Raw genomic sequence first — 288,358 nt, 5'->3', positions numbered from 1 at the left:
TTTACACTCATTGCTCCCCTTAAAGCTATATCACTGAGACAGGTCTGTCATCTCTCCAGCAAAAAAGCCCAAACTTACAACAACAAGAAGATGCACAGCACTATTGTCCTTAATATTGCTAAGTCTGGTATCCTGGGAGTGCCAAAAGCACTTGTCTCTGGGCATAGGGGTACAGTGCACTGCTACTCTGCAGTGCCAGATGGGGGGGTGGAGAGAGGAACCAGATAAAGCTCTGTGCAGAAAAAATTAAGTCAAAATTAAGGGGAGGGGTGGGGGGGAACTAAAGTGAAATGAAATGAAATAAAATAAAATAAAATAAAATAAAATAAAATAAAATAAAATAAAATAAAATAAAATAAAATAAAATAAAATAAAATAAAATAAAATATTTAAAACTAAATATTGTTCTGATAAGCTTCATAGTTCAATTTCAGAAAAAAAAAACCAAAACTCCAGGGGGGTTCTTTTACTATGCTCATCTTGTGAAGTCATTACCCAAATAACTACTTCCTTTGGAGTCTTCTTTGCTCAAAATGAGGAAAGTATTTTAGGTAAGCTATAGTGCTAGCACTAAAAAAAGAAAAAAATAATTATTCAGAAACATAAAATGCCTGAAAATCTTTGCTGCTATATTATTAATTCCCATGACAAAACATTTTAGCATAGATTTATTTTTTTATTATTTTATATCACAAAAAGGAACCCATATTTTCACTTTGCTGTGCAAACGTTATTTATTTAATTTCTTACTTTGTTTATATTTTGGCAAGTTCTTAACGTGTTTTCACCATTTCCCTGAAGTCCACTGTACTGTTAACAAAAATGCCATACATTTTTGAACTGTTTATATTTGTGTTCAGCAGCAAGTTCAGTAAAATCAAATTTATTTGTTTTTAATAAAAGGATCATCTGCTTTATGAACAAGAATAGAAAACTTTAATGATGTGAACCAATTGTCATGACAGAAGAGATATAGACTATTACTCTGCTATGTAATTCTGAGGTTGGATTTTGCTACTAAAACAAAGTGTTGGCATTTTCATTTGTAAAAGTACTTTTTCTCAAAAAATCACACTTGTTTTATTCTTAGCCATGATAGGATCACATAGAGTGAGTGTATAGTTGTTAGAATGCATCCCCTAGAGTTCAAAAAGGCTTTTCAACCACTGTATAAGTTCACTTGACTGAGCTTTTTATTCTTGCATGGCCATAGCAAGAACCATTATACTTCATGTACACTGCCCTCTTCTCAGAAATAAAATATTTTTCTACAAAAAGAGTGGAGAGACTTCTCCTCCTGCCTTTATAGGACAATCTATCAGGTCATCTTCAGAGCATTTCTCTCTTTTAAAAACTTGTGGTTAACATTACTCTTTACTTTCACTGAATAAGACATATTCTTAAGTATCTTCATAACAAAATACTATAGTTTTTAAACTTACTGAACAAATTTAGTACAAACTGTGTGAATTCACATCTATGAGGGATTATTCATTTATTGCAGAATCATCTGAGAATCATTGAGGGGTTGGGATTGAAGGGTCATCTGGTCCAACCCCCCTGCAATAAGCAGGGACACTGCCAGCTAAATTAGGTTGCTCAGAGCCCCATTCACCCATACTTCAAAAGTTTCCCAGGGAAAACTACAGGTTCTCTGATCAGGTATGAGCACCATGAAGTTGATAGAAACAATGTAAAATATGGTATAATAAAAGAGTGAACTTCAGTCTCTCAAAAATCAAAATTCAATCTGCAAATTCTATCTTCTAATCACTGAATTTGGTAGCAAAATTGATTATTCTTATAAAATAGAGGAAATAAGTAACTCTTTTTTTTAATACTTTCAATGCAGTTAGAATAATTCATCATATCTGTAAAATGATCTTAAAAGATGCATATTCAAGAAAATAAATCACACAGGTACACCTTTGCAACAATATCAGATAAAGAATACCTTAAAAAGACAATGACAGTTTATTTCTTATGCCAAATTTTGCATGGGCCTTCAGTCTACATAAAACTGTCTTCCATATAATTAATAATTTCCATGGGATCTTAGGACAGAAAGTTAATTTCTGAATTGTACATTCACAAATCCCTTATCAACAAATTTTTGTATTCAGGACTTTTCCATGGAAATAGGTTCATCTGAATTGAAAACTATATATAGTTCTTTGAAAACACTTTGGGAAAGAAAAAGAATGTGGAAATTATTATAGAATTGCAATTTTTAATGTTGCAACTGACACAAATACTCTACTTCCTCATGTTTTAAAGAAATAAGTTTGACAACATTTATTACAGAAACTAAAGCATCTGATGCTCCAAAGAGACATTTCTAGTCCAATCACATGTCTAGTTTAAAGAAAAGTCATCTCCATTCTCTGATTCAAGAGAAACATATTAATAATTTCATAGAGTAGCCATTTATTAACATGATATTAAATATGTATTTGAGCTCAATGCATCATGTCCATCAAAAATTATGCTAGATCTATCAGAAAACTGGAAGCAGTGTACTGAATATACAATTCAAAATGTTATTTTTGTAGAGCTCATCAGGGACTTGTTATCATAACAGACAATTACAGCAGAAAAAAATTTCAGTAGTTTTTTTCAAACAATCACTGAATATAATAATCTGTCCTTGCAACAGAGGTGATAAATATAAACACAATATAGCTCTATGACCCTTCTTTTACTGTTTCTATAAAACATGATTAAAAGCTCCATGACATATTAGAAATACAGTCTCTCTTCAGTGTTTGAACAAAAAGTGGAATAATCCTACACTATTACAAGTAAAATCATCCAGACTAGATTATATAAAATAAATCTCTTAAAGGAACTACTATTTCAGACAAGATGGAGCTGTTCCAATGTTTTATTGTGAAGATTAGATATGGGTTTCTTAAGTGACATTTATAGATAAGAGTAAAGGAAAATATATATTTAATTTCCATTACTATAGAGAAGATGCAGATAAATATTCTCTACAATGTTCCATAAATAACTTTTATTAAAATTTGCTTAACAAAGAATTAAAAATCTACTACTGCTACAAATACCAGTAAGAATTTACAGTAGGAAGAAAAAAAACTGAGTTTATGACTGCAGGCAAAATTGCCAGACAATTTAAGTACAATATAATTAACCAAACTCTAAGAAACCACAATGACATTAAAATTTATAAAAAATAATAAAATTGGAAGATTTATGCAAGAACAGTTAGGAGGAGTCAAGAGAATGAAAGGCAAGGCATGAAATACTCAAGGCTCAAGCTGAATTTCAGTAATACAGAAAAAGATCCCATTCCAGTGGCTGAGCACATAAATTAGACACACCCTGGATGACTAACTAAAGGAGGTGGATGAATACAAACTCAGTATAAGAATTTTAATTTAAGCTTTCACTAGTATTTCATTCGAATAGTAGATATAAAAGATTTTGAGGGAAAGAACTAGAACTGAGAAATAGGCAGGGTGACTTTTACCATGGAATTCATTAGTTTAAGCAAAAATCATTTGATTAAGCAAAATTATGCCCAGATTAGAATAAATTTCCTTTTTTTATACATTGTTATACATTGTTGTTTTAATTTTTCACTATTATTTCCCGTTAGCTTTCCTGCTAATCATTTGGTTTGATCATGTTTAGTTCTGTGGGGACTTATTAAATATGAGTAGTCTTCCACATTATATGCAATATCTTTTTACTATAATTAAGTCCTATTTTGAAATAATTATATCCTAAATTCCACATGTGCAAAATGCAGTGGACAATTATAATGTAAATTTTAAATATAAAAATGACTTAACTATGGAAAGATTTTGAATATTTCCTAGTGCATTTTCTGAAGGCCCATTTCATTCACCTGAATATCAATACTTGTACAGCCCACAGAGATGCTCTAAATTTTCAACTGTTACTTTAAAACCTATTTGTCTTCACTTAATTTAGATCTTTTATCACACAGAAGTCTAGATTTCTCAGATTTATTTTAAATGCTACTTAAGCTTAAAATTAAACTATGTTTTGATTTAGAAGGAAAATGGGTATGTTTCTGAACATTCTGAAAGATAATAAACTTTGGAAATCTAGAAAAATGAAAAATAGACCAGGGAATTTGATTTTTGTTTGCTGGTTTGTTGTGGTTTTTTGGGGTTTTTTTGTTATTCTTTGCCATTGGATTTCCCTCTAGCTGTTCAGATTTCCCCAAGACTAAATCAACATGGAGTTCTGTCTGTTCAATATGACTCCAGTCCCACTTCAACCTCCTTGTCTCTAGGGCAGCTAAAACTTTCACATTCTCCCCAGTTTCCAAATACAGAATTCCTGCTGTCTCCAATATGATCTTCCAGATCCTTTTCCCATGCACTTATGCAGCTTCAGTAACAGAGACAACTATTGACATCCTCATTCTTCATTCTTTGTTTGATGCAAACTGTTGATTTAACAAGCAGAACTTTTGTCCTTCCTCTGGGTTTCTCAAGATGAACCCTTCCAGTGTGTCCAGCAATTACTGCTTTGATTTCAGCTTTAATGAGCATAAGATTTGATGTCTGTGTGTAGCTCCTTCCAAAATCACAGCTTCTGGTTTACTTTGATAGTTTTACAAAGACTATAAATGATACCGTATAGAGAAACTTCTGTATTGAGAGCAATTTTTCCTATTCTCCTTTGCACTGTCTGATAATTCTAGAAATTCATGCCACCAGGATTGTGCACTTAAAATGTATCAATAGCTTAATCCTACCTTTATCAGTCTTTGGTGGTTAAGTGATATGTCTTGAATAGAAATGAAAAAGTGAAAGCTCTTATTAAAAAAAAAAACAAAAAACAAAAAACCAACAAGTTTTTTGGTACACTGCAAACTATTTAAGATCTCCTGAATGAAAAATAATACATTCTAAAAGTGACTAAATGTGTTTATCATTTTTTTTACTCCAATATTTGACCTGAAAATGAGCCCTGACTTTCAAATTAGAACCTTATGAATCTCAGAAAGCTGAGACAAGAACCAGAATAAGTAGGGGAAAGAGCTAAAACGTGGCTGAGCATGGAAATTTCTGCATTTTCTGTTGCCCTTTTTTTCAGCTTACAGTAGAAAATCAGATACTAGTACCAGAATACATTAAGTTACCTTAAAGGAGGCATTAGATCTCTTTTCTAATGAAGAACTCATTAAAATTAAAAGGACAGAGGGAGGCCAGGCTATCACATCTGTCCAAGAAGGTGCAGGACAAATGGCTCACCTTGTTACAGAAGCAACAGCAAATAACATGCATTCTGCTAAACATCTCAGGTTGGGAAGCTCTAAAATCAGGCTTCTTTCCAGAGGGCATAGCATCACTAGTTTTAAAAATTTCCTTGAATGAAAAATTTATCCTTTACATGCTAATTGATTCAGTAAAAAGATCAACTCAGTTATTAAAAGTAAGAATAAAAAAGGAAAACCAGAGGGTGGGGGTATCATAAGTTGCTTTATAAAAAGAAAGAGTAAAAATAACTGGCAAGGAAAATGCTACCCATTTTCATTATAAAACATGTTTCTCAGCTGCTCTGGCTTGAGGAGAGGTACGTAGTGGAAGAAAAGATTAGTTTTTGTCACCTGATTGATCATGTCTGACAGACTAGCTTGTCAACACAATAAGTGAAATAGTAAACATTTTAAGGCTCATAAACAACATATAAATGACTACTACAATCTTTCACTCTGAGGGAGTGGAGTTTAATTTCTTTGTGTGCCCATGTTTCTATTTGCATTCAGTTTCTGCATCTAAGTTTACTTACACAATACCTGCTGTTATGACAAATAAATCAGTCCAGTTAGCCCTGGGCAGCCTTTCAAGTGTTAGTAGTAAATTGAAGTACACTTTAATGGGGCTCATAACCTAAAATATCCCACAGATCTCAGCAGTTGTCCTATCCCAGGGGCTGTTGAAAGAATTCATCCCATGGTAGTGATGCTTTCATTATTTCTCTGGGATGTGGAATGTTAAAGCTTCCAAGCATTCTCCAGTGTCATGATGGAATGCACTTACCTTCAGGTACTGGCTGGCATCACCAGCAGCCTCTCACACTGCAGTTTCTTAGTTCTTCATTAAAAATTAAGAAAGGAAGCAGGGTTGTAGTGTGAGATATCACCATTTGTATCAGTGGCAGACTGAGCTTCTCTGAGCAACTAAATAGCTAACTTTTATATTTATACAGTAGAATATTTCCCAAACAAGAGAGTGCTTCTTGTACAAATAATATGCTGCTTACATATAACTGACTTGATGCTGCTTGCATCCTGAACATGCCTCTCCCATATACTGGATGGAGAGCTAAAGGTTATGCACTCCAAATTATTGGAGTGTTATCCTTTGTCATTCAGACCATAAAAATCTAAGCTGAACTTCAGAAATCTTTCTTTACTTGATTACTGTGGAACTGTCCCTTTTGGAAGAAAAAAAGTTTTCATTTATCATTCTGGAATTTTATCACAGAAACTGGATACTCAAAACAAAACAAAACAAAACAAAAATACTTGACAAGCCTTAAATGGAACATGATGCAAAAGTTGTATTTTTTATTTAAGTTGCTGTGAGAATAAATGTTTAAAGGTTTCCTAAAATGTTTTAGCACTTCATTTTTGCAGATGACAAGAGAATAATTCTATGAGAGGTAATGTAGAAGAAAACTATTTAATAATGTGTTTATTCCATGTACCCATCTTGCTCCCTATCCTTTGACTGCCCTTATATGAGATGATGGAGATGGAAAAGTAACATGGGGCAGACTTATGGCTGAATCTTCTAAGCATGATCACTAATGTGATCAGGTGCTAGGGAAGGTACTCAGCAATGCAGGATAAAGGGTTTTGAAACATGAGATATTTGAAAGGAAGGTAGGACACAGGTTATCTGGCATCATTCCACTGTCATCAGCAGAGCTGTGATGACAGACTGAAAAAAAATTTGACCCAGGCATCAAGCACTAACTTTCCATTTCATGAACTGAAAACCAAATCTGTGCATGACCCCATGCTGTGGGTAGGCTGGAGAGAGCATTCCAGAGATCTCACTGAATATGTACCCTCCTTTCCTCTAAAAGTGTAGAGGACCCTGCCTCTACACTCCCACCCTTATCTCCCCTTTCCCCACGTTCCCCTTCCCCATGGCTGCTTTTGCTCCCAGGAATGTGGTGTCCTCACTTGTCACTGACTTCCCCTGCTTATCTCCTTCACCAGGTTCATCACTGGTGGGTGATGCTGACCACACAAGAGGATGAGGGTCATTCCTTTCATTACCACCAACATGCATGAGGAAACTGAAATCCAAACAGTGTTTATAATCTCAGACCCTTGGAACCAGAAATCAGATGGAAAATGCAATGTGAGAAAAGTTAATTGTTATCTGATTCCAGAAAAATGACTAAAATTCTGTTTTCCTTCTGTCTTTAACAGAGGTTACAGAAAAGGCTTTGAAAGAGAGTTATATACTAAAATCTCCATAAGCAAGTCTTGTATATTACAAGCTGTAATTCTTGTTTCTGTGTAAAGCCAGTATTTCTGATTTCGTACCTCAAAGATTCTCAAAATAATACCCCTCTCATAGTAAAGTATAATTTGCTTTTGACAAAAAGATTTTGTTTATTATAAAGACATTTCCTACAAGGGAAGAGCTGTAGAAATCTCTTGGTCCATTAACTCCTGCCTAATTATGATTAATTATTGTATTACAATAGAATAGATATGTGAAAGGACTTCAATGCTCCATTGTATTGGGCAGAAAATTCACACCTACACAGAGCAAGAAACAGCGCTTGTCAGGCAGAGATTCTGATCTGAACACAGAGGAACAGAGATGAGAAACATGTACAAAGTCCCAAAGCAGATAGGCACTGGACCAGCAACCTGAATCCCTAACAGAATTCCTCTTCCATACTGCTTGATCATATGTGAGAGAAAATTTTTAAGGACCCTTTTCTAGGCATAAAGTATTTTCATTACAAGAGATCACCAAATGTTGGTCCAATAGTGGATCTGTACAAAAATATAAAACTTTATTTTTAACCTACATCTTTTGAAGCATACAATTTACCAATTTGGAGGACACTAAATGAGGCTGTAATGAGGCTGAGCAAAACTAGTCATTGCACTTTTATATAGTGTCTTGTTAAAAAGATGTATTATACCAATGACTTTCTATGAGAGTTATACAGGAAACTGAACCACTGTATTGTAAAATCAGACCCATCACAGGAGGGTAAGATAAAAAGGGATGTTCTGTTAAGAGAAACCAAAATGCTGAGTGGGTGTAATTTTCAAGGAAAAAATCATATATACCAAGTTCAAAGTTCTTGGATGAAAGATTTTTTCCAAGAAAATGAACTAATCCTGCTATCAAAAACATAACGCACTTCTTATTCAGAAAACCAGAAACATTTATAATTTTCTTTAACATTACATCAATGTAAACTCCATCAATCTCTAGAGTTTGTTTTATCAAGTGGCAAATAATGAATATCATCACAAAAAACAACAAGAAAATTATATTTAACAGTCTGCTGACACTCACTGACAGAAATAGTGACAGAGGGTTTTATTTTGGAATGACCTACGGGTTCATTTTAGAAAGCATCTTTTCAGAAACCCAGTGTTTTATCTCATCAATTTGTAGTAGTGGTAGTAGGAATAATGAAGTTCTTGTTCCTTGTAATAGAAATACATTGAATCCATGCTCAATGAGGCATGGACACTCTATGTTTCCCCTTGGAGAATGGCAATTGAAGTAGTGAAGTGAAAATTTCTATTCATTACTTTCTCACCACAAAGAGCAGTTTCTGTGTGTATTTACAGCAGAGCTTGTGGGTCCAAGATAATCCAAGATGATTGTTAATATTGCCCCCTTCTGCTTGGAGATTCTTAACTGTCAATGGCAGAAATAAATTATCTGCTCTGGTAAGAGGGACAAAATACCATAACAAATAATATTTATTGTGGAAACAGAGCTCTGTTTCCAGATTATTCATAAAAAAGTGAAAAACTATAGTAAAAACTAGCATTATTTTATATTTTTCTTCTTTTTTGGTCTCATTGGTTGGTTGCTTGCTTTTTTTTTTTTTTTTTTTTTTGGAGGGGGGGTTTATTGCTGTTTTGTTGAGGGTTTTGTTGTTTGGGTTTTTTTTGTTGTTTTTCTGGGGTTTTTTTTTGTTTTGTTTTTTGTTTTGTTTTGTTTTCTTTTCTTTTGTTTTTTGTTTGTTTTGTTTAAGGATTCTATTCTATGTGTCGTGGTTTTGTGGGAAAACAGAGCACTGAAGATCATTTACTACCTTTCAAGAAGATGCATTTTCAATTCCTTTATAAATATCTAGATGTCTCAGAGCAGGGCCAGCTAGAGGAAGGACAACAAGAACCCACATGTCCCATCCCTGGCAGTGTTCAGGACCAGGCTGGATGGAGCTCTGAGCAACCTGGTCTAGTGGAAAGTGTCCCTGTCCACAGCAGAGGGGTTGGAAATAGGTTTTATTTAAGGTCCTTTATAACCCAAGCCATTCTATGATTCTGTCTTCATGTTCCAGACCTTAATGTTTGTGTGTTCAGACTACAAGTTTTGTCAGTAGCTTAATAATTAATTATTAATTAATAGCTTGTTAATTAATTATTCATAATCCACTTTACATTCATATTATAGTTCCTATTAAATGCAAAACATTTTGTCTCTTCTTCCTTCCTTCTGCACCATTTTGAGAATTTTTTCTTTTTTTAAAAAAAAAAGTTGAAGATATAGAAATCTACATAATAATTTCATTAATTATATGTGTGCCTTGTTAGATTTCTAATGGTATTTTTCCTTTAAAGGCATTATATAATTTTCTCAGTAAGCATAAAAATGAAATAATATTGAAATAATGAAAATTATTTCTGGAACAAGTTTTAGTTAAACTGTTCAAGGTTCCTAATTTGAACATGCTATTTTTAAAATTGCAAAGTCTAAATACATGTTTTTTGGGGGTTTTTTTATGAGGCATGAGACAACTATTAGACTGGGAATAGTTTATGAACAAAGCAGGAGAATGGCAAAAGATGAGAATTCTTCTCCTCTCTGTTTTTCTTTAAGAAGAAAGGTAAGCAAGCAAATGATGCAGCATCTCTCAGCTGAGACCCTAAAACTGATGGGTTTGAAAGCCCCTGTGAACCATTTATCTGTCTGCAAAAAGAATATCAAAATACCAGCCTCAGAGCTGTTGTGAAGTTCAAAGTCTTTTAAAGCCTTTTATTGAGAGATATAAAGTATTACTATTCACTGACCAATTTGCAAACATATGCTGTTGCTTTAAACTATTTTTATTTTAAGTGACTGGAGCAGGTAAGCATATGTCTGCTAAAATTGATGTTTCTCATATGACCCTCTTTTTTCTTTTCAGACAGCTCTGCACCCTATCATGAAGCAAAGCCTATTAAGATACAAGGCCACTATATCTGACAAATGGAAACAACATGTTTTCCAAAGTTCACTGTTCTTCTACATTCTAAAAATGAACCAAAAATTACTTATCTTACTTAAACTCTGAAAGAAGACATTACAAGATACTCTTTAAAAAGCCAGATTCACTGATATTTTTATTACTCTAGAGTTGGGGCATGTTGATATGTATTGATTAAATTCTATCTATTGATACATTCTATCTACACATCTACGTGTACAAACATATTTTCTCATTGTGTTGGATTATTTTATTCCTTTACCCTTCTATTACCTGAAGTATAAGAAAATATTTCTGTTTTGCTTACATGGTACAGAGATGCTGAGAAAACCGGGTCATTTTCCATAAACCACTGAAAAACACTAAAATCAAAATTGGTTCTGTGATCAGGGAGCCATTGTGCTCAGAGCACAAAACAAGCTACAGAACCTGCCTTGGGGAATTTTCAGAATTTATCCTTGAGGTAGTGTTTGACAGAGATGAGTCTCCAGAGACTCATCTTCTAGCTGCAGGCTAATGTCAGACAGACATTTCTGGTATTACTGCTCCATTTCAATAGAAAACTTGTTTTCCTTCTGGGTTTCATTGCACTGGCACCCTGTAGACCTGCACTGTTCTTCTCCTGGACCACAACTGCAGCTGTTGCCATCTCCTCCTCACCTTCCATCACCCACCCAACACCACCAATCCATCACCCAGAGGAGTCTGCTTGGCTCCCCTCAAGGGTATGGCTCACTGGGCAAGTTTATTTTCTTCATCAAAAGAGATTTACTGAAGTGGCTTTTGTTTTCTGTCTTACTTACTTCTATACGTGCTATTTGAAAGAAGAGAAAATTTTTTTTTAAAAGATCAAAAGCCATGTCAATCTACAAATGTTTTACACTATTCATTTCCAATATTGTGTACATGTTTTCCCAGACCTCAGGCTACTAGATATTATAAGTAAACCAGGATTTAAAAAAAACCAAAACATATTTCTTTTGATATTCCATGCTATAATTTCAGAAATTAACTGTATAGTAGTGGAAAATGCTTCACATTTCTTCCTGTGTATCTCCTTTAACTTCTCTATTTTTTTGTTTATAATACCTGTTTTGTTTTGGTTTTTTTTTCTGAAAGCCCTTGATGTTAGAGAATGTAAAACTAGATGATGCTTTCTGGATACCAGTTTTATCTTCTTACCTCATCTTTCTGAATAGATTCTTTTCTTTGCAATATTTTTGTACTCAGGAGAAATATAAAAAATGTGTAATTCAATATTTTTAGCCTTTTTTGAATAATATTGATTTTGCTATTTAGTTGGTTGAAGAAGAAAAACATCCTTGCTACATTTCCCTGCAGATACTTCAGCTTCTGGAATCACAAAATGTTATGTGAAAATTTTTTAACTTATGATGGCTTTGAGTTTCCTTCAATGTTGTATGAAATTACTGTTTTAAAAATTATTGTAGACATTCCTTAAATCCAACTAAGATCTTTCTGGAGAAAGTTTCCTACACCTAAGTAAGTCACCAGGTGATTCCCTTGTGACATGAATTGAGTGACTCTGGCCATACATGTCTTTGCTACTGATCAGTGTAAGATCTTCTCACTTTGCTCTTAAAGATACAGTCAAAAAGAATTTTGAGCACATGCCCAGTGAAGGGTTGTTGTACCATGGAGATGAGTAAGTTTGGGATGGAGGTGTGTGTTGATATTCCAATTAGGGTACAGGGAACCAAGTTCATGTGAGGAGAGAGATTTCACCACAGCTATTGGCTCAGCAGCAGGACATCTCCCCTATCTGCCCTGGCTGACAGGTGTTATGTGGATTATCAGCTGCAAAGTACCATCAGGTTCCTCTCCCTTCAAGGATTTCAACAGAGCCTGGCCACAGTGTCTCCACTCTGCTCCACCCTCTGTTCCATCCCCTTAGCAGGTGTGTGTGCACGGGGAATCATTGTGGAATAGGTTTAGAGCATGCCAGCTGCATTCCAGACAGGGAGCAGCAACTGGATTTTACTCTAAAATTCCTGTACAATTACAAATTCTTAGGATGTGAATATAACTCCTTGGTTACCTCAGATTTTTTTTTTCCGAGTCATCTTTCCACAACAACATTAATAAAAAATAAAATCTTTTATCTTTTGCTTTCTGTGGGAAGCAACACAGATTCCCACTGACAGGTCTTGCAGGTCAAAGTTTATATGGCAGGAACAGATATGCCTAGATTTCCTAAGCTCTGTCTTTCTTCTGATTTTAAAATAAAAGGATTCACATCTTCATGGCCAGATCACTATTGGAAGACTAAAGACTCTCCAGATAACTGAAGTTTTCTATCTCTCACCTTGGAGCCAGAGTTACAGAGCCCTCTAAGATTCACATTACTTCAGAACACTCTCACACGAAACAAATTTGAAACAGAAACTTTTTTGCACACAGCAAATATTTTCAAAATCCTTTCTTTTAAAAGTGTTTATGACTTAAGATTCTTTATTATAGAGGTATTCAAGAGGCATAAAACTTACTCAGGTATGGTATTTTAACTTTGCCTTTAATAACAGTTGACTCTTCAATTTGCTCTGCTATAGTTTAAGGGTCATTAACATTTCTATTATAAACCTTGATTACTCTTGCTAAGGATATCAGCTGTTACCAGCCACACATTTGAAAACAAAGCAAGTTTTCAGCCTCAAATATATTTTAATTCACTATTAGAAAAATTTTAATGGTTGACTGATTGAAAAAGTACATTATTCAAGAATAAGATGCAGGGGGTCATATTCAGAGAAATATATAAAGATTTTTCCTAACATAAATGCATTTTTTTCACAATTTCTAACTAAACAAAACTGGATTAAAGAATAGTCCAAGGAAAACACTCAGGGTTTGGTTGTTTTGGTTTTTTTTAATTTAAAAGAACACAAAAAAGGTCAGACTAAAGTTTTATATGCTGCAGGGTCCTGCCTCTGACAAGGGACAAGAAAAGATGTTATTATGGAACTCTATAGTCTCCACCCCTGATGGAAACCATTGCAAACATTCAGATTCAAAGATATGTAAGTAACTTCCTGGTGAAAAGGCATACTTTAAAAATCATCATAAATCTACATAATTGATTTGGCAAAAGGATGAATTTATGAAGGCAAAATCATGCCTGACCAAGATGAAAGCCTTTTATTATGAGGTGAATAGATTGGTAGATGAGGGGAGAGCAGTGGTTGTTGCTTACCTTGAGTTTGGGGAAGACTTTGGCACTGACTCCAGTCATTTGCCACTGTCTCCCTTAACATCACCATAAATAAAGTGTGGATTATATAAGGGAACAGTGAAGCACATTGAAAACTTGCTGAAAAATAGGTCCAGAAGGTTGTGATCACTGGTGTGAAGAGTGGCTGAGGGCAAGCCACAAAGAGTGTACCAAATGGTGAGTACTGGATCCAGAACAGTTCAGTATCTTCATTGATGACCTGTGCCAGGGAACACAATAATACACCCTCAGCAAGTTTGCAGATGACTCAAAAGTAGGAGAAGTGGCAGATGGTTGTGCTGCTTTCCAAAGTGACATGGATAGTCTGGAGAACTGGGAAGAGACAGCTCTCATGACTTTCAACAAGGGTAAATGAGCAGTCCTGCACCTGGGAGAGAGAAGCCTGTGTGTCTGTGCATGCTGGGACCACCAGGAAAGCAGATGGATGGGAGACCTTGGGGTCCTGGTGGACAACTGGCCATGAGTGGGAACAAGGGCCAGCAGCTTCCTGGGCTGCAGTAGGCAGTGCTGCCAGCAGGGATCAGTCCTCAGCCCTGCTGTGGCTGTATCTGGGGTGTCCCCAGCACAGTAGGAATGTGCACATACTAGGGCAAGCCCAGCACAAGATAATGAAGGGACTGGAGCATCTGTCACATGAGCAAAGGCTGAGGGAGCTGGGAATGTCCAGCTTCATGACAAAAAGGGTCAGGGAGATCTTACCAATTTTTATAACTACCTGATGGGAGGGAAGGAAATCAGAAAAGAAAAGGAAATTACTCTTTTCATTGATACCTACTGGCAGGACAAGAAGTAACAGGAACAAATGAAAATGAAAATACATGTTCTCTCTGAGCAGAAGAAAAGGATTTTTTACTTTGAGGATGGTCAAACACTGAAAAAAGTGCAAACAGTCTTGGGCTCTCTGTTTGGTTCAATAGATCTGTAGCTGCTGATATGTTTGAAGATGACTGAAAGGGAACTGCTTAAGATGCACCAATAGCCAATATCCTCAAGACCAGGAGACAAGTTTGTCAGACTATGAGAGCCCTAGGTCAGGTTTATACAGCAAAGATTTGACTATCAGCATCTCAAATATTACATGAAAGATCCCGTCATCAAGTGTATTTCTTATGTGTGTGTGTGGTAAGCTTGCCTACAGGGTCTGTTCAGATGGAGTAGAAACCCCAATTTTGAGTCCTCTCTTCATGGTCTTAAAGATAGTTCTTCAAGGTTTCATTTATGCCCCACAGAAATTTTGTGTAGCTTGTGGGACTGGACAGGGAAAAGCAGCTGCCTAGAGAAGTTAGCTTCACAGTCTTTAAAAACAGAACAATTTCATAGAGGTTGTATTATGGATGATATGTAAGCACCTAGGTATCTAACAAGGCAGACACAGACTAAGAATCTGGGTCTAAATTCAATGTCAGATTATGACCTGCAAAGATTTAGAGGTCATAATTTTTGGAAGTGTCAGAATTTGCAAAAATTTACTATATTATTATCTTTAATATAAAGCAATTTCAGCTATTTAGGAAGGCAACTGGCCTTTGGAAGGATTTTGGGTATTAGCCCTTAGAGTGCATTAAAGCTACATTTTAGATTGAGGTTTTCTACTTTTCCTTAAAAAAAAAAAGTATTGTGTCTCATCATGCCACCTCTTTAATATTGCAGTGCTTAAAATTTAAAACTCCAAATATAATTCCTTGCTTGTGTTTCCAAGTCAGCAAATTAGCAACACAACACATGTTATATGGGGAATAGCTCAGCAACAGCATCAAAGCCCCTCAACATTCTCCTTTTTTAGATTTATTTTGGCTTACTCTTCCGGATGTGAACCAAATGACACATCAGAAACCTCAGAGACTCTTTTGTAGCTTCTGCTCAGACTGGAGAATTCCATCTGCTCTATTAAGGATCATTAACAAACAGGAAAGCATTCCAGACAGTTTCTGTAAAACCTAAAAGACAAAATTATTATATTATTGTAATTAGTTGGGGTTTTTTTTCTCATTCAGCCAGAATAGCTTTAATCAGCAGCTGGCAGAGGAAAACTCCATGGGACCCAAAGGCACAGGGGCTCATTAAATTACACTGGGAGGATTCTGCACATTCAACTCATGGTGGAAGGTATATGCTGCTATAACAGTGAATTGTCTTTGGGACTAGAGTATAAATTGTTTCACACTGCATTTTAAAGACAAAAGCTTATCTTATGAGGGGAAAAGCAAAAAGGAGAGTGTGCAAATTATATCTGGAAAACAAGTAAACATACCCACAGAGAATTCAGAATCACATTGCAATACATTGCAATAAACATTTACATCACTGAATATAGGAAGATTGTATTTACCTGTTCTGAATAATGTCTCCACTTCCTCTCAAATGAGATTCTCAAATGATCTCCAATCCCCTTCAAATTGCACACTCTTAGCTCTTCAGGTAGAAGTTGCATACAGTTTTTCAAACTTAATATATGTCAGATATTACATGTGTAATATTATTACCTGAATACAGTGCTTTCAACACGTTATCATCACAAAGCTGGAGAGTTAATCTTTCAAAATCTAACCCGGTTTTTGTGCTTTCTTCTATCATAAAGGACTTCAGCATACAGGAGCCACTCCTGTAGAATGTATTCTGAGAAGAAACTCAGTCTCAATAAAAATGAGCTGCATGGGCAGGACCCTCCTTTATAACACCAGTAGGCAATTAAGTCTCTGAATATGGAAGATGATTCAGGAGGAAGCAAGAGTACAGGGTATCATATTGTTTATGCATACCAAATAGTTTATGTTAGACAAATTATTAATTTATAATTTTATTTTTTTATCAAGCAAGCGTGCAATTTTCTCCATGCTATATTGTGAATAGTAGTATCTCAATATTTTTAAAAATTTGAATCAATAGTATTTCAAACTAAAAGGGGCAGATTAATTAGTGTGATCAGTTCAATTACAGTCAACTGGTGAAACATATGATTTCAGTATGAATTTCTTATTAATTATTAACTTTAAACAGGTTGCAATTTTGTAAATCTCAGGTTTTTTATCACCCAAGTGATTATATCCAAATCTGTGCAATAATACATCTGATAAAAGTTTAAAAATTTACCTATCTCATCTGCAAGGACTGCCAAGAACAGATTAGTAAGACTGATTTTGTGAAGGGATCATAAACATATGACAATGCTTACATTTCTCTTTTGGTTGTGTTGAGAGATGTTGATTTCTTTTTCAATCATAATAAGTTCATAAGAAAGATTTTCAGAGATAAAACCTTCAGGTTTCTAGGAAGAGTGTAATAACAAACACTGGTGAATGCATTTTTGTTTTAGTTAACATGAATAGTGAATAATCCATAAAAGTTCTGGAGTTTTCTTGCTATTTATAGTTACCTAAGCATCTTTATCTGAACAAAAACCCAAACACAAAACAATCCACCAGCTTATAATGCTATTAGATTGTCCTGGTGTTCTCTAATAGGAACACATGCAATCACTTGTTTACATCTCTGTGTCTGAAGAGTAGGCTGGTTTTCCACATATTTTCTCTGTTGTTATGAAATATAAACAATGAATTATAACTGACTTATAGGAGAGCTAAAACTTCTTGAAAGTTTTACTATAGGAATTTCAGAATTCTAAATTTCAAAATTCACATGCTTCAGAAGAATACAATAAATAAAACTGCCAGATAATTAATTTAGTTTTAGATTTCCTATTTTCCTATGCAAATTTCACAGAAATTTAGAAAATGCTCTAATGGAGACTACTTTTAAATTTAGTCATGTTTATAATGAAATTAATGACTGGTTTACATGGTAAGCTATGACTATAAATAGTGAGAAGCTAGTAAGAGTCTAAAATACAAAGTATTGAAACCCTTAGGGCAGACAGCTAAAAATTAAGTAGGAACATGGAAATTCTTCATATGAGGTTTATAATCAAGGTATTCAAGGAGAGCTGCAGAAATAAAATTACTGAACTTCACATAATTAACTATATTTTTAGCATTTTCTCTACTCAGTGGATTGATTCTATTCCCTCAAAGAAACTCACTTTGCTTAAGCAGACAAGGGGTTCTTATAAATAAGCAATCAAGAGAGCCAAGAGACTAGAAGACATGTTTGACAGTTTTCCATCTCTAGTTCCTGAGAGAAGGTATAACAAATAGTTGAGTTCTTCAAAGGTGATTATTTTTTATCAACTTACTTTCTTTCCTTTGGCTAGAAAATCATATGCAGTCCATTTAAACCAGGCTTGATTGACTTTGATTGTATCCATAATTCATGGGCAAAACATTAGGTGAGTGTTTTTCAGAGATGGCTCGTGGGCTTTGGGCATTTGCTGTATGCATTCAGTCACTTGTGATGGTTTCTGCTCTACAAATGGACAATTATTCTGTTATGAAAATCACACAATGTCACATTCCCAGAGTGTCATGTTCATGACAATTATTTGTACTAAAACGTGTTTGAATTTCAGATGCACTATCCTTTCTAGCCCAGAGAATTCATCAAAGATAAAGGAAAAATGAGTATTGATGATCTTAGAAAGTAAAAAAGTGCAATTTCTGAAGAAGTGTTTGAAAACAATTTTGTTTTTAAAAAATCCATACAGAATTTAAAATCTCTCATTTGCCATTTTCCAGGTTTGTGACTGATGTCAGCTTTAACTTTGCATTATCTTCCTATTTAAACCATTAGACATGTCCTAATAAGGACTTGTGCTTGTCTCTTCTCATACATTTATTGAACTAAAATGAGAGCAAGTATCAAAGTCAATTAAATTATTGTTGCATGTTGCTGCCTGGTGTTCGTTCTTAGCCAAATTCATAAATTTTTTTCAAAGATCAAGAAATAATCTATCTAGCCACAAAATTTCCAAACTGGAATTAGGATTGGTCAAAAAATGCTAATAATTATCTAAGAATGAAAAATCTGATCTATTTCCAAAATAGTATATAACAGGTGACCAGAACACTGGCACAACCCTAGGAATAAATTAAGGTAAAAGTTAAGTCTTATTTAAGTTCAAAAGAAATAATTTATCATGGTTTTATCAAACAGATTTTTCTTTGTTTTTCTTTTCTTCTTTTAACAAAAGAAAATTTTACTAAGATCCAGAACATATCCAGTGCATTAAAAAAAAATATTACTAAGAATAAGCAGTAAATTATCAAAAGAAGGGCAGATAAAATTAAAATTACCTACTTTCTTCTTTGTTCAACAAACCAAATACATGTTCAACAAAACATATTGATAAAGAGCAATTTTTATTCCCTAACAATCCATGAAAAAAGTCTAATTTTGTTCAATCGTTTAGTCTGAATTAGTTCTACTACTGTTGAAAGAAGACTGACAATCACAGCTGCTTTTGACAGAATTTTGTGAAAGGTAGTGGCTTCATTTCACAAGAGCACCTAATAATCAGGAAAAAAATAAAAGCCCAAACAAATATTCTTAAAAACCAGTGCATTCCTGTAAACTTTAGAGTTGAAAGCATTTGAAAAGCCTTTTCTTAGCTTCAGCTGTATAGATATATTTAAGAAAATCATTAGAGTAAGGTTGTCCCTTGAAGGACCACAATGATTTGTTCATAAGGCAGCTCTAAATGCACATTTTAGTGCAGCACTTTATTTTTATTATAAATGAATATTATTTGTAATCTACATTCATTTCATACACACAAAGACACATACATGCATTATTTTTATAAATATTCATGCTCCTTAGAGACAATTCAAGAGACAGTTGAATCAAATTTCTATGTAAAATATGGCAAACCTATCCTGGAGCCATAAATCCTGGTTTGCCAGGACCAGATGCTGTTTCCATGGCAGGGTCAAGGTGGGTTTGGGGTGTCCTGTCTTCAGGCACTTGCTTCTATCAGAAGCTGAAGCATGTTAGACCCCTGAGGTACAAAGTCATCTGATATTTCTATTACAAAACTTCCAGAAAATTTTTGGTTAGCTTTGCTCAGGACAATCCTTCTGCAGGGACACCTTTCTAACTCTCTAGTACACTACTGGTCCCTGCAGCCCCCCAGCTCCTTACAGGGTAGCCAGAATGCCTGAGGGTATCACTGGTGTGGGTGGGATGCCTTCTGCTGCCCCAGCCCCATTTTTAGACCTTCAACACTCAGTGTGCTCCTGCTCTCTCAGGGCAATGGCCCTGTCCCTCCGTGCAGGACAGCGAGTCACAAACAAGTAAAACCAGAGCAAGACCAGGTAACTCACAGCTGATTTCTTTCTTCAGTCTCCATTACAAATAGAGTCTCTTCAACAGGGGTTCCAAAACTAGTTTGGGGTATAATGGATTAAAAATAAAGTGGGTTTTCTTCGATTTTCAATTAAAAAAAAATTCAAAGATCCAGAATCCCGTCTAATTGACTCTATGGTCTTTGTTTAATGATATAGAGAACAGTGTAGTATAATACAGAGGTTGATAATATTGAGGCTGATTTTTTATGGTGGTGGACAGTCACAGTCTACATTCATTTGATACCTAATTGATAATGCTTACTCATTTACTAAGTCAAATATAAATGAATAAGCCTGTTGGGCAATGCCAGCTTTTGGTTTTCAGTCATGTTAAGGAGTGTATGGAGATCAGCTCTTCATTAATTAACTAGACTGAAATGTTTACTGTAGAGAAACTTAATTATACTTTAAAGAAATTATTTTGTCACATTGAATTGTGGAGAAAATTAGCAACAGACACTGAATAGTATAAAGCATAAAATAATTCTAAGAAATAATATTTGACTGAAAGTATTAAAACCTCACATATTGATTCCGTTGAAAGCCACATCCACAATATTAAGGAAAGAAAAATCTGCAAGAAAGGTGTTCAGCACACATGCAAAAGTTTATGAAGTCCAGATCTAAAACTATAATTGCCATTCAAATGAGAATTCATAAACGAGCTGGTTTGAATCAAATGATGCCCATTTGACCATATCCAGTCAGGTTTTGAATATCTCCAGGGGTGTGTTTCCATTTGTGCCCATTGCCCATTGACATGAGCCAGTGGCACACTGAGAAGGGGCTGGTTTCTGCCTCATCCCCTCCTATCAGGTACTTCATTAATTCTGCATGTTCCTTGTGCCATAGAGTACAGAACTGGACACAGCACTCCAAATGTGAAGGGGAATGCTGTCTGTGCCTGTACAATTCCAGGTTTAACAGTAGGAACAGTGTCACCACTAAAGTGCCATATCAGCATGCTTTGTACATGCTGTATATGCACCAATCTGTAACATTAAAACTGACATTGCATTGACTACACTTTTTTTAGCTTTTAGAACTGACTACTTTTCGTTACATTTTTTGTCTATCTGTTAATGTCAATGTATTATAACATGGTTCATATAGAGTGAACCCTCTTAAAATAGTACAAGACACTGTTACACAATAGTGCTCTGCATCCATAATATATTACATACCCACTGATTTCAATGGCACCTTCATCAGTTCCACTAATTAACTTGTTTCTAGTATATTGATTCTTTTAATTGACTTTAGCAGAATTCTACAAACTCATTTAGTGTCTTAATATACCATATATTTAATAGCTCAGTAATTTATTCAGCCTGTTAGACATTGCTCTTTGACATTATTGGCCATTATAACAAATTCTCCTTACTTGTAACAAACACTAAACAAATGGCAAAGGCATTCTGGCAGTCTGAGTCAAATATTAAAGATTTATGTCAACAAGATTAACTTTTAAAATCCTTGCTGGCATGGTGTTTACACATTGTGTAGATTAATGGTTCTTACTTCTGCATCTGTAGATCTCTGAAGTTCCTTCACAATCAACTTTATTTCCCTCTGGCTTTACCTAATAGAAGATAATTACTCTATACAACCATTCATGGCAGCCAGCTGTGAAAAATCCCCAGTATAAAAGAGGACAGTCCTTGTTTGTCCAGGAGTGGTGTGATTTAGCTGAAGGATGTGATTGGTAGATATGAACTAAAATAACTTTATGAAAGTACACTACAATGTTGAAATGCACTGTCAAAACAAAACACAAAATGAAGCTGTACTTTCTTGAATTTACTGCAACACTTAGCTGCCAGATCATCTACCAGTGATGATATATCTTTGGTAATGATACAAGAAGACAAAAATCATCACAGAAGTGAATGAACTTTCAGTTTTCTATAAAAGACAGGTATTTCCTAGAACTGTGCCCAGTTCAAAGAATGGATCTATTACCTTATAATTCTTTTACTTAATGGTAATCAGTAGTTTTGTTAATGAAGGTAGAGGATACGTGTACTGTTTTGTAAATAAGCTGTTTTAAAAGTAGGACAGACAAAGGTGATAAGATGGATGAAGGGAATGCAGAAACTCCAGAAAAAAAAAATAGTTATGACTGGATATTTTATTATTTTCTTTCTTAGTCTATGAAGATTACTCTTGGTGGTGACCATTACTGAAATCTCTTGTAATTTCCAGCTTGTAATCTGCAAAACTCATTTGTGTTATTTAGGTGTTATCTTCTCTCTTTTCCTCTTATCTGCTGTATGTCCTATCTCCAAAACTACCTTCTGCACAATATTTCATTGCCTTCACCCTTTTCTGTCACTTCCTAACTGCTGTTTTTCACTTTGCTGAAGAATCTTTCTGCATTCCACACTTAGTGCTAGTGACTTGTATTTGTCAATTTTCTACAATTTCTTTACATTTCCTTTATCGCTGTTCCCATTACCAGGAAGGCAATAGAGCAGAATATGCTCAGAGATGTTCAAAGTTCTGAAAAAAACCAGATCCATCATATTTTGTAAGAGTTAGGATAGTAGTGCAAGAGCCTTTATTGGTATCTCCAGCTGCAGAAATTCTTCCCCCAGCACATTACCCTTGTCACCTAAATTTTTTCTGAAATAGCCTTGTTAGATGAAATTAACAGGACTGTTACTCTTCTTTCCTAATGGTTTTCGGAGGATTTTTTTGGTTGTAGGTGTGAGAAATACTGGAAAGTAAGCAGAATATGAAGAAGGGATGATCAGCCTCCAGGTGCCAAAAGGCACTGTCTCTTTTCACAGTTCTTCAATATCTCCCCCAGCTACAGAGTGGATAGAACAGAGGATGGCAGAGGCAATGGCAGGATCAACTGCACTCACTGGCTGGGTGAGACATGTCACTGCACTTTCCCTTCTGTGACCAGCTGGGCATTCTCTGCTATGGCTTGAATCTTAGCTTTGACACCAGAAATCCTTCCTTTCTGCTGTTCAAATGTGGTATCATGCACTTTACTATTGGCACTGTAAAGGTCACTGCATGCTTAATGTTCTGGTTTGTCCTAGTGGAGAAGGGGGTAGGACTGAATCACTGGAAAGATTATTCATAGTAAATTTGTTCCTAGTATCCCATAAAAGACATGAATAGCAAATACAGGCTACTTCTCTGACAGTGTGTTAATCCACCTGCCTTCATGGTTTACAAAGAAGTATGCATCCCAAACCCCTAGACTTTTTGGTTTACAAAAGCAAGGAAGTATTATCATACTTATGATATCCATCACATATTACTCACTTTCCTGAGGATAGCACCTCTACAAACAGAAGCAATATAAATCAATATTTGGTATTCTTATAGCATATTAGTGCTTTTATATACTGCTTATCCCAGGCAATACTTTTTTCATCAATCAACTGCTCTTCCTTTCTATCACTTATGTATTCTTTACAGCATGCCTGTATGATGCAATGAAGGTTTTTCCTCTCAGGTGAAAATAATTACACTGAGATATGAAACATCTAATAATGTACAGCAAGGGAAACTCAAGTATCGAGGATTTAATTTCTGCCTAAACTTATCCCTAATTCTGCTTAGATTCTACAGATGGCTGAAAAATGCTAAGTGACTTGCTGAACTTCAGCAGCATACACTTACATCTGGTTTCTTTTTGTCAACAACTTGACAGCATCATAAGCCATAACAAACTCTCCTGTCACACAGTACTAGCTGAATTGCTAATCAGGTTGCAAGAAACACTGAAAGAAAAGCAACACAATTTTAATTGCACAGCCTGCTCTGGCTGTAGCAGTGGAATGTCTGTGTTAATGCAGTGCTTATTATACCATATCACATTTTAATTTAAAAAAAACTTACTTCAGGCTGTTAAGATTTTAATAGTCTTGTCAACAAGATTTTTGGATAGAAAAACATTTAATTTCTGAACATCTCTGTTTGAAAAAGGCATAAAGTTCCAAGTGAGCAAAAACAACAGAGGCCTTACTATCTTGTGTAATATCAGTCTCTAGTATCCATATTCATGTTTGGTCTTTAAATGCAAGCTTCTCTGTGCAGTCCTTCTTGGTACATATTCACTGCCCAGTCAAGGATATAGATATAATTTATCAACATTTTGCTGAAATGTTTTTTAAAGGATCCACAGTTTCATACAGAAAGTGAATTACAATAATATATAAAAATTGTTTCCTTGGTCATTTTGCCCAAGCAAAGACAGGGACAATTCCTCTCTGAAGGATAGGTAGCAGTATGTCCTTGCTGTCTATACTCTCCAGCTCCTTTTCCATTTCTGTGCATTTCTCTTCACTTTATTTTACTTGATCTCTAATCTCACTCATTATTCAGGATTGTAGAGCACAAGAGAGCCCTTAACAGCAACATTTCACTGTAAGAGCTCAGAGGGGTTGGAAAGCAGCTGCCCAGGGACAAAGAGGTACATGTGGATCAGAAAGGGGCCAGAGGTAAGACTTCCACCACAGGCTCCAAAACTCTACCCTCACACAGAACAGGTATCTCAGATATTGAAATACTCCACAGTCTGTCTGGTAGATCCCCCATCAGTCTCAATCCTTGTGAAGGTGATCAGAAAGACTCTACAACTGTTTAGTTTGTCTTCAGTTGTTGTCTGTGCGGGGTAAGACTGAAAAAATTCTCTTCTTATTGACAGAATTCAAATTGAGGAAATTGTTCATCTTTCAATATAGCCCAAAAACCAATTAAAATAAAATAACAGCTAAGACTTGGTCATTACAGAGTGTTTTTAATCCCATCTTCAGAAAAAAAATCCTTTTAAATTCTCACAGCAACAATCAATTTAATTTTGATGTCTGCACTACCCTTTTCAATAGCAGCTGATTCTTTTTTCTTTAAAAAGTGATGAAATGTCATGGACCCTATTATAATAAGACCACAGAGATATCTTCCTGCACACACTTCTTCATTAATTTTACCTTAATTATTCTATTGAAGACATAATTCTAATGGATTTGAAATTACAGTGGACAGTGGATATTCCCAAAATTCATAGAATGAATACTACATTTGCACTGAATGGAAAAAAATTATACATTTTTATCCACTTTGCTCACATTTGCATTATTACTGCATGTGATGAGCAAGCTGGACTATATGTTAGTACGAATTATCTATTTGTTATCAAAATAGTGGAAAATTATTTCAGCAGCACTAGAAGTGTAGCATGTCCTTATTCCTGAATGATGAGAGTATATTTTTTGCAGTGTAACTCACCATTGTTTTTGAAAGTTAAAAGTAAGATTCTTGCTACCTTTCTCTGAAAATATTCATGTTGAACTGTCAGGAAAGATTACTGTCCAGAACTGAGCAGCTGTGTAATTTATTCTCTGCAGATATAGCATATTATTTGCTATTAAAATAAAGACAGATATTCTGGAGATGGAACATTAACTTTGCTTTAAATGTGTTTTGGCATTCTTTTTTCTTCCTGAAGCTTGTTTTTCCTGGGAAAAAACAGAAACAGAGCTGGACATTCTCAGAGTCTTTTTTACTCAGAATTAACATTATTATAAAAATAAAAGAATATTAGTAATTGAATCAAGGCCTGATATATAATTAATAAATTGGTTTAATTATTTTTGAAAAAAATATATTTCGTTTTATATGGTGTATCACTAAAGTTATTGTAGAATATTGTCACTCAAGAATAGTTCATCTCCTGCATCAAACAAAATTAGCACCTTTTCTGGTAATGAGAATTAAAATATTTAATCTATTCACTATATGGCTTGAAATCATTCATAGAACCTAAATTAATTTAAAAGCTCCTAAATATGAATAATCAGGCTTTTTTCCATTAGGCTTGGTTTACATTCTTCTTTAAAGACAGAAACAAAAGATGAATCATCCAGCAATGTATCACTCATGTTATATTACAGCCATATTACTGGAAAATATAATTTATAAGAAGTTGTAACATTTCCAATTAAAAAAAAATTAATTTAAATGTCACATAGCATACCTAATACCCTTTCTAAACAATCTAGACTATTTATTTAAATGGAATCCTGCTCCTGGAAAACTTTGAGAAGAGATTTGAGATTAAATTCTAGCAAATTATTTTCAGTACAATTTCTAAATTCCCACACTTGGTAAAGTGTCCTCTACACATCAATTCAGGTTTTCCCTGGCTCCTCACATGTTTTAGGAGCCAGACAAAATATGAAACACTGAACACTGAACATTGAAGAGCTGCCGAAAGATTAATGGATTTCTGGAAAAAGTGGGGTGAAAATCCTCATGATCCCAGTTAAATCTAACTCAACTGAAAAGCTGGCAGCAGAATGGAAAATGAATAAATGAGGTGTTTTCTCCAAGTCCCACAGTAAGCCAAAAGAAGAGTCACTAGAACTCCACAACCCTGCACTAAATCTAGGTGCTTAATGTACAACAAAGTTTGATCTTTATTCCTAAACATATCTTCCTCCTTTGCACTGAAACCAACTTTAATAAAACACCAGGAGATACAGGTTTAAATTACTGAGACTCTCTTTCTCAGGTAAATAAAGCATGTAATTTGGAAAGTCAATATTTACTAAAACTTTTCACCATGCAGTCACACCTAAAATGACTCAGCTCTTTGAATTTCATTTTCTACCCACAATAAAGCATAGCTGTCATCATAAAATTCAAGTAGTTTGCAGAAGAAATACCTTTACATCTTGTTCAGCCATAAACTGAATATTATAAGCTGGTGACTGCTGATGAGTTGTAATGTTATCCAGGGTACTATAAGTTCACTTTATTGCTCTGTATGTGTTAGTATTCAAGTGCAAATCTATCTACTATTTAAACCTCTGATTCATCCTTTGTATTCTACTAGTTTTCAAGAAAACAAAATAAAATAAAAGCCCCACGATTATTTCTAGTTTATTATGTTCATGCAAACATGAAACGAGAAGTCATGGATAGTTTTTTTACCATCTATTCAGCAAGGTCTTACCCTTTAAAAATTTAGATAACCTGGACAACTATCCAGAATGTGCAGTGCTCGTTATACCTGATCTTCAGGGGCCCTCATCATTATCAAAAGATTTTCTATTTTTTTTTTTCTTTGAAACTTGTATGATTACAAGTCATGTAATGTTTCATTAGTCATAGTAATGTTTCATAGTTTCATTATATACTGTATTTCCACAAATAATTCATGAAGTCTTTGAACATGAAACAAGTTATTCTTTGTCGTAAAACTTTTTAACATTTGTCTCAGCTTTTTTACAGCAACAGAACCTTATAGAAACTTCCACTGTCTGCACTCCTGTCCACACTCTAGGTTCTAATCCCAGAAAAGTGTAAGTGCATCTGTTTTACATTGTCTCTTGCCCTTCAAATTCCCGTTGCTGTCCAAAAAGCTCTACTAGCTCTCCAACTAATCTATTTGTATGTACAGATATATGCACTTACAGTGGCCCCTCACTCTGAACTGCCATGCAGTGGGACCACCCAGCATCCCCACAGATGCTGCTACTCCCACATGATAGAAAGACACAAATCCCAACACAGGGGTAGAGCCATGATTCTGAATGCTCTGCTCCTCTCAGAGTCCAGCAAGTCATGACAGAGACCACAGACTTTAGCCAGGCATCAGTATCAACAAACTTTGGCCCTGAAACATGCATATTATTGGACAAATTAGTGAAATAACCCCTGGAAACTTAGAGTTCAGTGTCCCTGTTTTAGGAATCTCTTAACTCCTATGTGAATGGATGTTACAACAATATTTTTTCTGTAGTGTTGTGTGTTAACCCCAGCTGGTAGCTCAGCCCCACATATCTGCTCTCTCCTCAGTGTAGTGAGATGGGGAGAGTGTGGGAAGATGGATTTTAAGCACAGTGCAGGAGGCAATCTTTCCCAATGAATTACAGCTGTACTGATTGCCAAGGAGTAGAAACAGCCTTGGCTGCCCAACGAGGCTGGGTGTTATAAAAGAGTGGGTTAGCTGGCCAGGAGTTGTAGTTTTTGAGTGAGGGTCTGTTGGTGGTGCTGTGAGGATGTAAGGGACTTGTGGTCCTGCAAGAGACAGGTAAGATAAGGAGATGTGTGAGGGATAGGCAGGGAAGGTGGCTGGGTAAGGGGGGAAATTGATGCCTTAAGTTTTAACTTTTTTTTTTCTGTTCTGCTTAGGTGTGCTTTTCTATTGTGCATGGGTGGTGAAGATAAAACAGTTCTATTCCAGCTGGGGACTCAAGGGCAATTTCTTCAAGCTTCAGACCCTAAGCATAAACAACATGAAAAGAGGAGGATGGGCAAGCAAGCAAGGAGGATGACACCTCATGGTTTGAAATTATTAATTGGATAGTTGACTCCTGCATGCAAATGGACTAAAACCTATAAATATATGAGATCTCATGACCAAGCCCTCTTTTTCTTTCATCTTGGAGCCATTGGAGTAGGGGCCATAGCTGTGGTCTTTGAAGGCCCCTCAATAAATATCCTTTTTATTCCTCTTAACTCTGTCTAGCCTCTGTTCTGGCTCCTCTAGGCATCAAAGGGACAGGTTAGGTCTAGCCAGTCATGCAGAAGGAAGAAGGAAGCTTGCAGAGAAGAGGAAAGGAGTGCTGTGTGGAGCTGCCTGTGAGGGAAGGAGTCAGAGTTGGCTGAGAGAAGTCCTTTGAAAGAAGGCTTGAGAAGTTTTTAACAAAAGACTGGTGTTGGTGCAAGTTGTGTCCATCTCCTCATAATTACAGAAGAGAATCAGAAAGGCAAATTTGACAAAACCCATGGGTCAAGATAAAGACAGTGCAATAAGTAAAATGGAAGTGGTCTGTGCATGCAAAGCAAAGCAAGGAATTCATGCACCACTTTCCCATGGGCAGGCAGGTGCTCTGCCAAGCCCAGGAAAGCAGGGCTCTACCACACGTAGGTGGTGACTCACAAAACAATCCCCTTGCTCTGAACATTGCCTGCCTTCCTCCCTCTTGTCTATGGGATATCCCTTTAACACTGAAACTGCTTCAACAGGTGCACTATAATGGATAATGACAGAAAAATGTGTCTTGAACCTGTTCTAGCAAAGCACTTGGATCTACACTTTACAGTAATAAAGGCATATGTAAGAAAATTTCACATAAAAAAATTATTAAGTTAAACTCTGGCAAATATTTTTTCAACCTATGTGTTTGATATTTTTCATTATACAATTCAATATCCATACAATCAGTGGTGCTATACAACAACAGAAACAAATCAAAGGTTGTTTTATCAGTAAGTGTAGCACAAGATATGTCTGATTATACTGTGCAGGATGGTCCAGTTTGGATCTAAATAACATACCTTTTCCTAAATTTTTCTCTGAGAATAATGAGGCAGTTGAAACCATCAAACCATATTTTGTTTTATACTTTTGCTCATTTTCCTGTGGCAAGCCTAAATTCAATTTCAGGACACTATTCCCCAGCCAAGAGTAAATTTTCCATGCTTCATTTTAGCAGAGAAAAAAAATTTAAAATCCCACAGCCAACTAATGAACCGGTCAACCAACTGACTAACCAACCATCCAAAAACTGAGAAAAGATACTTAAAATATTATATAGGGATTCTCTGTATCTCATGTACTTCTTTTAGGGGGACTAATCTCTGTTTTCTTAATCTATCTGTTAAGCAGGAAGATGCTGTTACCTCTTGAATTTTAAATGTTTATTCTTCATAGCAAAACCATGGGTTTGCTGTCTTTCAGAAGACTAAGAGTAGATTTACACACAAAATGAGATGCAGTTCAAATTCAATAAATCATTTGTTGAAAGGCCACAAGATTGCCTTGCATTGTTTTGAACTGTTTTTATGCATATGCATTTTAATCTGATCCTGGCAAATAAAATTTATATGTGAATGTTAACAATTAAAAAATCTGGAATTTTACTAGTCATATTTTTTTCAAAATTTAATTAGGGTCTCACCTGTATAATCCTTGCTAATTCTTTGTTTATAAAATTTTTAATTTGACATTTATTTCAGCTGTAAATAGTAATCAAATTTAAATTAGTGAAGGTTTTGAAGGACAGTAACAAGTAAAAGATGTATATATAACACGAAAATCAAAAATATGCAAATTGTAAAGTCCTGTGTCTTATATCTGACGTTATTTCTATTATTATCCTCACTGTGTCTAATACCTCTGTTCTTGGCTGTATTGAGAAATATGATTCCCATCTCTGTTTGTGCTCCATCCTCATTTTCCTCTGAAGAGACATAAATAAAGCATCAGTTCAGCAAATCTGGTGTTCTTTTATCCTTTCTATCCCTTCTCAGCTACAATTTCAGTGCAGCAATTTTCATTTTATCTTCAGTCTCCTGTAAATATATTTGCAAAACAATTTACTATTAGCTGAAAAGCACTCTGCAGTTCAATGAAAGTGCATTTTTGTGTCCCTGATTATCCTTTTAGTAGTTTTCTGATTAGTTTTATGTCAGCTTAGCAGATAGCGTGTAGCTTGAAAATCTTATATTAATATTTTATTCTGAGGTCAAAAGCTCTGCTACCCTGGATTCAGGATTTGAAATCAAATCTTTCATTCTATAATTCTCAAGGGGAAAACAGCATGTTATGGTTAAAAATAAAAAATATGTATAATTTTATTTTTTTTAAGTATCACCTATTTGTATGTGTAAGAGTTCATGTAGTCATTACCACCTCATTATCTGATTGCCAACTATTTAAGAGCAACATATCTAGCTGAATTTCTCTTCTTGTCTCTCTTCTTAAAGAGACACAGCTGGATGGACATGACAGGAATCTACAAAGGGAAAGTAAGCAGAAGAAATAAATGTTGGTTTTATTATAGTACACGTGAAAATTTGAGTGATTCTTTTCTGCCACACTGGTGGGCATCAAATCTTGTCCAAAATGAAAACTCAGTTCTCAGAAGATCATGAGCCTCCCAGGACGAGCTCACTTCTCCAGCTGGGCCAGCAAATAGAGCTGAATGGAAAGAGAAGTGATCTCTGAAGTTGTGAGGGACTGGTCCATGCAGAGCTCAATCTTTGAACTGCTTTTACAGATACACACTTTTCCTTCTTTGTTATGTTCATTCCATTTTTGGAAGTGGTGCTATTTTTTGATTCGGCACTTCAAGAATAGCTCTGAAGGATCATCCAATGTAGTCCAGGAATTCACATTTCAAGAAAAAAAAAAAAATCACTCAAACCCCTCCCAAGCCAAAACTCATACCCAACATCAAAACCTAGTTCCAAAACATAACAAACACCAAACATGCCAGAGATACTGTGGTATCAGCTTTTTAATTGATCCAATGCACAATTAAAAATATCTTAGGAAAGACTTCTTGTGCTATAAACTTTAACTGTGGAGTTTTGAGAAGTTCAAAATTACTGCACAAATACCTGCAATACAAAAATAGTCTACCATGCTAAACTTTCCTCATAGAACACACTTACAACAATTTTAACAGTTTTTGCCTAAAGACTTGGGATATTTAAGTTTCATTCTCTGTGTCTAAATTGGATTAGTTAAATGCAGAATGGACTAATTCACTAATATTAGACAAAAGAAATATCCTACTCTTACATGCTAGCTCATATTAGTTGTCATTTATGACTAGTTATTTATTCATGAAAATATTCATAAATCCTTAAAGGATTACAAAGTTAAGCATAAACAAGGGTATGTCAAAAATATGCTCTGGCTATTTTTTGTTTTCCTTCACTATTTGCCATTCATTATTCTCTATTGTTTAAAGAGTTTCAGTCATCTAACTAAAGAAACAATATATAATTTGATTTATGAGGCATATCACGCTCACTGAGCAGTCAATATAAATAGTTTGTAAAGAATACATAGCTGGAAATTTTTTGAGAAGTCATTCATTTTGCCTGTCTGAATAATGAATACATCAGCCAGAAAGAGAAGGTATTTTGCATAATCTTTATAAACAGGAACAAAAATAAGCAGACCTAAATACAGTCAAGAACTGGTTTATAATTTAACCAGGAGCACTAATGATACTTGAAGGATTGCAGTATATGGTAATTCAGTGGTGTTCCCCTCAGTATTACATTTTTCTGTTCAAACACAGTCAGAACTCTTAAGCATGTATATATGCACAAATATGTGTGGATATATAAATTCAGAATATATTCATGGAATATATATATTCCTTCAGCTTTTATTAGCTACTTTCATTTCATCTGTAATTTTTCTTTTTGCTTTTCCACATCTTCAGAGGATTTCTACCTAAGAGCCCACAAAGCTCTGGTTACAAACTGTTGTTCATGAAGAACTCCAATAATAAAGTTCTTGAATTTATGTGAGCATATTTTTACACCTATGTATGACAGAGAGTGTAAGTCAGCAGTAAGGGCAGACAGAATGCCATAAATTATTGATGATGGTGATGATGTGCAGAAGCTGAGGATCTTGTAAGCTAAGCTACCTTCAGAGTTTCTGTTTGTCTTCTGATGGGCATTAGAATGAAAAACATTAATTATCTACACACAGCAGAGCATGGCTCACATTATTTCATCCTTATGCCTCCCACACAGCCAATTTCAAGGGTTGTTGCGTACAGTAAGGTATATATTCCTTTATCTGGCCCCACCATTCATTTTTCTTCCACTATTCTTGGTTATTATTCTTTATTTCTATGAATGCTTCTAAAATACACTCTTCCTATGAAAACTGTTAAAGAAACTGCAAAAATACAAACTTCTGCAACTTATAAAAAAGCCAAACTTGTCTATTCAATGGCAATCTAAATTTCTGATTTCTTTGAAAGGTTTTCTTCAATTACTTTGAATTATTATCACTTTTCCCATTATTCTGGGAATACACATATTTCTAGAAATACAATTAAATAATATAAATTATTTTTAAACTCCATCAGGAAGCCTTTTTTTCTTCTCTTATTAATTTCTACTTAGATTTGCTTATTATTTCAACCTAAAGAGTGATATATCAGCAGCTCACCACTCTACTGCATCGAATTTGCCATTTCCTGTTTTATTTTCCTTATCCCTTCAGTAAATTCTGAAATGTGGTATTTCAAACCCCTGATGAATTTCCAACTCAGTGTCCCTGTCATTCTAATATTAATCTCATACAGTGCTTATCTTTGAAAACATGAAAAAAAGATGAAAGAGAAAAAGACATTAGAATTCTTTTTAATATATTATGCTATGCCATACCAGCACAAGGCTTACAGTTTTACTGCTGTCCTTAGTGATGAAACAGAATCATGTCTTCGACTCTCCTTGTTTCCACAGTTATCTGCCTTAGGGATTTTGTTCAATTTTATTTTTAAAGTGTTAAGCTTTCACTAATGATTTTTCAATTTCTAACCTGTTTCTGTCAGCTGCAACTGCAAATCAACTCTTAAAGGTTTCTAGTTAAGACCTGCCAAAGGTTGGGCTCTTATTGGTTTGCTGTGATGTGAGCTCAATTCAGCAAAACACTTGAAATAATTACCAACATCCTGCCTAGACACAGGCTGAGACTACATTCATGTCTGAAATCAGAGACCAACACCAATCCAGCCTAAAATTAGGTGTATTTGAAGAAATCTTCTAGGAAGAGCACTCCTTTTTCAAAGACAAATTAAAATTTCAAGAATTCCACTCTCCTTTTTACTTTCTTAGGAAAACTTTCACAGCAAAGGTACAAACTTTGCAAATTGCTGTATAAAACTTGGTGGCAGGATTAGAGTTTGCAACTTCTTATGCTTTTATAGCTATTCTGTTCTTGACATAAGCAGGGCATTTCTTTACTTGAATCATTACAGAAAATTAAACATTTGGCTTTTTCTGCATCAATGGAATGCAAACTCTTCAGAAATTCACAATGTCTTATAACTTTGGGCAATTTATGGCAAGTAAAAGTAGCTGGTATGCAGAAATTGCTTTCCACTTATCTGTTGGTGTTGTTTAAAGAATATGAGATAAGGCTTCACTGCTTGTTGTTTTTATTGTTCATGTTGTGGTGGTACTGTGTAATTCTTACCAGAAAAAAGGCCCTCCTATGCCAAGAGTATATTCTAGAGCCATGCTTCAATTATGTCCCTTAAAGAGCCAAAGCAAGAAAACACAGATATCAACATCCTTGAGTCTTTAGATTGGAAAGCACTGACCTCTGCAGGCAGTTTGCACCTCCAAAGGGGTGCCTCTGGCATTACCATTAAGTTTGCAGGTGAGAGAAGATTCCTGATGATTATGATGCTGTTTCTTCAGTCACACAGATTCTCTACTGAGCCATTTAAAACAAATGATAAATGAACAATTTAAAAAGACACTAATTTTCAGTCTGGAGTTAGAGTTGCTAACATCAATAGAATGCTCATATCACTCAACATGTGAGTTTTACCATCTCTTCCACATTTCACATACAAAATTTTGTGATTAGTTAGATTTCAATTGTTTGTGGTATTAGCATAGGATCAGAAAAGATCTTGAAGAAAAAATACACTTTGAATTTGCTCATCAAGGGAATTTGTCTCATTGTGGATACTCAATTTTACAATACAAAAATCACAGAATCATGGAATGGTTGAGATTAGAAGGGGCTTTAGAGGTCAGCTTTTCTAACCCTCCTGCTTGAGCAGGGTCAGTTCCACAGGACCATGACCAGATGGCTTTTGAACGTCTTCCATGGGGAAGACTGCAGAACCTCTCACAGTGGGTGCTAGATTGCCCTGACAGTAACAAAGTGTTGCCTGATGTTCTGATGCTGCTGGTGTTCCAACTCATGCCCATTACTGGTGCTCATGTCAGGAGACACCACTGGAAACAGGCTGGCTCCATCCCCTCAGCTATTTATAAACATTAATTAGATCCCCCTGAGCCTTCTCTTCTCCAGGCTGAACAGTCCCAGCTCTCCCACCCTTTCCTCACAGCATAGGTGCTCACATCCTGCCATCATCTTTGCAGCCCTTCAATGGACTTTCTCCAGGATGTTTCCTGATGTGCCTGTAACTGGAGACAGCACTCCAGGGCAGGCCTCACCAGTGCTGAATAAAGGACAAGGATCACTTCTTGTGATCTGGTCACAATGTGTTGTCTGAAGCAGCCCAGACTCCCTAAGCCTTCCTTGTGGAAAGAGCACACTGCCAGCTCCATCAGGACTCATGACCTTTTTTTTCTTTTTTTTTTTCCCCCTTACTGTAAAATATGTCTTTGTTTTTAAATCATTTTCAGGCTGGTGTAAAATATTTCAGTATAGCAGCTTTAAATTACACTGGACTTCTTAAGCAGTTAAAAATTATATGGTAAGACTTCTGAATAAACAAATGCTAAGGAGAGAAAGGGAGAAAGGAATTACTTTAATGAAAGCCAGAAGGACCTGTAACATCCTGTGACCTAATTTGTAACATAGTCTAATCTTATAAATTGACTGAATAAAAAGAAATTTAGCATATAGTGCTCCCATCATGTTCAGCCTTCAGGCTGCCTTTAGTATATATTTTTTCATTAGATTAGGGACTTCTACTCAGTCAGAATCAGCACTAGAGGAAATTCATTTTCATTAATAGATTTTGTGGCAAAGCTATGCAAACTTTTCTATGCCAGATTTCAATTTCTTTTCCTTTCTCACTTTCCAGGAAGTCAAAGTCCACTATTAAAATAAACAAGCACGTATTTCCTCTCAATGCCATGAATATTGACCAGTTATGTTCACAATAGCCACATATAATTCTCCTATTGGGGAAAAAAAGAGTGCTCTCCATCTGAAAACACAGTTTTGGTTTTTGACCTTCAGCATAAGATTGTCTCTTGCCAGTATATTAACCTCACTTATACAGACAAATTTTAAGAGTGTTTCTATGGGACAAGCATCAAACCAGGGCAGAATGTCAGATCAAACAAAGCAACTGAAGACTAAGCCAAACAGCACCAATAGAATATGTACTTCCCTTTGATGCTAATAATAGTACTTACATATATAGCAGCACTAGATATGAGAGTGATAAGTTTTGTATGTCAGGTTCTGAATTGAGACACATGCACGATTAATGGCTTTCTTATTTTCAAAATACAGATGGCTCCACCTCTTCTGCCAGTCATGGGCAGTAATTGGTTGTTACACAGTTCTATACATGTTGAAGTAATACCCTAAAATCAATCCTATCCAGCCCTAAAGATTTGGGTTTTTTTTAAATGATCAGTAATTGGTCAGTTACACTTACACCTTTACCTATAGGGCTTATCATGTTATCCTGCTCTTATACTTCCCTGCCCTTAGACTGTCTCTTTTGTAGTCTCTAGTTTTCCTTCCACAGCCTTGAAGAGGTGAATTGCAAGGTTTTTAGTCCCAACAAAAGGTTTACTTCCATGAGTACACTTCAGTAGCACATGATAATGTGTCAATAACACAAAATACATAAGGAGAAAAAGCACTTAACCGTATAATGGCGACAGTTCTTTAGTCTTCATCCATATGCTTTACAATCCAAAAACTCTTAAATTAGTCTTTTGGTGGTTAAGCAAGGAATAATCACTATTGTATCACAGTTGTCAGACTACAGTTCCAGGGCTGTCCTCTCGTGTTACAGTACAAAATTAAAGTCAATCAGGTGATTGCAGTGGTCCTGACCAGGAAACCATTGTATAAGCTGATTTAGTGAAACCACACAGAGTAAGTCTCTAGCATCACTACATTGTGTTCAGCTGCACAAATCCTGTGGCTGCATGAGAGCCTCAGCTGTCTGCTTATAACAGATGAACCTGGGCAGCTCCCATCTGGTACCAGCAATTATGTCACCTCCATACTCTTGCCTTTAGCTAAAAGTGCAAAAGGAAGTTCTCCTGTTCGCCTCTCTCTTTTTTTGGCTTTTTTTTTCCTCTAACAAAATTTATTTAATACCTCAAATAATCAAAAGGGAGCAACCTGCCCCCATGGACAGGGCCTGCAGTGTGACATGGAAAGTCCTCGTGGGGTCAATCTGATGCTGCACAAACACAGATGCCCAGCATCTACAGTGGCATATTATTGACTTGCTTTTTGTATTCCTCCTCTTATCCTGTCTCAGTAAAGCTATTAAATTATAAGCTTTTATTACTGAGCCTTTTTTACTGAGAATCATTAGGAACCCTGCACCAGCATGCTCTCATTCTCTCTCTCCCTCCCCCTTCCTCCCCCCTCACCTCCACCCCAGTACAGAACAGTGACATGATGTCTAATCAGTGCAAATCACACAGGCACTAAAATTAGTAGGCAACATTTGTTTGTTTCATCAAGTTCTTATATTAAGGCAGAACAAATAGTATATTGAAGTGACACAATATTTTTCAAGTACTCAGAATGAGGGAATTTTGAGTACCTTTTCCTCTTTTCTCTGCTCCTGAAAAACATTTCCAAGATGCAGATTTCTCAGCATTATGTGTAGCATCTAGGTACATTATACAACCACCTAAAGGTTAGTGGAAGAATATACTTACAACCCAGCATCCAGGCTCTGTGAAGCTCTATCTATGGTACTTCTTAGTTTAACATAGAAAGTTTATTCCATGGCATAATTAGACTACTCATGTTATTCAGTTCAAAGTAGCACTTAAATAATTGTGATGACATCTGCTAAGTGCATCTTGAGAGAGTGCTTTATAATTAATTACTCATTTTCATGAATCATGCATCCACCCAAAGTATACCTGTAACCAGCAAGACGGTGGCAGTGGAAATTTGATATAATTTTTGTAGTGCATTGCAGGGTTGAGATTTTAGTCCATCTTTGGTGGACATTATGTGTGAGTTGTTTCATTTATATACCTTGACAGCCTTGATTCCTGGGCTGCATCTATAACTGCTAAATCATTTAATGTTTAGACACTGGCAATAGGCTCAAGTTGACAGAGATGCAGAGGCTGCAAAGCTGTAGCCCTTCTTTTCTGAGCAAAGAATGACTTCTGTGTTAAATTACTGCTGAGTATATTTGACAAAGGACAAGGCTTATGGAACAGTCTGCCTGTGTGCTTCTAACATGGTTTCAAATGTCATATTATTTTCATTGTACAATGTACATATATACTTCTCCCTATTTATGTTTGGTTTCTTATTTTTAAGAAGAATTTCTGCTAATCCATGGATGTATAAAATTTGCTGAGGTGGAAATTGTTGAGTTTTAGTTTACAGCCATTGTTCCTCACCTTGTTGCTGGGAACCACTGAGAAGAGTCTTTGATATATTTACAGGCATTATTGAGATCCCCTCTCAGTCTTCTCCAGACCAAAAAGCCCCACATCTCACAGCCTCTCCTCATGAGAAACATGCTCCAGATCCTTTCAGGTGAATCAGCCATTCCCCCCAGTTTCCTACCATCAGTAGACTTGCTGAGAGTGCATTCTGTATCTTCATCCAAGTTGCTGATAAACAGGTTGAATAAGACCAGACCCCAGTACTGATCCCTGGGGAATGCCACTGACTACAGACTTCCACCTGGATTTACTCTGCTGATCATGACCTTCTGAGCTCTGCCCCTCAGCCAGTTTTTGATCCACCTCACTGTCCATTCATCCAACCCACACTTCCTGAGCTTACCTATGAAGATGTTATGGGAGACAGTCAAAGCCTTGCTGAAGGCAAGGTAGCCTACATCCACTGCTGTCCCCTTGCCAATCCATCCTGCCATGCCACCATGGAGGGCTGTCAGACTGGTCAAGCATGATTTCCCCTTGGTGGATTCATGCTGACTACTCCTCATGACATTCTGTTCTTTCCATGCTTGGTGATGCCTCCAGAAGGATCTGTTCCATCACCCTTTCCAGAGTGCAGGCTAGGCTGACTGAACTGCAGTTTCCCAGGCCCTCATCCTCGCCCTTTCTGAAGATGGGGGAACACTGGTCTTCCTCCAGTCATGGAGAACCTCCCCTGTTACACTTTTTCAAAGATGATGGAGAGTGGCTTAGCAAAAACATTTGTCTCAGCACCTGTGGGTGTATCCCATTGGGACCCATGGATTCACGGGTGTTAAATTTGTCTAACCACTCTCTAATCCATCCCTCTACAAAAAGGGAAACTTCAACAATCAACATTGCACAAAAGAAAATTCTTTAACTTCTAAAATCTGAAGCTACTTCTATGATAATGTTACCAAGAGTGGTCAGTGCTAAAGAGCAGCTTAAATAGGTGGAAAGACCATTAGTAATATGTGGAAAGACAGACCACCATTGAAACAGATTTCTGCACCCAAAAAAAAGGCCCTAAATCTGGAATACAATGAAAATATAGAAAAGGAAAAGATGGAGACAATACTTCTTCTTTTTTTTTTTTTTCTTTCAAATAGTGCATGACTAAATTGCAGAACTCTCTCACAGGATCTCACTCAAAAGTATATATGCTGTTTAAGGGTAAGGGACACTCATGGAGGATGGGATTCAATTATGTCTCTAAAGGAGAGTAGGCCAGAGAAACTTTTGGATTGCTAATTCACTAAAACACAATTTGTTCAAAGACAAGTTTTACTGAGTTCTAGATATCACATAGTTCTTATACTCTTTCCCTAAATATCTGCTTCTGACCAGATTTGAGCTAATATAAAAAGGATTTTGTGTGGGTATTTGACCTACATGTACAGATCAAAGGCTAGAGAATAAAGCTGGAGAATGTATCCAGAGAAAGCCATGGGAATTTTAGTTCAGTGCTGCAGATGCATACCTTAAATTTGTAGTCCCTGGATCCAAAAAAACCAGTTATTCCCCTCAATTTTCGCTATAATAAAAATATATATCTCCACAAACAGTGGAACTAGTGATGTTTGATTTCCTTTAGAGTTGTACCTCCTGGTCAACTTTGGACTTAGAAAAAATATTGGCCATCATTGTGGCAGTATAACACATCAGATCATTGATGTCTAATTGTTCTTCAGTTATGGTAGTAGTAGTTCTTTTCTTTATTCCATTGTTAGTTTGTTCTTCATTATTGTTATGCTGTGGCAGTCTTTTTAACATCCTCTGCCCTTCTTACTGTAATATTATGTAGCAACTGCTCAGTGACACACACCTAGCATTTTTTCTTTCCTATGACTGTTCACAACCACTACCTGGATACCTAAGAAATCTCAAACATTCTGGAACAATTCTACCCAAATAAAACAGAGATTGTGATCCCATCACACTTAAGAAAAAATAATTCAATGTTAAATTATAACCATTTAAAACAGATTTGTATGTTCAATTTCATTGACTTGAATGATGCTTTTAAATTATCCTCAACATTTAGTAATTATGCATTTTTGACTAAATCAATCTAATATACATAAGCAATAGTGGCAGTGGGTCTGTCACCATTTGATTTTAGAATTAGCACACCATTGAGACAAATATAGGAGTACCCTAAATTTCAGCTATATGTTTGCTCTCATCAAAGACTCAGAAATGTTTAATTCTATTTTATGAAAAGCTGAATAACATATGGGAAAAGGAAAGAAAAAATAATTAGTCCTGTTTTCATGTGCTCCAAGGCAGATTTGGCTCAGAGATTTTGGTTGTGCAGAGATGTGATTTCTGAAGTTATTTTTCTGCCTGAACCAAGATGATTCTATCAATTTCTGAGAATTTATGCTATATAAATGTAACTTATTTTACTCTTATGTTGAAATCCAAAGAGATAAGATTGCTAGACAGTTAAATGTCTTGCTGAAATAACTGCTTTTGGTAGAAATTCTTCTGTTTTTTTCTAGTTGTTGTATTGGTGAATAAATGTCACCTGATTTAGTACATTCTTGACATAGACATATACATTTGCATAGGTACACTAACAAAGTCAGCAGGCAGTAAATGTATAAAAGACAAGAAAATATTGTGAACAAAATCCTCTTTCAGTGATAATCTCCTTCAGTGCTAAGTACATGACCTTTAATAGCCAATTTTCCTCAGTTATATTATGTCCTTGCTTATTTTATTTGATTCTTCATGGTCTCCTGCTGGGTCAAATGAGATCTTCCCAGATATTGGAATCACTCAACACTGCTTTTAGGTACTTCCTGTAGTAAGTGCAGTCATGAAAACAGCAGTAGAAAATTATCTTATTTTAGCCTGGGTCCGTGTAGCTCTGTGTGAAGAAGAGCTTAGATCTCAAAGAACAACGATTTTGCTCAGAAGGATTATTTTAGCACCTTTTGAGAGGTTGCAGAGCAGTTGTTATACTACTAATCATTCAAGACCCAGCTAATGAATCAATTTGTGGCAGACCCAGAGTGAGGCTCAGCTGGCAGCAATGTGTCCCCTCACTTCTCAGCTGCTCTCTGCTCACTGGAGAAAACAGAGACACGACTGCATTCCTATGTGCTCTGACCAGCTGAGGTACAGCCTTGGGTGGGACTTATCCAGCACAGTCAGGGCTCATGCTCACCCCTTTCCTCTCATGCTCACCCCTTTCCTGTCATCCCTGAAGGAAGGAGATTTCAGAGGAAAAAAGCATGAGCTGCATCTACCCTTTCCCAGCCAAACTCCTTTCTCCTCCAGCTTGGCATTGATAGTGCCACCTTTATTCCCTGAATTTCCTCCTTCAACTTCAGTGCTACACAACGAAATAATCAACCTTCAGACAAAATTGTAAAAAGTTTGCATCTGAGGCTGTGAGATGAGTGATGTCAATAGGTGGTGAGGTAGACAGCAGTTTCACATAAGATTTCTTATTCAGACTTCAGTTTTGTTCATTCCTACCCCTTCACAAAACACTGATGCATCTAATTAATCCTTACTTCAACTGAGGTGTTGTAGTCATTTTGCCTATGATTCTCACCAAGATAAAAAAAGATTACTTCAATAAGTGATGAGATGCAAAGTTATCTATCTCCAGGACTGTCACCAAAATAAAGCAATATTTGGCAGGTATACAATATACATCTATACAGTTGTGTAGAAGAAAATCAGGCTTGCTTCTAAAAGGATGACCAAACCACGTAGCAAAATTTCTTTTGTGGAACATGAGAATATCAGTCTTACAGTGTGATCCAAAACTTCATGTAATCCCTTTCAGTTGCTGTATTCATCTTATTACATGGAACAATTAAGAAAAGTAAGATACATTTAAAACTTAAAAGGACCCTTATTGATAATACATAATAGCATTTAATAAAAAAAGCATACTACCAATCTGAATTTAGTGTGGCAGCTTGACATGCAACAGTGATGTGAACCAAAATGTAAGGTAGGCAGAGAGTGGGATGGCAGTGACAGTGGTCTGCAGGCAAGGAAAGCAAGGGGCAAAGCACACACAAGTGTGGGAGAAGTGAGGAGGCAGGAATAACAGAAGAAACATCTGGTCCCAGATTTAAAGGCAGAAAGATTACATCCCTCATTAGGACTTAGGCATTCTTTTCAACAAGCTTTCCTATTTCTTTCTACATATTTGCCACTTTTGTGTACTTCTGTTGCTTAAAATAAGTGCTCATAGCTATTTCTTGTGCACTTTATTTTTAGAGAACTAGTGGCAGATAGGATCCTTCTTACATCCGTATTTCTGAGTTTGCTGCTGCAGGTCTGACTGTTCAGCTGTGAATTCTATGGTTTGAAAATTTTCTGCTTTGACACTGCTCTTTTAAAGAAAATCCCATTACTGAAAACAGAGATGCTTGCAAAAATTAGCTAAGGGCATTAAATGAAAGGAGTTGCTGTTTAATATTTTTTCTATAAATAGCATAGTGTTTCTCTTCTCAGAGACCAGCTGCTGTATCTGTTTAAGAAATTCACACCTATTAGACAAAAAGCTGAATAAATAAATGTGATAAATATAAAAATGTAAATATCCAACAGTGTATATATATGTGGAATATATTCAATTTATTCACTGAATTTGGAATATATATTTCAATATTATATTTCAAATGTGGGTATGAATATATATGTGTGTATGTGTGTGTGTGTGTGTGTGTGTGTGTGTGTGTATAATATATTCAATATATATATATTTCAAATTTGGTGTTTAAAGGATCAAACTGACATTACCACAATAGAGCTTTTAGCCTGTCACAGGAATTAGACTTGTTAGAGAGAAGGTGTCCCCAGAGCACTTATTCAGAATCATTCTTCTAGGGCTACTTGGAGTTAGGGTAATTTCAGACTAGATATTTGCTCTACAGTTGTTCTTCCAGACCAGATGTCTGGAGTCAAAGTTTCAGTGATATTTACTTAAGTGTGATTAGAATTATATCAATTTTTCAATTGAAATTCCTATTTTAATGCCTGCTTCTGCCTTTCTTAGTATGACTATATGAGGTAAAACACCCAAGTTCACACTTTCTCCTGCTAAACCAGTATTTCATGTATGTACAACAGTTGCATATAGCAGAAATTTCTGAAAGTAGATTCTATCCTGCCATCTATAGCTTCTTTAGAAACCTAATGCTGTTAAAGGATGGATCAGAGTCCTGCAAAGATTTGTAAAAATCTCTGAATATACCAGATTCAGCCCCAGCAAAATCCATGCAGCACAGCCACTGGCACTCCTCCTGAGCAGAAGGTTAAATAGAAACAGACTGATGTGAACCCTTCCTCAAAGCCAGGAAAAAAATAAAGACATTTAGAGCAGAGTTATTCCCCAACTCTGACAGAGCAAGGAAAGGGCCCTACATGTTTGCAGGTGAACTTCAGAGCTGTAATCTACACCATGTCAGAAAATATTCCAGGTCTCTGTGTTTCTATATGAGAGCCATCTACCATACCTTGGCAGATTTTGGTCCCAGGTCATGTAACAGATCTCCCAGAGAATTCATGATTGTTTGAAAGAAGTGTGCCTCTGCCATCCCCCTCCAAATTTCAAGGCTAACCTTTAAATTGTTGCTTGCTAACAGCTTCAGTGGCAGAGAATGGCACTTGGCACATTTAATTTTCTAGTATTGATATAGCCAGAGGTTCTATGGAAGAGCATTGTCAGCAGCACAGCAGATTTGAGACATCATCTGAACTGCTGTGATTCTTTAGGCTCATAGGGATTGTAATACAGACTGCCAGTAATTATACATAAGAAAATGTGAAATATGGCTTGAAAGCATTCTGCTGATTTATTTCAAAATCTATACATATTGATTATAAACCACAGGAACATGACTCTAAAGTAAAACAAAGTAGAAGTCTAGTAATTCTCTGCAGACAGAGAATTCAGAGAATTTTATAGCATTGCAAGTACACATGCCATATATCATGCTCATATTTTTAAAGATAAGATTTTAATTGTACTTCAGCTAATAAATTATTCTCATACAAACATAAAGCAATAACAAAAGCAGCAATAGGCTTACTAATACTTACAGCTTTAATTTTCTACTAAATGAAAATAAGGTAATTAGTGAGCTCAGAACATTGTCCCTCTGGAGTAAAATAAACTGGCTTAATATTTTTGGAGCTGCTTAAAGCATAGAGATACTGTATTTTCCCAAAATTAAAGTATTTTCATTTCAATGTGCTGAAGAAATAATCCCTCAAGTATTTATAATGCATAGATATATAACAATTGGTAATTTTGTTTAATAGTGCATAGAAAATAAGGATAATGGATTTTTGAAAAGTAAGATTAGGCAGCTTCAGGGACCTGAGGAGGCAATTTACAGTCAAAGTATTTGAATGGCTGCTTAAAATTGGCTTCCTGGTTTACACAAGATGTATTATCCAAAGACTTGGTCCAGTGATCTTATCTCTCCATTTTAAAAGGTTGCTATCCATGTTGGTAGCTTAACTGTTTGTGCTTTCCAGACCTTTTTCATTCACAACCACCTCAAAAAAACTCGCTAACTGTGATGGTAGAGCAAAAATCACAGAATGGGCAGAACTGAAGAGAGAATCTCAAAATACTGGCATTGAAAAATAAGCAACTAAAATGTGGAAGCAATTTAGAGTTCAAATACAAGACAGGAAATGCAGGTGAAATAAGGCCTGAAAAAACCCCAACCATTTATTTCTTCATGAAGGTGAGAAGAGTCACAGAAAGCAAGTGCATAAATATATTTTCAAAACTAAATTGCTATCTTGGAGACATGTAAATACCTTCAATTAAGTCAGGAAGAACAAGTTATCAGATAATGCCACAGAAATTTGCAGATCGTCGCACTCCTAAGAAGAATAAAGCTTTTGAAAGATCCTTCTTTAATCTCATAAAGCAAGAAAAAATAAGAATATAAAATATTTCAGTCAGATTTTTGTTTTATTGAGTTAAACATTGAGCTTTGATGAATATTTAGGCTCTGCATGCAATCAGATTTTAACAGGCCTAAGTAGCCCAAGAGTGAGAGAGTGGCACTAAAGAAGTTGATGGAAGGCACTAAACCAAAGTGAATTAGAAGCCAGTGCTATTCACTCAGCCCAGATTGCATGTTCTGGCAGGGTAAAAAGGAGCACTGCACTGCAGAACAGAAAATGAGGCTCCCACACAGCTATTTACCCCATCAAGTACACAAAATACTAACATCTTAGTTTTTTGGCAAGAGACAAGTACCATGGTAGAAGTGGAATAAAACACCATTACAGTGTCCACCTTTAACTGGAACTGCTGTAAGTGTTTGAACAGGCTCTCAGTGCTGGAGCACTGAAATGCTGGAGCTGAACCTAATCCTAAAAATATCATTAATTTGACTTCTAAATGACTATTCTATGAAAATATGAACTATACCTTAGAAATCAATTTCTTCCCATCTTTGACTCAGCTGCAAAAGTCCATATGAATCACTCAGATGTAGCTTAGGTAAGTTGTACAACATTAGTTAAATGTATTCTAAGTCAGGTATCACAAGCACTTAAGAAGACAGAAACAAAACACAAAAATGCAGCTTAAGAGAACAAACAGAAAAAATAAAAATAAAAATAAAAATAAAAAAATTTAAAGCCTAAAAATATATAAAGACAATACTATAACAAAGAAGAAATCAGAATCTTAAGCTCTCTGTGAAAACGCATTGCCCAAGAGGAATTGTCCAATTTATGCTACAAGTTTTGCATAGGACTAAATGATTATACCCTGCTTCTGGATTATTATTCCGATTATTACATCCACTTGTTTCAGGAACCTCTAAAAAGAAAGTCTGCCTACACCGTTGATATCTAGACTAGACACGAATTACAACTTTGATAAGGACAGGAACAAAATCACAAGTAATTGTTAAGAACTTAAGTATTTTGCAAAAGAGGATGGATCCCTGTATCAGCAAGTGGGAATCAGATTCATAAGGAAAATCCTGATGCATAGGACCCTACACTCACACTATAATCCTCCCAAAGTACTCTTATGTGAAAGCATTGTAATTGCTGCACAGATTTTGAAGGAAAATAAAAGTTTGTGCGAGCTGCTATAGACTATATCTGCTGGATCATTAATTTTGCATGCTCTTTATATAATATTGACTGTGAAAGATACTGTCATGCACCTAGCAGTGATCAGGCATTTGTCTTGATAACACATAGATGGTGGTACACATATACTCTGCAGGTGTCAAAAGAAAAGTGTAGGTTTCCATCTTTCTTTCATGAGTGGTATCTTTATGATTGAAAGGTGATCTTGCATTACTGAGGCTATTTTCTGCTATGTGCTATGAACAACCTGAGCTTTAAGCAAACAGCTGGGGCTGTCCTCCCTGCTGGGCACCAGCACATAACCCAGTGAGTGTGCAGTGTGTGCTGCTGAAGGCTGTGAGCAAAGAAGAATGTGAGCAGCTGCTGACACTAACCAGAGCAGCTTGATTTTGTTAATAATAACTTAACGATTAAAGGAGATTCTAAAAAATTCTGGCTGTGATCTGTGTGTCCCCCTAGCTCAATCAGTTGCCAGAGAAGGAAGTTTAAAATGGTCCATCCAGCCAACCTTCAGCTATCTCAGGGCAACTCATCAGAGACTCTGCAAACACCACACTGTATCAACCAAACACCAAATGTATTAAATTATAAGGAGTTTCATACCTTTGGCACTTACATACCTTTTCTCTTTTGACTACCAAAATGGCTTGGAATAGATACCAAGCTTTCAGAAGGTTGAAGCAGGATGAAACCTTGCCACAATAATATGTTACACCAAAATAATACATAAAACACTTTCAGGGACGTTGCTTTTTCCATAGCAAAGATACGTGTATATCACACATATGAGAATTATATCCAAAAATGATTTCTTAGGGAGTTACTTATCTCCGAAGATTTGTCATTTCCCTGCACACTGATAAAGAACAAAGGAAGAGCTTTGCTAAAGGCAAATCCTATTGTGAAACAGTTAATGCTCTAAAATTAAAAATCCTGAGCACCTCGAACTTTTTAGTCGTACATAATCCTCAATGAATGAACCAATCTAGAGAATAACATTTCATTTACATTTTAAAGAAATTACTACATCCCTGGATTTTGACATTCTTTTGACTAATAAGAGATACCATACAACCATGAGCATAGCCAAAAACATCAAGTGAAACATTCACATCAGCTTATATTCACTGACCTTTGATTATTGAATATGCTTTGAATCTACCAACTTTTTACACTGATGTGAAAATTTGCATCTCTCAGTAGTTCCAGTGGAATGTAATGTTAAAAGGTGCCATGAAATTGGATAGTTTGACAGCCTGTAAATCATGAACCATAACCTTCACTCTGTGTCTTCTCTTTTTGGTCTAATAATACACTTTTGAACTAAGCAGCACTTACATTTTACTCGGTGGTTTTAATCTGATACTTTAACTTTGTGTTAATTTTTTCCAGGGTAAAAAAAAAGTAAGAGTTTAGAGCAAGCTGCTGGACAGAGAAGGGTTTTGAAATAAAAATCTTGCAGAATAAAACCATTGACAGGAAATGCTTATTAATTAAAAATTTTAATTATCACTGTAGTATGTAGGGTGTTTTCTCCCTCTGACTTTGTGTCAGATATCACTACAATGTATTTTGAATATTGTCTCAGAATCACACTTGTTATCACAGAATAGACATAGCTTTGAAGGAAGGCTATCCCTAGGCAGAGACTTCAGGTGAATTTTTTATAGTAACAGAGGAAAATCACCTGGATTCACTCTTGTCACGGTGTGACTTGGGTTTGCCAACTTTATAATATTTAATTTTTTTCTTTAGAGACAGGACCCAGGAGTAGAGACAAGGCAGGCTCGAAACTTAAAAAGGTAGATTAAGAAATTTATTAATAATACAAAAAAATAATTCAGAATAAGATCCCTAGATTGTTCCCTCCTCCCCTTCATTCCACATTTCTTACCAACAAACATACAGAGAACACTTTAGTCAGTTAATACATCCAAATAATCAGTTCAGTTTATTTAAGAGAGAAAAGTCCCTTTTTTTTTTAGTTATGGCTTAGGGGGTGTCTTCACCTTCACAATCCACATCCACCCGGGAAAATATTGCAGATTATGACTCCTCTCATTCTTTCACAGTCCTTCCAGAGCTGTGCTATGGGTTATGTTACACACTTGGAGTATTACTTTTAAAGGTAGGCTGCCGAAAAACAAAATTCTCTTCATCTCCTTCTCTATCCAATGTCTCTGTTCATATTCCAGTCCCAGAACAGAGAGAGCTCCATTTCCCCAAGGCAAAAAAAAGTCTTCTTTTTAAGCATCCAAACCTCCCCAAGGATATTTTACAGTTTAAAGGAATTTTAGTGAAGTCCCAATCCCCTTAGCCCACAAAAAAGGTTTTCAGCTACTTATCAGTTTGCATCTTTTCAATCTCTTCCCACCCAGAGCTTTATCTTCATTCAGCTGACCTCTGTAGTCTCCATGCTTTCATTTCTTCTCATTCAGGGAAGTTTGGAGATCGAGGATCTTATCCAGGCATAAAGAAGTTAAAATTGTATCCAGATCATGAAGAAACAACATGGGCAGCTGGAGGCCTCTTCTCTCAGAACAGGGAGAGGAGGGGGGAAGGGAGAGCCTTTGGTGGCTCTCTGATCCCCCCAGCCTGGCCATGCCACGTGGAGAGTCGAGCCCGGGCCACGCAGGGCCGCCCGGAGCCATGTGGTCGGGGAGGGGAGGGGGGGCCGGGACCATGCGGCGGGGCCGGGCCCCTCACCAAGCCGAGGCCAGGGTGCCGAGCCGGGCCCCCTGCAGAGCCAGGGCCAGGGTGCCGAGCCGGGCCCCAGGCCGAGCCCGGAGCCCCCAGCCGCGGAACCCCACGGCTCCGGAGGCCGGAAGCCGAAAAAGAGGGAACCAACCCGACCCACTGTGATTTGTGAAAGCGAAATAACTTTTGATTGGTTTCCCGAGCTGTCCATCACCAAATCAGCTCTCTGATTGGTGGCAGCAGCTCACAGGGGAAGCTCCCAGAGACGGGAGAGCCCCTCCCACTCCCCAGCCTCATGGAGCCTGCCCTGAGGCGAATCCACCCCTCCTCCTCAGCACGTGAAACCAACACAGCTCTCTTTATCTGAATTAGGTGCCCAGCCTTGGCTTGTGTGGGAATACTTGCAGAAGGGTGTCCCACCTGAAGGCATCTTGTGGATTCCCTATTCCTGGAAGAGTTCAAGGCCAGGTGTGAGCCTGGGAAACCTGATGTAGAAGGTGGCATCCCCCCCATGGCAGATGGGTTTGGAATGACATGATCTCTAAGAAACCCTCAAACCCAAGCCATTCATATCCAGCGAGGATCCAGACCCTCATGCCCAAAACATGGAAACTATTCCCACTGAGCAAAGGACCCCAAGACTAGTTCTTGTGCATGAGACCCCCAAATTATGTAGGAGGGGAAGGGAGCAGAATGACAGCTCTGTGAGTTTTGAGGCTTCCTGGGAAGAAAAGAAAATGGAGCTTTTGATTCTTGCAGAGAACAGGTCCTATGAGGAGCAGCTGAGGGAAACAGGGTGGTTTATCCTGCAGAAAAGGAGGCACAGAGAGTTTGCTCTCTCCAACTACCCAAAAGAAGGTTGTAGCAATGTGGGGTCAGTCTCTTTTCCCAGGTAATAAGTGATATGAAGAGAAGTCCTAGAGTTGTACCTTTCACAGAAAGGATTCTCAAGCACTGGATGCTCAGGCAAGTGGTTGAGTCTTCATCCCTGGAGGGATTTCAAAGACATGTGGATATGGCATTTAGGGAAGTGGTTTAATGGTGGACCTGAATGTGTTAGGTTTACTGTTGGATTCAATAACATGAAAGGTCTTTTCCAGTCTAAATTATTCTATGTCTCTAGTCCATGACCTCACATTCTGCATTGCAGTAATAACTTTTCTTTGATGAATGTTACCAACAGCAGGCAGGACTCCTGCTGAAGTTTTTCCTCAGATCTATGCACCTGCAGAACATATTTCATTATCCAGCATAGTGGATAACCTTACTATATTAGAAACTTAGCAAAAATGGGCAAAGTAATTCTATTATACATACCCTGTGTGTGATTTGTGAACTCACAACTTGGTCAATTACAAAAAAATGTTTACTAGAACATTTTTACTACAACAGACACACTTTTCCACAGAAAGAGGTCTTCCCATGCCAGGTTTCATGACTTGATACCAGCAGCAGTGGAAGTGGTTCTGTTAAAAAAAAAAACAAGCCAAAACACAAAAAAAAAAAAAAAAACAAAAAAAAACAAACAAACAAAAAAAAAAAAAACGAGAGAGAGAGAGGTGGTTTTCTTTTGTTTTGCTTTCTTCTTTTAGTGTGAAACATATTTCACTCTTCTTTATCACAGTGCTCTAAAAATTAGTGAATTCAGGTTTAAAGATAAACAACAAGCCTGTGGGACAAGATCAAATCTAGAAAACTGTTCCTCAAAGTTTGAAGTTCAGGAAAGTGAAGGGCAAGTGAAATATGTGCTTTGAGACTTCATTGTAGTTACTGCTTTCTGCAATGAAAAAGAGATTTTCAGGAGACCTTTCTGAAAGACATTAAAAATTTTGAAAATGTAAGGAAATCCACGGATTTCACTTCTTTTGTTTAATTTTCATATCCTCAGAATTTATTTAAATATTTTGATTCTGATTGAATTATGGCATATCCCTGCACTTTAAGGGATCAAAATACAAAGGGGTTGGATGTTTTTGTGCACACTAGGGAATGTGTGCATGGAAGGTCAGGTATTACAGGTGTTCCTTACTTGAGTCTCTGTGTACCAAAGGGGAAAAGCAAACTCCCTGAAAATCTTCTCACTCACACAAATATTTATACTGGAGAGCAGGCTGAAAGAAAAGAAAAACAGAAATTATTTTTAGCTAGGTGACCACAAGATTTTAACTATTCCAAATCCATCAAATGAGATAGATTTAAAAAGAAAGCAGTCTAAAGATATAGAGGCCCGAAATTCTTGTCACTAATGGATACTGTGTTTATCATTAAGTATCTCCACTTGTAATAACACTGAGAAAAATGCTATTATGCTGCCAAAAAGATGAAATACTATCAGCAGCAGCAGCAGAGGCAATATCCCATATAAAAAGGAAAGAAAAAAAAAAAAAAATAAAACAAACCCCTTGGTGTTTACTACTTCCTATCTCCCCTTAAAAAAATGATAGTGTTTTTTAACAAGTATTCTCCTTTTAATAGTTAATTAAATATTTAATTTTAATACATAATTTAACAAGTATTTACAGCAACAGACTGTGAGGCTTAGAGACTGCACATACATTCTCTTTTTAGTGCCTGTTTCACCTATAGATAAAATTATACTTATGATTCCACCTGCATATATCAAGATGCCATGCATTCACCAAGGATGAAGAGGACAAAGTCCTTGCAGGGGCTGCAATTCCCTTTGTCAACTATCCTGGCCAGGCAATAGGAGCTAGATGGGATAGTGTGTCCACAGAAAATACCTGCTTAAATCACAGAAGCAATCTTGCTTAGGGTGATTACCCAACTGTGCTAGCCCATATGATGACAGCTCATGGTGTTGTTTTTCATATCCAGATTGTTTTAAATCTACATAGTTTAGTGGTCTATTTTTAAATTTCTCTAAGACACATTATTTTAGTTTATTCAAATTAATACACCATGTCAGCAGCATTAGAATGTGAAAAACTGAATAATGACAACTGATCATTACATTTTAAATGTAAATTGTAACTCCAACTGAACTGTGATAATGTCAGTAAATGAACACAGAAGCCCAAAAGTATTTTGCAAAAATAACACTGGAATTTCAAGGGAGAGTCACCTGTTCATACTTTTTTAAACATGAAAGGCCTATTTCAAGATTAATAGATGAGAAATTGTAAGAAATGTTAATATTACATTAATTGCTCATAACATACCCCACCTTGTTCCCAAACACAGCTCCTGGAAGGTTTTTATTATGACCACTTTCTCAAGAGAAGAGGACCTGGGGATGCTGGGGATGACAAGCTCAGTGTGAGTGGTGCAGCTGGGGCACAGAGAGCCAGCTGGGCTGCATCAACAAGGGCATCACCACAGAGACACAGAAACCATTGTCCCATCATTGTCCCATCAGGACACACCTGGAACATGGGGCTCAGTTCAGGCTCACACTGTGCAAAAGGATGGGGACCAGTTGGAAAGGGTCCAGAGAAGGGCCAAAAAGGTGATCCAAGAACTGTAATTCTGTCAAGGAAAGTGTAAATAGATGATCCTCAAGGTCTCTTCCAACCTGAGTCTATGAAAAGAGTAACAGCACAAATTAGACACAAGCCTTCACAATTAAAAATATAATTTGCAGATTCAAACAGACATACTATCAATGGTACACACAAAACTGGGGTTTCAAAATAGAGACTTCTTTTGAAAATTTGGCCCACTCTAAAATCTATTCATAATGGTCTAGCTTGATGATTGTTAGTAGAAATACTATTGTACTATTTGTTTCTAATATTGAAATATTATTTGTTTCTAATATTGAAGGAAAATACCAGTTCCCTCCAAAACCTTTTTGATAAAAAGAGAGTAGCAGCTGATCATTTGCTTCAGATTTTAGTTTTTACTTCTTAGCAATCTCAGTGAGGTAGAAGATGGATCATTTAACAAATGAGAACAGCTTCAAATACAAAGAAGCGCGTATTTGTGTAATTCTTGACAATTTTAGTTGTAGTTTACTTTAAAGTTCTTAGATTTAAGTGACCCTGAAACACAAGTAGGGGAAAAAAATCATGAACCAGGTTACCATATGTTGGAACTATGGTTGAGCTTCTATTCCATGATCCAATGGAGAAATATGCTTGACTATGACAGATATCTTTACATTAGAGGAGGTGGGTTTTGGTTTTGTTCTGTTTTGTTTTAAAAAAAGCATCTGACCTTTCTATAAGAAGAGAGTCTTTGTGTCTTGAACTTTATGGATACACTGATGTTCCTGTTAAGCTATAAATAATATACTCTTGGGAACAAGTTTTTCTTAGTTTAAAATTTTTTTCTGAGTACATCAAAGCACTTGACATATGTTGATATCAACTCTTTCAGGAAAAATATTTACCTAAAAGATTAATTATGAAAGCACTAATTATTCCATTTTTCTGTAAGGCAAACTGTTTCTGTCTGGAAAAGCTTTATAATTCTGACCTAGTGAGGCATTTCTGTCAGGAACTAAAAATTAACATACAAATTCACTGAACCATTAGCGAACTTTGATGTTTAAATTCTTTCTGCTATGAAATGGGATGATCTTTTATTTCATGAGTAATCTTTGATGTTGGCAGTTACACAAATAAATTAGGAAAATCCCAGTGACAGGAATAGTGTTGATGAATTATAGTATTGCATTAATAGTTTCTTAAAAGTGCAGAAAAGACTGACTCACTACGAATACATTTATGGTTCATGGAAATTCTTGCTAAATTAACCTGGGCATGTAGGTTGCCTAACTCTATAGCTACTGCACAGATATATGGGGAAGTAGTTTTACATGGCTTTTTAGGAGGTGACTTGCCATTTCTTTGAAGTGATGATCTCTGCTTCATTCAGTGTGATATCGTATTTTTAAACTCAAATACAGGTTGCACACAATAGAGAGCAGAGCAGCAAGATTATTCAACATCTTTTTCTGTTGTGCAGTTAAAAGTCATAGCCCAAAACTTTGACTTTGCCTCAAGTATTTTTATTAAATTGTCTAATATTTATAAATCTTAAGTAACAGAATCAATTCATCCCATGCTTCCTGTGAAACACTGCAAAACTGGAGATGGCCTATGGTCAAATGCTTTACTGGTGAGAGGACAGAAAGCAAGCCCTCTTCTGGAATTTTCTTCCTAATCAAGGGGAGGGCACAGTTTTGGCTTTTAAGTCATCATAAATTTCAGAAAAGCTTATAGCTTTAGTAATCAAAGATCTTTGAGATGACCTTAAGCATGAGCTGTTCCCACTCGTGTTCCCCACACTGGGTTATTCTTGTGGATCTTCGTTCCTACCACAGAGGGAAGCAATAAGCAAATTTTAGATCTTTTCACTTTCTCAGGAGAGAGCTGGAAGGAAAATAATACATCAACATTAGAGTTTTAGTTTGGATTCACTTTTGAAGTGCATCTCCTGACTTACTGTGCTTGGGTTGGCACCATGGAGTGAACTCTCAGTGTTTAAACTGCCTTTGGGTATTCTTCCAGGATAATGATGATGTGTTGTCTGGAAATAAATTGAAAGTCTGGAGTATTCAGCTCAGGAGGCCAGACAAAAATTACTCTCCTTGAAACATGCATTGTGTAGGCATAAGGTCCTCACACCTGTTCTCTCTTTCTGCATCATATTTTTGAACCATACTAATTACATTATTGCTTGGGTAGTCATAGCTGATAAATTCAAGGAGTGATGGAATATTAGGGGATATATTGGATTGGTTGGTTGGTTGGTTTCTATTTTCAGCATTTCAAGTCTTTTTTTTCCTGGGACATATGCAAATAATTTGTTTCAGGTTTTGATTTATGAGGGATTTACAAGCAATATTGGCTTTGGATATTCTGTTATACCTTATTTGGTAATTTTTAACATTGATTTGTTCATGCATGTGGTCTACAGCACAAGTCAATGGGTAGCACACAGGAGGAGTGTGAAAGTTTCTTAATCAACTGCCAAAACAAATATGTTCTTCCTTTGGTTTTGAATCAATCATATGATTTTATCTGGTGATTCATCCTATTTAACATTATTTTTTTACTCCTAAATTTTAAACAGTCTAAGATATGTCTCTTCACTTTATATAATCTATTATTGATTTTTTCCCATTCTTCCCAAATGTAAAATCACAGGCACTGCCTCAGACCAGATTAATTTCAGTACTAGTAAACACAGTAAGTGTCTTGACCAAATTCTGTGGTTATGTCCTGAAGTTACTTTTATTTCTCAATATTTCTAGTTTGTTTTTCCCAAAACACTCCTCTACTAAACACTAAGCCTAATTATATCAGAGAAAATAGTGGAAATAGAGACAATAAGCTATTTGCCCACTGACACTTAAAAAGTCAATGACACTTTGCTAAGTGAGTTTCCTTTTTCTTCTTCAGCTCTCCTTGCATTGCAATGTTATTTCCTCAACCCTCCCTTACATATCAGACAAAAAATTCCAATTCAAATTTGATCCTGTTTAATTACTCTGTATTAATACCTGAACTGTAGCCTCCTTTCTTGTTCTTTGTGAGAGCCTAGATCTGAACTTCACTTTGTTTGGCACTCTGAAATATGGCTGGAGTCTCTTAAAATATTCAGTAACCTAGATTGTTTCTCCAGTTCTATACTCTATATTAAAACATAATATTAAAATACCCTGTACTGAAAATAATATTAAAATAGTTCATTTTTAAGTTCAGATTTCTTTTTCTTGATGCTGCTTTTCTCTGGTCATAATTAACAGTGGTGTCTTCAGGGCCAAAAATATATTTGAGCTTTTGAAAAACACTTTCTATTTCCACAACAAAAATAATGCAAGTACACATATCACTGCATTCTTTTAAAATATTGCAATAGAAAATTAAATCAGTTTCTTAATTTATAGAACCTAAAATAGAATAGTTCACTTTCAAAGGAGAAGAAACAAAAATAAATAGAATGAAGAATGCTAGAAGCAAGTAAACCAATAAACAAAAAAGACCTGTCAACACTTTTGCAGAAATACTTTTTCTGCTTACTATACAAATAGCAGCCCATACAATCCTCTTTCATTCAGCTGATAAATTCTAAGTAAAAAAAGAACCTTAATTATATTAATTATCTTTTGCCTAAATAATCCTATTGCATAAAAATTAAAAATGCATTTTGCAATACAACCTTGGTGAGTGGAGAACTCTTCAGCTGATTTCTCTACAGGGTATAGCCTATCCATATATATATAAAATTAAATTTAATTTCAGATCCAACTAAAACCAAAAATGTCAATTGGTATCAAAAACACAAGGAGGCTAACAATTGGTAAGAAGCCACAAAAGCTAATGATGATTAGAAGAAAAATTAGAAGAATTTAAAGTCATGATTGATCAATTAAAGTATGTATAAAGCATGACATAATAGTTATATGCAGATTATTTTAACTGATTGTCCGTGTTTAATAAAAACTAGATCTGAGCATATGGAGAAGAGGCTGTTGACCTGATCAGAATATATTTGATACAGATCAGAAAACAGCATTTTTACTCCAAGTATGACATTTACAGCTGGACCTGCATCTCAGTGAAGCTCATTGTAAACTCCTTGGGACATAGATGTAAATAAATATTTAGAGCAAACAGCTCTCATTTGAAAGAAAGAGTAGCAACTGAATTGGTGGCTAGTTTTTTGTACTTTCTTTCATACATCAAAACAAAACTGTTGAGAAAATCTGAAGGAAATGAATGGAACCAGTCTCTTATTGAATAGGCCAGCTCATAAAAGAAATCACAAAAATGTGTGTGTGGGGAAACAGGTATCAGGATTATAGACACGCTTCTATTGATTAAATTTAGAACTTCTGCTGTGATATGCACTTGAAATTGCATCTAATCCCTACCCCTACTACATAAATCCTACCTGGGATTTAGAAAACTCACATAATTTTACATTCCTCATACAGAGTATCTGTAGCATATTCGATACAGGTCTTGCACTTGAACTGGTAAAAGTCTGAGAACATAAGCTTATTTAAAATACTCTAAATTTGAGTGGGCCCTTTCTTCCTAAGAGTGCATCAAAGTTATTTATACTTTACATAGTTTTGATTGAATAACTACCTTCACTGAGGTACTAAGGTCATTTGGGACATACTGGACCTACATTATTTTTAATGCATATAAACCAAATGCATCTTGTTTGCATGCAATTTATTTTGGTAGCTCTATACATGCATCCCCAATTTCTACTAGTACAAGACACTGTAGGGTTTTATTTCCTCTTCTCTTCCCCCTTTTTATATTTTATCCCCTCTACAGAGCTATAGGGTTTCATGCCTTATCTCTTTGAGCTTTCATGTCTACCCTATAAATTCAGAACTACTCTACTCCAGGGAAGAAGCAGAAGACTGCTCCTTGGCCAAGGACATTTAGGAGTTCTTCAGATTACTCCTTCTCATGGACAGCACAAACTTCCCACAGCTCACTCTCGGTTTCCTCTCCCTCTCAGATTTTCAGCAAGTCCTCTCAGCAGCATTTGCCCACATTGTCCTCATGCACCACCACTTTGTTGCATTAACCATGAGCAATTTGTTTTGGCTTAACAGAGCACTCATCATATGCAGAGCCATGAATTTATTAGTAGTCTAATTAGTGTTTTGGCAGCATAATACAACAAAGACATGTATTAATCCAGTTACAATGATACTAACACATGTATTCCAAATTATCCAATTATTGTTAATCCCCATTAATTTGATTCTTTCAGTTGTATGATGACTTTCTGCAATCTAATCCTGTCTTCTTGTGTTATGCTTACCCTCCCCACGACCTTCAGGATACTAAAATTGCTTCTGAGAGCCTCACTCCAGAAGAGGAAGGGTTTTCACTGAGTCACCAATGACTAGACTTTGCTGGGAAGTTTGCCCTTGCTGTTCTCTCTGCTCTTGGGTCTTCTCATGGTTATTTTATACAGGTCTGTTTGACTGGCCTGCCTCTTCCTATTCCCCTCAGGTTAGTTACACAACCACCACTCTTTCATTGCTACACTTCCTGAGGCCACACACACAACTGCAGTCAGGGCGAAGCTAATGCAAAACCTATTGCAGTGGGGCAATAGCCTCCCATGGCATTTTGCTCTTACACACCCACAGTTACCCAAGACATCAGTGAAAATTCCTGAAGTCAGTTGTTAAGTTTATTAAAAAGTCCATGGTCAAGGGTGTATAAAAAACACTGGTTGCTTTTGTTTAGTTTCACTTAATACTTGCATTTAATTCCTCTGTAGCTTAATCAGCACTTTGTCCCACCTACATCTATGACTGAATACATAGAAATAAAATAAGATTAAAAATAAATTGGTAGCTAAATCTTTGTAAGCTAAGTCTTTGAAAAATTATTTTGAAGACTTGGTATATTTTTCCTATATCTTACAATACACAACTATGACTCTAAACCTTAGGCCATTAAAAGCTGGAGAAAAACCTGTTTAAAACAACTAATATTTTGTGGTGCCAATACACAGAGCAAAATTTTGTACTGACTCTTACAGAAAGATGAGAGAAAAGGGATATTAGCACTGCAGTGAATATTTGCTTGTATTTCCTGTTCTAAGGTCATTTGGGACATGTTTTGCATGGGGACTATTAAGTATAGATTCTCCTTGCATTTTCCAGGCAATAAAACCAGCAATAAAATTGTTACTTTCTTCTAATTGCCCATTTTACTTTTTTTTTTTTTTTTAACAAAGAATGTCTGTCTCAAGTGAAGCCCTTTGAAAATTAGCTATAAATTGATTCAAAATAGTATGAGGATAGGATGGGATGGGATGGGATGGGATGGGATGGGATGGGATGGGATGGGATGGGATGGGATGGGATGGGATGGGATGGGATGGGATGGGATGGGATGGGATGGGATGGGATGGGATGGGATAGAAATGAAGCAACAAATCCATAAAAATCATGTCCACCTGTAATGAAAATATTGATAGACAAGGCAATGGAGTTTTTGATAGAAGCTGGACCATGAATTATGTACTTATATGTTCCTATCTGATTTATTTATTTGTGACACAAACCACATACCATGGCCTTGGTTCACTGTTTACAGGTGCTTTGAATTACAATCAAGGTTACTTTCTTTGTGAAACACATTTTCTTTCTTAGTTAAATGGGGTCTTGGTTACTTGCATATATTTATTGCATAAGAGAGATTTTGGTCAAGTAATGTCAAAGCACAAATAAAGAATCTATGCATACAAACTATGTGATATGATAAATAGCTCACAATAAGGCTTATACATTGTGAGAAACCAGTGTGAAATAGAAAGCTGAAAAGAGCATCACATCCTATCTCAGTGAGACAGGCACTTCCCAAGAAGGAAGGATTTCTATATTTTACTGTCTCTTCCCAGAACTGGCAACTATTTTGGTGCCAAGCAATTTCTGGATAAAACTGAGTAATGACAGTAGGTTTCCAGAATTTAATTCCTCCCCCTCTCACAAGCTGAATACTTGTTTGCTTTTCCTTTGGCCACGAAATACCATATTTCCTTTTGCATATTGGCAGAGCTTCCACAGAATGTCTTGGCACACTGCTGTCAGCAAAGAACTTGTACACACAAAATGTTCAACTTTGCAGAACATCAGCTCCTCCACTTGGTAATACAAGGCAGATTTCAAGGAAAGGCAAGAATGAATATTTTATCAGCAGCTGTTTCAAAAAGCAGCACTAAATTCCTGCTTGGTTCCACAGTGCCATTTAGCCAATTGCTTGCCACTTGCTACTTGCTCCTTTTCCTCAGCTGGTGGTATGCACTGGAAAACATCGATGTTTTCAGTGTTATCAAAACTGTCTGATATTGTACAATACACACTAATCAGTTCAATAAACTCTATAAACACCCACTGGGAATACATCTTTTAGATGTCCAGTTGCTCAGTTACCCATTTTTGATCATCTTTCATAATAACTTGCCCAGGACAGCAGTGGTGAGTTGCTCCCCTGATTGATGTAGTCAACACTCACTCCTATGATAGTGACAGCCAGAATAGTACTGGCTTGCCCTAACCTACCCTTAACTTTGGCAGCATGGTGCCCTGGTAATGTGTACCTATGCCTCAATAAGGGGTGGGGAAAGACCATTCAGCAAACTTTTAGTCTCTTCCACCTGCTGCTCAAGCTGCCTGCCCCAAAGGATGAGACACTTATTGCAACCACCCTTTCTCAACGAACAGTTGTTCAAGGAAAGGTTTTGTTTGTTTTTTCTGAAATACAGCAGTCTCTTCCTTTCCTTTAATGTTACAGACAATTTTACCCTTTCAAGTTTGCTACTGCCATATGTTCCAGTTTTTTGCCCTACTCAATGAACTGAAGAAATGTCTGGGACAACGTACAGGGTATTCAATGCACATTACAGTTTTAGGAGATCAAGGGAATGTTGGTCCTTTGAAGCAAAAGGACATACCTGTGAAGTTTTAGTGACTTAGCAGTGTATATTTTAAGAAGACTTAAACATTACTGTCCTCTGATAGGCTGTTGTTATTTCCTGCAATTTTCCCCTTATTCCTGAGTTTGACACAATAAAAGTGGTGAATGGAGGACAGATTGAGATTGGGATCTAAGGCTGATTGTCAGCATACTAGTGCCTTCCCTACTCCTCCTAAATTGGAAAGTACTGGTGGCTAAATGGCAGCACCCTTATCAGGATAGGCAGCAGTTTCCTTGGGATATCTGGCATTTTTACAATGTCTTACCTATGACTACCAAGTCAAGAAACTTATTTTTGTAGTTGGTTGACTGGCTGAATCCAGGCACCCACCAAAGCTGCTCTCTCATTCCCCTTTGCAGCTGGACAGGGGAGAGATAACATAACAAATAGTTCATAGGGTGACATAAGGACTGGGAGAGATCACCAAATACTGTCACAAAGCAGATGCCAATTAGAGATATTAAATTTATTACTAAAAAAATCGGAGCAGGATAATGCAAAGTAAAATAAGACCTTAAAAATACCTTTCCCTGACCTCTCCTTTCTTTCCAGCTCTACCTCCTCCTCCCCAGCAGTGCAGGGATATGGGAATGGAGGTTATAACCTGGATAGGTTGTTTCTCCTCTCTCCACAGTCTGCAGGTCCCTGCCAGGACCCTGCTCCAGCACGGGTCTCCCATGGGTCACAGCCCCTCTCAGCCACACACTGCTCCAGCATGGCCTTCTCCAGGGGCTGTGGGTGGATCTCTGCATCCTGTGGTTCTCCATGGGCTGTGGGTGGATCTCTGCATCCCTGTGGTTCTCCATGGGCTGTGGGTGGATCTCTGCATCCCTGTGGTTCTCCAGGGGCTGCAGGGGCACAGCTGCCTCACCATGGGCTGCACCAGGGGCTGCAGGGGAATCTCAGCTCTGATACCTGGGGCACCTCCTGCCCCTCCTTCTGCACTGACCTTGGTGTCTGCAGAGATGTTCTAATGCTCTCATCCTGCTCTGCTCTGGCTGCAATTACAACTGTGCAATCAGTTTTCTTTTTCTTCTTAACTCTGCTGTCTCACAGTTGTTACCACCATTTCTGATTGGCCCAGCATGTCCATCCTGGAGCTGTCTGGCATTGACTCTGCTGGACATGGAGGAAGCTTCTGGCAGCTGCTCACAGAAGCCACCCCTGTAACCTCCCACTACTAAAGCTTGGCCATGCAAACTCAATATACTTTAAAAAGTATTATTTGCTTCCCCATGTCTTTGATCTCTTCCCAAAACACAAAATTAAATGGCAGAGCTTTTCATTATATTAGGTGTAATAAAGTTCACAAAGCAATTAAGTTTGACAAAAGGCCTCCTTCCTGATTAATACAGGAAATATTAACATCTAAAAACTAAAATGGCATCTGCAAATTTTGGAGTTTGTATTAAGAAAACAAAGTGATTTCAGTAGCTTTGTGAAAGTTTTTGTATAGACAGAGCTACGTTTTATGTCTGCATACCTACATTTCCTGGAAAACCAAATTATACTGCTTCATCCACTTCTCTGGAAGAAGTCTTTATCCTTGACACCTTAGTAAAATAAACTATTTATTTATTGTTTTAGTGCTAATAGTCTTCTGTTTCCATTCTCTAAGCCAGGTATCATCTGAGTGTGTGTGTGTTATTGTATGTACAAATGCAAAGCATGTCTTATGAAAACAGAAGGAAATAAATACAGGTCTGTAATACAATACCTTTCAGATTCAGTAGTTTGCATCTCTTTTCATGCATGCTGATTTCATTCAAATCTTTTGCACAATTTTCAATTTTCCTGTTGTGAGCCAAGTCAGATCTGAGTGAAACTTCTTGGCGGTTTACCTAATGTAATACCCCAAAATAATGAGTTTGGCTTAAAGTCATCTTATTGAAAACATTCCACATTGTTGTGAACTGCTGTCTCTTTGCATGATTACTTTCATGATATTTTGTAGATTTTTATGAAATTTTCAAATAATTGCCTTATTTCAAACTATAAGATATAATGTAATGCAGAAAAACAAAAACTGCCATCACTAAAATAGCTATGTGACAGCTAGCTTCCATTTGCTTTATTTTAGAAATGGCAAAAGCAAAAGAATTTGCAGGATCAGAGATGCAGTAAAATTGAAAAAGTACCAAAAAAAAAAAAAAAAAAGAAAGGGAAAAATGCATATATGCTTTCAGCTAGTAACAAACTGGAGAAGACATCAACTCCTAAAGAAGCTCATGGGTTTCTTAAGTTATTAAACCTGATCACCCCTTGGAATAAAGCATTAGATGAGGCTATCACAAATTGGCTTAGCTCAACTTAAGTAAAAAATATTTAATTTATTTGTCCTAATCCTTCCCCAAATTCTATGTACCCATTTATGTTCAGTACAGCAATACCACAGGAAAATATAACTCAGTGAAGGGCACTTGCTCATTCCAAAAATAAATTAATAGTTCCTTGGCTGCCTGATTCTATTCCATTTCTGACAAATTCCAGAAATCATTTATGTAATTGTCAGTGTTAAGATAAGCCACTAAGGAAGTAATATATTGTGTATAAGGTTTAATTATATCAACTGACAAAGATTTTTAAGTTTAAAAAGCGCAGCTTGAAGGTAAAGAGAAATATTATAGAAAGTAAATTATTTCTATTTTACTTATCTCTGTTAGTAATTTCTCATATATATTCTCTATACCTTATCATACAGCTATGCCATTTATTTTATATCTACACTAACATGCATCTCCACTTTTTAACCCCACTTATGTGCAATATTTATGAAGAAGAACCATGAGAAGCAATGCTGGACGAGGTAACAAGTTTGTAATCACAGGAAAACTATTATCCATACTAACAAATATCCTCCAGGACTGCTGCTGCTATTTGCTGGTTCCTGGTAATTCCCATGGAGCCAGGAGCAGTCCACCTCCACAGCCAGTGCAGCTCACCTGTGGGGCTTTGCTTTCTTTGATTGTCCTTAGCCTGGAGCAGACCCATGCCTCTCACAGTGTCTGCATGCACCTCAGTTTGGATGGTCAAGTGAGGCAGTGGCCCAGTCTCATCTCTTCCAACATTTCACACTCTGGTGTGCTGTCACACACTTTTCTACAGGCACAGAGTGAGATAAATGCCTTTTCACACGCAGAATGGGTTGGAGCAGATTGGCTTGAGTACTCCAGCTCCTTAGCAGAATGGCATTGACTCTGCTGCATGTTGAACTCCACACCTCCGTGCATGGTAAATAAAATAACCCAGGAACAGATGGAGGCCATGAGCAGCACTGGAGAACAAATGAAATCCCATAGTCCCACAGAGCAAACTGCCCTCTCGTCCACCCCTCCCCATCTTCTCTGGTACCTATGAAGATCAAAGAGCAGACTGGGATAATGTCAGGTATTTTTTGACAGGGAAACCCGGGAAAAGAGGATTTCATTCTAGGGTAAAATATAGCAGTGACAACCCATGTTTTGTATGGATTTACCTCCAAGAAAAAGATGATGTATGTTTCTTTCCTGCTTTACTCATGCATTTTAGCAGGGGGAAAAAACCCCAACTTTAAAGGAACTTTGTAAAAAGACCAGCCAAATCCAGTCATACTTTGTTATTTATTTGTGCATGACAAAGGTGGAGGTGTCAAAATGGGACCAGAGATATCTTTCTGTCTTCATACCTAAATACAATTTGAAAAGGCATGTGCATGAAGCACATATTTTTACATCAACTGATAGGAAAAATTAAAAGCATTCCCTTCTCTCACCTTGAAGTAGAAATATGTGTCTACTAATAAAGTAGTATGTTAAGGACCAGGATGAACTTCTTTGCCTTCCAGCTTCACCACTGGACTGCAAGGAGCTCCCCCAAAACTGATTGTCATGGTCAGGAATCGGATGGAAACTAAAGATGCACGGAAGAGCAAAATCTCATGACAATGTTTAGCGACTGGGGACTTTCCCTGGCCATGTGTTACACAATGCCAGAGGGTACCAAGAATACTCGAGGGATGTCAAACTACTCTCTTGGTTTTGATTCAGAGATCAGCGAGCGAGGGCCATGTGCGGCTGTCGCTTTTGACCCAACACGAGGCGCAGCTGCCCGCTACGGGCGGGGACAAGGCGAGGGGGGCTGCGCTCGGAGTGCCAGCACCCTCACCCCCAGAGCCCCGCCACGCCGGCCACCTTCCCCGGCAGCATCCCCCCGGCAGCATCCCCCCGGCAGCAGCAGCCCCCCAGCAGCAGCCCCCCAGCAGCATCCCCCCAGCAGCATCCCCCCAGCAGCAGCCCCCCGGCAGCATCCCCCCGGCAGCAGCCCCCCGGCAGCATCCCCCCGGCAGCAGCAGCCCCCGTGCCTCGCGGGGCGGCGCGGGCGGGCCGAGCGGAGCCGTGCGGTGCCGGGGAGGAGCGCGGCAGCGCTCGCAGGAGCGCCCAGAGCTCGGCTGTCGGGATGCGCCGCGGAGGGGAGGGGAGCGGGAGCGCCGGCACCTTCCCCCGGCGAAGAGCCAAGTTAAATAGCCAGCGCCACGCCGCCGCCTTCCTCTCCCCTCCCGGCTCCGAGCCCTCGGCGAACGCCCCCCGTGCCACCCCGCCCCGCCCGGGCCGCGGGCGGCGGAGGGCAGCGCCGAGCCCGCCTGCCCCGCCGAGCCCACCGAGCCCGCCGAGCCCGCCTGCCCCGCCGAGCCCGCCCGCCCCGCCGAGCCCGCCTGCCCCGCCGAGCCGGGACGCCGGCGCTGCCGGGAGGGGCAGGCGCTCGGGAGTCGGTGCCGGAGGCGCCGCGTCCCGCCGAGCAGCCCGACTGCGAGGACTACGGCAGCTGCATGGGAGGAGATGAGCGTGGCGGGGAAGCAGCCCGCTCCAGCACCGCTCGAGCGGCCCGGCAGCCTCCTCGTCCCCACCTGGGCAAGTACCCTCAGCCCGTCCCGGTGCCCGCTCCCGCGGCGGGGCGGGGGTGGGCAGGGTCCCGCCGGCGGCGCTGCCCGGAGCGCGGGAGGGAGGCGCCTGCGGGAGGGACGGCGCGGGGCGGTGCGGCTCGGTCTGTCCCCGGGGCTCTCCCGGACCCGGCAGCAGCTGCGGCTGGGGCTGCCCGCGGGGCTCTCACAGCTCGGGCTGCCCGCGGGGCTCTCCCGGACCGGGCGGAGCTGGAGCTGCCCACAGGGCTCTCGGACCGTGCAGCTGCCGCCGCTCCCCGGCCGTGTCCCGCCTCCCTCCCGCCGCTGGACAGCTCCGGGCCCGGGGCGCGGCCGGGCGGGACGGGTCCCGGCTGATCCGGGTCGCGATTCCCGACGCGCCGTGACAGCCTGCAGCGGGAGGGTCCCGGAGTTTCCCGGGGACCGCGCTGAATCACTCAGTTTGAAACCCGGCTGCAAGCCTGCGATGAGAAATTGAAACAAACAAACAAACAAAAAGTCAGCTACTTGGATGTATTTAGCACCTCATGCACTTTTAGGAGAAGCCCGTGAGGGAGTTAGAAAATAACTTGCTACTTCACGGCAGCGTATTTGGCAAATCATTCATGAATGATGCCCTCTGACGGCGGCTCTCCGCTGTCCTGGTTTATATAAAATGCAGTGGTCTGCCCTGCGGACCTTTTAAAATCATTACAGATTCCGTGGTTTAACATGCCGCTATTTTTGGCATATAAAGATATTCTGTTGAAGCGTCATCGCAATCATTTTCGATCAGCAGCTGAAACATTATTCAATGTGTTTATATAAAATATGTACCGGTGGTAATTTTTTTTTCCCTGTCCTTCTAGCTGTTTCAGTGGCCACAGCCTTGCAATTTTAAAAAGAAAAACTGTGTTTATCTGCCTGGTGTTTTACCCAGAGTGTTGTTTAGAAGGTGCCTCAGCTGCTGAAAGCTGACTTAGAGAGACATTCTCCCTCACAGTGATAGTAACTACTTCAAGCTTCTGTAATCGTAAAAATGAAAGTAATATTTGGAAATTCAAGGCTAGAAGTAAAGGGTAGAGGATACCTGACATCATAAGCTGGTATGACAGTTGCAGATAAATCTGTTCAAACAAGCTGTTGTCTTGTCTGAGAGGCTTTCACAGCCTGAATTTGCATCTATCTTTTGACTGTGTGAGGAGATGCATAAATTTAAAATAAATTTAAAAGCCTTTGTGCTTTTAGAATTTCTATAATTCCAAAAGAAATAATGGAATTAGGTCTACTGTGGAATCCTGTGTTTTAAAGTTGTTTCACAGATCTTAATTTGTAAGACCTGTTCAGGAACTGCAAAAATAACCTGTGCAGCAATTATCTGAAATGTTAACAGCTGAGTAGGTTGTATGACAGTTCAGGATATTTCAGCGTTAAAGGTGAGGGATAATCGCTATCATTAGGTGGAATTTATGACTGGTATTCTTGTAGTTGTGCCAAATGTGTATGTTTCAGACCAATAGGACATGCCATTTCTGCTGTTACTCATGGGACTTCTGCCTGGGACCAAACTAGACACTTCAAGAATGGTGAACTGGCCTTTTGGATAAGAGCAATAGGAAATAAAGGCATGTGAATATACAATATACCTTGACCCTAAATGAAAAATAGTGCTATGAATCTAAGGCTTTGGCAAACTGTCTGTTTCCAGCAAACAGACAAATTTAGCCTCACTTTCCTGGCTATTTCAAATAGAGGTATGTGACTGAAAGAAGGAATGAATATATAGTCTTAGTAACAAAGCCATTTAGACTCAAGGTCAACAGGGACATCTTATGGCAGATATTTATTTAGGTGAGTTCATAACTGTTTGGCTCCCCAGATATGCCACATATTAAACTTCTGAAGAAAATTATGCTCAAAATGTATTGAAAAGTAAGAACTTGATTTATAATTTACAGTGGGACAAGTGCTTGACTTACATCTTCTTGAGTTATTTAACATTATTGGAATCTGGATCTGTTTACCTTGTTAAAAGAGAGATGTGTGTTTTAATGCCTGTGTATTGACTGTGTGCACATTTTTCTCAGAAATAAGATAGACATAATAACAGTAGTTAGTGTTTACTAAATATTGCTTGCTGAGTTTAATTGTTTGGAATTCTAGTAGCTAGACAGTATAAATACTAAAAGATAGATGGGTTGTCTTTGTGATTTTTTTTCTCTTCAGAAGGATCACAGTTAAATCCCACTCCCTGGAAAATAACTCAGCATACTTTAATTTAAAGACAATGCTAGATTTGAAATACAATACTAATTTGTTTTGCATGCATGTATTCTCAACATTAATTCTCTTTTAAGAATGCTTCTCACAGTGAATCTGCAAACTTCTTGAAGTGCAGTTGTTTATGTTCAGTTCTATAGAACTGAAGTTTCAGTCAGACCTTGTTTCTAATGTTTTGCCAATCTCAGTGTGATTCCTGACACCTGATTCTTTCAGTATCAGACATGGATTCTTATTAATCTGATTTCAAAAATGCATATATTTCCTCTATCTGTGGTGAACTTTTTGTTCTAATCTCTCATATAATCCTTTCCCCCCTTTACCCGTGGAAATATTCAAGGGGTAATATCTCTTAGTAATTGTTACTCTGTTAGAGTGCTTATGCCATGTTCTTACATGGATTTTATGGTCTCATTAGTCTAGTATGCATTAGTTACTGTGATTTTCATTGTGCTGCTAGAAGCTTGGAAGGGAATGATAACATAACAGGCACTTGCACTGTTGATACACCACGATTTTAAATGAAGAAATAAATGTACAGTTCATTGCTATGTATAAATAAACCTTTTTTAATACAGACTCTTAAACTGGTACATATTATATGTAGTAGATCCAGTTTTCTATTAAACTCCATACACAACCTGAAAAAGAGCAGTAGGTGGATGGTTTCTTTTTGCAGCAGAAGCCCAAAGGGAGAAAACCAGCAACATGAAACTTGTTTGGATAGCACTCTTCTCTGCAGTTACCCAAATTGTGTACTCAATAGGAAGGGCAAGTGCAGCACAAGCAGATTTTCTGTTCCTTTCCTCCTCTCTTTTTTCACTGTGTCTGTGGTTTAGGCACTTGCTTAGAGATGCTAGTATAAATATCTACCTTTTTTAGTTTTTTTTTTTTTTTTTTGTAGAGAGGTCCTGGGACATTGATGTTTCTTCAGCATTTGGCACCCACCAATACTGAAGCTTCCTGGAAGTGAACACTAGGTGTCATGTTACCACAAGCATCAGTGTCTTGTCTTCTCCCTGTCTTTTCAGGGTCAGCAGTTAATCTTGATGGTTTTATAAAATAGATGACTACCATTATATTCCACACCAGTATTCTAGTAAGTTTGGAATCCATTAATTCATACTGTATGTGACTGTCAGAAGCGTCAGTTTTCCTGTGAATTTTATGAGAAGTTATCATCACTGAGGTGGCATGTATTTCAAGATTATTTCCAAGATCTGTCTATGACACAATACAAATCAATAGGGTATACTTAGTAATTGAAACTTTTTCTCCCAGATACTCAAAAATATCAAAATATCAACTCAAAATATCTCTTCCAGCTACTAATTTTTTAATTAATTCCTTGCTTGTCAGAAGCTGATTTCGGGAACTTTTGCTGTAAAATGAACAGAATTTGTCTTCTGATTTGGGGATGGGAAACACAGGAAAACAGATGGTGGAGCTCCTATGAGGGTGAAGGTGTCCATGTACTCTGTTGTGTGAAGCTTTCTAATGTAAATTTTGTTGTCTTCCCACTTATTTGGGAAGATGTTTTTTTTCCCTAAAAAATCTGTGAAATTAAAGTTTCAAGATCCTATTAAAGAACTTTTAGCAAACAGTTACTAAATATCAGAGATCAAATATTTCATTTTTCTTGAATTGGCTTCCTTGCTTTCACAAACCAAATCTGAGTATGGCTTTTACCTGTACGTATATCCATGAGAACATATATCAAAATGATAAAAAAATCCAAACTAAAAAACATGTTCAAGCTTATGGCTTTGACATCTTAATGGAAATGACATCTGTGCCCACCTGCTGCTCAGGAAAAGAAGAGCATTGGTATTCCTTTTACACCTCAGATCTGTGTTTCATATTGTAAGCGGGTGGTTTTTTTTTTTTTCTGATGTTTTAAACATTTTATGAGATGAATATAAATAGAATCACTTTCACTTGAGAGTTCAGAGACTGCTTAGAATAGAAATGGTAGTAGAGCCCAGCAGAAAGGAACAGAGCACGACCACGTTCCTACAAAACTGACACCTGATATTGCTTGTCAGTGGCATTGCAATAATGGAGACAGCAAACACAAGTCAGATTATTCAGGTTGAAAGGGACCTTGGGAGGTCCACAAGCATAATCTTCTCCTGAAAGCAGTGACTGTGTAGAATGCAGATTGAGTTGCTCAGGTCTTTTCCTAGTGTATCTTCAACACCTCCAAGGATGGAGACTGCTCAACCTCTCTGTGCAAGCTGCTCTCTGCTGGGTTGTTCTCCTGGTGAACTGGATGTGCTGTTAGCTCTTCCCTTGAAGCCCTTCCTTAGGTTCAAGCAGGCCCAGCTTACTCAGCCACTTCTCACAGGGGAAGTGCTTCAGCCCCTGGCCCATTTCAGTGGGTTTGATGGGACTTGCTCTCATTTGTCAGAGTGTTTCTTGTGTGCAGGGCCCAAACCTGGGTTCAGTATGATGTGTGCAAAGTAAAGGCAGATGATTACATGGATTGCTCTCTGTTGTGGCTAATGCTGTCAGCCTTTGTGCATTGTGCACTGGTGACTCCTGCCCATCAGGACAGAAAGACCCCTGGTTCTTTTCAGTATGTGCTCTTCCTCACACCTCACAAATACCCAGCTTTTCCCCCTCTCCCCTGCCATGTCTCAGGGGGAAATCTGAAGTTTTTAAAAAGCAAATGGCCAGTTTAAGTGCCTCTTCTTGTCCTCCTTTAGTTGAGAGTGAATGCAGCACTCCAGGAGAATTTAGCAGATTATTGCACTTGCTTTTTTGTGTGCTCCTTGACATTTTTTGGATTTTTTTCACCACCAAAAGCAAGAAAAGGCTCATGCTGACTTTCACCTGAAGTTGAGATTCATTTACTATAAAAACTGCATGTTAAAGTAGTTGGAACAATTTAGTTGACTTACTCATTCTTCACATTGCAGATGAAGCTGACAGTCAAAGCCAACTGAGGCCCACTATTGTGTTTCACTACAGACACTCTGTCAGTAATACTCTCACAGCAGATATGATCTAAATTTTATTGGTCTGTTTTCTTTGAAAAAGTGGGGCTGATTCTGCTGTTCTGAGCTCTTCTGTACCTGCTTGTCTGAACTTTCTGTCTGAAGAACAGTGTGACTCCAGTAAGAGCTGTCATGCTGGAACCCTCCTGCCACTCTTTATTTATGTATATCAACAGGCAAATTTCTGTAATGAGATTTACAAACTCTGTAAAGGATATAACTTCGAAGAGCTGGAACCCTTTAGCACAATCTAATCAATATTATCTCATTTATCATCTCCTTGTGAAGTTCAGATTGTTATAGGGTCAAAATGCATTTCTATTATTTAGAGAAGTTGTGGGCAGAAAAATCAATGCAAAATATCAGGGTTTTTGGTACTATGTTTAAAGAGGCATTGTACATGCTTGTGCCATATGATAGTCTAAAATCATTACCTTTGCAATTCTTCCCTCCACCACGCCAAACTTGTGTGACTGTTTCATGCCTGTTGTTTGTGATTTTCACCTTTGCAGAGCTTATCTGAGAATTTTATGTCGTCAGATAACTAAAAGCTGAGGAGAAACATTTTCCCTAAACAGGCAAGTTCGGTGTAACGCCATCTGCTGTGCAATGTGCATCTGGAGTAGCTTTTTTCATAGGTGCTTAGCATCCACACAGTACACACAGTGACTTCCCAGAGACTGAGTGGCTGAATTCCATGTCTCTTCCTTGATTGAAATCAGTAGTTCCAGCAAGGTGCAGCAGACAAGCTTAATTGAGTTTTTGAGGACCACAGGAACAGTCTTCCAGGGCTGGAATCAAAACTTTTTGGTGTCAGATCTGTGTCATCAGTTCTTGATGATTTTTCCCTTGCCACAAAACAATAGATTGTTGGTTTTACCTTTTGATGGGAATTCTTGTTTATGGCCAGGTTTTGCAGGACGCCTGACTACAATGGAACAAGATGAAATGGAGCTCAGAGTAGCTCAGCCTCTGTTTTGTGATGGTCTATTCTTACACAGCCAGTAAAAAAAAAACAAACCAGTGTATTGGCTGCACTGTGCATGCTGGCAGACAGTGTTTCCACAGTGGTACAACACTGATTCTTACTAACTCATGTTAATATCTATCTGCACACCAGAGAAATTGTAAATAGTAACATGGTAAGTTTCAGAGCACACTGTGAATTGGGTGAGCATTATTGTTCCTACTTTTACCAAAGGAAAAACTGAAGGAAAGGGATTTCAGTTAAGGTTTTGACTTGGTTTTGGGGTTTTCTTTGTAAATTTGGATATTGAGGAAATTGTCTTTCAGTACTTTACATTTTGTGAATATCTGATAATTCCCCATATATTATGTAGAGAATGTTTTCTTTTGTATCTCAATTAGATTTTTTCTTCCCCTCACTATATCATGTACCGTGCTGTCCCATCTAGTAATAGATGTAGAATTTGGAGAAATCTCATTAATTTAACTTACTGATTTCTCTACTTGTCTAAGGACTAGTATGTTTAGGATTACCATGCACATGGATATATTATGTAGCTTATATAATGCTAATATATAACTTGAAAAATAGAGAAGAACAAAGATACACACTCAAAACAGTGCTAAACAAAATGGGAAAGAGTAAGGAATGTTATTTTGTTTCCTTTATAGAAGCTGTGGTTTTCTACTAGGTATATGTGCAAATAGTAAGTTTATTGGGGGAAAGTGTCAAAAGAATTGATCTCGTTTGGGATAGCATGAGGACACACACATATTTGCAAGCTGTTTGTCACAAGTGTGTTGCCATCCTCCTCTCTAGCAAGCCTGTTAAATCAACAGGCAGGAGATAGGTATTTCATTTGTTTCACTGGCTGCAGCTAAGACATAGACACTGCAAAGATATTCATGGGCACATCTTTCCATACAAATCCTATCTTAACAGTATTAAGTCACATTTTTAGAAAAGCTTTAGGAATTACTCATAGATGTTGTTGTGTTAATAAAATGCTAGTGTCTTCTATACCAGTAAAATACTCACTTCAAGCAGGCATTCTAATCTTATTTTATGTCGTGTCTTTTCCTCTTTCTCAACCTATCCTGTTGTCTTAGACACTGTAAATGCAGCATTTAGACATTCTTCTGCCACCCTTCATGAGCCCTGATGGAGCAGCAGTGTAAGGATATTCAGTAGTCTGTGCTGTGTACTCATTTCCAGAATATAGTTGAAGCATAATTAAGCATATGTTGCCAGTTCAGTCTGACAGTATTGTTTTGTGATATAGCTATTGCTCTTTATAAAATCTCCTCTTTTTTCCAGTTTTGAAAGGGTAGTTATCAGTTGCATTGTCACACAGTTTTATGCAACTATTTATTGTACTTTTCATTAAGAGATGAATTATTTACTAAGGCATCTGGTGCATCATATGGTGCATATGCTGGGTGTGCTAAACAGAATATTCTTTTTTGAATAACAAGGGAAAACTATGCTACATGAAAGGATTAGACTCCTAGTGTGCTTTGAAGAGCAGCTTTACTGTTCTAAAATCTCCAAGCCTGTTTTACAGGGTTTTGTGATCATTAAAGTAATCTTTGGTTCTAGTGGAATGTGTGCATACCTATATGTGTCTGTATTCATAATATCTGAAAAGGGATCAAAAAGACATTATTCTCTGACAAAAACTATATTATACATGGGCTAGCTATATCATACTTCTTCCACTTCTGTGACTGATAATCATAGAATAAATTATGGTAGAACCATTTACAATTTGTAAGGCAAGAAATTTTAATTCTTACAGTCTATAGAAATTATATGTCCTCCAAGATTATCAAACACTAAACAGAAACTTTCTCAGTCTTTGGATAATCTGTAGGCGATAGATATAATTCAGCCCACTGTATCTAACTGCACAAACCTCCAATTTCTTTCATACATTTAAGACAAACTTCACACTCATTTTACATTAGAAAATTACTGAAATGTACTGTAGGTGAAACCATTGACTGACATTAGTTTAAGGCTGATTTACCACTTCATTCCATAGTGTCAAGAGAAGGATGGCAGAAATTTTATATGGGCTAATTTATTCACTGTTTGGAGTTACACATCTTTGCTCCCAATCAAATAAAAGTTGGTACAAAATTTCTACTTATAAAATTTCAGAAAATGAGACTTAAATCTACTCAGTGTACCTTCCATTTACTAAAAATGAGTTTGTTCATTGAAATTAGACATTCAGGAGTTTTAACAGCTGTAGGTTTCTTGTTAAATGGGATATTAACAAAAGCATGGCAGTGTCACAACTCTGTTTAAACAATAAAAGTTGGGGATGCAGGGTGGTATATTGTTCTCAAAGGACTTTAGAAATTAACATGGTCTTTTCAGAAAACATGCTTAATCCAATGAGATAGCTGTCTGCTTCAAGTGTATTTGGCTTTCAAATAGGTGGCCACTCCTAAAGGTAGATGGTTTAGGAAGCTAGCCCAGGAAGAAAGTATGACATCTGAGTTGTCAAAATCACAAAATCACAGAATTAACTAGGTTGGAAAAGACCCTTGAGGTCATGGAGGCCACCTAACACCACCTTGTCAACTAGACCATGGCTCTAAGTGCACACATCCAGTCTTCTCTTAAATACCTTCAGGAATGGTGACTCCATCCCTTCCTGGGCAGCCCATTCCAATGCTCAGTCACCCTTTCTGTGAAAAACTTCTTCCTAATCTCCAACCTAAACCTCCCCTGGTGCAGTTTAAGACTGTGTCCTCTCATCCTTAAAATGCTAGCACAACAACCTTGTGGTTCAAATTACACTGAAATAGTTTAGATCTGAGTAGCATGTATAATCCCAAGGAGCTCTCTGTTATTTATGACAGTCAGATAATATAAATTGTAGCTTGAAGGAATGCTTTGTTCTTCTTACTTTTACTATCTGTAATTGAACCTTTTGAATAAGAAAACAAAAACTAGATTTGTAATTCTTACTGAGGGCAGTTTTGTAGCTGTTGGAACCACCTGTGACTAATCCTCAAGAATATTCCTTTCAAATGTCAGGAAAGAGGAAAAAATATGTAATATTTTACCGTCAGTAAGGAAGAAAACCAACTGCAGCTGACAGGCTGATTTGATGTAGGGTTTTTTTATCATGTCTTCAATTTTTCGTTTATTGTGACTAATTGTGCTTATATGCTATTGTGCTTATTTACCCCTCTTATTCTGTACTTCACTAGTTTGTGCACTTTCTTCATAATCCTTGCTGTAGATATAATAAAAATAAATCAGAGTTTCTCATTAGCTGAACATGTATTCTTGTTCAGATCATCCATTTCAGTTAACAAAAAAATGAAGAGAGTGTTTTTTCCTACTACCAGAAATATTATAGGGTACTTACAAAAAGAGAATGGATGTGAAAGGGGTGAGTAGGCAGACACGTGTTGCCAAGACCTCAGGGAATACTGGTTGTTTCTAATGGATTTTTTGTATTTTCATGTAATAGGGAAAGTCCATACTTATGTCTCTGCTATCTCTGTTTCTTCTTTCCATCGTTTAGCAGTTTGACAGACTTTTATGAATGTTGCTGTAATTCAGGGTCAGTTGGCTGTAGTTTTGATAGCAAAAAATACCTAAATGTAGTAAACCTGCTTCAGTTGACTCTCTAATTCTCATAATACCTGTGTCACTTTAATTTGACCAGGGTCAACCTAATTCTGTTTTTATAAAAATATCTTGCATCATAAATGCATAGCATAAAATGAAGACTTCATCTTTTAAAATATATAAAATTTGCCCTCTATTTGTCCAATATGTGATTAATTGCCAAGTGCCACAAAGAAGTACAGAGAGTGCTTCATGTATAATTTTAAGCAATTAGTGTTAGGGTTGTCTGCTCTGGGAGAACTATTAAAATGATTTTTTGTAAGGCAGACTATTCTGCCTTTAAAAAATTATGGCTTAGCCCAGCATATTTAGCAGAACTGAGAAATAAAACTAAAACAAATCCACCAACCTATTACCATAGTTTATGGCACTGAAGTGTGAGATTAACATGATGACATTCTATAAATTCCTTTTGGATGGAACTTATAATTGGTAAAAAATAGATTGTTTTGCAGAGCACCATTATTTTTCAAGTATTTCTGTGAAATCTTGACAGAGGCCAGCCAAGAGAGTATTATCATTATATTTATTATCAATATAAATTGAAAAGCTCTTATCCTATGAAGAAGGGATCTTTTTCATTTAAATTAAGTAATCAAAACATTCGCCAAAATGAAAGATAAGTAAACATTATTTAGGTCTAAGAATATTATTTCTCTGTAACTGACCAGACTGACTGTAATCTTGGGGTTTATTTGTGGTATTGGTGTTTCATTAGGAGGGCTTCTGCTCACTGAGGAACTAATTCTCAATCTTACATTTAATTAGATGTGACAAAAAAACAATCAAAGCAGTATTCTATGTTCTCTGTATATAATCTGCAAGAAATACTGAAAAGTATCTTCTTGGTTAAATATAATGGAAACTTGTGATCTTGAACATTATTGCACAGAAGAAGAGATTAGATACGCTAGTTATAAATTACAGTCTAAACAGTCTTTCATCAATTTGCTTGGTATTTACAGATCAGATATCTTGTGGAACTAACTCATGTTCTTATGTGTAATTAAGGTGCTTTCACTAATGAGTTCTCCAGATACTTTTTATGACTGTTTAAGTTAATTGGAACACAACACCTTGCCTTTTTCAAGATTTGATAGTTTTTAACTTTTCCACTGGTGGTACAGGGTAACCTATGACTTAAATATACAGCCCTGCTTTTGGATCTGGGAGTTTTGTTGGATGTCAAGCAGAATAATATTCTATTGAAATGGTACCCTTCTGTGGGTGGGAATTAATACTGCATACTCTTCAGAGATGCAGTCAGTAAGAGTTCAGAAAGGTAGCCATGGCAGAGTGCCAAGCACTAAACTGCATTTGATCATAACTGTTAAAATGTTACATTTTTGCATAGTTTTGTCCTATGCTAGTTAGCAGTCTTCTAGATCATATCCAAAATGTGACTTGGTACCGACCATTCCTGTGGGAGGTGTGATTGTGGTTCATGTCTTCAGAGAGGGCAAAAGCATTTAGATTCACTCATACAGGTTTTGCCATCTGACCTTCAGGGCCTCAGCTGCTTGCTGTAGCTACTTGTTTATTCTTGCACTAACCTGATGTGCTTTGAGACTTGCTGACAGTTTTACTCAGGGAAATTTACCATCAGTGATTTGAGTAAAGGACCTTTTTTCCAAACAAGCAAGTATTTAGACCATCTGTGATTTGCAGAATGAAGCAGAAAGTGATGAAAAAGAATCCATTCCAGAAAGTCTATTTCATGCTAGGACATACGAATTAATATTTTACTTTGGATAGGGGCATGGCTTTAGTGAGCACCAAAATTATATCCTGTGTTGGCAAGTAGCACATCTGAACACAGGTAGATTTGTGGAATAAGGCAGAGGGACTGCACATTCCCAATTCAGTTTGATTTCAGATTAGCTCTAGCTTAATCCTGTGGACTGTTAGTGGTTGCTCTGTCTAGGTTTGCCTCTGAAGCAGCTCCAGCACATATGCTCTGGGACTATGCTATGATGGAGACCATGGTATGAGAAGTGGGAATGACTGGAGGAGACTTGCTTCGAAAATCTGCATCTAGTGTAAACTAAAATGCTGACAGAGAAGTATCCAGGCTTTCAGCTGGAGCTAAAATGGAAAGGTGCTTCACCTGCTTAATTGCAGACTCCAGTGAGGATCCAGTCTGTAACAAATCCAAATTAAAATCTCTCCAAAATGCCCATGATAGGAGTGTTGCATCCTTGACAAAAGCAGTTTTACTGTCTGCAGATTGACTTCTTTTGTACTGTATTACTCATCTGTGTAGATACCGACTCAGCAAATATGATTCTGGTTTTGTATTTGTAATATGATTAAAAGATGCAGTCCCTTTACTATCCACTCTCTTTCTCTTTCCCCCTCTCCTCCCCCAAGTGTACCAATGAGGAAAGTACCCGTGTCTTCCTTGCCGTGCTAAATCCCTACTTTCATTAGATATTAGTGTAAGTTTTATTCTAAATTTATTATTTATTTATGTTATTAATAAAATTTTCTTTATACCCTTTAAGTTTTAAACCTGCCTTACTTTTACTCCTAATCCTTTCTCACAGCAAAAAATAAATATATTAAAGTTAAAAAAATCTAAACCACTACAGAGGAGAACTGTCGAAGCTGCTGCTTAGGGAAGGAAATTCACTGCTTCCACTGGAGCTGAGCCCAGAGCTGCTGCTTCTGCCGTGGGGTGACCCTCTGCTTGTGAGAGCAGCCACTGAACTGGGACCTTATTATCACCTACCTCACTAGAGGGACCTGTCACCGTCTGCTGGGGAATCCTGAGGCTGCCTGTCCCCACTCTGCTGGGAGCTGGGCCGCCACTGCCCTCCCCACAGCTTCTTCAGCACTGCTCGGAGCTTTCTCTGCACTGTGGCCCCACACCCCCTGCCTGCCGAGACATCCTGCCATCCCAGCTTGCTGCTTCTGGGTCCTGCAGGGCACTGCAACAGGCTGCCCCAGGGCTTGTGAGGCAAAACCTCTCCCATCCCTTCGAGTCCGGGCACTGGGATCAGCTGCCGCAGGGTTTTAGACCCAAAGCCTCTCCCATCCCTTCCCATCTGGGCACTGGGATCAGCTGCCCCAGGGTTTTTAGGCCCAAAGCCTCTCCCATCCCTTCCCATCTGGGCACTGGGATCGGCTGCCCCAGGGTTTTTAGACCCAAAGCCTCTCCCATCCCTTCCCATCTGGGCACTGGGATCGGCTGCCCCAGGGTTTTTAGACCCAAAGCCTCTCCCATCCCTTCCCATCTGGGCACTGGGATCAGCTGCCCCAGGGTTTTTAGACCCAAAGCCTCTCCCATCCCTTCCCATCTGGGCACTGGGATCAGCTGCCCCAGGGTTTTAGACCCAAAGCCTCTCCCATCCCTTCCCATCTGGGCACTGGGATCAGCTGCCCCAGGGTTTTTAGACCCAAAGCCTCTCCCATCCCTCCCCATCTGGGCACTGGGATCAGCTGCCCCAGGGTTTTTAGGCCCAAAGCCTCTCCCATCCCTTCCCATCTGGGCACTGGGATCAGCTGCCCCAGGGTTTTTAGACCCAAAGCCTCTCCCATCCCTTCCCATCTGGGCACTGGGATCAGCTGCCCCAGGGTTTTTAGACCCAAAGCCTCTCCCATCCATCCCGGCCGGGCCCAGCCGCCGTTCCCGTTGCTCCCCGCCGCACAGCGCCCCCTGCAGGCTCGGAGGAATCCCCGCCCCCCTGCCCGCCGGGAGCCCGCAGCGCCCCTGCTGGCCGTGCCCGGAACTGCACCTGGGAATGCCCACGGCTGGGAAAGGTCCCTGGGCTCCTGCTCTGGCTGGGGTTAATGCTGCAGTGCATGTTTGCTTTTTATACACACTAAAAAAGAACTGTTATTCCTATTCTCTTATCTTTCCCTGAGAGGCCCTTAATTTCAAATTATAATGGTTCAGAGGAAAGGGGTTTACATTTTCAATTCCAAGGGAGGCTCCTCCCTTCCTTAGCAGACACCTGTCTTTCAAATCAAGACACAGTGATAGCCAGTTTAAATGTTTGACTTGGAGCTATTTGTGTGATTTCTGTGTAGCATGTTCTACAAAGGGTATTTAGAGCTATAGACAGCAATCAAGTCCACAGATCTTCTATGAGTTGTTTGCTTGGCATATGTAAGAATAGAATTATTAATTGCTATTCCATTCATTTTGCGGTTCTAAGGGAGAATTATTTTAATTAAATTGCTGCTTCATCTTTCTGCACTGAAGTAGCAATTAGTGATTCAGGAATCAGAAACCTTTCAGGATTGATATGCCATAATATTATGCTGCTTAAAACCACATGTATGTGTCTCTGTATTTGGTTTTAGGTTTTTCTGGTTTTCTAGGCTGTACCTAAAAACTTTCAGTTAGAGCTGGGAGCATCTGTGTCTTGAAGTAAGATGTCCAAAATATCTGGGTGACATGTTAGATATCACAATTCCCAGATCCAAGGTTCAAGTTTAGATTTCGTGGGATCTCCATCCCTGAAGATGAACAAAGTTATTTGAGCCTATCTCTTCCTTTGCAGTTTCATGGCAAAGGTATTCTTCCTGCACTTCAATTTTAATTCTAAAAATTGTTTCTAAAAATAAGAAAATGAAGAAGCATAAGCAGATGAAGGACATCTTTTTGAATCCTGTCTTTTACCACTTACTCACTATTCTTTTAAGGAGAAAATCAGTCGAAGACTACAGTTTTGAGGATTATTAAATGTTCTTCATTGTATCTATTCTTATCCAAAGTATTTTGATTAGCAGAGTTCTTCTATGACAGAGAATAAAAGAAGGGTCGATTAGAGACGTTGTTTTAGTGTATGTTAAGTAAAGATTTGGCCATAGCATTTATCGTCTTGATCAAGGAAACTTCTGGATCTAAGGGATATAAGATTTTAGTCTAACTCCATACTAATAAACACAGATAATTACAGTTTGTCTTGCTGTGATTTAACTTATCTGTGTGAGATTACTTTCGTCATGGTGAAATTTGTAGGTAATTAAGCTCAGCTATCTCTCCAGCCACAGTGGAGCAACAGACTAGAAACCTCATGAGACCTCCTCCATGAGGAAGAATGTCTGTCACAATAATCAAGATGTCAGATAGAATTGTCAGGATGAAACTTTGATAAACTCATGGCTATGCTTTGATGCAAAAATGAAGCAAAAATGGACTACAAAGGAAGAATTTAGAAATATTGCATGGTAATGTGGGAATTGCATCAGGTCAATCAAAGCTCAGATGGAGTTAAGACTTGCAAGGAACACTGAGGGCAACAAGAAGAGCTTCCATCACTATATTAGTATTAAAAGGCTGAACAAGGGAAATGTAGAACTGTTGCTAAATGAGACAGGTGAAAGAGGACACAAAGCTGAGATACTTTGGAATGAGAAAAATAGGGCTCAAGTTAGTACGAGAGGAAATGGCATCAAGTTCTACATGGGGAAGTTTACATTGAATATTAGGAAAATGCTCATCACTGAAAGGGTTGTCAAGCACTGGAACACACTGACCAGAGAAGTGGTTGAGTCACAACCCCTGAAGTTATTTAAAATATATGTTCACATGGCACTTACAGATATGGTTTAGTAGTGGACTTGGCAGTGTTAGGTTTACAGTTGGACTTGATCTTAAAGGCCTTTTCCAGCCTAAATGATTCAGTGGTTCTGCTTGGTGCCTTTGTTTTCTCAGTCTTCAGCTATCAGGTGTCCCAGGGCTCTGATTTTTACAGCAGTCTGAAAAGAAGAACTTCCAGCAGTGGGTGGGGATCAGAACACAGTTTCCTTGCAAGAACTCCATGGGAGCTGGTATAGCTGCATCCATGAGTGCTGAGAGCACTGGGTGATGTCCTTACAAGGCTACTTTCTATAATCTTTTAAAGATCATAGGCTTTAGGGGAGATTCTGGATAAACAGAGAAAGGCATGTCTTGCACCAATCTTAATAATAGACCTATAGTTAGATATGGGGAAATAGAGGCTGGCAGCCTCGGCTTGGGCCCTCACAGTATTGTGGAGTTGGATCCTTTTAGCATGTGACAGAGTTTTCATGAGTGCATGAAGGAGAAGGTGATTATGAACAGTCAGTGTGGACTTCAGAACAGTAGATCATTCCTGACCAACCTGATTGCCTTTTATAATAAAATGATGGGATTTGTGTACAAGGAGAGACTAGGTTTTGTTTACCTGTACTGTAGTATGGCTTTTGAAACTGTCTTCTCTAGTATTCTTATTGCAAGGTACATTATGATGTGGATAGATGAGTTAAATGTCTGGACTCTGGAGGTAGTGGTTGTGGGTCAGTTTGTCACAGCAGACCCTGCTTCAAGCAAAGGCTGCACAAGACATCTCCAGGGGTCCCTGTGGTGGATTGTGCCATTCCAGATTCTGATGCTTCTCTGTAATACTTCAAGAATTGAAATGTAAGTAAGATAACCTGTATGGAATTACAGAATCAGTATCCAGTACTTTCTTTTCAGATAATGTACTAATTAGTATAATAACATTTGAATTTTGTCAGGGGAAAAAAAAGGTTATATTAAAGCTCTTGTTCCTTTGAAGATGTTGAATATAAAATTAATTAAGGCAGAAGGAGAAATAAAAAATATAAGAAAGCCACATGAAAAAATGGCCATGGCACACTGTGTTACTGAACAACAACTAGGAATATTATATTTTCTACCAGGAAGATTTAACTTAATGGATATATAGCAGTGGGATGGAGAATGCATTTTTAGGAGACAACTGAAAGCTAATGTTATACTTTTGATTTCTTCTTTCTATAATGTGACATGTAGAATGCCTTTCTGCAACAATTGATTTATTAAAAGCTTGAAAATTCCAGCATTCAGTAACGGATTTTATTTCACATCACAGAATCATAGAATGGCTTGGAAGCCTTGCCTTGAACACTTCCAGGAACACGGCATCCACAACCTCTCTCAGCAAGCTCTCACCTCCCTCATAGTGAAGATTTTTTCCTAGTACCTAATCTAAACCTACCCTATTTCACTTGAAGTCCATTCTCCTTTGTCCTTTCATGCTGTCTTCGTTTGACAGGTATTTGCCAAGGAAGGCAGGAACCTCCCTTGGAATGGAGAATATGACTGCCTTACCTCGTAATTATTGTAATTGGAATTAAGGGGCTTTCAGGCAAAGATATGGGAAAAGAAATAAAAAATAAAAAACTAAAAACTAAAAAATAATGAATAACATATAATATATAATAATATATAATATATAATATATAATATATAATATATAATATATAATATATAATATATAATATATAATATATAATATATAATATATAATATATAATATATAATATATAATATATGATAAATAATTCTTTACTAGTGTCTATAACAAAGCAAACAAATGACGACAACAGCAGGATCAACAAGCAGAGCCACAGACCCAGGCCCAGCCTTCCCCCAGCCGCGGGCATTCCCTGGTGCAGTTCCGGGCACGGCCAGCAGGGGCGCTGCGGGCTCCGGGCGGGCAGGGCGGGGCGGGGATTCCTCCGAGCCTGCAGGGGGCGCTGTGCCGCGGCTTGTGGCCGTCTCTCCACACGGGAATGGCGGGCGCAGCCGGCAGGAAGAAGGAGAAGGGCTTTCCTTTACACACCCCCTGGGGCAGTGTCGATCCCCATGCCCTCTCGGGATAGCTGTGGCAGGAACCGGGGAAGCTGCAAGAGGCAACAGCAGGGACCAAGGCAGTAGACAAGATGTATCAGAACCTCTGCAACTATAGCAGGAGTTGGTCCCAGCAGGTAGGAGTGCAGAGCTACAGCATAGCAAAAATCCTTGGGATCAGTAACATAAACACTGAGGGGCAGGGCAGCGGCAGCATGGCTCCAAAAACAAGGCGGTAGGGAAGGGCACCTTGAAGAGGAAAGGGCTCGGGCACCCAGGGTTTCCCCAGCAGAAGGTGAAAGTCCCTTTATTAGTAGGCGTAGGGTAGAGGTAAGGTGTTAATAAAGTTCCAGTTCAGCTCTCACGAGCAAAGCACAAGTGGCTGCTCTCACCTATGGCAGAAGCAGGACAGGGCTGGATTCTGGTGCTGACAGCTAATTCTTGGCCAGTGAGCAGCAGCTCAACCATCCTCCTGCAAAGCTCACAGCGAGAGAGTGGGGTGGGAGCTGTGCCCAGCCCCTTTCCCCAGCCCAAATCCCGCAGTGTCCCTGCCCTTCCCAGCAGAATGTCCCCCAGCTAGGATGGTAAAGCCAGCTGCACTTCTCCCCCTTCTCTGTGGTTACTTCTGTTGTCTCTTTTAAGTACCAGTCCTTATTGTTTCTTAGCAACAAAAAGGGAGAAAATTCCCTAAGAGTAATAAACAAATGGAAAAATCCTAAACCCCAACTGCTAACCCTCGTCAAAAGTCTGGCTTTCCTGTAGGACCCTTTTAGGGAGTAGGTTTAAGGTAAGATGCTCGAAGTTTCCCCAGACTCTTCTATGGGGAGCCCAATGCTCACGATCATGGTTCTCCCCTGGACTCACTCCAGCAGGTCCACGTCCTTCTTTGTTGGACACCCAAGAGCTGGATGCAGGACTCCAGGTGGGGTCTCACAGCAGAACAGACGGGCAGAATCCACTCCCTTGAGCTGCTGGCCATGCTGCTTTGGATGCAGCCCAGGACTGTTTGGATTTCCGGATTTCTGGGCTGCAAGTATGCATGGATGGATCGCATTGAGCTTCTCTTCCATGAACACCCCCAAGTCTTCTCCTCAGGGCTCCTCTCAGTACATCCTTCACCCAGCCTTTATTTTTTGCTTGGGATTGCCCCAGTGTAGGTGCAGGACCTTGCACTTGGCCTTGTTGAACTTTATGAGGTTTGCATGGCCCACCCTCTCAAGTCTGTCGGGATGAGATTGCTTCTCTCCAGCTTGCTGACTGCACCACATCTTGCTGTTGTTGGCAAATGGTGGCAAATTGCCAGTTTAAAGTAGACAAAATATTAGAGCTGTATTACTGGGTCTGGCACAACTACATTTCAAATTCAAACTTAGCTTTACTGCTACAGTTTTTAATTACTTAATATCAGATCTTTTTAAAAAGTAGCTGAAACTGAATGAATAGCAGCTGATAAAAATGTGTTGTGCTGTTAAGGATTTTCATTAAAATAGAAGTGCTCAAATCATGAGCTAGCTGAAGAGAAATTGGAATCTCGACCAGGACAGAGAATCAACAAACTGGTTTGTAACCATGGAGGAAAATGACACGTATTTAAAAAGATGAAATAAAACATCTACCTAAAACATGCAGAGATATAAAAAGAAAGAAGTGTACCAAGCAAAACGTATGGGGGTATATCAGAAAAAAATGAAAAATTAAACATGCTATTTATTTTCAGTATTTTTTTTTCTTCCATGGGTGGCTGTCACCATTTTCTAGATGTAACTGAAATATTTTACTTGTCTCAAACACTAAAACATATCTCTTTTCTATATGAAATTCCATGTATAAATTCAAATAAATCACATCTGCAGTTATTTCACAACTTATATTAATGCTGTAGCTTAATTTTTTTTTAAATTTTCATTCCACATGAGTTGTTGCACTTTTATAACAGTAACTTTAGGTCCACTGGATCTCATTTGTACAAGTGCAATTCCTGTGGGATGTGTTAACTTGAGTGAGGGTGTACAATTTATAAATCAGTATGAACTTTTGTAATTAATCTGTCAGAATTAGGTTTGAGTCTTTTTTACCTTGTGCATGAGTATGTATATTCTTTTTTTTTTTTTCTTGCCTGCATTACTTCTTGGTAGTTCTGGAAATTAACAGAGTCAGAGTGTGCTTTGAACTTAGGAAGAATTTCAGAGAATATGCTTTCATATTCCATAAGACAGAAATTTCATTTGTGATATATATGAAAGCTAAATACCTTAAAGAAATATATGGGAACAGGGTTTCTTTCTGGGCTGTTTAGTCCAGAGCAACAGAAGAACACAACATCAACAATTTCTGAAAAGTTACTTTTTTGAAAAACTTCAGATTTTGGCATGATATTTTTCATAATTTCAAACAGGAAAAGAAATAATTGTTGCATGTAATGATTGTATCATCTTTTCTCCCTTGACATGTGTGGTTTTGGCTTTGATTCCTGATTTGACACTGAAATGTTAGATTTTTGTCAGACATTTTGTCAAGACTCTAGCCAAAATAAACAATTTCTTGTGTTTATAAATTTAAGATAAATATTTATTTGTGTTTAAAAGCTCTGAACTGAAAACAGATTTTTAAACCAGTGGAAATAGACTATGAATACCGGTATTTATTAAATATCCCTTCTTCTGGGAACCTTTTCCTTGCGTGCTAATCTTGAATCTCAGTGGCTCCATACTTATGAGGATTAGATGAAACCCTTTGGTATTGGGCACCAGAAAATGAAACTTCATATGGATGAGTATGTTTTTCCTGTATTTAGGATGATTGTTTGATCAGCATCCAGGAGTGCCTATTTACTGATCTCAAACAGCACCTTCCAAACTGCATTGAAAGCAAATGTTAATATTACATTCTAGATTCAATATACATTTTAACACTTGCATCTGAAAATGTAGATATATTCATTTCTGTTCTGTTCTGTTCTGTTCTGCTGGAAGACTTTCAGACATATGTATTGTGGGAAGTCAGTTTGTTTTCTTCAGTTTGTTTTACCTAATAAGTTTCTTTTGGTCAATTAATGTTGTGCAGACAATGTCACAACTCTTCTATTTTGGCTATTGCATAGACCTACTTCTGCAATGTAATTTTCAGTAATTGGATTATTGAATGACTATAATAGTTACCAAGAATTGAAGTAATAGATATAGGCAGAGCAATTTCATGCTTTTCAGATGAGATTATATTACATTTAGGATAAGCCACAAATGACTTGATGACTTCACCAATTTTAATTAACTTTGATATCTAAGAAGAAAAAAAAGAACCTTGCTAGATTGTCAATCATTTTAACTTTGGTTGCTATTTCACAGCTAGCATTTTTCTATGTTCAAGATTCTATCTTTTAATTTTTTGACGTATTTCCTTTTCACGGTCCTTACAAGATGTTATTCTGGGCTGTCCTTTAAAGTGAAGTGCATGACCTTCTTGGCCAAGATCAATTCTTTGTCAGCCTGACAGTGACTTTTTGTTTGGAAGAGGACTTGTGTTGAAGCTTTGGTGAATGTGTTTCGATGTTTTGTTTGTGAAAGCCATTTAATGTACAGCTTGAGATATCTGTAAGAAAATCTATGAGTGTTGGGGTTAAATAAAAAAAGCCCGTATTTCCTCTCCTAGTCTGTGGAAACCTGTTCAAAGACAGTGCTAGCAAATCAGGCAGTTTGGTGTTTGTCACTGCTGTAGTGCTTTTTACTGCCCTTGCTAATTTCATTCCCTCTAAGTTAATGTATGCATGAAACCAAACTTAATGTTTTCACAGTTCTCATGTTTACACTTCTGTGTCATTTACTGGTCACTAAACCTGGGAGAAAGCCTCCTCCCAGTGTGGCAGATGTCTGAGAGATGCTAATTTTAAGCATCGCCTCTCTCTGTACAGTAATAGCTGTATCATGCTAACAGAGTTACCCTACCTGGACTGAGATGGTTTAATTTTCACAATTAGCTGGCCATTGTAAATAAAACTTGCTTTAAAGGTGAGAAACAAATCAGAATGTAATAGCTAATTACAGCATTTCTCAAAGCCCTTGTGCCTTCAAAACCTGTGCTTTCAATGCATTTTGATGTCTCAACCCTGAGAGCACCTCTGGGCTGCAGCATCCCTGCTCAATGGCAGCCCCATTTCAGGCCAGCCTGACACCCTTTCCCCCCAGACTGACCCACACTGGCACCAGCTTTCCTCTCAACTTGGCTTGGCCTTGTCTGGCCCCTTTGCCTGGTGCTGAGATTCTGGTGCCCAAGCCACCTTTGCTGCTGGCTCAGTGCCCCCTCGGGAGCGCCCCTTGCTGCTGCTGCTCCTGGACACCACGTGCCCTCTGTGACAGCCTGGCCCCTGACACTGCCACAGTGGTTGCCCGAGTTTAGTTTCCTCACATAAGATACAGAGTGGGATGAATGACAAGCAGGTGGCATTGTTTTTATGGGTACAGAAAATACATGCAAACAACACAACTGAAGGGATTTTCTGCCCAAAACTGCATGATGTTATGCAAAGTTATGAATTTTGAAACAGTAAGAAAAGAAGTGAAGGTTTATAACAAAAAGCTTCATTAAATACACTGCCAGTCAAGTAATATTTCAAGAGGCTGTTTGTTGTAGCACTTCTCTCTTACTGACTAAACAAAATGATGCACACTGTAATAACAAGTAATTTTTGTAATGTAATCAAGCCATTTTAGTTTTGGAATATGTTTCATCTGGAATTTATGGACAACCCGTTACCATTTTGGCAAGGCAAATTTATTATTTCTGGCTTCTCTGATAGGTGTCATGTTTCAAGAGATAACGAGTCTGTAACTTCACTTGGCAGTTTGTTTAATGATCTAGTGAGTGTAATTTTTTCCTCTCATAGGGCAGCTAATGTACCCTACTGCAGCTTGAAGAGTTGCCTCTTGTTCTGTCATTAAGAGCAAATGAAATTAATTGATTCTGATTTTCTTTCAAATCTGTAATGGTACATTACAAAATAGTTGTCACCTCTACTACCAGAATTTTCTTTCTGATGTGTCTGTGCTGTCCAGTAAAGGGTCTAATAAATTGACAACAGTAGTTGGAGATAGAGTCAAATAAGGAGTATTTAATCTATGTGTTTCCATGAGGAAGTGATTTTTGATCGCTAATTTTCTATTCTCTGGAGGAAGCTTGACCAAAATCCAAGAGAAAGCAACACGTATGGGGGGTTTAAATAGTGGAAACTGGTATTCACTGAAATTTGAATATAATACAGCATATGTCTTTTGGTAATTTCAAATTGTTTCCATATGTAGTAACACTTTAAATTGAATAGTCACAGGTTCATCATGAAATAGGTTGTGAGGTGGAAAATGCAGATGAGAAAGGTTAGAGCAAATATAGGGAAGTATCTGGTTCTCATTGAAGCCCAAAGTTAGATGAAGATAACACTAGGATGTATAATCTCACTATTTTTAGCAGAAAATTAATTCTGAATCCTAGTAATGTCTGTGACAATATTGTCTTACCAGCTCTTCTCTGACCAAGAAAATCAGTGATTACAGTACAGGCTTCTATATTATTTTTAAACTTCTTTTTTAAGACTGTGATCCAGAGAACATCTGTATTTGCACTGGTCTGACCAATGTTCCTTCCCACTGTGGGATGTAGGATGGAAATCTTGAATCTGAGGCCACAGCTACTCCATGTGATTGCAGTACTTGACTGTCAGCTAGCAGTCCAGAGGTCCCAAATATGTCTCACAGCTTAGCTGATGAATGCTTTATTATATTCTATGTGGAGAAGCTATATTGTTCTGACTTTTAAGTTTATTAATATTTTGAAATCAGTTATGTGAAAGTATGAATAATGTTTCATATACTTGATAATACAACTTTTTTTTATGCTGTGCATGCAAGTTTTTTCATAACCTCCTGTGGTCAATGTAACTTGGTTGAATAATCAATTGGAGCATTTATTTATCAATTGGAGCATCTATCAGACTCATAAGCCTTTAATATTAAAAAAAAAAGAAGCAAAAGTAGGAAACTAGCTATAATAGAGGAAAACTTGAAGCCACTCCTTAGGGCTTTTGCAATAAATGACAAATTAAGGGATTATATCTAATTTTGAAGGCTACACTTTCAATTAGCATGGTTCTGCAGTCATGGTAAGATTAAAAGCTGAAGACTACAGCCAGTGCTGAGATGTAAGGTGTCTGTAGCACACATGAGTGTCAGCTACTGGCTCTGTGCTGACACTAAGTTGAGGATTTCAGGATTACTGTCCCATGTTGCATGTAAGAACAAGCAGCATTCTCTCACAGTGAGGAATATGATTAAGTACGTGCAGTGATATTAAATGCATCTGAGAGAAGTCCTGTGATATTTCTCCAAGTGAAGATGAAAGATTCTGAGCTGGAAGTTTTCAGAGACCCCTACTCTCCCTTCTTCCAAACTATTTACTTTTTGTTTTAGCATCACAGGATCCTAGTATAAATATTAATTAAGATGGATGTTTTTGTAATTTTCCTGTTGTTCAGTATGAGGCAATAAACATGATCTCATATGGTGGAATAGAGAGACTGCTCAAGTTCTGGGCTCTGGGAGAGAGCCAGAATTTCTGCAGTTCCAGCTGGGTGGCTGGGTGGGTGTGGGGTCTTGGTTTGCAGCTGCTTGGCAAAGTCTAACAAATTTGTCTCCTTCTTATACTAACTAGAGACTGGGGTCCCCAGCCTTCAAGAGTTGAGTCATAGCAGGACACTTTAAAGTTCCCCTTTCTTGTACTAAGTTTTTTTTTTTTTTTTTCAACTTAACCACAGTCTCTTTGTAAATTCAGGTGTCTGTGTCCTTTTTTGAGACAACCAAGCATAATTTTAACTAGGCTAAGACAACTGTGTTGTCCTTTTAAAGCAAGAGCATTATGTGACGTTACTGAAACATCAGGAATTATTGTAATAGTGTTCTTTTCTTCTTTCTTCAAAGCTAGATGTGGCTGATGTAGTAATTTTAAAAAGGTGAGTGTGTCTGTAGGTTTGTGCTGGGAGTGCAGCACATAATTATGGAAGGGGAAAGATGTGAACAAATGCCTTTCCTTTTGGAAAGAATGTGGGGAAAATCAAACCACCATTATGCAAAGAAAAAAGAGCACCTAGTATTACATTTCACTCTTCAGTTATTGTGGAATTTTCTACATTGTTGTGAAATGCAGGGATGTAATTTTGAAATACTGCCTCCTTTTAGCTGTGCTCTGAGATCAAAAATGAAATTGTTAAATCTTTCTGTCATGTGAATAGTTGAGTACAGTGTCTATTGACTCCTAGAAGAATTGAAATTGCTTCTCTATGACTGTATTACGCATTGAGTGAGGTCTTCATGTCAGAATGTTACCAATAAAAATTACAGGGTAAATGTATCTTAGGATTTATTTCTCTATGAGAATGACATATTTCGAGCACTAATCAGTTAGCTACTGTCATCTTAAGATGTCTGATTAATTTGAAATGTGAATCAGTCCCTCATTCTGAGTCTTAATTCAGATTAACTGCAAGTTTGAGGATATACACTTGAGTCTCTCACTTAAGCTTTTAAAGATCAAAGAGTTGCTGTCTAGCTTCAAAGTGTGTTACTAAAACTCTACATAAACAATTAAAGCTGACTCAGTGTCTTTGGAGAGAGGCTTCTTGACATATGTACTACATAGAAGCCAACACAAAATCAGAAGCATAAGGGATGATTGGTTGCTTATATTTTTGTAGTTATTTGGAGAATACTTGCAAGTAATACTAACACAGGTAACAGCTACATAAAGAGACAAAGGTTGATAAGTGAAAATAATTTCTTAGGGAAAAATAGTTTCTTAGGCAGCTGAAGCAAGAATGTTCCAAACTTTTTCTATTTTTTTTCTGTCCCCAGTGAGTTGCTGGGTAATTGCTGAAGGCTATTGAAAGAAGCAGGGCATGTTTTTAAGCTATGTTTCCTAGGAGCCATTTTCTTTCCATAAGACACATCTTAGCAGAATTCAACTAGTTTTAACTGAGTGAATGTATATCCATAGATTAACTTTATTATTCATGCAGTGAAATAAAAATGGTTGATATTCACATAGTCATTTAGGAAACTGTACTTTTGTGGGGCGCAATTACAAGAGAGTAATTTTGATGAAAATTATAACATCTGATAAAGTGACATTTATACAAGCCCTACATATAATTTCTGTTTAAATGTCTTGAGGCACAATTAGGACACTTCATTATTTTCTGTCCTAGTCACAGAATCCCAATTTCAATACAATTATAGCTGATTTAAGGTGATTTGCAATGAGCTTCTTCTATTTCACCATCATTTATTTCTCTTTTTACAGTGCTTGTTGCCTGGCCAGCTACATCCTCATATCATTGCAGAACTCCTCACAGGCCAAAACTTTTCTCACTAATACCTCCCACCTTGGCCATGTACAGCTGCAGATTTTTTATCTGTCATTTTCAAGAAATGACCTTTAGACTGTGGTGGCATTAAGTGTCTGAGGGTGTTTCTGTGAGATGCAAAAGTTCATTGCCACTGTCACAGGGAGGTTTTATTCATGGCTGTATGAACAGCCTGCATTCTCACTGTCTTCTATTGTGCATAGACATTCATAGGCAATTACATTCCTAAACACTGTTGGCATCCTTTAGGATTAGCCTCTCAGCGGTGCTACTAACATGAAAGACTTTGAAAAAAAATTTGTTTTGAAGAAAATGAAAGACAGAGTAAGCTTTAAATATCATATATTTTCCTTAAGAAATCCCTATTGGTAAAATTGGATTTATTGCCCTCTGGAACTTGTGATCAAAATTAATGTGGAAAATAAATTTTCAGCTGCCTTTGAAGACATCAGAAGAAATAGTATGATTTACCATTGTTGCCTTCCTCTCAAGATTTTGTATTTCTTACCAGAACATGTAACTGAGATACAGTAGCCATGAACATCTGATTAAGTGCAATTGAGTGTAATGATTTTGTGAAAGGAACATCAAAACATGCAAGTCTTTGTCTCTTGTAGAACTGAAATTTCCAGTATTCCTTGCATATAATTTCTTTCAAATCATTTAGGGTTTTTCACATTGAACAGTTACATCAGTCTTGCCAGTTCTATGTGTCTGAAAATCATTGACAAGAGCTTTAGAAATCAAATCTGGTAATAGTTGTGCAGGGTCTTGAGTGTTTCTACTTAAAAGGAAGTGAGAATGTTGCCCCCTTGGTGAAAGTATAGCCTGGGTACTTTATAGACTCCAATTTGAACCTGATATCTTTCATCTTGAAGCCATTCCCCCCGTCCTATCACTGCATACCCATGTAGAAGTCCCTCTCCAGCTTTTCCTGTAGGCTCCCTTCAGGATGTACTTAGACCTTCCTGGAGCCTTTGCTTCTAACAATCACAGCTCACTCAGTGTGTCTTCAGAGAACTCAGAGTTTACTGTTTTATTCATCACAGGGTTTTTTTCTGTAGGCACACCGACTGTGGTGATTGGGAATGGGGCTGTGGCTGAGCCTCATCCTTAATGGGCTACAGCTGTGTAGGACAGGTGACCAGTGTTGAAGGCTCTGAGACACGGAGTGCTGAGATGTACTGACCAGTCACAGAAGGGAGAGAGGGCACACAGGTGTGATGCTGTAAGATGAATGGTATAAAAGGTTGTACTGAAGAACAATAAGGTGCTTATGCTTGATGCTTTTTTTGATGTCAGTTGTACCTCTTCTGTAATTTTTTTCCCATTGCATCAATTTTTATGTGGAGCCCTGTTAGTGCTTGTATTAAAACCATGGTTATTTTGAATTTTGGCAATAGCTACAAAGTTAATCATATCTCTACCATCTTCAGCTTGGAACTTGCTTGTGGTAAGTCCTTGTGGAGCAAGGCAGAGGAAGCTCCTGTCTGACTGCTTGGCAGCCTGCAGTCATGCCCTTCCTTGTCTGGGTGTCTACAGAGCCAGCCAACAGTGCTGTGCCTCGTGAGCCTGTTGTGTGCAATGCTTTCAAGACTAAAACAGTTAGATGTTGTGTGAAAGGGGATTATAAAGGACTTTACATGAGGGATTGATGACATGTCCTGTGTTTGGACTTTTTCCACACACTTAGGAAGTATCTTTCTTACTGACTTCTCTATCTTCTTCATCCTTTTAATTAGATTTTTTTTTTTTTGAATACTGAACTGTCCTTCTGATATTGTGTAGACAGAAAAATAACTGACTGTTCCAGGTATGAGTCGTAATCAGCTTAAAATAGAATAATTTGAATTAATTTTTAATGGGTCAGTCTTACTTTTCCGAGAAGATGAAAAATATGAATGTTTCAATTTCTTTAATGCTGTACTATTGTGGCTGTCACTCAGACTTTTCCTGCAAATCCAATGAAAGACTTAATTTGTTATGATTAGGTACAATACTTCTGGAAATCCTTTTAGGCCATATTGTGACCAAAAGTAAATTAGTTATGAAAATATTCTTGTTTTGTATTAATAGAAAGGTTTCTTTTCTTTTTTTTTTTCGCTTAGAAACAAATAACAAATCTCTGTAGTGAATATTGCTTTAAAGATACTTCCTTTTATATTTAAATTACTTTTTGAAAGAGAACATCATAGTACTTTTTGGGAGAACAGAGGAATAAAGTCTTGGCAAAACTTGTTAATATGCATTTTAAGGCTTATGAGTTATATTAGATGCTTGTAATAAACAGCATTTTTATATTCAATAGTGATAAAGTAATAGAATATATATTTTCTACAAGAAAATATATATTCATGCTATTAATATTTTTGATAAAGATATACTTTGGAAAATTTTAATAACAGCTTGCTTTGCACAAAATAGTCCAAAAAAGATGCATAGCATAATTCACTTTTGTAGTCTTCCATCAACGCAGATCTTGTGGAGATGGAAGAAAGGCGCAGTGTCTGAAATAATTCTCTGTTCCTAATGGACAGAGGTCCTGGATGGGTGTTAAAGAGCACAAAGCAGAAAAGAAATATGCAGAAATTAACATATTGTAGAAAGCCAGAGGTGGCTTCTGTGAGAAGCTTCCACTGTGTCTGGCAGAGCCAGTCCCTGATGGCTCTGAAGATGGACATGCTGCTGGCCAAAACTGGGCTGATTGGAGATGGCAGAAGCCCCTCTGTTGATAACGTATTAAGGAAGACATAAAAAAAAATTGTAGAATCAGTTTTAATTCCATGGAGAGAAAAGCACAGTGAAAACGTGGGCAGAACAGCTCTGCAGACACCAAGGTCAGTGCAGAAGGAGGGGCAGGAGGTGCTCCAGGCACCAGAGCTGGAACTCCCCTGCAGCCCATGGTGAGGCAGCTGTGCCCCTGCAGCCCAGGGAGATCCACCTGCAGCCCGTGGAGGGGCCCCAGACCAGAGCAGCTGGATGGATGTCTGAGAGGAGGTTGTGACCCTGTGGGAGGCCTGTGGAGAGAGGGGCCCTGCTCCCATGCTGGAGCAGCCTGTACTTGAAGGATTGCACTCTGTGGAAGAGTGACCCATGCCCCGGTTTGAGGGGAGCTGTTCCCAAGGGATGGATTCACATTGCAGCAGCTCAGAGAGCTGTAGTTTGTGAGATGGACTCACATTGGAGAAGTTCATGAAGAGCTGGTTTTGCTCAAGGTTGGACACTATTCTTTTGGAGGTCTTTTACAACCATAGTGATTCTGTAGTTCTATAATTAATAGACACCAAATTCTGCCTTACAACATATTCTGTCAGGAATAACTTCTTTGGTATTTTTGGTGTAGAAACCAGTGCTTTTACATTTATTTCACAAATACTTTGTTTCTAAACCTACTTTAATTCATGCTAGCAAAAAGATCTTACAGCTTTTTTCAAGCTTGTAAAACCTAAGCTTTTTCTCAAAAAACACTTTTTTTGCTATTGCAGTGAATAACATGACAAACAGCTGCATTCTGTCACTTCTTGTCAGTTGTTTTTCTTTTTCTTCCTGGAAAGGAGAGCCTTTGTCAGTTTGGGAAGGGTGGTTGTCAATTTTCCTTTCTTTAATGGTGAATTAAAATAAGCCAAGATAACTCCTGTGTTATGTTGATGAAAATATTAAACTATGAGCTAAAAATCCCTCCATGCCTTCTCTTTTTGTTTGTTCTGTTCTGTATGACTAGTCTATAACTTTGACAACTCAATGTCTCTAATGAAAAGAAATTTCAGGAATATTTTTTTTTCACACAAGACAGGTTTTTAGATTGGTTTTCTTTCAGCTTGAACAACTCCAAAAGCACTCGCATTAAATAGTATCTAAAGAGTAGAGTTTAGTTTTATTTATGTGGTTTCTAAACTTTAATTTTTTTAGAAGAAAGGGGAAGCATGTTTAGCAACATTCTTCAAATTAAATACTTCCATTTTTAAAGTCTACAGCTTTATGAGAAAACCAATTTTTGTTAAGTTGCTTGCAAACACCACTGAATTTGATTTCAGAATGGAAGATTGGATGTTCTGAATTGTACTTAAAATAATGCCGAATATTGTTTGAATATGAGACAAGTATTTTATTATCCAGTCAGCTTTAAAAGAAAATGCTCATTTTAAATTAAAGTCAATTAAAACAGCATTGGTACACTTCTACTCTGGCTTTTGTATATTTTGATTAAATGTTTCAGCAATTTTATATTTCTGCCTGGCAACTTAGAAGAATGACTATTACAAAAGTATTTTTTTAAAAAATTTTCACTTGCAATATATGCCTATTATTTTGTCTGCTTCTAATGATCAACAGTTCTCTTATAAGAACATAAAGTACAAAGGCAAAAACAAGATGAAACACCAAATGTTTCAGTATTCACAACTAATTATGCTTACTGTTAAGATTAGATATCTGAAACTGCTGAGGCTTAATACACTTAACATTGCAGATTTGGTCTAAAGCCAGTTTAACATCAGTATAAGTCTTAGCGCTGACTCAACTTGATTTTCAGAAAGCAGAGGTATGTGCAGATGTTCTCAGAATGGTTTCTGGCTTTGTGAAAAGGGAGGAACATTGACCATCTTGACCATAGACAAGGAAGCTTCAGATATGAAAATTTATTATCTTGAAGTATAAAAGAGTAATATAACTGCTATTTGGTGGGATACTGCATAAATGGAAAATATAATGGAGCCATGTAGATTTTGCTCCAGTGAAATGGGAAGTTCAACATGCAGGTGCCACAAATACTGCTAATACCTGGAGATGGCAGAGACTTGGAGATTATGGAACCCTGAGAGCTGAAGGGGATTGCTGCTAACAGGGAGAGGCACAATGAGAAGCTATGGAGCATTCAACCATTCAATGTATTTTTGTGCAGTAATTGTCAGGAAGAAATAATTAATGCTTGCTGCTATGAAGTCTCCAGAGGCCTCTATAGAACCATTAATGTATCATTACATGTTATATGTAAATGTCCTTGTGACATTTTCAAAATTTCTAAATATAATTGTTTGGGATTTTTGTCAAGATTCTATGGAGCTAATATGCAATCAAACAACTGATGTGCTAAATTTTATTTGCTTTAAAATTTGCAATGCTAGTTTAGCATCTCTAAAGTTCACCAAGACATAAAATGCAACCAGAAAAACAGTCTCTCTTGAGTGTTGGGGAAAGAGCATGTGGGCTCTGTTTAGTTTGCTAAATGATAAAAATACATGTATGTGGAAGTAAGTTGCTAGTTTACATTTTTCATGTGACCACTCTATTAATAAACACAAAATTCAACATCTTCATTCTTCCTAAGAAAATATTTCACAATAGTACTTTGCTTTTAGGTCTTCTGTTATTGACTTTTAAGCATATTTAAGATAGAGCATCACCTATATGTAACTTCAGAATGTAATCATAAGTAATTAGAACTCAGAAAAACATTCTCACATTGCTCTGCAACTTTTTGCAAACTTTTAAGACAATCTGCAACTATTTTAGATTGCATTGTGAAGTTTAAATATGAGGTACTGAAATGTATGCACATTACACAAATTGTTCTAAAAATGAAAGTAGGTCAGATTTCTGGAAACTCCATGCTTGAGTGAGTGACTTCTGATTAAAAGACTTTCTGAATCCAGATACATAATGAATGTTTGTTCCTAGCTGTTTATTTGCTTGTATTACTTGAGTTATACAGCAGCATTTTCATGTTGCTTGTTCAGTACTAGTTCTGTTTAAATATTGTGTTATTACTTTTTTAAATTTTTACATGTTGTTTCTTTATGCTCAGACCCCATAAAAATCTGGTCCTCAGTACCAAGTGATACATTCACAGATGAGAATTTTAATGGTATGGAAAGAAAAATTGCTCATTATATGGTCTTGGGAGTAGTTATTTTTTTAATCTTAGTGGCCTGTAAATGAAAACTTTTAAGAAAATAAAGGACAAAAGGATGGTGTAAAGATTCAGGACATAAAGTGTTCTAGAAAGGTGTCTAAGGAGCTCATTGTAGACATTTGAAGACCATTGGATGGCATTGAAGACACATTCCAGTGAACATTTTCAGACAGCCTGTGTCAGTTCTTGGAGTCACAGAATCACTGGGCAGGAAAGGCACTTCTGGAGTTTGTCCAGTCCAACCCCTTGTTCAGAGTAGATTCACCAGGAGGAGCTTTCTCAGGGTGATGTCCAGTCATGGGCACTCCATGGCTTGTTAACTTTTTTGCAGTGCTTGACCTACCCTCACAGTAAATCTCTCAATGGTGCATCTTAGTATGACCAAGAGTAGAGCCAGAGCAATTTATGACTCTACTTTCTGCTCCCCTTGATATAGAATAAGCCTTCCTCTTCCTATATTCTGTTGAAGTTTAGGTAGGGTTTTAAGGTGTGGCTTGTCACACTGCTCCATATGTTTTGTCCTTTTCTACTAAACAAAGTAATGGCTTCTCTTCCATGTTCCACTTGGTCTGAGTGCAGTGTATTGTAAATAATCATGGGGATTACACATTGTTTTTTTAGATTACCTCAAGGTCTCATGCTTAATTTAATGTCCACAGAGTGGATTCAGTAATGTGAAACTTGTCAAATATTCTTGGTCATCGACAGCTTTGCTCAGAAAGACCTTCTTGTGAATAAGACAGGAAAATAAATGATACTACTTTGTACTCATGGGTGCAGTTGTTGCTACTGCTCTGTCAGGGCAGACCAGGGAGAGGCTGCACAGAAGTTTGAGTGTCTGAGTTACGAAGGTAAAAAGTAAGACTGTAAAGAATAAGGACAAAATGTTTATTCTTCTCCGAGTCAAAAAGAGTTTGGAAAACTTTAATGTTACTTGGAAGTCAGAATGAAAGGAAACAAAAACCTTTAAGACAATGTTTCCAACATGCTTGAGGGAAGGAATTGGGGTGCCAAAAACCTCAAAAAGAAAAAGAGCTGCAATAACCAAACTCTATAATTACAGTAGTGTATAAGGAAGAGGAAAAGATAGAAACTTGCATGCTATTGTTTTAAGTTTTCAAATCTTTATATTTGTGTGCCCTTCTATAAAACCTTTCCCTTTTCTTCAAGAGGAAGGGTAATGTGAATCTCTGACAAGATGATGTCTTTTTATATTTTTTTCTCACAACTTCCACACTCCTAGAAACCTTCCAAAAATATCAGTGTTTGAAGCTCTGTTATTTTTAAAGAGCAGCTAATCACAAAGGCAAGTTGTGTCAGACAAAGCATACCTGTTATTTACCTACAGGTAAACCTGCAGCCTCAACAATCAGGAGGCTGAGACACAGCTTAGAGTGAAGCTCAGCTAGCCTTGCTCATACAGCTCTTTTGCCTATGTTCAGAGTTTGAGGTATACAGAGATTTTTTTTTTTTTAAACCAGAATAAGCAAACTACTTTTACTTTTTTTCTCCCATTTCAGCATGGGAAAATCTTTGTGTTCAAAGGATTGCAGTGGTGTTGCTTTTTAATTGTCAATGTTGTGTGGGACAGTTGTGAGTGAATGCAGTATTGAAGAATCTGAGAGAGCAGCCTCAAAGTGACACTGAACACAAGATAAATATATTCTTGACTTGTTCTTGAGGTTTGACTAAGAATCCCCAAGTATTGTCTGTCAGTTTTAAAAATGTAATTTCAGCATGACTTTAAAAGAATGAGATCATTGAAATTTAGAAATGTTTGTGTTGGTTGTTGAATTATATTGCTGAAAATCATTACAGTGTAATGTAAAATATGTTCTTAGCAAGAAAGTCTGTTTGCTATTTTTCCCCCATGACTTTTATCCCACGTGAAAATTTCATTGTATATGCTTAAGCTCTGGGTTCTTGATTCTGTGCCCAGTCTTTTCAAGCAAGCCTAATGAAAAATGCCTTGTTCAATATATAAATTTTATTTTTATCTTCATTAGTCTATTAATCACCTAGGATTTCTAAATGTAATAATGAGGTACATCAGTGTGACATTCCTTCAGCTGTTCTAGGATGCAAAGTAAGGCTAGGAGTTGTACTTAATAGGGTATGTTTAACTCTGTATTGTATTGCCTAAAAGAAAATGAGGGCTAATAAAACAGAGTATGCAGAAAGCAATGTCATCAATTACCAAGATTAATAAATAGAATAAATAGAATGTTAAAAATTAAGCTGTTACACTGTAGTTTTCATTTCTAAACAAAGAATTGGGTTTTTTTCTTGTGTTGCACAGAACCCCTTAAAAGATTGAAGATACTTAAGAAGGGTAATACACATAAAATAAATTCTAAATGAGAACTTAAATATATGAAAGTATCAAATTACCTACTACGCTAAATCAATATACTGGTTAATACTGCTAATTTTGAGGATTCTCAAAAATTAACTTAATCATACAAATAACTGAAAACAAAGAGGTTGGTTGTGCCAGAGTAATGATTTTGTAATGAGCTGAATAAAGTCCTTATTCAGTATAGCAGTTCTAAAAAAGAAACAAATATGTATGGTTTTCCATAACATGGTTGGGAGTAGATAAAATAAAGAAATTGGTGACCTCAGGACATGTGTCTTTCCATCTAGAATATACTATGATATAGATCAGCCCTAATTAAGAATTGTATTTGGGTACACCAGATTTCAGCCAACTGTTCTAAGTGAAAAGCTTTTCTCCAGTTTGAAATGGTTTGTTTGAGCAAATGATTAAAAATCATTGTACTGCAAAGTGATTATTAACACACAACTCTACACACAGAAGGATAGGGAAACTCTTGTCAGTAAGTGAAAAGTCAGTAATTCAGTGAATAAGATTGTTATCACTGATTTTGAGAAAAGTAGTTATTTGAATTTTCATCTGGATTAGTGATAAAAATATGAAGATAAGCAGGGTAGAAAGGAAGAAAAATTACAAGGAAAAGTGATAAGTGACTGGGATGAGATAGAAGTATCAGTTGTTAAGTAAAAAAATGTACAAAAAATTGTGTAAATAATTTTTTTAGTTTGAGTCTGAGTGAGCATATTTTGCACATCCGTTAAGGTTCAGATTCTTATTTTGAGACAATTTGGAACTGTATGTTCAATGTGCTATAGACCAAAGCCTTCTGTTTCTTTGGGAACAAAATAGTGTAATTAAAGGTAGGAGAAGAAATTTTGAAGGTTAAAAATTATTAGGCTTTAGAGACAGCATTTATTTGTAAATGTTGACATGCCACCAGTCTTTAGCATCTTGGTATAGCTGAGAAAAGCTGGACTCTACTTCTGAAGAATTTTTGATGGAAGGGAAGGTAATTTGCAGAAGAGCTGCTTGGCCTAGATGAATCTGGTATTTTTATCCCCCCAAAGCTATACAGATACATTAGTGTCCTTAAACCAATTATCTACTGAGAAGTGAAGTAGGGTCCAGCCATTTTGGAGCCACTCTAATATTATGGTGCTTCTCAGAACCAACCTACCTCAAGTAGCTCTCTCCTGTTTCACTGAGAGCACAAGTATTGGCTTTTACTCATTCCAAGGCAGCATTTTTGGCTAGAATACCAAATACATGTTTTGAAGAGGCTTATATTCAAAATCATGCCTTGAGTGCTGAAAATATATATTTTGGAAATCTTTTCTCAGTTGAGCACTTACATTGCTCTCCATAATTATGAAATTAAAATGATTCCCTAGGATATATTTCAACAGAACAGTTGTTGTAATCAAACAGATCCTGCTGGACTGGCATTTACATTTTTGATGTTTTCTGATCTTTATGAAGATGCTCAGCAGCTTGCTTTTTGAGCAAGTTTGCAGTAATACCTCATCCTGCAGAGCTTTAAGTGGGTTTTGTTGTCACTGCACCTCAGTGCTTTCTATATATAGCAGGATTAGACAGAAAGTGGTTTTCTGAGTTGATTTCAAAACAAAAAAAATAAGAAATAAAAAAATGTCAAGGAAACAGATTTATTGAATTATTTAGTTTGTCACCTGCTCCTTACATTCTAATACTAGTTTGAGCTATTTTGTTGTTTTTGTGTAGACTTCCTTGTAAACTGCCTTGTCTGTGTCAGATGGACACAATTTTTGTGAGTTCAGACTTTGGTGGGATTTACTGATGGTTTTAAAAGGATGAAGAATGCATGTCTGCTTTATGAAGGTGTTTATGAAGGTATGACTATATTTGTTTTCATGGTATGTTTTTATTTGTAGAACATGTCATTATGTAAGACTGTCATGTGGTGCATATTGTATATTATCCTAGAGACTGGATTTTTTAAAATGACCAGTCATTATGATATTGGTCTAAAAAATTCTTTGTAATAATGGATACAATTTTTTTTATTTTTTCTTGCTAAAATATGAACAAATTATTCCTTATGATATTTTGGATTTTCCCCCAGTTTTTCTTATTCCAAAGCAATGGAGATAATTCAGGATCATTGCACCTTTTCTGTGTCTGCATTTGTGACAATGTCCCTGCCTGGAGTGCCCCTGGAGCCAGAGCCAGGCTGGTGAAGTCTCTTGGGAATGGTTCCATGTATATGTTCACCCATCTGCTCAGGGGCTGGCCGTTGCCAAGGCTGATTCTGTTATCTGTTAGATCTTGGTAGTAAACACCCATATCAAATTAACCTGTGCAAGTGGGGCAGCATTCACCTGAATGGCAGATGACAGTAAGCACAACTAAAACAGATCCAGATCCTTAGAAGTGCAGAGACTAAACACCAGCAGTTAGTGTAGATCCTCCCTGTGAGATTTTAAAGGAAAGGCAAAAGCCTGTTTCCTGTGCTGTCTCAGAAAACTGGAACATTTTAAAATTCTTCTAAATCCAGGAGACTGAAGGATGGTTAATTGGTCTCAGACAGTGAGTGTCTCATTTTTGCCTTTTTACAGCTCAAGAGCTCTCAGTGTAGAGGGTTTGGGCCAGAGAACAAAGTTGTTCAGCTGGTGATGCCACCATACCTGCATGCAGACTATCCTCCTTTTCAAAGCCTTGTGACTTTCAAGCCTTGTATATGGCCTTGAAAAGTGCTGCCTTTTTACATATTTACTTTTATTTTTAACACTGGATCGGTAATAAAAGTGTCATAAAAAAAGAACCAAACAGAATGGCAGTGAAGGTGAAAACTCTAAACTAGTAACATTTTCAGGCAAGGTCTATTTAGATTTTTGCTTTGTTTAGTATAATAGTGAGGGCAGAGGCAGTGTCTTGATATCTTGCCAAGTCATACATATCTTACTCCTTGTGTGGGTGCGAGGTGCAGCATCATGTTGCAGTGATAACTATTCCAGGACATTGTACCTTGGTATTCCACACTGGGATGTTGTCACCATGAAGCCTAGCATTGTTGATCCAAAAGAACTACAGCTGACTCAAAGCCTCCTCAGGCAGAATCACAGGTTAGCAGGAACCAGAGGAGTTGAGTGAGGCCTCTTTGACTGGGACGGAGAGGGAAAGGTTAACAGTCATGGACTCTCAGGAGGGCTCCAGGCCAGAAAACAGTTCTGGCACATTAAATTCGTGAGTCTAGACATAGTCTTTGGACTGAAGCCATACTAGGGGCAGCAGCCAGCAAAGTAGGTATGTTATGCACAGATTTGTGCAGTGTCACTCCAGCTTTGGCTGAGAGCTGACTGCACTCTTGACCTTGCAAAGTACTTGGCTGGGGAACTGGAGCAAGTGAGCTCCTACTTTCCAAACAGAATCTGTTCACTGGGCAGTGGTGCACTGCAGTCACAAAGCTGGGAAGCCAATCATCTCTTTTGGCAGAGCAAATTTCTCTGTAACATGTCCTGAGGGTTTACTCATCATTGATTAAACTTTCTTGCTTCCTCCCATGAGGGAGTAGAAGTGCATGGGCACCTGCCCACCTCACCTCTGATGGCATCCTTGTGAAAACGCAGGGCTGCTGAGTGTGAGCTGCTAATTTAATGTCAGCTGTTGCTTGTTCCAGCTAAAGCAGGAAAAGGGTTGTGCAAGATAAATGGATACAATCTGAATATGGAAGGGCTAAGTTTTGCATCTGTAGGTTGGAGATCACTTTTTTGCATGTTGGGGGTTCAGGCCTTACAAGAAAATAATTGTTTGTGATGTAATGGAGTGAGGAGCAATGATGGAGCAAAACTTAAGCTGGGACCAGGATGGACTGAGAGGAGAGCCTGGAAAAAATGGCTCCAAGGTGATCAGCTCTGACTGTGCTGGATCATTCTTCAGGTTGCTTGGCCCAGCCAGCCAGGACAGGTGTCATGTGCTAACAGTGAGTACTCTGCCTTGAGATACGCATGTATCTGATCAAAGGGTGGCTACAGTCCCATTGGGGTGATGGATGTGTTTTTGTTGGGTGATCCTGTAGCAAGACCTGATCATTCTCTGCAGGTCCAGTGGTAGTTACAGAGCTCTTGCCCTCTGGGAATCCAGTGGTCATGCTGCTCTGGTGTTCCAAGTCTCAGATTACATACAGGTAGGAATGTTTGTTTCCTCCCCCAAGGGCGGGGCATCTCACAGCAGGATGATGTAATTCTATGAGTCACCTTGATGGCCCATTAGCAGAGACAGCCCCCTCAGGGGAGCTGCTGCTTCCCCAGAGGGTGTTATCAGGACGGAGTGATGGAGAAGATAAAGAACATAAAGAAATAGCCCCAGCTATTTTAACAGCTTATGTACATGGCAATAGAATTTTGGTTAACTTTTGGTTATACCTTCCATTGTAACCCAAGACACTCTTGTACTTGTGTCTTTGCTCAGCCACTTTCAATAAAACTACACTGTGTCTAGCTTGTTTTTTCACTAATTCATTCTTTGGGTAACACACTTTTCTTTAAGATCACGTAGACTAAAGGTATTTATAGGATACTTTAAGCAGCCCTTATGAAAATGCTTGCAAACTATTTTGTGAGCCTTGTGCTAGCAATAAAAAGACCATGTTTCTGAGTTTCATAATCCCTGCAGCAATATGATAAGGATTTTTCTATCTTCTGGACTTACATTACAGTGTAGGTTAAAGATATTCAAAGGGCTTTTTGAAGTGCCATTCTGTTCAAAGACCTGATAATTAAAGCAGATGATAATAGGAAAGGGAGGAGTCCTATAGAATTAGATAACAGCCTAAATAGTTAGTGATGGGAGAATCATATGTTAGAATGGCAACTGTAATATATGGAAACATGTGGTGCTAATTAGGAGTGGCATTATATTAAATGTAAAAGATTTAATAGATATTGTTGTAATGGATGCTTCATTATATTTGTATTAAACTTGAAATGATAATGCTTGTGTCATATGTTGTGCTGTGTTGCTCAGCTAGTATGAAGACAAGAAAAACTTGTATATTGTGTTTCAAAATCCAAGTTCCACTATCCATTTGGGATTTTTTGTTGGTTGTGGTTTTTTTTGTTTTGTTGGGTTTTTTTTGTGTGGTTTTTATTATTATTATTTGAAGGGACAGGCTTGGAAGCATAAGACTGATAGGGGAATTTGCATAATGCTTTGTGTTCTGGGCATAGGAGTGAAATTTTTAATTTCTTTGAACTAAACTCTGAAATAAGTATTTAGCCTAATAAAGATATATTAAAAAATATTTTGTAAGGACTGCCTTAAAATGTCCACAAGCAGACTAAAGGATGAGAGGTATTTTGGCCTTAATTGGCAAAGGAACACTGTAGATGAACTTTTTCACAGTTATGTAGACTGAATTCCCTTCTTGTCAAAATATGCACATCTCGCTTTATCTGAGAACTAAAAAGGGATTCTTGCTTACAAACTCCTCTTAAAATGAAGTAGAACATAGGGGTTGGAGTTTTTCTCAATGGAACATTAATTGCAAATGAGGCCAATTCATTCTCCTAGACTGATTCTTAGTTGCAGTTTTGAGTAATGCATTTGCTAAATGACTATGTAAACTGTGTGACAGTCCAGTTCTGTAGTGATTTTGGAACAGTTGGCATACATTAATTAATAAGGACTGGGGTTTTGAAGAAAACTCTGTGAGATGTTAAAAATGCAAGTGGATTCTGTTTTGACTAGCATTCTCTGTTTGTTATCTTTAAATTGTTTTTTTTTTTTTAGCTTTGGATCCTGCTAGGTTTCTTCAGTGCGAATTGTCATGCTGATACTTGAAAATTGTTTGGTTCATTTTTATAATCTTTAAGCATGATATACATATACTTTCTTAATATGTTGCAGATAGATTTTATATTCTCTGATGTAATTGTTTTCTAACAAGGGCTTTTTATAAATAAGCAGCATAATGTTTGTTAACAGTTAATCTAAATAATAACATGCAAGCATTTATTGACCTATATACCATAGTATAGGATATAATTACCATTACTGCTTCTCAGAAGGGCAATGTAAATGTCTGAGATTCTGTGAACTCTCTCATTTTGGTAGCACAAATGCAATTCCCAAGTTTTTTGTGTCACAAATTGTTTTGACACTGAAGAAAGGAATTTATGCCTTATAGGAGAGAAGAATCTTTCCCTAGCTCTACATGCTTGTTTGTCCCTTAATAACCAGTTATTTCACTGACCACTAATGTAAGATGTATGGCAGGTTTTTTTCATTACATGACAATTACTTCTGGTTTGGGGGGAAAAGTCCTGGAGCTTTTGAATTTTGTTGGAAGTTGCGTTCTGCTGTTACTGTGACCAATTAAAATGAAAAAAAAAAAAATTGAAGATCTTTTTTTAGACTATTAATGTTCTGTGTTCCACATGGTATTTTTTAACTAATTTGAATTAAGTTTCTTTGAGTATGATTTGATTTACTCTTTGTTAAGATAATGGTATTATTCTAGCCTTTTCCTTTCTGACATTTTTGGTACCTTTTGAAGAAATGTACATTTTTGTTGGCCCCTTTTTTTGAATGGTAGAAAGAACATGTGGAAGGGTCTTTTGTGTCTATGCTTCATATGACCTGAAAAGTGAAAACTAGTCCCAATCTTTTTTTACTTTTCCTTACCGTTTTGTGTTTAAATATCAAGACTACTTACAAGCATCAGAAGCACAATTAACACAGATCATTTAGTAGGATGAAAGAGCATGTGGTAGGTGATCTGCCACACATTAGATGATATTCTGTGCCACTATGTCATGCAGTTCAATGTTGATGTGTGGTCCTTTTACCCTGTCATATCTCTTAGGTGAGCATATCGAAACAAACAAAATGTGAAAAACTAGATTTCTGTAGAAATAGTTGATAATTTTCTATTTAGTATTTCTTGAGTGAAATTATGAAGACAACTTCACTTCCCCTCTGAGATCTTATAGTCAATAGATTGAGGACCATGGATGAAAATAATGCCAAGCCATGTTTTTTTCTATCAGAGAAAGGATTCAAAAAGATTCAGTGGTGTTTTGTTTGTCATATCTCAAGTAATGAGCATGATTTAATGGGTGTTAATACATGGAACTAGTGTGAAACACTGAGAGTTGTACTTGGTAAGCTAAGAGAATTTATCTAAAATGATCCTATGATTTCTTGTGTACTGCAAGAGTAGATCGACATTAATTTTATGTTGCTAGTGGAAACATTATATTGTACTACATTCTTAGAACTCAGGATCTGCATGGCAAATTTCATTTCTTTTCAGTTAATATCATTGCTTGTAATTGTGCACAGCTAATTCTTTCCACTTTCTTGCCCCTAAGCAGACCAGTTTGTCCCTTGTTTCTTGTATTTTAAAAGATAATGGGAATACACTGACTTAGTTAATAAAAATTCTTCTAAAGGCAATGAAGATCTATCCAGTAATCTCCACTGCAGCTTTTTTAGTAGGAAGTGGTCTGTATATATTAACTAATTATAAATTTTCTTGCATCTTCTTCTAGAATATTTGGTTGAATTTCAGAGTACAGATGGTAATGTAGACTGTCTTGTAAATCATGTTCTTGCACTTAGATACACAATGTGTTAGTATTGTTTCTGACTGGTTTTGGAAATGACAAAGTTTTGTACGAACATTTAAATTTTCTGAGCTAGGTTTTTTGTGCTGCTAAAATGACTAAAAAAAAAGACAGTGACATTTCTCAAATGAAACTAGACTTTAGTTGAATTGCAACATTTTTTTTAGTCAGTTTCTCAGAGAAAGGTTGTAGTATTTTACATCAGTTAAATGCTACTTTGTTCTTACAAAGGTTTGTCTGAATTTAGCTTATACTAGTGGTGAAGCTCAGATAAAGCACCAGGAATTAAATAAGATGTTCTTACAAAATCTGAGATCAGTGAGATGTCTTATCTAGCACTGCTGATGCTACATTTTGATACTTGGTATCATCTAATTTCTGTCTTTATAACAGTGAGGAGCTTGAGGCAACCACTGAACTAATTCCAAAGTGAGTTCAGTGTCTATAAACATCTTCATAAAATCTTCTCTTGCTTCAAACATCCTTTTGAAAAATAGGCATCAATGAATTAGATGTAAGATCTGCTTTAGAAAACCCTAGATCATTTTCAAGGAGAAACAGAACTTTTTTGAAAAAGCAGATTTCAGTGTTTATCTCAAATGTTTTAGCATTCAAATTTGCTTGTGAAAGTAAGAAAACAATTTGAAGCATCCTGGAAGTACAGATGAAGTTCTTGTACCACCTGGCATATTTTCTAAACATCTTTCCTCTAAACAGATTAAAACATTGGACAATTTCCACCTGAAATGTAATAGATGAGATTCATCCAAGAATACTCAAAGATCTGTCTGATGTCCTTGTGAGGCCTCTCTTAATAATTTTTGAATGATCTTGGGAATCTGGAGAGGCTCCAGCTGGAAGCTGGCCAGCCTTGTCCCAGTTTTTAAGAAAGGCAAGAGATATGACCCTGGAAACTACAGGCCTATCAGTCTCGCTTCAGTGGTTGATAAAATTATGAAGAGATTATTCTGGGAGATACTGAAACAGGTTTACAGGCAATGTAGCCAGTGGTCCCAGCTAGCACAACTTCATGAGTGAAAGTGTTACTGGTCAAACCTATTGTCCTTATATAAAAGGTAACCCATGTGGTAGTTCAAGGGGGGCCATTGATGGAATCATATGGATTTAAAATTCCCTTCCTTGTTGTGTGGGTTATATAACATGGCAGAGAAGAAATGGATTGACAAATACAAAGAAGCTATTACTGTGGTAAAAGAAAAAATGTATCGATTATGGATGCTGTTTGTAACAGCTGCCAAACAAAATGCTTGACTGTAATGTGACTTCTGCCAGCGTGTCACCTCTCTACACTGTTGTCAACATCTGCTGCAGGAAGCTGAGATGGCCCAGGAGATACCTCTGGTCAGATGGATCAACTCTCTCCTCTCAAGAGTTTCTTGGGCTTGGTTTGGTGTGGACTACACAGCATTATCCATCTGTCATCCTGAGAATTTCACTGGGACAGAGGCCATTTCCAGTACACAGCAGGTGTGTTTGACTCCTCTTCTGAGGACTAAAATAGATCATCAGGCTGGACCTGAGCTGTTCCTGCCACTGGCCACAGTGATGGAGGATGATCATGGCTCCATTGAATTCTTTTGAGTTTTATCCCATTGTGCCTGTTAGCTTGTTGTGAGAATAGTGGAAAGGTCCCTGAGAGCTTTTGCTGTGTATGCTCTCATGAAATGTCAGTACTGTAGTATTTATATTTAACCTGATATAGAGTTTGTATGATGCCACTAATGAGAATAATAAATCGTATTAGTATGGCAGAAATAGAATTTTCCCATCGTTACATTGTTTGTGTTCCTGAACAGAAGAGATGTGTGATATTGAAGGGTGTGTGAGAGTAATACAAATGCACATTAGTGGCTTCTGACAGCCTTTGTATTCAAGTAAAAAATTTCATTACACAGTTAAAATAATATTTATTTTCACATTAGGTTCTGAATTGATCTTTAGTAATATTGTTTATTGAAAATATTTGCAGAATGTTAAAGGCCTGTTTCTGTGCTAAGCAGATTTTGTTGATACACAAGGGTGATGTTTTTCTGATCATACTAAAATTTTCAATTTAATAGCCAGAAGCCTAGGAAGTGAATTTGAAGTGCTGGTGCATATGTTTTCTGAAGAAAACAATTAGGGAAAATACTTTATCTCACCCTGAGAGGGCTATTAGCTATTTGACACTAGCCTTTCTCTCTGGGGTAGTTTAGTTTTCCAAAATGTTTAGATGATTTTATTGACTGGTAGAGGACTGTTGGCTTCAAACAGAAAATACCTGAATACTTGAATTTGCTCCAATCTTAATCTTTACCATGACATCCCATAGCCCAGCAGCATGGGAAAAACAAGCAGGGGATTCTGCATTCATGCTGGAATGCCTGGTCCTGGGACTGCCTCATATTTCTGGAGAAGCAGTAACATCTCTTGGGTTTGAGTTATTTCTCTTTTTCCACAAAACATACAGTGAAATAGAAACCACAGGAGAATTACACTATTCAGGAAATAATAGTATTGGAATCTCATATATCCTTAACTCAATATAAACAACTCATATTCTGAGTTCCATAAGTGACTGAATGAATGCATTTAAGAGTCTAAAGAAGCCAAATTTAACTATCTAGAACATGTTCTTTTGTGTTTTTTTGCAATTTTGAAGAAAAGTGATGTTCAAGAGGTTTTGATTGAATAACTGCATCAGCTAATTACTAAGATAAATGCAGTAATTGGTGTTGCTGATATTTGCAAGCTTTATGTAAAACTTTGTAGTAAACTAGACAAGGGGCTAAAAAGCCCCTTGAAATAATTCTTTTAGAAGGGAAGGGTAGCACCTCCTGTCTACAACAATTGTTTTGCCTATGATGCTCTAAAAATCTCATTGCATGAATATTGTTCTTTTTTGGCAACAAGAGTCAGGCAGTGAATTAAAATGAGTAATGTGTTTGAGGGTTTATCCAATTTACGTTTTCCAATAAATGTAAGTTCATATCTCTCTACTTTTTCTCAGAGATATCATGTTTTACGATGTTAGTGACCCAAAATTTTATTTCTGCATTCCATTGAAGTCAGTAAAAAATACAATAATACAAAATAATAAAAATTATCTTTACTATATTTCTAATTGTATACTAAAACCAATGAATTGTGATTATGTAAGATCTTAATCTATTTTGTTCTTTACAGGTGAATTGGGATTAGTTGCAGAAGAATATCTGAATCTTCTTATGAATTTCAGCTAAATTGCTATAATTTAAAAATGTCTGGTCAGCAAGAAGGATGTGAAAGAATTTAATAAATCTGTTCTAATTCTGTGTAGGGAAATTAACTGGTGGGGATGCAAAAGATAAGAACAAGTAGAGATAATTGCCAACCAACCTTTATTCCCTACTCCTTCAGAAAGTTTCTTTACATAAAAAAGATGACTGAGGGATCACCTCCCTCTTACTAGGAGTGGCAAAATGTCCTAAAATCACAAGTATCAGAATCTGTGCTGTAAAGATTCCACTTTCATCTGGTGTTTCTAGATTTAGCTACAAACCATTTTTGTCATGTAAACAGCCTTCACAGGAAAAAGAGAACATCAAATAACACTTAAGGAAAATACTTAAACTTGTTAGTACATGCTACATAGTTAATCCTATATTAATTTGAATTATATAAATTCAGCTCAGATATAGAATGCTTAATCTTTCATTAAATAGTATTTTCAACAGAAATTATAATTTGGTCCTGAGTTTATAGGGTGTTAATTATGTTACAGTAATAAATTTTACCTCACTTTGTGACGAAGACCCTGAATTATGTGCCAGCATAGCAACACATGTGCTGAGCCTTTTGTTTATGCCTTGGCAGAGGTGTCCTCTCCCTCCCAAAGAGATAAATTAGATTTGTGCTTTAAATACATCTGCTACAGCTGCCAGTTAAACTGTGCTTTTCTACCCTTTGGTAAACTTTACTGCAAAGTTTATAGTTAGTTTTGTTTTTATTTTTTTAATATTAAGTATGTTTATTTCAAACCATTTTTAATGTGTTTATATACTCCTTTTTACTTCAGAAACTCTTCCAGTGACTCTAGAGGTAAAGATTGTCTGAAGGCTTTGCAGTTTTTCAGGTACAACCTTACTCTATCTGCAGTGCGGAGCTGCATCCCTGCAGGGGATCTCAGCAGGGGACTTCAGAGGTATCAGGAATCAGCAAACGCTTCTGCAGTGCGGAGCAGGGTGATCAGCACGGCGACACAGCCTGTGTGGCTGGAGAAAATTGTTGTGGTAATTCGTTCAACTGTCCGGGAATTAAAACCGTCTGCTGCCAGTTACTCTGCTGTTTGTCCTGATGCTTTCCCACCGCTCTGGTGTGAATCTCTTCCAAGACTGAGCAGCCTTTACTCTGAGATACATACCTTACTGCTTTTGGTAACTTTGGATACCAGACTTGGTGTAGACATTTCCAAACCTTTTAAAAAAACTTACAATTTCCTAAGTTCTGTGGCAGGCCAGTTCTGAAGGGTGTAAATTCAGGCTCCTGAAAAACATCAGTTGTGTTGCTGTTGTACTTCTAAACATTGATAAAGATGAAGCTAAAGGGTGATCTAGTAGCCTCCAGGTATTTGAGGGGCAATTGCAAAGTTGATTGAGACAAAAAAAATCACCTTAATACCAGGTATTATAACAAAGATGCAAAATGCAGCTTTGGTTGTTTGGCTTAGGAGTAGGGAAGAAAATTCGCTTTGGAGGATGGGGTACTGCACATAAGAGCAGGTTGTTTAAAGGCTCTAAAACCCCTTTCCTGGAATGATTTTGAAGACTTAACAAGCCAGAGCAACACTTGAATTGGTGACTGGATGCTGGATACTCTCCCACTTAAAGTTCAACAACACACAGGGCACCTCCAGAGGTTTTTATTGGCACAGTCCTGTGTCTGAAGTCTGGAGTGGGTCATGCAGGCTCCAGCTGTGGTCACTCCCATGGGCAGGGTGAGCCCAGCACGGCCATTCTTCTTCCAAGCCATGTAATCCCTGATGCTCATTTATCAGACCTGACTCATAGAGACTTACAATGCTTCCAGCAGAAAATAAGTTCATTTCACTAGTTTTTTCAATTTGCTAGTGGCCTGGTCTGACTTTCCCTTGGTTGCAACTGCCTAAGCAGTAACAGGAATTTATTGATAAGGCACTACTAGATTTATAGTTTCAGAAAGGTCACCTGTGGAAATGTGATGCAATTACATGTGGGGAGGGGTGAATAAATATAATTCTTACATATAATTTGCTTTGTCTCTTGGTCACTGGCAACTCATATTTTGAGCAAAATATTCTTTACTTGCTTAGCAAACCGCAAATACTGAAGAATCTTTTTATCAACCAGTAGCATATAGACATAAGGGGCAGACAGGTAAAGAGAAGGTATCAGGAAGAGACTTATGTTTATTTTATGGTTGAGTGTATATGGGCAGGGCAGTCAAGTTATGGCTTGTGTTTACATCAGCAAAATCCCTGAACTAGAAGAGAAAATGATGACAAAGTAAAACTCATTGGGTGAAAAAATTCTTGTAATAGGAAATTGGATTTTCAGTTCTAAATGTTAGATTAAAGCTCTGAATAATCTTGAAATCTCAAGGAACTATCTGTTTGTGCTTTTATATACTGGTGTTGCAGTATTTTATTTTAATGTTGGGAATGGGAACTGAGAGCAGGAAGGTCTCCTGTGCAGAGGGTTATGACATCATATTTGATCATATGGAGGAATACACTTCCAATAGTGAAAACTTTTGCTTCTCAAAAGAATGGAGCTTTTTTCATCCATTCTGCCATTTCTTAACCAAATTCATGGACTGTGCACCCTCTTAGAGCCCACGTTTTGACTTACATATATAATTGTGTATACCACTGACTACTGAGAAATAACTCCTTTGAATAACAGATAAATATAGAAAGGCTTCAGGCATTCAGGAAAATACATTTCATTTTATGCTGGAGGAGAAAACTTAATCCTTGGCAACTTGCATGGTTCTAACAGATAAAATTAAATTATTGAAACATGAAAACCTGCTGTATTAAAAGCAGCTTTTAAAAAATTTCTTGAATGCTATTTTCATGTGGAAAATGATTCATTTAGCACCTGCTTATGTGTGTGATTGCTGATCTAGTAATTCATTGCTTGAACTATAGGTTTATAAACAGATGCCTGTTTTAGTTTCACAAATATATTAGCTGGTTCTCTTAAATATTAAAAAATTATTCAGGTATATGGAACTAGATATTTTTGTTTCTTTGCCTTTCTTAGAAGACAAAACATATCTGCTTTAAAAGTGAAATTTATGTATTTAAATGATTGGATGTATTTAAATGCATGTATTTAAATAATCTCTTTAGAAGATATTTTTCTTTCACTGCAGACATACCTCTCAGTGAATTAATGAGATTTTGTCAGATTTTGTCTGTGTGGAACTAGATTTCTGATGGATCCCTGCTTCCTAGTTCAAAGGAGTACTTTTTTTTTTTTTTTAAATAAAGGGTTTCATTGCTCCTTTAATCAAATGGTTAAAAAAATTAAGAGGGCCGAAATCCATGCAGAAAACACTACATATATTCAGCAGAAACAGTGCAGAGAAATTAAGTTCTGTATAATTCTGGATTTAGAGGAATATGTAGGTGTCCATCTTCACTTGAAATTTGCCATTTTACTTGTCAACTTCTGGTTACAAAATCTGTATTTTATAATTTTTCCCATATAAGTGGTTGAAAGAAAAAAAATATTCTTGTATTACTTTATTTCAAAGAAATAGTAGAGATGTTCATCTCCCATTACTGATTTTGTTATTCCAGGAGCCTTGACTGTTGTTGTACCTTTCCAATAGGATTTTGAAATGAATTAGTGTTATTAGTGAGAAACTGTGTGTCTCTTTGTCAAGAAGCATTTTTTCATATTTTATGTGGCTGATTCACTCAGAAATAGATACCTGGCTAAAAGGTGAATTAGTTAAGAAGACACAGGTGGTAAAGAGGATGTAGGAAGAGAACCTTGATTATGGAAGTTTTCCCACTTTCAGAAATAAAATCAAAAAGTGAACCTGATGTGTAAATCTGGTTGTCACTGGAGATTCAAGTTGGAAGTAGTTGCTGGAAGTGCTCTGGTGTTTGTGTTGCAGGCAGAATAGCTGCTGAGCTTTGAACATTGGCTGAAAAAAATGGATCAGATCTGCACCCAGTGGCCAGGGGTTGATGTGCATCCAGCTAAGCACAGCTATGGGACATCTAACAGAACTGCAGTGCTCGAAGTGAATGGGACTGAATTTGGCCCAGCAGGATTGTTAAAAGTCTCTGGTGTCATTTTCTGTGTTTGCTTTCCCTGCAGACCAGCTATTTGCAGTCCCACAGCTGCTGGTTCCAAACCTGGAGCCCTATTCAGATGGCAGACTCATCCCTATACCACAAGAAATATTTTCATTGCCTGTCACTGACTACAGAGTTGTTTTACCTTGGCTTCCTGACAAGGCTTTTGAGGCATACTTCACACTTAGGCTTATCTGTGACTGTTACAGCTTCTTCAACTCTAATAGCAACTGCAGTGACCAAGAAATTGTACCCTGAAAAGCCCTTTTTTTTTTTCCCCACCGACTCTCATACATTTCTGTGACTAATAGTGTAATAAGTTTCAAACTCCATGTAAGATGAGCTATGACCATAGGAGAAAGGTATAGCTCAGAGAACCAGGGGCATAGAGTGACAGCAGAGCAATTAAGTTGCAAGCACAGAAGATGACACATACATATCCCAGAGCTGTATACTGCTCAGAAATGTTCAGTTACTGATCACAGAGGGATTAAATTCTTTTGAATGAAGTAAAATTTGCTTTAGGAATTCAAAATAGAAATATGTCTAAGATATAAAATATAATGAAGCATACCATTATAATAAAGTTAAATGGTATATGGAATTGCAGAACAAGGAAGTAAAAAGGATTTTTTTTTCCCTCATACCTAAGTGCTTCACTATCTCAGTTTTCTTCTGTTTGGGTTGGTTGTAGTTAATTTCTTGCTCTATGGTCAAAGGCAGCACGAAAATTGGCTGTGCAATGAGGTGCTTGAAAAAATTCCAAGGCAGCAGCTCAGACTTTGGCTTAACTTCAGCACTGCTATGGAGGAGTGTGCCTAGGTATAAAAATTAAGGATAATCTGAGCATGACAGTGTCATTGTTTTATTTGGGAAAAAAAAAGATGAAATTAAGTTTGGCTGACTACTTCCTTTAATTTACAGCCCGGCCCCATAGTTTAATTGAAAAAACTGAAGAGGTGGTAAATTGGGGGATCAGAGAGCTGGTTTTGATTTTTACATTGCCTTTGCCACCAAACAAGGTTTAATTAAATCCTGAAGTCTTTTTTACCCAAGTGTCTCATTGCAGTGCTTGGAAAGAGTGCTTTTGAAATGCAGATGCATTCATGTTACTTTTTCACCATCCTGCATTTGTATAGGGCACAACACTATCATGCTCTTTCCAACTGTTTTTTGTTAATAATCTGTCAGTTTTGATTTTTTCTGCCTTGTGTGCTAACATTAAAATACTTAATTGGTTTATGAATGATAGGCTCATAATTTCAGGATACTTTCATAAATTGTAACATCTATTAATAAAACCTTATGGAAAGACTTGTTATAAAAAAGTTCTCACAATATTCCACCAGTCTCTTTTCTTCTTCATATTCCTTTAGGCACTTTATCAACGATTGAGAAACAAAATATTCTTAGCAAATGTGTATTTATGATTCAAGAAACCTGATGGGAAAATTTTTCAGCTTTTCTTAAGGGCAATTTATGGGCCAAGTCCTTGTAAAAGTTAGTGTGTTAGAGAAGTCCAAATAATTTGTGCAGCAGTTATGTATAGTTACCTTTAATAATTGCATTGCAATAATTTTTAACTTTGCATCATGTGCTTTCTGCCATGGAGGAACTGACTTAAAAGTAGTGTTGGTTTAATGTGCTATTATACAATCTAAACAGATTTCAAGTTGGATGTTGTCATAATATACTTTTTCTCCAAAATCAAGGGTTAGAGTACTAGAAAAAATCTGATAAACAGTTGAACTTGATATTGTGCAGTCAATTTTGTGTTCTCTAAGTTCACTAAAATATTGGTATGTGTTTATATATGGCCATAGGTTTATGTATATCTGGATGACTAGCAGGGCTAGTCATCATGGACTTAACTTACAAGCATCTTCTCTATTGCTACCTGAAGATATTAAGAATAGAGCAAGCATTTGTGATAACTCCTCTGTAAGGCAGGTGGACATGGACTCAGATAGGATTATACAGAGAGATAATAGGTTGTAAATAGTCAAAGTCATGGAAAAGGTGTGCAGTGGAGACAGAGAGACCTTGCAGGGCATGGGGGAGAAATGGAAAATACAGTGAGAAGGGAGAGAAAAAGAGACAAAATGGTAATCAGAGTTTTTAAAAGTGAGAGTTTACCTAAAACAGCTGGTTTAGACCAGAGGTTACATGTACAGACTTGCATGTTTTAGTAGAATCCTAGATAATTGCTTTGTATTCAATATGGGCTGTGTATTAAAAAAAAAAAAAAAAAAAAAAAAAAAAAGAAACTGTTTATATGAGATTATTTAAGTTTTGTTTTGTAGCATTCTGTAGTAGAAGGACAGCAGATATGTGCTCATGCCTGTGTTCCATGTCTCCTAACAGCTACATGGTGCATTGCTCTGATGTTAGTTACTGTAGGGTGTTTTATACCATGAAGGACATATGGGATTTTTTTAAACTTTTTTGCAGTTTTGATCATGTCTGAGTATTTTTGTTGATGTAAGGTTGTGTAAGGACTGGAAAAGAGGTACAATCACATAAGTTTCAAGTGGAGATGGATCAAGTGGAAATGGTTTGCTAACTAATAGCTTACTTGCAAGAGGGATGGAAATCCTTGCAGGCAATTTCTCCATGGTGTAATTAGTATATGATGTCAAATGTTGTGGAAAATGTTTGTTATACAGTATGATACAAGGATCTTCCTTATGGGCATGCTGGTATCATCTGGTGTATTCATTATGGAATTACAGTATAGAGCCAGAATAGGTATCTGCAGAAACATCTCTGGAATATTGTTGAGTTTTGTATTAAGAACTGTGGGGAGCTTGGCAATCAGTTTTCTGCTCAATTTTTTTGCTTCATCTTGATGTTTAATCTCTGCTTCACACCTCGTGGTCTTTATCATAGCTGTTAGTTCAGTAAGGGAATACAGTATCATTTCTTGGTAATACAGATTGAATGCTAGTGTGAGTAAAACTCCTTGTAGCATAAGTAATTTATAGCTACATTTATTATACATGATGCACATAGTGTGCATTGCAGTAATCAGAAAAGAGTAATGGATTTGGTATGTTACTCAGAGTTAATGATATCATAAATATGCTTTTAGGAGGATAATATACATAATATGGGGGGCACACAGTATGCAACCTGTCAATGCAAACTTTGGGGAGAATAAAATGACCGTGTAAAATGTTTATTGTTTCAGGAAACAAGTGAAAATGTGAACAGTACCCTGCAGGGCTGGAATATTTGCTGAGGAAGGAAATGTAATCTGTGCTCTGAATATTCTCAGAATTCACTTTCTAAGTAAAAGAAGAAATAATCAATCTTCACAATTACTGAAATTGCTACAAACTGGATTTACTGTGGAAACTTTGAATTGTACTACAAATAGGAACAAAAATTATGTAACCATCTTACCTCTACTGAAAAACATTGCACTGTATGCCATAAGCACAAACTGAAAAAACATTAGAGAAGGGATAGACAATTGAAAGATAGTGAATTCATGTTCATTGACTCTGTCACACAGCAAAAAACTATCTTTAGTAAAAATCTTTGTTATTGACTTTGTTCTGTTGTCATGCAGAAGTTTTCACATAGAAAGTCTTCGATCTACAGAGATATTTCTTCCAAGAAAGAACTATTGTAGAAAATTGAATATCTCCCAAAGTTTATATAGCATAATAATAATGGCTTGAAAAATTATGCTCCTCACTGTAGAGGACACTTTTGAATATTTCTATTTCTCTTGAACTACTGGTTGGAGTAAGTTTTTTGTTTGTTTTGGGGTTTTGTTTGTTTGTTTGTTTTTGTGGGTTTTGTTTTGGTTTTGTTTGGGTTCTTTTTTGGTGCTTTTTTTTTGTTGTTGTTGTTGGGTTTTTGTCCTCTTCAAAGGTGTCTTTGAAACTTTTTTAGTTTAGTTTCATGGAGTTGTATTTGGCATTTCCAGAATAATAATCAATATGAAGTCAAATGTTTTTAATGGAACCATTTTCCATACTGAATAGTTAGAAGTATGGGGAATAATTTTTTTTCATTTATTCCAAATATTTTACTTTTTTTGTAATTTAATTGTGTCTATCCCCCAGCAATGGAACTGGCACTATTTGCTCCTTCCCACTTTCAGAAGGCTCTTAGATATCATAAGCTTACATTTATTTGGAAGGAATTAGGATTATAGTGGCTACGTGAGTTTTCTCAAGCCTTTGTCTTTGCAAAGTTTTCAATGATAAGAGACTTCCTGTCTTCTTTTGCAGTAATGCCCTCAGATAAAACCCCAGATGGAACACTTTCCTGAGACTAAAAAGTAATCTGATAAAGCAGCCTGGAGAACAGATTGAGGCTCAAGGTTTGATACACAGGTCTCTGTGTGAGGTGACATAAGCAGTAGATGATATGAATGTCTACAAGCAGATCTTACAGATTTTAACCTCTGCTGTGCAGAGTTGCCACACAGTTGGTTGAATGAATCCTGTGAAAGTTGTTTATAGTTGACAAACTACAAATTGTTTGGAGTTGACATGACAACCCTGACAATTGAAGTTAGCTGTACCTAAATTCAAGTTAGAAAATCATTTTTCTGGATGTCACAAAGAGCATTTCTGCAGTACTGTGGTGATGTTTTAAGGCTCAGCAAAGGTTGATGCAGATAAGCTGCCTGTTTCTCTATTGTGAGCTGCTTTAAAGAATAAAGCTCTTCATATAGTGCTGCTCACTTCTTAAATATTGTAGTAAAATTAATCTATCAGGCTTTACTAGCAGTCTTCCTGCAAAGAATGTCAAGGATGGAAAACTGATCTTTGTGGGTAAGGATTTTCAGTACCTCTAAGTACATACAAATGTAAGATAAGGAAACAGATGTTAAGAATTCAAACAGAAGCAGGCTCTTACCGAGGTCAGAGCTGCAGTCGGACCTCCCCAGTCTGTTTCTGATAGTGACAGTGGAAGATTCTAAACCATATTCTAACTTTGGAAACTGTTTTCCTTTATTGTATCTAGTTTCCTTGTTTTATCTAATTTCTCATTACAATAATACAGTAATACAGGTGGTGCTGTCAGCCCAGAGAACCCTTGTGATGACAGATTTCCCAAGTTCACTACCTGCTGTCCAAATGAGGTGTTTTTGTTGGGTTATGAGTTGATGTTGTGTTTTGGTGTTGCACAGAGCTTGGTGAAAAACCCTTTGATATTCACCATAACCCACTGTTGTTACAATCTCATAAAACTTGCTCATATTCTCTACAGACTTTTATTCCTGAGAGCTCCAAATTTCTTTATTTATGTGCAGGGCAGCTGCTTCACTCCTTGGCTGCACACTTCTAACTCTGCTTTGTCTTCCCTGATATAGAGAATGGAACTACAGGTAGAAATTGTGCAATGTCAAATGGATTCCCTGAATTTTATCATTGGAAGTTGAAGAGACTGGAGTTTGTTGAGGGCTGTTTGGTGTGGATGATCTTAAGTTTGGTATTTGGAACTATTGTTTCTGCAATTGAGTAATACAACACTTCAACTTCAGGAATAGATTCTGTTCTCACTTGCATTTATTTCATAACAAGCCCAGAATTGGACAAGATGGTGCACCAATTCATTACCAGCTAAACAGCCATTACATGAAAGAGTAATTTTAGAACCTAATACATTTTTTGTTTGTAAAACTTCATTTATTTCTTTTCTGAACTGATCCAGGACTTCTTTTAAGTCTGTCATGCAAGTCTGGGAGTCACCCTATCTGTTACTTTCAATGTTTTTGCAGAGAAAAATCAATGTAAACACAAATACACTTTTCATTGTTATGGTGTGGAATTGTTACACTATTAATTAAAATTTATTTCAATGACAGTTATGTGTTAAAGGTTTTGAGGCAGTATACATGAAAGGTTTACTTAAATTATTTTGGAGTAATGTATAATTGAAAACATTTCTTCAGAAAATTGATACATTCAAGAAAGATATCAATTCTAAATACATAATTAAGCATATTGGTTGTCTAATTGTATCCATTACATTTTTCAGACTAAATGTGGTTTAAAAACTGTCAGGCAAACTATTTCTCTTTTCTATTTCAATTGCAGCCTAAAATGTATTGATCTTTATTTACCATAGAACTTTTTGGGTTGGAAGGGACCTTAAAGATCATTTAGTTCCAAGCCCCTCTACCAAGGGCAGGGACACCTGCCAGTACACCAGGCTGTTCAATGCCCCGTCCATCCTGGCCTTGGACACTTCCAGGGATGGAGCAGCCACAGCTTTTCTGGGTAACCTGCTCCAGTGCCTCGTCACCCTCACAGTAAAATAAAAACATTTCTTCCTGGTATCTAATCTAAACTTGACCCCTTCCAGTTTAAAGCCATTCCCCCCTCTCCAATGCCTTTGTAAAATGTCCCTTTCCTACTCTCTTGTATGCCCCATTTGGGTAATGGAAGGCTGCTGTAAGGTCTTCCCAGAGCCTTCTCTTCTCCAGGCTGAACAACTCCAGCTTTCTCAGCTTGTCTTCATAGGAGAGGTGCTCCAGCCTACTGACCTTGTTTTGAATTTATTGTGGGTTTTTTCGTTCTGGTTTGGGGGTTTTGGGGGGAGGTGATTTGGGGTTTTTGGGTCTTTTTAAGGGCTTTAATGTCTTACAGGATATTAATCTGACTTTATGTGAAACTATAGTTTGGGTTTTGTGGAATTTCCCCTTTCATCTCCAAAATATCCTAGCAAGGAACACTTATTGTGTACAGGGATTCCCCCTTTTCTCTCCCAAATGTCCTAGCAATGGAAACTTGTAATGGTTGTTTTCGTATACATTTATTAGCTTGAAGAGTTGAGGCTTTGTCTTGTACAGAAAAATGTTATAGACTTACTAGACCAAAAGTCCCAATGAAAGGATAAAAATGTATTTATCCCTCTGCATACTATCTTCTTTAGTATCTTTGAAAAGCTATTTCATTTACACATCTGTCAGCATCCCTGTAATTTCATTATGCATATTCATACGCCATAAGCAGATGTCCTGTGAATATTTAAAATGTGTGTGTATCTATGAGTGCCTACAGGTATTTCTGCTTATGACTGAGAAGAGGAGGAAAATATATACTAAATTGTTTTTTTAAGTACCTGTTGCAATCATTTAAGTAACCAGATTTTTGATAATTAAAGTACTTAGAAATTTACTTCCATATTCTATCTTGTTAAAAAATTGTCTGAATTTATTTGTTGCCTTTCAAGTTAGCAAAGATTTTTACACTTGGTGTCTTGTAGAATCGTGTTCTGTGCAGGCAGAAATATTCAGAGATTTTATGTTCAAGTTGCACAGCATGTTGCACACCACAGAACCACAGCATGGTTGGAAGGGGCCATGGTGGGGTCATCTGGCAGTCTGTTCCACTGCTCAGACACCCACAAAGTAAAGAAATTCTTCCTCATGTCCAGGTGGAACTTCCTGTGCATCAATTTCTGCCCATTGCCTCTTGTCCTATTGTTTGGCACCATCAAGATGAGCGTGGGAACATTCTCTGATACCCTCCCTTCATTGGGAGGCTTTGACAAGGTCTCCTCTCAGTCGTGTTTTCTCAGGTCCTAACAAGCCCAACTCTCAGCATTTCCTTGTAAAAGACATCCTTTTAATTCAGAGGTTTCACGTCCTCTTTTTTCTTAGTGAGAATGGTTTAATCTGTAAATAAACATTTGACAGTAATAAGGTTCAGTGAATGAGTTTTAATTTTCCCAGAAAAAAAAAAGGGAGTTGAAATTTGAAGAGTCAGAATTACTTTGATACAAAACATCCAAAGAGAAGTTCTAAGGAGTAAGTTCCCTTTGTCATTGAACAAAATGAAGCTTCGACAGCAGAGGAAAATTTGCTGTTTGCAAAATTATGTTTATGGTTCTCAGTGTCTTTGTCTTCTCTGGACAATTCTTTGACACAAGTTTTTACAAGAAAATTCTTCTACCATTGTTTATACCCCTGCTTAATAAGCCCTTTTCTGTCTCTTCTTCCTGTTCTACCCAGTGGGGTTCTGGAATCAGTGTCTAGTTTAAATCTGGATGAGATTTGAAAGATAGTAAAATTTTCACTGGGTTAGTGAAGATTAGTAAGGGAGGGAGAATAAAGTTGATCATCTCTTGCTGTGAACTCAGGAAGACTTTAAGACTTTTTGTTAAGCAACTTGAGAGAAGCTGGCAGAGTAATTATGTATTGTTTTTCAAACTATCTCTTCTCTTGAGTAGAATGATAGATGTTAAAATAAAGGTGAGAAGTGGAAAGGTAAAGAAGAACAACCTGAGTTTATGGGAAGAAAATTAAAATAAAGGGAGGTATTGAAGAAGGATCTGGTCTGCTTTCATGAAGATCAAATCCTTTTTTATGTTGTTGGTTATGTCAGGGATCAACATGAACTGATGAATCCCATGGGATGCAGTTCCTGGAGGATAGAGGGATCCAGGACAGCTGGTTTCCTTTCACAGATCACCAATAGCAAGTATAGAATTAGCAAATGATATTTCAGGTGTTATATCTACAAATGAGATGAATTCTTGTTATCATCATATCAAAGATGTGTGTGGTGTGACATAGGATCCCTACAAAACCTGCATCCAGGTTCTGGAAAAACACTGGAGAAGTACTTGAGAACCAGTGTGGACAGAGCAGTGCAATCAGAGGCTTTTGTCAACAATGACTGACAAATGTGCTACAGTTGAGTGAATATCATCCCTTCTGTTTGCCTGCTGCTCAACATTGCAAGTAAAAGAGAAGATTGAGTATTATTTTGAAGTAAGTTATTAAGTGAAAGAAAAGTTGAAACTTTATGTTTAGAAACTACCTTGACAATTATATGGTCAAAATATTACTTGGCAAGTTTTTGGTTTGCTCTGTGCAGATTTAGAGTGTAATTTCTAGTTTCTCTTCTTAAAAAAAATAAAAAAAGTTGGGGGCTGAAACTAAATGATCTTTGAGATCCCTTCCAAGTTAAACTATTCTACAATATTTTATTAACTAAATTTAAATATTTGAGATTAGGAAAGAATTGAAAAATCCTGGAGTAAAGCTTGGAGTTTCTCTTCTACTTTGTCAATTTAGTGTCCATGAATATGCATTTAAATTTTTTCTGTTTTTTATTTCTTTATGCTCAAAATAAAGGCTAATGAATTATACTTGATTTATAATCTATGGAAAATATTTTCCAGATATTCTGTGTATCTGTGTAATGCTTTGTTCTTTTCAGGTAAGGTTATATTCAGTGTTACCTACTGTTACATCTGTTCAGAGTCCTCACACACTAGTTCACTAAGATGTCACTATCAAATATTTTGTATCCAAAAATGAAACCTCTGTTTATTAGCAGATGTATCCTTCAAGTTAAATAATAACTTTTTAAAAATATTGGATTGTGAGTGTATTTAGGTGATCATAGAAGATGGTGAAAGTAGAAATATGTATTTGTTCATTGGAAATTGGTTCTTGTTCATACAAGGTTAAACTGAAGGACTCTGAATATACTTTTTCTTAGAATAAAAGCTTCAAGAAATCCCATGAAATCCTCAGTGGTGCACACTGCTCTTCCCAGCTTACAGACATTTAGTGGAATTGTGTGGGAATCCAGGGTATTCCCCTGGCTTCCCTGGACTCCTCGAGACCTGGGCAGGGGGCTCAGAGGCCTTGGCACAGTGCCCAAGACCCCTGTAAGTTTGATTTCAGTCCCTGAGAAAAATTACCATCATTACGGGAAGAATTACAAGTCACAAAAATAAGTAGAGCATAAATTAAATTGTTAGAAGGTAGAAAAGTAAATTTATAAAATTGTTTATAATAAGAAATCCAGAGCCAAAATGGAAGAATTTAGGCGTGGTATGTCTTTCTTTCTTCTTCTTTGTGGCATCCATCTTTTGAGTTAAGATGGCACTTCTAAATTAGTTTGAAAAAAAGCTGAACAGTGCAATGTAAGCGTCATGTATTGAAAAGTAATTGTAAACATTATGTATGTAATTTATAGTATACAAGATAAGACCTGCCCAGAGGGCAGGCAGTGTGCCTCCAACTAACCTTCTAAACAAACCTCTGTAAGTAAAAAAAAAAAAAATTCCTTAAATAAAAAAAAAATAAACAACCTTGAAAACCTCAAAAAACAGCTTCTGACTCTTCCTTCGGTGCTCAAGCTGGAAAAACAAAAACTCAAAAACCACCAAATGTTGTGCGGTGAGTGATCTCTGGCACAAAGAGACATCACTGGTAGCAATAGAATTGGTGAGAGGTTTCTGTTGTACTAGAGGCAGTTATGTTCCTGCCAGGGATTATAAACACTGCAAGGAAGCTGACAGTCACAGAAATGTTTGCATCAGAATAGGTAGGAATATTGATTAGAAGAAAACTTTCTAGTCAGGGTCTTTTCTATTGCTGCTGCTTACACATTATACAATTTTGATAGGTTTATTCAGGCATAGGCTTAATTCTGGGTAGTTAATTTTGCATTTTTTGTGAAACTTTTTCTGATGAATATGCTGCCTTCAGATTGACTAGATCTTGCATCTCACACATTCCCTCAACCTGAGCCATGTTTGAGCAATTGTCTTCTTTTCCTTTCCTCTCTTGCTTTGCAAAGCAAACTATTTCCTTGTAATGTTCTTGTCTTTGATTCAGTCCTCCTTGAAGAGAATTCATTAGAGTTAAGCACAATTTTGAATCTTTTTCATGCTCTGATTTGCAATCACCTTGTGACATTTGTTTGTGCTGTGAATGTGCTGCATTAATAGTTCAGAGGAACTCTGTACAGCATTTCTTCTTTTCCAGCCATGGAGATGCTAATATTTCTAGTTGTGGCGTTTGTAGTCCCTTAATTTTATTGAGCAAGTGCAATTCTTGCCCTTCATATTTTAATTTTTGTTTGTTTGTTTGTTTTGTTTTTTTTTTTTTTTTTTTTTGTTTTTTTTTTTTTTTTTGTTGGTTGTTTTTGGCAGAAGAGTATCCTTTGGGGAATTCCCCAACCACACTGTTTCATACCTTTTCCCTTGAGTAAACTGTGACATGTTTTCTAAGATTTTTCTCTTGTTTCCTATTCTCATGTTTTACTAACATCTCTGATAGGTTAGCTCTATCTAACTTCCCATCTATAAGGACGGGGTCAACACCAAAATTAAATTCTACAAGGCAATCGTTGTTATAATGATAATGTGTTTTATCATGTTTTGTATTTACACTGTTCTTTACTTGCTGTTTTTGTAAATTGTACTGTCTCCTTGCATGATCAGTAGAGTCAGAGTAGATCATCCTTGCCAATTACCTTCCTCTGGAAGGTAATACAGGTACTTTACATACACAGTAGTCCCTCCAAATCTTTATACAGGAAATAAATAATTGCTTGCACTAAGCACAGAGCAGTATAAAAGATTTTATGTAGGGTAGCATAATTTGTCTTGCTTGTAATGATTTCATTATTTTAGTTTTTTATAACTTAAGCATCCCATAGCAATGCAAGCTTATATGTCAAAAGAGCTTTTAATTATCATTTATGCATCCTTACAAAAGAGCAAGTGGATTACAGGTGGTTTAATGGACTTGGATATTCAATGCAAATTTCTTAACCATGGTACTTATCACAGTAAACTGACTGAGTAAATATACTAGAAAAATCTTAGGCCTTCTGCTTTATTAACATGTCATATATATGTGTGTGTATGTATATATATAGGTACACAAACATATGTATTTGTGTGCATGTGTAAATACTGGTATAGACATGGATAGAAATATGAGTACAGTAATTGGAATGCAATTGCCTTATTTTATTTTTTTTGCCTTACCCCCTCATAAGATTCCTATGAAAAAATTAGGCCTTGTGCTGATCTGGAGAAAAATACTCTCCAGAATGTCTTTAGTATATTAAAGAGATGTGTAAAGACCTACTGCAAGACTCCAAAAGCCATATTCTGTTACACTAGGTAGAAACAGAAACCTTGTTTGTCAGCATTTCCCAACTTCTTGATCCACTGCCAGTTCATCACCCTTAAGGGTCAGACTCTCACTGGAGTATGGAACAGGAAAATGAAGCACATGTAGGCAGAGGATTGAATAAACTCAACAAGAAACAAGCTTTTATCTATGAGTACAAGGCAGGAAGCATTAGCATAAAGCTAATGTCAGATTAGTGTCTAAAGTGGTTTATGTCTTCATCGTGTTTGTGCCTTGATGATGAGTAGGCACTGTGAAAGTTAAAAGTACTGGAAAAAATATTAATGCCTTTTTTAATCAACACTTTTGTGGCTACTTCAGCAAGCTATGGTGAGTTTTGCTTGCTGTCTGCTCAATATCTGATTCTTCTTCCTCGTTCAGAGCACTGGTATCAAAGATGGAGCTGGGAAGGAGTTTGCATATTCAGATCAATTAGAGTTCAGGAAAAATACAAAAAAGAAATTGAGAACTGACACAAGTTAAAACTAAGGTCTCCAAGTCACTGAAGGCAGGCCAATGATTTTTTGAAGTTACATTTAGTAAATGGGTATAAACATGTGTTTCTATTATCTATAGTCTGTGCCAGCAAGACAGTCCAGCTTCATTGTGCAAGCAGTCTAATTTTGTTAGCTAAGAACAGTTTCCAGTTTGATGAAAGCTTTTGAGTACAACACTTTAGTAAAGGCAACTAAATGTCCCTTCCAGTCAAGGTGCGTTACTGTCTGGCAGTCTTGGCAAACAAGCAGAAAAACCCTCTGTGACTGTAGATCCTAATTGTCTTCAGCGTGATTAAAGAGAACATTAAGCTTGGAAGAATAAGGACTTCATCAATTATGAGGAGGTTCTTGTGATGAAGGCCATTTCTTTTATCATTTCTCTAGCAATAGAATAGTAATTTACATTGATTCAGGAGCACAGGTAATGAGTCCTTAATATGAAATACTAGATTCCTCTAAGAGAAGTTTGATTTTTGTTCACTGGCAGGGGATAGCCAAGACTCTGCTGAACTGCTAGCCACTAAAGTTCCTGTGCTACAGCCAAGTAATTTAGAGGTATATCATGGATTAATCTACTGAGTGAGTCTTGCCTAATAACATGATATGGCTGATGTATAATCAGGGTTATCATTGATCAAACAGTAGTAGGTGGACATCCTTACAGTAATGTTTAAGAAGTACATTGTAGATTATTACATGTGACAATGTGAGTGAAAGGCGAGTGTGATACTTCACATAAGGAAATCTGCAAGGTATAGTAGAAGTATTAAGAGAAAAATAACAGATAAGAGTACTTTAAAACAACATGATGTTTATATTAAGTGAACTGTAAGTCAAATTAAAGGTCAGAGCAGCCCGAAGATGTAAATTGGTTGTGGTCATCTGTGTCAATTTTATTGGTAATCTGTAATTGAACTGAAGTACTGGGCAGAATCTGAATGTTGAAGTATCTGGGGCCTTTTAGGTGAAGAATTAAGTGATGTTTCTCTTCAGGTCTAACTGCATAAGGTATTTTAAGAGTGTAGGGCTAATTCTGACACAAAAAGTTATAGTGACTGGGGTGATATCAGAGTGGGGACATGTCAGTGGTGGGGTTCTACAGGGCTCCATCCTTAGCCCTGTGCTGTTCAACATCTTCATAAACATCTTGGATGCAGGACTGGAAGGGGTACTGGGCAAATTTGCAGATTATACACAACTGGGAGGAGCTGTTGACTACCTTGAGGGCAGGGAGGCCCTGAAGAGAGACCTCAACAGCTTGGAGGACTGGGCAATCACCATCTATAGGAAATTCAACAAGGGAAAGTGAAATATTCTGCACTGGCAGAATGCAACCCTGGCTGCACAGACAGACCAGAGAATTAGATTCTATACAAAGAAGTGCCAGGGAAAGGACCTGGGTCCTGGTCAATGGCCAGTTGAACATGAGCCAGGAGGGCCAACTCTATCCTGGGGGGCATCAGGCACAGCATTGCCAGCCAGGCAAGGCTGAGAACATCATATCTTACTCAATGAAGCTATTTTCAGAGATCACTACTGCAGTCAAGTTGTAAAACATTTTGGTGGTCCTGTCCAAGGCATTAATCTTGTTGAAAATTAAGCCTAGAGAAGTGATCTTCCATCAGTCTGATGTGAAATAAGAGGTGGAATATGCAAGTGGAAGTGAAAAAGGAAAGATACCTCTTGCTTTAGATACATTTAAAATGTTGTAGAGATGCAATTGGCTATTTCGCCATGTAACTTCTAAATAATGCAGTCGAAAGCCTAGTATTAAAGAAGTTCTTTGTTTCTAGAACATTGAAGAACTAGAAGAGGCCAGGTAAATACAGTCAGTTTGAATTCAGAGGAAGAATTCATCTTCTACAGCAAGTGACCAGGGTGGAAGAGAAGGGCATCTTGAACTGCTGCCTTCTGCTGTTAGGAAAAAACTCTGATTTCTTATGTAAGTGTTGATTGGGGTGTCCTAAGCTGTGCTGTGTGGTGTTAAGAACCTAATTTATAAAACATGCTTAGTATGATGCATGGTTAAGACTTCATAATTTGACTGCCACCTCAGAAGCCTTTGAAAACTTTGAGACTTCAGCATTAGTGGAAATTACCCAAAAAACATACTTTGTATGAAGTTAAATGGTTCTTTATTCGTCATATATTTAAAAGCAAAATTATAAGCTGCATGTAATTTGAATATTTATAGTTCATGCTCTTGCCTCTTTTGCCATAGTTGAGCAGTTGCCATGGTTCCCATTGTATTGTCTGCTTTAGAGGCAAACTTCATAACTATGCTAAATGGAGCTGAGTTTCTGAAGTGTACTACACTTGTAGTGCCCTCAGCTGCATCTTGAATTGATCTGTATTTTCCACTGTCTCCGCTTAATTGCATGGAACCAGGGATTAGGGCTCACAAGAAATACAAATATTAATACACAAAATTAATTTTCTTCATCTGTCTTACCAATAAATAACAACAAAATAAGTGTATTAAATGTATAAAGAAGTAATTAATTTTTTAAAAAATAAGATTCTGTTAAATGTGGGTGCCACCATAATCTGTAGGCATAATAGTTCAACTTTGCTTTGTGCAGGGGTTACTCTTCTTTATGAAAGGATGTAAATGGAGATAGAGAGTTAATATAATTATGTTTTGTAAGGATGAAAAGCCTGGGGCAATTTGGAAGATAAGAACTTCAAGGAGAGATGTTGTAAACTTGATTTTGATACCTTTTGGCATCACAGCTTCCAGAAGATTTAGCTTGCTAAACCTGCCTTTTTCAAGGGTTTCTGTTTCATTTCTCTGGTGTATCTTTATTTGAGTTCAACATGTTCTGAACCTCAAAAGGAAAAGAGGTCTCCCACACCTAAGCATTTAGAAAGACCACATTCTGATCTAAATTCTTCTCTAAACTGCTTTGATTTCTTCAGGAAAGATAGTCTGTTAGGGATATGCATTTATTTATACACATAAATATGTGTAATTAAATATACATATGTATATATATAAACACTAGATGATTTTGTAAAAATTCAAGTACTTGCTGGTTCATTCAGAAATGCCTTAACAGACAAATGCTATGTCAGATGGCTCCATCTAGAATCAGGTTGGTTTTTTCAATGGAGTGTAGCCTGGGACTTTACAAGCCTTTGCATGTTCACCTTTGCAATATCTTCAATATTGATTTTCATGAGATAGGGATTTGCAATTTTCTAAAATTCAGAGCCTAACTGGGTGAGGAGAGGGGAGGGAGAGCAGATGACACACACAGCTCAATAGGTACTTTTTAAGTGTCTCCTGTAGAATAATAATCAAAACAAACTGATCCATTTATAGCAAATAAATAAACCTAAAATCAAAGAGCTTCCACCCAACCCCTCAGTGGCAAAATCTTAAGTCCAGCAAAATTCATACTCAAAGCAAGATTGTGAATCAATAAGTATATTGCAGTTGACAGTCATGGTACCAATATTACACAACAAAAGTGAAATAAAAATTCAAAATATAATATTTCTATAAATTTAAACAAATAAACTACTTGCCACATGTAGGATCCTTAGCCCTCAGTGTACACTCAACAAAATTTCTACATGTTGTATCTTTTAAGGATTATTAAGACATATTGATTGGCTGGTGAAGCACAAGGCATTTTAAGATTGTTCTTTGAAGTTAAACTTCATGTTTGTGTTATGGGTTTTTTTTTTTTAAGGAGGCTCTGCAATTATCGGTTACCAGAAATTAAATTAAAACTTCTTCTTAGTTTATATGAGCATATGAAGGGAGAGTTATTCAGAAGAACATCTGCATGTTTTATGTTGTTATTGCAAAACCAAAAGTAAATTTTAAAGCTTTACATTTAGACATGCTTCTTATAAATTAGCTCTGCAGAACCTCTTTTCAACTTTACTGTGCGTAGATGCTCCTATACAGGCTTGAGCTGCTCTCTTGACCTTGAAACCTGCTCATTTCCCCCATCCATCAGGCTGCTCTGCTTCTGTTTTTATTCTCTTCTGCCAATCAGCTTCTCACTGATACTAATTAGTGTGTTAGAGCCTCACATTAATAGGTCTAAATTAAATAACTTGTTGGTGAATCCAGCAAATTCTGAAAAATGCATTTCTGTCTGGGTTATGTAGGTTCTTGGAGGCTCTATGAACATGTATGTTCATGTTGTGGGAGAGCTGCTTCATGGATGTACATGTCTGCATTCACACCTATGTCAAAAATAGGGCTGTTAGTTATGGTTTGTGTAGATGCCAAAGAGCTTTTTTGTAAATAAGTTATTTTACAATAGTGCCTAGTATAGCATTGTGTCTTTTGAAAAGGGTAGTTAGATCTGGAATGATAAAAGAACTAAATAATATTTGAGAACAGCAGCATTGGTTGTTTCTGCTGTGCTGTGTAAAGGTCTGAATACTGCTTTCATTATAATTTCCTAGTGAAAGTATTAACTCCTTTTATGCAACCAGCTGTTTACCACTGAATGCACTTCTTTTTTTATCTCAAAGGTGCGAAGAGTATGTGCATTTAAAATGGGTCATTTATTCCCAAGTAACTCTGTCTCATCATCAGTCTGCAGGGTGGTGAATGTCTGTTGGCTTATCCCTTTTCATAATACAGCTCTGTTTACTTGAGGAAAATAGTAGACCACAGGGAGCAAACTGCTGTGGAGGAGCTGTTAAACTGCACACTCCTATCTAGACTTATGTTTTCACATGCTGGGAGTAGCAGCACTCAGGCTGTGACTGGGTAGGGACAATTTTAAAGTATTTTTTTACTATTGAAGTAAATCGGTGGAGATGAAGGGGGTATCTAATGCAGAAGTACAGCGTGAGACTTTACAATGACTTTTAATGTTTAGTCCTATGTTCCTGTGGAATAAGACATTTAAAGACTATGGCTGATAATTTCTCTGTTGCTTTCCAGGCTCTCTATTGCCATTTTCACCCACTGTTGTTTTGGCAGGAGTAAAGTATGTTTAAATCATGCTTTCTGATTTAGCAAGTTTTAATTTGGTAATATGAATAAATAAATTAAAGGCCTTCCCTGTCCTCGTTCCAGTAATGACAAAGTTGATGGGGGAGAGGTAGTATGATTTAGGAGATGTTCTTGATAATAATTTTTTCATTATTTGTCGATATTTTCCTTCCTTCCAGCTTTAATGGTGCTGCAGGAGTATGTTTTCCAGAAGAGAAACTGTTATGTTTGGATTTCTGTGAACTGTAATGCAGTATAATACTACAATTTTTTCAGGCATTACTGTAAAACACAAACAGAGAATGATCTTGCTTTTTGGCAGGGTACACAACGAGCACACAATACTGTTTTTTTTTCTGTATGTCCAGCAGTATATTAGTTATTATTAGTTATTAGTTATATTAGTTATTAGTGCTGGTGCTAGATTTTAGTCCTAGATGATAAAACATTAAAAATGCAAAGTTTGTGATACAATCCAATATAATTAATATTTTTCACGTTAATTGGAAGAATGCAGCATTAATTACACATTAGATCACTGAAAATACATTGAAAATACTGGTATCTACAGTTACTAAGAAACAAAAATGTGGTATAGAGTGTCTGGCCATATGTGATACTCAGTCTGTCTATTGTATTGTGACATAAGTGTATTGCAGATTTAAGGGGTTTTTTCATATTTTCTGAATATGGTCTCTTAGATCCTTCATGATGTTTTTTTATAGAAGAGTGATTTGGTTGGATTTAGAACACTTTACAAAGAAGTACACTATGCTCTTTTCAGTCTATACATAACTTTTTCTTACCATTTCTTTCTATATTGCTAACAAAAAACTTCTGTGAAAATACCTTAGTCTTTGATTCTTGTTTGCTAGTGGAGGCACTCAAGCTCAGTGTAATTGACTAATTTAGTGAGCTCTTCCATGTGTATGACAAAATAGTTCCTTTTCAGTACAGACTGTACTTTTAAAACATGTATATAATGCCATCTAGTTGGGCTTTCACTGCAGTGTAATTTGTGCAGAGTGGTCCTGCTGCAGAGCACCACTGAAAGGAGAGCTCTGACTGTGGTGCTTGCAGTAGCAGTTTCCAGATTTGATCTCTGGCCAGATGAGGGATCATGAAAGGGTATTGCCCCTTAAAGTGCTTTCAATTGAGTGTTGGATTATATAATTACCATGGGGCTAATTAACACTGATCCAAGAAAAATCTTAATGGGTAAGAGATTCCTTTGGTGTCAGTTGTTTCTGTTCCTGGGAATGTTCCTGGATTCCCAATAGGGAATTTACAGTATGAAAAGGCAATAAAAGAATCACAGAAGGAAGATGACAATGTCACGTGTCCAAATGATATGACAACTAGCTTATAATATTTTATTGAATAAGTCCATGACAAATTTCAAATACAGCTTTCTGTACAAAATGCAAATGGTTGTGGAAATACAGGCAGCCAAGCACAAGGGCTTTACAGAGCTGTCACCATGCATGGATGTAAGATAGGGGAATCCAAGTGTTTTGTTCTAGAAGGAGGAACATTAATAAAGGGAAGAGTGAGAGTGCTGATAATGATAGTGCTGTAACAGTGTCAGTGAAATATTGACAGTTCTCTTTTTTCCTGCTCTAATGTCTTCATTATATTTTGTGGATGACTTTTTCATTCAGTTGGATCTTTTACAAATTGATCAAGTGACAGAAATATGAAATCCAGTTATGTTCAACTGCCGTATATACCAAGAATTTTTTCTGGACTATGTTATTATTATTCTTGAATTATTCTCAGATATTGTACTATGTTATTGTACTGTCTTTGTGTGTGTAAAGGTAAAGCACAACTGAAAACTGCCACAATGTTCATTGGATTTGTCTTCTTTTTTAAATATGCAGGAAACTACTTGAAAACGCAGTTTTAAATTAAGCAAGTAATGCAAATTCTTTCAGACTAATTGCATTCTATGCAATAAACTCACTATTTTATATTTTTTTTATAAAAGCAGTGTTTACCAAATCTGTCTCTTCTGAATGTGTTTATCATACTTACTTGGCTAACCCAGCAAACATCCTGTAAATTTAAAAACCGAAAGCAAGAGGTGAATGTAGAGAGACAAATTATAAAAATGTAGTCCAAAGTCTTGGCTCTTTTTTCTTTTTTTTTCCCCTATGTTTTACTGGCCAGTGACAGATTTCAGATTATGCTTGACTGTGCTGTTTCTTGATGAAAAAAGCTTTTTCACTAAAGGGCTGAAGGCCTGTGAAGGTAATGAGTGTTACCTGGAAGCATCTGCACATAAACCCAGGTTTGCCATGCCATTGCTACTCTCCTTATGCAGACTCTAAAAAATGGAGTGGTGATACATTTCCTTGGCTTACCTGCTGCTGTTCCTTCCACAATTCCAGGATCCCTACACCCATGGGAAAAGCCAGGCATTTTGAAGGCTAATTACTGTGGTAGCAGCCAGCTGAAGCACAGATAAGTTACAGCTTCCCTCAGACAAGTGAGAATTGCACATGGGTTTTCAGGGAACTTGAGAAGTGAGGAAGGAGCTCATTCCCTGCTTTTTGTTCTTTCACAGGAAATTATTTATTTTGCCTTCAGGTAATGGACTCTTGCCAACTCCCTGAGGACATCCTGGAGATCTTGAGTGGTGAATTTAAATATGCAGAATAGAAAATTACTAGTTAAAGGAGTTGTCATTTTCCTGCAGTAATAGGATGATAGTGTTTGCGCAATTGGAATTATGAAGAAGAGTAACATTAGCATCCTTCCACTTGGACTTTGTAAGAGAGGCAGTAAGGCAGTGGGCATAGCTCATTTGAATGCCTAACATTTTTCATTTTAGTGTCCTGCTCAGTTCACCAAAATTCAGCTTTCAGGACAAACCTATATGAAATGTACAGAACTGGCTATTCAGTGTGATACTTGAGGAACTTTTTTTCCTGTTTGCATTTTCTGCTTTGTGAAGCTCTTTATCTAACTATTCATTGATTTCTGAATCAAGAAATGAAATGTTTTTTTTAAGTGAAGAATTTATGTTAGCACTTTTTAGATGACTGGAGAGAAATAATGATACAATTTTGGGAAAGCATACTGATTGACATTAAATTAAAAGGATGCCAAAATCTAAAAAAACCCAAACAACAAACCCACACATTCAAGAGCTCAGGAATATCCATTAATAAAAAAATTGATAACTTAGACTATATTTTAGCAATACTTAGAAAAATATCCCTATCAAATTATTTACTATCATTGATTAATACACTACAACTTAAAAGTTTCACGTATTTTTCTCATTATTGAGTTTTTGAAGGCAATTTTTATGGCTTTTTACTCAGTTTTCTAATTTTAACATTTTTAACACAAAGCAGCATAAATGGAATGTTTTAGGCTTTACCTGTGCTGTGCAGAGGCACTATGCTGCCACTCATATTAAAGATTTCTTATAATAAGTTTGATTGTATTGCAATGTTGAGTTGGGCAATGATTTTAACTTGTTTCTTCACAAAGTATCTTCTTGATTCTGCTGTAAATATTCTTTGAAATATAGCTCTTTATACCCATTATCAAAAATCACACTATTAAATTATAATTCCCCAATGAAGGTTTTTTCTTCCTTAATCATTTAATTAAGTTTTGTTTGCTACAAGCCATTTTGGTAGCCTTTATTTTTGACCTAAATATTAGCCATGTGTGCCAGTATTGAGTCCATTGGTCTAATTGTCCTTTACTCCACTTCCTCTTTCCTTTGTTTTCCCTTGGTGACTGCTTTATTGTTACTGTCAAACAAGTGAAGCCTGTGTAAAATTTCACTTGTTAGAGAAAGCTGAGCTAGTTTCTTCAGTGGGGCAGCAAAGAGCCTTTACAAGACTCTTGTGTCTGGTAGCACTTACCTTCATGGATGCCCTGGTGCATAACTTGTGTCCAGCTGCTTCCCCAGTCCTGGGGAAGGAGTGGAAACCGAGGAATGCTGGGACACACTTAGAAAGGGAGAACATGATGAGCTGGGGACATTTATAAAGGGTTTTTTATGACGATATTGGATGTAAATCTTTGTAAAAACCAAGCAAGATCAGGTTTGTTGCTCATGGAACCGCTTGATTCACCAGGTCACAGCAGATCTTTCAAATTTATCAATGTGTATAGCATAAATAAATTCCATTATGCACTCACTATCAAACTGGCTTGTGAATTTCTCAAAGAAATAAAGGCCATTTTGAGAAGTTGCTTTTCCTTTAACTTGGGTGAATTTGTTCCAATGTATTAATATCAGAGAATTATGATTATTTTATTTGTATATAATAGCTGCTAGCAGTTATCTAGGATGTCCTATTTGCTTATCTGAGGGCAACAGTGTGTTTTCAAAGTCATTTGGAATTTTTCTGCTATTCCATGATTTGTTAATTAACATCAGTCACCTGAGGTGTCATGAGTTGCACTCTAGTGCTATCTGATGGCAACTGTCATAATTTTAAAAGCCTGTCTTCATTCTGGTTTTATTTTACTTTCTCAGATTTTTGCAATTTATAGAGTCTGATTTCTGCTGATTTCTATCGACTTTCCTATCTATCTTTAATGGCTACTTTGCCAAGATATGCTTTATTTTTACTTTCTTACTTATGCTGTTCTTTTTTAGTTCTTTTGGTCTCTTGACCTCTCACATCTGTGCTTGTTAGGCTGGTAATCTGCCATCTATTTGCCTTTTTTTATTGATGTTTCTTTCCCCTTCTCTATTAATTTATTCTCTTTGTTAGACCTTAGCTTTGTGAACAGTCTGTAGAGTGGGGTGCAAAATTACAGAACAAAGGTTCTGAACTCTCTGAAGTATTTTAAGGAAAATTAATTCACTCATGTGTTTTTAGAGGGTATATTCTCTAGAATAAGGCTTGTTCTTCCAAAAGTACAGCTCGCTTCTGAGGTTTGCTCATTTTTGTCTGTCTTTATCCTTTCAGTGCTGGTATGACTGACAAACTTTTAAACAATCCCTGTTGACACTCACCACATTTCCATCCCTGGTGGGAGGTGTGGTTGCTCCTGCTCTGCAGTGCCCTGCCACTTCCCACGGTCTGCTGGGGCTCTTGATGGTCCCAAAGCCCCCTTGAGATGCTGCAGGCAGAGTAAGGTGGGGCCCCATGTGTGGCACACCCCTCTGGCACTGGTGACCTGTGCTAAGCTCTTGATTTCAGGAGTGGAACTGAATTTCTGTAGTGCTCTTGTTAAATCCTGAGTGTGTACTAAAGTGGTTTGCTGAGTTCAGTCTTGAGCAAATTTTGAGTCATTGACAGGTCACCTATTTTGTTAGATCACCTATTTTTTACAGGGAGCCCTATTTTCCCATTTGATGTAAATACATTCAATTTGTTGTAATTTTTTAGGACAGTGACATCTCTTCATTCTAGCCACTGAGTGTATGCCCATAAGAATGGAAATAATTATAGTGCTTTTACAAATTTGCCTATTTGTGAGTATGGAAAGATTTCTATTTGACTGTAAAACCTGACCTTACAATGGTTAGTGTTATTTAAAATTTATGATGCTAACTTTGTTTTTAAATTAATCCCTTAAAATGCTTTAAAATACATTTGTTGACACACACTCAATCTGACCATGTGTCTGACCCACCCCAGGAAGATACTGTTATGTTATAATTAAGCTACTGAAATAAATCCATGAGACTGCTTTGCAAAATTCAGATATTCATGCAGCATTTATGCCATGTCTTTATATTCTTTTTGTGAGATGATGACCAAGGACTTGGGCAAGGGCTAAGGCAGCCTGGAGAGAACAGTCTGGACTCAGCAGAAATTTTAGTGTTGCCTCCCAGTGTCTAAAAGGGGCGTACAAAAATGGAGAGCAATTTTTATGTGGACGTGTAGTGATAAGGGATGATGGTTTTAATCTAAAAGAGATTTAGAATAGATGTTAAGAAGAAATTCTTTACTGTGAGGTTGGTGAGGCACTAGAACAGGTTTCCTAGAGAAGTTGTGGATCCCTCATCACTGGAAGTGTTTAAGGCCAGGCTGATGGGGCTTTGATCAGCCTCATCTAGTGGGTGGCATACCTGCCTGTGGCAGGGGTGTTGGAACTAGATGACCCTTAAGGTCTCTCTACAAAGCTAAATTTCAGTGTGAGTGTAGAGAGAAATGACTCAAAACTTATTTCTTTATTCACCAGTAAATAATTGGGACATACTACGGTATTTTGGAATAGGGTAGTGATGTTTTAAGTCCTGAGGAATCTGCAGTGCCTTTTAGTAATGAAATAATTTCTTAAAAATTTTTAGAATAATTTAAAATACTTACAGTAATTTCTCTGTTGATGATTGAGAGCAACTTATAATGGAAAGCAGTGTTTGCCTAGAAAATAACAAAAATAAACCAAATCCTATTGCTGGTCTTCCCTCTAATTTGAGAACAGGTTGCAGAGCACTGAATATTTTCAATATCCTAAATCTGTATTCTTTCCAGTCTCAAATGTAAGAATTGTTTTGGCACTATTGAAATTCACAATGGAAATCATGTAGTGTTGGAGAATACAATTTGTGTCTATGTATACTTTGCTTATCGCAGTCTTATTTTTTCCACTCATGCAAGCTTCTTTAAAATAATCAGCTTAAACTCATTAATTCCACTAAAGATGTAGATTTGATCTTTACTTCCCTTTGGCTGTGTTGCTAGGGTGGATTTGCCATTTTAAGGAAGGTTACCCCATTGCAGTGTCATCAATATCTTCCAAAAGAATTATCAGTTTCTTCTCTGTGAAGAAGTGACAATCCCTGGCTGTAGGCTGTGTTACTGTTTCAGTAGGGATGATGTTCTTGGTCTCGTTTTGCTCAGTGGTTTCTCTCCAAACTACTCCTGTCTCAAGATGCATGTGAACAAGCCAATAGGAAGATACCAAACAAACACACAAAAACATTGTTTTCTCTGGAAGAAACCTGTAGGAAAATATCAATCTTGAGGCTGTCTGAATACTGCAGAGTAAGAAGTTCAGCATTATAGTAGGGAAAAAATAATTAGGAGTGTGCCTGCTTGTATTGTGAATTGGCTGTCCTGTTTTGGAATTCTGTGCCAATGATATGAATAACACAGATTATAAAAGGAAGACTAATTTCTATATCCATGTGGGACAAATTTAAATATTCAGAAGAATGCTCACGCTTTTATTTCTGCCTACATAATAATCTGGGATGCTTTTCACGTGTAAACCTAATGTGATTCCCCAGAATAATGTTCCAATTAAAAAAAAAAAAAAAAAAAAAGCTCTTTTTGTACATGAAATATTAATTATCCCTAATTTAACATTGAGAGGACTGTGTCAGAAACGTTGAAAGGCCTTTCTTAGGAGTATATCCAAAAAGAGAGTCTACCTTATACAAAAAAGGCAGTGACATTTTGTAATTATAAAGAAAAAAAAAACAAAAAAACAAAAAAACAAGCAAGCAAACAAGCAAACAAGACCAGAGGCAACTTATGCTGGAGTGTAGGTGACTATGCAGACACCTGCAGTAATGGTTTGGAGAGAGAAGTAAGGAAAAGGAGGAGAGAAGACCTGAGGGGAGACAGTCAAGGTGGAAACTTACTGCATTAAACAAAGACTTTTTAATTTAAGAGATTATTTATCTTTTGAGGAATGCTCATTTTTATTTAGGACATCTGACTCTGTAACTTTTACATCTTTAGATTTATTAAGTTAGAAAGCTGAACAATCAAATTCAGGATCAAAATTAGAATTGTATAGTTATATAATTATATAATGCTACAATATGCAGTTCTTGAAAAACTCTGAAATCAGACCCTATAATGTCAACAAGCCTTTATAGCTAAAAATGTAAGCCACACTCAAGGTAGCCAGTGGCTATTTGTATGTATGGGTAACAGCTGCATACACATTAGCTATGCCTATTTGCTAATTTTGATAGCTTTAAAAATTAGATTTTTGTGTGCAGTAGGACTGTATGTTTGTGATGCTGGTGATGGCATGCATGACACAGTTGGGACAGTACTGAGACTACAAATTTTCACTTGTGTTTCACTGTCTTCTGCTAAAGTGTTTCAGGGGCATATTTCTAAACGGTGATAAGGTTATCACTGAATACATATACTTGGAGACAATGCACTGCTAGTGGAACAAGCCTAGTTCTAGTTGTTTCACTGGGTCAATAACTGGGTTCACAGCTCTCCTTTTGCCCTGGGAAGATGTCCTTACAACGTGTGTGTGACTTTAACACGTCTGAAGAAAGTGAAAACTATTTGTTGTCCTCTTTACCTGATCTTCACCTTTAGGAATGTTCCGCTGTGACAAGTGGTTGGACTAGGGAGACCTGTGATTTATGAACAGGCTGTGAGACATCATTTCCTTCTTCACTTGTCCATTCATTGCTCTTTCTGTCCTTTTTTCACCTTTTCAAACAAAGACTAGTTTCATCTTTCTTTAGTGCTTCTTTCTGTCTTACTCATTTCCTCTTGTTTGGTGGAGAGGCCAGCCTTTGCCTATCATCACATCATAATGCCAACTTCTGATTTTGTCACAACTTGCTTTGTTGCAAATTATGGTTTTGGAAATTTTATTTTTGAATGGGTAAATTTTTTAAAAAAGCTCCCCTGTGCTTCAGCTCTAATGTATGGGAAGTGTTTACCCAAAATTGCCACTGCAGCATTTCTCTTTTGTGATAATGCCTTAGGACGTATCTCACATGAGAGGCACCTTCAAAGGGAGGATAATCTCTGAGTTCTTTGAGGATCACTATCTTTGTTCACTGAAACCTCAGGGAGGTTAGCATAAATATGTTCTTATCTTAGGGATTTCAGTAAAGCACCTAAAATTTGGTGATGAGTATGGGCTATGTTATCTCTGTACCTCTGTACAGACAGAACAAGGGATTTTTGGTTCATAATTAAGGTTCTAGTTATTGTGTACAATGTACAATCAGTAAATCCATTTAGCAGGAGGATTAGTAATCCCTTTTATAGCTCCATAACTTTTAAAAGATTTGTTAGTATTTCTTTTGACTGTAAAAGGCACTGAAACTGTTAAAAAACAATTAACTGTTCCAGTCCTAAGATACGTTGAACACATATAATATAAAATGAAAAATTAATTTCTTAACTGCAATTCAATGGTTTCTTATTTAATTAAAAATGCATTTTATAAGATATATGCTTACAAAAATATTCCTGTTGTTGCTTTCATTGATGTTTAGAAATATTTTTAAATATTTTTTAAACTTTGATGACTGTTGTTCCAACCCTTTATTAGCTGTTCAATTGTGCTGAATTTTTTTTTTAATGTAAATAAATGTCTGTCAGAAGGGCAAGTAGTTCATTGGGTAAATGCCACTGTCATGGATGCCCTGGAACCTGCAATTTTATCCCTCATCTGTTTTAACCTAATACTGTATTTTAACCTAATTTACTGCCTAATACTAAATAAGCTGTTCTAAGTTCTCCCTCAAGCCAGAGTTTCCAAAACCTGGTTCTTTATGGGTTAGAGGTTTTTAAAAGTTTTTAAAGGGCACTTATAACAACAGGCTTGTTTCCATATGCTCTGTTATCATATTTCATGGAAAGACACCTGGCTGAAAAAAAATGAGAACGCACTTGTTTTTTTGTGCTAGCATATTAAAGCAATTAGGCAATCTGAGTCTTCTTGCAGGTTTATTCCAGAATTTTACTGTAAGTTAAGTTGAACAGGTTTCTATTATCTGACTCCCAAGATTTCTCTTTTATTCACTGCTGATGAAGTAGAGAAATGGTCAGTAGGAGTTATTGGGTCCCAGGTACTCTTAGTGGAGAAATATCTTGTTCTTGACCGCTATATCCTTCATTTTACACTACAGTCTTAAATATCTTTGAGAAGGGCAATAAACATGGATCCTTGGCGAGATCCTTGAAGAGTAATAGAGCAAATTTACCTGGAATCCACTTCTAAAGATGTGATAGGCATGAAGGTGTTTGAAGTCCTCTGCATTGATGGGGAAATTTTACCTGACCAGCATCACAGTCATCCATAAGGAAGTCATTGGATTGGTGGATGGGAGTCTAAGAGTGGAGTTTATCTTGTACATAGCAATTTTTTTTGACACTGGCTCCTGTTGTATCCTCATAGACAAATTGATGGAGTGTGTACTTGATGAATGGGGAGGTGCAATTTAAAACTGGCCATAGTCAAAAGAGTTGTGATCTGTGGCATGTTGAGGGTGGTCACTAGTGCCCATAGGGAGGAAATCAATTATGGATCAAGTAGTTACTCTTTACCATCTAATGACTTGCATGTTGGGACAGAGAAAGCCCTCAGAAATTTCACAGATGGTACAAAACTGGGAGGACTGGCTGATAATATCAGATGGCTGTGCTGCCTTTTGGGGGACTGGCACAGGCTGGAGAACAGGCTGAAGTTCACACCAGTAGAAGCTGGAGGCTGACAGGGTGGAAAGCATCTTTACAGAAAAGACCAGATCCTAGTGGTCACCAAATTGAAGTGAGCCAGCAATGCAGCCTTGTGGCTGAAGACAGCAGCTCTCTCAGCTGCATTAGCCAGAGCATTGCCAGCAGGTGGAGGGGAGTGATCCTGCCCCTCTGCCCAGCACTGCACTGTGAGGCAGCATCTGGAGTCCTGTGTCCAGTCCTGTGCTCCCCTTTGCAGGAAAGACATGGGTATGCTGGAGCAAGTCCAGCAAAGACCCAAATAGATCAAGGAAATGAAGCATCTGGCATATGAGAAGTTGAGAGAGCTGTAGACCTAAAGAAGAGAAGGCTCAGAGCAATCTTACCAGTGTGGAAAAATTCCCAGCTGGCAGGTGGCAATGAAGACTGAGCCAGAGTGTTCCCAGAAGTGCCCACTGAGAGAGGCAGTGAACAAAAATTGGAACACAGGAAATTCTGTTGAATGAGGATTGCTTTATTTTTCTCAGTGAGCGTGGTCAAACACTGGAAAAGGTCCCACATTGGTTTATCCAAGATTTACATCACTGGCAATATTCAAAACCTGATTGCACATGATCCTGAGCAGATCAGTGTGGACTAGTGGAAGGTGCTCCTGGCCATGGAGGGAGGGGTTGGGATTGGAAGATACATAAGGTCCAATCCAACCCTGTAACATTCTATGATTTGGATGGGGATTTGAAATAGATGATCTCCAGAAACCCCTTCCATCTTTAGCCCTTCAGTGTTTCTGTTCTAGTGTTTTCCTGTAAGTTTGAGGATTTTTTATTAAGTATAGTCTCAAACAAACAAAAAAACCCCTCAATTTGTGAGAGCAGAAAAATGAATATGATTAACATTTGCATGTTTATAATGATAATCAGCTTTCAGAAAAAAAAAAATCCACATTGCTTTTTGTTTTAATAATTGATCATTTTAAAAAAAAATTAAGCAAACCCTAGCACAAGCAGGAAAACAAGCAATAAAGAGGCTACTAATATGGATTTTTTTGCATATCTTTGAGTAGATTTAGTATAATTCTGATTGGGTTTTTAGTTGGTTTCTTTTTTTTTCCTTGTTTCTCTTTTATAATTTTATTTTAAATATCTCCATAGAAATCTATTCTGCTATTCAGCTATAATTTTTTGAAAGGTTCCTGTACTGGCTGATTATGTTTTCATTTTTATGGTCAATTTTCACTGTCTTTTTTAAAAACACAATTACTAAAACTTTATTTTTGTGTGATTGTTTCTTTATTAACAAATATTTTCATTGTATTAACCTGAAGTATTTAGTTGGTAATTTGGTCCCTGTTATTCTGAAATTGCCTTGGAAACAGTTGAATTTAAAATGATACTACTTATATATTTTTAAAGCATAATTTTCATTTCTAAATGATGACATTGCATATGTTTATAATTTGTTAATGTACCCTTTGCTTTTTCAGAAACTTGAAGAGATTTTTAATGAGTATGAAAACCAGCGTAGTTTGGTGGGGGGTGTCTTGATAGCAGTTGACAAAATTGTTCAGATGGATTTTATGTAAGAAAACTGCATAATCCTGAAATATGTCCTTCTACATGAATTTTTATAGTTATAATAATTATGCTATGAATGTTACAACTTGAAAAGCTGTCAACATATGTGACAAAATTTAAACTAATTATTTTTACAATGAAAGCCTGACTTGACTGAGAATTTTCAAATGACTTCAGCTTCACTGGGACTAAAATTAAATCCCTAGGATTCTTTTGAGCATTTGTGCTAGATTGCTGTTCCTCTTTTATAAGAAGAAAATAATAGCTGAGTTTCAGGTACAAGCAATGGAGAGAGATTATCTAAGATTACTCTCAGGATTTTTAATGGCCCATGAACACCAGCAAGAATCATCTGAATACACAAGAAAATATATCCCTGTAGTACAGAAATCAAAGGAGAGCAACAAAGGCTAAAGTAAGCCTTTGACATTCATATAATGAAGAGAACCTAAGAGCAGAGGAGGTGCCTGGTGCTGCCCCTTCTAATAAAGAAATCCTTATCTGCAAAACAGAAAATCCTGACATGTGATGCTTTATGTGCTGTGGCATTGCAAAAAACAAAGAAGACAGAACAGTAAAGTTTCTGCTGTAAGAATAGTTAAGTCTGAAACCAGTATGTCACAGAAAGACTGAAACAGTAATATTCTCACTGTTTATCCCTGTAACACTTCCTTAGAAGAGCACATAGTTTTCTTGTTTTCCACTGTGCAGAAAAGGGGTAATAGAAAGTATGGCAGTATGTAAAAGGGATACAAAACACACATAAGTATAGGTGTGGCAGCAAAAATAGGATTAGGTAAGCAATGATCAGTGATCATTAAGTTGGATCATCCATCTTTGGGCTGGCACAAGATGAAAAGGAAGTAGTGGAATGCCAAGGCACATTTTCCATTAATGGTCACCCTGGGGAGCTGTGTGATAGTGGGAGAAGCAGTGGTAAACCTCAGGCAGGATCCTGTTTACCACCAGCTGTGTTTATGGCTTCTTGCCTAGCTGCACTTTCAAATACTGGGTGCCATGGTTGCTGCACACATATTTTTGTAAATTTTGTTTACATTTTTCACACGTATTTTTAATACTATAGTAGAGCTAATATGTCAGATTCTTCTATGGATTATCAACCTATGGTGATCATTCCTACGAAAGACAGATGTGTTTGTCAGTGGGCAGCTACTCTTAAGAATACAATTTCTAGAAATTACCTTTTTTAATATTAATTTTCTTTAATTTTTATCTTTCCCCTTTATTACTGTTAATTCCTCTTATTGTTTTCTCTTCTTATTTTAAATCTTCTCTTCCTTTTTCCTTACTAAGCTTTGTTATACCAAGAACTATTCTCCTGTCGTTTCACATGTATATCTCTACTCCTGCTTTCCTTTACAAAATACAATCATGTTTCTTACCCTGCAAATTTGACTTGCATAAAACTTGGAACTGTTGATAGTGTATTTAAGGTCATGTACCTTTTCTGAACACAAGCCTTCCACAAGTATACTTCAAATATACATGACAAAGGAATTTGTATTCTCAGTGTCTCATCACCAAGGTGCTTGTGCACTCATGGACATTACTACCTTCACTTTTCACTGTGAAGTACCACTGGGATAATCTGACAGTGGTTCTGCCATGGTACTGGCATGACTTCATGATGCTGTTGATGTTGTCTGAAAAGGAACAATTAAAATTTCTGCTTTCTCCTCTTTTAACTCTCAGGGCTTTTGTCTGTTTCTGAGCCTGTTTTAGTTCTTTGGTTCCGTGTTCTGAAGTTAAAAAAAAGATCCCTCAGTCCCATCCTTTTCTTCTGCCATTTCTCAGTGATAGCTTGCTTGTATTGTTCTGGTGAATACCTTTCAGGAGAGTTATCATAAGATTTCCTGATTCCTTGGGTAACTTTGCCAGCTGACCTATGTTTAATACTCCACCTTGCTGAGCACAGATTGCTGCTCATTTTATGCAGGGGCTCTGTTTTCCTATCTCACTGCTGTTGGAATATGTGCTCAGAGAAGCTGGTGCTCCTGTGCCTTGGTTGCCTGCTCCTCACAGTCTCACTGGCAGGCACTGCCCAGACCTCCCCTGTGCCCTGCTGACCTGTGGGTGCAGTCAGAGCTCAGTGACCTTGCCACAGTCTGCAGTGGATGACACAGACCAGCTTCACCCCCAGTCTGTGGGAATGAGACTTTCCATGTGGTGCCAGACAAATGCTCTGGCAGTCCAGTGCTCTGTGACTAAAAGCATCTGGGCAGATGGTTATGGACCAAATTAAATTCTGCTGCACATTTATCACTCTGAAATACAGATTTTTTGGCAACATTTTATCAAAACCCTTAAATTGTCACACTCTTTTGTCAAGCATCTTACTTTTGAATCCTTTTTACTCAGAAATGTTTGATTGTTTCCTGCCTAGTTTCCTTTCCTAGTTTTATTGTCATTTTGTGATACATGAATCCAAATGGGTAAATTTACCTCCATAGGCTAAAGTCAAATAATTACAGGCCCTGTGTATCAGTCAGTTGCATGTACTGGTTGTCAATCAGCAAATTATTGAGACTGAGAAAGATATGAAACAAGATTTACATGCAGCTGCCAAAATCAGACTTGGCTCCAGTTTCAGGGTTTTTGTTTTTTTTTCTCTTAGTACTGGTCTTCTTGTTTGTCTTGATGCTAATCAGACTACACTGTATATACTTCAAAAATAGGAGCTTCTTTCAATTCTGGAGAAACAATAATTCATCCCAGACCATGTATTTTTTAAAAAAGTTAGAGTTGAATCTGTATTTCCACTTGCTATTTCAGATTACATGTTTTCTCACTTTCAAAATGTGGTTTAGAGTACACATTATCCATCTTAAGAAATCTTTGTCTGAAGTATGCATTCAAATAAATAATTGAATTTTCAATACTTAAATTATCTCCAGTTTTTCTTCAATTACTGAGTATATTACAAAAGCCCTTCAGCTGTTCCTAGGTTTCCTGTTTCTTCTGTGCTATTTTCTTTATATACTTCCAGTTTCTGAAAGATAACTGCTTAAGATCTTAAAACTTGTATTTATTATTATGTTGTTCTTCTTGTTATGTTTGTTTGCTTTGTTTTTGTCTTCTGCAGAAAGCTTTAGGACTTTTTTTCCTAGTTGGACCTATTTTCTTTTCCCCCTTATTCAGAAATTAAACAGTTAGATATGACTTTCTTCTTGGTTTTGACAGAGAAAGACAACAGTTTAACAGGACAAAAAAACGAAACAAACAATATGCAAAAGCTTGAAAAAAATGAACATGGTGGACCTGCATAAGTCAAAAGGGTAGCAAGAGCAGGATGAATCAAAATCTGGTATTCTATTAAAAAAAAAAAAAAAAAAAAAAAAAAAGCCTTTATATTGCTCTTACTTGACTATTCTAGGTTAAGAAAACGTATGAGGTTTTTTTATTATGGTTTTAGCTTTTTGTTTGCCTTTATATATAACAGGAATATTTATTAGTCAGCTGAAGCCCCACCAAGGCAAATGCACAGTATCAGCAATAGAAATAATCACACTAATTTTCTGATAATCTGTTTCTTAAATAATGTCTGAGGGGAATGTTGTGGGGTTTTTCCAGCTATTACTAAGTGGTTTAGTTGAAGTGTGAATTTTTTGCTTTCTTGTTTGACTGGTAGGAAACTGCTATAAGCATAGGAGCATCTTTCTATTCTGAGGTTTTATATTCTTAAGCCATTTACTTAAGACCCTATCTAAATCAAAATAAAACTAGGCATTTTTTCTAATAGTTTGAGCCTTGGCATTTTTCTGGGCTAGAATTTCTATTAGAACATATTTAACCATGTGTCTCTATTAGCATTTGTTTGAATTTTTAAGAAGGCAATTTTTATTCTGACATGACATTCTGGAAGTTTATTTTTCAAATGTGCAATACAGAATTCAAATATTTGTGTTGATGTTTTGAGAGGTGTATGAGAATGACAACAGTCAATCATATCTAATTAGCTTATGATATACTGATCTTGCAGGAATTAAACTAAATATTAGTGCTTACTGATTAAGATCACAGATATTGTGAGCCAGCTGTTAATCACTTTTCTTGCAAGGCTCATGTCATTAACAGATATGTGTCCCTAAGGCTGTTTTTGACTACTGAATAGGTTGTGATGTAAGCAACAAGATAGACTTTTAAATTTTGTGTATTGAGAGCATCTTTTCAAACTTCTGTTACCTTGAATATCACCCTCAAAAATATAGGAAAAACTGCTCTGGGTCGTTAGAAAGTGATATTGTCATGCTGTAGTTAAAATCTTCTAAAAACTTTTAATGCTAATACATCTTTTACAGTTGTGTATATTGAAATATCAATCCATAATACTGTTATGAATAAATACAGATTAAAAAAAAAAATATTTATCAAAATAGTACTATTGAAGGTGCATATTTCAGATGCAGTCAATGCTTCTGGGAAAAATTCACTCAAAGATTTCCTAAATATCTAGTTTTAACCATCTTTATTTCTGATGCTGATTCTTATCAAGGTGTGCATTTAAAATTTACAATACATTTTAACTCAGTGCCTTTAGTCTTAATGGATTTACACAAGAACAAATGGTGTCCATCTGATAATATTCCCCTGGCCTTGATGTGAATGTGAACCACCTTTTTGAAAGGAGTTATCAGAAATTTATGGTTTTCTTCACTGAGAATGATTGTGAACATTGCAAAACTATGAAATTGACTTACAGCTCTAATAAAAATGCATGATCTCATATCAGTCTTGAAAAATGGTATGACAAACATAAGTACTCTTATTAGCTTCTTACTGAGGCTATAAAGCAGTTGTGGTTTTTTCCTGTAACTTCCTGTGCATTTAGCTTGTGGGTGTGCTTGTTTTGAATAGGAGCTGAAAGAAGCTGTGTATGCTCCAAGTACATCATAAAAGTTGGGTAGCTATTAGGTCAGATTGATTGTATATTATTCTAGTTTAAAAGGTGGGGGGTTTCATTGATTTTGTGATACTAAAAATAATTCATTGTTAAAAATTGACATTGACAGTGTTTATTTCCTACTGGAGTGAAATTCATACTTAACTTGGTTTTATCTTAATTTGAAATATTTCCCTTCAAGCTACTTTGAAACATTTCCTTTTGGAGCAGTAGTGTATGGGCTGGACCACTGGGGCAGCCACAAGTTTCACCATCTGCAGCAGGGCTGGTGTTGGTGCTGTTTCCCAGCTTCTCCTTAGGGAAGGGAGGCAGGAGCAGCTGCTGGTGGACTGTGAGTGGGGCTTCATGGGGAGGGTGTGAGGTGAGATGGGGTGGGCAGGATATAAGGGCATTGCTGCATCCTTCTGTACATGGGAATTGGATGGTTGTGATACTGCTGAGAGTGGGCAGTAGTACTTTAGAGCAGAAAGATACCTGATACTGCGCTCATCCAGGTATTTTCTATATCATCCTCTGACATTTTTACCTATAGTGGCAGTAAGCATGATGATTTTATTCCTGAATTTTTTAAAATTACCATGGTTTTTATGAATTTATTTCTTAAAACAAAGAATCGATTTTGTTATTAACATTGCTATTGGTATTAGTAGTATTTTAGTGTAAGGAAATAAATATTTTTGTTTGCTAATTTGTTGCCATAGCCTCCATTTGGATGGGTGGGTGGATGACTGTTTCAGTGATCAGACTGGGCGTGGTGGTTAATGGGGTAATCCTCTCCCTGGATTCCTGTGGCAAGTGGTGTTCTTCAGAGGTCTATCCTCTGACCCATCTTTAACATTTGGAAGAGGGCACAGAGGCTTGGTTTTCAGGTTTGCTGATGACACCAGACTGGAGGGTGCAGTCAGTATATCATTGACAGACACCCAGGCAGGCTAACAAACAGACTGCCAAGAAATTCAATGAATTAACAAACTAAACTCATAAAATCCAACCACTGCCACATCCTGCACCTGGGAATGAAGAGCCCCTGGCAGTGAGTGACACAGACTGGGGCCTGCCTCTCTGGGGAGCAGATCATATGAAGAGTCTTGGGGTAGTGAGTTATTCCTAGGCCAGCAGCAGAGAAGTGAACATTATCCTGAGCTGTATTTGGAGGAGCACAACTAGGAGATCAAGGGAAGGAATTATCCCTCTCTGCCCAGTGCTCACTAGATTGTGTGTAGAATACTGTTTAGATTCCCCCAGTACACAAAAGGCATTGATAATACAGAGAAAGTTTATTGTGGAGCCACCAAGGTGATAGGGGCTGGAAGCACTTTCCCTGTGCAGGAGCTGGGCTTGTTCAGCCTGGAGATGGCTTCACCAGGACCTAATCACAGGATTTCCATGTCAACAAGGACATCATCGAGGAGCCAGGCTCTTTGTAGTGGTGTCTGGGTGGACAGGAGACAATAAGCAGAACTTGAAATGGGACACAGTGAAAAGCCTTTCCTCATGAGGACAGTCAAGCAGTAGAGCTGGCTGGCAAGCAGTGGGGAACAGCCTCCACCCTGAGAGGCTTTCAGCTGGACTGGTCACAGAATTGCCTTGCTTTGAGGATGGGCATCACACCTTTCCAGATCCCTTCCTACATGTGATGGTAAATGATGCTTCCTCTCAGTACAGGAGTCTTGAACTACTCTTCTGAGATATAATCCATACCATTTCCTTTCCACAACATTTTTCAAGGTGATGCTTCTGACTTGTTCACAGAACTCATCACCCTCGTAGTATTGGGTAACCATAACCTGTCCTCCAAACAGTCTGTTTAATGTCTTCATTATCTTTATAGTCAGATTTCTTAAAGGAAGGGGTGCTGAGGTTAAGTATTTTTGTCTCTGCATTTATGAAACAGTGTCATTAGATGTAAAGTTGTAGTATGTTAAAGCTGAAAATAAAGACAGCTCTATGTGTAATTACAGGAAGAAACATACTCTGTAAGGGAGCTCTGTATGACTGATTTCAGCAAGTTATAATTGATTTCTGTCTGCTTTTAGTATTACTGAATGGTTCTTTATGTGTTCTGAATGGTTCTGGATGTGTTTATGGTGCTAATGGAATAATTGATTGATTCTCTTTGTTCCACCGTTGTGTTATGCTATCTACTGCCCTTATCCATTTGTTGGTCCATGGAAAAGTGGATATTTGTGTTCTTACTCAAGGCACCTTAAACCTGGAATTATCTTTTCATCATGGAAGACATAGGCACATTTTTTCTTAGGGTACAGTTTTCTTTCAGATTAAGTGCTATTAAAATTATGATTATTTACAAAGTTTGTTGTAAATGTCACTCATCCATTATCAAGGCCCCTAAGTGAGAAACTTCTTCAGGCCTTAATAGTTTTTTTTTTCCAAATTGTTCAGTCCAGGTGCCCTTGTCAGGTTTTCTCCTGGATTCAGAAGCTCATTCATATGCAAGAAGTCACATAATTTTGAATAGTAGCATGAAATAGATCTAAATGAGATTTTCTTTTCTGGGAATTTGCCCTGAGAGAGGATTACCAGTACCATTTGGGCAGATGTTTGTTCAGTTTTCTCTCAGAATCCCTTAGCAATGGATGTCCATAATTTATCAAAGCAATCTGTTCAAGGACTTCCATTTCCTCATAACCAGAATATATTCAAAGGAGGAGATTTCTGAATTATTTTCTTTCCTGATTGCTGTGTTTGTAATAGATTTTGAAGTACTTAAAACTGTCACTAGGTTCTCGTATATACTGTCTTGAAATGAAATAACCTGAATTTATCTTTAATTACTTACACATTCTATTTTATAGATCTCTGACCACTTCTAATATTTTTTGTTTCTCTCTTGACCTTTTTCAGTTCATTACCTCTTTGATGTAGTGCAGCCAAGAAGCAACACTGACATAGTACTGTATAAAAGGAAACAATATGCTAAGATGCATTAAATGCAACACTGATGATAGATTGCTTCATGTGCATGAAATTTTGCTCCCTCACATTCAGCACTATTTACGGAACCTTCTCTAATACTCAACTAAAGAACTGTACTTTTTGTATTTTGTACCTTTAAGTACTGTCTTATAAGATTGAGAAAAAACAAATCAGTGGGAAAGAATGTGAAGAAAGAGTGTGTTTGCCTTTATTGCAACAACAAAATATTGATGCTCATATTTTTCTGCCAGTCCTCAGTGCTACATATCTGTTTCCATCTTTAAGACATGGTGGAGAAGAGCATTTTTTCTTCCATACAGATGACTGTTCTTCCTAGAGTGTAACATCTTGCACTTTTTTTTCTCTTTATATTTCATCCTATTTTAAATCTATTTATGTTAGTCAAAGATATTTAAAATTTTATTTTCTCAAATAAATAAATTTGAAGTAGATGTGAGCCAGCTGTAATTTAGTGCTCAGGGCACTGTGTGGGACTGCCTGAAGTTGTCTTTCTTCATAATCTTAAATGATGTAGGACAAAAATCAGTGACTCCAGTTCTTATGTGTCTTCATCAAGTATTCCAGCTATAAGTATAATACAGGTATGTAATTTCAACAGAGTTAATTTCATTTAAGAAAAGGAAATTGGATTAGAAAATTTTATCACTAGACCTGTGAGGTACAAATATTGCTGATCAAATATTATTCTGGAAATATAATGAGGTGTTTCAATGGGAAAAAAAAGTTCAAATACCACGCTGGAAGAATTTTATTTACAAATAAAGAAAGGTCATTTATTAATTAATTTTAGCAGATAAAATTGAACTGCAGTGCCCTGGAAGCTATGGGTGTATTTATTAAGGACCAAGATCAGAAAATGATGTTTTCTGCTCGAGAACAAATGTAACTCAATGCAGAGGAATTTTTTTGCAAGTTATTTCAAAATAAAACAGCAGTGAAGACAAGTATTTTATGTCAGTAAGACTGAAGTTTATTGTAGAGATCCTACCTTGAAATATAATTTGCAGCTGTGAGCTTTAGACTGCAAATAGAGCACATTGAAAGAGTCATATTCCTCTGAGTAGGGTCCCAAAACATTATAGTGAACAGGGAGTGCTTTAAAGCAAGTACATTGGCTAGGGACCTTCTTAAGTAGTCAACAATAAAACTGATAAAAGGATTCATTTGTCATTCCAGCTCCCTCTAGAGAGGAATGTTTTGTGGTATTGGCAGCCTTTGAGATGGTTTGAGAAAGTAGGTTTCAGTGTTTTTTCTTTTTTCCAAGAACAGAGCAGTGTCTATGCTGTCTTAAAAGTCACAGTTACTGTGATGCTTCTATTACTGATCTTTTCTCTTCCTCCAGCCACATAGTAAATGTGCACATCAACACCCACACACTCCTCTTCCTGAAGCCAGTGTCTAGAAAATTGTCATAGATATGAAAATCAACATTTTAATTTCTTCTTCTGCCCAAGTGAATTTAAATTTGTATTCCCCTACCTCTCAACATAAGCACTGAAATCCTATTGAGATGCAACTCCCTATGAGCTTTCTGCATGCTTTTCATTACAAAACATACGAAGTCCAACAGTACTATGTCATTTTGGATAGTTATTTTGACTTTTCAGTCCTCAGTTTTTGGTTACAGTTGCCTAGAATGCCTACTGTATAGACAGTTTTTAAATGAGAAATTATGAACACAGCTAGTTAAAATGTGAGATATGCATTTACATGCAAAGACTAAGTTTTCATTTAAAGGTCCTTGTTTGAAGAAACCCTTTGTCTGGACTGTGATTTGCCTACTAGAATTATGTATGCCATCTCCTTAACACAAAAAGGGAATGTGCTGAATTTGATTCAAAGCAATTTATAATGGTCTGAAAAAAGCTGACTTGAAAGGCTGAGAGAAATCCAGATTAATCTTATTGATTCTGAAAGCAAATAAGGTATTGCTGCATGTCATCTTGGATCATGTCAGGAGTTAGATAAAGTGTAATGTAGCTGTTGGATTTTTAATAGTAATAGATGAGCTTCAGTCGGGCTTCAGTTGAAATATGTGATGGAAAATGCTGAACTATTTAATAGGTCACTCTGCATATTTCACTTTTTACCTGATCATCTGTTACAAATGACAGTTCAGAGTTTTTTTCATTGTGTTTCTTCTAAAGATATGTAATTATTTCTTGCCTGAGAATTGTTCTGGGTGTAAGATGTGTAAAGAGTGCTCCAGAGCTCTGTTCTTCCAGTGTTTCTTTGAAGCATGCTCTGGTACACAGCAAATAAAAAAAAAAAAAAAAAAAAAAAAAAAAAAAAAAAAAAGTGGTCATCAGCCCAGGTGGGACAGTGATGCACAATATCTGAACAGCAGTAAAATTCGGGGACAGTGGATTTTCTAGACTGTAGTTCTACTGTTTGGAAATACTTCCTGCTGGCAGCATGGTTTTTAGGCAGATGGTACTGGCATATTTTCATATGTTGTCATTCACAAAAATGTATTGATAAGACATTCACACATGCTGAAAATATGAAAAGACTCAAGATCTTGGAAAAATAAACGTTGGATTCCAAACAAGTGAGAATGATTAAGGCTTTATACCATGACTGAACTTTCTTTCCCTTAGACATACCCAGCAAATACTAAATAGATTTATCTGCCCACAATTAGACACTTATGTTTGAGTTGTTATTTATATTTACCTTGTAACTTAAAGTAGAGAGCTGTGACTCACTTGTTCCCTTTAAGATAATGTATAAAATAGATCAGATAGAATCATCCTTTGGAGGAGGCTGTTCCTCACCTCTGCCTGGACAGATTCTAAACAGCTGTCTCAGATTGGGTTTCTCTTACAAAAACAGGCTCAGAGAATTGGGGTTTTTCACTCTGGGAAAGAGAAGGCTCCAGAAAGACCTTAGAGCAGCCTGCCATTATCTAAAGGACATCTTCAAGAAAGCCAGAGAGGGACTCTGTAATGGGACAGGGCTAAATACCTTTGAACTGAAAGAGCACAGGTTTAAGTTATATATGAGAAATAAATTATTCACTGTGGGCGTATGAGGCGCCTGAACAGGTTGCTCAGAATCGTAATACCACAGGTTTTGTTTAAGAAAATATCTGACTGAATGTTAGTGGGAAATTTAAGTGAATAAACCAAAAATTAAAATAGAGTATTTTTTCTGCTACTCATGGAGAAAACATTGTTTATACCAAATAGTTGACTATCCTATAGAGTTTACTAGTTATTAGTCCAGTGATGATGTAACTTAAGAAATACGTGTTCATCTTATCCTAAACAAAATAAATTCTGCAACAACTGGGTTTAATTATGTGTTTTACAATGTGTAAACATAGTTTTCTACTGTAACAGAACTCTGTGTTTTAATGGCAACTTTTATGAAGGGTACAGTTCTTTTTCTGACAGAGTGGAATGAACATCTTTAAGACAGGAACAATATTTCACTTCCCCACTCCTTGACAAAAATGGAAAATATGTTCACATACATTTATACATACCTATCTGTTTCTAGTACGTTTTCATAAGTCTTTGTATAAATAAAGTCAAATAGCACATCATTAATTGGCAGCATTTCTTTGTGGGACAGTACAATGGAGAAATTTTTTAAATTTTTTTTACACTTTCCATATTAATAGTCCACTTAGCCTGTATTTTCCAGTACAAAAGAGGCTTTTTATGTCTAATCCATTTGAAGACAGAAAAGCAAACCATTTTTCTGCTTTCTGTAAAAAATGCTCATTTGTATGCTTTTTATTTATTGAATGGGATAGAACTTATTATTGACCATTATGAAATGTTCATATTTGTCAATTTCTTTTGTATGCCTTTCTTTTCTGCAGACTAAAACTGGTATTGCATTGTTGTATGATGAAGTATCTGAAAATGCTTATGACATCCGGCTGAAGCTTACAAAAGAGGTATTAACAATTCAAAAACAAGATGTCATCTGTGTTAGTGGAAGTGATCACAGTGCAAATGTAAGTGCTTCTATATCTCTGTGCTTTTGGCTGTGCACTTTATTGTCTTCTGCAGAGGTCACCTTACTGTATTGGAGTGCAAGAGATTTTATTGGGTAATAGAAACACAAGTAATTATCAATTGTTGGGTCTTCTGCACTTACCTATTTCATAAGTGTAAAAACTGCATTTTGACCAGTGCTTACATACTTTTTATGATAGTTATAATTTTAACAGAAGTAAAAAGGTCTATAAATACCAAAATTAAAGCATTCTTCCACCAAATATTGCTGGGCCATTAAGCTAAGGGAGAAATGGAAATGTATTTCCCAGTGAAAACATTTGAAGAGCAAACTGATACCCTAAAGTTTTCTTCATTTGTGGATCAGACAGGATGTTTGTTCAAGGGCACTGAGCTGACTGAGACAACACTTGTCAGGCACTTATTTCACTGTAATTCTCTTTCAGGCACAGATGGAGCTTAATCAGTGCCAGCAAGTATGTGGTACTTTTTTTAACCAAAATTCAGTTATGCTGCACTTTCAAAGCCTGTGGTGCCTCTAAGCTATAGAGGAATCCTCTGTGTGACCACTTGCTAATGTCACTAGGTAAACTGGTGGCATTCTGCATAAGCAGTACAGCAAGGGTGTCTGGATTATCAAAATCCCTGAGTAATGTATTTAATTTCCTCACTTAAATAGTGTTCTTCTTGAATTTGGAATATACTTTAACTGAGTAAAATCAATTTCATTAACTTTGCTGGTGTTCCTTAGAGTGCAGAATTCATGGCAGCCTCCTCAGAGTGGGCCAAGGGAGAGGGTTTCTGTCTGTTTGCTGTGCTGCACTTGTCATGTAAAAATAAAATCTGGCACTATCAAGTGGGTTTGTGATACTTTGCTATGAGTTAGAAGCAAAAAAAGCTTATAATGGGTGTCTATGTGTATATATGAGTATGTTAGAGAGTCTGCCTCTATAATATGTAAATGTTTCATTCCTGCTGCAGTATTTATATAATTTTTTTAATATCACACATAAAATAATTTGAAATAGCTTTTAAATATTCATTAGATACTTGTCCATAGAATTATGTGGAACATGACTTTGTCTTTAAAATATTCAGAAAGGTTGATCAGTGACAGGCATGCCCACTTCTGGTTGGTTTGCTGAGATAAGTATAAGCCTGGTTCATCAGCTTTGCATATACTTTCTGCTTCACTGAGAAGCATGAAAAAATGAAGCTTGTTTTTGGGGGGTTGTTGTTTGTTTGTTTGGGGCTTTTTGTGGGTTTGGGGGTTTGTTTGGGGTTTTTTTTGTGCCAGGCATTGCTGGTATATGCTGATAAATTGTATGCAAAGCAGTTGCAAGAGTCATAGTAAAACATAATGTGACTTCAGTATATAATGTCTGTGCATATGATTATATGATTGCTATGGACTCAATGATGTTTAAATGCCTTATGTATGAATCTCATAGAAAAAGAACCAAAATTCTATTCTGCCTAGTCCTAGGTTAGTTCTTGGTTGAATCAACACAAGCTAGCTTCATCTGAGAAAACATGTATGAAATCTGTGTGTGTATTTATCAACACCAAAAATACAGCAGTACACACCCACCCAACATTCTCAAACCCCAACCAAAAGCAGTAAAAAACTCCATCCCTACAACCCAAGTCTGCCTCTTCCTTTTAGTATCAAGATTTGGGTTGATTTTGATGCCTTTTACTCCCTCATTTTATGGGTACCCTAAATAGTATTTCCTGATGGAAGACAGGGCAGGGAGACAAGCTTTGACAATATTTAAGGAACTTAATTTTTAAATAAATTCTAGAAAGTAGCAGACCTTGCAGAGGAGGCACAGCTGGGATATGGAGCCATAGCATACCAAATGAGTCCAAGTTCCTTGGTTGTATGTCATCAACAGTAGTGATCACAGTAATGGGTAGAGCCTAGAAAAAGTGATTCTCTGGACTGTGACAAAGACAGTTTTTCCTGGTTGTTGATGTAGTGTTAATGTGTAAATTAATGTGTTAGTGAATTTTAGGTATAATTCAGATAATTTAGGTTAAAGTTGCAAAGTATTGAGTGGCTCTAGGTATGACACCCATTCAGAAGGGATTTCTCTTGCCTCATACTATTGAGAAATAAGAGTGGGCAATTCTGCCAAGCTGACCTCTCCTAGAAAACATTGATAATAATATCCTTATTTTCCCTAAATTTTCTCACTGAATTTTAGGGGACTGATCTGTTTTTGTGTGCCCCTAAAAAAAATCTCCCCAAGGTCCCTTTCTCAATGTGTTATCTGCAGTCCCCACAGGATTCTATTGTCAAACTCTAATAGGAAAATGGATTAGACTGCCTTCATGGCCATAATTCTTCATTTTCTGCATTATACTTTGAACCAAATAAAAACTTCTGGACAACTAGCATTAACATGAACTCAAATTGAGTGTAACATTGTTACACTCAGTCTGTGTAAATGTTGTTAATACTGTTAACAACACTATTAACACCCTTGTTTTTTACCTTATATAAATTTATAGTACATATGAGGTCAATAGCAGAATTTGAAATCAGGCTGAAATAGCTGGTATTTCCCTAGCACTGAGTTTGGTAAGTTTTACAATTACAGTTACATGACAAAAAGTCCAGAGATAAATGCTTTATATTTTAAGTAGCTAAAGAGAATAGTTTTTATCCCTGATCTATATAACTCAAAATATTAATAGAAAATTGTAACCTGAAAATCAATGCTATAGAAGTCATAAATGATCACATTGTCTTACTGATTTATTCTCCTTTCTCTGTACTTTTTCATTCTCAGGTACTCATAGTTAATCTTTATTTTACACATGGCCATTCATCAAACTCTAGTTCATTTGCAACAAAAATAGAAATAACTTTTGCCTTCTTTTTGTACTCACCTCAAATGCATGGGAGGAGAAAAAACTGTGCAGAATGACTTTTCCTCTTAGGTGGGATGTTTGAATGGAAAATTATTGTAAAGGAAAGTTCTGTTTCTGCTTGTGGTAATAGTTTTTTCTCCAGCCACTTACATGGGACAGCATTTGTGGGATGCATTTGCTTCCAGCCTCCCTTTTACTGACAGATTCATTAATCCTGAGGGACACTGAGGATGGGAATTGCAGCTGTGCATATTTAGCTACACTGAGGACTGGCAAAGACATCAGTGATCACTAGAGCTACTGAGAGGAGTTGGACTTTTAGCAATAGAGATTATTCCCAAGGATAAAAGACTCTTACTATAAAATACCTTTTACTAGCATCATCTAGGTCTATTCCTGTTTCATATTTTGTCATCTGCCATTCATTTAAGTGCTACTTTTAAGCATTGAGAAAGCTTCAACTTTGATGAGAAATATTATACCTGGCTTACTGCAATTTAATGACAGTTCAGCCCATTTCACTTCTTCGTGCAATCTTAGACTTGGATGAGAAAGTAATGAGAGAAAAACATGGTTTCTGAAATTCAAGGTGTATATAGAAAAAAAATAAAATCAGCTGCTTTGTTTTGGTTTTCAATTTTTTCACAGTAGACAAGCTGCTTTAAAGTATTTCTAAAAATCCTTCTGGATTTTGAGCTAATTAGGGAAGTAATATTTTGCAGTGCTTTTAAATATTATATTACATTTATAAAAATAATTGTCTATAAAAGTATTTGTAAATATTTTATATAACTTATATTTATGTGCTAAACATTCAATTATTCCATCAAGGCACATTTTAGATTTTAGACTTGGCAAATTCTAGTGTTCTAAGCAAGCCTTCATTGACTTGGTGTTATGTTTGGTGTGTTCAGATTTTAAGGATAAAGGAGAATGTATGAGTGCATCAGAATCACAGTGGTGGGGTTGCCCTCTATGTGAGACAATATTTGGAATGTATCAGGCTCTTTCTTGGGGTGGATGATGAGAAAATTGAGAGCTTATGAGTTAGGGTAAAAGGGCAGAGTAGCAGGGGTGACACTTGTGGGTGTTTGCTGCAGGCTGCTGGTCAGGAGGAAGGATGAGATGGATGAGATCCTGCACAGGCAGCTCAGAGCAGCCACAGTCACAGGCTCTGGTTCTTGTGGGGGACTTGATCCACCCTGGCTCTGCTGGAGAAGCAGAAACAGCCCAGGAGGATCCTGCAAAACACTGGTGGCAGCTCCCTGACACAGGCAGTGGAGGTTCCCACAGGAATGGTGTGCTCCTCACCCTTTCACTGCAACACAGGAGGGCCTTGTTGGAAATAGGAAGGTTGGGGGCAGCTTTGGCTGCAGTGACAATGAGATTATGAAGTTCAATATAGAACAAGAAGAGGCAGGGCAGCAAGTAAATTGTAACCTTCCACCTCTTCAAGGCTGGAAGGCTGACTTTCTCTTGCTCAAGGAGTTTCAAGGAGGATTGGGTTAGAGAGCACCTAGGCAAACCTGACATCCACAAGTCCAGGGGCCCAGAAGGGATGCATCCACAAGTGCTGAGAGGGATGCTAAAATTAATTTCTTACATACAGTACCTCATCCTTAATATTCTTTCTTTTTCATCCATGTATTTTGCTTCAGCCTTCTCCTCTTGACAGTCTGCAGTTTTATGCCTCTCCTCTTTTCATAAGCATTTTCTTTCTTTTATTTTGTGTTTATTTTTTTTGTACGAAAAAGAAGAGAAATCCATCTGGTTTTTCATCAAAAGTGGTCCTTCTCACAGAGCTCAATTGTCTCTGAATTGGTCAGGCAAAGAGGTTTTGAATGCAGGTGGATGGCATCTTGATTGGAAGAGGACTCCTCAGAGCCTTATTTGAGTCTGATAGGATTAGTATAACAAAAGTCTTTGCATTCTGGAAACTCAATGTTCCAGCTCCACAAGCTGTGTCTTAGAATAAAGCAAAGTAGGTGAATAAGGAAGAAAAGCAGCAAGAATAGTTGTTCTGTTGATTAAAATAATATGAAAGTGTCTGAAAATACTGTTTAAATCCCTGATGAGATTTCTATGGCTTTTCCTTTATAATTCAGATGTTAATAATGACACAGAAGAATGTTATTTTATAAAACCTTTAGGGAACAGATCTTTAAAAAATCTAAAAGTTGGGGTTTTTTTTGTTTTTTTACCCAAGGCAATTTCTGTCTAAAGTGCTGCTAATATTGCAGTTTTCCCAGTGACTGTTCTACAATTGCTGGTGTGATATTTTAGTCCAAAATTTAGTTTGTTTTTTTTTAAAACCTAATAATAAGCAATCTCTGTTTTCTTTTTTCTATCTTTTTTGAAGCATCAAGTGAATGATTAAGAGTGTTCCTTTTGAAACTAAGATCACTTGTGTGGAGAAAATGCATTATTTAACTGTTTGTTGTTTATTTTCCTTTCTCTGGAAAGCTGACCTAGATACTTAGTAGATTGCTATCAAGTAATTCCTTAGGAACTTTATTATGACAAATAATGTGCTTGTCTTGCTGCCAACCTGACAATAGTTAGAAGTTTGCATCACAAAATAAATATGAGTTTTTCTCAGCATGATAAAAAAAAACTTTGTTATTAAAGATAGGAAAAATAAGTAGCTTTAAAAAAAAAGGCTGATAGTTAGAACAGAAGAATGCAAAGGACACTTTGCATATCCCTGAAAAAAAATCTCTTCCTGAAAGGTGGAATGGGTCCAGCTAAGAGTGAGTACTCATAGCAACAGGATAAAAGAAAGGTATCACAACTTTGATAAGCCACATATATACATAAATATATGTGTCCATTAATATTGTACATACAGGGACTTTTTCAAAAATGTCACTTTATAGCAATGGTTTTGGAGTGCTTCAAGCAGAATCTCCTTCTGAAATCCTCATAGTACAGTATTCAGATAGATAGATAGATAGATAGACAAATAGATAAATAGATGTGATATTCTTTTCTAATGAGAGATCCCTTACCACAAGTGCCAGTCCTGGGTGTTAACAACCTGGCAATAATGACATATTAGGTAAGGATTGGCAGGTGGATATAAAATCTTCCTAAAACACAGCAACAGAAATAAGCACTGCAATTGCATTCTCATGTTGCCCATCAAGCTCCAGTCATATCACTTCCTATGAACAAATACCAAGACATAAAATATCTTCCCAGAGATAAACTTTTCTATCAAGTCATTGTTTTTTAGAGAATCTAGTAAGTCTTCTGTGTAGAGCTATCTCATACCTAAAAGATATTTGACCATTTAGTTCTCCCCATTATGTTTGAAAGTGACATTCAGTTTCCAGTTAATAAAAGTATAGAATTTTTTTCAGCTATATTATTCATTTTAGCTATAATAAGCATCTGCTACAAGTATCTTTTATCTATACAGTTGTTGACATTCTTTTGAATGGTGTCTGTGTCTTACATGGTTTTTTATAAAATTTTTTCTTGTATCTGCTTTTCAATATATTCCCTGTCTGGCATCATTCTTAGAGCTCCTGAAATTTTTTGTCTCACCAGTTGACAGCTTGCAACAATAAAAGGTCTCAAAAAGATAGGAATATTTCATATTGGTATCCTGTCAACTACAGTTTTATTACTTACATTCTGTCTATTCAAATGCATCCTGAAATTTTATGTGAAGTACTACTTTTTCCTCTAATCTCCTAGAAATAGGAAATAAAACAGGCTGTTGTGCCATGGGGGGTACATAATTGCTTCTGTATGGTAGCACACCTGAAATGAGTGATTATTATGGAGTGTACATCAAGTCTTTGGAACCCATCAGAATAAATAGTTTCAAGAAACCAAAGGTACTATTGAACAAAACAAAACAAAGTTCTAGTTAAAAAGCAAAAAAGGTTAATTAAAAAAAAATTAGCTTCAGCTTTGCTGTTCAGATTGATAATTAGTAAGACTGTCTGAAGAGTTTTCCTTGCCTGTAATTAAATAAAATTACACAGTCAGCTATAGCATTGTGTGTTTTATTTTTTTAACACTGATATAAATGTCTGTCTCGCTTCACTCTAAAACCATAAATAAATTTGTCTAGAAAGAAAAAAATATATCTAGCCTGCAGGCAACCAAAAAGTGAACTAAGTTGTTTGTATGTTTGACTGTGACATACACATTGGGTTTTCACTGCATATGTGAATGGCATTAATGTCACCAAAATATAGATTTGTTTATTTCCCTACGAATATTGCAGTTCAGTCTTGGCAAAATGTTTTGGAATAGAATTTTCTTTCATAGTTACTTGCAGATATACTTTCCAAATTTCATAGTCATGGAAATTTTGTCCTTACATAACAAATTCAGGACTGATAGAGACCTAAGGGCTTCTGAGCCAACTCTCCTTTTTCTGACAACAGCTGTTAATGTTTCCTTGGGAAAGACAAACAGGGCAAGAAACTTATGCTTTTCTAGTCATAGCAAATTATATATGATCATAGAATTGAAATAAATTTGTGTAAATGATCTTGATTATGATACTTAATCATGCTCAGGTTTTAGTATTTTCCTTTACAATTTGAACATCTTGAAAAGAAGTAAGTTTTTGCATTTTTAAACATAGCTTTTACTAACCTGTTTTGTAGGAATCATTTACTTACTAATTTAATGCCTTCTTTTAATAGGAATATTTTAATCTCTGTAATAAGCAATCCTATACACTATTAAAATAAAAATATCAATATTTACCAATGTTATGCAATTAGATTGCTTCATAGGGCTATCTATCAATCATATAAAAATGCATGTTCACTCTATTTGAAAGTATAAGATGCCAATATGTAGTACCCTGCTTGTCTTTTTAATAAAATGGCTAAAGCAGCTTTCTATTTGTTGTATGATCATGCTAAAGCAAACTAAAATGTGGAAATATTTATTCCATTGTCTCCTCGTGATGGGATATATTAGGATAATATACTTTCAAGGTGTAAGTATAGATTGAGTTAAACAAGAATTAAGTAAGCAGACAGTTGTTAGTCCCTGGAAAGCATCTCTTGGGCGTGTGTCACTGAATTCAAAGTTAGGGATGTTCTCTGATTCAGATTGGATCTGAATTTTATCAGCAAGTATGATCATTTTGATCAAAAGTTTTGATGCAGTTCAAAATGAAGAAAAAAACTATGAAAAAATTTGCATTAGCATGGATTTCAAAGAAACTGAATTATATCACCTGAAACTGATCATATAAACCTTTTGATATGTAAGGTACCATGTTCATAATGCAATAGTTTCCCATTTTTAGCATAGACTAGTGCAGTACAATATACCTGGGAACAGAAGCAATTTTGAAAATGTATTAAATTATTCCTTTTTTTTACCATATCAATAATTTTTATGCATCTAGAATGAAACTGAAATTCCAGATTTATTTTATTTCGCTTTCCCCTGAGTCAATATGAACATATGTCTAACATGATGAGTGTTACCAAAAAAAAGAGCTGTATATATTAAAATAGCTAGTTATTATAAGATTATGGTATTGACTACTGAAATAAAAATTTATATTTATCGGAATCAGTGAAATTATAAAACATGCAGACAGAAAGCATATATATAGGAGTAAACTTATATACAATTTCTAATGTGCAGAAAAAGAAAAAAATTATCTTATATGTTCTGGAATTACTGTAAAGATGGCATTGTATCCACTACTGTTCAGCATGTTCCAAAAAACGTTCCCATCAACTGTATAATTATTTTCAACAGGTGAAGTGCTATTATTATGTTGTCAGACACCATGAGTTTCACCTTATTGAAACATCAAATTCAGCATACTGTTAAACATATGATAGGTTTCTCTAGAAAAATATTGATAAAGGTTTATCTTCCTTATGCACTTAGATCTGAAATGAAAAAATTAAACATTTGAAGCAGGCAATCACTAGAAGTTTTTCAGCATATGCTGCAAAAAAACAAAAACAAAAACCAAAAAAAAACCTCACAAAAACCAAAAAAACCCCAACACAGCGATCTGAAGATGTAGACTAGAAAACACTGCGGTTTTTGGTTGAAAAATTAGAACCAATATGCATGCATGGTAGCTATGAAAATGCACATATCTGAGCTCTCCATATAGTTTTCCCTTGTCAAAGGAAAAGTATGTACTAATTTCTTTTCAGGGAGAATATCACTTGAGAGATGGTAAAGCATACTAAGGTCTGAATACACAACTCACTAGTTCTGCTCTTTGTGATAAGGAATTAATTGAGTGCCTATAAATCAATGTTGAAAGATATTTCAGAACTGATCACTCAGATTCTAGACTAGTTTTAAGAATTTTTTTTTAAGCAAATGAGATTCTAGGAACATCTTTTATGCTGATTCAGATATTGTATTTTTACCTAAATTTATTTTTTCTACAATTTTTTAAAGCACAGAACTGTTACACTTCGTAGACAACCAGTTGGTGGCTTGGGCTTAAGCATAAAGGTATGGGTAATGTCTCTTTTCTTCTTTTAAATTTCAGTATGACCACTTCAGTGTTGGGGTCTCATGGTCAATGTGTCTCTCTTACAGGGTGGTGCTGAGCACAAAGTGCCTGTCGTCATATCAAAAATATTTAAGGACCAAGCAGGTAACTTATGCTATTTACTTATATAGTACTGCAGTTATTAATAGTTTCAGGAATCACTTTTTACTTCAGTAAACCAGTTATGTTATAAACAAAATATTTAAAGTTACTTGCAAAAACATAAGTATGACAGAGGAAATCTATTGATGTACTTAATTTTTATAATGCAGAGGATAGAAAACCAACTTTTCTCCCCCACACAATAATTCACTGCTGTATGGTCTGACTAACAGTGCCTAGGTGCCTGCAGAGAGTGATTTGTAATGTTTATTATGGTGAAGGTAAAGAAGTACTAAACCTCCTTATACTACAAACCCTTTTTTTGAGATATATGATCTCACAAATCTGGGAGAGGTGCTGTTATTCAGTACAGGAGGAAGATAATAGCAAAGGCTATTCACAGTGTTACTCTTCTAGTATCAATATAGCTGGAAATTAAGGAAGAGAACATGTCTAAGTTTATATCACAGGTGACATTTAGGCAACATTTCTGGTTTTAGATTCTAGTGTTTAAATGCAAGAGAAAACAATCTGGTAATACTATTTAAGGGAAAATAATAAGTGTTCTACAAACATGTGCATTCTCTCTCAGTTTATATAATATATGTATTGATACACAGACATGCATACCAAAATACAGTTGTATTTACATATAACAGAATGTCTGTAAGAAGTTTGATATAATGAGAGGAAGTGTTATACATGATGGAGAGATGAGACTGATGCAGGTTTATCTAAAACTAAGTTTTGAACTGAAAATCTGTTTATTCATAATGTAGATAAATCACGAATGGGCTTTCATTACACAAGATACTAATAACAGAGAAACTGATTTGCTGGCTTTAAGAGTGGATTTTAGTTAAGCAGTGACATTTGTTGCTGCTTCAAACAAATACACTGAATTTTTAAAAATAAAAAAGGCTTTATTGTCCAGTAACGTTAGAAAATAAATAATTTAACTGATAAAAAAGCAATTTCTTATCAAGCATTTTACTGTTTTCTGTACCTGAATAAAATGCCTGAATGTACATGAGTGAAATTCTCTTTAATAACTCAAGAACTGATTTCCTAAAATAATTGATAATTTGTGATAATTTTAATGAAATTAAATGCCTTTTATATAACAACACTATAAAATCATGTTTACAGCCTTACTATGTTTGAATATAGTACTATATTTTAGTTCCAAAGCTAGAACCATAATAGAATAAAAGAATTGCTTCTTTTTTAGATCTCTATAACCTTTGTGCTATCTAAATAAAAGAATTAGTTGTCTATTTTTGTTCTATTTAATTTTTTTCAAAAATCAGATAACTGATTTTATTGATACTGATCCAAGCATCAGCTGACAGCATTTGTGCTTCAGTTTTTGAAATACAATGAACATTTCAATAGGATTTCATTTCATTATTCCACAAAAGCACATCTGTAGCAGCACTGCTTATAAATACAATTCTTATAATTTTGACCTCTCTGCTGTGATCACTGTGTTTATAAATTTCAAATTAAGTTATTCCAGATCACTTTTGTTTCCTGAACAAGTTCACTGAAACATACACAGAAACTCAGTTCAAGAGCACAACTTTACATTTCTGAAATACAAGATTAATTGGTCACTCAGGGCTGGAGACTGGTGTCCAATGCATTGCAAATCACAGTAAAAAATACCCTGAGTTTTTCCTGAGCACGTCCCCCTAACAGCATTAGAGCACGTTTTGCTAATTCCAATGACTCATCGCCAAGTTTGGCCTTTTACCTTTTTTCTATTGATTCTGTCTTCCATTCCAGCAAAGGCTACATTTTTTTTCCTATCTCCAAAGCTTTTGCTGAAGTTAATTGCAGAGGGAAAAAAGTTTTATGCCAGACAGTATGAGAAAAAGTAAATACAAACTTTAAAAAACAGTGTACAGTTATAAATTCAACAGTGATAATAAAGTGATATAATCAGCTACAGAGTATTTTTTAACAATAGGAAATGATTTCACCTCCAAAACTAGGATTTTTTTCCTATAATATATATATATATATATATATAATATATATTGATATACCTATATAGGGTATATCAAATCATCAGTTGACTCAGAGTATTAGCAACATTATTGATAATCTCCTAGATTAAGAAAATAATTATTGAAACTTCTTAGTAATGTTATATAAGCCTGATTCAGACTGGTTTGGGATTTTTGTTTTGTTTTGTATTTAATGTAATTCAATACAGTATTGTTTTTCTTGTGTTTTCCTTTTGAAACTGGCTCAAGATGTAGTAAATTGTACTCATTGTACACTGATTGGTGATTTGCTATTTTTTTCTACGTGTGTAATATTTTTATATATGTGCTATTATCATATTAACAATTTATTTAGGGCAAATAGTGCTGTGGGCTTACACTCAAATAAATGTAGAGTCCTATCCTTAGATCTATGTAGATTAATGTCCTGAACTTGGAAAGGAATCATATCAGTCAGGTTTATTTGTTGTACAGTGAATCCATCAGATCAATTAAAAATACTTCAGAAAATATTCAGACACTTTATGTGGATAAAGTATACAAACTTTCATGTGTTTGCATCTTTCTCTGTGTATTCCCATTTTTGATTACTAAAGATTCTCTATGAGTTTGTGGAATCTAGATGGTGGAGGTTGTAAAAATGAATGGATTCTGAAATCTAACCCCATCCTATGTACAAGTGATCTACCACATATAATATTGGAAATTCTGATTGTTTAAACATCAAACAATAAAGTACTGGTTTGTGTTGCAGAATTATCCAGTTAGCAATCACATTTTCATCTGATGCAGCTTTTCATTTTGTGAGACCTTTTGCAATAATCTGACTACTGCTGTGAGTTCTGCTCATAGCTCATGTAATATGTGGAGTCAGACAAGCAGCAATGATGAAATAAAGCAGTCAGTTTAGCTCATGAGGAGAGATGAAAATAGGTAAATAAAATTAAATAGAGCCCAGTGGAATAGGGTTAGCTCTCATTGTGCCAGTTTCAAGAAAAAAAAATCTCAATTAAGAGCCAAAATTAATTAAAATCTTAATTTGAATGCATTTTAGCACCTTCTGTAACAAAAGTTGACTCATAACTCCCATTCTGCTGTGTTGAAAAATTTTCTGTTTTATGTTAAGTCCATTCCTAACTGATGCTGTATACCCTGGCAGGACAGGAATGAACTCCAGACATTCAGCAATTGAAACATCCTTGGCTTAAAACCATGCAAACACAGACTGTGTCCAAATATCACATCCTGGCCTCCTGCATTCAGGACCACCTGGAGGACATGGCATCAGTTTGATGAGGGCTTTTAGCAGTTTCACTTACATGCCAAAGATGGTTTGGTGTGAAATTGTATGTGATACCTCCTCCATGGGTATATTTCTGGGTTTTGGAGTTGACTCCAGTTACCTAAAGGGTACAAGCACAGTCAAGGGTACAAGCCCAGCCTAGTCTGAGCAAGCTGGTGGGCTTGATGTGAGATTGCACTGGGCTGCACATGGCTGTATCCACAGCTGATGTTTTTCATCCCTACATCTGTATTCACCTAAGTTTCATCAACCTTGGAGATTCATTCCAGTCAGCTCGATATCAAGGATGAGTTAAGAGCAAACAGGTATTTAGGTTTATAAGGCAGCCAGAATGGATCAAAAATTTGTTATACCTTGTGTTAATGAAGGTGAGAGTGAATACAAGGCCATCTTTAAACATATTGCCTCATTAGAACATAAAGCCTCATTAGAATAAAAGACAATTGAAGATGGGTGGTGTTTAATTTTTGGACATTATTTCCTAAAATCACTTTAAAATTTCTTCAGGTTTTTTTAGCATTAATGTTATTTTTCATAATCTTTTATTATCTTTGATAGCGTTATTTTTTTATATTATTAGAAAGCTAATGATATATGAAGTTAGCATACTTGTTCTTTCTCATGGACTTATGCCTCCATATCTAAACTTATTTTCAGAAGGCATGGAAGAACATTCTTAACATTATTGATTTCTTTTAAACTGTTGTCTTCTGAGGACTAGACAGTCCATGACAGGCAGCACCTCTTAATAGAAGGAACATCTTAATGAACTGTTGAAAAACACTCAATAAGTAAAAGCAAGGCATTCTGATCTCTCATTCAGGAATTCTTTTCTATTCAACCTAATAAGAATGTATTTAATGTCCAATGTCTGTCAATGATTAAGATAATATAGTTTTGTTCTAAATCACAGATTAAAGGTCTTGCTGGCATCAGATCTATCTTTACAGTCATGAGTGTAGTTATGTCCAATTGATGGAAGAGAGGGGAAAAATACATCTGGATATGTTGAAGTTGTCTTTTTCATCCTTAATACTAACTTTCCCCATCTTTTAATTTCATCCTGTTTCTTAACTATTCCTTATGATTTTCTTCATGCAGTTAAATAATTATGCATATATTTAATGTTAAGCCTGTGAATTGAGAGGTTTATGCAGCTGTGTGCTTTAAGCAGCATTTTTTTATCATAAGACATAGTACCTTTCTCATGTTTCTCATGTGATTCAGGAATTCAACAAAAATTGAGTCAAAATATGTACTGTGACCAGTCTTGAGAAATATAAAGACATGATATTATCTACAGACTGAAAAATGCATAGAGATGTGCATCAATTAACTAGTAGTAAGCAAGTATTTCCAGAGATGCTGTTCAGTAAATTTACCATTTCACTAACTTGTAAATTTTGTAAAATTTGATACAGCTCTTCTTCAGCCATAGTGGATAGGAAAAGTAAGCAAAGCTAAGCTAGAATTACTGGTTCTTTTCACTTCTCACTGAATGCAACAGAGTTTTTAACAGTTCATGGCTCTGTCGAGGTTTATTTTTTTTTAAAGATTAGAATGATGGATCATTTACATTTGGGAAAGTTTCCAAATCTAGTATTCTCAGAAGTAAGATTTTAGGGTTTTTTGATTATTTTCATACCATTACTTCAGCATAAGCCCTTTTAGGTTTCTTTCCTTTGTTCAGTATTACTTTTGAATTTGAGCAATGTACAGCATTTAATCAGCATCAAACCTCTTTAACGATAATTAAGATGAAGAGTAAAGATGATGTAGCACTATTTATTGGAACACAGGACTCATTTTCTTTTACAGTCTGGTATGTCTCTGCTTATCAGTACTTTATTTCTTTTTAGTCTTTTTTTCTGGACATGTTCAGTACACTTCTACTAAAATATTATTTCGAGTAAAGCTTCAAGAGGCAAACTGGATTCTGAAAAAGTTGTCCTTATTGTTTTGGTGGAAAAGATTATAAGCTTTGTGGTAACCCAAACCTCTTTTTGAAGCATTTTGATTTTAGTATTGTTTCATTTTACACATTAATTAAATTATTATTTTAGAGCAACCTTTCATAAACACCTTTGTATATGAGGATGTTGCCAGTGGGAGAAAGTTCCACATAGTGTGGAATATTTTACATAATATTTTTGACATGTAGAGAGAATGTGATTTTATGAAAACATCAGTAGATGTCATCAGGTTTAAAATATGCCTTAGAGAAACAGGACTGACTTTTTGTCTCCAAATAGTTTTTCCAATCACTTTGTTTCTAATATATTTCTAAACTATATTGTAAATTCTGGATTTTATTGCTACACCCTCTACAATTTGATTTATGGAAAATGTATTTTTTAGTAATCATAATTGATTTTAAATTATTTGGTTAAACCCAAAGTCTTTCATCATAGCCATGATGGCAGCAGCAGGTGTCCAGCTTATTGGTTTAGTATGTAGCATAATGCACTTCTACAGAAAATTCTCTGATTGTCCCAAATGCTGTTCTTGTTTCAGTTCATAGAGTGTTTGATATTGACCACATAATGCTCCTTCTCTCATTTACTTATGTGGACAGCCTTGATTGTTTTTTGAGATTCTGCAAGCAGGATATAATTGCTTTGTGCTCTTGAACTATAAAATTTGTTGGCTAACACAGGTGGAGTTGCTGGGGATATTGCAGTATTCATGACCCCTGTGGAATGAGCAGTGGGTCTTTGCTGACCTGGCAGTCAACAGTCCTGGGGGAAAGGCTGAGCCTCCACTGCTCTCTGGAAGGGAATTGTCTTCTGTGCTGCCAAGTTACAATCCTCCATTTACCCAGTTTTCTCCCTCGAGGTTTTATACCTTTTCATATCACTGCTTCTCATTTTTAAGCCTTGAGCTGTTAAATGGTGCTACTTCAATAATGTTAGCTTAGTCTAGAATTTAGTGGTTTTTGCATGAATACCAGTCTATGTATTCTCAGAAGACTTAGACAATGTTGCACAGCTGTCCTGTTGTGTCTTTATGCAGTGGATCACAGACACCTTAACATACAGGAGAATGGTAATACCTACCCACCTGCCCACAAATCTTCATCATGCACTCTTCCATCAGCATCTCGGCTTTCACACAAGCATTTTCTGGTCCAGTATGATTTGCTTTCTTGCCCTACATTTTTCTGTTTTCACCTCTTACGGAAATTCTTTCCAAATTCATCTCTCACATTTCTGCATCTCTTTCTTTGCTGTGCTTTTTCCTGTATTCCTGTTTCCAGCTGATCTTCCCAAAGCTTTGACCACCCAGCAGGGCCAACAACACAGGGTCTCAGGAAAGCAGCACTGCTGCTGCCCACATGTGCTGTGCTCATCACAGCTATGGCTCACACATCAGCTGGCTGGTACTTGTGAAGAGCAAACAAACACATCTGCCTTGCTGCTGGCAGTAGGAATGTGAATCCTACTGTGACCCCCACACAGACAGGGTAATATCTGAGGATTGGCTCACTAGGGTTTGCCTCCTGAAGGAGGCTGAGGATGCACTCCCCCTGTGTTTCACCTTGTTTGGTTGCTGTCTGGGTTCTGCACTGATTCCAGTTTCTGGGACTATTGCAGTACTCCTAAAAAAGGTCTGCTTCTGCCTATTGGGGTGTTTTGCAGCTGTTACTGGCAGCAGGAGTGCACTGGTGTGCCCTAGGGTATGCTGCTTAGGGGTCCAAAAAACAGAAAGCTTTTTGCACTAATTTTCCTTGAGCAGCTTCTCTTCACTTGAGAGCATTTAGACTGAAGGGCCAGTCTGATCGCATTTCAAATCCCTGAAATTTACTGTATGGATGTAAGGAGCCTCAGCATCAACTGCTCTGATTCATAATCTCTCTCTGTTCTGACTCTTCACACATGCCTTTTGTATACTGGTTTTCAGCTGGCATAGGATTAATTATCTTCTTAGTATCTGGTATAGTGCTATGTTTTTGATTGAGTATGGGAATGAAGTTAATAACACTCTGTTAAGTTAGTTGTAGTTGAACAGTGCTTTCCCTAAATCAAGGACTTTTCACTGTCCCGTGCTCATCCTGCAAACAGGTGCACAGGGAGCAAGCATGGCCAAGAGACGTGACCCAGACTGGCCAAAAATATATTCCAAGGCAAAAAAGACTCCATACCATGGAACATCATCCTTGGAATATACACTATGGGGAATTGGTTGGGAGCTGCCAGTTGCTGCTTAGGGATGGGCTGGGAATCAGTCAGCAGAGAATGAGGAATTGTACTGTGCATCAGTTGTTTGTCTTGGGTTGTATCACACACTGTCTCCTTTCTGTTACTATTATTATATTACACTTCAGTTATTAAACTGTTCTTATCTCAACCCATGAGTTTTTTGGGGGGTTTTGTTTGTTTGTTTGTTTGTTTGTTTGTTTGTTTGTTTGTTTGTTTTTGTTGTTTTTTTCAAGTATTCTCCCCATCCCTGGGGCTGGCATGGGATAGGAGAATGGGCTGCATGGTAAATAGGTGCCAGCTGAGTTCAAGCCACAGCAACTTGCTGACACAAACATGCTTAAAATTTCTCCACTCACTTCTGAGTCAATCAGACACAGTGGACAAGATATGCATCCTTTGAGCTCATCCTTTTCTGCTTTGCCACAACTGGAATTTCAAACTCACCCTCTTCCTTCTCCAATTCAAGTATGCTTCCACATTTTTAAAACACCCCAATGGCTTTAACATAAGCACTGAATTAAAAATCATTCATATTTTTTGTTATTGGTCTATGTTTTTCTAACATCTCAAATAGAAGTTTAGCATTGAGATGCCCAAGCTAAGGTTCAGAACTTCTACCAATGTATGTACCCAGAACAGCCTATTTCAGATTGCTTTGTGACAGTTTTGAACTGCTTGAATTCCATTAAATTTCTCAATGTAAATGTCTTTTCTATACCAGCTATGACAAATTACATCCATATTTTTAAATACAAAGTAGGATGAGAAGTGGGGGTAAAGACCTCCAATGCAACTTATATCATGATTTTTAGAATAAATAGTGAAATATTTCCTGAGTATTGACTAATGAACTATAAACTTTTATCTGCCAAAAGAGTGATGAACAATTTCTTTCTTAAAAATGCTATTTTGTAACAAGAGTACATCTGCAGTAGCAACAGCTGAATTGCAGAAATCAAGAATACTCTGTGCAGTCTTTTCTTTCTTTTTTCATTTTCTCTTTTCATTTCTCCTAATAATGTCTTCATTAACATTGATAAAGCCTCTTCTAAGCCTCAAGCTGTGACCTTAAAGGTCATGGATAAGGCTGATAGACCTTCTTTAATACTATCAGTCTTTTCAGGATAAGAGCCTTACTTTTAATTAATTAATGCATTTCACGAGATAAAACTTCTCAAATTCCAACCAAAAAAAAAAAAAAATTAAAATTAAAATTAAAATTTAAAAGTTAGAGAATACACTTCAAAAATATCATTGTTTGTATCTGTGGAGAGTTCTTTGAATTTTTGTGACATTATTCCCATTAAATTAAGTCAGGAAACATGCAAATTGTAGATCAAAATAATGTTGTACTTAGGGACAAAACTAACTCAAACTTCATGTTAAAGAATTGTATTAAATTCAGTCACAAGCTCTTTAATTACAGCAGTCCCTGAAGTTTGTTCAGGAAGAAAGGAATTGCTAAGTAGTTTCAGAAACTTCTGTTTCCCTTTTGTGGAAGAATAATGAAAAGTGTGAATAGCATTTTCCATATAATTTAATTACATCCTTCATTAGTGAGAATTGACATTTGTATTCCATACTAAACAAGTTCTTTATGCTTGGAAAGTAGCTCTCTTAATTTTTTTAAAATTGCTGGGAAACTATTACCTTTTTTGGATGAATACTGATTGCTGTGCCATTGGTATTTTCACAACCAAACCAGTTTCAAATAGGATTACAAAGTGTGTATTAAATCAATTGCTGGAAGAGAATATAGCATTTTTTTCAGTACTACTATCAATTAAAATCTACTCCTTCTGTAATCCCACAGCTGAACAGACAGGAATGTTATTTATAGGAGATGCAATAATACAGGTCAGTAAACATTCACTTTTATCCAGAGACATTTGTTTCATACTTGATTTTATTTCAGTAACTGACTTTGCCTTGCAAATCATTTTCTCCCTATCGTATCTGTTTTTAGGTTAATGGTATAAATGTAGAAAGTGCTACCCATGAAGAAGTGGTAAGTTATTCCACTTTGTTTTTTTTTATTGGTGTACAGAATATCTTATGTCCAAACTGTTCTCTCTCTGGCTTTGTTTCAAATGACTTTATTCTTTTTTTTTTTTTTTTTTCTTTTTTACTATGAAGGCAGTGCTATCATCAGGTTTGTCATATGTTTGATTATTAAGACTTTTGCAGTTATTTAGTTCCATTTTGAAATACAATTTACCACAATGTTTTGTCTAGCCTGAAGCAAAACATTTTATGGAATAGTGGTCAGGTTTTACTGATTTGCTTCATTTATTAGATTGACTGTATGAGGACAAAGCCAGTTCACATTCTCTCGATGTGCAGTGCTTTTCCAGTCTGCAGTGCAAGGCCGTATAGATAAAAATTGTTACCCCCTGTTACCAGTTTATTGGCAGTTATCAGTTCATTCACTGAAAAGGGTATCTCAGAATAGCATCTGCAGCAACCATAAATGACATGGGCTTTGGCAGTCTTATCAGTAAGGCAGAAATTACGTGGGTAAAGGAGCTAAACTTGCTTTTATTACTTGAAGGTGATCTCTCTAGGTCAAGATAAAGTGCAGCTGCATGATCTTGCAGTCCTTTTCTTGGTGTTGATTAATACCATCAAGCTGACTCTCTCACAGACAGTCTCAGTAAAGCATAGTTAGATCTATTGTGTATTGTGAGCTGCCCTCCTGCTGCTTGTATTGTTATTGCACAGAAAAAATTAAACTTCCAGAAAGTTCCTCCTCACAAAATGGTAAGTTACTTCCTTTAAGGATTGTTTATGAAAACCAAGAAGTGCTCCAGAGCTGTCAGTGTAACACAACAGAGATGAGGAATGAAAGAGAAATTCATGGTGCTGCTCCTTGCCCTGTACATGGGAATTCAGTAGAAGCATTAAGCAAAATTGCTGCTACCACAGTCTGTTACTATGATCAGAATGGGGTTGAAGAATGTGTCAGGCAGCAGAGGAATGAGCTAGATCTATGAGATGAGGTGGGCTGTTGCCAAAGCTCTGAGAGAATGAAAGATTTATTATTTCTTCTTTTATCTAAATTATATCTTTGCATTTTAATGAAATAATGGTTGAGATAAAGTACTCTTTATTTGAATATGGTGGATTTGCAATTTGAAGGAAATGCTTTAAAAAAGGAGGTCTGGGAACCAGAAACACCACTGAAGAAGATATGTAACATATTAAGCTGTTACAATATATTCAGCTAGTAATGTAGTGGTTAGGAGTAGTTGTTCAGAAAGCAGGAGATTAAGGATGGAGTACTTGTCTAACTTTTAGAAAACCATAACTACAAATTCTCTCTCTGTAAAGGATGCCCTGTTTTCCAGATGTCACTCAGGTCAAATGAGAGGTGCTCCAGCATTTCTGTTCAAAGGACACTCATCAATGAGGCATGGGTATTCTTAATGCACTCTGAGTTCTAGTTTACACAATCTTGTTAACATAATACAATGTACTTAATGGAAGTCTGTGAATTGTCACTGAGTAATTCTTTTGGCATCTGGCACTGTGGTCTCTTACAAATTCAGTCATCTGCTTCAAAGTGGGACTCCTGAAGCACCATCCTGCAATGTGGTTTGAATGCATTTCTGGCTGCTTGCATTCTGGGTACAGAAGGCTCTTTTGCAAACACCTGACTCAAGGTTATGAGTTGTACTGTGTGATCCAAGGGACTGTGTACTGGGTCTAGCTGAGACTACATTCCTTTTCTTTGTAGCAGCCAGTGTATGGTGGTGTATTTTTGTTCATGACTAAAACTTTAGTAACACACTGCTGTGTCTGTTATTGCTGAGCAATGCTTGTAGGCCACCAACACCTCTTTTCCCCAGCTTTTCCCCTCTCAATGAGTAGGCTGAGAGTGGCTCAGAAGCTGGAAGAGGATACAGCCAGGAAAGCCTGTCTGAACTGACCAGAGAGATGTTCCATACCACATAGCATCACACTCAGCAGTAAAGATTGTGGGAAGTGTTTTCTGGAGGAAGCACCGGATGGGCATCAGGAGGTTGTGACTGATTTCCTTTGCATTATTTGCTTTGTTTTTTACCTTTGTCTTTATTTATGTTACATAATTGTCTTTATTAGAAAACTGTCATTACCATGAAGGTTTTCTTCCTTTGTTTTTCCTGTTCTCTTCCATCCTGTCAGTGGGAGGAAATAGGAGTCAACCCACCACAGACTGCTAAAAGTGATGCAGCTGGCAAAGACAGACATTCTGAATTACTCCTCTAGTCCAACTATAGTGATAAGCCATTAAGGGGCAGAGGCAAATATATTTCTTACCTTTTATGGTGTTGAACTGATGGGGTTTTTTTCTGTTTGTTTGTGGTTTGATTATTTTATTTTTTGAATTGTAACTCTAAAAAATGTTTTCAAAAAATCTTCTTTCAGTTTTTTATTTTGTCTCACAATGACATTCCTTGCTGTTCAGACTTTTTCCCTGTTCACTCTTACTTTCTCCCATTTTAGAATGTCTGTTCATTCACACTTGCAGGATGTGAGAAGTGCACCCAGTTGGCATGAACTCAGAAAACCTTTATTTCACAAACCTGAAGCCTAAGTATAATTGTATGTCAGTCTGGCTCACAGGTGTTAAAGATTTAAAACCCATTGGGGTTAATACATGGAAGAGAAGGCTACAAAATCTGAGAACTGTAGGAAAGGAGGCCAGTTTGTTCTGTCTGCTACCTACCATCTTCCCTCCTGAGATGTTTATGTAGTTAGCTGGTCCTGATTGAACCAGATAAGTAGTTTTGTTTCTTGAGCCTTGAACTTCAGCAGTAGTAAAAGGTGATTAGTTCTCAGCAAACCAAACAATTAGCTGCTCTATCAGCAACAATTTAACAACAAACTGGCTCTCCTGTTTTTCGCTTCTGATACTCAAATTTGTTTTTCTCCACAATTACTCAAGCTGCTACTATCACACATTAGTTCTGGATAAGGGTATGAATAGAATAAATAATTCAGAATCACTGCCAAGAAAAATTCTGCTTTTGTAGTAGGTAATACAATAGTGTGGAAAATTGAAAATAATTTCTTTTCCTTGAAACTTAAGTTTATTTTTAGAAATATTCTACTGGTGTGGGGAGACTGTGAATGCAGAATACATTAATTCAGAGATTAATATAGTTTCTGTATTGTGAATCAGAGAGGCAATTTAATTTTCTTTCACTGATGGCTAATCAGGTTATCACTGTGCATAACATAAAAGGAGCAATCAGATCTGAGTGGAGAGAAAGAGGGAAGCAAAGATAAAGAGTATTTTGGTAGAAGTTCACAAAGGTGTACCACTTGGTGTTTTTCTGGCTGGGATTTCAATTTTCAAGATATTGACAATAAACTGTGAAAGGAAATGAAACCTGAGATGGTGGTCTTCTGATTCAACAGATTTTTTTAGATTCATAGAATCACAGAATCATAAAAATGGCTTGTTAGGAAGGGACCTTGAAGATCATCTACTTCCAACACCCCTGCCATGGGTGGGGACACCTTCCAATAGACCAGGTTGTTCAGCCTGGCCTTGAACACTCCGGGGATGGGACATCCTCAGTTTCTCTGGCAGCCTGCTCCAGTGCTTCGCCATCTCACAGTAAAGAATTTCTTCCCAATATCTTATCCAAACTTCCCCTTCTTGACTTTATAACTGTTCTCTCTTGTCCTACATTGTCTTGTTAAAAGTCCCTCTTCAACTCTCTTGTAGCCCCCTTTAGTGTCTGGAAGGTCTCCCCTGAATTTTCCCCAGGCTGAACAACCCCAACTCCCACAGTCTGGCATCACAGGAGAGGAGCTCCAGCCCTCGAAGCATCTTCATGGCCCACCTGACAGTCACAGGGCTGAGCACACTTCCTGGCATTTTGTGGTGTCAGTCTGGGCACTTCTCTCTCCCTCTTCTTAGTGAGAGAGGAAAATAAGATCCAGAAATATTTTTGTGAGTTCTCGAGGTAAGCTCTGCCCTCTGCTGAAATGCTCTGGAAGTAGCTGTTTGTTTCCACCATATGCAAATTGTAGATGTGATGGAAAACCATCACTGTTGCCTTTCAAAGGGGAATTAGACAGGGTTCTACATAATCTCATACAGACTGTTTTTTATGAATCCATGATTAGTTCAAATATAAGTTTGTATGAAATTAATCCTATTTCAAGGATTAATAAATGGATTATTTCCATTAACTAGAAAATGCAGGAGAGGGAGTTTAGTTATACAAAGATGGAAAATTAGGTGTTGCATGCTATTTTTTCCTTAGCATATCTTGTTCATGTATTTTAGAGTAAATTAGTATGTTTCACACGTTTTTAATATTAAACACACAAATGTCAATCTCTTTGTAATTTTGCTCAATGATCCAGGAAAATACTTTGAAACATTTATTTATTTTTATTTAGTAATATTCTCATGGAAGGACATTGCTAAATAAACAATATCTATTAAAACAGAGAATCCATTCAGTGGGAATAATTTTAGATTTTCAGAATTTGAACAGGTTTTAGTCAATAGTAATTTTTTTTTTTTAATATTTAATACATCAGATGTTTGCTGTAATGCTATTTAATGTGTCATTTGCATGTCTGGCTGGCAGTGATGAGCTTTTTCTTCATTAGGCTGATTAATGAGATACAAGGATTGAACCTGAAACTTGTTTACCTTCATTGAGATACTGAGATTTTATTTTCATTTTTTTCTTTAATCCATCATCCATTCTGCATTAGCTGTTTTGGAGTTGAAGTTCTCTGCATGGTCTTCTGGAATTCAGTTCCAAATGATGGAACATAGATTATGAATTTTATCCATATAGTAACAAAAAAAAAGAGATCAAATAGAAAAAATATCAGACAATACATAGCTAGAATAGGCACATAATGCTTAGCTACTCAACAAATATATCAAAATTAATACATAATATAAAACATAGGGCTAGAGTGATGGATTAATAAAATAAAGTCATAAAAAATAATTCTAAAATATCATGTCAAATAGATACTTAGCAAGTAGCAAAAATAATTTTGTTTACAAATATTAGTGTAGTAATACCTTATAGTCATATTAATGAGTAGACTTTTTTGATTTCAGCTGTTATTAAAATCATTAGCCTTCAAACAAATTAAGATATATATTTACAATGTTAAAATTGCATTGTTATTTTCTGTTGGTTAAACCACATGTTAATATTTGAATGTGCAATTCATTAATATTTGAGGCAATAACTGTATGATATTTAGAGAAATTAAAAATAAAGTTTTTATTTTATATATATAGAAGGTTTAAAAACTTAAGATTACTGCTAGAAATAGTCAACAATAGAGACCAAAGTTCAAGGAAATTTTGTTTAGCTGGATTGCCCAGGTAGCTGCTACACTAACATGTAGACAAACTGTATGTTTCATTTCTTGGGGGTCTATCTAAATGGTGCCAAGTGAAACTTCACAGGACTTTTAGCAATGCTCTGCATGATTTACTTGAATAGCTCATCCTTTGTACTGCAAATTTTTTCTCAGCACAGAAGTATTGGAAGGGTAATTATACCAGATCCAGAAACACCAGTAACTAAGTTTTTCTCACATCATGTGAAGATTGTGATTCCTCTGCATGTCATGAAAAAATTTGATTTCTTTCTTCAACAGCATGGCTCTCCCATTTTCTCAGCAATTTCCAGAGTTTGCTTTTAGATTATTTAGATTGCTTTTGTTTGTTTAGATTGTTTAGATTATAGAAAACTATTTCTGTTTAGAATTTAAGCCAAAACTTTTAGCATCTTGTACTTTTCTCACTCCAGCTAATTTCCAACACTGAACTACATTGTCATTAGATATTCAAAAAGAAATTTAGAGGGTTTTACATATCAATTTTTCTATTACTAGTTTCTCTGTAAGAAACTTTCACTAGTTTTTGATTACACATATTTTCTTCCCAATATGGTACTGTTACAATTTTCTTTAAATGGACAATTTAGAGCATGGACTTAGGGTATCTTGAGTGGCATAAGGTTTTGATGTGCTCCAGACTAATAGAGAGTCTCCAGTTACACAGAGATGTGTGAACAGAAACAGCATGGGCAGAATCCATCACCCAGAAATATTATTGACAGGGAGCTTGCTGAAATGGTCTTAGATTGACCCCTTGCTTTCTTTATTATTTGGAAATTTATATTTGGGATCAGCCAAAGGGAACATATAGATTTGGAACCATTTGTAGGCTACTTTCAAGCACAACACATTTTTGACACAGCTGTTCAAGAAACAGCATCACTGAAATTTGTTTTCATTGAGAATCTCTTTACACATGAAAAATTCATGATGTTTCTGTTTACTTAATGTGTTGGAATATATTTATAGGACTACAGATACACCAAAGAAAAGATATCAAGCTTTTGAAGATTTTACTTTCTTAACTTTATTTTGATAGCAGTTCTCAGTCATTGCCTCAGTCAATTCTAAAAGAATGCCTTACTCATCTATTATGTGGGCAGCAAATACCTGTTAATGCTGAATGTGTATCTGCAGGACAGCTGCATGCATCAGACCTGAGGCAGGAGCTGGGAAAAGTGAACAAATTCTCCTATTGAGCAGCATTTATTAATGAGTTTAGTGTACTTTCATTAGGACTTACTGTGTACTTAGAAAATTTGCTGCTGCTATGCTGAGAGGGAGAGGGGGGAGAAATAAGCATCAGTAGCAAGAATGCTGATATGTGACATTTGCTGGACATAGCTTTTTTTTAGTTACCCTATTGAATTTTCCTGAACTACTTTCATGGGGATTTAGTCACAGCAGAATAGGACTTATCATGACAGTGAGACAAATCATTAAAAATTTTTTTTCACCTTGCTTGGATGAAAACTAAATTTAATTTCATTTCTACAGGTGCTAATTTGCCAGAAGTATTCTGTACCCCAACACTGCATAAAAATAAAGCTATATAAAATCATCAAATTGTAGTATAACTTTAAAACTTTGTGAAATGTACAATTCATCCTTATTGTTTCCAGATGCTCTCAGAACTGTGATTATTTCCTCACTGAATGCATCTGACAACATTTCTCACTAAAAAACAAGTTATAGGATACTTTTGGTCTCCAAAGTCTTTCACATGCAAATGATAAAACTCACATGCTTTAAAACATGATTTTGACATTTAAATTTGCATCCATTTGCACCTTTGCTATTCTTTTGTAAGAGATATCAAAATTTCAGAGAAGGATTTTTTAAAAATTAAGTAACTTAAGTACCTGTGTGAAATGTACGCCTCAAAATATTACAGAACTTTTGTAATGTAATTGTGGAAATCAACTTTAATTCAAGCTCTAAATAAGTTAAGAAACGATTCACAATTAAGTAGCACATATTTCAGCAGTACTGTTACCTCCATCATTTTACAGGAACTTCATTCCCTGTATTGGAGAAGCAGCAAGTACACTGGTATTATGAGCATTTCCAATGTGCATAATCTGTGAGCACAAAAGCAGAATTACTATAATTAAGATGGATAGAAGAATTTAGGTACCTTACACAAAAGAGCTCTAGGAAGATTTGAAATCTTTTTTAAGCTATGGACATAAAATATAGCACTTAGATAAAGCACAGCAGAGTGTGACTGAACAGGTACAATTTTACAAAGTAATTATTAAGGGGACAAGGACTTAAAATATTTTTTTTTTAAAAGGGTGTTTCTTTTACCACTTCAAAATTTCTATTTATTTAATTAATAAATGTTGATTTATGAGAAATTATACCAACCACTTTTGTCATAAATACTTCCTTCCATCTCCTCCTTCACCTTGCCCTTGTACAAAACTGAGTACTGTAGAGGTAGGTTAAATGTGTGAACAAAAATGGGACTTGGAGTAAGAGCAAAAGGGTGTAACCTGTGGGTAAATCAGTGGGGAGGGTGTGGGGGATGAAGGGGGTTGTCTTTAAAAGGTCTGGTAGGAAAAGAAAAAACTACTTCATAGCTTCAGGAACAATATTGTACTATGTCCCTTGTTATCCTTGATGAAAACCTATCCACTCCTGGTTCCTTTGATCCTTATATACTGTGCCCAAAATAGTTTATCTCTTCATTTTTAGTCACTCTGCTTGGTGTCCACTATGGCTAAGCTCACTTCTCTGAAGCAGTATCACCTCCATCTCATTTCTCTCTCTTACACCTTCATTTTCCTATCTAAACATTGTTTTGTGCTTTTCATTAATTTACTCCCTAATATTAGGTGACCTTCAGTGTTTTTTCAGGGTATAAAGAACTTTGAAGTGCTGTACAATCTAGCTCAATGTTATCAACACAACATAGCTGCAAGCTAATAGTTACTGTACACCCTGGTGATTCTGAATAGATTAATTAAATAAATATTTGTGAAAGATTAGACTTGGGCTGTTTACATAAGTGAAACTCAGTTATTTCATATTTTTTAAGTTTTTTTTTTTAATAGAAAGGGAAATATATAGAGGCATTACAACCACATAAAATTAACCCATGAACAAAATTGGTGTATTTCTAATCACAAGAGAGATTGACTCCTTTGAGATCACTGTGTAAATAGTACATAAGTATTCTTTCTCTTCAAAAAGTTATTGACTTAATGGGATTGTGATCTAAATAAGTGAATAGATCTTATAGGTATCGTTAATATTTTAGACTCATTTGTTTAGCTGCTGACTTGAGGATGAATAATAGCACCTGCTCTTGTTCCTTATTGTAGAGAACAGACAGAACTCTCATAGAGCAGAAGTGTATTCATACACTTCAAATAGCAAATAAGCTAACACATTGCATCAAAAGTATTAAAATACTGGATTAGGAAATCAAAAAGAGTTTTGGTGTTGGTTGTTTTAGGGTTTTTTTTTGTCTGATATGATATTAGGCATCAAAAAGTCTAATACAAAAATGTCTAGTAGAAAAATTATAGCCTTACATTTAAGCAATTATGGCTCTAACTATAATAATTACTCTGAGGGAAGAGTAACTAAGTCATAAGATTGTAACATGACAATGGGATTTGAATGATATTCCCCTTATCAAATAGCATGGTATTTTCCCAGCATGGGAATTTTTTAGTATCAAATAAAATAATATACTTTATAGTGATCTGGGCTGAATAAATATTAGCCTATAATGTAGCATAATTGCAAGGAATCATGTACTATGGTCCTGAGACAGCATGCAGAAGTTTCAGGTATGGAACTTTGCCTAAAAAACATTTCTCTCTGATCTGTGCTGAATACTGCAGATGATCTGCTGGTTTATGGTGATGGTGCCACTTTCATGTCTGCAGAACTGGGGAAACAAGAGCATTAAGGAGGGGTAGTACTACTGTGAAATAGAGCTGAACTTTATCCACAGGTGTTCCTATTATGCTTTTATGTTCATCTGCATGCTGTAAGGAGTTTAGTAAAGGAGAAATCTTTTTGTGCCCCAGTTAAGTCTGAAAGGATGAACATATGATTATAAATAAATTCTATGGCTGTTTGAAACTGCATTGAACTGATCATTCCATGGGTCTTACAGCTTGTACTTCAGCACTTAATGTGTGGGCAACAAAAGCTCCTCTTGGTGCTTCCTATCTCTAATCCTATATTAACTAGATTAGGCTAGAAGACATAAACCAAAGGGATCATTGTGGAAAAGTTTTTTGTGAGAAAAGGAAGAAATGTCCAAATTGTTAACAATTTCTCAATCAGGGAATGCAGCATATGACCTGCTGAGTTTAAAAACTTCAAAACCTTCTAGTTTTGTTTTTACATTCAGTAGCACAAGACAGCCTTCATTAAATATTGCCTGTACTTCAGCTGAAGTTACCTTCATCATCATTTTATACCATTGCCATTAAATGATGGCAGGGGTTTTTGGCTGATATCTCCCTCCTCAGAAACCTCAAGTCAGATAAAATCTGTTTCTAAGAGCTGTGCAGGTATGTTACAGATACAAGCAAACAACAAAGAAAATTGGAAAGTAATGGCTTCATGAAAACCTGCATTTAGTCTTTTTAGGTTAATCTGTGCTCATTCAAGTTTGTAAAAACTCAACCACTTAACTATCATCTAGAAAGATTTCTAGATATAGTTGAAGATTATGAACCTGCAAGGTTAGGCTGTTCCAACTTCTTTGCTTGAAAAGGATTGCATTTACAACAGAAGTGTTTGCAATTCTATGGATACTGATTTCACTTTACCATATGGGTTTCCAATCACATGTAGTCAGATGTTCATCTGTCTGTTGGGAGTTTTTGATACCTGAGACAATTCTTTCTTTTTACAAGTAATTCATAACAGTAGATTAGCAATAAAACATACTCCTTGTTCTTTAATTTTGTGTTCTGTGGCTTTGAACTCTTTTTGTTTATAGCACACTGATCACAGTTAAGACTGACCTGCATTTCCAGATAGAGGTCCCCATAATGCTCTGATACTATTGGGATTTTTTGAAAATGGCCAAGCTACATTCTCAGGAATAAGTCTTCATGATTCAGGTAATAGTTATCCTTAAACAAATTTATTTAAACTTTAATTGCTTCAGAGAACAGCTGAGTTGACTCAAAATTTATTTTCCAATGCACAGTATATAACAGCATTTTCATATTCCAGACAGTTTTGCAAGCATTGTTTACACAATGCTAATTACACATTAGAGTGTGTAATTAAATAGAAAAGATAATGTACATAATAATGAAAAGAAAAAATAAAATTATTTCTTTTTTTTGTTCATAGTTCCTGGTATTTATATCATACAGAAGCAGCATTATTCGTTTAAATTGATACTGAAGCTATCTGTAAAAGTGTCTCTTACTGTAATAATAGAAATTAGAGAAAAGTGAGAACTGAGTAAACTAAAAGAAGTTGCAGTTAAGTTTAAATCTATGAAAATTTCCAAAGGCTGCACTGACTGTCATTTTTCCTAGCATGTTTGTATAAATTCAGACACAAAGGCTTGCTTTGTATTAGTCAGCTAAGCATTTGGAAAGAGATTATTGCTCACTGAATAGCACAGTGCTAAGGAAGAGAATAATCAAAAGTATTTATTTGAAACCACTCCATATTTCACTATTGGAAAAGAGAAAAGTGTCAAGAAATTATTGTTTCTTCAACTAACTTAACTTCTGCTTCATGGTCTTCCAATATGAATTGCAATCTAATTTTAAAAACTATTTTTAAAGCTATTTTGTGTGTACTGTCATTTTAAAGTCTACTTGTACTGCAAGGTGTCTGTTTATCACACACACTCCTTGCCTACTCATAGACATATAAGCACAATACCAGATTTTTTAGCCCTGTCTCTATGCTTTGAGTTGAAACTGCCAAGTTTCCTAAAGTGCCTCCAAGTATACTTTTGCCTAGGCAGCATTTTAAGAGTTAAATACTATTGTTCTGTCTGAAGATTGAAGAATTTTTAAAAATTTTTAGTTATCTAGATTTCATTGGGTTTTTTGGGGGTTTTTTTACTATTAAGTGTTATGGTCTAATTTTTCATATATTTTACTACATGTCAGTTGTTTGCCTGCTCTGTTGCAGGCTTGTACATAACCTTCCACCCAGACACCTGTCAAGTCCAATGCTTGCACTTCATGTGAATTTCAAGTGTTTTATTTGTGAAATTCTTGTACCTTAAACTCAGGCATTTATCAGGTGATTCACATCCCTCTGCTTCAGAATTTTTGCTTCAGATTTTTGTCTGAGTTAGGTACTTAAATATTCTTAATACATGCAAGATAAGATTAATTTCATCTAACTTCATATGTTTAAAGTGTAGGGTTATCATCCAGATTCTCTGTATTTAGAGATACATATCTGTGGATGAGGGTTTCTTTGTATCCTCAAAGATCTTTTGAGGATAAGATTTCTGTAAAAGATATTAGCAAATACTTTTGAGTTGAATCTTTTAAATGGCCACAGTGAAGTGATTTGACTTCTGCACTCAGAATAGATATTGGCTAAAGGGGCATATGGGCGAATTCATTCATGAAAAACATTCCCTTTTTCAATTTTAATTGCTGTTCTTAATAAGACAGAACCTGTTTCAAAAAGCCAAAGACTTGTCTAAATCTCTGAGTAGTGTGAATACTGATTTTCAGGTATGTTTGAAGATTTAAAAAAAATCACAAAGAACACAAGGAACCAGAACTTAATAAGAATGCACAGCAGCTATGCATTGTGCCATTGGCTTGTCTGCATAGAATTATTTAGAATTTCCCTAAACTGGGTGTTGACAGTAAAAATGAGATGACAAAGGTCATTAGGTTTTCCTAAAATATGAGTATATTTTTCTCTGCAAACTCTCTACTGTAGTTAGTTGAGATATAGAATCTCCTATTTATATCTTTAACATTGTCTCTGTTCTGTTCTTGAGAAATGCATGTGAGAAAGAGAAGTGTAATAAACCCTGATAAATGTTCTTAGAGAAAGAGAAGTGTAATAAACCCTGATAAATGTTCTTAGAGATCTGCAAAACCTGCAAACTGGAGCCAGCAAGCATTTCAGCTGAAGCCCTTTCTCCTTTTATGCATATGAACATTAGTAAGTGCATAAAAACACACACACACAGAGTTAGCTGCACTAAATGCATTTAATCATCTTTTAAAAAAAACAAAACCCACTCACTTCTGCAATTCTCATTTTGTATTATTGCAACAGCAGTAACAGTGAATGTTACCCCAAAGACACTTGATTTGTCTTTTTTGGACCTAGTGGACTTCAGCAAAAGCTCCAGCATCCCAGAGCAGTGCATTATTTAGTGACCTTCTGACTGTTAAGACCTTCTTGTGATCACTGAAATTGATTTTGTTTTGTTAGTATGTGTGTGGTTCAACACTTTGACCTCTTCAGACCCTACCAGAAGAATACTAAGCAGCTTCAGGAGGGTATGATTCAGTGTGAATATCTTTTAAGGTACTACTGATGCTTGGAAAATTTAAAACAATTCATTAATATTAGAGCTATTTGCTTTTCAAAACATAATTTGAAATAAAAAATGAAATCTCATCGTCTACAACAGTTTCTAGTCTGTTTTGTTTTGTTCCAACAGTTTTTGGATTTATCTTTGTAAAATTTGACTGATGTCTTCCAAAAGCACATTAGACAATATGTCTGTCATGCAGTCTGCTCTCATCACTTGACAAATATAAATGTTTGTGTGCAAACATTCTTTGCTTAATTAAAACATAGTTGTTCTGTGTTTGCAAAAGGTTAATTTCTATTAATAATTTAAAATTATTTCTCTTTATTGCAAAGTTAAAAGTAAAGTACTTCACTTTTTTGCTTATTTAAAAAGGCAATTGTGAATAAGAAAGTGAGTTCTCAGTATTAATTTTATTTGGTTTATATTTCTTCCCATTAGATATATCAGGACAGTATCACAACTACATTTTAAATTTGTTTGGTTTGAAATTTTCTGTTTAATTTTGCAAAACACTATTATACTGATTATAAACTAAAGTCAGTTTTTTAATAGATTTACCATGCAATGAATAAAATGGTATTACAAATACAGTAACACTTAGTAACAGGATCTTGTATTTTTTTCCAGCTGTGATTTCTCCCTGCCCTGATACTTTCTGACATTTTTAATTTGGAAGGGAATATATAGGGTGTCCTATCTTTGTAATAGTAGAGTGAGACTGGCAAAGCTACCAGTCTTCTTCAGTGTTAATTGAGTAGCAAATAATGTCTAAACTAGGAAATAGGAGATTTCCTGCAGGAAATTAGGGGCAGGGGATTTCAGGAGACATAGTTTTCTTGCACCTTAGAATTTAAGACTCATTGGTCTGCTTTGCAGCCCTAACATACCTTTGTGTATCCTTAAAGAAGCCTGCAAAGTTTGCTACACTGTCATTCCTGATTACTCCTGTTGTGACCATCCTCAAATGTTTTAGTCAAAAATCAGGGAACATACAATTTTTCTCTCCAGTGTTTTCTCCCACAATGAGACCTCAGGTTCTCTTATAGTCAGAAAAAAGCACAACACTGAGATTTCTGGGGTTGAGTAGGTAGCACTGGCTGTTGTATTTTTCATAGTAAATAATTCAAAAGCAGATTGAGCTGCAGGGGAGATAGAAAGAAGGTTCTTAGTTTCTATCAGACATTAGCTTGATGTTTTCATGTAAATGAATGCATCAGTCTCTGGTGTAAGCACTATTTTAGGTACACAGGTGGAAAACTTAAAATGTTTGACATTTTAAAATGTTTGACATAATCCTGTGTCTCATGATGTTGGCCAATGTGGCATTGTGCTAAAACAGTGGTCTGGAACAAGACAACCACCAACTTGCTCCCAATACATTAAAGCATCAAATACCTCTATATAATTCAGTTTGCTGCAGTTAGTTACTCTTCTGCCTGATGGATGTATGATCTGGTTGTGCACAGATTAGAGGCCACAAGCTGTAGCATCCACTTCTGACAAACTGGATCAGGGATATGCAGACCCTAAGTGTACAGGCCACATGCAAACCAAATGCAGTATCTGTTTCCTGAGAGTCATGGATATGAAAATGGGGAATACTTCTGCCCTAAAGCAGGAACTGAGATATTATTTGCCATTCTGCATTTTAAAAAACACTCTGTGGTAATGTGTTATGCCCCAAAGTGAGTTCTGATGGTTTAAAACATGTCTATACATGTGTGTGTGTGTTCTCTTTTGGTTAACAAATGCTTACAGACAATAAAGACACAGAACTCAAGACTATATTTGAAACACAAAAGTGTTCTTAATTTGTTACCAGAATCAATCAAACCAGATACTTAAGATCAATATGTGTATGATGTATCAGTATATTTCCATGTGTCATTCTGTTTGTATAAAGACAAAATTAATGCATTATATCTACATAAACACATATTTCAGTTCTACCCTATGCTAGTTTTATAAAATCAGATAGTGGAAGATGTGTTCCACTGGTATGTAATATCAGGCTGCCCAGCAAATTATTTATTAAGGTTTCCTACTCTTTTCTGTTGTTGGTGTGGCTTGATCCTCAAGCTATTCTACATCAGAAATGCTTACACTGAGTTTATTACAGATCAACAGGAATGTTGATTTCATTGTAAGTAATGTGCTTTCCATGATTGATGTTCTTTGGTTTAAAGCAGCTGTTATTTGTCACACTGACAGGTACACCTACTGCGAAATGCTGGCGATGAAGTTACCATCACAGTTCAATACCTCAGGGAAGCTCCATCATTTTTAAAGCTCCCATTAGGTAAGAGGAAATTAGTGAGAAGGAGTAATTTGTTTTCCTCTTTGCAGTATTCTTGTAATAAACTGACAGTGACAGAAGTAGAAATTCAATCGTTGAGTGTTTTACAGGAAGAAATAGAAAATTGTCTGTCTACTTTACTGTTTAACATATAAGAACCAAATGCATACTGTCTTGCTGCTTATGTATAATTTATTCAAAATAAAACTGAAAAAAATCATTAAAATGCAGTCATGGGTGATAGCTGAAAGTTTTTCAATAGAAGCTTTGCCTGAGTACAATAAGATAGTGTTTGCAAACATTTGAATCATGCATTTACATTGAAAGGTACTTTGAGGACACATACCAAACAAATGGATAACATTAATTATGTATATTTCATAAATTACTTTGCTCTTTTGATTGATTTTGTCAGCAGAATTATGTTGAGATAACTGAGTAGTTTAACAGTAGCAATCCTAAAAAGTGTATGAACAATACAGACCAGAGAAGTTTGGGGCTTTTTGAGTTAGCAGATAAAATATTCAAGTTGCACAGTTGTGATCAGTGTTGCAAGTAGAAAAGGGTTCATAATAAATAATTTTATATAATCAGATTAAATAATTTTGCACCACTTTATTGTAAATAAGCAAAAAGTTTTGAAACGTGTCTCATTCTTTGGATTGATTTGGATTTTATTTATTTAAGTTGGGCTCAACTATGTACTTGTTTTTTCCTAATTTCAACAGACTCATAGGTCATAGTTTAAATCTTGCCATTAGAAGAGTATCAATCATTTAATCTAGATTTTTATACCTGTCAAAAGCCAACTTGACAGGCCTCTACTCAGCTATACATTTCATGCTAAAGCCTTTCAGTGCTTAATGGTTATCTTCATTTGAAAATATATGGTCAGTGTTTCTTATAATGAATCTTCAGGTTTGGTTTTCCTACTAGATCATCAGAGAACTCTAAAATTGTGTCCAAATCCAACATTATTTTGGCAAAACAGCAGCATCTTACCAGTAGTGTCTGTATTGTTGGACATATTCATTTGTGACTATGACAGTCCTGCTAGAACTTATATCTCATCTTGTAGACTGACATCACATACTTGAACTGCATTGCCTGTCATTGGTTAACCTTAGCTAAGAGCCAAACTCCCACTCAGACACTCTCACTCCCTAGTGTCAAACAGAACATGGTGGGAAAATAGAACAAAACAGCTCTGAGGTCAAAAGAGATTAGCTATTAATTACCGTCATGGCCAAAGCAGAGGCACCATGGGGAAACTTAGATAAATATATTCCCTATTTAAATAGATTCAGGCAATGAGAAACAAAGACAAATAAATTGTCCATCACCTTCTTCACTAACATTGAGATTCATTTTATTTTTATGTCACTCTTTTCTTTACTATTGTCTCTGCTCTTCTGCATTTTACCCTTTGTTAAATAGCTTCCCAGAGGTGCTACCAGCTCAGCTTTCTCACCAGGAGATACTGCAGCATTCCCATCTGGGAGGCTGAGACCATGGCACTGCTTCCATCAAGTGAATCTCTGAAAAGAGAAAGCAGTGATCATTAGGAGGCCATCTCCCCTCTCAACATGACCAGCTAGCAGTATTTGGGGTCTGCCCCTGTTTACTGTTCAAAGAAAACTTTTTCTGGAATAGGGAAGACAGTGCCATTTACCTTTTCTGGTACCTTAGACAAGCTACCAGACTATCAAGGAGCACAGCAGTGCTTCCAAAATGAGACATCTTGTCTACAAACTGCTTATTTTGAGCAGCCTATCAAGACCTGCTTCCTTTATGCAGAGCATGAGGAAATTTTTGGCAAGCATTATACTACCCTGCCCAGTCCCATGTGTGATCCCAGCCTTACACTCATGCTCAAAAAAAAAAAGAACTTGCTGGGTAGTATCAGACATATAAGGAACTTAAGAAATGACCCTTCTCCTGAACTGAACCTGGACCTCCACAAGAGGTTCATTCTCTAGAATGTTCTGTGTAGCTATTCAATAGAGGCTGAAACCAAGGTCTGTGAGTCAAGCAATCTTTGGTAAATGGCTTGCTATAAATATTCATTCTTGTGGTGAGAAAATTAGCAAATAAAGTGGATAAAATTATGGAAAATAGTTCTGATAGAAGACAATAAATAAACTGGAGTTACAGAGAACAGTAATGGAGTAACAGAGAACAGCACCCCGTTTCAAGAAGAGCTTTTCACGAGTCCATGCACAAAAGGGAATTCCAGTCATGAAGCATCAATGACACATTTAAAAAGCTAAGCAGCAATTTCATTATGCAATAAGGAAATTTCCAAACCGCACTGCAGGCAGGATTTGAGTGCATACATGCATAATTCTGAAGTATCTGGGCCTCTCCTGGCATCCCAGAAGACTCAGGCACTTGGTCCCCTACCTCCCAGCATATGGCCAGACCAGCTGCTGTGCTGGCAGTTTTAGTGCTGTGGCATGTTCACTTCAACTGCAATCATGCTGTCTCTTCCCATTAACCCATAGCATCACTGTGAGCACATCATCAGGAGCAGCATCTGCCTCCCCTGCTTCCTTCTCATACATCTCCCTTCCCTTCCCTTCCTTACACCATCTCATGTCGTGGCAAAAGCACAAGATGTCATAACGTGGAAATATGTACCTACAGTTCTCACGACATTTTTCTCTTTGTTTCACTCCTTTATTATTGTCAACAAAAAACCCCAGAATTTGGCATGGGTTTATTAGTGGATACTGATTAACTATCACTTAAGGATGAGACAAGGACTGCTTGTTTCTGTGTTTGGAGGTGGCCCCAACCTAGGGTGATATGCCAGTATTGATCCTTGTTTCTTTCACAGCTGTCAGGGACACTTAGCTCTTACTAGACTATTAAAAGACTGTCCATAATAGTAAATGAAATAATTCCAACAAATATTTTCTGCCACAGTTATTTCTTTGGTCAGCAATTTTATAAAATATTTCAGAATGCTTGGCAGAATTTTAAATAGGGCAGATAGCTATTTCTCAAAAAACTATCAGGCCTGGATCAGAACTGTTATAGACCAATAAGATCTGCTTCATTGGGTTGTGTAGCTCCATGGCAAGGATAATTCCTCATTCCATGGCTGTGGCTTTCCCTAAGGTCTCTGTCAGCTAGAAAGAAGATAGATTTGTCTTTCTTGAAACCAAGAGGAGGAATTTTGGATTTTTGAGCTGGGTCAGAAAGATAAAATTGACTATGAGGGGGTTTTTTTTTAGCCTGTTAAAGAATAAATATGGCATCTGCTCCTGGGTATTGTCATTAAGGAGTCTCTGGATCTAAGTTCATTACCCATCCCAGAGTTAAGCCAGGCTTGTAGGACCCATTAAAGTTAGATTCACTGCTGCTAGGAAAACTCAGGACATTTTCTGGTAAAACAGACTCTTTTAAAAATTGTCTATTTAATAGTTATAGCAAATGAATTTGCAAAGCTTACTGTGTAATTAAAAATCATTAAGAGTGTTTCCTTTGATTTTAATTTTGAGGCTGTCCTGGAAAGGACTTCTTTGTCTTTTAGAGGTTGCCTCTGACATAATCAGCAAGTTCAACATACAAGTTTTTATTTGTGTACAAGAGGTCTCCAGTATTATTCAGCAATGTTAGTCATAAGAAAATGTTGCTAATAATAAAGTCGTGCTGAATGTTTGCTGTACACTGTTCTGCTGTTGTGCATTTTGAGGGTTATTGGTTATTTAAAGATTTAGTGTAATTTACTGACTGAAATAAACAATGTCCTGTTGATGGAAATGTTGAGTTGTCCAGAACTTTAACAGAGACCTTTCTAGGTCTAGAAATATAAGGCTTTTAAAGTTAAAAATAAAATCCAAACTTCCTTAAAATAAGTAGTAAAATACCTAATGTTTTAAATTGAAAAATCTCATTTATTCCATCTAAAGTATTATAAAACTATTTATAAACAATTCCTCCCTGTACCACTGCAAATGAGTTCTTGAGTTAAGTTTAATGTCATCTAACTTGGTGATTTCCTGAATTACTGCTGGCTCTCCAAAATCATCTGTGATCCTTACAAAGTTTTTTTTTCCCTCATAATGGAGTCCTGCCTGGTTTTTTTTGTGCTACCCCTAGGGGTATCTCAGTCTCCTCTGTGAGCAGCAGACTCATACCTTTGCCATCTCTGTGTCCCTTTGACCCCTTCTTATTTCACAGGGTATGTTGTGGCTTTTTTTTTTCCCTCTGAAAATACTCAGCTATTGCTCAGGTAAAGATCAAGCAGAGATCTTTTCCTCTCCCACAGGATCATTGCTAACCCAACCTTCCCAAAAGAACAAGAATTCCAAAGCTGAGAATAAGCAAATTAAACAAATAAAAGCAAATTAAAGCAAATTAAACAGGTGATGCCTGTCGTGGCATAGGTCTGTATTTCTCTTAGGCCAATTGTTGATGATTTGGGTGTTGATGATTTGTTTGATGATCACACACTAAGGCAGTAACAATTACTGGAAACTTCACAACACAGCAAATCCTCTCTTCATGGCACCAGTGCCCAGCAGGATGCTGTGGCTCAGCTGCTCAGAGCGTGGTGCTAGTAACACCAAAGCTGAGAGTTTGTTCCCTGTACAGGGGACACTCACTCGCTTGACAGCTGGACTCAGATCCTTATGGGTCCCTTCTAACTTGGAATATCCTGTGATTTCTGTCATTCTGGCCATGGAGTGGGGAGCTACCCATAGCAGATGTTTTGTTTGGCATAAACAATTTGATAGTCTTTCTTGAAGTAATGTTCCAGAGTTTGGAAATACTCGGTTTGGAGCCTCATCTACTTAGGCAAGGGCTGCAGTAGCAGATAGTATGATCATATTGTGTTTTCTTCTAAGACCAAGGAGGAAAAGCCCTGATTGGTTTAGGGCTGCCATGTAGGAAGGAAAAGAGTTTCTTGGAGAGATGAGAGCCCTGCACCTTCCATGAAAATAGCTGAGCATTTGCAGTGGGAATTTCTAAAATGCTGGATGAGGTCATGAAGGAGTAGTCCATGAGTAAGTGAGGCAGAAACAGCAGAGAAGAGACTAGAAGACTTGTGAATTTGTTTGCAGTCAAGTGATGGAGGTGATACGGCCTGAGACAGGCTGTGTAGCTAGGAATACACAGAAAATGAAAGTAAGCTGCTTAACAGTAAATCTATTGGGACTGTGAGAAGAGGGAAATTTCTTTCTTAACCTTTTTTTCCTAGCTTTCCCATGAGGTAAATGTAAATTTTCCCTACTTAAAAATACTCAATTATTCTAACGTGGTATTTTGTGTTATGGTAAAACTTGTATTTGAAGATTTGTAAATACCTGGACTCATGTCTTTTAATGTGTTTGAATTGCTGAATAGGTGGGGTAATTCCACTTTCAGAGTCTGACTGATTCATGGACATGTGATAGTTGTCTACTTCTGGAGACAGTGAGATTTCCCAGCAGGCAGACTCTTCATGGAGAATTTAATGCCAAGTATTTTGCTTTTTGGTTTTTCTTGTTAATTAAAAAAATATTAGAAGTTTTCTTCTGTTCCATCAAGTCACTATAGTTGTCTATGACTATGAACATAAATTTTTGTAGCTACTGTACATATGTAGAAGCTACAAAGCATGGTAGTTACCAGAGTCAGTGCTTAGTTTAGACCCATAGGAGCAAAGCATGACTCCTTCTGCTGACACGACCTAGCACTGTACAGAAAGGACTCCAAACAAAAACATGCTGAAACTCCAAAATCCAGGCTGTAATTCTGAGACCTCACCATTGAACTGACAGGTCTGTAATGGAGAAAATGGCATTTCTTGAATTAAGTTCCATTTTTCTAAATCTTCCAGATATATGCAAAAGATACTTATAAAAATATATGATTAAGGATGTCTTTTTGACTTCTGTGATGTTAGACTTGACAGACTTATTAATGTGAGATGATTTACAGGCAATTTCAGGTGAATTCTTCAGATGGATTTTCAGTGTTTTCAGTGATGATGAATATAGTACTGTGCAATTGATTTTATGTGCATTATTGATAAGACCAAGTGCTGACAGTAATTGTATATTATTGGTGCTATTTGTTAACATCTTTGATTTAAGCAGAAATTCCACAGTGATATGATTTTATGCTGTTTCTATTATTATATGTTACAATTAAGCCTTCCTGGAGTCACTTTTAGCTACTAAAGTAGGATCATGGTACATAACTGTTAAAGGAGAGATATTTTGAAGAATACCACTGTATATCCTTAGCTTATTGACATAGTATTAACAGTTCAGGGTGATTGCTTGCTTTCAATTTCTGAATTTGAGAAGGAACATCTTTCTTAAAAATAATTGGCCTTTTAAGGAAAAGATATATCCAACAATTGTTGTTTGGTTTTGCTTTTCTCATTCTGGGTGAAAAAAGGTTTAATCCTGCAAACACTCTCCATACAAATAGATCCCATGAGCACAGCCCCTCTCAGATGACATCTAGGTATACCTTTTTTCTTTCTAGACATTAAGCATAGCATATGGATATTTAATTGTCTGTCTTTCTAAAATACAAGTAGTATTTCTGTCTTGATTGGTGAAGTATATTAAAAATTCTTCCTGTGTTTTACAGCTGAAATATATATTGTCTGATATATATAGATATTTTAAATATCAGTAGTTATTTTTGTTGATCTGATTTCCAGGTTCCCCTGGACCACCCAGTGATCACAGCAGTGGAACTTCATCACCTCTCTTTGACAGTGGCTTACATTTAAATGGAAACTCAACTAACACGGTATGCAAATGAATAATAAAAGCATGGTGTGGGTGTAAGCTCTGTAAGTTCTTTTCCCATTTTGAGCTTCAAAATGCTGGAGTAAGACTACCCTAGTTTTGTTCTTGTTGTTTGCTTTGATTGATTTTTAAGTGCTTATACTTTAAAATTCTATACTTACAAAATCCTCAGCACATGGCCCTGAAATGCTAGGTTTTTACTCTGAGACAGCTGAGAAATTTGAAAGAGTGAACACAGTAAGATTTAATCATTATTTAGACAGGAATTCATGTGAACTTTTGTCATACTTTGTTGAATTGCAGCATTATACTGTTGAATTTAATCCAGCAGGAGATGCTGAAATGCAGGTGGAATTAAGAAAACAATGTAAAGTTGAATTCTTGAAGCAAATTTTTTTAATAAGAAAGATAGGGAGAAAAGGACAAAGAAATAAATGAGGAAAAAAATGTCTTCTCCTTTAACCAGGAGGATATTCAGTTCTTTTTTCTGCAATGAGCAACTGTGATTAAATTAATTGCAGCCTTCTGGAGAAAGAAAAGAAGTTTCTTTCTCCAGGAAAAATGGTACTCACCAAAGAAGATAGGATGTCTTAGTAAGCAACAGTGCTGGCCTTTCACTAATGAAGATTGAAGATGTAAATATTAGCTGTTCAAGGATGTGGACCTTCATGCTCAAAACCTGTTTGACACCTAACCAATCTCAGATCTAGTCTTTCAGTTGGATATTAAATTATACAGAAAGAATACCCACTGAATGGGCATAAGGCTTCTACTTTGTCTTTTTTTTTCTTCTCAGACAGTGATATAATTGTCTGATGCTTACTGTACTTTTCTCAAGCTTTGCACTTCTTTGAGCACTGTCTCTCTATACTGCTCTTTACAGCTTAACTCCTTAAAGTTTTCATTTGCAAAAAATATATTCATATATGACAACAGAAAGACATTATTTACAATAAATAAATAAATAAAAATATTATTTTCTGTGGTTATACCAGTACATTAGTGTTTGGTGTCCAAAATGGTCATAGATACAAAAGGTTTCATGTTTATTTGTTTTCAGTTATCCAGATAATTATTACCTTTAAATCCTTGCACTGTGGTCTTACTAAAGAATCCAAACTTCAGAGTCCAGCATTCTGCAATGTCTGTCTACCATGTTCTCTACAGGCAAAGAAAGTCCTTTCTGCAAAGAGTTTACATTATAAGAAAAGGGCTATAGCCAGTGATAGAATTAGCACATTTTACTAAATTAGTGCCTACTTAATGCTAGAATGTGTTGTGATAATTTTTAATAATCATTATGACTACTGTGGGAATTGCACACTTTAAATTTCTCATATTATAAAAATATAAATAAGTGGCTGAAATTTTATAGAGTTGTAACAGAGTAATTTAGAGTTAGTTGCCAAGATAGCACACAAAAGACTGGCTATAGGCTTGAAATACAAGGAGAAAAACAGAAATTAAAAAAGATACAATAGAAAGGTACTAGGTTGATTTTATACAGCACTTATTTTTTCTGAAGCCTGACATAAACTCACATAGAGAGCTATGTATACAACAGATACTCACCTAGAAGTGGAATATACAGTACAATCTACATCATACATGGTAAAAGTCATGATCTCTCTTGAAAGAAAATGAAATGGAAAATTGCTAGAATCTTCTTGTGAAATTCAAAAGCAAGGCTCTGAATATTTTGAGCAGGAATGACTGGATTTTGAGATGATGCACTGTATGGTCAAGCTTTTCTCGAATTAAACTGTGAGTATAACAGAGCTGTGATCATATCTTGAAAAGTCATTACAAATGTGTTTCAACTACCATCTAGTGAGCACTTCTATTTTATTCAATTGAATATTTTCAGTTTTATGGTAAAGTAAAAGCAGAACTGACATTTCCTGTAATGCTATTGACTAATAAGGCCAATGATATTTGAATCCTCTTTTTACATCAGTCTGGTAGGGGAGATCTGACTCATTTTGAACTCTGCATCTTGCAAGTTTGTGTTGCAGTTTTATGTACTTTCCTAAGTACTCAGGTCCACACTGCAATAGACAACACACCTGTATTTATAAGTGGAAATTCTACTTCATAAAGCACACCATGTAAAGGAAAAGACAGGAATGAGAGCTAAGGAGTTATTGTTATGCTAGTTTTACCAAGCTGTCATTTTGGATGTCTTCTGAAAAACAATACTGAGGCACTACAGCTGGCTTGTGTCATAGAGGCAGTAGTTTAGCCATCCTAGCAGCAAGCTCTTTCTGCCTAATATGATTATACCATTTTCAGTTCTGGTGCTGTCTTGCCTCTGTTAGATCTATCTCTGTCAGCTCTGCTGTGAAGCATCTGCTGTATGTGATGTGATACCATCTTCAGGATTTATGTACATTTTTTATAATATCAGAGCAGTTTGCAGTACAGCATTTTAATGGGGTTCTCTGAAACCCAGAGAAATGGGCTGAAGTGCTCTCTTCACACCTAATTATTTTGTGTTTGGGCACTGTGACAAATGCTGCAGGGATTGATAGTGGCAGTTACATTCATCTTTATCTTATAGGTGGTTTATTGAGCACAGTGTAAACTTCCAGAGGGGAACATGAAACATACAAAGGAGGTGGTCTCAAGACTACTGAGTACAGGTAGTTTATCTGAAGAGTTCTAACTAAAACAACAAAGAAAGTGCTGTAGAGATATCCTACTAGATATCCAAATATCCTGGACATCCAGGACAGCTTCCTGGAGAAATTAGTGGTGGAAAAAAAATACTGTAAATAAAACAAATTACTGTTTAAGACACATGGGGTAGTATGACAGTCACAATGCAAAGACAGAATATACTAAGTTTTCATTTTTTTGAGAATCTACCTTACTGCAATTGTCAAAAAGTGATGTTATAACAAGTGAAGTGAGACTAGAGTAAATTGTTGTTTTCTGTGTGTTTGTGTAATTTAAGAAGGCTCAGTTTAATTTTGATAGTGTATGTTAAGTTTAGTTGGTTAGATGAAGATAAATTACATTCTTCTAAATTGCTTTAAAATATTCTTTCCTTTATGCCTTTGTTTCATCTGTTAAAACAGTTTTTCTTTAAGAAAAGACATTGCCTATTTTATCATTAAGTTTTTCAAAAAGAAAAAATACAAATGCTTAGGTCTTGATGGGGCCAGTAGAAAATTACATGTTTGTCTATGGTAGTCCAAATTCCAGAGTGAGAGAATGATGCAACTCAATCCCAAGAATTAAACAGCAAAAAAGGCAAGAGGATTCAAGGCAGTGAGGTGGACACCCTTGTTCCGAAAGTAAAATCCATTCTGATGGTTACTTTAGGGGAAGGCATGACCAGAACATTGAATTGAGATTGAATGGATGCTCCACATATGAAAGCTTCAATACTTTTGATTTTTTGCATATTCCTTTAGTATCTTTCATTTTAGTATAAACACACTACTGACCATTCTTAAAGGTTATTTTATTCTTTAGTTTTTGTTGTCCTGTAGGTCACTTTAAGAAGAGAAACCAGAATTTCAGTTCAATGCCATTTCTATTAGAATGATTTCACAAGTTATACCGATTTCCTCTGCCAACTCTTGATCTGAAAATCCATTATTTTCTCATAGAGTATAAAATTGACTGTCAGTTCACAGTGTATCATTTGGCAATGCAAATTTAAAAAAAAATTATTAAAATAATAAATACAAAAAGTACCTCAGATGTACACAGTGGTTACTCTCATGAAAGTAATTGTCACCATGTCTTCCATTTTTTTCTAAAGAGAAAGGTAAAACAGATGAGCACAGCATCTGCACTTAAATAGTTTGGACTGCTGCTGTGATGAAGAAAGACCTTTATGAACGAGATAAACAGGCAGCAAATAAGTTTTCCTCAATTAATAAAATATGAAGTGACTATTCCTTTTCCACCTCAGTGAAAAAGAATCCAGATTTTCTGTTTCTGACTATACCTCTCAGAAATCACAGCAATAGAAGCTGGAAGAAAACTTTTATATAATACCTTCCTACTTCACTACAACAGAATTGTAAGGAAAATATTTTGGATTGAAATGTTTATTTAGATTTAGCTGTACAGAATTGTGTGTTTTTCTAATTTTGATTAGAGTTGATTGGAACTTTCACTATGACATTAATGAAGCAAATGAAAAGTATATTTTAAAGGTCTTTTATTAATGCCCACAGTCACTGCTAATCCTTTCAGCAGAGTTATTTCTTCTAGTATTTAACCTTTGATTGATCAGGCTGATCATTTCTTATGCACAGAAATTTCCCAGTTTGTTAGGTATCTGGTTTTAGTTCTTAATTATATATATTTTCCCCATACACAGCCCTTGCATGTAAATGCATTTTTTTACAGTTCTTATGAATTTGCTCATTTTGAGTTTGCAACAGCAGCAGCAAAAAGAAAAACGTTTCTAAATTTGATGTTAGCATAGATGAACCCTGGCAGTTCAGCTACATGTGTATGTGGCTTACAGAGAAAACTGATAGTAAAATTGAAGTAACCAGGCAAGTTGCATCCAGTATCTTTCCACAAGTTCTGGCAACAAACTGTCACTGACTCAGAGAGAGATGCAAGAGTCAAGGCTCAGATTTATCCTGAGGCGTGTGCAGACTGTGTGAAGTTCAAAGAGTTTCCCTAACCTTGAGCTAATTTTTCTAAGCAAGGACAGCATGCCCCATTTGGGGATATAAAAGGCTGCCTAAAGCTGTGTCAAACTGCTGAAGTTTGGGTACACTTGCATTTACAGTGTAAAACTATAACAATCTCAACATTGTATCTTTTATTTTCCTTATATAAATTTAATATTGGGTTTTGATTTCTGGCTACTATTGTAGATTTTGAGGAGTCATAATTACTTTCTACTTTTTGTGCTGAGATTTAATATAAAGTACTCTGGACCCTGTCTCCTACCCCCAAAGGAAGAATATTTCTGGAAAGGTGTTCCAGGCAAGGTTGTTGAGGTTACTCAGAAACCAATTACATAATAGCTCAAGGGAAACAAATTAAAGAAAAAGGTGAAAGATTCTGACAAATAGTCCATATGTATTCTCTAAAAATATCTTAGTCTTGTACCCCATTGGTTCATTTAAAAAATAATCACGTATTAGCACCTACTAGCATAGATGTAATGAAAGTTTCATTAATATTTCCATTGTAAATCACCTCTAGAGAAATTTATATAATTGAAAGGATTTTAATTTGCTCCTCATTGTACAATAGTACTCCAATTGATTTAAATGCTTAGCTATTGCAGTGAGTAAGGCAGTGCAAGTCCCTAACATGTGCTGCTACACAGGCTCTATGTAAACATCATATATAGGTGCTCAGTGTCTGTAAACTCATATGTTAATTAAAAAGAATTAAATGTCTTACAGAGCAATCATTATATTTCAAAAGCATGTAGCAACGCTGCAAAAAATGCAGCATTAGAATTAAAAGTGTTTCTTTTCTCTTGTAGGAGTTTTTCACATGCTTTTTCAGGTGAAGTAACAACTTGGAGTTGTAATATGATGTCTTCCTCCCATTTAATTAAATGTCTGTCAATTAAAATATTGTAGATAGAGCTGTGTAATTAAAAGGTGCCGCTTTCAGTGAATTTTGAAGACATCATATTACAACTCCAAGTTGTTACTTCACCTGAAAAAGCATGTTTCCTCTATAGAAGCCTTCATTAAATGATTCAGTGATGCGTAGTTTACCAGATAATTACTGTCTTTTTAAAACTGTCACAGAATTTTGCACCTGCATCTAAGAATCCCATTAAAAATAAATAAATACAGACCCTCTCCTGAATTCATGCTGCATCAAAGGAATACACAGGTATTTTGATATCATAATTAATGATATTCTGAATTAATGATATTCTCTGAATTCTGAGACAAGTTGAAAGCTCTGACTCCTATTTACAATAGATAGCACCATAATTTGGTTTGCTAGCTGGGCATCACAAGAGTTTCCTTCATGTCTCTACTTCTGGCTAAACATTTGGTATTTGTGTCGTTCAAAGATTAAAGTAAGCTAATGTGAGACTCTTTTACTGCTAAATGGAGCAGTCATATTTTCTTCTCCAATCAACATAAAGCTCCTGCTTTCTGTTTGTCCCTGTAATAAGTATTAGGAATGCTCAGCCATACACAGGTCAGATTGGTTTATTGATATACTGAAAATCAACCTACCTATATATGTATATACACACACATTTCAATCACAGGCAGGACTAAAAATTGTAGAGAGACCACATCCAATCCACTTTGAGTTAAATGTTGCTGGGTGTTGTTGCAAGAAATTACATAACTATAATTCTCTTTTTTCAGAATAAGTGTAAGACAAACCTGCCTATTTGAAAAGCATAATATATTGAAGGCTTTTTTTTTTTTTTTTGAGTAGGCTGAAACATTTTTAGTAATGAAGCTTTCACAAATAATGTTCCAGTTGGCATCAAAAAGATGCATGAAAGCTAGTATTTTCTAATCTAAGAGATTGTCATGAAATCCACTGAAACTTAATGACCAATGTTTTCAGTTATAGCTTAATGCAATGAAGCTATGCCAAGCTATTTTAGCATTTCAGAGTTTAAGGCATTTCTGAAAGACACTCTTAGTCATATGATTTAATTTTGGGTAGTCCTGTGAGGAGCAGGGATTTTGCCTCAGTGATCATGATGGATCCCTTTCAACTTGAGATACTCTATGGTTTTATGTTTCTATAATTTAAGCCATAGAGTTATTTTTACAAGGAAAATATACCAATATAGAAATATCAAATATATGAATGTTGCTGCCATTTTCATATACATATTTTACAGAGAGATATTTTATATTCTTTTCAGAAATTCTCAGCAATGCTCACTAAAATGGAAACAGCAAAAATTACTTTGAGAAATAAATAACAGCATCATCATTACCATCTCTTTTTGAACCAGTGTCAACAAAGACAGTAATCAAGATTAGTCATACCTCTTACATGAGCTTTATAGAAATATATGTTTACAGAACAGGATCAAGGCTTTAATGATGCACTTTGAAATATTAAGTCCTCTAAAGCATAAAATGGATAAATTCCAAATTATCAGTAAAAGGTTATATTTTTTCCTCATGGACTCTTATTTCATAAAATGGTACTATAATAGACACATTTAGGTTAGAAAAGACTGCTAAGATCATCAAATCCAACATGAGCTTAATTAAGAATGGTCGAGTCCATCACCAAACCATGTCATTGTTTATGTATCTTTTAAATATCTCCAAGGACAGTGACTCAACCATTTACCTGGGAAGTCTGTTCCAATGCTTAACAACCTTTTCTGTGAAGAAGTTTTCACTAATATCCAACCTAATCCTCTCCTGGTGCAACTGATGCCATTTCCCCTTGTTCTATCACTTGTTATTTGAGAGAAGAGACCAACCCCTGCTTGGCTACAGCCTCCTTTCAGGTAGTTGTCCAGAGCAATAAGGTCCCCCCAGAGCTGCCTGTTCTCCAGCCATTGGTCTTCATAGCCCCCTGGACACACCCTGGCTCAAGTACATCTGTCAACCAGCACACCCTGGTCCCTTTCCACCTTTCCAGTGAGTACCCTCAGCCTGTGGCACTGCAGAGTATCATCGTGACACATGTGGAGGTCCTGGCACTTGGCCTTGTTGAACCCTCACAATGGATAGAGTCTGTCCAGATCCCTCTGCAGAGCCTTCTTCCCTTCAGTAGATCAACACTCCCACCCTGCTCAAGTCCTTGGTGTCCTCTGCAAACTGACTGAGGGTGCACTTGATCCCCTCCTCCAGATCACCGATAAAGATGTTAAACAGGGCTGGCCCAAATACTGAACCCTGGGGATCACAGCTTGTGACCAGCTCCCAGCTGGGTGCAATTCCATTCACCAGCTCCCTCCGGGCCCAGCCATCAAGCCAGATTTTAGCTGGTGATGGATGCACCTATCCAAGCCATGAGCTGATGGCTTTTCCAAGAGAATGCTGTGGGAGGCAGTAACAAAAGCTTTATTGAAGTCCAGGCAGATAACATGAACAGCCTTTCCCTCATCCACTACATCTTGTAATAGAAGATCAGGCTGGTCAAGCAGGACCTGCCTTTCCTAATCCCATGTTGGCTGTCCTTGATCAGCTGGTTGTCCTGCATGTGCCACATGATGCCACTCAGGATGATTGCTCCTCAAAGCCCCATCCAGCCTGGCCTTGGACACTTTCTAAGATGAGGCATCATTTACCTTTCTGCAAAGCAGACACTATAATATGAGATTAAGAATACATTTAAAACCAAGATTAATCATGCTGAGTAATGTGACCCCCGAGCATTTCTGATTTCAAGTGAATTAACCCAGATTCAGCCTTCCTGAAGCCCGTGTTTAATGAAAAAGCTGCATCAACCTAAAATAATACTGTGGCTGCTTTCAAGGTAGGCCCCTAGCAGCAACTGGAAATTAAATTACTAGGCAGGGTTCAGAAAGACTTTCTTCTGATGACATAATATTTTTCTTGCAGAGATTTAAAATCAATGACAGTTTAAAAGAAAATAAGGTTAAGTAACTGAGTTTCCCAAACTCTGCAAATTATATGTCACAAGAAGATAAAAAAATTGACAGTCCCAGCCAGCTGGGATCTTTTCCTTTCCTTCCTATGTTCTTAGTGGCAACTTAATTATAGAGATATGTCTGATTACATCTCCCTGCTAGTGGAGGGCTTTCTGGACTTATTCTACTTCTTGGAAGACTTTTTGGATGCAGCATAATGAGTTGTTATATAGTTGTTTAAGAAAGCACTAAAGCACTTCCCTACAGTGTTACTCAAATGTCAGTGATTGCTAATGGGATACAGATTCAGACCCTCCTCCAGGTCAACAGTGCACAGCTGTCTCAGGTAGGTAGTGATTATGTGTCATTAAAGGTTGATTCTGGTTCACTGTTCTGTCAAAAACAAGATTTTTGTGTTCCATCAATTTCTTATTGGGCAGGTGTTACAAGCAAATTGGCATTAATTGGCAACATTGTTGGTGACCTCAGCAGAAAACTGAAGGTATAAAATGATCAAGAGCATAAAAGCAGCGATTACAGAGATGATCTCAATTTTAGTGCTTTGGAGGAATGGTGTGAAGCGTTTTCAAGATGAGCAACAGCAGCTGTTTAGTGGGGAAATGCCTTGAAGGTCAGCCAGTTCACTACACTGGGTCAGAACAAAGAACCATCCAGACAAAAAGCTTTCTCCCAGCAGATGACCTCAAGAGAGTGCAAGAGAAGAGGAAATATGTACAGTTATTTCTAGGGAATATTTCCTGCACCTCCAGTGACTTCTGACATAGGTGCTTCCTGGACCAGTTTGTTATCTAGACTAACACATTCATTCTTTGTTTTTATCATACAGTCTTTTAATCAATACCCTTGCTGCTTATGTGGAAATGGCAAGTGAACCACTGTTTCTTTGATGATTCATTTTGATGATTTCATCCTATTTCACAGCAAATTCATTAAGAACCTTTTGTGGGGAATAAATTCTTTTTGAAACCCAAGTATGCCATAGCAATTGCTTCTCTCCTATTAACTAACACTTTTGGGCGACTCCAAAAGGCACATGTGAGGCACATCCTCTGTAGCAAAAATTGTACTTGGACTTGCCTCCTCCTCAGTTTCTTATTTTTATCCATGTGTTTTGAAGAGGATACATCGAGGAATCTCATTATGAATTGTTAATAGATTATAGGTTAAATAGAACAAAATGAGCTGCTGGTAGTATTACAGTATTTTGTTTCTATGTCACAGTCTTACAGACATATGTATACCCTGTTTCGTCCTTATGGAGATGAAGAAGAGTAATTTCAACTTCATGCTCTATCATAAACTGCTTAGTAGAATATGACTTTGTAAGAAATACATACTTGAAACTTAGTCTAGTTTGACTAGTATCAAACTATGTCCTTTTGGTGTTCTTGGCCATTAATGTTCAGATCATGCAGCAGGGTTTCTGTAGGTATAAGTAGTTTGGAAGTGTGGGAAAAAAATAAATTATTCCTTCTAGTATTTTTCAAATATCAAATCTTTGAGATTGTCTTGGGAAGACCCATTTGCTTTAGGATTTTACAGCAGTTTTAACAATTTAGCATCTTGACATGAATATTTCTATGCTGCAGTTTCATAGCTTTGGGGTTAATAGATTTTTGACCAAGAGATGTTGGCCATTTCTCCCCATTCAATACAATAATCTAATGAATAGCTGTGATGCATATTTTCTAAAATTCTGACTTTTACTTAGATTGAGATACTTTTTCTTTACACTGATAGGCTACTGAAGCATTTAATTGAAGTGTAAGAGGCTCAAATGGAAACATTAAACTGCCTATGTGACCTGCTCGTTATTTTCTTTTTCTGCCAAATGCTCTTAAATTACCTAGAATATTACAGAGTATCTATCAGGTTGTTCAATAATAAAAGAAGTGCAATTAGTAGTTCAAAAGAAAAAGATTTTTATGTTTAAATTGTCTAGATGTTTTCTGCATCTTGAGAATTTAGAGGGTGGGAACAAAAAATGATGTTGTTGCAGGAATTTATATGTTCCTTTTTTTTTCATTTTTGGGTTGAAATTCAGTGATCATACTCAAGTATTTATATTTGACTGCAATAAGCTTCCTTAGAAGCTTAGACATTTTTGTTACCAGACAGAAAATGTTAAATATATTAATCCTTTTCAACTTCAGATTGAACAGGCTTCTGTCAATTATTTTAGTTTGTGCAGAATTCTGTAATATGTGTCACATTCTTCACTCTTATACTAATAAATTTATTCTAGATTTTAAATACACTAGATTTTTGTATCTAATTTTAGGTTAGTTAATTAGACAAAATTAGTCTGTGGACTTGATTATGAAATACTCATACTGCAAAAACACAAGGAGGTCTCAATCAAATGAAAACTGCACGGTTTTAGGGATGGGTCTAAATGAAATTCATGTCCCAAAAAGATTGCTGTCTAAAACATCCCTTAGTGTTACCAACTCCAGCAGTTACATTATAGATTTTTCTTTCACTAGGAGATTTCACTTCAGTCATTAAGTCTCAGTCATCCTATTAGAATGTGAAACTCACATTTTGATTTATTTAAAGAAGTAAATAGAAAGATCAGCCCTTGTTGACTGAAAGAAGGCGCTTTAGGAGAAAAAATAATCCTAAATCCTTATAAGCAAGAAAAAGAAATAGAAAATTCCCAGAATGCTTTTTATTTTGAGTAAGTTTTATAGCTTTTGAACACCTGGGAAGAACAGAACTGAATTTGGGTCATTCTTGATTTCTTTGCTTTCATAAATACTACTCAGTGCTTATTTACAGCTCATATAAAAATAGCTAACTTTCAACTCTGTTTTCTACTGGAAAGTTCCCTGTGCAGTGCAGGATAAAAAATTTTGGCTCAGAAACAGCATAAATGCCTAACTTTGGTCTAAATATGTATGTCAGTGAATCTTTCTCAGCCACCTTTGTGTAAATTTTACTGCTATCTTTATAAGAGAGTGAAATGCTCAACTCTTGCCCTTCTAGTAGAGGCATTTGAAGAAAGATTTCAAAGATAAAATTTCAAAAGTCATCCATCTATAGTATGATAACACAAAAATCAGAAATTTAAATCTACTGTTAAATTATATAGTAGCTAAAAGTCACAATGCAGAAATAAATTTTCTAGTGTAGTTTTTAATTTGGATATTATTTCTGTTCTTTTGTCTGACAATGGAAGAATGCAGAAGAGTCGTACAGAACAAATTAATTTAAATTAAAGATGTTTATTATGTTGCATTTAGAAAAAAAACATGGCATTTATGACTGAAAACATTCTAATATCAGTTATTAATATTAACAAAAATTTAGATATGCTTAATGTTAAAGTAATACTGAAATTACATCAAGAGCAAAATCTCAAGATGGGTGTGATATGGGTTTTCATTTCTCTACCCCATCCTGAGTTTCTTGAATACTTTTATTATGATGATTATTCAGTTCTGAGACAAACAGATCCAGAGATGCATATTCATGGGTTTTTCACTATATTGTCTTATAAGCTCTCCTACTGTTTCTCATTTATTCTGCACAGGCTCCATCATCACCTTCTTCACCCATAGCTAATGAACCAAAATACGAGAAGCGCTGGCTAGACACCCTATCAGTTCCTCTGCTGATGGCTCGAATCTCGAGGTACAAAACCGGAACAGATAAATTAAGGTTTGTAACCTGAAAGGGGAGGCACTGGGTTAGTTAGCTTTTCATAGTGTTTGGCTGTGGATTGCTGGCTTTATAACAATTGAGTGGAGATATTACATTCTTCTTATTAAAAACTGTGCAGTTCATATTTTCCTAAGATTAATGGTATGCATGGTGATTACCAAAGATAAGGTAAAGCTCCTACAAATATGTTTCTATAATTTGTTGTATCTTGGGGATTCAGTTAGCATCAGCAGCTAGTTCAAAAGTTAATCCTAGTGTTGTGTGAATTAATTTTGAAGCTTCTATATGGTTAATAGGATACTTCTAGATTCCCCAATACTAACATTGTCAATTAAATTTCTTTTTTCATTATCAATGATAACATAGATAACATGATGATCATCATGTCTGTGCTATCATGCCATATGTATATACTTGTATCACTGTCATATAGAAACTCCTATTGACAAGATTTTGACAAAGTACGTAGTACAAAATATTGTATTTTTGATCACAGATTTTTTTTTTTTTTTTTTTTTTTTTTGCATCTCAAGACATAACTAATGATTCATAAAGTAACTGTGGAATAGGATGTCAGAGGCTATTTTACTGGGCTTCAAGAAATATGAAACAAAAGTGAAGTTTAACAAAGCTTCCATAAATAATATGCTTGAGAAATTTTAACACATTGCACTATACATAGACTTTTTTTGCAAACCATTCTGTGATACCACTGCCCCAAATCTACCAGTAGTTTTAGGCCAAGCAGTCCACAGTTGTCCATATGTATCAAAACAGGAGTTCATTCACTGTCATTATTTCCCATGGTCTTTATGAGTTGCCCTATATTTATTTGCCTTCAATACATATAAAATGAGATATTTGGAATCTCTATTGAAGAATCAATATACAGGTCACCTGGTATGAGGATGTACCAGAAATTAATGTGAATACCTTTCTTGATGTATGCCAGATTTTTACCTGTTTCCTAAAAATTACCTAAAATGCATTATTTTTCCAGTAGGATAGATATGCTGCTTTAACTTACAGCAGTTCATCTTCTAAGGCAGTTGGCAGCTCCTCTCCCAGACTTGTGTTAAAGCATCACTAGTGAATAATAACAAATTGTCCAGAAAAGTCTTAGCTTCTTCCATAAACTTTGTCTGAACTCTTAATTCTCTATCACTTAGTGTCTCATCACTTTCTCCACCACTTTCTTCCTCCCTAGTTCAACTGACAAGTTCATGCTTTCCAGCCTTGTCCAGTATATATCACAGACCTCTTGTCATGGTGTGACTTGGGTTTTGCCAATTTTAATATATTTAATTTATTTTAGAGATAGGATTTAGGAGCATTGACAAGGCAGGCTTTAAACTTAAAAGGGTATAAGGAGAAATTTATTAATAACAGAAAAATAATTCAGAATAAAATTCCTAGATTTTTCCTCCTCCCTTCATTCCACATTCCTTAATAACAACATACAGAGAACACTTCAGTCAGTTATCTACTTAAATAATCATTTCAGTTCACTTTAGAGAGAAATGTTCCTTTTTTGCTTTAGGCTTAGGGAGTGTCTTCACCTTCACAGTCTGCATCCACCCGGACCTACAAAACTATGAATTTCCTCTCATTTTCACAATCCTTCCAGAGCTGTGCTATGGGTTATGATGCACACATGGGGTGCTACTTTTAAAGGCAGGCAGCTGAAAAACAAAATTCTCTTCATCTCCTTCTCTATCAAATGTCTCTGTTCATATTCCAGTCCCAAAACAGAGAGCTCCATTTCCCCAAGGCAAAAAGTCTTCTCAAGCACCCAAACCTCCCCAAGTATATTTCACAGTTTAAAGGAATTTTAGTGTAGTCACATTCCCCTTATAGCCCCACAAAAAAGGTTTCCAGCTACTCATCAGTTGCATCTTTTCAATCTCTTCCCATCAGGAACTTTATCTTAATTCTGCTGACTTCTGTAGACTCCATGCTTTATTTCTTCTCATCCAGGGGAGCTCAGGAGATCAAGAATCTTATCCAGATATCAAAAGAGTTAAAATGACATCCAGAACATGAAGAAACCACGTGGGCAGCTGGAGGCCTCTTCTCACAGAACGGGGTGGGTGGAAGGAGGGGGGAAGGGAGAGCCTTTGGTGGCTCCTCATCCCCCCACTCGGCCACGCCACATGGAGAGGGGAGCTGAGCCGAGCAGGGCCAAGCTGAGCAAAGAGCCGGGGGCCACCAGGGCAGGGGCCGGGGCCGTGCCGGGGCCATGCTGGAGCCATGTGGCCGGGGGCCATGTGGCCGAGCCGTGGCCCCACAGAGCCAAGCCGGGGCCGGGCCAGGGCTCCCCATAGAGCCGGTGCCAGGCTGGGCCCCCCCGCAGAGCCAGGGCCAGGCCCAAGGCTGAGCCCGCAGCTGGGCTGGGGCCCCGGCCACAGACCACCGCACCTCCAGAGGCTGGAAGCCAAAAGAGGATTAGTTAACTTTATCCAATGTGATTTATGAAAGCCAAATAAATTTTCAATTGGTTTCCCGAGCTGTCCACTACTAAATCAGCTCTCTGATTGGTCCCAGCAGCTCACAGGGGAAGCCCCCAGAGACAGGACAGCCCCTCTGCTCCCCAGCGCGGTGCCTTCCCTCAGGTGAATCCACCCCTCCCCCCTGGCACGTGAAACCAGCACACCTTCAAACATTCAAGGCTTAGACGTTCAGCGAATTAGGTAAACAAATCTGAGTGATTTAGGCATCAACTTATCATCAGTGTTCTAGAATCTAAAGGATAAATGGAAGAGGATAGAATATTTAAATCTCTGACTTCAGTTATCACCCTGATAGTTTGAAGCACTTTCACTCCTATGCTGTGTACTTTACACATTAGATGGAGAAATCCCAAGGGATTCCAGTTCCCAAAAGAGTAGCATGTCCGTTTTGAAAATTCTTTGAAGTAAAACGCCTTCAGATATTGTACTGAGTCTGGCTGAGATGGAGATTGTCTTCTTTATTGTTGTCCAAATGGTGCTGTGCTTTGTTTGTGACTAAAGCAATATTAATAGCACACCGGTATTTTGGTTGTTGCTGACCAGGACTTACACACCATCAAGGCTTTCTCTTGGTCTGCTCCTACACAGTAAATAGGCCCAGGGGAGGCAAGAAATTGAGAGGAGGTACAAGCAGGATCAGTGACCCAAACAGAACGAAGGGATATTTTATGCTGTGTAACATCTTTGCTCAGCAATAAAATCTGAGCAGAGAGAGCTTGGGGATAGCAAGTCATCTCTCTCTGACAGGACATCATTCTGCTTGTGAGGGATAGTGAGTGGTTGCCTTTGCTTCACTTGTTTTTTTGTAATTTAGTTAGTTGGGTTTTTTCCCTCTTCCATTTGCTTAAACTACGTTTATTTCAGTTCATGAGGTTTTTAGTTCTTTGTAGTCTCTCTGCTGTGCCTCTGGAGAGGGCTGGAGGAGTGAATGGCAGTGTGGATGCTTGGGTGCTGGCCCAAGATCAACCCACAGATATATTTTTCTTGTAAGATTTGAGGAACTTTGTGCTTTCAGTTTTAGTCTTGGAGAGATATATTCTCTTGTGATGTATCTCACTCCCATATATATTTAGTATATATTCCACTCCTTAATTACTAGTGGGTTTTTAATTATTGTTGCATACATTCTGAGGAAAGATGAAATAATTCCATAAAGCAGACCACCATGTCACAATGCTTTACATCTAAAGGAAGTATAAAGGAAGTACTCCTTGCTTGTTTTGGGGAACCAACAAAAACAGCTATATGAGCATTAAAGGGATACTGCCTTGAGGTTAGCTGTGGATGAGGCACTTCCCATATTCTTACTTAAGGTCTTTGTTTTTTGCCTGAGGGACTGCTCTTACCATATACTGTGAAATGCATGTGTGTATTTTTAGTATTATCCAACTCATATCGTCTTTTTGCATTTCCCCATGTTCATATATGCATAGTGTTCAACACTTGTTTTCTGTAATTGCTTTGTAAAATAAAATATCTGCTTTGCATTAAATAAAACCTCTGACCAGCCTAGATGAAAATCCCACTTTTAACCATGTCTACACACGTCTGCTCCATTTTACACTGTAGCCATTTGTCTAAAGCCACAGGAATGAGCCCAGATTCATTCCTCTGAATGGATCACAGAGCCTTCTGACCAATTTCCTGATTTTACCGTACCCTGAAAATTTACTTGGAGAGTATTTGCATCCATAGGTTGACAGGATGCCTGTTTTTCCTGTACTACATGAGTCCTTGAGTGTGTCATGCCTGTAACTTTTTGTCTCCTGCACATTCTTTTTCATAACTGTGTTTTGTTGCAATACTTCATTATGTTTTATCCACTAAGTTACTTCAGTTGGTCTTGCAAAGGTGCTCTGGCATCAGAACAGCCAGACTACTTTTTTAAGTCAGTTGTTGAAATATTGGAACCATCATCTATAGCGTCACATACACAGCTGTGTGCCTTCTCCTCAGCTAAATAGGCTGAATTAAAGGGGTTTTTTCCCCTACTTCCTACCTGAATTAAATTCAGAGAGGTCTATAAAATTCTTTCCATCAAAAAGTACCTATAGTCCATTGGCTTTTGACATAACTTTCTTAACTATGCAAAACATTATGGCTTTTGAAAGGTTATTAAAGACTGAACATCTACTCACAGGAAATGCACACTCTGCTTTCTTCAATCCTTCATTTCCCTGACATAAAAATATCTTTTTCACCTTTGGAATTCTTGCAGTTGGCCATGGCAGAACTTACCCTACTTTTCTTAGGATACTCTGATTTTTAAAAATATATAGTATTGTTTAGCCTATGTATAGTACCTTTAAATTCAACTACTCTTGCTGTTCTGATAAACAGTGGTAAACTGCCATCTGCCAGTGTGGATAATTCCTGTGACCTCATTCACTTTACTTCTCCCTAATATTCAAGATTGTTTCACATGTTCAGCATTCTTTTTCTGGTGCTGTAAGTAACACTCATTTAATCTTGTCTCTCATAAGGTTGGACAGAGTCAGATATTTTACTAAATGCCCTCTTTTTGTTGCCTTTATTTAATAAAAATACAAAATATTACAAAATAGGTCATGTCAGCATTTTGCTTAAATAAAAATGCCTTACATGGATAGAGTTTTCTGTTAGACTATAGTATACTTTTAGAGTGCCTTACTTAAAATCTGGCCTAATCTAATCAGATTAGGCTGTATTATTTCCTTTCTGGTTAAACTGTGCAATTTAAATTCTTCTGTACTGAGCTGAGTTTTCTGGCAGCTTTGCCAAAAAAGGGTATATTTTCAGTATACTCTTGTATCATGAGATGGCCAAGACCACATGAATCTGTTTGATTCTTATTCATTGTTCATGAGACAAAGGTTTTGCCTTTTTGTTTTTGGCTTTTCGTTTCCCTTGACTTTTTATTGTATTTTTCACAGAAAGTCTTTAGACTGTGACTTAATGACACAATAATATTTTTTTTCATATATTTTAACGTCTATTAACACCATATGTATCAACATATACAAAAGAGAATGGGATAGATATCTTCCTTCCATATAAGGAATGGCTGAAAATACTGCACGCTGGACATGTGAAATGTGTTTATCAATACCAAAAGACAAAAGCAAAAAACATGCCCTCAGAATATTTTAAAGGAAAGATAAGAAGCATAGTAGGTGTCATTCCTATTCTCAATGGAAGATTAAGCATTGTATTAACTACTGAAATCACTTTGAATTATTGTATTTCACATTGTTTATAGGATTGTAGTCTATCTGAATAGATTTATATATGCAGCATGCTAATTAGTCTTTTTGATTACTTAGTAATTCAACAACTTTTTAATTCAATTTCCTGTTATATAGCACTACTCTTTCTATTATTCTAGACTTCTCACCAAATCTTTAATGGAATTTTTCTCTGTAAGAAGGAAGGTAATATAAATGTAGTAAGAATGCTATTGCTGTGAATACTGTTAATTGCTAGTTGGCAATAAAAACATTTTTTGACTGTTGAGGATTGAATTGATGAAAAAATTTGATGTAAGTTTAACAGAGAAATAATATCATTATTTTTCTCACCCGAAGGAATTTGTGGTTCATATTATAGCTTGAGGTGGGCTTTACTTAAGAGAGAAAAGTAAAAATAGATAGTCTTTTAGAAGGTGGAGAACATAGTTCATGCTCTGTAGTCTTTCATTTCTGTTACAGAGTTATTATCTGGGATAATGCAAACAACTATTTTTAGTCCTTACAGCTGATACTGGTAGTAATGTATAATAATTCTTATACAGTGTATTGACTGGAGCTTTGAGTAAATGTACAATAGCTATAACATCTTGAACACTATGAGTTTAGAGACTGAAGAAAAAAATGCTTATTTAGAATATGGAAGACTGAAATAGTGAGTGGAATGAAAGTAATTCAAACTCAGTAGCTATCAGCCCATGTATCTATGATGCCAATTACAAAACAATCTAATTATATTTAGGTGTTATTTTCTATTTCTTGGTATTCTGACCATTGCAATTGCTCCAAAGTATTGTGTATTTTTTTTTAATGCCTTCACTGGTTTATTAACAGATTCTTTCTGAAGAATGGTATTTTCCATTTGTCATTTCAGTAAATTAACAAAATGCCTTTAATTAGATAAATAAATTGAAAACTAAGAAATTGAATAAGCCATTTTGAAAAACATCTAGGAATTAAGCACAATCTCACTGAGTTACAAAACCTGAATGAGCTTGCTCACAGGTTTCTGACACTTAAGTTAAAAAACATCTGTAGAAGCATAAATGTCTGTGTTACTTCAGTTATCCTTTTTGGTTACTGTAAGTGTAACTAATAAAAGTTACAATACTTGAAGCAAAATTCTCCCAAAAAACCACAAACATAAAATGCAATCCAATCCAAGTTTATGTTTAATGCTTTGATATCTTCTGAGCTACATAGTTTCTGTTAATAGTCCAGTTATATGTGCACATTTAAACGTTTTGTAAGGTATGAGGTTCTGTGACATTTACAATACAAAATCCCATTACTTCTAACATGACATTTCAAAGACATTAAGTAATTCAGAGCCTCCTTTTTGAGAATTTCCACTCAGATCTAACCACTGTCCTTAAAACTTCAGTTTAAGCAAACATCCTAGCAAGAGGGCTATGTAGTATTATAAACAAGCCACAAGAAAATGTTGTAAGAAAAGCAATAAAAACTAACTCAAACACGAAATATCATACAAACAGGAGGGAATACTCATTCAGGATGTGATAAGATGCAAAGCTGATCAAATCTGTCTGTGTGTATCAGCATGGTAGTAAAGATAAAAGAGATGCTGTCAAAACTACATCTAGATTTTTGTAGAAATATCTATATAATAAAATATCTATATAAGTCTAAGAGGGATGGTTTCACATGCCACAGATACTAAAAAAACCAAAAATATGCTTTGCTGGAATTCTTAGCCTCCAATAAAGTAAAAATTCAGCCTTTTCCATTTCAGGTGGCACTGAAAATACTTTTTATCTGAGAAAAGTCTTTGGATTTAATACCTCTATAGTAGCAAACTGTTTGTATGGAAAAATTTCCTTACTAATAGTAATTAATAGTATTTGTTTAAAGGTGTAAATTTCAAGAAGAGAACCTAAAGGCTATCAATGCTCATCTGTTATTCTGACTGCCATACTCACAAAGGTAGTGTTTATTTTATAATGCCATAAACAAACTCCAGAAGAGAGTGTGTTTGATGATCTATTCATCACTTCACCATGAAAGACACTGAGTATGGAAAATGGTGCCTCATGCTCCTTAGCAGAAATGCTTCAAGGAAGCAAAGTTACAGATAAGGAGATAAATCTCAAAGTAAGAAATGTGATTGCAATGCAACACAAATTTCAAATATTTAGGAAATGCAAATATTAATTTTTTGTTCTAGTTGCAGTAGTCAGTGGCATAACTGCAGTAATAGAAGTAGCAATATCCTCTGTCTGTGTTTTAAAATATCTTAGGGCTTCAGGAAAAACATCCAAACCAACAGAGAAAATAAAAACCCTACAGCAGCTTTATAGCATCTTGAAACCTTTCAAACTTACTATTTGGTATTAAATGGAAAGCTGCTCCTTGACAGCTAGCAGGAATAGGGGCTTTGTTGTGTCTCTTTTCTCTGTTTTGAGGTAATGTCATTTAGGCCTATAGGATTTATTTTCTCATGAATTCCAGTGCCATCTTGGTGTTTGCTTTGATTGTTTCACTTAAAACAAAAGCCTCAGGATTTATTTTGTTAAGCTTTTATTTTTAGTTTGGATATCATTTTTAACTTGTAGCCTTCTGTACACTATGCTTTTCAAAACACAGAGTGGTACATGGAACAATATCAATATCTTATGGGACCTTCAGAGAGAAACTTTGTAACTGAAAGCAAGAAATAATCACAGTAAAGTAGATTAAGATTCAGGGCAAAAACACTGTGTTACTACCACAGACTTCATGACTGGCATATGTAAACTTAGAAAAGCACTGGCAGTTTTTATCTTATGTCATTTACACTGAATTGCTTTCTGGTAAAACCACCTTCCTGCCAATTCATCACAGTGGGGACAGCAGTGGCCCGAAGGTCTCAGTCTTGTGTGCCAGGTAATGTGAGCACCACTGGCACATCAGAAGCCTTGAACCAGCCTGAGCTCTGGGAAAGGATGTCTAGGTGACAGAGTGCTGGAGCAAGGGAACAGGCTCTGCAGGAAGGATTTGGGGATCTTGGCAGACTCCCCACTGAGCAGCAGTCAGCTGAGCACAGGTTCAGTGATGATGTCCCATATAAGGGGCTGTGTTAGCATTTACAGTCAGCAAGTGAAGGGAAATGGTTCTTCTCATCTATTCTCATCTACTTGCATTCCTGAGGCCACAATTGAGTCAGCTTCCTCTCTGTCCAGTTTTGGTTTTCCTGTGGATAAGATTTGTATTTTAAGAAAGTTAGTGAGGAGGCTGGACTAGAGGACTTGCAGGACCCCTCACACCCTATTTGATTCTGTGCAAATATCCCGTTAGTGAAGTGTTAGACCTTTAGATGAATATTGAGTATCGTTAACTTTTTGAAATTGATAAGCATATTTTAAAAAAATAAAGAACAACAAGAGTTTTAGTGTAATCCACTCTGTCACAAGCACCATGTTTCAAATGATAAAATATTTGATAATTTTTATAGTAAAAGTTGTTTTATAAATTTTGGTTGCCTGTTTTGGTTGCATAAATTGCTAACCAAGGAGCTCCCTGATCTTTCATCAGCCACTTTTGTAACTTCATTCCAGTGCAATAAAGCATCCAGGTCTTTGTGTGTCTGCTGGAGCTGAGTTAGTATCTAGACACCCTGTGGTTCCATTGAGAGCACATACTATTGCTTGGCTCTCTTAAATGCTCTGGACAGTCCTCTTGCTGTGTAAGGATTCTAGCATCTTAGCTTTGATATTTGAACGGGATATCTAAGCTTGGCATTGTGAACAGCTTCTCAGAGCATTAAATTAAGTCTGTTTCCAGGCTCCAATGTGTATAAATGTATAAGGGCTGATAGATTCTCAGTGGGATGTTGAAGAGATCACACCATAAGTCATTTCATAACTCTGTTGGGATCTTTGTCAGAACCTTAGGTAAAAAGAACAATATGCATTGGAGGTATTATTTACAGTTTACTTGAAGGCAATAAAAAGATTTTTTTTTAAACTTTTCTTTTTTTTGTGAAGAAGTGAAGAGATTACTGAAATCAAAATGACACAGAATTGTGCCATTGCCATCAAGTTTTAGTAGTTACCGGATTATTCAATCAACAGAAAAATGGGCAATTGGCTGATACATATCTAAGTCTTCAGGCCACCATGTTAATTTCTGCAAACAGCAGATATAATGCTTTACATCTCTTTTAAAAGCAAAGCATCTCACATATATCTATTCAGACACTTTGTTTTATTTATATTGTGTATTGTGTGTAGTTTATATAACCTTTTTGGCAAGTATATAGAGTTCAGTATTCATGTTCACCATCAAACTCCCAACAAATAATAAAGGTTAGGTTAATAACTTTTTTGGTAAATCAGGAATGAATAACTGCCCATTAACCTCTAGATGTCTTTTGAATCTTGACATGTATAATCAGTTAAGCAGGAGAGGACTTCACCTTCGATCAGAGAACCCCAGGAAGACTCAGGAACTTCATAGAGCAGTATTCTGATTCAGTAGTTAGCTTTCTTCTAGGCTGGTATCAGAAAAGGAGCAATACAGCATATAAGTATAAATATCTAATTTACAAATGTAAACGGTAGTGGTGATATTCTCCATATTATACACAAAACAAACATATGCAGAATCATTGAGATAATTATAATTGTCTTTCACAATAGTATATAACTAAAATCTAATTCTCCTGGGAATCATAGGCATTTAAATAATCTGGTTATCTTTCTGAAGTTTAGTTACTGCAACTATTGTATGTTATTTTTTTTTAAATTTAGACCAGTGTACTTAATGAGCTTTTGTTGTTCCTGTTGGAAAATCTTAAGAGTTAAAAAAGCATATCCTACCAGCATTCAGAGGCAGGGGATTTCAGAGGTACATACAAAGTGCCTAACTTACTGCAGATAGTAAGGGAAGGAAAACATTGGCATTTGCAGAATAAAGTTGCTATAAACACATAAAAGTTGCATTAAAAGTTAATAAAATGAAATTGCACATTAGCCTGCAGCAATGCTGTTTTGACACTTTTTAGGAAAATTTTTGAAGAAACTTCTAAGAATGTTTTTCAAATTCCTATGACATAAAAGTACTTGAAGTAAGCATAGCTTTGAATGTTACATAGAAAATTTAGGAATCCAAGAAATTAAAGTCAGGGAAGACAGTGCTTTGAATCTTTGTACATTCCTAGAAAATGAAGCCAAGATGCAATAAATAAAATTGGCATTTTGGTTAAAAAAACACTATGTTTTCTTTTTTTTTCAAAAAGACCCAATGCATATTTTCTGAATTCTTTACCTTAATTTTACTTTAATTATGAACATAGTATGTATACCAGGGGAAGTAAATGATCATCAGCACATGTATATATTGGTACAGAGAAAGTACTTATTGTATCTCTTGCTCTTGGTAGTGCCCTAATATACTTGGTTTTGTTGCCTTTCTATTGATTGGTAAATTAAACACTCAAAAACTTGTCAAAAGGCATAAAAATCACTTGAACACTGATAAATATTGGGCAGTTTCAGAAAACTGACATATCTTCCTTTACGGATATATTTCTTCTTACTGCAGATCTAATGCATTTGAAGTGCTGGCACTCGATGGAGTTAGTACTGGGATACTTCAGTTTTATACAGCCCAGGAGAGTGCTGACTGGCTGAGAGCAATGTCAACTAACATCAGTGATTTGACACTTCAAAATGTATGTTACTTTCTGCATATTTTCTTGTTTATGCTATTGTAAAATTATTTCTAGATTTCAAAGGGTAGAAAACAATTCAGCTTTAAGTAAAATATATAAAATGCTTATGGATGGGGAGGAAAAGGAGAAAGAAAAAAGCAGGGAGAGGTTGCCTGATCAAAACTACCAAGAAGTTTTCAAGGCTTGCAGTGTTAGCATAGAACAGAAATCAGTAGAAAATCAGATTACATTTACAATTTTAAAGATTTTTAGGGCAAAATATTTATCCATACTGGTCATTTCACAGAGCTTTAGATGTGACGAAATATTTCATTTTTGCATTTTTGTAATTAATCTGTACTTGAAATTAGCATTTCTTGATTTTCAAACAAGCATGTGAAAATTCTGTAGCTAGTGAAGTATGATTTACTGAGGCTTACTGAAGATAGTAATTTTGCATATCTAAGTTGTCCAAAAGTTGATTTATTTAAGGTCACATTATTCCATCTCATTTCCTTGAAGTATAAAGTTGCTTATGCTATTTTATGTTACTCCTGTAAATTAAAAAGTAACTATTGCCTTTATAGCAGAAGTATTAACTAATCCCCAAAGAAACAGAAAATTCCTATTTGGATAGCACATTTATTATTCCAACAAAGAGCAGCTAAAACTGTTGATAATTATGGAATTAACCATAAAGTTAAAAAGGGAACTCAATAACTTACAGTTTTGAAAATATATTTTTCTTTAAGAAATTATAAAATTCAGTGATGAAAATACAATCACAGCTGTCCCTGAAAGAGTTGCCTCAGCAAGTTTTAATCTTTTTTTCCCCTCTACATGTGTAGAGTCTATAACTTCTTTCTTAAATTATGATGTAGTAGCCTGACTCTTATTTGTGCTTTGCACCCTAAACAAACTGTTGCTTAGGTCTACAGATTATATTATGTAGAATTCGTATTAGATTTCAACATAAATCACTAAGTCTGTTGGTTAAAACAGACTTAAAATTTAATTTGTTTTCCTAGTCTTCAAAAGCTACATGAATCACATTTGATCATAAGTTTATTCAATACATTAATTCTTTTAAAATATTCAGTTGCTTAAGCAATCTCTTTGTCAAAATCAGACACTTATGACGCATTCTTTTTAAATGCTATTTAGTGACTCATATAATATACAGGATTATAAATCACAGGAATAATAATATATTATTCTTTGATAATTCTAAGAAAGTGCAAGGTAATATTTCTTGAGTAATTCAAATTCATAGTGAAATAAGCTTTTTTTTTTTTTCCCTTTCTAGAAAAATTCACTGAATAACAGCTGCTCCAAGGATAAAAGTGAAGAAGAATAAAAACAAATGCAGGCAGCTTTTGTTAGTAATAGGATGCTAGTCTGTTTTTTTCAAAGAACTATGTGCAGTAACTATATGTCCTGACACAGTATCTTCACTGTTCTGTGATCTGTCAGCAGCAATATTTTATTATAAACTGAGTACTTTTATAGTCTATTCCACTATCTATTATTACTGAATTCTGTCAACAAAGTAGTCCATCTGGTGTTCATATAACTGGCTGTTCCCAGGAAGAAACAACAGTGGTGATGAATGTCCACATTTTGTGTTCTTAGTGAGTTACAAAGAAAACTCTATGCAGCTCATATGAGAACCGTGTCAATTTTCTTGCTTAGACAGTAGCTTTGCAGAGTTTGTCAGGCATGCAGCCTGTGGTACAACTGGAAAGGTCTGGTCAGAGCATTTTTTTAATTTTTGATTAGCACAATGGGAGAGGCAATAGTCAGTGAGAATCCCTTTTGTTGCAAACTACTTGTAAAACAAGGATTGAGAGGCTGGAGTAGAGCAGAAGTCTGGACAGCTCCCTGCCTCAGGGCAGCCAGGAAACACAGACCACAGTCCATGGTGCTTAGGACAGGACCTTTGAATTAGGCTTCTTGGCAGTCCATTTGGAATCCTTTTTATCACCTTAGTCTTATCATTTCAAAAAATTATTATTTTCTCTTCACACCTCTGACACTGACATTAGGGAATGAATCTGTAATTCTTTCTGAGCTTCTTCCTGTTTCTGCACTTCTCCACTTCTGTAGAGTGTCTCCCCATTCTCCAGGACCAAAGATAATCACTAGTCATTAAGAAATTGTTTCAGGGAGTTCCTTATCTGGTTATGGGTTATTTTTGTGACTGTTTGCTGACTCAAAGTTCAGTTGCTTCTCCAAATAGTTGAACTATTGATTTCCTATTCTGTCCCACGCTGTCATCTCAGTATGGAAATGAATTACTAGATATATAGTCGCAATGGACTCGTTTGTGAACAGCGTTGGCATAATGTCAGCATCCATACCTGAGCTATTACTAGGTTTTTAAGCAATATTTACTATTATTTATGTTTTACTTCCACACATTTTTGTATTTTGTTTTGCTGGTTTCATGATTTCAGCAACTTTTCTCGCACCTTAGTCATTCTTAAACTGTGCTTATTTGTATTACTCTTATGTACATTTTTTGTCCTAAATATTTGCGTGACATTTTGAATAATTTCTTTTAGAATTTTAGTTCTTAGCTTCCAATAGAGATTAATTGTTTTTGTACAGGGCATCCAATCTTTCCTGCATCACTTTTCCTAATATAATTCATTTTTTTATTTTACCCTAATACAGTCATGTTCAGCAGCTCTTTGTCAGATCTCCTGCTGATGCCAGGAGACAGTCCTAGTATAGGTAGAGCAAAAATAGCTCTGCCACAATGTGACACTTCTGCTAATGTCAGACTACTCTTTTGAAGTACTGAAACATCTAACTTCTATACAAAGGCAAGCTCTCTGGGGATCAAATGTATAGGAGGAGTCATCTTTCAACAGTGGAGATGTAAGAAGTTTTTACTGCATAGGAGTGCTGCCCCTGTACATTAGCATATTTAGAGAGTGTTACTTGGTAGATGAAACATAATGACTCTGGTACCAGCCTGGTCTTAGTTCTTAAATGACAGAGGAGCACAGGGAATGCTGCAATATGGACAAACATGTAAGGGTGTCTTTTCAGCCATCATTGCTGATACATGCTTTGTATGCTTAGCTCAGAAAGTCTCCTAGTCACAGTAAGCTTCACAAGCAAGATTTGCTTTTATTTCTGAGGACTATTGACCCAAATTATTCATCTCTCTGTTTGTATTCTGTTTTTTCACATGCTTTTCTAACAGCATGAATCTACCCTATCATCTTCTTTTGTGATTGAAACCTCATTTTCAATGTTCTCAAAGCTTTTTACATTTACCTTTGATGGAAATAAATACAGGTGAATCAGCACCTCAGATTTTTTTCGTCATACACCTCTCTTCTTGCAGAAGGAGGTGCAGTTGAAGAAACTGAGGGAAGAGGGGTAACAGAAACTGGAATTGAATCTTTCATGATGAAGCAAGAAGCACACAAAATGAGTTAATCTGCATGTGCTTCTCACTGTCCCTGTTCTTAATTTCTTCAGCTGAAGGGTTCTTTGTAGGCTGAAGTGACAATGGCTGTGATTTTTTAGGAGGACGGTCTTTGGGATAATTGATATTTCTTTCTTTGTTTTTCACCAATTGGATTGACAGCTATTAGACATATGCAGGTTTTCTCTTGGATCTTAATTGTTTTCTTTGAAATACAGCACTAAATATAACTTTAGTCATAATGAGTAGAAGAACCTAAAGATAAAACTGTCAGTTCATTTACAATATAGAGATTTGTTTCTTATATTTAAAACTTTCTCAAGGTTTTGTGTTTTTCCCAGTGTACTCTAATGGTATTACTTTTAAAAAAAAAATCATAAATAAATGAGTAAGTCATAAGCAGGTCAGAGAACAAGTTACGATGCGCTTGTTCCACTTTAAATGTTATTTATAATTTTTATAAATCATTCTAGCAGTTTCATTGGAGAATGGTAGAAACTTAAAATTTTGTATTAAAGTAGGGTTATTAATCCAGATCACGTTTATGCCCATTACAGCTTTTTTAATTGTATATGTCAGAGTTGTAAACCTTCTCTTCTATTTCTTCATGTAAGCATGTATCTGGGTGATATTCTGTATTGCAGTCATGTGAAATTTCTGTTGTAATAAGGAGAGACTTATGAGCTTTAAACATACATTAAAAAAAAAAAAAAGAAAAGAAAAGAAAGAAGATTGAGAAGGTCTTGCTTTCTTTACACAGTAGAATGTGGGGTACATGTAGATGGAAACAAAATCCTTCTGTGTAGGAAGCCATGTACAAATTCGACTGCCTCAATGATTACACAAACAGTTCTATTCCCAGGGTGAGAATGCATATTTCTTCACTGCTGCTTTTTGTTGTTTTAAATGCAAAATTTCCAGTTGAAAGCACCACAGTTCAAACTGTAGAGGTTCTGAAGTCAGTAAGGATAGGACCCACATCCCCTACACTTAGCCAAGCAGTAAGCAGTCACATAGGATACCAATACAGCTAGGGAAAAAATAGGTGCCTGTCAAGATCCTTCACTCTCACTGTTTTCTTGAAAGAGAATAAAGATATGTTATATGTGAGATAAATCCCAGCCTGGGAGGTATTTAGCTTTAGGTAAATGGTTCTGAATCATTTCAGTTCCTGTCCCGTATGTATCCATTTAGAACAGAGTATAGGAATTACAATTTGCTTAACAGTTCCTTTTCCAAGTTGCCTGCAGTCTTTACAGACCCAGGTTTTTTGTTTTAGTTCCCCTGCTGTGTCCAGCTCACATTTCTATACTGCAGTGCTGAGAGCTCATGCACTGCCAACAAGGTAAATGTATCCCATTTGTATTCCTGTCTGGCTGCACCAGCTGTGGAGGCTTGTGAAGGGCACATGTGGTGTTTGTACTTCTCAGCCCCGTGACACTGGTTTGCAAAATGATATAGAAGCAGATCTTTTCCTCTCCCCTCTGCTATATCAGGGCTGCAGCCATCCTGCTTTGAATAGGGAATGAGTTGTATGTGCAGTGAACAGATGCAGAGTCCAAAGCATTCTTCCCTATTATCCTTACCAATGGGAATCTGAGCTGATTATGATGCTCTTCACAATATTCTATCCACTTAGTGCAGAAAACTTGCATTGCCAGTCTGACACTCTTTTCCAGGCACATCTGAACCCATTTACTTGCACTGGTTTGTGCTGTACTATTGCTATAGTAATAATCATATTACTGAGTATGATTTTGGACACTTGAAAGGAAATTATATTTTCTGTGTGTATAGCATGGCTTTTGTATAGTTACTTTGTGTATATATTTGTGTCTGAGGCACAGGAGAAAGGTTGAACCTGATTACAGCAGGGTGTATCATAATTTCTACTGACATTGAAGTATTACAGATGTTATTTCATTATGTCCTGCAAAACTGCTTTAGTAGGATTAAGTCCATCACTAGTGGCTTAAATCATACTGGTGACTGCTTCCTTCTGCAGTACTGAGGTTGTCATCAATTTGTATTAACCAAGTTACAGAGTGATGTTCTGGAGTTCTGGCTGGCTCGTCGCTGATGGGGCCCTGCAGGCACCAAGAAGCCCAGCCACCTCTTCTCCCAGCCAGGGCTCCAGGCCAGCTCCAACACAGTGCAGCCCTGCAGTTGTGCCAGGCTGAGGAAGGCACACCTTGTGCATGACCTGCCAGGAGCCTTGCTGGGGCCCCTCTGTCTGATCAGCAGCTGAATTTCACTTCCATCCTTGTGGTTGCTCCCTGCCTATGCTGAGCTGTTGGTGCCAGCACCTGCAGTCTGTGACCCACTGCTGTTGTGGTAGTCCCTGCTCCTCCTCTAGGGTGGCAGGGAGCTGGTAGGGCCACTCCAAGTGCCTGGCAGGATCTCCCAACACACAACCCGAGGTGACAGACAGGTCTGACAGATGCCCCAGGCTCCCAGCAGCTTGACCATCTCTACCTCAGACCCTCAGTCACTCCCAGCTGTCTGACCCACCAGCACACTTGCACTGTTTAACTGCACAATTCAACTCCAACGGGCTGCAAAAGTGAGCATGTGAGGGAGAAGAAACCCTGGTGGCCCATGATGGGTTAGGACAAACTAGAGAGCTCCTACAGTCCTGAGCACTGCTATCACCCTCTGTCCATACAGAAAACACTCCTGTTGTCATCCTACCCATCTACATTGCCTTTTCTCCTAAGGTCATTTTGTTTCTGATCAGGGATACTTCACTCTACGGAGAACAATGACTTGTTATTGTCATCTGTTAGGTGCAAGTGTATGTGTGTGCATAAATCCTGACACATCCTGAGGCCTGTGTCATTACCATAACACAAAGTCTGTTGGCCCATACAGGTGTACTGGGTCTGGCTGGGATGGGGGTAGCTTTCTTCCTAGCAGCAAGTGCTGTGTTTTGTATTTGTGGCTAGAACAGCATTAATAACACACCGGTGTTTTGATTGGTGCTGAACAGCCCACCCACCTCAGCAAAGGATGGAACAAGGAATTAAGAAGGGACAAGGATGGGACAGCTGACTAAAAGTGGGCAAAGAGATATTCCACGCCATTGTGCTCAGCAATTGAAATAATGTAGTGGAGGAAGGAGGTGTGGGTTTGTCTTCCAAGGCAGCGGTTACTTGGAGCCTGCTTGTGGGAGGCAGAGAGTGATTGCATTTATATCACTTGAATTTTTCTTGTTTCTTTCACTTAAGTTCTGTTCATCTTGGCTCAGAAGTTTTCTTGCTTCTGCTTCTCCTATTCTCTCACCCTTCCAGCTGGTAGGAAGAAGGGAGTGAGCAGGTGTGCATGTGCTCAGCTACTGCCCAGAGTCAAGCCACCACAGCAGTCAATGGCACCACCATATTAACTGAGTTACATCCACAAATTAAATTTTACACATCTGGTATGTCTAGGATGCAAGCAATGGCCCTAGATTTCTTCTGCTTATTTCCTCTGGCAATTGTAGTTTTCCTTGTTCATAGGTGACCTGGTTTTGGGCTTCCATCACAAGCTTTTCATTTCTAATGAAACAGTTTTTTTGACAAGGTCCTTTGGAAGTACTCATCAACTCTAGGACAGTTTTCAACTTACTCCTAGCACTTAGGGAAGACTTGTTTTCCACTTCAATATATTTCTTTCTAGATTCTTATCTACACTTAATAAAATTGTTCTTTAAAAAAACTCACTCTTTAAAGAAAGGAATATGTCAGTATTTGTCCACCACTCATCTGTACAGACTATGACTGCAAGAGAAAAGTCAAAATTATCAAAACTCTTCATTATCTAAACCAAGAGGAAAAACTTTGTCTTGAAGAGTAAACAAAGAAAAAAGCCCATGCAATTTCCATTTCATCTTTAAATGCATCTTATGCTCTATGGTCATCATTTCACAAGGATTTAATTACAGACCTCACTTAAGAATCTGCTTAAGTAATAGTTTAACTGAGACCTAAGTGAGATGTCTACAGTACAGTATAGTATTTTCACTGTGACTGGCACAGTTAAATTCATAAATGCAAATCTTTATGAGGTATTTAAGGGAAACTCTGATAAAAAGTTTTTATCGTTCAAGTTTTTTATCTTTCAAGTCCTTGGTTTTGCAAATTTACTATAATAGTAAAAATCTAGTATTTAAGCACCAAATGATAAAATTTCTTACAAATATAATTTGGAAGTATTATTATAGTATTCAATAACTAAGTCAATAAATGCTAATTGCATCATGGAAACTCTTCAGCATATTAATAATTCTATGTGTTCCTCCATTTCTCTTTTATAGATGAAAATGGCAAATAAATGCTGTTCTCCTTCTGACCAGGTAAGATTTTCATTATTTTATCCAGTTTTTTAAATTCATGTGAATACATTGTTGGAGAATTTGTAAATCTTGCATATACACATCTAGTCAGTTTTAAAACTGACTAGTGGATGGACTGCAAGATTGGTGATGGGAGAGCAAAGTCCCTCCCATTGTAAGTAAAGATCAGATTTGTGACCTTCACTTCAGGAACCTGAACATGCATTAGTCTATGGGTCCTGATGAGATGCATCTCAGGGTCCTAAGAGAATCTGCTGATGTAGTTGCCAAGTCACTCTCTATGATGTTTGGAAAGTTATAGAAGTCAGTTGAAGCCCTTGGTGAGAAGTAGAAAGGAAACATTGCATCCGTTTTTAAAATGGATAGAAAGAAGGAATGCAGGAATACCAACCTCTCAGCCTCATCCATGTTCCTGGGAAGATGACAGAACAGATCCCCCTAGAAGTTGTGAAAAGCAGCTTGAAGGGTAGGGAGGACTTGGGGAACAGAAAGCCAACTGTCCTGGGCTGCATCAAAAGTAGAGTGATTCTGCCCCTCTTTTGAGACTACTCTACCTCTGCATCCAGCCCTGGGGCTCCCAAAATAAGAAAAACATGGATCAGCTCTAACAGATCCAGAGGAGAGCCCCACAGATTATCAGAGGGGTGGAACATCACTCCTATGAGGAGAGACTGGGGGAGCTGGAGCTGGTCAGCCTGGAGAAGGGAAGTCTCCAGGGGGACCTTATTGCAGCCTTTCATTATCTAAAGGGGGCCTGTAGGAATGACTGGAACAAACTTTTAGCAGAACACATTGTGATAGGACAAGAGGTACTAATTTTAAACTGAAAGAGCATTGATTTAGTTTAGCCATAAAGAAGTTTTTCTTACATTAAGTGTGGTAAAGCCCTGCCAAAAGTTGCCCAGAGAGGTGATGCATGCTTCATCCCTGGAAACATTCAAAGTCAAATTAGTGGAGCTCTGAGAAATCTGGTCTAGTTGAAGATGTGCTTGCTTTTTTGCAGTAGAGGTGACCTCCATTACATTAAAAGATCTCTTCCAACCCAAACTGTTCTATAATTCTACTCCCTTTTCCATGGCTTTTAATTATTGATTAAACCGATATGAAAAACAAGTGATTATTAATACCAGGGGAAAAGATATTTGATTTGGATATCTTTTGTTGGATGAACTGTCAACTGCAAATGCTTTAGTATCTATTCAAAGTTTTTTCCTTATCAGTTTGGGCACACATAATGAGTTCAGTTGAAAAAAGGAAGACACACTCTCCCTCAATTTAAAAAAAACTTTTGGGGACAGTCACACAACTGTATCTATATCACTAGATAAATAATTTGATTTCCTGAAAAAACACACTAGTCTCCATAAACTGCCTAAATAATCAGTGCAGAAACTTATTCTGTTCCAGAGAACTGTTCAAATACGAAACTTGGTATCAGTGCTTTAAATCATCCTTTAGAGGAGCAACTTTTGCTATCTGGACTTGCCTCAGCTTACCATCTAAAGTAGATGCCTAAAGTTAGGCAGTACAAATCTATCCCACGTTTTCCATTCCAAGTATGAAAAGAAGGACAATTAGGACCTTAATTTTAAAAGCTGAAAATTTAAGGTACAATTGACAGCAACAAACATTGGATTGTTCTCTGCCAAAATGTGAGGAGGGGGAAAGTTTATAATGAATTTGGGCAGATCAAGTAAACAAAACTAGAAAACATAAAAAAGAAGGAATTGTGAACAACTCAGACTTTATATATCCTGTGAAAATTTGCTTTAAAAACAATCAAAATATGAATTCTCAGGTATATATATCACAAAAGCATAATGTAAAATTTGGCAATGATAACTGAAAGCAGAAGAGGGCTTGCTCTGGCCTAGATTAATGGAGCCTATTAGCCTCAGTTACATAATGTTTGTACAGACCTGAATAGCTCTTATTAAGGCAATTGATTTAAAATTTAGAAAAAGTATAACCTTAAAAGATTGAAGGTCACTTGAAGAACTGCCTTGAAGTAAAATTGGTGATAGTTGCAAATTTATCTTTCCTTTTGAGCCTGGACATTCCTGAAGAATTAAACAGATCCTTAGAGTTTCATTAATGTGTTGCCTGCGGTGAGTTTTCTTCATGGCTTTTAGAGTCCAACTTAATCTTTCATAAAGGGACAAGGTTGGATGTGGATAGTTTCCATTCAGATTCTGTTTTTCACAGGCCATTAAAAAACTAGGATTCAGGGTCATCAAGAATGTAAAAAATTACTTTGTTAAACCCAGCTTTCTTCTTTGTCTTTTATATTGCTTCTGACTGGTTTTACTGCAAACTGAATCTCCAGAACATAATGAATTCCATACGTATTTAAATAAAGAAAATGGGAAAGGATTAAGGGTCTAAACAAGCTTTATTATGGGTCTCTTTGCCAAAAGATGGTTTGATTCTTGGGCTGTGCAGGGCCATAATTTAGACTTTGATATTTCTTGTGGATCCCTTCCAACTCAAAATATTCTATGATTCTCTGATTCTATGACTTTGCCCTGTGTCTGTGACCCAAAGTGAGAGGTATTAGGCAAAGTTAGCAATATTAGGGAAGAAGTTGTAGTTATTCTTGATATATTTATACTGTTATACCAGGTCATGAAGTTAATTGGTCCAGCTACTTCCACACTTTTAAATTCTTTTTTTCCACCAAAGCAAGGTGTTTTCACTTAAACCGCCTATTAGAAATTATTTCCACTAAAGCTAAAATCCCAGACTGTCTGTGGAAATTGTTTGGTGAATTCTAGTTATGCCAGGACATGTCATGATGGTTACTCCAAGTCAAGGACTACAAGATTTTAAGAAATATTCAGGGATTACAAAAATTTGAAAGATATTAAATAAGTAGCACAGCTGAAGCTCTGCTTCTAAGTGTCTATGTAACCTGTGTCAGTGATGAAACAGGCAGCATCTAAGCATCATAACTTTTGATTTTGCTTGATATAATTTATTATAATACTCTAGAGATTTGAAAGCACTTGATTCTTTGTTAGATTTGGGACTCAATTTTCCAAAAATACATACTGCTGGATTGATTTTTATTTTTTATAAAAGTGAATTAGCCAATTCTCTTTCTGTACTGATAAAAATACTTGCAATGTTTCTTGATTTCTTTGCTGGATAGTTTTTTGCATTTTTAAGACTTAAACTTTTATGGTTATTTCAGGGGATTTGTGTCTGCCAAGTGACATATTGAAAGGTTAGGAAAGGGCAAACATTATGGATGCTGAATAAAGAAGGAGAGGTTGGACAAAGACTAGTCAATTTGACTTCAATCCCTGTGAAGAAATTTGAAATAAATAAACAAAATACCTGTGTGGAGCAGAAAGATGACAAATAACTGTCCTGAAGGATTTGTCAATAAGAAATAGTGACAACCAATCTAATTTTCTCTTGTGAACATGTAACATATCCTGTGGATGTGTGACAGGAGGTTGCTGCAACATATCTTGATTCCAGCAAGGTTTTTGACAGTTCTGACATTAAAATATTTTAAACAAGTATTATACAGTTTAGATTGTACAGCTTTTGTTGGATAATCCAATATTAGGTATAGATGGTTCACTTTCAAAACTGACATATTGGCTAGAAGTGGTGAAGAGGTCTGACCTGGATCCAGCTCTCTTGAATACTGCCTTTGTGGTGCACAAGCAAAAGTAAGCCTACTAATTTTGCAGACATTAAGCTTTAAAATACATTGTTAAACTTAAGAATGATCTTGCCATATTGAAGAAGGAGTCTGAAAACCAGGGTTGAAGCCTATTAGGACACGGCATATATGCAAGAATGATTAAGTAGATGTAAAAGACTGGGAAAAACTGAAGAGGTTGTTACTGGAAAATGCTTGATGGTTATCTGGGAGGGAAAATTCTTTTAGAAAGGTTTGGCTAATCCACCATTTTCTTAATAGAACTCAGAGATGCCCCTATCTGAAGAAGCCAGGTTGAAGGAAATAGAGATGTTTGAAAGAAATATTCAATAATGATAACTTTTTGCTCAGAGAAGAACATGTGAAAAGCAGCAAAAAATGATGCCACAGGACCTACAAATCCTTATCAATGATTTTTGCTCCATTTGTGAACTGAGTAAGCTTTTTTAATTTTTCCACTTCAAGGTGAAAATAATTTAAGTCTTTAGTGGATAGGAAAAAAAAAAAGTCTGTAACTGTGATTACAGCAAGACTGATTCATGCTTGACATGAGAAATAAAGTGCTAGAGAGAAAATAAGAAGCCTCAACTAGCAGAGGTCCTGAGAAAATTAAGGAAGAATTTTTTAGAAACAAAATAGGTATCATGGAGAGTGTAGGGTACTAAGTTTTTCAGAAGCCTCTTTTCTACTCTCAGTTTGATAATTATAAGATCAAAATTCTAAATAAGAAGCTTTTCTAATATTGAGGGTTTTTTCATTTTCCTCATAGCAGAACTGCTGCTGCAAGCATGCCAGGAATATGTTTGCCTGGCTTCATCCTGCAGCATACAAGAAATCCTGCACCTACTCTTGAAAGACCTTTTTTTTTTTCTTTCTTTCTCTTTATCTTTTTTTTTTTTTTTCCAAAACAGAAAAATGTTTTTAAAAATATAACATATAGCAATAAAATTACTTTATCCTCATCTTTCTTCAATTCCCTCCTGAGTGTTTTGCATCATTTACTATTCATAAGTATTTAACTAAAAAGTACTATATACAAAATGTACTGACTGTTTTATTACATGTAACACATTAAATTTCTAGACATTGCAGCATCTAGATGCTTTATTGCTGTAGGAAAACAATAAGTGCAAATAAGAACTTTCATTTATTTGCTATGATTGGATTACATTTTGTTAGTGACTTGTTTTATCTCCTTGTAATGAGTGCCATTGCTCATTTCCTTCTTACAGGAACTTTTGGAAAATGTATTAGAGCATGTTAGAAACTTAAAAATGCATCAATGATGTATGGGTAATTTTCAAATAGTAGTGAAAGCAGTGCTCTCTGAAAAGGGCAGTTTATAGTAAAATGCCTTATGAGCACTCTTGAAAACTTCAAATGGCAGGTTTCAATAAAAAAAAAAACTGAATATTTTTTATCCCAGATTAATATTCCCACCCACATACTAAGATCTAATTAAAATCTCCATAACCCAGTAAACCACAGACAGCTTTTTATTGAGTACCAACACTTGTTTTCTTTTGTTCCATACAGATTTTGTTGAATTGAATAATTATTCTTTCTCCATATCTGAGGTCTAAAAGACCATTAAGTAAACCAGTCAATAAGAAAGATATGTAAAAAGAAAGTAAAAACCCCTAAAATTATATTGGATATCAGTCTTTTTGTCTGTGTTATTTGGTACTAATATATATAATTATAATTGTAGTAGAGTATCAACAACAGTAATTCTTGTGATTCTTTTTTAAGTAATGTGGTGTCTGAACATCCTGTTTCTACACTTTTGCTGACTACTATAGAATCAAGGTTTTGGTGAGAGTTATTCAATTTACAGAATAACAAATCAAGAACTGGAAGGGCTACTGTATTTATTTTGCTGTTTCTTTGATCTCATTAAAATGTTAGTGCTGGAGCTCAGTAGAACAGTATGGAGAAGGATGGTCTGGCTCAACATACTGATTTATTGATAAACTGATTGACAGGAGACATAATTGATACATTAAATACCAACATTAGAAAACAATTTGTGAGGTTTTCATAATATAAATATGATCATTCATCCATACTGTTAGCTGGTGCTTTTGCATTTCTTCCCTGTGTAACTCATTACTGTCTGTAAGCGTAGCCTTAGTTGAAAACGAACAAGCTGCTCAGCAATACTTATACATTCAGATTGGTGATTCACTCTAGATTTAAGCACCTGTTTCAAGAGCAATATATTCCTCTTAATGTATGCAAAATGAAGCCTGGAATGTTTTTTTGCTTTGTTATTTTTCAGTAAAGACATTCATTATATTCTGGTACCACACTATAGCATTATTTTTATAGCATTCCTTTATAAATTTGTATTTACCTCAAAAGTGAAGCATGCAATTTTATATCTTCACTTCATTTTTTTCTTAGCATTAATTTATCTGGAAAATAAAGGCATGCATTGTTTAACACTGCTAGCATTGTATAACCACTGAATTTGGCATCTAATTCTTCGAAAACAAAAACGTGATAAAGTGTATTTGAAAAAATTGTACAAACTCTGAAAGACAACAAGTGTGACAAAGACTTTGTTAACAGCTGCAAACACGAGCCTGGTGAAAGCTGTTTGATTTCAGATAAATCTAGTGATTTGTTTAGAGGTATGTGTAATAGAAATGTCAGTACTTCCAGGATTTGACACTGCTATAGATAAGGTATTATGGTCTTCATAAACTGCTGAACTACTTCAGTACATGTAAGTTTTCTGCTGGCTCAAATGAGAGTCTGCTTTGACCTGCATAGGTGGCTTTTAAAACAGAGATTATTTCAGATAATATTCAGACTACCTGTACTACAAGTTTAAGTCTCTTCAGGGACTTCTGACATGCTGGCATGATACTGTACACTTCAAGAATATGGAAATGGTTGGAAGACATTCACTAAAACCACCCTTATGATCCACTGAGAAAGAGAACTTTAATTTTCAATTATTTTCTTTTACAGGTCATACATATGGGATGGGTAAATGAGAGACTTGAAGGAACTGATTCATCTCAGCTCTACAAATTCAAGTTTCTGGCCCTGAAGGGTTCATCCTTCTACATTTTCAGCACTCCACCGGTAAAAAAAAGTTTATATTCTTGTGTCAGTTTCATTGTAAATGGAAACTTGTTTGTTACGTCTGGGTTTGTTTTCCTTTATCAAATGAAGTTTTTAGCTGAGATTTCAATGTAAGTTAAAGCCACAGATGCCACTGGATTTTAATAAACTGGAGATATTTGGCATCTTTCAAGGTCCTCTGAAAAGCTTGCTGTATCTGGATAGTGTAAAGGCTTCCTTATGGGATGTTTTGTTTTTTGAAGTTGTCAAGGTCAGGTTTTATTTTGGTTGATTAGGCCTAATATTTCTTCCCTTATTTATTCTAAGGTTTTATGTAGATGTAATGAGCTGGTAGTTACTCTGCTTTCTGAAAGACAAGATGCATCATGAAATAAACCATCCATACTACTGGATGATACTTGTGGATTTTTCACACAAGCAAGGGATTGAAGTGCTAAGTGTACAGTTTGACCAATTGTTACTTTGACAATTTATGTACCTCATAACAAGAATGATATTTCACAACAGGTGCCTTATCTAATATTTTCCTAAAAATTAATACAGAATGATGAAATGGAAATGAGCTGTAGAATTCTAAACCGTTAAAATAAATTAGCAATACTTACCGCATGGTAATATTTAATCCTTTCATTTTTCTCCAGAAAACCTTTGCCTTAAACAAATCATAAAAGAATAAAATGTCAACTTAGAATGCAATTTCAATTATACAATTTGCTTACAGTTTTGCTCAGAAGGTGCTCAGTCTCCCAGTTTTGTCTGCTGATCCAAAGAAAATCTGATCCTTTATATGTGTACTCTCTGCAGCACCTTTGGGAAGTACATACTTTTCAAAAGTTATTTATGAACCTCACTGAAATGCATTAGGTAAAATTTCCTCCTCTCTAGATTGAAATTATTAATCCAATGATTCCAATTAACTTCAAACATTCTAAAATGGCCATAATAATATTTTTAAAATGGCACAACATATCTGGGAATAGAGGGGGGGTTTCCTCCTCTAAAAATTGGGGGTTTCATAGCCCAACAAAGGAATTAAAATTTGATTAAATTACTACAATACAATTAAAATGTGAAAACTACGCAAAAATATTAAACAAATAAATAACACACCACATGAATTATTTTCCTCTATAAATTTTACTGATTTTCTTCAGACTTGTTTCTAGGACACATTTTTGAAGTAATTAAAATTATGTATCTATATGATACTGATTTGGGATAAACTACTTCATTTACCATTTTCAGCATGCTATTAACAGACAAGTGGGGGTGATAGGTAGTATTAATTACTTGACAGACTTTATCATATATTATGATCCTGTAAATTTTTTTGTAGGAACCTTGGCTTTCAAAAAATGAACAAAAGGGATCCCTTTGATCAAAGTGTTATATCCCCTCAATACTGTGATGCACCAGCAAATGTGACAGAGTCCATAAATTAAAAAACTTGTTGACCAGTTTTCTTGCTCTTTTAACATTCCCCAGATGTCTTTTTTGAGGGGACAAACCCCCAAAAACTAAACACTAAATTAGTAGTTTCCAGCAACCTCCTGTCTGGAGACGTCAAACCTGGATCTAAAGCCACACTTTGAAGTTGATTATCAGTCTCCTGAGGACTCCTCCAGCCCTGGCTGCTGTTGATGCCTTTCCCTGTGGCTCACTCCAGGATGCCAGTGCAGCCCCTGGGCTCCACAGCCCTGCCCTGCCCTGCCCAGCCATGGCCCCACGCGCCAAGGCCAGCCAAGGCCCTTTGTTGTGGCCTGGATAGCTGGTAATGTGGGAGAAGATGGAGAGGCAGGAAGGGCCTTTGAGTGGGTGCCACAGAGATGTTTATTTCAGCCATGCGCATGGATAGCCCAGGTCAGAGGCAAAGACAAAGGCAGGCCTTGTGGTGAGGATCCAGGTTCAAGTACATGGGATGTTCGGGGTGGGGGGAGCATGAGACCAATTCCCAGGGGATGTGGGGGAGGCACAAAGGTGGGTTGGGGCATGGGAGCCAAGGGGAAACAGGCTGGGAGTGACCGAAAGACTGAGGGACAGGGACCAGGCATGGAGCTGACCAAGGGAGCAGAACAGGAGTGGGTACATGGGCACTTGCTGTGAGAGAAGCCTCTTGTGTCTCCCTAACTCGGGAATGACTCTCAGGGTCTGCACAGCCCATATCCAGGCCCAGCCTTGGCCTGTGCCTGCTGCCAGGGAGATGGCTGGTGCCCAGAGCTGGGACTGCCCAGTGCCCATGGCTGCTGCCAGGGTCATGGCTGGTGCCCTGTGCCCATGGCTGCTGCCAGGGAGATGGCTGGTGCCCAGAGCTGGGGCTGCCCAGTGTCCATGGCTGCTGCCAGGGTCATGGCTGGTGCCCAGAGCTGGGGCTGCCCTGTGTCCATGGCTGCTGCCAGGGAGATGGCTGGTGCCCAGAGCTGGGGCTGCCCAGTGTCCATGGCTGCTGCCAGGGTCATGGCTGGTGCCCTGTGTCCATGGCTGCTGCCAGGGAGATGGCTGGTGCCCAGAGCCGGGGCCGCCCTGTGCCCTTGGCTGCTGCCAGGGAGATGGCTGGTGCCCAGAGCTGGGGCTGCCCAGTGTCCATGGCTGCTGCCAGGGTCATGGCTGGTGCCCTGTGTCCATGGCTGCTGCCAGGGAGATGGCTGGTGTCCAGAGCTGGGGCCGCCCTGTGCCCTTGGCTGCTGCCAGGGAGATGGCTGGTGCCCAGAGCTGGGGCTGCCCTGTGGCCATGGCTGCTGCCAGGGAGATGGCTGGTTCCCAGAGCTGGGGCTGCCCAGTGCCCATGGCTGCTGCCAGGGAGATGGATGGTGCCCAGAGCCGGGGCTGCCCAGTGCCCATGGCTGCCCTGCCCCTGCTGGGGTATGTACTGGGCCTTGTTGGGGTGGAGGTCACTACATCATGGCAGCCCGTTTCTTACTGGGGCCAAAGCAGAGCTAACACTGCCGTGCTTGTGCTGATGCTGAGCAGGGCTGGTGCAGCCTTTCTGTTCTCACTGCTCACCCAGCAAACAGCCTGGGGCTGGGAAGGCTGTGGGGGGCACAGCTGGAACAGCTGATTTAATTAGGCCAAAAAGGATTTCCATTAAGCATGTACCATGAAACATCATGCTCAGCAATAAAAAATGGGGATCTGTTCTTCAAAAGTAGCCAGTCTGGAGCCTGGCTGGGCATTGGTCTGCTTGGCGTGAGCAGTGTACAATTGCCTTTGCATTAATTGATTTCTTCCCCTTTCCATCACTCTATTAAATTGTGCTCTTCTTGCCCCATGCATTTTCTCAATTTTGTTCTTCCTGTTGTCTCTCCCATCCCTTAGCAGGGGGATGGGGAGTTAGTGAGGGGCTCTGTGGGTGTTTGACTGTGTGACAAGGTCAGTCCACTGCAGGACCATGAGCTGGGACCCTGCCCTGCCAGACCCCGGAGAGCTCCCATGGCACTGGCTCTGTGTCACTTGTCCCTGCTCTGTAGTTGGAAACACAAGTCCCCACAGAAAACTATTTAAAGAGCTCTTCCACTGTTTTTAGAAATATTTGATACTACTGCTCTTACCATTGCTCCTACCGAGGTTTGGCTTTTTTGCTATCTTAAGCAGGAAAAACCAAAAAACCGTAGTTCAATCACAAAAATGCAGGTTTTTCAGCTCATTTGTTAGAAGATACAAGTTTAACATGTTTTATTTCAGAGATGTTGCTATTGCAATCTGTATTCTGAATCAACGTTGCATATCACTGTATCAATATAGTGTGCACAAAGCAGATGACCTGTAAGTTCTACACTTACCTTTATCCATAATTTTACAACTGCTTGTAAAAGGATGTAGCACAATTTCAACTCTTTTTTCTATTTCATTATGTAGAAAAGATGATGTGAATGTAAATAGAGCTGCTAATTTTCATAAGAATGGAAAGTGAGCAAAAATACAGAAAATTGTGGAAAAAATGTGGATATGATACTATGAAATCAATAAGACCAGTAATACTCTATTTATACACTATTTCTACAATATCCCAGATGGTGATTCCAGAAATATAGAGGCTTCACCGCAGACATAAATATCAAGAATACTAGGTAGTCTTTTTGCATCTCTGAAGTGGCTTATCTGATTGTATTTAAGAAATTTATAGATTTCATTTACAGACTGCTATATTAGAAAATGATACATTTCTGAAAACTGCATATCTGAAAAACACCATTGAACCAATAGAAATTATGCTTGTGTCAGTTTTAATATACAAGCAGTACTTTATGACATTCTAAAAGCGTCTAAAAATTCTTGTCAATTTTCAAATATTGGAAAAGTTCTAAATTGATATCCTAGAAGAAATTGAGGAAAAAGTATTCTAAATTGTTTTTCAAAATCAAACTATTTTTTTATATATTTGAAAATTTCCAGAAATTAATTTAATGTTTTTATGGAATATGGGCTAGATGTAGGATACATTTCTACTGTTTCATTTTTTCTTTATAGTTTTATATGTTTTCCTTATAGTTCATTATGGTTTTACCTTAAAGTCTTCAAGTAGCCATATCCTTACATCTGCTGTGTTACCCTTAATTGCAAAACTGTATTTTTCAATGTGATTAAATAAATAGCAATGAAGTAATTTAACATGAAAGCAGCTAGAAAATCCCTGCATGTGCTTTTTATAATTTTAAGAAAAGAATAAGCAGGAGAATATTGTGAAAGCAACAGGAATAGTTCCACATTTGACAGTACAGAGAAACTTGCACAATGTAAATAAGACAAGCAGTGCATTTAATGCTGCCATGTAAGTTCTAAATACTTCTGCTGGTAACTTATATTAACAAGATGTCAATGTAACATATTAGGAGCAAGGTGGAAATAAGTTGGAGAACTTAGACTTGACATGAACAGTTTTGGTGAACTTTCTAACTCTACACATAAGTATTATTTTTGTTGTTACAGGATTTACAAGGATCTAACTGTTTTAGTGTGTGTTTTGTACAACCCAATTTGAGTTGTTTGGGGCATCTTTAGACTTCTTACAATTCCATATCATAGTTCATCACAGGACCAGGCCTTGATTTCTTGTTTTCCTTTTTAATACCTTACAATCATTTTTCTAAATTAGTCCTGGTTTATTTTTTTTCCATTTAGGAGTGAAGAGACCAGTGAATTAATTACTCTTTACCTAGCAGTATTTAATTTTCTTTGACCTTTTTAGCACTTCTAGACAGATTGGATGCTTCTGCTTAATTCTCAGATAATGCAGCATTTGCTGTATTCCAGTAATAAATACTATAGACACTTTGATTTTTTTCCCCCTTATATTTTATTCTTCAAATTTATTCAAATATGTTTAATATCTTGGGGGGCTCTGGAGACTTCTAGAATCACATTCTGTGTTCAGAGAGAGGCCAAGAGTCTGTTATGTTAATTTGATTTTAGAGAGCTTTGAAGTATGATTCTCTTCACCTTATATTTCTTTATTTAGTGGTGATCTCTGAGCAGGCATGAAAGTCTTTTATGCCTGTTTTATAAATGCAGAGTTCTCTTCTAGGGAGTAACTTTGTGAGCTAATTGTTTACTGCATGTGTGTTTGTAAAAATGAGTTTAACTTTATTATTTTCTCTCTATTTTAAATCATAAATTTTTAAAGAAAAACCAATGATTAACACACATATTTAAAGGTAAGTATATTTGGAATATGAGTTTGAACTGATGCTGAGATCATTGGGTCTATGTAAAGCTAGATTTTACGAGTTTGCTTATTTTCAGAACTCCAATGTAATGAAGTTTTTCAACCATGAGGAAATTGCAGAAACTCATCCTAAAGTAAAAAGTATTTATGAAACACTTGGGACTGTTGTACCTATTTCACTCTCTCATTTGAGACATAGAATTATAATTTCAGGTTCCTGTTTTCTGTAACTCTGGTTTTATCTTGCTCATCAGCTCAGTGCTAGCTATGAGTTTACAAATGTATTAGTTTTGCAATATTCCTGAAAGGATTAATGTAGCTAAATGTCTACAGAACCAAGTATTCCATAGATACTGCACTGGGTTAGCTGAGGAGTTGGTCTGCCAGTAATATAAATAACATCATTCAGCTCCTCTTGGTCATAAATTCATGTAGTAGACAAACACGAATTAAAGTAAAAGGTTACTGAATGCAAATTGAAACTCTTATGTATTTTACACTATTTCTGAAACTGTCTGAACTAAATTCATGTGAATGCAAGCATGTTTCGTTAAGTCATCTATCCTGAATATAGCTGTTTGAAATGTTTTGTCAAATGCTTCATAAAAAATAATAATACTGTCATGCCAAGAAATTGCAATGTATAGAATACCTGCAGGATCAATTCCAAAGGGAAATAATGAGAAAAACTGTTTCATTGCCTAAGAGATATACTTGAGTATCTCATTTATCTTAGTTACTTATTACCCAGTTATTGCATGTGTTATGATGGATAACCTGCAATAAACTGGAACATTCTTTAAATCAAATGAAGGGTATTGCAGTTTTCATGAATTTTCCTGAATATTTCCAGCTTTTCTCCTTGACTGAAAGTATATGGTTATTTGTGGGTTTTTTAAAAGTAAAGCAGTTTATAACAGTAACATTTTAAACTTAGACATACTATGATACTTCTGATAAAACTATAAATAATGTCAGCTGTCTGTTTAGATTCTAATATTCCTTTGTAATATGTTTGTTTTACCTCCTTAAAATTCCTCTTGTCATGTCATTTGTGTTCTGAGCACCTTGCACACAGTTGTATTCAGACTGTTCACTCTATAAGTATGGTAGCCTTTCTCTGACATATACAGGTGAAAAAAACCTTATAGAGGTGCCAGCAGTTGTCACTGTCACTGCTTGCCTCTGCTGAAAATGTCACATGAGTTTACACAGCATCAAAAGATGAAAGAGATACATGGAATAATGGGAAGAAGTCTGAAGTATTCAGAGTGAATTTTATGGCACAGCAGTGTCACCTTTCTCCATCACTAATAGTTCAAAGAACCCCAACAGTTAAAATTAATCTTCAGGAATCAAAATAAGTGATATGGCCAAATGAAAGTCCATTCATATCTCAACAGCTTTCAGGTGATAGCCCATGTCACCAAAATTGGTTTCACAAAAAGCAAATGAATCAGTGCTTATGCTTCTGTGCATAGCCACTTAGAGCAATAAAGGGTTCTCCTGCTATTAAGTGATATGGAAAAGATCCCTTTCCCTTTGAGAAATTCAAGACCAAATAGTGAAATAGCCCCATTCTACTCTAAACCTTATTTTGCAAGAAGCATGAATATCCCTTTGGAGGATCAACAGTAATAGGGAAAAACATGGATTATTTAATTATTTTCTTTTCAAAACAGCCATCAAAGTACAAAAATATTTCCTTGGAAATAAGATTAAGCAAAGACCTGCAGTACTTACTTTACTGTGAGACTGTTTAAATGTATATTTCTTTAGCTTTATAATTACTCTGTTTCAGTTCTTTCAAAACTTACATTATTTCTTATTTGTACAATAATTAAATTGCAAAACTTAAATAAAATATTGAATGGACTTACAAGAAGAAAAATAGAAATGGAAACCTAAAAATAGAAAGGTATGTCTTTAAAAACTGCTACATTTTATGGAGGAAAAGTTAATATCTGAAATTTCTTTAAATTTCTTTTCTAAACCAGCTGACATTACATTTAAATTTGAAAAATATTAATTAATACTATGTCTTTTTATCATGTCATTTTAAAATTAACTATATGTAATGTTTTGAGCTTTTATTTTTGAGGCATTGCTCATAGTAAAACAAAGCATGTAACCTGTTTTGCATATTCTAGTGGATTGTAGTCAAGTTGTGTTTTCCATTTGATTTTAAGATATAGAAACTGTGTAATGGAGAATCCTAGAATGTGAGTCTCTCTATATCCTGAAAAGATGTGGTTCTAGAACTTCTAGAGTTCTTTAGTCCCATTCCTGTAGGGGATTCCTAATATTTAAGTTTAATAATCTTAAAAAACTAATCTAAATCTAAGAGAAACTGGGAGAAGTCTAGATTATTAAGAATTAATTCAGATTTTTAAGATTAGAAAGAAACTAACACCAAGTTCACATTACTTCTCCTTAGGACTCTGAAGTAACATTTCATAACCAACAGAAGTCCCATCAGAGGCCTGAAAGTGTTGTAGTGGTTTGAATTCTCATCAAGTTATTACAATTCTGTTTAATAGCTTGGAATTTAAAGAGACTTGAAAATTAAATTTTGAAATAAATTTCAAAAGAACAAGAACATGTTGATATCTCCATGAAAATCATCAGGAGAAGTACTAATTTTTTTAAAAGGTGAATTATGTGCTACTGTGAACACAAATAATCTGTTACTGAATTTCAGTTTTTTCCAGTTAATTTTCATCCACCTAAACCAGATATTTGACAAACAAGTTTTTCTTTATGTTAATAGTTTTAATTTATTTTTTCTGCTTTCTTCCTTTTGGGTGAGATGCAGGAATAAGAGAAAGCTATATCAGCCCTAGAATTTTAAATTATCCAAGTTACTATTAAAGTTACTAAAATACTTATTTCTATATACCAAAAGCCACAGAGTTACAACCTAGTCAAATCCTTCATTTATCTATGCAGCCATTCCTCTGCATTCCCCAAGAGCTAGGATTTTTCTCTAAAACATATAAGCAAAAATAATGCATATTCCCATTGAATTTTTCCTGTGTATAAATTCAATTTTTTTTTCTTTTCTTGAGCTATGTAGGCTAGGTACTGTTTTTAAAAGGAAACAGATTATCACATCATTAAGTAGAATTTGGTATAAACTTCAAACATCATTCTTGCTGCTCAGATTTTATCAGCCTGTCATGTCAACAGGATTAACTAATGAAATCAAAAGGAAACAAAAAAAGAAAAGTGTTTTCATATTATTGAGCACACAGTTGATATTCTTGATTTTAAATATTGCAGTAACATAGTACTTTTCCATTTTTAGAATAAATATTGAGTTATTGCCTCCGTAGTGCATGTAAACTCAAAACTAAATTTAGAAATACATCTCAGTCTATTGATTGTATGATTTTTTTAATATTGAGACATAAAGCTGAATGACTGTGCTTGAGACTGAGTTCTCTGTGTTAGCATCTTGAGAAATAAAAATGCTTGTGTAACTAACCACAGAGACTACAAAGAGGTTTCCATCATACTGGGAAAAGAAAAAATGAAATTATTTAGCACTTTATAATTCCTGTTTCTGGAAAAAATTAACAGTATTTGTCAGTCTTTTCTAAATGCTATGTTAAATGTAGTGATGTGCCTAGTGATGTACTTAAAGGATCCAGTAGAATAATTATGGACAAAACCCTTTTAGTTTTTTTCATCTGTACATGACTTTCAAATAAAGAATGTGTTGATAATTTTTTTTTATATTATAGGTAAGCACTCTAGACTGGGTACGAGCTGAAAAAATCTATAACCTCTGTGAGGTTCTATTTAAAATTCACAAGGTAGGTTTACCAACGGTTCCAATATTTAACTTAGTAAAGAAAGTTTGCCTTTTCCTGTTGATGATAAACTCAAGTTAATCTTAACTAGGAATAACTAGCATTCAAGCAGTTCATCTGTTTGGTTTTTTTTTTAAATACTATTTGAAATTGCTGGTACATTAGCTGTGCAAGTATAAGAGAACATGGAAAACGGGTTAAGCTCCAAGTGAGCAAGTTACTAAAATGCTTTCTTATTGAAGAAAGTTTTCAGTATTAGAGCTGTATAAAGTATCCATGAGACACACTGCTAAGCATGATGATATTGGTTTTTTCTTAGTGGGTCAGATTTTCAAGCAAACATAATGAAAAATATTCTTGCTGTAATTATTGATCCATATAAAGATACTTTCATTTTAGTAATTAAAAATATGAAATTATGTCCATATCATATCATTATCATTGTATCGTATGTACTGATTTTTGTATCAAGTATTGCAAGTTTTTCTTTACAAAGGGCAGCATGTTGGGTTTGTCTCCCCTAGAATTAATTTTCTTCACCCAACTAGACAAGTCTTATTTTCTGTCTAACTTGTCCCAGTCAAAGATTCGGGGCAAAATCTTAGCACTTTGTGTGAATAATTGACTTACAGAATATATTTTCTAATAAATTGCATCAGATAGATTAATTTTGTTCTCCAACAAAAACAAAACCTTTGCAGGTGAGATAAGGATAATATGATAGCCTATTTGTCTAGGAGAGTAAAAAAAAAAAAACATTCAGAAAAAATAAATCCATCTTTTGAGATAAAAACTGTTTCAGTGAAAAATTAAAGCTCCTCTTTAGTTCTCACCAGGTGCAGCCCTTCTCGGATGCTTCTCCTTTGACCATGCACTGTCTTGGAAAAGTCAGGTTATTGCTGTTACCTGTAAGAGATCCTGCACTAAAGCAGAAGTGCTTAAGGTTTTTGGTTTGGTAGTGGTGGGATTTTTTTTTAATTTGGTTTGGTTTGGGTTGTGTGGGTTTTTTGTCTTGTAGGGTTTTTTTATTTGTGGGGTTTTTTCAGATGCAACATTTATTCAGGACATGGGAAGGAAGTGTTTTGGCACTGCCATGTCAGGAAAATGGCAGTCCTGGAGTTCAGGACTAGAACTCAGCTCCAGAGACACAGGAAGAGAGCTATATTCTTGTAGGCATGGCATTATTTTTGTGAAACCATGTCTCACTCTGGGAACATATGGGCAAATTCAGGTCCTGCCCATCACTAAGACACCAACAAAAAGTAGATGTTCTGTCACAGATAATTTATTTAATCTCCTTTATATTTTTTGTAATTTAACTTTTAGCTCATAAATAAGTCAGGCACTGATGAAATATACACACATTAAGCCTTTTGAGAAGATTTTGCTGTGGCTTGGGTTTTGGTTTTGGTTTTTCTCCTTCAAGTGTTACTGCTAAAACTCAGTTCTTCCAGGAATATTATGGTAACTTCAAGGATATTCTGTCCTTAGAGCAACATCTGCACTACTTTTTCATGAAGAAAAAGAAGTGGGGAAATAAACTGCCCAAGATTCAACTCTTGAATGTTCTTGACATTTTAATAAGTGAATGCTTAATTGCCAGTTTTCATGAATACGTAAGCCAAAGTGCAAAAGCTCAAATTGTACTCCTTATCATCTTTTCTGTTGATTCTTTGGTATAAATGATGAGGCAAACAGAACAAATCAAAAAAACTGTAAGAGATTAAAGTTTCTGCATGACATATGATAGAGTTATGTTGTAAAAGCTGCCATTTGGAGAGGGTGTTCTTAAGGACTTTCAGAAGCTGGTTAGAACCAGTGCAAAACTGTGGAAAAGTGTGTTATTGTAACTTCTCATGAAAGATGGATTTTAAAGAGAAGTGCTCTTGTTGCACACCTAGTTGTAAGCTTCTCATCTATGTTTATGATGCAATAGTTAAATACAGATAATAAGAATCCAATGTGGAACTTAAATTTTAAAACATAATATTTGATATATTTTATATTTGGGTGTATGTATACATACATATAAATACACAAATATGTGAACTAAAATTCATGTATATAATATGCCTTGCATATTTCTGGTCATTTGGTGGTAACAACCAGATGATTTGAAATGTAATGTCTTGTATCCCATATGTTTATTCTTAGAACTTGCCTCATAATTCAAACTCTTACTGTAATCCTGTACATTTTTAAAAGTCACTTGTCTTAAAAATATTTAATTTTCTTTTGTTGCCTGGTATTTGCACATGAAAAATTTAAAATGTGCTAATACAGTAGTCTACAAGGCAGAATATGCAGCATTGAGTCTCAAAGCAGATGTAATACCTGTCACTGCATAGCTGCTGAACAACAGAATATATGCATGAATTTTGTTCAACTTGCTTTTCAGCAGTGCAAAGGAGTGTTGTAAAATAACTGAGCTTCATCAAGTCTGTTCTCTCCTCAGGTAGCTGCAGAGCCAATTTTGACAACACAGTGCTGTGTACCCTGGTGGCAATATGTGCTGCTCCCAAGATGCCCCATGAATCATTGCTAATTATTTTGGGGTTTCAGTCTTTTCTCCCCATGATATCACAAAGAGATGGGGATAGGGAAGGGATCTATCTTATATATAAAAAAATAAAAATATGTGCAATTTGGAAATTCAGGCTGTGAAAGTACGTAAATATATATGTAGTAGCTTTTTAATTTAGCTTTTCTCTATATTTATGTTAATCAATGAAGTCTTAAAATATTAGGGAAGTTTCTTGTATTAATTTGTTTACATTTACAAAACATTCTATTGCAGGTATATTTTTTATTATGAAAGTTTAATGTAAAGTTTTCTTCTTTATCTTGAAGATGTGGCATGATCTTGCTTCAGTCTCTTTGTAGTTACAGAACAGCATTGACAGCTATTAGAGGACATGCTCATGTTGTCATTTCCAGAATTAACCCTAAGGGTGATTGATAAATTACTGCATTCCTTGGGGTTTAGCATATTGGAACCCAAATAGAATGGAGTCATTACAGTCACTTGTAGAGCTGGTACACAGCTCCTGGAACATATTCAAACATTCAGGGATTTTCTTATTTTTTCATGGTAAACAATATATCAGTACAAACTCATTTTAAATTATGTATGTATTGCTTGGGTGATTCTGACAGTATTTTGGAACTGCAGTAGTAGCTTGGATCAAAATATAGGGGATAAAGCAAATGAGAAGCAAAGAAGCTGTCTTTGACATAATTATTTAACTTCTAGAACATGTTCTTCAGCACAGTGGTTGACACAATGCCATAGTATATCCAAGTACCCATCACTTACAGAAGACAGTGCTGCTTCAATGGTTTGGTTTTGCCAGATGAAGATCACATACTGAAACATGTCTTTCAGCTCTGGCTTGCTGATGATTGCTGGCTACAAGCAAACTTGTATTTAGGTATTCACCAGGACTTCGATCTTGAAGACCAGAGGCCGTATTGTTTCAGTGTTATGGTTGGACATGGCAAGAGCCATTACTTCAACGTAGAGCTGGGCAGTGAATTGGCTGTGTGGGAGAAATCATTTCAAAGAGCAATTTTTTTGGAAGTCCAAAGAACAGGGGTAAGTAGTGAACAATTTAAATCAATTAATATGTAAAATAAGTATAACAAGTGTTTAAATTCTTTGTATGCTCAATAATTGCATTCAGTTGATGCCCTCCATGACTAAGGATCTGAGTACATTGAATACACAGAAGACTTCTGAAAGCTTCATCATCACATCAATATTTTTCTGTCAATGACTGTGTAATAACAGTCAATGAGCATGTTATGTTATTGAAAATTAAAAGTACTCATTTGTAAGTTCACCTTGATTATTAAAAACTGTAAATTAATACATTTTACCACTGGAAAACTCTCAGGAGTTTATTTAGTACAACTTGAACATTTTCTTACAGAAAGCTGATTTTCCTCTCACATAAGGTAAATATGTTATGTTTTACATAAGGATTCTGTATTCAAAGAAGAAATATTTTGCTCTTTTATTGTTAATTGTGAATTGGGATGGTTCTTGTTACCATTGAAAGAGTTTGAAGACAGTATGAAAGTGAAAAGAAGTTTTTAATACTCTTGAATTCTCAAAATTAAACAGGAGATTATCACTTTCTGCTGGCTAGTAGATCTAGATCCATACTCTCAAGTGAACTGGACAAATGTTATGGGAGTGTATGCATTGAGACTATAGGCCTTCTCCAATTAAAAATATATTTACACAGTTTAATACAAATGCAAACTTGATTTGGTATGCTCAGGTTTGCAGTACCCTGTGGACCCCCTAAAGACATTTGAAATACTGAGAACACTGGATCACAGCTTTGTATTTACACAACTTGCAAGGAGCAGAAGTCCTATCACAGGTGGTTAATCAGCTCATCTAAATTGCCAAATTTCTGGGATTCTAAACATGTTTCTGGGTTCTAACAAGGTACTTACTTAGAAGCCTATTATTTGTCTCTTTAGTCTGATGAAGGAACAAAAAGACTTTGTAATAGTTCCTAATCCTGAACTTCTGAGAAGGAATGCAATTCTTCAGGAAAAAAGTATTTTTCCCAAAAACTTCTTGAGCGTCAGGGAGGGATTTATAATACATATTGAACATGCATAAAGTACTTTCTCACATGAACTCTTCAAGAAATTATGACACAACTGTTTGACCAGCCATTCAATCCTCGTATTTATTATCCGTATAAAAAACAGATAACATATAATTACAATTAAGTAAAACACACGTGGAGATTAGCTGGCTCTTTATCTGATTAAATTTCTGGACATTTATTGTTAAATCTCAAAATTTCCTTTTCCTTTATATCCTTAAAATTAAGGAAACATTCTCTGCTTGTGGAATGATTTTTTGTCATTTCAATCAAAGCCATCTAGACTCATTTCACACAAAAGACATTAAATTTCCTGCAGCTGTGGTTTAACCTATCTGAAACCTCCAGGAAAGTCATTCAAATAAAATCCTGATTACAGTTCTTAAGTCTCCATATGAGTTTTTCTATGTCTTCATTTTCTCTCACATAGTTGGATACATCCAAATTTACTGTAGACTACTATGTCAGTAAAGTTCAGAGTACTGTGGGCATTCTCCAGCAGTGAAAAGCCTTTTGACTGCTCTATTTTCTTTCTTCTTTCAAAACATAAATGCTGTCATGAGTGCCTTTCTTATCAGAATAATGTCAAGAGTGGCATGAATGAGGTGCAATTTAATATTACATAGTCTATTTCAAATCATAGAAAAAGAACTGGCATTGCAGTATCCAGAAAATTCAAGCTTGTCACTGGTATATCAGTTTGTAAGAGTTCTTTCTTTTGGAGAATTTTGGAAATTATTTTTTTATTCATAAATGATTGAGCAAGATTCATGGCAGCTGTTGGATCTCATTTTGCCATTTCAGCCATTCTTATTTAAATGGGGTTTTTTCCTGTTTACTGTCAAGTGTAGTTAGTATCTTAACTATGAGTTTTTGTTAACTTTATCTTGTACATACCCTTTGTATTTGGTGTTTCAACAATAAGAGCTGTATTTCTGAGAAGATTCTGTCCTTATACAGTTTATGAAAAGAAATGCTAAGGTCCAGTGGTCCTTTTGAATTTAATCTGCCTGTGTTGTGTGATGTTTTTTACATTTCTTTTGAAAATGGTAGCAGCAGTAGATGACAAAAAGAATGCAATAAAGCAGGAAGAAACACCCCTCACAATTTTGTTGCCCTTTCAGATATTTAAAAGCCCTATTCAAGCTGCAATTGTTTACAAGAAGTTTACCAAGAAATTCTGAAATTCAGTGACCCTGGTAAAATTAATCTATTTGCAGACAATGATAACAAACAAGTAGATTTTGAATCCATGTTAGAATTACATGGGATTTTTTTTCCTAGAAAAACTATTGTAGTTGCTGATGGCATAACTTGGATAGATGGGGGCAATAAAAATGCAGTAGAAGTAAGGCAGAAAGGCAATTGAAAGAGAGAAAAAGAGCTGTTAAAAATATTTCTATGCAGCTGGTAATAAAAGTCAGCATTGTAATGGTGGGAGATAGGCAATGAAATCCCCTCAGTCATATCTTGAAGTTAAATCATCTCCCACAAGTTCCAGCAAGAATTTTTCTCACCTGAAACATCCTAAACAGTGCAAGATGAATAAATGATGCTCAGAATACGTAATTTTTCTTCTGGGTTTTTTTTTTTTTTCAAGATTTTTTTATTGTAAAAAACCTTCAAAAATAAGAGACTAGCATATTTTTCAGAGCTCTTACTAATTCCTTGACCCTTCAGGTTGGTCTTGTCAGTAGCATAGGATATTATTCCACATTTTTCAATGTTGTCTTTTTTTAATTGCTCAATCAGTATTCTTCCCTTGCCTCAGATTATTTTTTCCAAAGGAAATTATATTGACTCATCTGAGTCTTGGATATGATTTTAAATTAATGCAGAAACATCTCAAAGGGATGATTTGGAGCAGTTCTGTTCAGCAGGACGATGGAGGAGAATATTGGAATAGTATCTGGTAGTGGACAGAGGAAAGAGTGACGGTAATATATTTTACTGTAAACTATAGAAAATTGGACCAACAGTTTTGTCATCTTGAAACCCTGTACATGTAAGTTTTGTTTGATGATTGGAAGAAGACAGAGGAGAGGAATCTGCTTTACAATAGAAAGAATTCTCAGGAGACTGGAAAAAACCATCCAGTCCATGTAATGCTTCCCTCTTATCCTTACTTTGCAGCTCAGGAAATAATCTGTGCAACCTCTCATTACAACTGCTTGCTGTTTCTTCTAGACTGTTACTTGATTTTAGATGCATATCTTTATTAAAAATCATCTGAAAATGTTCACTACAGCAAATTTAAGACATATAGAAGTGAATAAGTTCTTACCAACTGACCTCAATAACCTTTTAAGGAAACCAGTATTTTTTCCTCATGATTTTCCTTTAAAAGCATTCAGTTGACTATATTATATAAAATTGTACAAAAATAAAATACGGTAACAGTGATTATATACATACATGCTACTTACTAACCAGTCACAAGCAATAATTGGTTCATAACATGAAAATCAGTGTTTATATTTTAAATCACATACTTGCTTCTATGGGATGTAAAACCACATAATGATGAAAGATCAAAAAGAAAGAGCTGCACAAAATTGCACTGACATTTTAAGACTTCAGGTTTTCACCAAATTAATGGATAAATAGGCCCCATATCCTGAACAGCTCAAGAAAGATCCAAAATTAATTTAGTTAGGCATTTATTCTTTGTCCATTGCAGATAATTATAAATTCCTCATGATTTCAAAATTAGAAGCCAGATGGATAAAATCCCTTATGTAGAAGTTCAAATAGCTTCTAAATATTTTTTATTTTAAACTGAATTTCAGTGCACATTTTAGCAATATGGCTTTATATATGCCTAAAGTTGAGCATTCAACAAGTCACTAAGAATATAAATAGTGAGGTATGCTGGTCAGGGTTATGGATTCCTAGCATTCCCAGTGTATGGGAGCCAAGATGCATGGAATTGTGGAATTAGCCCCATCTGAAACTAATTTTTTAGCATGAAAATTACACGTTCAATGGAAGATTTTGGATTAAGAGAAAACAGAAGGGTTTGTGATATTCATATCCAGACAGCCTACAAGAAGTTCAGTTCCTCTGTCTCCTTCCTGCAACATTATACAAAATGTGTTTTCTAATAATTCTTTAGTGGGATTTTGAATTGATCTTACTACAACTCAAGTTAGATGTAATCAGAATAAATTTTAGAGACTGTCCCCACCAGAAATTGGTCTGAGATTATTTATCTTTTTCACTTATCTATCACAGCTTACTTAACTCTTCCAACTACCTGACTCCTGAGATGCTCAGAATTTTGGCTGTCTCAGTAACTCTGCCATCAAAACAAACACACTCACTGTTTCTGGGAATCTTTGGGAATTAAGTGGTGCTGCAGAAACAGGAGTCTAAACCACCCTCAGAGACCGAGCCAAAAGAAGTCCCCTTAAATAAACAAAACCTAGCAGAAATTAGACAATCTTAATACGAAGTAATTGTCATTTCTGTGATCCATTTATGGACATTTATGATGCTATTAATTCTTCACAGTGACCTAGAGGTTGAATAAAACATGATTAGTTGATCACAGTGTAAGCCTTGTGAGCTGCAAATGATGTACTGAATTGCAAAAATAATAAATACAGTTGTCAATGCTTTTTTTTTTTTATTCTGTGATGATTGCAAAGCATATATGAAACGAGTTATATGTAGGAGCTCCTTTAAGAATGGAAACGTCACCATTTGCTAATTTCAGATCTAATTTCTGAGACAAACATTTAAGCAAAGGAAATAGTCTTCTTATATTCAGGTGAGATATTAAATAGCACTTAGATTAGGTTAGATTTATAATGTCATCAAAAGATACTCATCAGTTTGTTACAGGAAGTACTCAGTTTAATTACACAATTACGTTTTAGATTGTTTTCATTATGCACAGAAAGCTTATTACAATTACAATTACAATTACAATTACAATTACAATTACAATTACAATTACAATTACAATTACAATTTAACTGGTCACCTTTAGAAATGGTGTTAGATTATAATTCATTTTCACACTGATGCAAAAACCCCACCGTTCTCTAACACAAAGAAAGGTTCTGAGAACCATATAGATAAATAGTAAACAAATTTTCAATAATTATTAATAATTCAATAATTCATGTAGCAGATGAAAATCAAGCAATGCATTTATTAGAATTTTTAAAAACAGAGAGAGAATGTAAGAATTTACAAGTCTACTGAACTCAAACTTGTTTCTATATTCTGTATTTTAAATATGATTAATATGAAATGTTGATCATTATTTCTGAAAAGGGAAGATATTCTTAAAATTACATTTATTTATATTGAAAGAACAAATCTAAATAATTTATATATATATTACATATATTTACTTATGAAACCAAATATTTAGATAAAAATTAAGTCATGGGAATCTAGTTTTGTTATTATTTTCCAGAGGATCCTTTAGACTTGAGTAAGGAAGAAACCATGAAAGAGCTGGTGAGGGACTTTTTCATAGTGATAAAACAAGTGGGAATGGCTTTAAATCAAAAGAGTGTGGGTTTAGATTACATTTTAGGAATAAATTCTGTATGGGAAGGTGGTGAGGCACTGAATAAGTTGCCCAGAGATGCTGTGGATGCCCCATCCCTTGCAGGAGTCCAAGGCCAGGTTGGACAGAGTTCTGATGAGCCTGGTATAGTGAAAAGTGCCCCTGCCTATGGTGGGTGGGCCCATTTTGGAGCTCTTCCAACCCAAACCATTCTGTGATCTGTCAAGAATTTACTATCAAAAATTTACTATCATGGAATTTCAAATTTATACAGTAATATTACCTGAGAATTTTGATGTTGGATTTTATGTTTTTAATTTTGTTATTCCCTATTATTCTCCACCCATGATTTATAAAAATCAGGCAGAAAAACAAAATCCCAGTCAAAGCATCATTGATTCACAACTGAATTGTGTACTCAGGAATGTCTCTTGATGATATTTCTGATTAAATTCCCTTTTCAACTGTGAAATTCCAGAATTTATAGATCATCAGAGAAGAAAAATGTGTATTATTATGTAATAACAAACTGCTTCAGAATTAAGTCATTGTCTTTGCTGAAGTAAGCGAGTACTGGTCTACTAGTTCTATTAAAACAAGCAGTGTCAGCTTGATTGCTGTGATTGCTACTAAAAATCTGCCTCACATTTATGAAAATATGCTTGGGACAATCTACATGTAGGAAACCCTTAACATTGAAGTCATTGTTGAGTCTTGCTTTTCTTTATGGAAAAATGGGTTGCTGCAAAACAGTGAAGCCATTACTCAGACACAGAGATGAGGAAGCACAATCTCTTTCTATCATAAGCAAAGGCTAAAGAACACAAGCTGAATTTCCCCTGCTAGAAGATAACCATTTCTAAGCTACTGTCCTTAGACTTTTTCCTCCTGCGTCGATTTTTCTCACTGCCTTTTCCTAGAACCAATTTAAGCCACTGTCTGCCTGTTCAGCAAAGAGGGTAGCAAGTCTTTTCTTCTGTCAGATTTATTTTAGCCATGGGTTCATGTTACAGAGAGAATGCCATGGCCAAGACTAGGCATACACCTGCATTATCTGCCTTGCCAAGGAATAGCAAACCTTCAAGTTCACCTCAGTCTTCCCACAGGAACACAATTCCCCGTGGAGTAAAATTCCCTTCATCCCACATGTACATGCAATCCTAATATCTGAATGGTGATTTAATGCCTAATCTCAGTAATGCTGAAAGTTTCTGAAAGAACAATGAGTGCTCTACTTAAGCAAAGCATTTTTGCAGTTAGCTGCTATAATGTCACGAGCATTACAAATTAAAAATTACAAATAAATCAGATAGTTGTTTCAATAGGTGACTTAGAGGGAAAAGTTTCAAGTCGAGCAGTATCCTGAGAAAGGCAGCATCTAAAACATGGATGTATTAAACCTAGGTATTATTTTCTAAAGCACTGAGCTAGTCCCACTTCTACAGAAATAAATAGAAGCTTTCATTGAAATTCAATGAAAATATAATGAGCCATCATTTAAGTCCTTTGAAAAATCTTAGTTTTACTGCCAGGGTGCCTCTTGCATACATATATGCTGAACCACAAATGTGCATAAATGTTTTTTAAAAAACAACTAATAATATCTTCTTGAAATCATCAGATTACAGTACCGTCTTTTATAAGAGAATATACTTTTCATACTAATACCAGCAAGGTATGTAAAAAAGAGTAATTTTTAGTTATTAACATGTCATTCCTTTGGCTGCAGCAGCAGCACATCTTGAAGGAATATACAAGATTTTTAATCAGATCTGGTTTGTTTCAATGGAGTGGTTTTATTTGTATCAATCCATAATTATCAAAGTTTTGTAACTTTTAATTGTGACATGACAAATTTCTTAAAGGTATGTGCAAATGAGTGGATCTGCCACAGTTTTAAAGTGAAGATGATATTCATTTGGTCACTCTCACTGAAATTATTTCACTGATATCTGGAACAGGAATACACCTGAGCTTTGGGAGTCTGTTCTAGATGAAATTTCTGAAAATTCTCATACTTTTGATGAATTACAGATTTCATTGTTGCTTCATTTTCTCATATATAATTGTGAATTCAGAGTGACAATGCTTTTGGTGTACTTTATAAACATGTTCTGAAAGTTTGGGGATTTTTAAAAGTTTTTATATAAAATATGTTGTGCTAAAATAACAGGTTTTTTAAAATATAAGAAAGACAAAGCATCTACATTTTTAATTCAACAATTCTGCTGTTTCAAAGTGGTTAAAAAGCATTTCTGTTTAGCACTAGTAATTCTATGCAAAAAGACTCGAAGTTTTTGCAGGCTGTGTTCAGAATTAAGGGGTTTAATTTTGCCTCCTAGTACTCTCCTTATGTGTGGGCTGATATATATTTCTCAGTAAAACCATAATAACTCTAGTTGCTCTTATCTCAATTTCCACATCCTGCTTGGATTTTTTTGGTGCTAAAAGTGGGATTTTCATAATGACTTTTTTTTCGCATAACTGGGCCCATATTGAGGCTTTTACAGAACTCTATGTTTTTGTAAATACATTGGATGCATTAAGACACCTTATTCCTCTCACTCTTGTATGATTTAGAAGCTTGTAAAAAGCTTCTGTATGAAGTCTTAATGCAAGAATCTCTGTTCCAAACCATCTGCTGTTGGTATAATTTTTTCCCTCTCTGTCACTGTATCTTAAATGCTGGTGTGCACTACTTTATTTCTAATGCTGAATAAAAGAAAAAAATTTAGGTTCTTCTCTCTTTCAGGCATTTAAGTTCCTCTGACAAATCCTACAAAATTCCTTCCAGTTTTTACTGACATTGATTGAAAAACAAATAAAAATATTAAATGTAATGTGGGGAGGGATTTGGTCTCAAAAATAAAAAGAAACAAGTAGAACTGATATTTGGAGGATGCTAAAATTTTATCAGTTCAAATTGGTAATGCTGGAGTCTTCTACTCCAAAAATATATTCTTTGGATTCATAGAATAGTTTAATTTTAGTGTAAATATTTTTTCTAAGAAAAGGCAAATTTTCAGAAAGATTTTAGCATTTTTTACATTGATGGCATATTATTTCTTAACAGGCATAGCACATATTTCAACTTAAAGTGAGTAAGTGAATACAGTACACAATATGTGCATTGCATGGATATGGCTATTGCCCAAATGCTGTGCTGTCTAGTCATAAGTTATAGAAAGCGTGTGCTAAATTCTGTATCATGAGTATAGTGAGAAATAATGTCTGTGTTCTCATTTGCATCTAACAAACCTTTACAGCTCATCTTAGAGCAAATGTATATCTATATCTAGAAAGTGGTTAATAGCATAGCAGGAAAAATAAGTAGTTCAAGCAGGAAAGTGTAATGGTATTGCCAACTTTCCAGTTGCTTTTTGGAAAATAAACAACCAAAATCATGTGCATGCCCAATTTGTATTCAGACTTGAAGGTAGGTATTATTTCTGTATTTTGGCTGATTAAAATACACTAAAATTCCTGTTCAATAGAACATGGCTGACTCCAAAATTAATGAATATATTGCATATTGGTGCTGTAGTTAAGGCAAAATGAGGGTGTCCATCATGCAAAACAATGATTAACTGCAATGTAGCCAATCATCAGCTAAATTTTTGAAACTCTAAATCTGATGAGACATTAGGACCAATAGCATTAGAGTTGTAAAAGTAATATCCGTTAAAATTAATATACACTATGTCATTTTTCTGTTACACTTAGATGACCAACATCACTGAGTCTCACTTATTCCTTAGAAAACTTACTTGCCATGAACTTAGAAAAAGTACTGACTGAAAAGGCTGGTGCCCTGATTCTTAAAACATTATGTTAAATGGTATTTTTTACTAAGAATCTTTGTTATCTCAGAATGTGCTATCTCAACTGACAGTTATTGTTATTAATCTTGATTTTAAAGAATTTTACTGAAAAACAAAAGGAAGTTGAACCCCTATTTCTTGGACTTAATACAATCCCACATCAGAGTAATAATAAGACTCTATGTCTTCAAAAAAGAATCCAGAGATACTACACTGGGTGCCTGTGGCAGGACTTGGGCAAATTTAAGCCCTCCATCTAAAGCATTGCAATAAACTCATATTCCAGCAATAACAAAATACTATTGCAAAAAAGCTATTTCATGTCATGATTTACTTAGAAGCATTTGAACTGCCCAGTCCCAGAAGAAACCAAATGTACTTATGGCTTTAGCCTACATGGGAGACCCACGTGTGTGGAGAAATCAGAAATCCTCTCTCAAATCCAGGGAGCCTGTGCTCTTCCTTCTGCCCTCATACTACAGCTTAATGTGGACAAGGGCACTGACACAGAAGGAAACTGAAGAAGAGGAGGGTTCCTCTTTATCTTTGCCTTTCCTTCCCCAGACATCTGTATTTGGGCTGCAGTGATGCTTGCTACCCACACAGTCTGTGCTTCTGCCTCATCCCAGCCCTGTGAATCCCCATGAAGCGCTTCCTCTTTCTGTTTGTCCCTCATATCTGAGGTATATTTGTGCTCTCCTCTCTGAGTGGAAATAAATCCCTCTTGTTGTCTTTTCCCATACATTCATTTTCCAGTTTGAGTGTTTACTCACCTCTTGTCTTGGATACCTAACACCTATGAACCGAGTTGAAGCCCTTCTTTTTGTGTTAGCTAATTTGTTTACAAACACATTGTCTCCCATGAGGGAAAGAGACACAGGAATCCGTAACCATAAAAGCTGGTTTTGAAACTAATTAGCTCATCATTGTTTATATTTGTAGTGTTTCTTTCTGTTAGACAGAACCCTACATCAGTCTTTCTTTTAGTGTACTGAAACAAACTGTCCCTCATCCTTACTCTTTTGTAAAAACTGATGGAGAAGACCTGTGACTTCATCAAGTCCAACCAGACTGATCACCACCTCGTTAATTAGATCATGGCACTAAGTGCTATGCCCAGTTGTTTCTTTACCACCTAACATAGTTCAAAGCTGAATTATTTCTGGGAAACCTCTGTCTATGGGAAAGACAGTGAGTGTATATGTCTATTCATTGTAAGTATTAAGCCCTCTCAGGGTCATGGAGGACAGATGCCAAAGCCAGAGACAGACAAGAGTCAGGCTTCTGATCAGACACAGGAGGTCTGTCTGAGGAATTCTGTCATAAATGAATCAGATACACTGTCCCTTTGCTATTGAACAGTGATATTATCAACTTAATGATCTTTTCATGAGTTAAAAGAATATGCATTGAGATACTGATGCCTGAACATTACACAGGTAAAAGTTTTGTAATTTTCTTTTATTATAAATATAATATTCTGTGGATCATTACATTGGTCAGAAAATATTCAATGATTGATCTAGGTTGTCTAGTACAATTGTCTTACTTAGCTATTGCACTATGAGGCCTGTTCTTCTCTATGTTGTTTAAACTGTGACTTAGCAAGCTGGTTAATATGCATGGGGTTTTTATGGTTTTTTTGCAAAATTCACTTAAAGACTGCTGACCCTAGAGCTCTGATGTTAGGTTTCCACGTAAACAATAGTTGTAGATTACCAAGAGTGATCACAACTGCGAGTGTATGGGAAACTCATTCCAAAGGCAAAAATGGAAAGAAATAAGGCTCTGTCCTAGTATTAATGAATCAAGGTGAGGGTCCTTACCATAGAGCTTTCTGAAAACATGTTCAAAGTCACCAAGGAGATGCCATGAGCAGGCTTTAAATTTATGTTGCAAAATACAAACTAGTTCTGTTATAAAGAAAACCCCATGAGTCAGTTTTGTAAATAGAAAACACGCATCTATTTTTAATAGCAATGAAAATTAAGCATATTATGTTTGTCTCTAGTATTTGTGAATAATTTCCAAATTGTTTCCATTCTTTCCTAATATTGAATATTTTTAAAGAACTACAAGCTCATTATTTGTGCTTGGTTCATTTTAGTATTCACCATTTGTGGCTGAGCAATTAGATGCTTACCCATTAGGGGAATCTAAATTTATTCTAGTTTTAAAAATTGCTTTGCTCAGTCAGAGCTCAGTTAGTATGACCTTTTTAATTGGAAAATAATGGAGAATAAGTTATGACTGGTGCTTAATGCCACCTTGTAATTACTGAATGAAATGTAAGGATATGTAAATGTCATTCTAATTGAAAATCAATCACTGAAATCTTTTTAAATGCCAAATAATATCATCTTGAACACCAATGAGCAAATTAATTTACTCAGAAATATTACACATCTCCATTATTTTGGAGATGATTATAATACTAATATGCACTTACGAACTTATATTACTCCTAGCCCTTTCAAAATGCTTTTTAAAATGTCATAACTGTAACTCAAAAATGCTTATTTTAGTATAACAAGCTATTTTTATTAATACTGGTGTGAGAAAACCTTTAAAAATCATCCAGAAGTTTTATACTATGCTAAATTAAAAAAAAAAAAAATTCAAATGGTAGTTTGCATTTTAAGCAAGTTTTGTTAATGCTTTCAGTCTCCTCTAGGGCATTCTTGTGTGCAAAAGGGTTTTATTTTTAATTAAAGAAGCTGTCCAGATACAAAACTTTTGTGGAAACAAATATCTAAGCATGAGGCAACATTGAGATTTATGATATATCAGTGACAGTGAAGTAATGCTTCCTTGGAAGAAACAAATAAATCCAAACTATAATCTTAAAAATGGCTGGTAAGATGTGGCAAGGAAAGCCTGGAGACAGGGTTTGAGCTCTACTGGTGCTGAAGTAAATGGCCTTTTTGCTAATAATTGTCACCAGTGAATGTCATGGGGTTGCTCCATACCACAGCAAATCTTGTTCATATCTTTTCAGAATCTCTCATATACCTAAGTTAGTGATCCTCAAAAATGCCTGAAAAGAGTTAACTGACTTTTTACTGTAAGGCTTATCCATAAGTTTAACCAGAACTTCTGAGTTTTGTTAATAAAATAGACTTTTTTTCTTTCTAATCTGAAAGATTATCATGGAATTGGTGTATAGGTAGCTGTGTCTAGCAAGTATCACTGCTGAGATGTGATAGCCATTAGGTCTTAGTATTAAATTACATTAACTAACATTAACATAGCTCTGTCCTGACATGTCACCAGACCCAAATTAAAAAGTGTTGTAAAATGGAAAGATTCTCTACAAAGTTTAAATCCAAAGGAGAGGTCAAGCAGACAGAATGCTTTTCTATAATTAGATTGCAATGACTAAACATTTAAGCACTGTTGCCTGCCCATTTGCTGGAAGTGATATCAGAAGTCATTAATAGTTCTGCTCTAAGCAATCTTCCGAAAGTATAGAGCAGTCAGATTTGGTTTTGTTTGGTCTGTGTTGTGTTTTGCAAGGGTTGATTTTCAAATATATATTAATTTTGGAAAAGAGTGTCTTGAAATATGAAAGACCTCCAGTCAATGTCTAGCTGACAGATTTGACACTGACTTACAGAAGTTTCTGACCATTTTAAAACATAGTAATATAAACCAGTGCTGTCAACTGAGTGTCTTCACAGCTAAAAATACCTGCATAAAATATTATTTTAATATGATAATTTACAGTGATGGTTGCCCTCTCAAAAAACATACCTTTTTTTTTCAGTCTAAAACTTATATGTGCAGTTGGCAAGGGGATACCCTGTGTTTCACAGTCGACTTTGCTCTAGGATTTACCTGTTTTGACAGTAAAACGAAGGTAAGAGTAAATGAAAAGGAAAACATAACTCTATTTTGTTTTACAGTCATTGAAGTTATCTACTGCATTTTCTTTATGTTTGTGTCCAGTATTTATTCCTCCAATATACTGTACTATTTATTTATTTAGCCCTACTGAAATAGTCAGTTTGGGACTTGAAAGGGGTGATTATAGTTGTTCAGCATGTATAGATACATTTTGGAGAAAGATACAAAAAAAGAAACTTCCTTTTCAAGTAATGAAAGTAAAGGAAGGTTATATTTAGCAGAGAGCTTGGTTTGTTATAATGACGAAACTTCAAGATTTATAAAAGATTACAAGTCATGGAAAAAAAATGAGATGTCACCTGATTCTATTCGTTTTGAAGCTACAGATATAAAATAGGATTAATTATTCTTCCATCATAAGAAATTCAGGTCATGTCAAAAATAAACAGAATAAAGGCAAATGTTTTTCAAAGTCAGAATCTAAAAGATTGAATGCACTTTTCTTGCAAAACAGTGGCTTTATAGAAAGTGCCTACAGGGAGTGGTTAATGATACATGCCAACTTCCAAGGCCTGTCTATAATGCTACTATTTCCTGTATAATTTAGTGGTACTTTAATGTATATTATTATAAGTGGATTTTAACATTTTTTTGACAGTAGAAGTAAATATATATTAAAAAAATGTTTCTGCATTAATAGAACTGTGCAGTAGAAGGTCTATCTTCTCAATTTTTTTTTTTAAATTCAGTCAGTCATTCTGAGAAAAGAAGGAACACACTGCATTTTGAAACATGATGCAGGATCTAGTTTTTGCATGTTGTCATTTCGTGAGTTTGGGGCCAAAATGCCCCAAAATTTCAAAACTATTTAAATCTTAGTGCAGAGAAATAATGACCAAAATTGCATGAAAATATAGACTAATTAAGTTAAGCCTGCATCCCATGAAGCAGAATAAAACTTAAAAAAATACTTTTGCAAATTCTTCTCTCCCTCAGGTGATACTGCATTCTGGAATGCTGCTTCTTGCACAATTATGCACACTTTGCATGCAACCACAAATTAACTGTAAGAAGTAATCTCTCTAGCCTATAGAAGGTTTTTTTTTAAATGTGAAGAATGATTGCATGCACTCCCACCTTTAAAATTATAACCTTACTCTATTAATAGGACTTTGTGTCACAGTACCTACCTTTGCTATTGATGAGGAGGAGAATTTAGATGAATCATTGTTGCTTACCTAAGCAGAAACACAGAATACCAGCAGGTAGACTGATTCCATCGTTAAACAGTAAAAATTCTGGAGAGCTCAAGTACATTTATTCTTCATCCGTGTGAGAGATGGAGATGTTCTCTGCATCCTCAAGCTGGAATGAGACAGTAATGGGTCATTTCTGCAGTTCAACTTACTTCCCATAATTATCACCTGAAGTTTACTGTGTTTCCCATATGCATAGCTATTTCAGAATATTTCCTATGAATGCAAAAAAGATCCTTAAAGTGGTCAAGCAATTAACAGTTCATTAGGGACACAGCAATTTTACTGAATAATCTATTTTTCTTGGCATTAATGAAAAAATAAAGGTCTTCTATTGATGCAAAGAAAGCTTTTACACCCCAGCAGGCATTCAAAGATTATTAAAATAAAGGCCAGTCCCCTGTCTGCTCTGTGACTCTAAATTTGAATCTTAAATTTTGGGCAACCAGCTCATGTACTCATTGAAAAATATTCTTTTTTATACTTGGAAAAACAATTTTAAAAGGGCCTTCTTATTACAAATTCTGAAATAGAAAGCACAAGAATTTTTGCTTTAGAGTGTAGGGGGTTGACCCTGGCTTCCCCCTGAGTAGGGCAAATGAGAAAATGCAATAAAAGCTTGTGGGTCAAGATAAAGGCAGGGGGAGGTCACTCACCAATGACCACCGTGGGCAAAACAAACTTCACTTGGGCAAATTAGTTTAATTTATTGCCAATCAAATTAGAGTATGCTAATGAGAAATAAAAAACAGATCTTAAAACACCCTCCCCCCACCCCTCTCTGCTTCCAAATTTTTTTAATCTCCTCCTCTACAGCAGCACAGGCAGGTTGAAAATGGGGGCTGTAGTCAGTTCACCACATGTTGTCTCTGCCCCTCCTTCCTTCTCAGAAGGAGAATTCCTCACACTCGTCTCCTGCTCCAGCATGGAGTCCCTTCCACAGGAGACAGTCCTCCAGAATCCATGAGTCCTTCCCATGGGCTGCAGCTCTTCATGAACTGCTCCAGCGTGGGTGCAGTCCTTCAGGAACAGCACCTCCTCCCCCTTCTTCACTGACCATGGTGTCTGCAGGGTTTTCTCTCCCATATTCTCACTTGTCTCTCCAGCACAAGAAATATATCTCTTTAAAGAATTTTTCTAGAACAGTTTATTTTCCTGCATATTCTATTCCAGGCTCTTGATGGACTTAATTCATTCAGCTTTTATCTTTTTTGGGCCCATCACTGAGATACTTCTATAGCCTGTATCTGCTTTATATCTCATTGTAGAGATTCTTTTTATCTTGTTGGCTTGGTTGCTTCATCTTTCCCATCCTGTGCCTCCAGCCACTCCTACAATATAAAGGGATCCCAAAGTGTGCATTTTCTTCCATCTTCCAGCACTCTCTGCTTCTCATCTTTCCCACTCTGTGTCAACTGTTGGGAGAGATGATGACTCCAGCAATGCTTATTATTACTAAATTGTTCCTAAGTTCTTGATTCTTCTCCGCCATAGCAGTTATATTACACAGCAAAAATTAATCTATCCTGTTCAGAGCCAAACTCATTTAAGCTTTGAACACTTTTCAGGTGGTCTAATTAGGCCCTCTGGACCCAGTTAAAATCTGTTTGTGAATGTAAAGTTTAAGCACCATCACAGTGCTGTAGCATACTTCAGTTTTTCTTCATCTGTTACATCTCTCTAAGAAGTCGATGACATTTATGTCTGCAGGGAACCAGGAGAAATATTTTTATTTATAGGACATTCCATTTTAAACAATGAGTAAACAATCAGGGTTCTGAAGACCACTGGCAGCATTGGTCTACTTAAAAAAAAATTTTGAGAAGCAGCATGTTGGCAAATGGAACACAGCAAAATTTTCCCATGTGTGCTTTTGAAAGAACCTCCCAAGTATTTAAATTATGTTTCTTCACCAGTGTCCTGGAATGGAAGCACATTTCAGCATGTGCAGAGAATTTTCATTAAGATTACAGGCATTAAAGGAAACATCAGCAGGAAGTCTGGGTGCAAGTTGTGGGGTTTTTTTAATTACACACTTTCAGGTGATGAACAGAAAACATTCAGATAAATACAGAACATTGTCTTGATTTTAAAATAATTTCCAAATTTGGTTCTTACAAAATATCACCATAAATATTAATGCATATCTGTCAATCTAGAATTTACCAACACTAGTAAGATGCTATGCATAAACCTGAGGGAGACCAAGAAGCTTAGAAGTCATATATTTTAAAAACCATTATGTAATGTAGAACACATTTTTGTGGTTTCTGAGACTATGTTCAATAATAATATTTCTTCATTTCTATAGCTTTTTTGAGAATTTCAAACCACATTTCACACTCAGTAAGTTCAGCTTTGCAATATCTGTGTAAGTCACAATTATCTATGTTATGCAAATGAGCCTACTGAAATATAAAAGATCAAGATATGGAATGGAATTGTGTTCACACTGAAACTGATACAAATATGCTCATGGATCTTTATGGAATTAAGCTTTTGCCATCTTTATGCTATGTAGGCAATTGAAACATTTATATCTCATAGAATTTCAAAACAGTTTAATTAGTGAATTTTAATATTGCATCTTTTGCTTTCACAAAGGGTACAGAAATGTTAATTTTAATTGCTCTGCAGAGAGCCTGTTATCACTCACTGCATTACAGCTGTAGTGCTTTATTTTAGTACATGAACACTGATCATCATTCTATAGTTCTAGGTAAAAACATGTAGCAGGGTCCTTATTCAAATTTCTTTTTCCTTAGAATGTCCTGTGGAGGTTTAAATTCTCTCAGCTCAAAGGCTCATCAGATGATGGGAAAACAAGAGTCAAGCTGCTTTTTCAAAATCTAGACACCAAACAAATTGAGACAAAGGTAAGCAACATCCTCTTTTTCAATTTAGTTAAACATGACATAAAATTACTCTCAAGGCATCAGAAATCCCATGTACTGGGACTTACATATGATGAACACATCACAGCTTATCCTTTTTTGCTGATTCTTTAGAAACTCCATAATAAACAGAAGCACTGTAATAGCCATAGATTTATTGCCCTATTTCTACAAGTCTGCTATTGTGTTATGATGGTATTTTACTCTCAGAAAGATAATTTCTCTGAAGTTATTCTGTCAAGCTGCAGTAGACATAATGTCAAAAAATTGCATTTAAAAAAATGAAGTAAAAAAAAAAAACTGATCCCAAGCTTGCTGTTGAATAAAAAATAGACAGTTTTTAGTTTTATGTGGTTTTAAAAAGAATGAGAACTTTGGTATGTTATGATGTGGAAGAGGAAGGTAAGAGTCTGGTTCAACTGGGTTTTGGTTGGCAAAAGCCAGTGAAACAACATAAAAGTATCTGAAAACCTATGAAAGTTTTTAATTACTCTTACCTGGAGTTGTACAGGTTGAAGTCGCTTATAAAGTAATATTTTTCTATACTGACCATACACAAAAGTTATATATTATCTATACTTCTAATGTTTAAAATAATAGTATGGAAGAAGTCCACCTTCCTTACTTATCATAAAGTTACACTACATGCAATACATCTTTCTTTATACATCCATATTAGTAAATTATCCAGGATTTCATCAGCAAGCTTGACCTGAGTTGCCTCTTGGCTCTACTGTAAAATATGTTTTAATATCTGTTACAAAAGGTGCAACATATAATACTTTGTCTAGTAGCAGGCCATTTCCACTTAATTTCTCACAGTAGACCTTGGAGACAGGAAAGGACTACTGTCTTCATTTTATATGGGATCAGCTGTTGCAGTGAGCTTACATAACTTATTTCAGGTCAGACAGGAAGGCTGTACTCATGCATAAACTACTTTGTGTATCTCTGCATTAAATCATTAGATATACCCTGTGTGTGATTAGCCAAGGGCTGAAATTCCATTGCTTGTAATGGAATTCTATTACTTAATAGTGTATCATTCCTCTTTCTGTTGTGGTAAACAATCTCATTTTTAAATTTTATTTTATTATTATTATTGTGCAAATTGAATTATTTTTCATTTGTTTTACCTGATTTTACTATTTGGACATAAAAATTGTAAATTTTAGTATTTTTATGAAAATTTGTATATATGTAAAATTATTATGTCAGTCATGATAATTTTGCAGCAAATTTTGTTTAGGAGACAGATTTTTTAAAACCTTAAAAATTATTCTTTTACATAGTTGTAATGAAAACATCTTGTAATTGACAAAATTCACATGAATCTTTGTGAGGTACCTTGAAAGCATCAGATGGAAGTTGATTTGGAATCATACAGTCTTCTTAATATCTATGTACCTAAAAGTACATATGTGTTGTAAATGTTGGAAGATCCCAGGAAAAGCTCATTAAAAGGCCAGAGGAAAGGCTGATACTAAGTAGCTGAGTATTTATCAGCATTTCAGTTGATTACACCTTTTACAACTGCCTTTGCAAGGTGCTGTGTACCCATTATGATTTCACATGAAATGAGACTGGGACAGTTGTGCAGCTTCTCCACTTCAGATTACTGGTATATGTAATCAGCTGTATGCCTACCACCTAAATGGTATGATTTCTTAGTCTTGAGGGTTACAGGCTGGCTGGAAAATGCTCAGCTCTGATACCCATGGTACAATCCAGTATTTGCCTCTGCTTATTGCACTGGAAGAGATTTCATAGGGCCAGATGGTGCTATACAGTTAATTGCAGTCAATAACAAGAAACAAAAAAGGTTATCAAATAGAAGTTTCATTTTTCCTGGGTAAATGAGACACTATGCAAGAAAGAAAGCTTGATGCAGATGACTTATGTTCCCTTGGCTGAAAACAGAGAGTCAAAGTTGCAAAAGAATTTTACAGACTATGTCTAATTTTATATTATAATGAATTCTTAGGGGTAAAAAAAAAATCATATTGGGAATTCTATATTTGTGTCTTGTTTACTAGCTAGATGTGATGTTTCTTCTCCTTCTATTTTGGCTTCTAAATTTTAAGCCAAATACTTCTTCCTGTGCATTTTAGTTCTAGGTGAATAATACATTTCTCCATTTAAAAAGTTTTCTGTTGAAAGGAGATTATAAGAAAAATATTTCTGCCAGTCATTTCTCCTTACAACTATTCCCTACAACTTCTTACAATTTTCCACTTCAATACTTCCCTGAACCTACCCTTCCTTTAGTATAAAGAAATTACAAGTAATCTTAATAATAGTAGATATTCTTTATCCAAATTTTCAAGGTGGCTCTAAAAAAAGAAAAAAAAAAGATTAATAATTTGAGGTTTGTTCTGATGCTTTATTTCCTGTTGCTAAACTGTAGCCATATATCTGGAAGATAAGACTTTTTTTCCCAAGCATGTTTTAATTGGGCATTTCTCTTTTCATCTTAGTCTCAAAAGAAGAAAGATAAGAAACCATTGTGGTCAATAGAGTATTGTGAGCCATACTGAAGTCTCAACTAGATGTTGCTGGTCTCATAAATTTCTTGTCTATTACAAGAAGATAACTTAAGAGCCCTGCATATTCTTCTCACATGATATGGCAACCAAGCTCTGCTTACTTGCTGAGATATAGAACCAAATCCAAATTTAGAATTTTGGTTTGCATTTTCACTTCAATGATGTCTGGAGCTAAAACCTGGTTATCTTTATTTGGGCTTTTAACCTGAGCGAAAAAACAACAACAACAAAACAAAACAAAACAAAACCAACAAAACAAAATAATAAATTTAAAAAAAAAAAAAAAGCCAAAACCAAAACCAACCAAACAAAAAACCACCCTGCAACAACTGAAAATAAATCAGTCTGATTGGAAAACATATCTTGAACAATTCAGTGTTAATAGCTCTGCCCTGGTCAACAAAAAACCTGCACTGAGGTTTATCAGTTTCCTTAAAGTCATGAAATGCACAGGGCACAATAACACTATCTGCAAGCATCTCCATTATTTGCCCTTTATGTTATACAGGCTCATGTCTTGTTCAAATAATGGTTCAACAGCTCTCAGAAATTCTCAATAAAATTGCGTGCATGGTAATAATGGAACAGGCATGTCAAGCTCTTTTTATGTAATAAATCCAACTCTCCTAGTGGGTGGATGAAATAAGAACATATATTTTTCTTCCTTGGCTGTGTACATACAGTGAAGGAGGTCAGTGCAGTGTGCTCATTTTTATATTTTCAGTAGCAGCAGGAAGTTTTGCAGTCTTGTCCTCCCACTGCTTTAATCCAATCATTTGTGTTCTTCTCTCAGTATCTTCCTTCTAGTGCCTTTGTTGTACTTAATCTACTTATTACGGTACATACAGTAAACTGAAATAGCTTTGGTTATTGAAATATTAGACATGCCCAGATTCTCCTTAAAAACTGACAATCTCAATTAAAGAAAAAAGCAGCCAACTCAGATAAGGAAATCAAATATAAGGTGCTGTTAGATGATACAGCACAAATAAAATGATCAGTTACTCATCTGCCTTAGTGAGTACAGAAAAGTGTTACTTTTAAAAAAATTAAACTATCAGAGTAATGCATTTGTTTGAAAGAAGTGTCATTGGTGTATTTTCTAGGAAGTGTCCATATTGCATTCCAAACTGAAGGAGGCTACATTTCCACCTATAAAACTGTATTCAAGGTAGCAAATATTGTGTCCCAGCCTTCTGATTATGCAACATCTACATTTTCCCAAGTCAGAAAGCCATCCTTATTTCTTACTACATCCATCTTTTCAAACTAATCCCCAGTCCTCTTCCCCTTTCCCTGCTGTAAACTACATGCAAGCAAATCCCTATCCCAGCTTATCCTTATATATGGGTGACTATTCCTCATTATCTATACCTGAATGGCTGCAGGATTGCAAAGGCAGCTAGCACAGGCATCAGACTTCCTTCAGGAGCTCCACAGCCTCACCCATTAGTTGCATTCTGGATCAAATACTACTGTGATAAGCTGCATTCCTGGAAGCTTCTGGTGCTCGAGGCCGCAGATGAGCCATTTTCTGATGCCACCACAGGTGGCCACATCTAACTGAGGCCTGCAAGATAACACCTCCAGAGCCCTGCTCCTGTTTTATGATCCCAGAGGATTGCTCATCCCTGCACTAACCTAACATAAAATAGTGGAAATGTGAGAGACAATAGGAGGGGACGAGCAGGTAAACTGCATAAGGAGTGCTTATATGCCACACATTTTGTTTTTAAGCTCTGTAATAAATTTCAAAATTGGCACCTCTTAAAAATATTCTAAAATTGGAGACTTGCAGTATTAACTGCAGAAAATAGTGGTGTTGTCACATAAAACATAGTTTAGTGTTACTGCTGGTTGTTAACCTCTATGTAGATTATATCTTACAGAAACAAGAGTATGTTAGTATTCAAAAGGTTATTCACAACAGATTAGATGACTTCTCTCAGATACAGAGAAGTATCTGCAGTTTAATCCATACTCTGAACTATGATGGAAACAGAAAGGACTATGCAGTTGGGACATTGGGAAAGACTGACTCACAGTGAGGAGATGTTCCTGTCTTTGCCCTTTTCTAAACCCAAAGCCCTCCAAGTAATGTTGTTAGAGTAGTCTGAAATCCTGTCCACAGTCTGTGTCAGGTTACCTCTGTTTGCTTATCTTCATAAACATTTACAGAATGGAAGTGCATAAAGCTGGAGTAGAGAAACAGGAACTCTGTGAAACACTCCCTTCTCTCAGTTTGTTTGACTGTTTGGTCGGTGTGTTGAATGTCAGAACCTAAGGTGAAATTGTTGGGTGATTTTGGAACAAATCTAAGATTAATGGTAATGGTCATATTTTTTAATTTCTTGGTTTTGAAGATGGAATGTCAGTAGATGTAAAACGTGAGATTGAGCTGAAACTTATATATCAAGGCCTGTATTATTTTATATTCTATATTCCATATTCTATAGTGCATATTTCATTCATAATCATGACTGTGTACACCATTTTAGTTTTATAAAACTTAGATAAGGATATATAAATAGTGGCATTGTAGGGTTTATTTCCTGGAACTGTTTCTATTCATTTATATTAGTATTTAAAGTCAACATCTGCTGTCAAGAAAATGTTTTTTAGGAAAACTCCTTGCATATTTGCCTCTCAAATGTCAGTTAAATTTAATTTAAAATGGAAAAAACAGGAGCCTTTAGTCCCCAAAATATATGACAAGGATGACATGGACTTAAATACAAATATTCTGTTTGGACCAATTTTGTTTAGAACAGGCTTTTAGCCTGGAGAAAAGGAGTCTCAGGGAAGGTCTTACCACTCTTTATAACTGCCTGAAACAAGTTACAAATGATAGGATAAAAGGAAATGGCCTCAGCTTGTGCCAGGGGAAGTTTAGACTGGATATTAGGAAAAATTTCTTCACCAAAAGGGCTGTCAAGCATTGGAACAGACTATGTAGGGAAGTGGTGGAGTCACCATCCCAGGAGACATGTCAAATGTAGATGTGACACTTAGTGGCATGGCTTACTGGTAGACTTGGCAGTGCTGAGTTAATAGTTGGACTCAGTGATCTTAAAGATCTTTTCATACCTGAATTATTCTATGTTGCAATATTTGAATGTTCTTGCAAGTTGACTGATTTCATTGTACAAACTGAGCACAACCTAAACAATAAAGTAGCAGAGAGTGAAAACTAAATTGACACGGCACTGCCAGTGAAAAAGGTAGGGACATGGAGTTTTTATTCTTCGCAATTTTGACTTTACAGTTTCCTATAAAGATTCAATTTTCATGTTAAGGCCATATTGTTTTCCAACTAGTCTGTTCTGTGTTCATGTAAAACTTTTATAAATCTGAATTGAACTCACATTTTCTCTTTTTTTCTCTTCTTTCAGGAACTTGAATTTCAGGATCTGACGGCAGTTTTACACTGTATTCACTCCTTTATAGCAGCAAAAGTGGCATCTGTGGATCCATTATTCATAGACAGTCAGAGTATTGCAAGAAGATACATGTATAGTAACTGATACTAGATTATATGTCGTGACTATGGAAAATAAATTATTTTCTTAACAAAAGTAGTTATTTCATTCACAATATTGCAACTTTGTGATTTTATAAGAAGCCTATAGTTGTGTTATCTGTAATGTTAAGAATTATCACAATCTGATAATTATTTTGAATCTGAGTTAATAATGAAGTCACACAATTTATCTTCAGTATTTATCTAAAATTCAAAGTGAATATTCATTCAGTAATATTTGTAGAGCAATTTTGATTTCTGCGCTTGTGATGTTACATTCTCCCCCTTATTAGATAGTAATGTCAAGAAAAATTTGAGAAGTGTATGCCCAAAAATTGGCCTCTAAGTCTGTTTTGAAAAGTGTTGGGCATACAGACAATTATTACAGTCTTCACGTAGAAAATAATTAATTATTGAAGACAACCAGTTCTGTAGGAATTGAACTTTCATCTTCCTTGTATATGTTTGAAAAATTGTAGTTCCATGGTTGGGCTCTTTCAAGGCCTGAGATTTTGGCTCTTGCAAAACACTAGACACTCAATTTCAGACCTAGGAACACAGTTAAGCACGTATTTGGCTCTAAGAATACTCAGTAGTCCCAGTGTATGTGCACGATAATGTTAAGTGTGCATTTAAGTATCATGGTAGATCAACTGTGAAGAGCTTTAGACTCTGCTAAGAAGCCTCACTATAGACACTTACTTTTAAGAAACTTGCCACAGGGTTTTCTTATCTTTTAATAAAGCTTCCATGACCTGTTCATTTATTCATTCATAGGTTGATTTGCCACCTATCTGTTGATGTAATGCTCTGTATGCTTGGGAACAGCTTTTATTTGGAGGAACGTGTTTCCAAGATATGGTGAACATAACAAAACACAGATGTTTTCTGGGACATTTGCCTTTCTTTTTCCTGTAGCTTTAACCCTGACTTACATTCAAGAAAAGTGGATTTTGTCCTTGCTGAGGAAACAATATAATTTTACTTTTGACATATGCCTAACCTTCCTTCTGAAATCATAATCTTAAATGCACAGATAATTGTTCCTGATATTGAGAAAATGATTAAAAAAGAAGACATTTTAGTCTTAGAGCATGTTCCCTTGTAAGTCATACCAAATGTTGCAGGTTTTTGTGATAGAAGTTTCAGTTTTTCTCACTTGTACCTTTGAGGCGGCATCCAGAAAATAAAACAATCAAACTAAAACAAGTAGAATATCTTAAGTAGATGCCAAGGATAAGGAGTGAATTCATCAGTCTTTCCTAAATGTTAGCAATCTTGTAAGGTGTCCTGCTAAAGTTATAGCCTAAAGTTACTGTATCCTAACAAAAAGAGGTTGGTGCCTTTAAAAGGTCTCAAGTGAGGAATGTTTTTACATAAACTCAGTACTTAAGTTTAGTCATATAAATGCTCTCCTTCAGGTCTTAAGCTGTCTTGGCAGACTGCAGTGGGACACTTACTTCAAATGGATGCTTCTCTGTCTACCTAAAGCTTGGGCACAAATAAAGTGCCTAATGCAGGTGGTTTAATCCTGCCAGGAGGATTACTTGTTTCTTAGTGTTGTCCATAAAGAAACTAATTTGGACAATGCTGACTCTGCTTGTAATTCCAGTGTTGTTTAGGGTTCCAGTGTAATTTGCAATGAGGCATAGTAGGAGTGATAACTCCTGGTAAAACAATATTTATCAAATGTGATACATATTTTTATTATTTTAAATTAAATCTTTATAGCCATTATTGTATTATTAGCACACATAATCTCAATTTTGTAATAATTTTATTTCAAGAAAATAATTTAAGAACTTTTCATTTCCAAACATGCATTTATTGAAAATGTTTCATTTAATTCTCAGCTTTCTTTTTTATGGTCAGCTCATTGAATTTACTGAGGTTTTAACATTCAAAAATTACGTTATTAACAGTAGAATATCTCTTACAACCAATTGTTAATTCAGTTTATTAGCATGAATAATTAGAAACATCACAGTTTCTGTAGGATGAATAATTATGGGAATAATTCAGTTTTGTTTTTCTAATATTTTCTCATAGACGAAGTTCAGTACTAACATGGTAGTTACAGTAGAAAACTGTATCAGCTAGTACTGAACAGTCAGACATCTAGACTTAATGTCTTAAGAATCATGTGATTATAAACTAACATATCTCCCCAAATATTGTAATAAAAACCTTAAAATAAATTAGGCTTAATTTATTAAGTAATCTTTCATTTCTACAAAAAAAAAAAAAAAGTTCTGCAATTCAAAAAGAGCATTATTGATTTTTTTTCCAAAGCAGCTCTATATTGCACTTTTTCATTAGCACTTTCAAATCTCTTATAGAAAGTTGCTTATGCTGATTTTAAATAATTTTATTATTTGTGTAATGAAATTTCTAAATTCTTTTAGTCTTTTTATGAGCTACTGTTTTTGAAGACAATAGTTTTCTTCTGTATGTCCAAATCAATCTCAAGGAATATTAGAGAAAAAATTGTTATAAATTCACCCTCTGAAATCTAGCATTGTGTTTTAGAAATAATTCTCCAAACATATTTTTTAATGAGGAGCTTTATGTATTTACTTTAATGAGGATCCCTATTAGCTCACTTGATTTTTCCTTTCATGTTCTGCAACAGTCTCAAGGCAGGGACTAGAGGCCAGTTTTTTGAGGAAGTTGCCAGAGCCTGGGAAAAGCCAATGGATTGCTAGTTACTCAGCTGTTATAAAAGCTGTATATGACTTCCATTGCACCTTGCATTTCTTAGTCATATGCCTCATATTTGAAAATGTTGCACTCCAGTTTTTTTTGGTTGCTTATGTTTATTTGTCAAATTTTTAATTATCAGTAAAGCATATTAGTTTGTCATTGCCTTCAGAATGTGGATAATATATTATGCATATATTTTTCTTCATCAAAGTTTTGAGAATTTGCACCACATTTCAGCTCACTAAACACCTCAAAATAGGAAAATAGGAGGATTCACAAATAGATCTGCTGGTAGATACCTTCCACAGTCACCTCTCAGGATTCATAGGCTGAGGGAGAGGACTCCTGCTTTAGGCATTTCAAATGTCAAATATTTAATTTCTAATGAGATCATAAAACAAATTTTAATATTTTTTGCTACATACTTGTGATACATTAAGCTTTAGTCTTATTATGTATTTGTGTATAGTTTTCCTTTATTTTCTCTAGGGAGACAAAGGTGTACCAGAATTGGATATGGAATAGGAAAAGACAAGCATTGCTAAAGCAGCACCATAAACAGCAGGCTGGGGAAGGAAGCATACAAACAGAGTTGTAAAATTGGGCCCCATCACAAAATCAAGATATCTGCTTGTGATTAGAAATGAGAAAAAGAGGACAGTCTCTGTGTGTCCAAATTATCTTTATGCCTTTATTTAAACTCAGGATTTGATTTAAAGGCTAAAAATAATCCTATCTACAAACGTGATTTTTGAGCAAATGGGTAGTACTGTTGATTTAAATTAGAACAAGGCTCATCAGTGACTTAAAAATTAAGGGGTGGTACAGCCTGGACTTAGGCACTGGACTTGAATCATACTGATGATTTGTTAGTATAATTTGTGGCATTTTTTGTTTTAACATGATTAAAATCTGCTGAAAAAATCCTATTCACAATCAAGGTAAAATCAGCTCAGCTTTGTTCTCAGTGCATGACTTGGTTGTGCTGCCCTGTTGAAAACACCAGAGCATTTAATAGAGGGAATGAGGCCAGGCTGGGCCAGATGGCCTCAGGGACAAAAATCAAGCCCCAAGAATTTTATTTATAAATTTACATGTTACTGGAGCATTTCAATTACTTAATTTGACTTATAATTTTTTTTTTTTTTTTTTTTCCTGTAATCATAAAGCCTGGGAGGTTGAGGCTGTGCTGATCCAAAGCTCAAGTTGTGGAAATCTGACTGAATTCTTCTAAGGTTAGGATCTTAGCAAAAGTATTTCAGAATTATTCTCAACCTTGAGCCAGCAAGCTTGAAGCTTGAAAAATAATTTTCTGGGGGAGGAAGACTAAGCTCTGCCAAATTTTGCAACCATTAATCTAAAATCCTGTATAATATTTGAACTACATTAATTCATAAGTAATTTCAGACAAGGCAGGCCTTTTCCACAAATCCTTTAATGTGTAGTCTGATCTTTTTAGTGGCCTAAGCAGAATTTAAAACTGTCTGAATTTCTTTTTAAGTACATCTCCATAAATGCTTCCATCAAAATATTGTCAGTATTTTATAACACTTTCCTGCCCACCTGAGTATCTCCTCTGTCAGAGTTCTCAAAGTGAGGTGTATATAATGGCAATACATTTTTTATGCTTTTTGTTTACTTCTGTGGTTGATTTTCTTTTAATATAGTTTGCCTGCATCCTCCAGGAAGCTTTTTCAGAGCAGAGAGGGTGAATGTTAGGAAGGAAGCACAATTCTCCATGCTCTTATGAGAAGCCAAGTGATGATTTCTGGCCCTCTTTCCTGTGCACAAGAAGCGGGGCAAAGCACAAAGCAAAAATGGAAGCAGGGAAGGAATTAACAGACAGACAGACTGTGAAATCTTAAAAAACTCCTTCACTTAGGTATGCAAGCTAAAAATACCTCTTGGAACGAATTTGATTAATTTTTGGAACTTCATCGAGAAATTCATCTTTTAGTGTAATTCTCATACTTTGAATTGTTATTCATTGAGTTATGGATGCTGAAGAGTTAAAGACTGCAAAGAAAAAAAGTAAAATGTAATCATGTTTTTTGGGTTTTTTTTAACTTATGCTTCAAAAATGTTTAGGTACTTTTGTGTTGAAGCATGTAGAGCAGCAATTATCTCATGTGAACTAAAGGCCTTGTAGCAAATTTATTAAGTGCAAAACAGATTTGTGTAACATGCAAGATGAAATCAAATATGTATTCTAACATGGTTCAACCATAAAAAAAATTCTTAAGTAAAATATTTTTATGAAATTTGAAGCTATCAAATTCCAAAATCCACTTCTGTTTTAAGTCCCAGTAAATTATACAAGACTTTGCCTGAAACAAAGATACATGAGTTTAAATAATAAACAGAGGAACAAAAATGCTTTTCTTTTCTAATATTCCCTCAGTGCTCAGCTGCCTACATGTTCACTTAAAAGGATCCATTTCTACTGAAAAAAAATGCTGACTTTTCAGCAGGAAATCAAAATCAGAACTATTTGTGCTGAAAGCTGTGATCTTTTTTTTTTTAACAGCTGTCATGATGCCCTGTACAAGTTGCAGTTATGCAGGTATTCTGACCTCTAGTTTAAATGGATCACAGCCTTTTTTTAAAGTTCAAATACATGATCTATTGTACAAGTCTACAAACCAGGAGTTGTGAGTGGCAGAAGCATCTCAGCTGCATAGATCTCTAGGATTGCAAGACAATCAAGCAGGGAAAGGAACTTAAAAGTAAGAACTTAATTTTTCTTTCCTCACTACCAATTATTCTTGGAACACTATTTTTGTTATATTTCTAGGCTATCAGACTTCTTTTTACAAGTCTCTAAATTTCCAACTATGATAGAAATATCGTACTTGATGCTTAATAATGAATTAATGTAGAAATTGGGTGTCTGGTCTGTGTTAATCATCTGCTCTCAACCCCATAACCAGTGGATAGAAACAAGGAAATCCAAGGAGTGCTTTATTCCTACCTGCAATAGCTGCCTAAAACCAGTGGATTGAATAATATTCTAAGAAGGCATCTTTCTCCATCAACAAGCTATAGTACCACACAGTTTTTTGACAGCTCAATTTTCTGTAGATAGGTTTAATATCAGATTTATGTCCCAATACAATAAAAAGTACCAATCATGAGCAATGTTGCAGGATTATGAGATTAAAATAAAACAATCCTGAAGTGAGTGAAATTTAAATTAGAAGTTTGTCATCCCAATTAACTGGCAGAGGGGAGGGAAGAAAAGGTCTTAGCTTGTGTTTCCAGCTAGCAGCCACTACCTGGGGCTTAGTAGAAAATAATTTCTAAAATAAGACAGTAGAAATTGTACCAATTCATGTCTCAGGGGATGCACTGACACTTGAAACACAAAGCAACTCATAAAAAAATACTAGAGGCATTCTATTGTGTCTTTAAGCACTTTGTTCAATTAACATTCAGAACTGAACTAAATTACTACTCTACAACATACATAAGCAGAGTACATAATCAGCTCACTGTTTTCTTTTTGCACAGAAGATAGACAACTATTCCCTGGTGGAGTGAATATGAATATTAAATTGGTTTTAGGGGTAAAACTTTCCCTGTGTTTTAAAGTAGAAGTCCTTTACTGAGTCAGTGTGTTTTGTTCCTGGCTAGAACTGGAAAAAGTTGTTTCTTAAATTTTTCACACTAACACTTGGAGAAGTGCTATGATTTGCATCTGTCTTGTACTCTATGTTTGTAGCTTCCACAAAAGCCCCAGCAGTTACTAGCACATATCACATCATGGTGCTTGAGATATAATGATGCTTTCACAGAACTCAAAAGTTAATGGAAAAGGAAATGTGTGCAGCAGAGAGAAGTAGGCAACAGCAACATCCAAATGACTGCAGAGCTGAATGCCACAGACATTTCCACTTCAGTTCTTCATTCCAGTCAATGATTTTTTTTATTAGCATTTGTTGTATTATTAGAGATTTATTTCTTCCCATCACTGGGATATTCATAGGAGGATGAAAGGAAAAAAAAAATCAGATTCATAATCAATGTTATATTTAATTTGCCCTTTACCTTCCTTTGGACCAAGGCACTGTGGAATTTCAGTTAATTCACTCCATAGAGTATGTAAAAATGCTTTTATGACAGCATGAGATTCTGGGTTCCTGGTCACTTACATAAAGTTCATTTCATCCCAGTCCTGCAAATAATCTATCTTAGTTTATTTGCTTGTTGTGTTCTTTTGCACTTTAGAGTTTTACTACTATCTCAAATACTTTTAACATTCTTTTGTTTTATTACCATATTTGTCACCCTAATTTTTTTAAGTCAAGTGCTTCTAATGCCTTTTGTTACCACATTAACCATTTCTATTACCTCGATATTTTTGCATTTCATTTTAATTTCTTAATAAGTTCCTCACTCGGTGCTTTATATCCCGTAGAGAAATATCTTCAATTGCAATCAGGAAATTATCCCTAAAAAGAGAGTTTCTGAATGCTCATATAAAAAGGATATAAACAAGGTTTCTCTGCTTTAATCATGAAGATCTTTTGCTGATTTTCTTCTTGGAAAAACTTGTACCATACTGCAGTTTTTTCTGGTATAGTAAGCACAGCAGTGTAGCTGTTCTTTGACATGCTAATTATTATACAGCCTTCAACAACATACGCCTTTAATCAGCAGTAAATCCATTTATATGGCATGCTCTCATGATTTTACTTAATTTATCTTAAAGATACATAGGTTTCATGGTTTGGTTTTTTTCCTTTATTTAAACTGCACAGCCAGTCACCAAGTGGTTCTTTTCACTCAGAATTGCTTAGCTCCTCTGCCTTCAAAGAAAATGTTCTCCTAGTTTGACATGACTGATATTGTGTTTTGCAACAATACAGGCAAGTAGGTAAGGTATTGATGTTATTTGTTTCAATTATTTTCAATAACAGTCTATTCTCTACCATCCAAAGCTGCACTACTTTTCCAATAGGCTGAAAATGCCTGTGTGGTAAACTGTGCCTAAGAGTGAGTACCATTTTTGCCTGATGCTTGCTAATCAGTTTCTTCATTTTTATTGGTGCATTTTAATCTGCAATAAATACTACCCTTAGATTTATCATACCACTTCCATTTTATCAAGGTCATTTTTCTGAAAGATTGTATGTTGTGTTCATTTGTCACAGCTCTTTCAAAAAAAATCAATCAAAGTTTTTTTTTGCAGGTATATTCTCATCTCTTGGCCTGAAAAAATTCAATTCTCTGAAAAAAAATCTCTGTAGTTGTTGTCCAACAATTTGCTTCATTCGTGCTATTTTTTCCTCTCCATTTTGTTCTTTTTTTTTTTTTTTTTGACAAAAAATGAGAAGAAAGTTATAGTTGGAATTTAGTTGCATGCTCCATCTTATTTTTTCCCTACATTTCTTTTTAATTCTGACATTCAAAACATACCCAGAATTGTGTCACTGTGGCAGGAAAGCATGCCATCCAAAATCAAAAATTAAGAATCCAAACCGTGTGAAATAACCTCACAGGTACATACATGGGCAGGTTACTGTACACTATTGTTTGGCACCAGAATTTAGAAATTGCCAGGACTCTGTGCAGCTCTACTTTAATTATCTGAAATGGAAATAAAATTGCAACTGAGGAAATGGGTGTTTCATTAAACATTGCAAAAACTAGAAACATTTCTATAGAATAAGGAAGAGGGGACATTTTGATATTAGGCATGTGGGGGTTTTTTATATTAAAATGTTTTGTAAACCATGAGGACATAACTACCAATTTGTGTCGGGCTGGTTTTTAGGAAGGAATTTTCCAGACTAATTCAACTCTTCAAAATTTCTTGTGTAGACAGACATCTTGTCTCTCTCATTTTAAAGCATCATATACTGGACTTTAAAGGTGAATTCTAGTACTTGATAATATAACCCAGCAGCATTCACTGTGTGCTACTTGCAATTTGCAGACCATAGGATTTTCCATCAGAGAACAACTTCCATCTAATAAAGAACAAGCAGATGATGTATTTTAAACACCCACAAAAAGGATACAGAGTTTTTAACCAGGGTAAGTATAAGAGTCATAGAGTCATCAAGGTAGGCAAAGATCTCCAGCTCATCAAGTCCGACCTCCCACCCAGCACTACCACTGTAACCACTAAAGCACATCACCCAGCTCCAGGTCCAGACTCTTATAAACACCTCCAGGGATGGTGACTCCACCACCTCCCTGGGCAAGCTATTCCAGTGCCCGGCCACCCTTACAGTGACTTTTTTTTCCTAATATCTAATCTGAATCTTGCTTGTCTCAGTCTAAGGTAATTTCCACTTGTCCTCTTTTCAGAGTGTTGCAGTGAGCAATGAGGTCCCCTCTGAGCCTCCTCTTCTAGAGACTAAACAAACCCAGCTCCCTCAGCTTTCCCCCACAGGGCTTGTTCTCAAGTCCTTTCATGAGCCTTGATGCCCTTCCCTGGGCACATCCAGCACCTTAATGTCCTCTGTGAAGTGAGTGGCCCAAAACAGTACTCAAGGTGTGGCCTCACCAATGCTGAGTACAGGGGAATAATTGCTGTCCTGGCCCTGCTGGCCACACTCTTGCTGCTACAGGCCAGGATTCCATTGGTCCTTTGGCCATCTGGGCACACGCTGGCTCATGTTCAGTGGCTGTTGACCGGCACCTCCAGGTCCCTTTCTGCTAACAGCTCCTAAGCCACTCCTCTCCCAGCTTGTAGCACTGCAGGGTGTGGTTGTGACCCCAGCACAGGACTCTTCAGCTTATTGAACCTCCCATAGCTGTCCTCAGTCCATTGATGGAGTCTGTCCAGGTCCCTCTGTAAAGCCTTGCTACCTTCCTCAGTCAGATCAATGCTTCCTCCCACCCACCTTGGTATCATCTACAAATTTACCGAGGGTGCACTCAAGCCAAGTGTTCAGGTCTTCAATAAAGAAGTTAGACAGGACCATCCCCAACACTGTCAGGTACTGACAGAGCCCTGGGGAACACCACTAGTGACAGCTGCCAACTGGATTTAGCTCCATTCACCACAGCTCTGGGCCCAGCCAGCCAGCCAGTTTTTACTCTTTGAACAGCCTATCCATCCAAGCTGCCAGCAGCCAGTGTTTCTAAGAGGATGCTTTGGGAGATGGTGTCAAACAGTTCACTGAAGACTAGATTGGCTACATCCACAACCTTTCCCTCATCAATTAAGCAGGTCACTTTGTCATAGGAGGACATCAGGTTGGTCAAGCAAGACTTTCCTTAGGTGTTGATAAAACTGTAGCTCCTCTGTGAAACCTAGTTAGTGAGAACACTGAGAATCCAAACTGTTAAATGTCCTTGGAAGTTTCTTCCCAGGAGGCTCAAGAAACAGCTTTCCATAATCAACTTCCCCCTTGCAGTGGTAAATAGATCTAGCTATTCTAGAATTATGTACAAGTGATTATTTAGATCACCCTAAACGAAAATTGCTAACCTAGGCACTCATTTTTAATTCCTAGACCTTCACAGTTTTTTACTGAGCGTATTTCAGTTAATAACTTTAGCCAGCTGGGAGTGTGCATATAAATGATTGCTGTGCCTCAGTAGGTGAGTGGAAGTCATCATTAGATTGTAATAGCTTGACTACCTATGGTTGCTTATCTGTGAATGTATCCTTGGGCTTCTCAGGTCAAATAGATTAGCACCACTAGAAGCATGCTTCAGTGGAGGGTTTGAAATTAAATTTAAAATATAAGAAATTTTCTGCAAAATATTCTTAGTGTGGTAAGAGCAAGCAAGTAGTTGCATTAAGAGCAGAAGAAAATAAGCACACTTGATGTACTTGAAATCCATCTTTATGTTTTTAAACTCTAAGGATTTCTAATCATGTCAAAATGAGCCGTTTATTTTGTACTCATGGCAACATAATTATGCAGTGTAGGAAAGTCATACTTTAAGTTGTAGTATTGTCACATTTTTAAATGTGAGAGGTCATTCAGAGCATCTGCCTGCTCAGCTGCATCATTGCTTTTGTTGCTCTCTTTAAATTCATGCCTGACTCATTTGTGTTGTTGTCCAGAGACATTGTCACTTACTCCTGGATGCTCTTCATCCTGCACATTCCTTTTGCTGCTATGTCAGAAAGCAGAGCCACAATTTCTTATATGCATTTTGAAAGTGAGGATGTTTTATGTTTAGACATAGAATAAAAATGCTTTCCTTCCTTGAATCAAAACTGGAAAAAAAAAAAAAAAGAGGCAAATATAATTTTCCAAACCAAATAATTCCTATGTTTCTAGAAGCTATCTTAAACGGGAAAAAGAAGCCCTTTAATTTAGCCCAGTGTTCCTAAATATTTTCTGTGTTCTCCCAAGCCTCCATGAATTAGTCAAATGGAATTACAAAAAAAAAAAAAAAAAAAAAAAAAAAAAAAATTCTGATACTCTAACATTAATTAAAAGCTGAATTTCAAGCAGTACTTACTGGGATAAATTAACAAAATAGATTTCCCTGCATCCCAGCACAAGTGTTGTGCATCTAGCAACACCTCCCAACGAGCAATCAATCATCAATCTGCCTCACTCCAGACGGCAGAGACTTGAGGTTCTGGAATCCATCACTTGGGGAATTCTCAGCCCGTCAGTTTTCCTGACACCACACTTCATTTCAGAAAACAGACCCTGGATTATAAAGATGTTTCCAAGCTATCTTTTAATAACACCAGAGCTTTAGGGGTAACTGGTCAGAAACAGAGAAATCCCCTTTTTTCATTAAAAAGTCCCATACTGTAGATCAGGGCAGAAACAAATCACTGCTATGAAGTACTGAACATGAGCAGTGCCTGAATCTCCTCTTTCTCCTTGTGTTCCCTAACTATTTTGGTTCCATATGATTCCATGATTTTAGCTGAGTGTCCTCAGTTTTTTCATCACCATGATGATCACAGCACCCGCCACTGTTGAACATAGTGCCTGTTCATGCCAAAGACATAGAGCTGGGCTAATTCACTGCCTAGAATTTGTGCAGTTGTCTCTTGTTCAGTTGTAAAGGCAACAATGGGCTAATTTAAGTATATAAATAGAGACCAGTCTACTGGAGTGACTTTTCATTTAGTTTAACATTTAATATTTACATAGTTATTTTTTTGTGAGAAAAAAAATTATGATGCAATATGTGATTACAGTCATAAAGGTAAAACTAATGTAAAAAACGTATTGTAAATGAGATAGCTGCATTCACAAGGGTCTTCTCTGTAGAACACAAAGGTCTGCAAAAGTACATATAAGTGCTTCTAACTACCTTTTATGCTGTTGAATAATTTTCTTCATGCCATAGCTGTGGCAGTGTTTGAAATAATAAGCAGGACCACATGCTCTGCTCTATAAGCAGTTAGGTAGGTACACCATGATACTTAAAAATCATTTTAAATAATAATCCAGTGGTGGGGAAAAATAGATTTAAACTGTAAAAGCACTCTCTCAAATGAAAAACTTGGGATGTGAATAGCAAACAAACAAAGAAAAAAAGCAAGCTAGTGAGCTCAACTGGAACTGCATGGAACCAGGTGCTTGGGAACACTGAGTCCTGAGAAGCTGTTATGCAGACCAGAGTAGGCAGCATGCACAGCTACAAACGTGGAGAGCAGGAAAAGAGAATTATTCAACAATTATTTGCACAGTGTGAGCAGAAATACTGCTCAATTGTTATGGAACAGTGGTTCTACCAGAAAAAGTGAAATCTTTGGGTTTCAGTTTCCTTTTTGTGCTTGTGTGTGATTTTGCAAGTGCAAGTACTTTCTGTACCTCTTCTTGAAGCGTGTAAATATATAACTCACTGCCCTGTTCCTCAGATTATAATATTAATTATGACTTTTGGAGAAAAATATAAACATTCTCTCAGAGGATGCAATTCCATTCTCCAAGAGGTCAAATCACTGGTGGTCACTGAAAATGTTCTCATGTCATTCCTCTGCATTCACTGTTCCCATAGCAGGTGTCCGTTCACCAGACATATTTCTGCCATCTACTGTATTTTTTCACTGAGCATCTTTGAATGGTTGGATTTTTTTCATATCTGATCTAGTGCCTCTGGAAATCAAATTTTGTGTTCTCTTAATCAATTTAATCAAAACTTCTCATTTGGAACCAATTGGAATTCTTAAATCTCTCGAAGACAGATGGAGATAGGACTTTTAACCCTATTTGGAATTTTCTGATAGCTTACTGTATTGATAATATAAAATGTCAGTTATTTCAAATTTTTACACTTACATGACATTATAAAGTATACATAAATGATTAATTATTCATGCTTGTTGCATTCTCTTTATTCCATTACATAAAAAAATTGAATATCTGTTATATAAGCCATGGGTTTTTTTTAAAAAAGGGAATAACAATCTATGATGATAGATGATCAGATCTATATTTATCTTTGTATACACTGGAAAGTAAATTTTTTTTAAAAAGAAACATTTTGCATTTAGAAATACAGAGACATGACTGATGACTTGTGTTGATAGAGATAATCTATAAATCACTTATGATTTTAAGTAAGGAATTTAAGGTTCTTAGGGTACTCTCAGGTTATACTTGGCTGTAGAAAATGGAGATGACTTCATTCTTTCTGAAAGTGCTGAGTGAAAAGACAGGAAAGCCACTTTACTTTTTTTTTTTTAAAAACTAGTTGTTATGTGTCCTTGAAATTTGTATTAGGAGCATTCCCACATGAACTTTTGTATCAGTATTCCCAGGAATTACTATCTTAAATATCACAGTTTGTCCATTGTGGGTGGCAAGTGTCATCAGTAGCTGAGCCACACAGCACATCTGTGGGAATTTCTGTCCCAAAATAATAAGTCTGAAATATGCAGCTGTTGCTTCTCCGCCCCTCCATCATGCAATCTTGTTTACAAAGTGAAAGGCAATTGCCACTTCTTGGTGAAAACTTGCAAGAATATGTGATGGAGGAGAAGTGTGGAGATTTTTAATGAAATCAGTGCTTTTCTCCAGTGTATAAGCATCATTGACAATGATGTCCAGAGCTGCTTCATATTCTGATCAGTAATCCTCAATGTGGCATAAGTCTGACTCCTGGCTACTGTTGTTCATGGAAAAAAAAGTTGGATATCTCAGATATTCCTTTTAATGTTTTTTTTCACCCAAAGAAAAAAAGATATGTTGACACTTTATAGGAAATGTTTCAAACCACTTCCAGACATGCCTTTTAAAGTCAGTGGGCATTGGCAGAATTCCTTAAGAACTCAGGGCTTTAGGATGAAATAGTCAGTGGTGACATTAATACTCAGGTATTCCCCTCTAATTGTCATTTGTTCTTATTCATACCTGTAAATCTTTATTGAAAGGGAAAGATCATCTTTTCTTCAGAAATTGACATAAGTTTTGAACTATCAAGTATATTGCAGTCTATGGAAACAGGGAAGAAACAGCAGGTAATTGGCACAAGATTTTCAGTTTTAAAACTTTACACAACATGATCTCAGAAGTTATTTTGAAGAAGAACATTTGAATTAGTATACTCTAGTAACCATAACTTATTAATAACCATACCTTATTAAATGTTTCCTGACAGTTCACTACCTCTGTTCTAAAAATGTGTTAGTTCAGCAGTTCAAAATAGAGCCAAACCTAAATAGGTGTCAAAATTCTATATAGACACATAAAGACTGAATGTTGTTCATCTTTGCCATGGGATAATTAAATGTTTGCTGAAGCTCTTTGTGGTTTTCATATTGCAGGTTTTATTCCTTTTTGGAGGAAGGTGTTACTGAGGGCTACAATGCAACAAAATGATCCCATATATGTGATCATCTTAGTATAGGGAACTACTTGCAGTTAATCCTATAATGATCAAAATAAAATGAACAAAAATTTTCCATACTCATAGTGTTTCACATCTAAATGGTATTCATTACATATTTTACTACACATTTTATGTGTTTCGGTTGGAAAATTAGAAAAGACATCTGAAACACAGCATTTTTGGGTGTGTGCATCTTTGCTTTTGTTCTTTTTTTTATTGGAAATGCAGCCTCTCAACATGTGCATGATTATAGATTTGCATAGTGTAAAATTACTGTAATTCTATCTGTTCAAGAAGTCAGAAAGGGATTTAATAAGTAGTAAAAATTAAACTGGGAAGAAATATAAAGACAGAGTGTATATATTTTGCACTTTTAAATAACCTTTTATAACAAGAATCTATTATCGTACAGTATACTGTAATTCCACTTTGTAGTGATACTCTTGCTATTGTCACAGTATTGTCTTTAAATCTGGATATGAATGGTTTGTATATGTAAACATTTCAAAAGTGATTTCTACAATGGAATATGTGCTCCCTTTCACTATTAGCATCCAGCTGGAGAAATATTCACCAATTATTTTTTTTATAAATTATGACTGTACAGTGTAAATTAGCAAATCAAATATTGTAGCAATGAAGAGATGCACTTTAAAAATGTAAAAGTGTATATCTCCAAGAGTGTTATTTTATATAGATGTTTTTGAATAAATAATTTATTGCTCATTAGTGGAGTTTTTGTCATTTATGAAATAAATATAAGATATTTCATAGCAGCTATTTGAGTTTTATATTTTGCCATCAGTGATTTTAGTGGGTTTCTTACTTTTTAAAATTGAGGTTTTGTAATTAGAACAGTAAAGGACTTAATCACATTTTTCCTTTTTGTTCAATAAATCATTGTTGACTTGATCTAGTTGCTGTGAGGTAGCCAAGGTGTGACCCATGATCAGCCCCCAGTCCTTTTAGTATACAGCCAGTGAAAGGTCATTGCCACAGCATCTCCCTGCAGTCATCAAGACTAATTTGGCCATGGAAATCAAGGTATGGAGAGAGGGGAGCATAGCAGGGAATTGGAAGCACTTCCATTTTCCATGGTTTAAATGCAGTCAGTTGATAGAAGGTCATATGCTGGAAGGCATAATGACCACAGTACACATTTGCTTCAGTGAGAGATCAGTGCTGAAATTCTGCACTGGAAAGTGCTAAAGAGCAAAATGTCTGCAACTTTCAAAGGTGGGCATAATTCAGATTTGTAATCTAAGATTTCTTCTAGATTTGTTCCTTGCTTTCCTAACAGAGAAAAAATATGGCACATTAGGACCAAGTCACCTCTTCCAGCCAGATGTTTGGAAAAAGAGACTTCAGAAAAGTTTTATAAACAGGATTTTTTTCTTTTTTATGTCTTTTAGTATATCTAGCTTGTAAGAAGAAAACACATTTATATTCTGAAGGAAAAGTATAAGTCCTGAATTTAAACCTAAAATAAAAACAATGTGTGCTTGTAACAGAGCTGGGCTTGCTATCTTAGATAATGACAGTAGCAGTGTCATCCATTCAAGACAACCTATAAGTTGTCTTTAAGTTAACACGTTTCAGTCACCCCTCCTCTTAGTCTTTGAATCCAGAGATATCCTAGTATCACAAAATTGGATCTAAAGTAAGACTTAAACAACTAAACGGAAAGTAAAGAATGAAAAAAGCAATCACAGAAAAAGCCTTTTGTCCATAGAGGCTATAAATCTTTGCATATCCTTAATACTCAAAATTTCCCACATATTCCTATGTGTGCTCCATGTAGGCAGAGGCCAGCTGGGAGGAAAGCTGCTTGGTCCACAGAAAGGCTTGATGCTACAGTGCATTTTTAGAGTGCAGTCAATCTCCCTGGAAGATGGCATGGCAGCTGAAATTTCTATTAAAATATGTACTGGCAGTAGGGGAAAGCAGAGTAACACCAACATTTAACTTCCTGTTGATTACAGCACTGGTGTCCTGGTTTGGGGGACAGGTGACTGCTAAGAAAGGCAGAAGACTCTCTTTGAAATGGAGAATGTTAACCCCCTCCGTCTGAATTATTATAATTTTGAAATTAAGGGGCTCTCAGGAAAAGATACGGGAATTAGGAATAACAGTTCTTTACTAGGAAAATTAAAATAGAAATACAGTATTACAAAGAACAAAATCCAAAACACTGATAGAGTCAGAATACAACCTGACACCCTGTCAGTCAGGGTGTTGGCAGCAGTCCCATTAAATGGTGGCTGCATCCTCCTGCAGTGGCAGATGTGGTTCAGTTGGAGCAGTGCTCCTGTAGAAGGTGCAGTTTTCCTCTGAAGGTCCAGGGATGGTGTGAGAAGGTCCAGTTTTCCTCTGGAATCCAGTGGAAAAAGGTACCTTAGTGTTCAAAATCTCAGCTTTTGTCTAGGTAGGAAAGGCTTGGCTCCTCCCCCTGGCTGGAGCATCTCCCAGTGGGATGATGTAATTTTATCAGTCACACAGTGGGACTGAATGGTCCAGCAGCAGATAATGTCTTCCTGGAGGGAGGATGGGTTGTGGAAAAGATAAAGGTCACTGCCTCACCTGGTTTTAAAGATGGCCCATTAGCAGATAATATGTGCCATGGAGATAAGGGTCACTGCCCCACCCGGCTTCAGCAGATGGTGATAGAGCACACATTTCTGGCCACATCCTGTATGGCAGCCCGAGACAACCGGGAAAATGTTCTTCTAGCAAGTGTGTTCCTAGAGCAGACAAATTTT

At 36.3% G+C, this 288,358-nt stretch overlaps 1 protein-coding gene across 1 annotated transcript; it reads left to right on the top strand.

Moving 5' to 3' along the window:
- The first annotated feature begins 65,165 nt into the window (after positions 1-65,165).
- Positions 65,166-271,128, top strand: SNTG2 (syntrophin gamma 2). Its single transcript, XM_056487301.1, has 18 exons — positions 65,166-65,237; positions 155,365-155,502; positions 164,798-164,854; positions 164,942-164,999; positions 174,324-174,367; positions 174,477-174,518; positions 189,618-189,705; positions 196,370-196,461; positions 208,553-208,680; positions 219,959-220,088; positions 227,804-227,842; positions 234,498-234,614; positions 244,020-244,095; positions 244,131-244,133; positions 247,448-247,683; positions 260,829-260,921; positions 264,930-265,040; positions 270,997-271,128. The coding sequence occupies exons 1-18, from the start codon at positions 65,166-65,168 to the stop codon at positions 271,126-271,128; spliced, it is 1,656 nt and encodes a 551-aa protein (XP_056343276.1).
- Positions 271,129-288,358: the final 17,230 nt, after the last annotated feature.

The sequence above is a fragment of the Oenanthe melanoleuca genome, chromosome 3, assembly GCF_029582105.1.
Source record: "Oenanthe melanoleuca isolate GR-GAL-2019-014 chromosome 3, OMel1.0, whole genome shotgun sequence".
NCBI lineage: Eukaryota > Metazoa > Chordata > Aves > Passeriformes > Muscicapidae > Oenanthe > Oenanthe melanoleuca.
This window is presented reverse-complemented; position numbering and strand designations above follow the sequence as displayed.

Bases quoted from the DNA above. Each gene is read 5' to 3' on its own strand.
- SNTG2 (XM_056487301.1), top strand. From the start codon at position 65,166: ATGAGCGTGGCGGGGAAGCAGCCCGCTCCAGCACCGCTCGAGCGGCCC. The intron at 65,238-155,364 runs GCAAGTACCCTC...TCTTTTCTGCAG, and splicing joins GCCTCCTCGTCCCCACCTGG to ACTAAAACTGGTATTGCATT. The intron at 234,615-244,019 runs GTAAAAAAAAGT...TTTATATTATAG, and splicing joins ACATTTTCAGCACTCCACCG to GTAAGCACTCTAGACTGGGT.